Source organism: Elgaria multicarinata, chromosome 15 (genome assembly GCF_023053635.1).
Source record: "Elgaria multicarinata webbii isolate HBS135686 ecotype San Diego chromosome 15, rElgMul1.1.pri, whole genome shotgun sequence".
NCBI lineage: Eukaryota > Metazoa > Chordata > Lepidosauria > Squamata > Anguidae > Elgaria > Elgaria multicarinata.
This window is the reverse complement of record NC_086185.1, coordinates 7,495,782-7,774,902: the sequence shown is the minus strand read 5'-3', so window position 1 is coordinate 7,774,902 and position 279,121 is coordinate 7,495,782. Positions and strand designations below refer to the sequence as shown.

General features: G+C 43.8%; 3 protein-coding genes across 5 annotated transcripts; 1 reads left to right on the top strand and 2 right to left on the bottom strand.

Moving 5' to 3' along the window:
- Positions 1 to 55,513: 55,513 nt before the first annotated feature.
- On the top strand, positions 55,514 to 92,672 carry TMEM164 (transmembrane protein 164). Of its 3 annotated transcripts, XR_010026153.1 has the most exons (8): positions 55,514 to 55,584; positions 57,397 to 57,962; positions 65,675 to 65,724; positions 68,969 to 69,035; positions 80,746 to 80,824; positions 87,025 to 87,125; positions 87,671 to 88,584; positions 88,767 to 92,672. XR_010026153.1 is itself a non-coding variant. In XM_063141598.1 (7 exons), the coding sequence occupies exons 2-7, from the start codon at positions 57,513 to 57,515 to the stop codon at positions 87,875 to 87,877; spliced, it is 954 nt and encodes a 317-aa protein (XP_062997668.1). In that variant the 5' UTR covers positions 55,514 to 55,584; positions 57,397 to 57,512; the 3' UTR covers positions 87,878 to 92,672. The 3 variants fall into 3 exon arrangements, 2 of the variants coding, with proteins under 2 accessions (XP_062997668.1, XP_062997669.1); XM_063141598.1 differs by having other exon boundaries at positions 87,671 to 92,672; XM_063141599.1 differs by lacking the exons at positions 87,671 to 88,584; positions 88,767 to 92,672 and adding an exon at positions 84,574 to 84,699 and having other exon boundaries at positions 87,025 to 87,101.
- Positions 92,673 to 93,583: 911 nt separating this feature from the next.
- AMMECR1 (AMMECR nuclear protein 1) lies at positions 93,584 to 210,662 on the bottom strand. The gene is made up of 7 exons (XM_063141865.1): positions 210,391 to 210,662; positions 184,733 to 185,318; positions 151,197 to 151,307; positions 116,931 to 117,045; positions 104,375 to 104,465; positions 101,641 to 101,737; positions 93,584 to 98,136 (listed from the first exon to the last, which is right to left on the bottom strand). The coding sequence occupies exons 1-7, from the start codon at positions 210,587 to 210,589 to the stop codon at positions 98,022 to 98,024; spliced, it is 1,314 nt and encodes a 437-aa protein (XP_062997935.1). The 5' UTR covers positions 210,590 to 210,662; the 3' UTR covers positions 93,584 to 98,021.
- A 16,946-nt stretch (positions 210,663 to 227,608) lies between these two features.
- CHRDL1 (chordin like 1) lies at positions 227,609 to 273,226 on the bottom strand. The gene is made up of 11 exons (XM_063141864.1): positions 273,121 to 273,226; positions 269,901 to 270,013; positions 268,192 to 268,285; positions 254,050 to 254,195; positions 251,609 to 251,702; positions 248,591 to 248,658; positions 243,370 to 243,544; positions 236,824 to 237,018; positions 234,378 to 234,545; positions 232,610 to 232,699; positions 227,609 to 228,601 (listed from the first exon to the last, which is right to left on the bottom strand). Exons 1-11 carry the CDS (start codon positions 273,224 to 273,226, stop codon positions 228,471 to 228,473), a joined length of 1,380 nt encoding a protein of 459 aa, XP_062997934.1. The 3' UTR covers positions 227,609 to 228,470.
- Positions 273,227 to 279,121: the final 5,895 nt, after the last annotated feature.

The window sequence follows — 279,121 nt, the reverse complement described above, 5'->3', positions numbered from 1 at the left end:
GTCCCATGTCAAATGAGCCTAATGAGAAAAGGAGTGCAGGATGGGTGGGAGTATTTAAAAAAGGAAATGTTAAAGGCACAGTTACAAACAATTCCAACAAGGAGAAAAGATAGAAGACAACAGAGGAAACCAATGTGGCTCCACAAAAAGCTTAGAGATGACCTGAAAACAAAAAGGGAAACATATAGGAAGTGGAAGGAAGGCCAGGCTACAAAAGAAGAGTACAGACAAGTGGTGCAGAAGTGCCGAAATGACGTCAGGAAGGCTAAAGCTCAGAATGAGCTGAGATTAGCGAGGGATGCTAAAAGCAATAAAAAGGCTTTCTTCAGATATGTGAGTAGTAAAAGACAGAGGAAAGAAATGGTGGTTCAACTGCTTAATGAGGATGGCAAATTGATAACAGATGACAAAGAAAAGGCTGAAGTGCTCAATTCCTATTTTGCCTCAGTCTTCTCCCAAAAGCGGGTCTATGACCCCCCTGGAAAAAGTGAAGCAGAAGTTGAGGGGGCAGGATTACAGTTTGAGATTGATAAACAAATGGTCAAAGAACACCTAATTTCCTTGAATGAGTTCAAATCTCCAGGGCCTGATGAACTGCATCCTAGAGTAATGAAGGAGCTAGCGGAAGAACTCTCAGAACCTTTGTCTATTATCTTTGCAAAATCATGGCAGACGGGTGAGGTGCCGGACGACTGGAGGAGGGCTAACGTTGTCCCTATCTTCAAAAAGGGCAAAAAGGAGGAACCTGGGAACCAGTCAGTCTGACATCCATCCCTGGGAAAATTCTGGAGCAGATTATAAAGAAGTCAATCTGTAAACACCTTGAAATCAATGCGGTTATCACTAGAAGCCAACATGGATTTGTCAAGAACAAGTCCTGTCAGACAAATTTGATCTCATTTTTTTGATAAGGTAACCTCCCTTGTGGACCGTGGGAACACTGTGGACGTCATATATCTTGACTTCAGCAAAGCTTTTGACAAAGTACCACATGACATTCTGATTAACAAACTAGCTCAAAGTGGGCTACATGGAAGAACTATTAGGTGGATTCACAGTTGGCTACAGAATTGGACTCAAAGAGTACTTATCAATGGAACCTTCTCAAACTGGGGAGAGGCAATGAGTGGGGTACCGCAGGGCTCAGTCCTGGGCCCAGTGCTCTTCAACATTTTTATTAATGATTTGGACGAGGAGGTGCAGGGAACGCTGATCAAATTTGCAGATGACACAAAATTGGGTGGGATAGCTAATACCCTGGAAGACAGAAACAAACTTCAAAGTGATCTTGATAGGCTGGAGTGCTGGGCTGAAAACAACAGGATGAAATTTAATAGGGATAAATGCCAAGTTCTACATTTAGGAAATAGAAACCAAATGCACAGTTACAAGATGGGGGATACTTGGCTCAGCAACACTACAAACGAGAAGAATCTTGGAATTGTTGTAGATCGCAAGCTGAATATGAGCCAGCAGTGCGATATGGCTGCAAGAAAGGCAAATGCTATTTTGGGCTTCATTAATAGAAGTATAGCTTCCAAATCACGTGAGGTACTGGTTCCTCTCTATTCGGCCCTGGTTAGGCCTCATCTAGAGTATTGTGTCCAGTTCTGGGCTCCACAATTCAAGAAGGACGCAGACAAGCTGGAGCGTGTTCAGAGGAGGGCAACCAGGATGATCAGGGGTCTGGAAACAAAGCCCTATGAAGAGAGACTGAAAGAACTGGGCCGGATCTACACTATTGCTTTAAAGCGCTTTATAACAGTTTTACAGTGCTTTAAAGCAGTTAAAGCGCTTTATAACTGTTATAAAGCGCTTTAAAGCAGTAGTGTAGATCCGGCACTGGGCATGTTTAGCCTGGAGAAGAGAAGATTGAGGGGAGACATGATAGCACTCTTCAAATACTTGACAGGTTGTCACACAGAGGAGGGCCAAGATCTCTTCTCGATCCTCCCAGAGTGCAGGACACGGAAGAACGGGCTCAAGTTAAAGGAAGCCAGATTCCAGCTGGACATCAGGAAAAACTTCCTGACTGTTAGAGCAGTGCAACAATGGAATCAGTTACCTAGGGAGGTTGTGGGCTCTCCCACACTAGAGGCCTTCAAGAGGCAGCTGGACAAGCATCTGTCGGGGATGCTTTAGGGTGGATTCCTGCATTGAGCAGGGGGTTGGACTCGATGGCCTTGTAGGCCCCTTCCAACTCTGCTATTCTATGATTCTATGATAATCACCAAATAGATGTCTGAGAATGTGGATCATTGAGGGATGTTTCATACATTTTCCAAGTAACTTGCACAATCCTCAAGTGAAGAATATGAACACTGACCAGGCAGTGTACATACTGCAGTGAATGCTGGTAGTCCCAGACAAATGTTGTGAATGTCTATGCATGTTTCCCCATTTACTATATGTGTACAGTGTTTACTCAAAAGTAAGTACTGTGTTCAATGGGGTCTTTAGGATTGCAGTTTTACTGTGCAATTCTATACAGATCTAATCAGAAATAAGCTCCCCTGAGTTCAGTGGGACTTCTAGGTAAGTGTGTATCAGGACCAGTATTATTATTATTATATTATTATTATTATATTTATTTGTATCCCGCCTTTTGCCCAGTGCTGGGCATCAAGGCAGCCTTACAAAGTTTAAAATATACATGGGGGTGGGGAGGGAAACAAAACCATAAACAATTAAAAAAATACACAACAAAATTATAAGACATTAACATAGATGGAGGGCTGGGTTATTCTCCAAAGGCCTGCTGGAACAAAAAAGCTTTAGCCTCCTTCTGAAAGCCCATCAAGGAGGGAACCAGCCTAGCTTCCCCGGGAAGAGAGTTCCAGAGCACCGGAGCAGCCACCGAGAAGGCCCTCTCCCATGTTCCCACCAAGCGCGCCTGTGAAGAAAGTGGGACTGAAAGAAGGGCTTCTCCAGAAGATCTCAAAGCACGGGCAGGCTCATAAGGGAGAATACGTTCTTTCAAATAACCTGGACCTGAACCATGTAGAGCTTTATAGGTCATAACCAGCACTTTGAATTGTGCCCGGAAACAGATTGGAAGCCAGTGGAGCTGTATCAAGGTAGGCATGACTGGGCACCTGCTCAATCAATCAATCAATCCTTTATTTACAGTCAATAGATCAAAAAAAAAGAAAGGTACAGTCATTCCAAGCAAAAGGTCAATAAGATAACCTAAGCATATAAAACATATCATTAATAACGTGTGGGAATAATACATAAAATCAAGGGTGAGATCAGAGCAAGAATGGGACATGTGTTAACATTAGACCTTGAACAGAACATAGGAGGAAAAGTTGATACCTCATCAGGGCCCACTGACAAAAGCCTCTGCTTGTTCTCATGCCTCTTCCTCTGTCTGGCCCAGACAACGGAGATGATGAGAAGGAAGAGCTAGGGTGACCCTATGGAAAGGAAGACAGGGCTCCTGTATCTTTAACAGTTGCATAGAAAAGGGAATTTCAGCAGGTGTCGTTTGTATATATGGAGAACCTGGTGAAATCCCCTCTTCATCACAACAGTTAAAGCTGCAGGAGCTATATTAGAGTGATTAGATTTAAGAGTGATTAAAGCTGCACCTGCAGCTTTAACTGGTGTGATGAAGAGGAAATTTCACCAGGTTCCCCATATATACAAACGACTGAAATCCCCTTTTCTATGCAACTGTTAAAGATACAGGAGCCCGGTCCTCCTTTTCATAGGGTCACCCTAGAAGAGCAGTAGATGACACTTCCTACTTGCTCACTAACCCTCTACTGTCAAGTAAGCAAGTGGTAGCAATGATGATAATATATTAATTTGTTACCCGCCTCTCCCTCTGGATCGAGGCGGGGTACAACACAAATGCAAAACACCATAAGAAATGATGAGAAAGAGGATGAGGAGCAATAGCAGGCAGTGTCAATGGGAGCAGGACCATTGAGGTGTCTTGGCCACGGGCACTCAAAAATCTGGAGCTGGCACTGATTTGTATAAACCATCTTTTAACTGCAAAATCACCTAATGATCCTGGTTGTGGAACATTTTAAAGACATCAGTAGCTTAAGACCCAGGTGATCTGAAAACCCTGAAGGGGTGAGAGTGGGAACAAGGGAACTAGAAAAAAGAAAATGCAGCAGAACAGTATTCCTTTGTTGTGCCAAGATGTACACGGTATGTAGTAAGAATGATTTTTCATTGCTTTCAATGTGATTTTTCATTACTTTCAACGTGATTCCAGATGGATGGCTCCTAGCACTACCAATTGAATTACATTGTACAGCTATTTTGTTTTCTCCTTCTCTGTAGTTTCTTGCTTTTGTTATTTTGTGGAAAGAAAAAAAGATGGAAGAAGCAGCTCATGGGAGGGTTACAGTGGAAGATGATGACACCTGGATCCGCTTCAGCCCCATAACATTCTGTGAATGATGGATCATGATTGCACAAGAAAATCCTTATCTGGAAGCACCCTGTGTACAACTATAAATGTTTACAAGGTTACCCAAGATGTCCTTCAAAATAGCCTTGGCATGAACTATTGCGCACTTTGTGACTGTGGTTTGGCATGTAATTCATTTAAAATGTACTCTTCTTCCCTGATTTTACCTCCTCACTTCCACTTTTAGAACCTGACCATATTTGGCATGGGACTGCGAACTCTTGGGGTCAAACTCAAGTGTAAGATTTGATCAAATGAAGAGGAAAAGGATAGTCGCTAAGTCTTTGTTTTTCTCCCTGTACACAGCACAGAAAGAGGAGAACTCCCCCTCCTCCATCCTATTCATACTAATGATCACCACACTCACAGCTCCTGTTCTGATTACATGGTAAAAAAAAGCCTGTGGCAAGGCTACAGTGGAGTTTAGCGGTTCAGCGTTAGAAAATGAAATTCCATTACAATCAGCAGGATGCAATTCTAAGTATTTTGGAGAGATGTGTCAATTCCTGAGAACTGATTTAGAAACGCCTTGGAACATGTTTTGCCTCTTGGGTTTAGCATCCATTCCCTAATCCCTGAATGAAAACTTTCCACCCCTTTCCCTCTTCTGTTGATACAGCGGAGAGAAGTGCAGCTGTTATCAGCTTAGATCCTGACTTAATTTTATGGCTACTGCTCATATGAGAGTAGCAAAATCAATTTTAGAATGGCAGGTGCGTATACATTATTAACATGAGTGGAAATAATGATCAGATATTGGCTAAGGGTTTTTCTTATGCTGGGCCCACTTTTCTTCCTCTTTGTTATAAAGCATGTAGCAAACTTCCGTTTAGTTTGCTGCCAACAACAAGCAGACAGCATGACTAAAATTGCAGTCCTGTACATGTCTAGACACAAAGAAGGTCCTACAATTACCAGCATACCCCAGACAGCATGCTGAATCAACTCATGAGTAGTCGTGACATGCAGATATGATCAGCATAAGGTAGACGTATCCCTCCAAGATATTCTTCAGAATCTGTTTTCTAACTTGGGAAGCAAACCAGCCTCATTAAAAGCAATGGAAGTTTTCTTTTGATTTTGATGGGAAGATAGATTGCACTGTGATTGAAGACAATATGAAGTCTCTCAATGAGATGCCCATGGGCGCTGGTGTACCCACAGACGCCTCTCTTGACTCCTGCCAGACTCCCTCGCCTCCTGATTTTTTATTTGAATACTAAAGATTTCTTTTTAATTTAAAATATTTTAATTATGATTTTTTTAAACTAAGAATCTGACATGCTGCAAAGTGAAGTGCTGCCCTCCGTCAACATCTTTATTTGGTTCAAAAGAGTGGTTTTGTGTTTTGGAGCTCAGACTTCATCTCTGCCTACTAGTTAGGTTCTTCAACAAGTTAGTTTTCTTTTAATCTCACCAGTTTGCCTTTGGGAAAAGAGCGTTTTGTGACCAGGCATGCCCACCATGATAGCCATTTTGTGAAAGTCAAGCCTCCACCCCCATGGCAGCCATTTTTTGAGAGTGTCCACAACACTCTCAAATTTTCAAATGTATTAATCAACCCGAAAAGGTTGGATACCCTGGTATAATCTCTCCCACTCTCTCTGGCCCTTTCTACACCTACGAGTGTAGAGAGAGGGAGGGGGGGCGATCCAGGACACCTTCTTCTGGGATCGTCGCCTTCAGTCTAAATGGGCCACGCGACATCACAGGCATTGTGCCCGTCGTGACCACCATTTGTTTTAAAGGGCCAGAGCTGGTGCGTACTCGCGCTCCAGCGAAAATTAAAAGGTAACAGGGGGGAGACCTAACCCCGCACCCCACCCACAAGGGCCCTGGACTCCCCCCTGCCCTGGCTCTTTCCCTCTGATGACCCCCCACTACTCGCGGGGAAGAGGGAAGAAGCTAGGACAGGCGCCCCCCACACCACCTGCAGTCCTCGGGATCGTCCCGGGACTGCATGTAAAACCGGGATAACTGAGGTCTCGGTTATCCCGGGGAAATGGAGGGATCATCCCTCCCTGATCCCGGGATCCCCTGTGTGTCATTTGGACACATAGGGATGATCCCTCCAAAAAAAATGACGGTGTAGAAAGGGCCTCTGTCTCTCAAACTAGTTCCTAACTAACATTCCATTGCATGAAGCAGATGGAGCTATGCAAGTAGGAGCATAGTTTGCTCCCGCTCCAGTTGTGTCTCTTGAGTCCACCTCTTGACTTAGTTTGGCAAGAGGGCAGGATCAGGGAACACTACTGTTCTTCCCCTAAGCTCAGGGACCCTCCCTCTCTCACTTTGCTGACTGTGAAGACACGAAAACAAACTTCTCACTGCTTTCTGAAGGCCAAACTAAATGACAAATGAGATGAGTTGCAGGCGGTCCATGATCTGGTCTTCCAATGTTTTCTTTCTTTCTTTTTCTTTGGTTTTTTTTTTCTTCAAAGCAGCTAGACCAGGGCCACAGCTAGATCTAAGGTTTATCCTGGGATCATCCAGGATTCGCCCCTGCCTGAGCACTGGATCCCCTGTGTGTCACCTAGATGAATAGGTTTGACCCCTGGACGATCCAGGGATAAACCTTAGGACTAGCTATGGCCCAGGTCTCAAATTGGATCTGGACTGCAGCACTAAGACAAAAAGAGTTTTAACCCTTTCTGTTGTACAATTTTCCCAATCTCAATCACTTGCACCCCCACACACCTCAAAGCTACTGTTTACCTTGCTAGGGAAAACAGCCTTTGGGGGGTGGAGAATGGGATTTAGATCAGGTTTAAACCCTCCACCCAACTCAGCAGGTTACAACATCAAGAGGGGAGTAGATCCATTTTGATACTTTTGCTCAAAATCTGGATAAATTTTGGTACGGTTGCCTGAAAAGGCGATGAATTTGTAACATTGTGTCTGCTTTTTCCATCTATTTTTCTTGTTTTCTTTTGTTTAATTGTGTGTCTTTATACTTTACTTACGTTACTTTATACAGCCAACATGGCTGGCCTTTATTTAAATGTCCATCTTTCCTCACCTGCCTGTAGCAATTATGAGTGTGTGTGTTTTAAGGGATAACATTTCTTTACAATTGAGTCCAATAAAATGGAAATTCCATCCAAGCAGTTTGAAATACCACAATATTCTGACTCCTTCCTGGCATTTTTTGGAGCATTGTGGTCACTTTTTAAAACAGATGTGCTCAGATAATAAAGGAAACTATCCAAACAAGGAAAGCCATAAAACGAATCATTTAAACTATAAACTTTTACAATCCTCATGGATTCCCGTGAAATGTTCTAGTGAAGGCAGGATCCCCTTTGATTTTAATAATACTGGATTGCATCCTGAAGTTGTCAGAGTACTTACTGTATTAATATGGATTGTATGATTGATTATGGCATTTTCATGCACTTTTCAGATGTTTACAATGGCTTGGCTGCAGACTTAGCCATGCTTAGAGTTGACACATTGAAATCAATGGGACTAACTTAAACCCCACTGGTTTCCATGGGTCTTATCTAAGTATGACCAAGCTGGGATTCAACCCAATTAATTTAGCAAATGCTTTTATGAGATTTTAGAGCCCAAGAGATAAAGCATAAGGAATTTTCAGGAGTAATGTCTTCCACTTATTGCCATTTTATTGCTCACTGGTAACTAAATACTGTAATTGAAATATAGGACTGGGATTTTAAAGTTAATAAAAATGGTCAAAGAAATAGCTTTTTATTAGCCCCCATTTCTATTATTGACGAATCACAGAAATTGTTCCAAAATCTATGTAAGTTTTCAAGTCACACAGTATTCCCCATTAAGCAGAATGGAGCCTGTTCTCACCTATGATGACAGCAAAACTACCATATTTCTTCAATTCTAAGATGCGCTTTCCCCCCCATATAAACATCTTTAAAAACGGGGTGCGTCTTAGAATCGCAGGTGTGTCTTAGGGGTTTTTTTTCTGTTGGTGGTACTGAAATTAGTGTACGTCTTACAATCGATGGCGTCTTACAATCGAAGAAATACGGTACATGTTCACAGAAATAATTATTTGGCCACTTTAGGGAGCTAAGGACACAAAGCAGTGTTCGTCTCAATACTACTTGCTCTGGGGTGGGCATGGATCATTGATCTGATCCAGCTGGGCAGGGCTCTTCTTATGTACACAATGAGCTCCATCAGACAGAGGGAAATCACGCTTCCCTACCGTCGCTTCTCCGCTTCTGCTTTCGTTGCTGGTTACTTCCTCTTTTGAAAGAGGAAGTAAACAACGTGCAGCTGGCCCTTTCAATTGGCCATTCTGATTGTGCTGCTTCTCCAGCACACAGCAGGAGAGAGCGGCAACTTCCATCTTAATTTTAAATCAGACTTACTGGGGTGTTTTTTTGTGACGCAAAGAAGGCTAGAAGGGGCGGGAGGCACTTGGGAGGCAGTTGACATGAGAGGGACCTGCGAAAATCCGTGAGTGCCCAGTAACGAGCGTGCAATAAAACACTCTTCTGTTGCTGACTGGTTATAGCCTTATGTGCAGGGTGAAATCCACACTTAATTTAAAAAATGATACTCTGTTGCTCAAGCGTACCTCAATGTGCCCTTCATTCTGGATCCACCTCTATCTCAAAGATATGGAGGCTAGTTGAATTTACTTAGTGGTGATGGAAAGGTATTCTGCTCATGCCCAAATACTCTCAGTTTATTCATCTTCTGCATCTTTCAGGCCTGAGTCCTGGTATGAATACAAGTCCTTGGGACAAGGTCTGGTTTTAATTAAGCCTTGTAAGAGAGGAACTGCAGGGCTTTTTTTCACCTTTAAACTCCACCCTTCAGCCACTTTACCCTCCTTTAGGGCCTTCAGCCAAACGTTGATGAATCGGAGGAAATTGGCAGGGTAGCGGTGGAAATTATTGTGAGGGGAAGTGGCAGGCAGGGGGAGCATTAAATACCTCTCCTGTCTACTGCTTCTCTGCACAACTGCCAGTTATTCCCTGTTGCAGTCATTTGATGATCTGGACTCAGCACTAAAAACAGATTTCAATGCTATTTATTTATTAAATTTATATACCGCCCCATAGCCGAAGCTCTCTGGGTGGTTTACTATGATGAGGGGCTGCAAAAGTAGCAGGAGGAAGTGTCCAGACCCATTAATGGTGCCTGTCCCATTATATAGGGTGACCATATGAAAAGGAGGACAGGACTCCTACAGCTTTAACTGCTGCATGCATACGAATGACACCTGCTGAAATTCCCTTTTCTGTACAGCTGTTAAAGATACAGGAGCCCTGTCCTCCTTTCCATATGGTCCTACATAGTACTTGAAAATAAAAATTCAAACAGAGAATGCCCTTAATTCTATCCTCTCTAATCTTTATTTTTAAAGCTCTCTGCTTCCCCTTTTCCTGTTCTATATCGCCTCTAACGCACTGCCGGTGGCTTATAAATGCTAGTAGTAGAGATCATTTTGGTGGTATGGACTATAGAGAGGAGGAAACTTTGGGGATGCTATGGTTCTAGGGGAGGCAGAAGGGGCAGGGCCTCCATATCCTCTAGAACATGGCCATATCAAGACTTTCTGCATAATAACACACACACCCGAACAAATTTGCTCAAAACTCAAAAATAACCTTGCCGATAGGACCCAGAAGAAGTCTTTTCCTCCATTACTTTTATCTTTTGGATATTTATCCCTCTTTCATTAACACATCATAATGACTGCATCGTGATCATTTAAATTATTCCGTTAGGGAAATAAAACTCCTTTATCACGTCTCATCTTCTCCAGTGTTTAGGCTTATAGCACTTTGAGAAGTTCTGTGGAGACAGTGCTCGCTTCATCAGTTGTCACAGAGCCATTTTGCAGTCATGTACCCATGAGGTTAGTGGATATATTTAACTTGATATGGCACACACGCCACCTCTAAGAATTTAAATGCTTTACACTCATGGTTCCTTATGAAGCACATGCAAAATAAATCCGCACAATGGAAGTGTAGGGTTGCATATGACATTTGTAAATGACTGCAAATGAAATTTAAACCCTAAGATGCTGATGATCAGCAGTAACCTTCAGCCAAGTGGGAATGAAGAGCCAGCAACAGATATGATAGAATTGGCGGTTAACACTAAAGCATGTGTAACGACGTTTCCCATTCTAGCAGAGCAGGCAGCAACAACATGCCAGCAAGTTCTTTTAATGTTTTTTCTCACCTTTCAGCTCCCCTTCTAGCTATTCAAAGTTAATGGTTTGGTTGTGCAACTGAATTACCTTCCAGATTAATACTGTTGAATTTATTGGCTCATTATACTACCTTGCATGTTTGTTTCAGCTTGTTTTTAAACAGTGTTTAATTCCATCAATGATCAACATGAATTTAAGCAATAGGATTCAAATGGGTTTAGATACCTTCCATAAGATCAGTTGTTTTGGTAGAGGACAAAGCTTTCATAGGCCTCTTCCTCAAGAAGAAATAATGTGCAATCATTTCCTAATTTACGTAGTAGTCACACTGAAAGACTTCAGCTGACTCATTCACCTTTCGATTTTAATCCCTGAATCGAAGAGTTGGGTGGAATGAAACTAGGTAGTCCATTCTACAAACCACTAAGATTTAAAAAAATTCATGCAATAATCCCCTACAGATAGATTAAGCCAGGAGTGTGAGTGAATCAGAGAAGTAGATAAGTTGTCTTATGCCCAAAGTATCTGCATATTCAGGGCCTTGAGCTTTTTAACTTAGAAATAATGATGAGTAATGGGGGACATGATAGAAGTGTATAAAATTACACTTTTATGTGGAGAAAGTGGATAGGAAGAAGATTTTCTCCTTCTGTCATAATACTAAAACCTGGGAGCTTCCAATGATTCCGATTGGTGGGAGATTCAGGACAGACAAAAGGATGTAGTTAAATTATGGAATCCACTCATACAGCATGTAGTGATGGTCATCAACTTGGACAGCTTTAAAAAGAAATTAGATAAATTAATGGAGGATAAGTCTATCTATGGCTACTAAGCAAGTCATGATGGCTATAGATTACTTCTAGTATCAGTATCCTTGTTGCTGGGGAACAAGGCAGAAGGATGTCAGTGTGCCCATGTCCTGCTTGCTGACTTCTCATAAGCACCTGGTTGACCACTGTGGGAACAGAATGATGGGCCTTTAATCTGATCCAACAGGTTCCAGCCTGGTGTGGTTGTCCATTTTATCTTCAGTGCAATGCTCTGGGACAGGTTAGTCTGAGAGTGACTGGCCCAAGGCCACCTAGTCAGGTTGAGAAGAAATTTGTATCCTGATCTTCCGGGTCAAAGTCAAATAATCTACTCTATCACATTGGCTTTGGACAGCCACAACTCCATACTGTTCTAGGAGGGGGTTCCAACCATTATCATGTCTTCCATGCTTGTCTGCTGCCTTTACCTTTACTCTTACTGCCTCTAGCCCTTTGGATCGTAACTATGTCCTTCCTGAAGCATTGGAAGCTGAATGTTGCCAGAGTTTGCCAGATCCTAATAACTTACAAATGGTTGTGTGACTCACAGAGTTTCTCTTTACGCTGCGGCAGCCCCAAGAACCTGAGGATATCTCACACTGGCCTGGTCCTTGAGATAGCTGGGTCAATCTCCACAATGGGATATGACTGAATCATTAGAGGCAAGTTGAGTATAGAACTCCCAGACAGGTCAATAAGTTATGTATCAGACCTGACCTGCTAAGGTTTTGCATTGCCTGATTGTTACGCTGATCTTAAACACATTCTTTAAAGGAAGGAAGGAAGCAAGCATTGGAAACAAGAAATGTTTTTGGTAAACAAAATATGCATCATGCCACACCCATTTTTTTAATCTTTTGATCTTTTCTTTTAAGCAATGATAATTTGCTAATCAGCAGCTTGACTGACTAGCAAGCCAAGCCAGAACCAGGCAGAGAATGCCAGGAAGCTGCTATCTTGCTCACTTCCTTTCTGTGCAGCCACCCTTGTGCCCTTCTCTTTTCCACTGCAAACTTCCTCTGATATTCACTAGGTAGAGAAGGATAAGAACATCAGAAGTGCCCTGATGCTGGATCAGACCAAGGGTCCATCTAGTCCAGCACTCTGTTCACACTGTGGCCAACCAGCCATCGGCCAGAGACCAACAAGGAAGGACATGGTACAATAGCACCCTCCCACCCATGTTCCCCAGCAACTGGTGCACACAGGCTTACTGCCTCGAATAGTGGAGGTAGCACACAACCATCAGGGCTAGTAGCCATTGATAGCCTTTGCCTCCAGGAATTTATCCAACCCCTTTGGTTGGATAAATTCCAACCAAAAGGGTTGGATCTTTGGGGTCAACAAACACTGCAGTTCTGTGGCCATTTCCATGTGAAGTGGGAGGGAAGACGTCAAAGGAAACATGGCAGTCGCCTAAGGCATGGATACATGCTCTCACTCACCTTTGATGAGTCTTCCCCAGCCTGGTGCCTTCACATGTTTTGGGCTACAACTCCCACTTTCCCTGACCATTGGCCATGCTGGTAGGGACTGATGAGAGTTCAAAACATCTGGAGGGCACCCTGCCTTAAATCCTAAGAAATGAGTGTTCTTCTGGCAAATACTTATATGATTTTTCTCCCTCCTTCATATAGTACAGGCCTATGCCAATAGAGCCAGCTTTATACAGGAACATAGGAAGCTGCCTTAGACTGAGTCAGATCATTGGTCCATCTAGTCCCATATTGTCAATCCTGACTGGCAGCAGCTTCCAACATTTCCGGCAGGATGCTTTCTTAGCCCTAGCTCACAGTGCTATGGATTCAACCTGGGATCTTCTGCATGCAAAACATGTGCACCTTTTTGCTCTAAAGAAATGTGAGAATGCAATAAAGCTTTATTGTGGAAGAAGTGACAAGTGAGTTATTTGGTGAACCAGCGGATAGCCGATAGAAGATAGATAGAAGAGAGAGACAGAGAGAATCGACCACCAACCATTGCAATTGCTATATACCAAAATACAAGCATACAACTAAATGGATAAAATTACCAAATTAAACGTTATGACAAATTAAGACTCAAATACCATAGCGGTTCTTAATCATAATAGCAGCTATTTAAAAAAAAAATTTTTGCAGACTTTACTGTCACCAGATTGTCCTCATCTGCGAGACGTAAAGATACATTAAAAAATAATCAGAACGCCCTGGGAGAAATTATAATAACAGTGGAGTAATAAACACTTTCTGCAAATGTCTATAAAATGAACAACACAGCACGACATGAGCCAGCATTTTGATATTGCCGTTGCCACATGGGCGGGCAGGATTTTGCAGTGGGTTTCCTCTTGGAACCATCCTCAAGCAATACTCAAGGCAGTAGGCCGCCTTCTTTGGTTGCTATTGGCCCAGAAGCGTGTCGCTGCGTCCTGCTACAAAGTGAGCATGCTATTGCTATAATGCAGAATTTTAAAATGAAATGTCAAATTCTGTTCTGTAACATCGACTTTTTGACAGGATTTCTGCCTGCATTTTGCAGGCTTTGATGTCGGTTCTGCAAGTCAAATCAAGAGAATACCTCAGTATAACAGGCCTATGTTTATTCATTTGTAACATTTGTATTTTGCCTTTTCTCCAAGGAGCCCAAGGTACGTCCATTTTATCTTGTTACCTTGTGAGTTAGGTTAGGCTGGGAGTCAAGAACTGGCCCAAAGACACCCACTGAGCTTCATGGCCGAGTGGAGACTAGAACCCGGATCTTCCGACTCCAAGCCCCACATCTAACCACTAGACTACACTGGCCCTCTCTGTGTTCTTTGGCTTAGCCAACTCTTTAGACTCAGTTATGGAATTCGCTACCACAGGGTGTAGTGATGGCCACCAATTTGGATGGCTTTAAAAGGGGGTTGGGAAAATTCCTAGAGGAGAAGGCTACCAAGGGCTACTAGCCCTGATGGCCATGTGAACCGCCCAGAGAGCTTCGGCTATTGGGCTGTATAAAAATGTAATAAATAAATAAATAAATAAATAAATGTGCTACCTGACGTGGCAGAGGCAGTAAGCCTGTATGCACCAGTTGCTGGGGAACATGGGTGAGAGGGTGCTGTTGCACCATGACCTGCTTTGTTGGTCTCTGGCTGACAGCTGGTTGGCCACTGTGTGAGCAGAGTGCCAGACTAGATGGACCCTTGGATCCAGGATGGATCCAAGATGGATCCAAGATGGATCCAGCACTGTTCTTAATTAGCTCTTCCAGTATTGATGGCGGTTCAAAAGCACTTTGTGCTGGTGAACCGTAGAGGGTTACCTTTCTTGTGTTTCATTTCTTTGTTTTTTTTTACCCAGCGATTCAAATTAGGCTTTTTCTTCATTTTCGTTCCTCAAACGGGGAGTACAGCTAGCTGGTTGGGGCATGTACAACATCTATTGGTTAAGGATTCGATCCAGGCTGTTATCTCTTTCATCTGTTAGCAACTTGCCAACTGAAACTTCAATCAAGAATTCGAGCAGCCGTGGTATTTCACTTCATGAGCCCATTTACCCACCCACCCGCTCATGAAATTCTGTAGCAATAAAATGTTGAGAGTTTGAACTTCTGCACGTTCTGTTGCAACAGTGTGTGCAGCTAGATGATAAGTGATACATAAAATCAAAATAGCTCAGATCAAAGTTACTCATGCACATTGTTGTTATGATTAAAGATGTGCTGTTCTCTAGTAATATGCAGCCCGATTCTAAGCTAAAGAAACATCCTAATGTTTCTTCAGAAGTAAGCCGTACTATCTTGGATCAACTGGTGCATGGGAATAGTGAGGAGTTTTTCACCCATTCATTGCCCTGAAAAATAAATATCAGTTGCCTGATATTTGGCAATATCCCCAAATAGGATGCGTTCTTTATCCACTATGTAGTAAGTGCCTTAAAACCACCAACAATATTGGAAGATCTAATTGACTCTTAAACAGGTGACTAAGCCAACATTTGCCACATTATAAGAATAATGCTTCATCCATCTGATGAAGTAAGTGTGCAATGTCTAGGAACATAGGAAGCTGACTTTTGACCTGGTTTACATGATCACCACAGCCCTTACTGAAGCCATGGTTTCCAGTGCATGCAGTCATCCATTTTGAATGTTCAACCCCTGTCAGAAGGGTTGCCATGGTTATTCACATTATCCGAACCCAGGCAACATGTATTATTTGAGGGTTAAACAACCCTCCAATAACCCATGGTCTGTTGTGAAGTTATTGGAGGGCTGTTCAACCCTCAAACGATCCATGCAGTTCGAATGGTACGACTAACTATGGCAATCCGATACCAGGGGTTGAATATTCAAAGTGGCTGCCCACACACACTACAATCCATCATCATCATCATCATCATCATCATCATCATCATCATCATCATCATCATAATAATATTCCTGCCTTATGTCCAATGCTGGGCCTCAAGGCGGCATCACACAATTTAAAACATATACATTAAACACCTATAAATAGAGATATACAAAAGTATATTATTACAATACTTAAACATTTAAAATGACAATTTTAAAAAGTCCTTGACACAGACAGAGGTCCAGTTCATTCACCAAAGGCCTGCTGGAACAGAAAAGTCTTTGCCTGCCTCCTAAAGCACATCAGAAAGGGAACCAGTCTAGCTTCCCTGGGAAGAGAGTTCCCGAGCACTGGAGCAGCCACCGAGAAGGCCCTCTCCTGCATTCCCACCAGGCGTGCCTGTGATGTTGGTGGGACTGAGAGAAGGGCTTCCCCTGAAGATCTTAAAACACGGGCAGGCTTGTAAGGGATCATGCTATGTCTTAATTAAGCCACTTTGGGCTACAGCAATCATGCATACTGGCCCATTGAGTCTGACTATTGGTCCATCTGGCCCAGTATTGTCAACCCTGGCTGATAGAGGCTCTTCGGGGTTTCCTCTTTCCTGCCCTAACTGGAGATGCTGTGGATGGAACCTGGGGTCTTCTGCATGGGAAACGGGCTCTGTCGCTGACTGAAGCCTCCTCCCCAATGAGGTACAGCCCCTCCCCATAATCAAAAGCTTATGTCAGAAAAAAATTGTTTTTCTACACTTTTAGTAGTCAAGGTTAGTTAGCCATTTCTGCACTTTTCCTTCCAGCTGCCACCCCACTTATCATTGGCTTCTTTAATCAGCCTTGACGTCAAGGCCTTCTTCGCCATGCAAACCCATCCCTGATCTTTTGTTTTCCCTATTAGGCTTATCAGAAAGCAGCTACAGGGGTATTTTTCTTCGATTATACTATTGTCTTGCAAAGCTCTCTATTAACTTTTTAAGTGTTTCTTAGCAGGGTCTTCCACATATGCAGACAAACCTCCGTGTGTGTGTGTGTGTGTGTGTGTGTGTGTGTGTGTGTGTGTGTGTGTGTTATTTTCTAGGAGGAACAGTATACTTCTGCGGAGTAGTCCTACATCATTAAAAATAATAATAAAGGCAAGTCTTATTCAGATAATTAGTATTTCCTGTTTATACATGTAATTAATATGGTAGTAATAACCCAATTTTCTTATACTCTTTCCTGGTAACACATCCTATTTTGTCTTTGGGAGATGCTTTGTTAAAATGTTGTTAGTGTGCACACACATGCAGTTAGGATAACATTTTTCATATTTCACCCCCTCTTCTTTCTCTCTCTCTCTATGTTCTCACCACCCCTGTTGCCTGAACCAAAGCGAGAGACAGGTGAACAAGCAGGTTGCAATAAGAACATCAGAAGCACCCTGATGCTGGATCAGACCAAGGGTCCATCTAGTCCAGCACTCTGTCCACACAGTGGCCAACCAGCTGTTGGCCAGGGACCAACAAAGTAAGACATGATGCAACAGCACCCTCCATGTTCCCCAGCACCTGGTGCATATAGGCTTACTGCCTCTTACATTGGAGGTGGCACATAGACATCAGGACGAGTAGCTGTTGATTGCCTTCTGAAATGGACAGGTAAAAAGTCTAGCAGGTGCAGGTTGAACTAGCTGAAGTTTCTGGACTGTCTTCCAAGGTGGCCCCACATTACAATACATTGCAGTAGTCTAACCTTAATTTTGCCAGTGCATGGATAACCCTATTTCCATGCAGGAGGGACCACAACTAGTGCATCGGTCTCAGCTTGTGGAAGATTATTTCAGGATACTCTGTCTCTGGGATCCTCCTACTATTTAGCCTGCGTAGTTAGCTAACACAGCTCCTCCTTTCCTTAGAGCCAGTGAGAGTGAAGTGTTAGCTCCTGCCTGCCAAACTTACTGGGTAGAATAAAGAAGACTGACTATGAACATTCCATGCTGCCCTTTTTCATTCTCTCAGGAGTAGAATGTTCATTAGCCATTGTTAGTACTCTTCCAGCGGGGTAACAGCCAAACCCAATCCTGTTAAATTTCAGAAATGGGGGTGCATTAGGCATCTTCCAACCACTCCCTGTGCCCAGGAAAGCTATGTCTGGTGTGTACAAAGTGCGGACTTTGGATTGCTCCTTTTTCCTGACTGAAACCCAGAGTGGAGTCACCACCCCACTGACATCGGAGCCACCAGCCTCCACTGGTGGATCTAGAATTGGTTATGTCAAGAGTAGAAAACATAGAATATACTAGTACAAACTAGTCACCTTCCTTTTCTTTTGAGGGTATACACAGACAAAAGAAAAGGAAGACAATTAGTATGTACAAGAGCATTCCACTTTTTCTACTCTTAACGTAACCAATTCTAGGCCCGTATATGATTTATTATATATACACACTATATATAATAAATCAAATATATCACATTCTTCAATGCTATTTCTATCTAAGCGTTTTACATATTGAAGGCTTAAAGTGTTGAAGGATTATTTCAACACTTTAAGCCTCTGAAGAAGGAGCAATATTCCGCATCTCGAAATAAAACTGTAATTGCAGAATGTTAGAGCCGGGTTTTATATAAGCGTTAGAAAACAGAAGCCGTTTTGATGACTGCTATCATGCATTTCAATTCCAAGTTCTTCTCACTTCCGCTTTCCTTACAGAGGAAGTATATTTTCAGTTGCCCGTTAATAACCTATCTATTTCCATATCAGTGACGTCGCCGGCACATTTCTGGACACTTGCTTCTCATAGCTGCGGACGAGAAAAATACGCAGGGTGGGTGACACACATTTGTGCTGCCTCTTGTTCACTTCCTATAGAGGCATTCCTCTCCTCCTCCTTCAGCAGAGGAAAATAATTCTTGAGTCAGCACCGTCATCCCACACCAACATTCACCCCCTCAGCCGGCTATTCCTACGTTCCCAGACAGCCCTGTCCCAGATGCGACATAAGTCATCCATCATTCATTGTCTTGTTGGGGAAAAGCTTACAATGCGCACGCCAGCCTTGAGTTCATGCTACTGGAGCATTATGCATTCCTGTGCCTTTAAGTCTTAAAAGGGTGTTGCTATGGCTACAGTGACGTAGTCCCCCGATGGATGGAAATCCATGAGCGTGTGTTGTCTTTGAGAAATCATACGAGAAAGCAGCTGGGCTAGTTAATCCTCTGAGAGTAAACAATGGGGGCTCTATGATAACACTGCCACCAAGCGTTTTCTTTGGCTTGTTCCACGGGCCTCGTTACAGATCACATCGGCCTTCATCAGCTCGCGAGAGATCCCTCTCCATCAGGACAGTGGGAACCAGCCCACCAAAAGTCATACATCTTGCTGCAATATTTCAATCACTGGTGAAAATAGGGAGCCACTTTTAACCACCCCGTTCTCACATCACGGGGCACCGTCCAAGGCCTCTGACCACCGTTATACATTGCGGAAGGCTTCTACTTTGCCTGGTGGATGCTGTGTTTATTTACTCTGCAACAGCCTGAACTCTGATTTAAGAGCCCAGAGGGTGCAGGAATGGAGGGGTGCGGGGGAAATGGGGAGGACGGGAAGCTGGAAAACCACTCAACAGCTGGTGGTCAAAGGAAAGGGGAGGAAACGTGAGTGCGTAGATCAAGCCCTGCCGAATGGGGAAATTGTGCATTTTCTGAGCTGGAGAATTTGCGAACATTTCTGCAGAACGTGCTCTCCTGCTCACGCTCAGGGTTTCTGCAGAACGTGCTCTCCTGCTCACGCTCAGGGTTTCTGCAGAACGTGGTCTCCTGCTCACGCTCAGGGTTTCTGCAGAACGTGCTCTCCTGCTCACGCTCAGGGTTTCTGCAGAACGTGGTCTCCTGCTCACGCTCAGGGTTTCTGCAGAACGTGGTGTCCTGCTCACGCTCAGGGTTTCTGCAGAACGTGCTCTCCTGCTCACGCTCAGGGTTTCTGCAGAACGTGCTCTCCTGCTCACGCTCAGGGTTTCTGCAGAACGTGCTCTCCTGCTCACGCTCAGGGTTTCTGCAGAACGTGGTCTCCTGCTCACGCTCAGGGTTTCTGCAGAACATGCTCTCCTGCTCAGCAGGCCACGCTCAACTGATTTGCCAGCGCAAAGGAAATTCCCATGCATTCCTCCTCTTAGACTACATTGTACCACACAAAAGTTGGGAGCGATGCAAACTCCCATCGTCATAATTCTATAGAGGCAACATAGCTTAAGGGAAAAGTACCTGCTTTGCAACCATAAAGTCTCAGGTTTGGTCAGTGGTGTTTCCAGTTAGCAGGTGATGTGGAAATCCCCTTGCCTTTCACCCTGTCAGTCAGAATTGATCATGCCAGCAAGCCCAGCCTTCTCCAACCTGGTGCCCTCAAGAGCTGTTGCACAGGTTGGAGAAGGCCAGGCTAGCTGAACAAATCATCTGACCTGAGATATGGCTAGATGTTGCTCCTAGGTCTAAGTCAGGAGTGGGCGACATGTGTGTCCGCCCCCCTCCAACCACTTTTGGGAGCCCCGTATTTTCCTCCTGCAGCCCCCGTGGCTGCCAAATGATATGCAAAAGCAGCAAAAATAGCAAGCAAAAATAGCAGCATCATTCTGCTTGCGACATGGTGAGAGCTCCCCACCTGCATTGTTTTCCTGCAAAACAGCTCCTATTTTTGCTGTTGCCATGGCAGCAAATTCAGTGGAGGTGGGGTGGAGCTCCAGGTGCGTTCCAGGGGGCAGCGACACCCCCCTCCCCAGAAGCTGCCCTTCCAGTCTCTGTGAAATGACAACGCCTGTCAGATGAAAAGGATCTATACAGTTCCAGTCTTGGTTTCAGCCACCGACTCCCATTTCTGCAGAAGTGTTGCAGAAATTCTAACTATCACTTATAATAAAATGCTCATTATGGATTGAAGTATGACATTAGCCAGGCCTGCTGTTAGAAGTCAGCGATGCTTTGTGTTTCAGAATAATCATGTGGAGAATGAGCAGACATCCTGATTTGTGAAACATCCCTTTGCTTGCTCCTAAACTTGGGAAGGAGCTTGTGTCAAGATGGTAATAGCTAACCCAGTACCCATGTGACTAAGGGTGGGGCTTGAAGGTGGAAAACCCAGTTTAAAGATCTCTGCTCAGACACCAAGCTTGCTGAGCGACTTTGGCAAGCCAACGTCTCTCACCTTAACTCATCTCACAGGTGTACAAGCCACAAAAGCAACACGCCGCACATGACAACCACATATCCCCAAAAGCCCACGTCCCACAGATGCACCACATCCACATGCCATGTGCCTCTTTGACTTGCCCTGCCACGTAGGAATGTCAGCAGCCGCGCAGTTAGCATTTGCATTATGCGGGGGCAAATGGTTAGATTTACCCTAGATGTATCACTGGGAAACTTGATTTGAGTCAATGATTAAAACTAGCCTTTCTCCCCCTCCCCCGCTTTTCAGATTTAAATCGATTTAGATTATTTCTTGAGATCATACTTGCTCAGACTTCCCCAACCTCTTTCCCTCCGGTTGCTTTGGATGACAGCTGGCAACTTAAATCATCTCCGACTCATGGCAAAACAAGACAAAGGGGTTGCCTTCATGGGCCAAGCTGACTCCGATCTGCTGCCAAACCCCGCGGTATCGCTGGCACTGGGCCCACTCTTCCTGGGTGGATGGTGACCAATCAGGGGTTGCCACCCACCAGGCCACGCCTCTATCGTGACTCTGGAGCGAGGATAGATGGCAGATGCAGCGTACTCACCTTGCTCCAGAGAAAAATGTCACCAGAAAGCCCCAGGGTAGGTGCGTGGTGGCTGCTGCATCTTATAACCAAGGGGTCTGAGTGAGTCAGGAGTTGGTCTCTTAGCAAAAGAGTCTTAGGAGACATAAGGAAGGAATTTATAGTGGCTTGTATCTTCCCATTCCAACAGACCCTTTTGTCTCCTTGAGTTATTAAATTCTCAGGTGAAGCCATCAAATTTTCTGGGGCGGTATCGGACGAAACTGAGGAAGGAGAGATAGTTGGATTGGCATATGATCACTCTCAAGTCTGATCAGGACTTTAAAATCAACAAACAATGAGATGGCTGGCTGTGAAAGGATCAAATAATCTAGCACACTTTTCCCCTTAGGACGTATGTATGTATAAAGATCTGATTCAGGGTCTCTGTCTGACCCATTATGTAGAAACAGATGGAATTTAAAAATGAGGGGGGAAAGAGACTGGCCAGCCTCATTGATCCCCAAGTCCTTAGAGTTCCAGATGGGGAAATAATAATAATAATAATAATAATAATAATAATAATAATAATAATAATAATAAGTATCCTGCCTTTTGCCCAATGCTGGGCCTCAAGGCAGCCTTACAAAGTTTAAAATATACATGGTGGGGAACCAAACCATAAACATTTAAAATACACAACAAAATTATAATACATTAACATAGATGGAGGGCCAGATTATTCTCCAAAGGCCTGCTGGAACAAAAATTTTTTAGCCTGCTTCCAAAAGCCCATCAAGGAGGGAGCCGGTCTAGCTTCCCTGGGAAGAGAGTTCCAGAGCACCGGAACAGCCACCGAGAAGGCCCTCTCCCATGTTCCCACCAAGCGCACCTGTGAAGATGGTGGCACTGAAAGAAGGGCTTCTCCAGAAGATCTCAAAGCATGGGCAGGCTCATAAGGGAGAATACGTTCTTTCAAATAACCTGGACCCGAACCATATAGGGCTTTATAGGTCATAACCAGCACTTTGAATTGTGCCCGGAAACAGACTGGAAGCCAGTGGAGCTGTTCTAACAGGGGAGTTGTGTGCTCCCTGTAACCAGCCCTGGTCAACAATCTGGCTGCAGCTCTTTGAACCTGCTGGAGTTTCCAAACACTCTTCAAAGGCAGCCCCACGTAGAGCGCGTTACAGTAATCCAATCGGGATGTAACTAAGGCATGTGTCACCATGGCCAGGTCTGACATCTCTAGGAATGGGTGCAGCTGGCGCACTAGCTTTAACTGTGCAAATGCACTCCTAGCCACCGCCGAAACCTGGGCATCCAGGCTCAGGGCTGAATCCAGAAGTACACCCAAGCTGCGGACCTGCATCTTCAGGGGGAGTGTAACCCCATCCAACACAAGCTGAATCCCTATTTCCTGATCTGCCTTTCGACTGACCAGGAGCACCTCTGTCTTATCTGGATTAAGCTTCAATTTGTTCACCCTCATCCAATCCAGTACTGCCAACAAACACTAGTTTAGCACAGAAACCGCTTCCTTGGAAATGGTTCAGTTCCTTTGGAGTTAGACCCATTTTCTCAGCCATTTTATAATTATTTGGGCCCACTCTAACATTCATGTCTCCTGCTATTAAAATTAAAGGATCGGCGAATGAGTCGAATAGAAATGTGAGCACTTCATCTAAATCAGACCATCTAAAAGCGCCCTCATACTTCAAGTTCCGAGGAGGACAATATACGTTAATCAAAATAAGTTTCATACCACTGGGCCGACGCACCGCCACTGCACACCCACCCCAGGGCTTTTTCCGCTGTGGCACCCAGCTGTGGAACGAGCTCCCCAGAGAGGTCCGCCTGGCACCTACACTGTACTCCTTCCATCGCCAGCTGAAGACCTTTTTATTATCTCAGTATTTTAACACTTAATTTTAACTTAAATTTAAATTTTATTCTTCTAATTCTGTATTTTAATCTTATATCAATTTCTGCTGCATGGTTTTATCCTGGTTGTGCTTTTTATACTGTATTTTGTATTTGTGTTTTTAGACTGTTGGTTGTTTTATTATGGTTTTAATTTTTGTGAACCGCCCAAAGAGCTTCGGCTATTGGGCGGTATAAAAATGTAATAAATAAATAAACAAATTTCAGTGCATTTAGACATCCCCAAAGTAGAAACAAAACTCTGTCAAGAGTCCGCCCCAGAGCCTAATGGCTGGGGGTTGGGGTCTCTTGGGAGATTTTCTGGTTGGTATGATTGGTGCTCTTGTCAAAGCCCTGGTCACTCTGTGGGACACAGAGGCGACCCTAGTGATTGGCATGAACACACCCAAGTGCCCTTTCCCTCTGAGCACAGTCCAAGAAGCCTCTGGGCAACAAAGAAGGGAGATGGCTGGAACCCGAGTGGAGGAAGACACATACCGAATCAGATCAAACACAGGTGAAAGCTCACTCTTGAGCCTATTGTGTAGTGGTGATGGTGCCAAAAAAAGAAGAGAGAGTGTTCTGTTCCATCACTGTTGCATCTTCTTGGTTTCATCCAGCGGAGCTTTTCCAGGTGGCTAGAGACCTGCTACAATCCGGCCAGAGAAGAGGGAGAGAGAGAGAGAGAGATGGTGGAACCCTTCGTAGCCCTCGGTGACACGTTTGCAAGGCACTTGGAAGATAAAGTTGCTCACGTCCCTCACAATTTAGGCTCCATGTTTGAGGCACTTCCGTTACCACAGCAGAGGGCAAAAGGCCACAGACAAAGAAAGATACTACCCACAGAGGTAGACAACTTGTGACCCTCAAGATGTTTTGGCCCTCAAGTCCCATCAACCATAGCCAGCATAGCCAATGGTGTGGACTGATGGAATCAATTAATCAAATTTTATTATTTATTTTTATTTTTATTTAAGGATTTTTATGCCGCCATTCAGCCAAAAAAGGCTCTCACGGCAGCTTACAAAAGTATTTCTTGACAGTCCCTGCCCACAGGCTTACAATCTAAAAGACATGACACAAAAGGAAAGGGGATTGGGAGGGAGGAGGAGGAGGGGGAAAAGGAAAGCAAATTCAGGCACTACAATCTTAGTTGCGAAGTTCAGCAGTTACAGTTGACAGCAGGAGGGAGGGGGCTCTCAGCTGGAGCTGGACCCAGGCACGGTGGAGAGGTGCCCGGCTGCTGCTTCCTCCCTCACTGGTGGCCTCTGCAGAGACAGTTGGTGGCAGGAGGGAGGGGGCTCTCAGCTGGAGCTGGACCCAGGCACGGTGGAGAGGTGCCCGGCTGCTGCTTCCTCCCTCACTGGTGGCCTCTGCAGAGACAGTTGGTGGCAGGAGGGAGGGGGCTCTCAGCTGGAGCTGGACCCAGGCACGGTGGAGAGGTGCCCGGCTGCTGCTTCCTCCCTCACTGGTGGCCTCTGCAGAGACAGTTGGTGGCAGGAGGGAGGGGGCTCTCAGCTGGAGCTGGACCCAGGCACGGTGGAGAGGTGCCTGGCTGCTGCTTCCTCCCTCACTGGTGGCCTCTGCAGAGACAGTTGGTGGCAGGAGGGAGGGGGCTCTCAGCTGGAGCTGGACCCAGGCACGGTGGAGAGGTGCCTGGCTGCTGCTTCCTCCCTCAAATTTTATTTGCATCATGCCATTGGTCATTGCAATTTAGAACAATTAACTGAACATAAGGCATAATACAGACAATAAATGTCCAGAGCAGTAAAGCAGCAGTTTCTGCAGCTGAAACTCTCCCCACGGCCTGAGTTCGATCCCAGCGGAAGCTGGTTCTCAGGCAGCCGGCTCGGGTCAACTCAGCCTTCCATCCTCCTGAGGTCAGTAAAATGAGTACCCAGTTAGCTGGGGGAAAGGTAATAACGGCCGGGGAAGGCAATGGCAAACCACCCCGCTATAAGGCCTGCCAAAAAAAGTCAGTGAAAGCTGGTGTCCCTCCAAGAGTCAGTAACGACTCAGTGCTTGCACGAGAGGTTCCTTTCCTTCCTTCAAGAAAAAACAAAGTCTTTAACATAATAAACTCAGTGTCTCCAAGCAAATAAAACATTAAAAACAGTCAAGGCTAAAATTATATAATTTAGAACTCAGGGTGCAATTAATGGACTGATGGAAGATGTAGTCCAAAACCTCTGGAGCCATAAGTTGCCCACTACTGCATTAACAGATATTCAGAGAAGGAATAAGTCTTTTTCCCGAAATATTAGCCTTTTTCATGTGGGAACTTCTTTGTAGGGCAGAATTCCATCACACAAGCCCTTGCTTACAGCCTAAAGGGGTACTGTCCAGAAATACAGGTTTACCAACTCATCTTCTGTGTGAGAACTAGGCTATATGGGCACAAAGCTGTTAGTTATCTTTGGCCTGTTTGCACACCAGCAACATGGTTAACAACAACCCAAAGTTCTGGGTTTGGACATCATATAAACAACCCAAGTGTTTCAAAGTTGGTGGATTGCACACCACAGAACCAAACAGACACTGCTTTATAAACAAGCCTCCCAGTTTTATTAACAAGAGTCATAAGAACATCGGAACTTAAGAAGTTCCCTGCCGGATCAGACTGAGGGTCCATCTAGTCCAGCACTCTGTTTACCCAGTGGCCAACCAGCTGTCGACCAGGGACCAACAAAGCAGGACAGAACTCTCATTCTGTGGCCTCTCTCTCCTCAGGCCAGAAGCAGTAGTTGTTGCCCTCAACTACTTCCAGGCTCCTCCCAAGAAGCACACTCCATCCTGTTCAAATCCAGCAGCTCTTTCATAATGCTACACACAGAACCAAACAGACTCTGCTTTATAAACAAATCTCCAAGTTCTATTTAAAAACGAAGCCCCCTCTACAGGGCTCTCTCAGGCTGTGGCCTCTCTCTCCTCAGGCCAGAAGCAATGAATGTTGCCCTCAACTGCTTCCAGGCTCCTCCCAGGCCAATCCAGCAATTCTTTCGTATTGTTGCAGGGGGTGGGACATCCACGGGTTGTTTTGCACAGCAGAAGCCGGCAAGTGGGCGTGCAGAACCAGCATGCATGCTTGCTCCTGTTACATTTCTAACTGGCTTGTTTCCAACATGTGAACTGGGTCGTCCTGTCCTATTATTGGTGTAAATACCTCTCTCACCAGTGCCCTGTGGGAAGGAACATTGCACTTTCATGTTTAAAAACGTCCTTCTCCTTACATCACCTCTGCAAACTCCTTGTTGGGCCTTCGCCAAATGGGTGATAGAGGCCGATATTAAAAATACCTAGGATGCGCTCTGTTTCCTGAAGGCTTACGTTTGACAAAGGGTTAGCTTGTATTCATGGTCTTGATAAGATTCCGTTCTACATATGACAGCTTTGACGTCATAAATGTTCAGAGTCTTGGTGCAATCAGTTTAGGAGTTGGCTTACACTGGATAAACATGCTTGAGCGAATTAGAATGTGGTTTATCAAATTCATATAATTTTACTACCTTTATTTGGCCAACTCAAAGATCACAAGGAATGGGCAAGCTTTTGAGATCTACAGATCTCTTCATCTGGCAAGGTGTTACAAAAAGCAGGATGGCAGGGGAAAATGGGCAATATGTACAAGCCTGCATGCACAGTGCACATTCCCATAGATATAGATCATTTTGGACTCTCCTTGGAACGTGGCTGCATTTTGGACTCTCCTTGGAACGTGGCTGGCTGGGCCATTGTGGACTAAACAGTCCCATAATACTAGAACTGGTGTTGGTGGGGTTTGCCCAATCAACCAGTTGGGTGCTAAAGCTCCAGACTGGGAAACAAAGAAGCCATGAAACCAGCCTGTTCTTAGCTTTGATGTTTGTCTTGCCTGCATTTTTTTAAAAAAAATATTCAACCCCTTCAGGATTTGAGTGCTCCCTTCACATGTCCCCATCACACTTTCATCTGATGGAAAGTCCCACTATTGAACGGCTGGATTCTGTATTCTCCAAGTCATTCAAAAAACAAAGGGACCCATGTTGGCCGTAAGAAAAAAAAATCCAGCATTTTCCAATGTGGTGCCTCTGCTTCCTGATGCTTTGACAGAAGGCATCTCCTGCGGAAGACTGGTCCCTATTTGCCAGTTTCTTATTCCAAGTTCCCGTTTCCTTATTTGGCACAGGACTTTATGAGCAGCTTGAATAAGGAACTCATGTTTGTATGCCCACACAACCCAAAACACGCCTTGCGCTAGCCCATATCAATTTACGTCCGCCTTACCCAACCTGGAGCCCTCTAAACATGTTGGACTACAAGTCCCAGCATCCCCATACTGGGAGACTGTCCACTTCAGCGTGCACTAGCATTCTGTCCCGTCCAAAGCACTGTTTCTCATTGGTGTCAGTGGGGCTGTTCATGCAACACGCTAACCCACACACAGTGGTTAAGTGTGAGTTGTTGAATTGTTTGTTTGTTGAACTATGAGTAAGCGTGTTGTCTGAACTGATGGACTGTTCTGTAGTGTGGCTTGCTAATCACCCTGAACAACCCAACAAACCATGAGTCCAGGGCCGGTGCTACCATAGAGGCCACTCAGGCGGCCACCTAGAGCGCCAAGCTAAGAGGGGCGCTGGGCACAGCACAGCACTCACGCACATTGGCTGTGAGCCGGCCCGGCCCGAGGATTCAGCTGGGCCTGGGCGGGCGAGATGGCGCCCCGCGCCCGCCCAGCTGAAGCGAAGCCAGGGACCCTGGGGTGGGGGGTGAGGCTCCACGTTCAGACTTCCAGAACGCGCCCGGAAGAGAGAGAGAGAAAAAAAAAACGTATGGGTGAATGGGGTGCATGGGGTCTTTGAGTGAATGCATGTGTTCATGCGTGTGTTTGTCTGGAGTGAGTGATGCTGAGTGTGTGTGTGCGCACGCACGTGTGAGTTGGGGGTATGATTTAAAGGTGATATTCCTATTAAATAATGCATTTTAGACCCATAGACGTTCCTTTCCAATTTGTTTGCTATAATTGGCATGACATATTTCTTGCACTTTAAAATAAATTTAGCAGTTTCAAGTTTTGTGCTTCTTATTTTTTTCAGGAAACATCTGTTCTTAAAAATCAAAGTTGGCATTTGGGGGGGGGGACTGAAAGTAGCTCACCTTGCCTAGGGCGCAAAATAGTCTGGCACCAGCCCTGCATTGGGTCCTCAAGGTGGCTTGTTTGAGAAAAATAAGCCACCCTGCATGGTTAACAAGCTGCCTTGCTGTCATGTGTTCAGCCACAATAACCTAATGATAACTACTGTAGGTGTGTGTCAGAAGAGGTAAAAGCAGCCCTAATATAGTTGTATTTTATTATTATATGTACGTTGCCTTGAGGAACCATCTGGATCGAAAGGCAGGGCAGAAATAAAACAAATAAAAATAACTTTGGGCCGATGTCGCACATTAATACACCAGTGAATCATTGCAGGAAGCATTCTCTAAGGGCTCTTGAACCACACTAAAAACAAAAGCATACCTTTCGATCCTAAGGGAAGCTACAATTTGAAATCTTTTTCAAACCTTTACAACCTTTACAATAATTACATCGTTAATGGCTACTCTCAACAACAACAAAACGCCCACCCTATTCATTGCTTAATTAACATGATTTGCTGGAAATTATCTACTCCTGAAGCCTTTGGATTGAGTTCAAGGTGATGGAAATTAGCCTGGGTTTGGCCCTGCCCTGTGTTTGATGTTCATGGGGGATGTAGCACTGACATGTCAGTGCCAATGAAAATGGTCCAAACATGTACTCCGTGCTTTGGAAAGCATGTGAAAGGAACACACAAGTCCTGAAGGGGTTGAATTTATTTTTATTTTAAATGCAGGCAAGACAAACATCAAAGCTAAGAACAGGCTGGTTTCACATCTTCTTTGATTTCCAGTCTGGGGCATTACCACCCAACTGGTTGATTGGGCAAACCCCACCAACACCAGTTCTAGTATTATGGGGCTGTTTAGTCCACACTGGCCCAGCCAGCCACGTCCCATAGCCACGTTCCAAGGAGAGTCCAAAATGCAGGCAACTGATCTGATCTATATCTATGGGAATGTGCACGGTGCATGAAGGCCTATATACACACACGCACAAAGAAAGAGCAACTGTTTTATTACCTGATTTATTATGATTAGCTGTCAGTCATAGAATAGTCAGCTGGCAAAGGGTTGTGTAGAAGTCAACAAGTGAGACATTAGCCCGAGAGATCTGAGATGTCACAAGACACTAGCCTCCAAATAGTAGAAGGCCATCAGTTCAAGATTTTCCATGATTTTCTTTTCTCTGCATCCTGCAGAAACCTTTGATCTCAGGGTCAACAAACCAGTCCATCAAGGAATAAAAGTTAATGTGTCTTAATTGCCAATTCAAGCCCACGCCATCCCCAAATACTTTGTTTTGCAATAAGAATGACTCACAATATATTGTTGTTGGGAAAATCAACCCCTCCCTCTACTGTAAGGGTTGCAGATCCATTCAGAGGGAACAGAGTTCTGAGGGCTGTGTGAATGGGGGTGGCGGGAGGTGGCAGACAATGTCGGTGTCCCTGCTAATCAGAACAGTCCCGGTGCTTCAACCCTGCTGAGCAAAAAAGCCAGGGAGTGTTGCATGCTGAAGATCTGCGGGAAGAGCGGACTGCGAGAACTGGATCCTGAATGAAAACATCTAGTGTGATTCCCAGGGTGTTTTCAAGGAACCTAAATAGCTGAAGGACTGTTTTCTCTCTTGTGAACCTGCCTAGAATCAAAGTTTCCATCAGACGTTTCCCTCCATGATGCTTAAGTGGGTGATGAGTGGAGGAGAATAATTTTGGGTGGCACCTTGTTTATGGAATACCCTCCCCATACAGGTTCAAAAGGCACCACCTCTTTTTAACATCTAGAGCAGGGGTCCCCAACCCCCGGGCCACGGACCAGTCTGGGTCCGTGGCCTGTTAGGAACCAGGCCACACAGGTGAGCTCCTTTCACCCCCCACCCCAGCGTACCTGGGCATGGGGTGCCATCTCACCTGCCCAGCTGAAGCAAAACCAGGACGCTGGGGTGGGTGGGCGGCTTCAGAAAGGTGCGCCTGGCCGGAAGCCACTCTGGGAGAGCGACTTCCGGGTGCGCCATTCTGAAGCCGCCCCCCCCCCCGCCCCAGTGTCCTGGTTTTGCTTCGGCCACCCAGCTGAACTGAAGCCAGGATGTTGGAGTGGGGGGGGGGCAGGGGGGCTTCCCAAAACCATCCCCTGAAACACACACACACATGGTCCATGGAAAAATTGCCTTCCACGAAAGGTTGGGGACCACTGATCTAGAGGACAAGTGAAGACTCTGGCCTTAGCTAGACTGGGCAAAATCCCGGGACAAACCCCAGGATCGTCCCTATGTGTCCACATGATGCACAGGGGATCCCGAGATCAGGGAGGGATCATCCCTCCCTTGGCCTGGGATATCACCCTCCCCTTTGGGCCCGCTTTTTCCGCAGTCTCGGGGTGAGACCGTGGGACATGTGGCCCATTGCCGCGGTTTGACCGGGCTCCACATGATTCCTCGCACGGAGCCGGGACCTGAGCACGGGGCGGGGTGCTCCTCAGGAGCACTGTGCCCATCGGGGGTAGGGTAGGGGGGAGCGGGGAAATTAAATTATTTTTAAAAAAAGCACCTACCTTTGCACATGACCGTTCGTGCGCTCCGTCTTCTTTAAAAATTAAAAAATGGCGGGCGCGACGCTTCTCTTCTTGAGGTCATCGTGCCTCACATGTAAACGGAGGAGGGATCTCGCATTAATAATAACGTGAGATCTTCCCTCCTCCGTTGCGGACTATCAGGTAGGACTAGCTAAGCCCTTTATTATTCTCCAAAGCCTTTAATGGGTGATCAGTGACTGCAACTTTAATGGACTGTGTTATATGTGTGTGTGTGTATGTATGTGTGTATACGTGTGTATGTATGTGTATATGTGTGATTTTAGATTCCTTCTTTCGCTAGTGTTGCTGTTGCTCTTGAATTCCAGTATTTTTATATTATGTTATGAGGATGTTTACATTTTATTTTAAATCACTATGGATATTTTCACAGGAAAGCTCTACATAAATCTATGAATCAAACACCTAAATCTGATGCAGGGTTGTCAAGATCTCCGGATTTAGCAGTGACAAGTGAGAAAACAAGGCCAGAAACCTTGACATACCTGCTAGGCCTCTGTATGTAGTTTGGTTCTTGCAAGTGAACTGCATGATGGGATTGGAATAATATATATGCTTGAATGTGCTGTAACGCTAAAACTGTTATAACAGCAAGGAAATGCTTAATTAGAATTTCTAACTGTCAAGACTTCTTGATATAGCAGAAGACAAATAAGTTAGCTTGATAAGGACTGACCCTCCAGGTCAACCTGACAGGAGAGTTATGGGCCACCTGTTGATAAGGTATAATGATGAAGGTTTTTTAAAAAATCTGTCTTTATTTGGCTTTAGAACTTTGCTAACTGCTAATTGGTTAAGATGCTACTATGTATAAATATACCTAAAAATAAAATAAATTATTATTTATTACGGTCGCAGACCAGCAAAATCAATATAACTTCTCAACACTTAGATGGATGCATGGCTAGGAGTTGGGATTTTCATCTTTACGTAAGAAAGCGATCTGGAGAAAAACTTTCAAGGTAGAAACTGTTGGCACCAGCACACAATGGTTTAAAAAGCACGTGAAGAGATTTGGAATAAACAAGAGGTTTATCCCGATCACTAGAATCTTGCCTTGAAACTAATTATTGTTTCATAATGTAATTTTAAAAGCCATTTGTCTTAATACCGGATTTAAAAGCTGAGTATTAGAAAGCCATACTGAGCACCTTAGGCAGGCTACGCTAATGCTAATAAAGCTTGATAATCTTGTAAATCTCTAAGTTGTAGGTAGCATCGAATGCTTTAGCACTGAACGATACTTAAGCTACATATTAACGCCTTTCTGCACTGGACCGCTTTGGTTCAGGAAGGGACAGAGAGCATACTAAAAGTGCTTCCACATGAGCCTTTTATCGTGCCATTGTTGTTGTTGTTTATTCGTTCAGTAGCTTCTGACTCTTCGTGACTTCATGGACCAGCCCACGCCAGAGCTTTCTGTCGGCCGTTGCCACCCCTAGCTCTCCCAAGGTCAAGTCTGTCACCTCCAGAATATCATCCATCCCTCTTGCCCTTGGTCAGCCCCTCTTCCTTTTGCTTTCCACTTTCCCTAGCATCAGCCTCTTCTCCAGGGTATCCTGTCTTCTCATTATGTGGCCAAAGTACTTCAGTTTTGCCTTTAATACCATTCCCTCAAGCTTTATTCCCTGGAGTATGGACTGGTTTGATCTTCTTGCAGTCCGAGGCACTCTCAGAATTTTCCTCCAACACCACAGTTCAAAAGCATCTATCTTCCTTCGCTCAGCTTTCCTTATGATCCAGCTCTCGCAGCCATAGGTTACTACGGGGAATACCATTGCTTTAACTATGCGGACCTTTGTTGTCAGTGTGGTGTCTCTTCTCTTAACTATTTTATCAAGATTTGTCATTGCTCTCCTCCCAAGAAGTAAACGTCTTCTGATTTCCTGGCTGCAGTCAGCGTCTGCAGTAATCTTTCCGCCCAGAAATACAAAGTCTGTCACTGCCTCCACATTTTCTCCTTCTATTTCCCAGTTATCAATCAAGCTGGTTGCCATAATCTTGGTTTTTTTGAGGTTTAACTGCAACCCAGCTTTTGCACTTTCTTCTTTCACCTTCGTCATAAGGCTCCTCAGCAAATCCTCGCTTTCAGCCATCAAAGTGGTGTCATCTGCATATCTGAGGTTGTTAATGTTTCTTCCTGCAATTTTAACTCCAGCGTTGGATTCGTCAAGCCCAGCACGTCGCATGATGTGTTCTGCATACAAGTTAAATAGATAAGGTGAGAGTATACAACCCTGCCGTACTCCTTTCCCAATCTTAAACCAGTCCGTTGTTCCGTGGTCTGTTCTTACCATTGCTAATTGCTGTGCTTCATTCTCAGAATTTTATAGAGCTCTTCCCCTCAAAACCTTCCTATGTTTCCTACTGTGGCTTCCATCATTTTCCTTACCAGAGTAAAAGATGGAATAGCTGCTCCATGGGTTTGAATTGGAAGTACAAAGACCTCTCCATCTAGAAGTACCCTAAGGGCCATCGTCAGAGGCAGCCCTGTGTGGAGCCAGTGTGGTGTAGTGGCTAAAGTGTCAGACTGGGAGTCGGGAGTTCCGGGTTCTAGTCCCCACTCGGCCAGGGAAACCCACTGGGTGACTTTGGGCCAGTCACAGACCCTCAGCCCAACCCACCTCACAGGGTTGTTGTAAGGACAAAATGGAGACGAGGAAGATTATGTATATGCAGCCTTGAGTTCCTCAAGGAGGAAAAAAGGCACAAGATATAAATGTAATAAATACGTCAAAATAATTGAGGTGGGATGATAACTAGACACATTAATGTAACCTCTGTACAGGTAGGGTCATAGCTTATTTATCAGTTTTGGATTTGTGCCACCGAGCCCAATGGGACCTCAAGGGACAAAACTAGGGGGGGACTGCTTTAAAGCACTTTAAAGCGCTTTATAACAGTTTTGACAACTGTTGGGGCCCAGGACACACTGCATATACAGGTTTCAAAACGTTTTCAAAGTGCTTTAAAGCCCTTTAAAAGCAATAGTGTAGATCCCCCCCCCGAACTACGAGCACCCCCAGCTTATGAACCTGCACGTTCTGGGTTAGGGGAAGTGCAACACTCATTTAAAGCAGGTCGAAAGTCACTTAACTAGCCAGACAAACCACTTACTAAGAAAACCTCTGTCTTGTCTGGACTAGATCTCAGTTTATTGGCCCTTATCCAGGCTATTACTGAGTCCAAACGCTGGTTCAGGAATGTCACTGCCTCACCTGCCTTTAATTAGGGTGACCATATGAAAAGGAGGACAGGGCTCCTGTATCTTTAACAGTAATGTAGAAAAGGGAATTTCAGCAGGTGTCAATTGAAGAGGGTGAAATTCCCTCTTCATCACCACAGTTAAAGCTACACTAGCTATAGTAGAGTGGCCAGATACAAAAGAGGGCAGGGCTTCTGCAGCTTTAACTGTTGTGATGAAGAGGGAATTTCACTTTTTCAATTGACACCTGCTGAAATTCCCTTTTCTACATTACTGTTAAAGATACAGGAGCCCTGTCCTCCTTTTCATATGGTCACCCTATTAAACTTTAATGAAAGGGAGAGATAGAGTTGAGTATTGTCCACATACTGAAAACACCTGCCAAAAGTTTCAGGTAGATCAGGAGCTGGCAATATATGGCTTATGGGTAGGTTGTGGCCCCCGCTGCCCCCCCCAAATTCAGTTTAAAAAAAGTTTGAATGGTGTCCTTAGTGGAATCAGAGCATCCAAACAAGCTACTTTTGACCCATTTGGTGCTCTATAGCCACTTTAGAAACCATGTTATTGGTTTTTTTATTTTATCTTTCTGCACCCATGCTGTGCACCCAGTTTTTCCGCACTCACATGGGTGTGTCTGAGGGACGAAAATGGCCCACAGACCTCCCACCCCCTAATGTACATGTTAAACGTCATGGGAGACGAACCTGAGCTGTGGGAGATGCCACAACGGAAGCTCCAGGAGTCAGAACAACTGTCCACCAGCACCACCTTCTGGAATTGGCAGTCAAAATAGGAGCAAAACCACTGTAAAGCCTCCAGTTCCCATTTCAGAGACCTTCCAAGAAGGATACCACTGACAGGTCTAGGACAGGGGTGCAAGAAGTCTCAGTCCGGCTCCCTGGGGTTCCCCAGAAGTACACGCCCCTTCCCTGGCCCAATTTCCGTGGGATCCATGGTGCCCCTCAGGGACCAAAGGGCTCTAGAAGCTGCTAAAGTCCCTGAATATTAGCACTGTTACAGTCCCACAATATGACCAGTTCCCCCGACCGTGGCAAGGCCGTTACAGGGGAATATCGATTAGGGCATGTGAGGAATCTGTGGGAACATTTCACTATAAAGGGGTGGTGTTGACAATTTGCACAAATGCGATGAAATTGGATATACAGGGTCAAAAGACAGGAATGCACTGCACTCAACGTGCAAAAGATGCACAACGTTTCCCCCCCCCTTGAGAAACTGTGCAGGAGGGGGAGCTTGAGATGCGGCTGAATCCGGCACGATAAGAAGCTCGTTCAAGGTCATTGCGCAGATTACGCACGGCTGGCTCGCACGAGCAGCTGAAAACAACTTTGCTAACAAGTGCATCGGTGAAGGAGCATGAGGGCTTAAATGAAGGAGGAAACCACCAGGGAGAGAACAGAGGGAGGATGCTATCTGTTGCTTGGCAGCTTTCAGGAACAGAGATCAGTCACAAGGCAAGTCTGCGTTTTTGGCTGCTCTTGACAAGCGACTCTAAGGGATGGCCCTAGCCAACGCTGAAACGACTGTCCACGTTCGGATGACACGCCAACTTACCGCAAGTAAAATAACCACTACAACAGCTCATGGCTTATCAGGGTGGGCTGTTTTTCCCTACGGAAAGCCATCTGGGTTTGGATGATACGCTAACCCATTGTGGCTTGTTCTGGATCAGACCAAGGGTCCATCTTGATAATTTGGTCATTTTGGTACTAAAGCAGAATGAACTTGTGAAGCCATCCAGGAGATGAACCAGCTCCAACTGTTCCATTAATCATGATATCGTTGTCATGATGTGCCAGAATCACAACCATCAAACAGGCTTTGAATGTACTAAATGTTAGGTTCCCCCCCCCTTCAACAAATAACGTTAACAAAACACACTCATAGATTTTTGAATGGTTAACTATGTATCATAGAATCATAGAACAGGAGAGTTGGAAGGGGCCTGTAAGGCCATCGAGTCCAACCCCCTGCTGATATGTTTTTAGATAAATGTAGAGTTCTTTAAAAATTAAAATTTAGGCAATTTCAACCACAGCAAGTACAGAAACAAAACATTCCCAAATGGGGTCTCTTTTATGGCTTTGCTGCCATGCTAAGTATTTCCCTTCTACAGGAGAAGTTTCCTCAGGTGTCAGGACTGCACGGGGATGTTCCGTTCACTTTTGGTAGGGCAGGGAAAATTCCTGCCTGAAACCCTGGCGAGGCATTGCTGCCAGTCAGTGTTGGCAATACAGGCTAGATAGACCCATGGTCTGCCTCAGTATAAGGCAGTTTCCTGTGTTACTGGCCCTTGGCATGTAGATCCCAAGGAAATGCAGCCCTGGGTTGGAGGGCAAGGTTCCCCCACTCCTGATTTAGACTGTGTGAAATGACAGAAGAGCCATACAATCATCCGATATGCCCCCTCCTCAGCCTGCTCCTCGCCACGTCTGGACAAAACCTCCCGTGATTTCAAGGCAACTGATGTCAAAGTCAGTGTGTTTTTAGGGCTGTAATCTTCACCTTACCTAACAGCAAGCTAGCTGCAAAGAATTAGGACCCTGATCAAAATGTGTGGCAGAATTTTCACTCCCACTGGCCTCAGGGCGGATGGAGCAAGCCTGCCTGCCCGCCTGCCCAGGGCTGTCTTAACAGCATTATAGGCCCCCGGGCAAAGCAGTGCACTGGGCCCTGCCTACACAACCACTCACAGGAATAAAAATGTAAATGATCGATAAAATAAACTTATATTTATTGGTACCTAAAGCAGCAGTTTCTGCAGCTGAAACTCTCCCCACGGCCTGAGTTCGATCCCAGCAGAAGCTGGTTCTCAGGCAGCCGGCTCGGGTCAACTCAGCCTTCCATCCTCCCGAGGTTGGTAAAATGAGTATCCAGTTAGCTGGGGGAAAGGTAATAATGGCCGGGGAAGGCAACGGCAAACCACCCCGCTATAAGGCCTGCAAAGAAAACTTCAGCGAAAGCTGGCGTCCCTCCAAGAGTCAGTAATGACTCAATGCTTGCACGAGAGGTTCCTTTCCTTTCCTTTCCTTTCCAACAAAATCAGTGTTTTGACATTAAAAAACACACCATGCTGTACAGCAAAGATTAATCAATACAAACGTTTGGACAATATAACGTGACATAAATTATTTATAACATAAATTCTGGTCTGTGCATAGATTCGCATGGGGCCCCTATGCTCGTGGGCCCCCCGGGCGAATGCCCAGCATGCCCATGCGTTAAGACAGCACTGTGCTTGCCTCCCTCTAACACAACCCCACCCCTCCATCTCACCTTCGGTACGGGCGAGAGGCTTCCAGTCAGAGCTCTCCTCCTTTCGTTGGCTGTGGATATCGATGCTTCAGAGGCCGAAGGGAATGCTGTTGAATCTTCCAATCACTTGGTATCTACCCCGCCTTGGCTTCTGTTCAAGGACTTCGCCCAGCAGTTCACAGTTCATTTCCTCCTTGCTCTGCTTCACTCTCTTGGGAAGTGCAGCCTTCATCCAGCGGAAATCCTGCCTCCACAGCGCAAACAAGCCCCATCCAGATCACTGCTGAGCTAAATGGGGCTTCAAGTGCCATGCTGCTCTCCCTTCTAATGGTTCTTTCTCTTCATTTAATTTATTTTATTTATTTATTACATTTATATCCCACTTTTTTTCCTCCAAGGAACCCAAGGCGGCGTACATAATCCTCCTCAACTCCATGTTATCCTCACAACAACAACCCTGTGAGGTGGGCTGGGCTGAGAGTCTGTGACTGGCCCAAAGTCACCCAGTGGGTTTCCATGGCCGAGTGGGGACTAGAACCCGGGTCTCCCGACTCCCAGTCCGACACCTTAGCCACTACACCACACTGGCTTTATTTGTTGTTTACAGTATTTATATACTGGTCAATATCTAAAACAGATTCCGAAGCGGTGAACATAGGTACAAACAGCAAAAAGAAAGAAGATTAAATAAGCAAATTAGAAGTGTTTGATTTCAAACTAAGGAACCCGAAAAACAGTGGCTAGTCAGTTGAGGAAGGCTCCTCGAAACAGAGTTGTTTTCAGGAGGCACTGGAAGCAGCGTCATGTTGGCGCCTGCTGAACTTCCAGGGGCAGGGAGTTCCACAGAGAAGGGGCCACCACACTAAAGGCTCTTCTCCTGGTGGATTCCAATCTGGCCACAGATCCACATGGAACCACCAGGAGCATGCCCTCCAACAACCACAGTGATTGGGCAGGTTGGTAAGGGAGAAGGCGCTCTCTCAGGTATCCTGGTCCCAAGATGTTTGGACAGCCTTTCAGAACAGAGAACTGTGATCTGTAAAGTAAGACATGTGGCCACCCTACCACAAGCTCTGGTTTTCTTTTCTTTTCTCAGGGCAGGCCTAAGATGGGTTGGTTCAGCCTTCTCCAATCTGATGCCCTCCAGATGTTTTGGGCATCAACACCAATCCACGCGTTTTTACAGAGTCCCTGTAAAAGCTGTTGTTCCTGTGACTGTGAAGATGTGGAGATGGTCTCTCATGGTCTTTAAATGTTCAGGGGATGGAGAAAATTTTAATATACTGCATATATTTAGAGAGTAAAGTGATGCACATTGCAGGGGGGACGACCCTCCAACTTAGAATCATAGAATCATAGAATAGCAGAGTTGGAAGGGGCCTACAAGGCCATCCAGTCCAACCCCCTGCTCAATGCAGGAATCCACCCTAAAGCATCCCTGACAGATGGTTGTCCAGCTGCCTCTTGAAGGCCTCTAGGGTGGGAGAGCCCACAACCTCCCTAGGTAACTGATTCCATTGTCGTACTGCTCTAACAGTCAGGAAGTTTTTCCTGATGTCCAGCTAGAATCTGGCTTCCTTTAACTTGAGCCTGTTATTCCGTGTCCTGCACTCTGGGAGGATCGAGAAGAGATCCTGGCCCTCCTCTGTGTGACAACCTGTCAAGTATTTGAAGAGTGCTCTCATGTCTCCCCTCAGCCTTCTCTTCTCCAGACTAAACATGCCCAGTTGTTTCAGTCTCTCTTCATGGGGCTTTGTTTCCAGACCCCTGCTCATCCTGGTTGCCCTCCTCTGAACACTCTCCAGCTTGTCTTGAAGTACAAGCTGATGGGATTTGAGCTAGTGGTGATTGACCAAGAAAGAGATCTTGGAATTGTTGTGGACAGCTGAATGAAAACGTTGACCATGTGTGTGGCTACTGCAGAAAAAGCAAATTGGTGGACTTTACATAAAAGATTGCTGTTATCCAGCCATTACGGGGCAGTCTATTTGAACCAATACAATACATCCCAATTTTTGTCCCAGCCTTCTCCTACCTGGTACCCTCCAATTGTATTGGACCATTGACAATGCTGGGTAGGGATGATGGAAGTTGTAGTCCAACACATCAGAGGGCACCACGTTAGGGAAGGCTGCTTTGTTCATTATTATTGATAATGCATCCGTAGCAATACTTCCATTCTGGAAAAAAGAATGAGCAGTAATCACGGATCTCACAAGAGAACAGAAGAAGGTATGTATTTGTTTTAATCAGAATATACCGTATTTCTTCAATTCTAAGACACACTTTTCCCCCCATATAAACATCTCTAAAAATGGGGTGTGTCTTAGAATCGCGGGTGCGTTTACTTTTTCTTAGAATCAAAGCTTTTTTTCTGTTGATGGTACTGAAATTAGTGTGCGTCTTACAATCGATGGCGTCTTAGAATCGAAGAAATACGGTAAATCACTTCCCTATCTTGAGTGAATTGAGAAGACATGAATATCTTAATTCAACAGACAACCACCTGGGGGCGTCATAGTCCACAATTATCGTTAAGGAGTTGATGTACTTAAAATATAAGCAGAGTGCAGAAGGTGTATTACATCCCACTGTCCTTCAGAAACAGCGTTTTGTCTGCGTTCTCTCTCACAGCATTTTAGGAAGTCCATTGCATGGAATGGCATTATTTATTTCTTCTTTGATAGCGGGGGAGAGCCATATCCCTCCCAATCCCCTTTCCTTTTGTGTCATGTCTTTTAGATTGTAAGCCTGTGGGCAGGGACTGTCAAGAAATACTTTTGTAAGCTGCCGTGAGAGCCTTTTTTGGCTGAATGGCGGCATAAAAATCCTTAAATAAATAATAAATAAATAAATATTCCAGGATATATTGGTTTGTTCGTTTCTTTATTCAATTGCTGTGCCACCCTTCAGTATAAATATTATCAGGGTGACTCACAACAATGAAAGAATCTAATCAGTACAAATAGAACACTAACATAAGGATAGGCAACCTGGTGGCCTCCAGATGTCTTGGACCACAAGTCCCATAAGCCCCAGCCAGCAATGCCAAGGGGCAGGAATGCTAGACGTTGTAGCCTAAAACAACTGGAAGATACCAAGTTGCCCGCCCCTGCACTAAAACAACAAAACAAGCTAGAAATTTAAAGTAGTGAATAAGAACTAGCAGCAATAAAGGTAATTTAAAAGTCTGGAATTTTCTCTTCTTCCTGAGTAGACCTTTGGCAAAAAGGTTTTCTGGCAGCCACAACTATGAGTCTCCCGCCTCGTTTGCCGCTGCCGGTGTTCCGGAGAGCCACAGGTCAAGGGAGAAGAATTGGGGACCAAGTCATGGCTCAGGAGGGGGTTGAAGGGTTCTTTGTAGCCTCAGACAAGGCATTCCTATGATGGGACTTCTCCGATAACGCCAACCCTTGACGCCAAGCCACAAGAACATAACAAGAGCCATGCCGGATCAGAGCAAGGAGTCCATCTAGTCTGTTGACACTGTGGGAAATCCTCAAGCAGGACATGCACCTTTCTGCCCACGTTCCCCAGCATTCTGCCTCTGATACTGGAGGTAGCATATAGCCATCAGGACTAGTAGCCATCAGTCACCCTGTCCCTGCTCAGATCAATGAACAGTACATCTGTCTAAGCATAAGATTAAAGGCTAGAATTGATACTTCCTCTCCCATGAGAATATCAAGTGTTACCTTGCCTGGAGAGTCTAAAACATTGTCACGAAACAGTAAATGCCCTCTACAAATGTCCTCATGTACAAAATTATGCATGGTATGAGAATATGGATAGGGAGACATTTTTCTCCCTCTCTCAAAACACTAGAACCCGGGGTCATCCCATGAAGCTGATTGGTGGGAGATCCAGGACAAATAAAAGGAAGGGCTTCTTCACACAGCACATAGTTAAATTATGGAACTCGCTACCACAAGATGTAGTGATGGACACCAATATGGGTGGCTTTAAAAGGGGGTTGGATAAATTTCAGGAAGCAAAGGCTATCACTGGCTACTAGCCCGGATTGTTGTGTGCTATCTCCAGTATCCGAGGCAGTAAGCCTGTGTGCACCAGTTGCTGGGGAACATGGGTGGGAGGGTGCTGTTGCACCCATGTCCTGCCTGTTCATTCCTGGCCGATGGCTGGTTGGCCACTGTGTGAACAGAGTGCTGGACTAGATGGACCCTTGGTCTGATCCAGCATAGCACGTCTTATGTTCTTATGTTCTTAAGTACAAGACATTTCGAGGCAAATGGTAAGTACTGATGGAAAGAAAGAATCTGAAAGAGTAACAGCGTCTTGCTCCTGAAAAAAGCACTGAAAAAAATCTACGGAGCGAGATTATATTTGCATCAAAAGCAGTCTGCTAATTTCTCTAATTAGATGCAAATCCAAAACAGAGGAGCGAATTGAGTTGGAAAGGTATTAGGTGGCCGGGAAGCTGTTCCGTTACAGCCCCCCAAATAAGATTTTATTTTATTTTTAAGAAGTTCAAAGCTTGTTAGATGGCTGTTCTCCCAAAACACAGGTTTTGCTACAAAACCCCCAAAATGGTTTATACCGTGGACTTGGCATTCATTCTTATATAAATGCAGGCTATTGAACTTGTGTAATTAAACTTATCAGAAATTTGCCATTGGGGATACAGGAAAATTGAGTGTCTGCACTTAAATTTATCTGTGTATCTGATCACTTCATGGGCCAGATATAGTGCTTATCTTATCTCTAGTGTTGTTATTATTATTATTATTATTATTATTATTATTATTATTATTATTATTTATTTATTTATTTATTTATTTATATAGCACCAACAATGTACATGGTGCTGTACAGAGTAAAACAGTAAATCGCAGGACCCTGCCGCATCTAGGATCAGCCTATGGTCAGGAAGTCAAACATATCTTACAGTGCACTCTATATGTTCTGATGGGGGTGAGATAGGAGCTCAAAAGGGCAGATGTGAAACGAAGGGTGAACAAAAAGTTGGAGGGCATCTGGAATCCATCCCCTTTACCTTCTTCTCTCCTGGCATCCCAACTATTGTCCATGTGGGCATGCATTTTGCCTCTGTGTGGCAGCCTGTGCCTCCACCTTCTGGAGCTGGTGCACTCAAGGGCTGGCTGGATGCTTGGTTTCCTCTTCTGACACCACAGCCAAGGTACAGTCCTTAGGAGCCCTATCTGGGGCTTCCTTGGAGACCACTTCTGTTGAAGGGCCCAGTGTATCTTCTCAGTTGATGCCAAAAGTGCCTGGGGTTTCGCTAAAGTCACCCCCCTCCCAGGTCCATATTCTCTACCCGGTCAGGCTCTTCACCTGAAGAAGCATCCTAGCCTATGCCAGGGTCATGCATTATTTATTTATTTATTTATTTATTTATTTATTTATTTATTTATTTAGCACCATCAATGTACATGGTGCTGTACAGGGTAAAACAGTAAATAGCGAGACCCTGCCGCATAGGCTTACATTCTAATAAAATCATAATAAAACAATAAGGAGGGGAAGAGAATGCAAACAGGCACAGGGTAGGGTAAACATGATTAAAGATAGTCTAAGAACTTTCAAAGATTCTTTGTAGCATTCATGGCGAAGGTTGGGCCAACCTTTGAAGTCTCAGGGGGCAGCTCACTCTTTAGACAATAATTTGAGGACAGAAGTGTGTTTTGCCACATAAAACAGGCCCTTGGGAGTGTCTGGCCTTTATAATAACGACAGGACCAGTATTTTATTTATTTATTTATTTATTTATTTATTTATTTATTTATTGCATTTATATCCCGCCTTTTTTTCCTCCAAGGAACTCAAGGTGGCAAATACAATCCTCCTCCTCTCCATTTTATCCTCACAACAACAGCCCTGTGAGGTAGGCTGGGCTGAGAGTCTGTGACTGGCCCAAAGTCACCCAGTGAGTTTCCATGGCTGAGTGGGGACTGGAACCTGGATCTCCCAAGTCCCAGTCCAACACTTTAGCCACTACACCACACGGGCTTCCCAGCTATGGGGTGCTTATGCTTGAATGTGCCCGAGGCATCAGAGGTGATCAACGACATTTTGCTCCATGAGGCGAAGGACAAGATGGTGCCCCTTCCTTTTCATGTACACAAATGCCAACTGGAATGGTAGTTGAATCTTTCTTCAGCACTGGTAATTGGACCGCATCCTCCACACACCAGAAGACAGTAGAGGCTGATGGCTCTGATGACATGGGGTGAGGCGAACCCACTCTGGGTTTGAATCAGAACCAGCTATCCAAGGTGTTTCAGCCCTTTGCTTAGCTCCCGTAGCCTTCTGACTGAAACCCAGAGCAGATTCACTACTCCACCGATATTGGATCCACCAGCCTCCACTGTCGGAAGATATTATAGTAGTTTAGTGGACCCAGGACAGGCCACGTGGTGGCCAGCTGTTTACTCCGACACTTTGCTGCTGCCTCCCAGGATCTGCTGCCTGAGACAACTTCACTCTGCCTAATAGTAAGGGCCAGCCTTGTGCAGCATCACATTCGTAAAGGAGAGATGTAACATTAACATTTGGAGTATCTCTTAACTCTTGTAACTACTGAAAACCCACCCACCCACCCAAGCACATTTTTTACTTCATGTTGAACAAAATGTTTGAATGTAGCCGGAGTCCGGAAAAGGTTGCTTCATGAACCAGGCCCCTTCCTTGCTTTGACACACTCTAAAACAACCTAGCTTCCTCCAGATGTGTTGGACTACAAGTACCCTCATCCCCAGCCATGCATGCACCAGCTGGAGAAGAATGGGAGGTGTAAGCCAACACATCTGGAGGCCACCACACTGGGGTGGGGTGGAAAACTGCTCTAAAAATGTCCAGAACAGGATGCCCTGAACAAGGGCTGGGTGAAAACAAACCCTGCAAAATAGAAGTACTGAAATGCACAATTGTTTTCGGCCTGCAGCATTACAAAACCATTCATGGTGTCGTCACTGCCACTATTGAAAGATGCACTTCAGAGGGACACAGTCTGCGGAGTGCTACCCTTCAAAGCTGGGAATGTTGGCACAGATGTCTCAAGTGGCATCACATTGTGGACACGTGCAAGTTCACACAAGAAACCCTTTGTGCAGATGAGCGGTAGATATCAGGGATGGGCCCTGTGTGACTCCGATTCCCACCCTTAGGTGCTCTTAAATTGCACAATAGGAAAATGCACTTTCAAATGGTCAGCCAAAGGTTTGAGAGGTCAGATGGGGGCAACTGTGTCCACCCCGATACACATCCTTCTCATGTTATCAAGACCAGGTTCAAGCAACTGCATCTCCAGGTGAAACTTGGAAAGACATTGGGCCCATTCAGAAGACACCTTAAACCATGGCTTAAATCATGCTGGTTTAGCCAGAAAGCCAGGCCATGTTTAGAAGACACCCTAACATGGCTTTCGCCACAGTGAATAAGGCGTTTTGCTTTATCATAGAATCATAGAATAGCAGAGTTGGAAGGGGCCTACAAGGCCATTGAGTCCAACCCCCTGCTCAATGCAGGAATCCACCCTAAAGCATCCCTGACAGAGGGCTGTCCAGCTGCCTCTTGAATGCCTCTAGTGTGGGAGAGCCCACAACTTCCCTAGGTAACTGATTCCATTGTCGTACTGCTCTAACAGTCAGGAAGTTTTTCCTGATGTCCAGCTGGAATCTGGCTTCCTGTAACTTGAGCCCGTTATTCCGTGTCCTGCACTCTGGGAGGATCGAGAAGAGATCCTGGCCCTCCTCTGTGTGACAACCTTTTAAGTCTTTGAAGAGTGCTATCATGTCTCCCCTCAATCTTCTTTTCTCCAGGCTAAACATGCCCAGTTCTTTCAGTCTCTGTGGTTAAATTCATGGTTTAAGGTGTCTTCTGAACACAGCCAGGCTTTCTGGCTTAACCACTGTGGTTAAAGCCATGGTTTAAGGGGTCTTCTGAATGGGGCCACTCCGATTCCTAGAGGATAAGACTACCAATGACTCCTCCTCCTCCTCATGGCTATAGGCTACCTCCAGTATCAGAGGCAGTATGCCCATGTCCATCAGTTGCTGGGGAACATGGGTGAGAGGGTGCTGTTGCACTCATGTCCTGATTGTGGGTTTCACGTGGGCAGCTATAGTTGGCCACTGTATGAACAGAATGCAGAACTAGATGGACCCTTGGTCTGATCCAGCAGGGCTCTTCTGATGTTCTAAACCTAAATAGCCACTGTTAATCATGCACATCAGCCACCCCGAACGTGATGCCCTCTAGTTATGTTGGACCACAATTCCAACCATCCCTAGCTAGCCTAGCCAGGCTGACTAGGGGATGATGTAAGTTGTGGTCCAAACCAGCTGGAGGGAATACCTGGTGTAGAAGCAGGAAACAAACAAAACCCGAAAGAAACTAGTCCCCAAAAGTGTTGGCCACCAATTTTGATGGCTTTAAAAGGGGGTTGGACAAATTCATGGAGGAGAAGGCTATCCATGGCTACTAGTCCTGATGGCCATGTGCTTACGTACACCAGTTGCTGGGGAACAGCGGTGGGAGAGCTCTGTTGCACTCATGTCCTGCTTGTGAGTTTCCCCATGGGCAGCTGGTTGGCCACTGTATGCATAGAATGATGGAATACATGAATCCTTGGCTCTTTTTATGTTCTTTTGAAAACCTGGTTAATGAGGAGGGTTTGGGGAGGCTGCTGCAGGATATGGCTGTAGTTCTTTCTTGCTGTTTTGTTTTGCTGTTCACGCTGCTACAAACCTGACCTTTCAGAGGGAGTGCAATCCCATCCAGAATAGGCAATGAGCGTACCTTCCGGACTAGGGAACCCCTCCCCCACAGGGTTTCCCTCTTGCCATGATTCCTCTTCAGTTTATTGGCCCTCATCCAGCCCATTACTGAATCTAGGCACTGGTCCAGGACTTCGACAGCCTCACCTGATTGGGATGTCACAGGGAGATAGAGCTGCGTGTCCTCAGCATACTGATGGCATTTGGCCATTGGAATCATGTTTGTCACTGATTTTACTTGGTTTTGCTGGTTTGATAAGATGCTGGGACATATGAATTATGCTTTTAATGCATTGCTTTGATTTCTTGCTTTATTAGCCCGTTTTTGCTAAACAAACTTCTTTTTGCCTTCGCCGATTGGTGAATATTGAAAAATAACCTTTGCCTAATGGCAAACACCCCCTCCATCAGCCAAATAGCCACCAATTGCTTCTTCAGCAAGGACACCAGCAATGGAAGATCAGCCTGGCCCTGGGAAATTGATCTTCTCTTCCTTTTTCCTCCATTCCCATTTGCTTGGATGTCTTCTCATTTTAATTCGTAAGCCCGAAGGCAAGGGTTGATGTGAGCAGCTTTGGGCGGTAATACCTGTTTGAAAAGCAGGATAAAAATACTGTAAGTAAATAAATATACAACTATCCAGCCATTACCTGGTTTGCCATCCTGTGTTGTGATGTGTGAAAAGGAGAAATGAGACAAAACAGATGAGATGGAAACAAAATCTGGCAGTCTCGTAAAGACCTGAGCTACCAACCCCAGCTAAACTGGAGGCTTCTTTTGTATTCTTGGTGAAGTTTTCTATTTGTCTGAAAAACTGATACGTGAATTCTTTTCTTTCCTCGCCTAAATGGATTTGGCCATTTATGTCCTCTGCTGTTTAGAAAATGAATGTTCCGCCCACGCATTTAAAAGTACATGCTTTTTTAATTTTTATTTTGGCAAGGTACTTTATAGGCTATAAACAAAAGCACAACCATTTGTCGTGATCTGTCAAATCATCTAACCTATAATTATCTGGAGAATCCTTTTAAATAATTTATCATTCAACTTTGATTGCTTTACGATGCGATTTTTTTCTTTTACATTATCCAAGGTAAGCCAGGCTAATATTATCCTGATATTCCAGATAACCACTTCAAGTTCATTCATCACTGTACAGCATAACCCTGCACGTATCTACTCAGAAGTAAGTCTCACTGAGTTCAATGGGTCCTAATCCTAGTGAAGATAGGATAGCAGCCTAATTTGTTTTTTTTTGGAAGCATGAATATTGTTGTTGACCCAGATGGGTAAAACTGCATGTGTTTAGAATTTCTGTGTCACTATCAATTATATTAAAAGGATTGTGTGTTGGGCAATGCTAGCTGGGAGTCATAGAAGTAGCATTAAGAATATTTGTAGGATGCATGCACTCAAATGCTGGAAGGAGTGAGCATACATGGCCTCTGAAGGGGGAAATGTGCTTCCTTGTGGGGGGGGAACACTTATTATGGTGAAACAGTATGCAAGAGAAAGGTTTGTGATGTGTCCCATTCTGATGTCAGGTGGTCAAGGCTAGGCTAGGGGCAGCATTCTGGAGTAAACTAGGAGTCAGGTGCAAAGAATATAAGCAGGATCAGAGGGCAAATTAGCAAAGAGCAGAAGCATAAGATCCATCAGAGCTCAAGTAGACCTTGTTCCTCAAGCAAGACTCATCTGCATCAGGAAGCTTTTTATACTCCTTCCTGCTCAGAAGGATCCAATGGCAGCTCGGTGGGTGGAGTCAATCCAGGTGTGGAAGGTTCTTTGATGAGGAACTGCAGTTCCATGCTTCACCACATGGGGCAAACGGCCAGCAGTTCCTCAAACTGGCCACATCCAATCGGGTGTCCATGAAACTAGTACATCAAAGATATACTTGTTTGGGGGCACAGAATCACTTACATGTCATGGATTCTGTTTAGAGAAAAGAGCCCTAGGTAATAATCCCCCCCAACACACGCATACACACAATTAATAGAATTAGCATGTGTCCTACTTGACAGAGAACAGTCCTCTATTTGAAGACCTATCAGAAGACAGTCCTCTATTTTAGCCTTCTCCAACCTCGTGCCCTCCAGATGTGTTGGTCTGCAATTCCCATGACTCCCAGTCAAACTTCCAGGTTGGGGAAGTGTGCTCTTTTTGAAGGCATCTTCTATACCTGAGATGGGCAACTAGTAGCCTTCCAGGTGTTTTGTCTCCCATCAGTCCTAGCCACGGCCACCGTAGCCAATTATGAAGAAGAATGGGAGCTGTAGACCAAAACTTCTGGAAGGCCACAAACTGCCCACCCCTGCTCTCTACGAAGGGCTGTCCGTTCCAAGTTCAGCTTAAAGAGGAAGAACCCTAAAAACAGGCCTTAAAGTTGATCATCCACAGTGGGTTCCTGGACAGCAGACTAAGCAAACACCCACAGATCACCTGGTCATGTTGTCCCCCACTATGGTGAGAGCTGCACTGAATTTCTATTTTCATCCTAGTCATGCCTCCTAAATGTGTGTCTATACCTATAAATTAACATACACAAATGTTATGCAACATTGATGTCCTCACTTTTGGTGATTGATGTGTCTCCTTTTTGAGGGCCCCAGCTCATACGGCACAACAACCCACCCTGCGAAATAAGCCACGTAGGGTGGATTGTGGGCGGAATGACCCACTGTGAGCTGGACAGGTGATTGGGCTCCCTGGGGTTGTTCCCCCTGCCCTCCTTCCTGTTTGATCCTCCAACTGGCTCTGCACAGTGTCTCGGAGCACTTGGCAGGAGAACCCATCTTGTTGGCTGCCAAGTCCCTGACCATCCCTGTTCCTTGCTAAGTGGGTAACCTTGGGCCCTTTCCTCCACCTGTCAAGTGCTCAACCTTAGAACATACATAAGAATATAAGTACCATGCAGGATCAGACCAAGGGTCCACAGGGCTGGGCAGAGGGGGAGCCAGTTGGCATGGGCCTACAATTTTGAAGGGGCCTACTCAATGGCGCAAGAGCGTTTGAATGGATTAGAAGCTTTGAACATTGACAGGGCAAAGTTGCTTGATTTTTCTGTTGTTGTTGAATTTACACAAAGAAAAGCACTCAAAGCATTTCTGAATGTGAAGAAGTGATGTCTTGCATAAGTCTTGAATAAAAGTACTTGCCGTTACCTTTTTAATAAATCGTTCTAGTTCATATGTATTTAGAACTGATTAAAAATACTTAATGAGCAGTTTGAAATGGGGCCTACATTTCCCATCTGGCCTGGGCCTACTACCAGCTTTGTCCAGTCCTGAGGGTCCATAATGGTTTCTAAATCTCACATGGAATTCATGGGGTTCCAAAGCAGTCGCCCATCCAGGCACTGACCAGGCCCAGACCTGCTTAGCTTCAGCAGTCTTGCTTCCTTATATCTCCTATGATCATGCCTGGTCAATATATTGCAGAATCTACTCCAATGAGAATCGCAGTGTTGAAAAGGCCTTACCTAGGTAGCCTGTTTCCATAGCAACGGATGTGCCGACTTTAGAGAACACCTCTGGACTTATTTTAAAACCTGCTGGAATCAACAGAAAGCGTTAAGATGTGTGCGCTTACTTGCTTGTAATAGCTCCTGACACGGCTATAGCTTCAAAAAGGCGATAGGGTGAAGGGAGGTGATCTCATAGCAAATAAAAAGGGAAAGCGAAGAGCAAAAGTGAATCATATGCAGGAATCTATTGGCTTTGGATGTCTTCTCTGCTGCTGACACAAGATAAGGATGTTTACTCAGGTTCATAGGAAGGTAATAAGTTACTTGATGAGAAAAGCTTTGCAGATATCAGGTTCTGTTTCCCAATCATCCCGCCATCAAGTTGGTCATCATTGGCCATGCTGGTTGGGGATGGTGGGGTAGTTGTCCAACATATCTCGATGGTTGAAATAACAGCTCAACCTTTATTGCAACATTGGATAGACTCACCATCTACCCCGTTTTATTCATAGCATTAACATTATCTGATATTGCAAACATCTCTTAATGATAATACGATCTTGCTTATCACCCCAAATAGTTTCCCTGCGAAGAGCTTCATGAACATCCGAATTACCATTATGTTCGGTTTCCCGTTATTTCGATGTCACGCTCTTCTCCAAGACCTTTTCCTAGGATTTATATGAGCAAAAAGGACATCAATGGCTTGTTCTTTTAACAACAACATTTTAAGTATTTAAATTGCCGCTGTGTTTATTTTCTGCTGCTGTTTTTGTGTTCCGTGTTTTGTGTTCACGTAAGTTTTTAATTTTTTTAAAATTCGTGTTGAAAATCGTTTTGAGCTCTTTGTAGAAATGAGGGGACATAAACGTTCAAAAATAAATGGATGAATAAATACATAAATAAATACTTGGCCATATAATTGAATTAGATTTAGTCAACGGTGCTCAGTGAAATTGCCCAGTGGGCCAGTCAAACTCACCTCTGGAACTCTTAACGTGGTCGGGATCCTTTGCTCAGCGATACCAATCCATTGATGCAGCTAGCTCCTGGGCTTCTGGGACAGGGGAAAGGGGCCACTTTAGACAGCCATGTGTATTACTTCAGTTGTGAAGCACACAACTAATATTTTTCTCCCATTCCCTACGGCCCTTCCATGGTTTAGAACTCTTTCTGCATTCTTTATATGTTAGAACAACAACAAAACCGTTTGCCAGCCTTGATTTAAAATCATCATCATCATCTGAGCATGTGCAGTTTTGCATTTCAAACTCACTTAGATCGTAGCACCATCATGACTACAGGAAAAAAAGAAGTTTGCCTCTGGTGCCTTCATCACCGTCTGCTGTCTGGATGGTCAACTGGGAGAGTTCTGGACTATGGAGCCCTTTGACTGCCAAGGTCCATCCCTAGCTGCACTGCTGTACCAATCTAACATGCCGCAGTAGTCTCGGATGGAGATTTACTCAGAAGTGTTCGGTGGAGCTTACTCCTGAACAACTACTACACGTAGGATTGAATTCTTGCCTCTGCCTACTTGTTCCCTGGTTCTTTGCCCATCAAGCAAGCTTGTGGTAGCAGTGAGGAGCAAGAACAGTTGGTGACAATGGTGGTGAGAAGGGAAGGGCGTCTTGCCCTAGGGCCTACAAAAATAGGATGCTGGCACAGGATGTAACAAGTCAATGTGTTTCATCATCTTCACCCAAGGGTCAGCAACTTGTGGCACTCTAGATGTTTTTGCCTACAACTCTCATCAGCTCTAGCCAAAATAGCCAGGGGTAAGGCCCGATGGGAATTGTAGGCCAAAACATCTAGAGAACAAGTTGTCCACCCTGTAACTCCCTAGTCCTGCCTTCCTCAACCTGGGGTGCTCCAGATGTGTTTGACTACAACTCCCAGAATGCCCCAACCAGGCTGGGGCATTCTGGAAGATGCACTCCAACACATCTGGAGCGCCCCAGGTTGAGGAAGGCTGCCCTAGTCCATGGGTTGTGCTTCCAGATGAGTTTTTTGTTGTGCAATCACAATGTTTTGAGTTGCTTAATTTATGGGAGCCCAATTGATTTGGTTCCCATCAAATCCCGGGTTTGAGGGTGCTGCCAATGATTTAAATCACAAATGGATCCGTTTAACAGTTTATTGAATACACAAAACGTAATATATGGAGGCAGAAAGAATATTTATTTTATTTATTTATTGCATTTCTATACCACCCAATAGCCGGAGCCCTCTGGGCGGTTCACAAAAATTAAAACCATTCAAAGTATAAAACAACAATATAAAACCATAATATAAAATACAATATAAAATAAACAAAGAAAACTCATGTCTCTTCAGGTTACAAAGTAGTTGTCCACCTGGTTGTATGTCTGGGTCCCCAAGACATACAGAACGCCTCTCCTCGGGGCCGAAGTAGGTTCTTCACGCCAGCTACACACTTCCTCTTGAAGCGAGTCCAACTAAGGCCATAGCTAGACCTAAGGTTTATCCCAGGATTGTCCTGGGGTCAAACCTGTTCATCTAAGTGCCACACAGGGCATCCAGTGCTCAGGCAGGGATGAACCCGGGATGATCCTGGGATAAACTTTAGGTCTAGCTACGGCCTAAGTCTCTTTGTTTGCAAGTTTATATAGATCTTTAAAACATGGTGTCCTGGGAACTTAATTAGTTGCCCTGAGAGACCCAAACTTTCCCAAGTGAAAAGAAAGAGTCCCAGGCTAAGAGACGGAGTAATGCACAATACATTTATCACTAAGAGTAGAGGCAAGAAAGATATGGAGCTACATCTTCCTGGCACTAATTGGTGAAGTAATGTGAAAGATCAGAAAACAGTTGTTACTGAAGAGGCCTACTTCAGCTTCCTGAAGCTTTCTAAAAGCTTCCCACTACATTTGGCTATACTGGCTTCTATCCATGCATAATATGATCGTAAATGTATACATACTGGGCAGATTGGTATATATCTGTATACTGGACAGACTTGTGAGAACTCACTAAGCCTTGTCAATTTTTCCACTACATACCCTGCCTTCAACACAGAATTTTATGGGGGGTCCAAGACATTGGTGAATTCCATTTGAAATCGTCCAGTTACTTCCATCTTTTTTTCTAACCAGAAAAGTATCTGTTAAGGAGAGAAAGATGGAAAAGGTGCACAATGCCTTTTGACCAGGTTTTATCCAACTGGAAGCACGCCCTTATCTGGACAGAGATAGCCTAGCTACAGTTATCCATGCTCTGATAACCTCTTGTTTGGATTACTGCAATGCGTTATACGTGGGGCTGCCTTTGAAAACGGTCCGGAAACTTCAGCTGGTGCAAAACAGGGCAGCCCGTTTACTAACAGGGACTGGCCGGCGAAATCACGTTACGCCACTCTTTTTACAACTTCATTGGCTGCCAGTCCAGGTCCAGGCCCGATTCAAAGTGCTGATATTGACATTCAAAGCCCTAAACGGTTTGGGGCCAGGTTATTTGAAGGAATGCCTCCTCCATATGTACCTGCCCGGACCTTAAGATCATCCACAGGGGTCCTTTTCCATGAGCCCCTGCCAAAGGAAATGAGGCAGGTGGCTACTAGGAGGGCTTTCTCCGCTGTGGCACCCCGGTTGTGGAACAAGCTCCCCAGAGAGGTCCGCCTGGCGCCTACACTGTACTCTTTTCGTCGCTAGCTGAAGACCATTTTATTTTCTCAGTATTTTAACACTTAATGTTAACTTAAATTTAACTTTTACAGTTCTAACTCTGTATTTTAATCTTATATCAATTTTGCTGCATGGTTTTATCCTGGTTGTGCTTTTGATACTGTATTTTGTATTTGTGTTTTTAACCTGTTGGTTATTTTATTATGGTTTTAACGTTTGTGAACCGCCCAGAGAGCTTTGGCTATTGGGCGGTATAAATATGTAATAAATAAATAAATACAGGGAGAGGAGTGCAGCAGCCTGTCCCTTACAGCTCAACAGTTAGATATGCTATGACACTTCAGGGGTTGGGTAATGCAATTTCAGACTCCAAGCCCAGACACACCCTCCATAAAGTACATGTTCAAACTTAAGCATGCAATTTAATTTTGCAACTGGAAGGTTCATGGAGAAAAGTCATATAGTCATTATTTATTTATTTATTTATTTATTACATTTTTATACCGCCCAATAGCCGAAGCTCTCTGGGCAGTTCACAAAAATTAAAACCATAATAAAACAATCAACAGGTTAAAAGCACAAATACAAAATACAGTAGAAAAAGCACAACCAGGATAAAACCACGGTTTAATTGGAAAAAGTTTCTAATTTCAAAGATAGGATATTCTGGACGTTACTCCTCCAACTGAGACAGCTGTCCTCGTATATTTCAATTGACATTAATTATGATGCTTACAGTTATTAATCATTACATTTGTACCCTGACCTTTTTCCATGGAGTTCAGGGCTGCATACATCGGATTTCCCCATTATCTATCCTACATACTTGTAGCAAACCAATTCTCTGCATTTGGATTCTTACCAATGTAGAAGGGGGAGGTATCAGCAGCCTTGGGGAACCCTAGGTAGGAGCCATAGGTTAGAACCCTTCTCCCTGACCTGTTAGCTTTCTGCATGCAAGGATTCTGATATCCGGAGGGGGGGAACTAGGTAGGAGCCATAGGCCAGAACCCTTCTCCCTGACCTGCTAGCTTCCTGCATGCAAAGATTCTGACATCAGGAGCAGGGAAGAACTAGGTAAGAGCCATAGGCCAGAACCCTTCTCCCTGACCTGCTAGCTTCCTGCATGCAAAGATTCTGACATCAGGGTCAGGGAAGAACTAGGTAAGAGCCATAGGCCAGAACCCTTCTCCCTGACCTGCTAGCTTCCTGCATGCAAAGATTCTGACATCAGGAGCAGGGAAGAACTAGGTAAGAGCCATAGGCCAGAACCCTTCTCCCTGACCTGCTAGCTTCCTGCATGCAAGGATTCTGATATCCGGAGGGGGGGAACTAGGTAGGAGCCATAGGCAGGAACCCTTCTCCCTGACCTGCTAGCTTCCTGCATGCAAGGATTCTGATATCCGGAGGGGGGGAACTAGGTAAGAGCCATAGGCCAGAACCCTTCTCCCTGACCTGCTAGCTTCCTGCATGCAAAGATTCTGACATCAGGGTCAGGGCAGAACTAGGTAAGAGCCATAGGCCAGAACCCTTCTCCCTGACCTGCTAGCTTCCTGCATGCAAATATTCTGACATCAGGGTCAGGGAAGAACTAGGCAAGCGCCTTAGAGTGCAAAGCTTTGGAAACCGGCGTGCCCGCCGCTCATCCTTGCGCGCAGAAAGCTAGCGGGAAGACGCGCGGGGCGTGGAGGAGCCCCGGGCCGCGCGCAGCCAAAACGCGGCCTCTCCCCGCCTGCGCCTCGGCCTGGCAGGGGGAAGCCTGGAAATGCGCGTCGGAGGGTGCGCGTGTGCGTGTGGAAGCGGAGAGCCGGGCAGAGGCGAGGCCCCCTCGCCCCTCCGGAGCCGCCTTCCGAGAGGCGGAGCGGGCAGCCCCGCGCAGCCAATCCCCGGCGCGCCATCCGCGCTTCGGCCTGAATCCAGCCCGGCGGGGCGGCGGCGGCGGCGGCGTTGGCGATGCTGCTGGGCTGGCGGCGGCGTGGCGGCCGCGAAGGAGCGGGCGGCGGCGGCGGCCACTGTTGCGTCCCCGGCTGCACCCGAGGAGGGAGCGAGCGAGTCGCCGCCTCCGCCTCCGCCTCCGCCTCCTCCCCCCCCCCGGGCCGGAGCGTGGCCGCGGGGCTTCCTCATGCGCCGCCTGCCAAGGCCTCGGCCGCTTCCCTGCGCCTTCCCGCCTCGCCATGAGGTAACAGAAGGGGAAAGAAAGGGCGCCTGAGGAGAAGGACGACGACGACGACGAGGGGAGGAAGCTGAGGGCGGGAAAGGAGGAGGAAGGCGCGGGTCCCTCTCTGAGGGGGGAGGCGGCGGAGGCTTCTGCTCTGACTGACTTCGGACGACACGCTAATCAACTGGGGGGGGGTAATAGGAGCAGAATGGGGAACAACCGCGTCGTCGGGACTCAGCCTGACTCGCGGGCCCTGCCCTGAGGGGGCCTCGAGGCGGGGGGAGGCGAAGCGTGGTGGCCGCCTCCGCCCCCGCCCGTGAAGGGGAAATAAATGGAACAGATCGGCCTCGTTTCTCTTCTCTCTCCTTCCCCCCCTCCTTCCCCGCTTCCCTCGTCTTTTGGGGCGGGGGCTCTTGAGGGCGGTCCTACTCCACAGGGTTGTTGTGGAGGAGTTCCAGCTACCACCAGGGCAGCGGCGGCAGCGTCTTGGCGGGTGTGAAAGCGGCCCAATTTTTTTAAATTTGGCCATTTCTGTGAGATCCTCCATGACTGCATGTCTTTTTAATAGCTAAGATGAACGCTTCAGGCCTTTTCTACTAACTTATTGGCTGCAATAAAATTTGTTGTTGTTGTAGTAAAAAAACGAAACACGCAAGTGTATTTGGTGGTTTTTAAGTTTAATGAACTACTCAAGAGAGCTTCAGACAGCAACCCTTCTAAGTCTAAACATGCTGGGAATAAATATCATAGAATCATTATTATTATTATTATTTATTTATATAGCACCATCAATGTACATGGTGCTGTACAGATTACACAGTAAATAGCAAGACCCTGCCGCATAGGCTTACAATCTAATAAAGTTGTAGTAAACAATAAGGAGGGAAAGAATGCAAACAGGCACAGGGAAGTGTAAACAGGCACTGGGTAGGGTGAAGCTAAACAGTATAGAGTCAGAATAGACCTATAAGGCCATCGAGTCCAACCCCCTGCTCAATGCAGAAATCCATTAATTAATATTAATATTTATTAATATTAATTAATGATTAATTAATAATTAATGAGCAGATTACATGTGTCCTTAAAGGTTCTGTGTGTGTGTGATTATTATTTTGTATATTTATATATGCATATCCACCCAAGAGTACTGTCAGGTAGCTGGGTTTTTTTTTAGAACCTCAAACATCCCCCCCCAACCTGGTGCCCCTGCAGACGTGTCGGACTACAACTCCCAGCATTGCTGATTGGGGGAGTTATGGGAGTTTATTTATTTAAACATTTATATCTTGCCCTATATCACAAGGATCTCAAGGCAGTGTACAGATAGAGTTGTAGTCCAGTACATCTGAAGGGGCACTGGGTTGGGGAAAGGGTGTGTTAGACACATTGTAACTACCCACATCCAATCTGTACACGCAGAGACATTCACACACATGTACTTGGTGCTGGTTTGGAGGTTAGTCTGATCTCTTCCGGCAGACCTACCCAGCTGAATGTTAAGATGCCTTTTTAATGGTGTGCTGCTTTTAATGATGCATTGGTTTGAATTAGTTTTATGTATTTTATGGTGTTTTTATTTGTGTTGTACCCCACCTTGATCCAGAGGGAGAGGCGGGTAACAAATAAATAAATATATTTTTTGTTTTTGTGAAACGCCCAGAGAGTTCCGGCTATTGGGCGGTATAGAAATGTAATTAATAAATAATAAATGTTATTATTATTATTATTGTAAAGGAAGTACAGCTGATGGAGCTTATTGCTCAAGCCTTCTTCACATCCATTCTTACCCTGTTTTTCTGATGCAATACCAAGCTGTGTCATTTCTCTCTCCAGGTTTCCTTGGATTCCCATCTGAGAACACGTGAAATGAGAATTGAGGGTCAGGTGTCCCGTTTCCCTCTCTGAAGAGGGGAGGAGTAAACCTGCTGAAAAGGATTCCCTTGCATTTCATGTTTCGTCACCCAGACAGCAGAGTAGCTTTGATTTCTTCCAGCTCCCACGTGCACCAGAACACAGAGGAGCAGCACTTGGCCATGGAGCGCTACAGCTTCTCCAATCTTTTGGACTGGATATATGGTGGCGTGGACCCCGGCTTCGAAGGCAACGGAGGTCCTGAGTGCGCGGCCTTCCTGCCGTGGCAGCAGCGCCTGTTGGAGAGCGTGGTTTTCTTATGTGTGGGAATTCTGGAGATTGTGGTGTCTCTGCAGAAGATCAGGCGATCCCACTTCAGAGAGACAGGAGAACTGCTCGCTCAATCGCGGCTCAAGGAGGAAAGCTTAGGGAAAAACCTGTTGCTGGTATTCTTCTGCCTCACTTTTGGATTGGAAGTAGGATTCAAATTTGCTTCCAGGACGGTCATCTACTTGCTGAACCCGTGCCATGTGGTCACCATCATGCAGGTAAGGAATACTGTCGCAAATAATTACCACCTAGGATTGGATCCCTTTGTCCATCTGCAGTGGACATAAAATATCTCTAGGTCTGCCAACTATGTTCTCCGGGGCTTAAGAGCGGCTGGTGTAATGGGCATTCATGCCAGAATAGGAGCTTGTCTTATTTTGGGAAAGGACTCCTTTCAACTATCCTGCTTTTAAAAACAATTTATTTATTTATCCATCCATTTAAAAGACATTTGTACTTCCCTTCAGCAAAACATCCATCTTGTTATTTAAAAAATGCAAAATAAAGTATAATAACGGCATGCATTAAAAAGGCATTGAAGAATTAAAAAGAAACGTTTTCTTGTTTTCAAAAAGATCACAAGTCTAGAGTCAGAGGACCTCCCAGCGCTTGGTTCTAAACAGGCAGAAGGTTTAGCTTTTTCATGAAGAACCTCAGGACTGGTTCACCCCCAGTTAAATTGGTATGAGCATTTCTGGATTACACCATGTGGTTAAGTTGTTATATTACTGTTATTAAAAAAAATACAGTTCATTTGCAGCTGTTGATAAGTAAACAAGGTTGAGTTGTACTTATGGTGAAGTAATTGCACATCCACTTCATAAACCTATGCATAAATTCATCCCTTATTTCTAAATTTGATGTTTTGGCTTTCATACGTTAAAAAGAGCATGTTAATAGTTAAAGCCAGTAAGAATTTTCGTTTGTGTACAGACTAAACAATTTGAGAAGAAAGAAAACAGCAGGTTTAGTTCTTCCTGTTTTTTAAAATGCAGTTTCCAAGTAGCAATATTATTTTAAGCAAGGGAGTATGTTATTCCAATACTTTTGTATTCTATCGGTAGACCTTCGGTTTCTGATTTCCAGCTAGGAATACAGTCCACAGTGGAGGTAAAATACTTTCGATTAGGGCCAACCAAAGTTCACAATGTGGTGATTCAGCTTTTTGAAGTACCATAGAAACTGTTTCTCAGGCTGGATGTTTAAAAGCAAACAGAATGAGGGGAAAGACGTGTATGAGAAGCTGTAATGCTAAACTGTTTGCATTTGGTTTTAGTCTTACATTGGTGACAGGGCAGCTGACTGAGGTTAGAACTGTGCCTTCATGCAAAAGATATTTGGTTACATAGAAATGTTACCTTTTGGAAATATAAGAACAAGCAGGACGTGTTGCACCATCCCTGGCCGATGGCTGGTTGGCCACTGTGTGAACAGAGTGCTGGACTAGATGGATCCTTGGTCTGATCCAGCATCAGGGCACTTATGTTCTTATAAGAAGTGCCCTGCTGGATCAGGCTGAGGGTCCATCTAGTCCAGCACTCTGTTCACACACTGGCCAACTAGCCAGGAACCAACAAAGCAGGACACGATGCAACAGCACCCTCCCACCCATGTTCCCCGGCAATTTGTGCATACAGGCTTACTGCCTTGGATATTGGAGGTAGCACATAGCCATCAGGAGTTATGAGTCTATAAGACACTAAAGCTGCAATCCTATATCCACTTACCTGAGAGTCAGCCCCATTGAGAAATTGTTGCTGAGAAATTGCTGAGAAATTACAAATTTAAAGATTTGGCTACATGTCTTACAAATGCTACTAAATGTGGGCTGGTCAGCTAGTAACATGGATTCCTCTTCCTCACAAATCATAGTGTGGTCCTATGCATGTCTACTCCGAGGTAAGCCCTGCTAGACTCAGAACTGTCGTTGTTTAAAATGGATACTGTTTTACACTTTTTAAATATATTTTTGATGGTTTTAAATTTGTATAGTTTTTAATGTTCACTGTTTTAACTTTTGTAAACTGCCCAGAGAGCTCCGGCTATGGGGCAGTATATAAATTTAATAAATAAATAGGACATACTCCCATATAGGAGTGTGTTGGACTACAGCTGTCTCTTCCTGGGCTTGAATCCCTAATATTTATGGCTTTGCACATGAGCTAGAAATCTAATCTTAGGCTGGTAATTCACCACATAATTTGACTAGTTTATTAAATTGAATTGTTTAGTTCTGTAACCCGAACTGAAACTGGATTTCAGTAGAAAGGGTTTGCATCACACACACACACACACACACACACACACACACGGTCTTTTATCCATTCAGCTATTGTTAAATTGGTACAGAAGATGCCACAAGCATGGCAGTTGATGGGATGATATTTTTTTAATGGAGTTACATTCTCTTAGATGACTTGCGAACCACAGCTAGAGATACTTACAGGCCATTCTTGTAATTTTAGTAAGAAGGGTAAGACACACGCTCACTTAACATATGACCCCACGGCTCAGCCCATACATCTTTCTCATACAGACCCTTGTTTAGGCGGTCTTTCAAACATCTCCTCAAAATGTTATCAACTTGCCTGCCCACATATGCCCGTGTTAGTCATTTGTGGCACATTTGGTGCAAGACAGAAGAATAAGGGTGCAATACTGTGAAGAAAAAAAACCTATAATTCTCAGTATTTCCTAGCCAGTATAGATGTATAGACAGTTATTTCTGTCTAAAGATGCATAGGATTGTGCCTGAAAACACATTTTTTTAATTTAATTTTAAAAGCATATATTCCCGCCATATTTTGTAAAGAACACACGACCAATAACCACTAAAAATGAAGAAGCTAAAAGCAGTAGAAAAATGCACTTCCACAAAAGTCAGCAGGAATGAATAAGAAAAGATAAACTTCCACCACAGCAATCCAAAACAAAAACAGGCCCAAACTAAAACCAGAAATAATTTCAGTTTAATCCAAAGGTTATCTGAGAGAACAAGGATATAGCCTGGTGCCTGAAATTTTGTAATAGTGTCTGAGCCTGGTGGGCTTCCCCAGAGAAGTGCATTTCACAAAGTTGGCACCACAGTTGAAAAGGTCCTGCTCCTAGTAAGCCTTAATGGAGCCTCATTTTGCATATTCACGTGGAGGAAGACCTCTCATGTTAAATGGAGTACATAGGGCAGCATATAGCGGACCCAAGGCTTTTAGGGTTTCAAAGAATCTTGTTTTATATAGTACCATTTGTATGCATGGGGCCGAACTGAGTACAAGAGGACAGGTCCCTGCCCTGAGGAGCTTGCGGTCTGGATCCAGTTTCCTCAACCAGGTGCCCTTGACAATATTGTAAACGGAACAGTGTAACGACTGGACTCTGGATTGAATACCGAGAACAAAGAGAGTGTAGTCTAAGGTAGAATCATAGAATGTCAAGGCTACATGCTTGCCAAACAGGGTGGATAGCAACATTGGTTAAAAGCACTAATTCTCAGCTAGAAACAAATCCCACGTAGATCAGATAGGAACCAAATGACCAACTCCTGCCAGCAACTTGGTGACCGTATTCTGTGCTATCTGAACTTTCCAAATGCATTTCGAAGGCAGCCCCACACAGAGAGCATTACAGTAGTTGAGCCCAGAGGTGATGAGAGCATGAATGGCTGTTGCAAGTTTTGTTTCCAGTTTACAAAAGCTTACCTGCCTCCTTTATTGGATGGCAGTGGTGTAGTGGAGCCAAGTTCAAAACGCTGGGATGTTTTGATTGGCAGGGACAGTGACATCATATGCCATCCCCTTCAGATTTCCTTGCTCCCTTTGAGTTTAACTGCAATCCTCACAGTAGCTGGGGGTGGGTGGGGGGGTGGGCGGGGGATGGATTATTCTACCAACAATATATTGTGAGCTATTCTTGTTGTAATGCAAAGTAGCTTGAATGGACAATTAAGACCCATTAGCTTTACCCCCCCCCCAAAAAAAAAGACCTGCAGAAAGAGATGAAAAGTGCTAGAACTGCTCTGTTTACTTTGAGATAAAATGCTTCAGCCTGGTGATGGGATATGAAACTCCTGGAAATTCGTGAACTGATGGTCTTATAAAAGAGCACAGCCTTTAAAAATTCAAGTTTAAAAACACAGGTGCTGTGAATGGGCCAGATGAATCCACCTGGGCAGGGAATTCAAAACCAAGACATCGCCACCAAAAGTCCTTCCTTGACCACGTTCCTCTCCTCTTTCTTCTTTCTACCCTGTGACACTCCTTCATCCTTGAATTCTATTGTTTTCATTCTTTTGCTTCCACTTAACTAGCTGCTCTTTTCTTTGTCACTGTTCCTTTGTTCCTTTGGTACCCTTGACCACCATAAACCCTTGATTACATCCTCCTTCCCCGGCTCCAGCATTCTCCTGTTCTGCACCTGTGTTTGGGATGCTTTATTCCTAAAGATGTCTTTTCATTTGTTTAGTTAGTGTAGATACCTACTTACAGACTTGCGACTTCACTGCGGTATGTTAAAACAGGTATGGCACATCTATTTTTTTCCTTCCATATTCATTTCCCTTGTTTGTCTAAAGCACCTAGTCACCGTAGGTGCTGTAGAAATAATAATATGTTCCAACAAATTCTATTCTACTACAGTGTTTAAAAATAAATTCTTATTACTTCCAGTCCACCAGTTTTCGAACATGATTGATGGGTGCTGCTTCATTACTTAGCTTTTTTTTTAACAAATTGATTATTCACAGGTACAATCTTGCATGTCTTGCATTAAATATCAGTCTAAATTAGGTTGAACACTAGCTTCCTCTGTTGTAGGTTCAAGAACAGCTGGTGTGCGAATACATAATGAGCAGGATTACTATTTTTATATAGAAGCATCTCCCACATGTTGTTCTAGTTTGGAAACATGTAAGCAAAGAATAATAGTTTGCATAAACAGAACTCTCAAGTATTGCAAGAATCCATAACCTTTGTTCAGGTATTGGAGAAGGCCTTTTCCATGAAATGCATTTCTCCCTTAGTCAAAAGCATGTGTTTTCAAAGTGTTTAATTATTTTTCAAACTTAGTAGTCCTGTTGTTTTTATATTTTTGATGGTTTAAAATTTTGTATACTTTTTAATGTTCACTGTTTTTAACTTTTGTAAACCGCCCAGAGAGCTTTGGCTATGGGGCGGTATATAAATTTAATAAGTAGATAAATAAGTTTACTTAAGGCTCAGTTGGATCGGTAAAATATTCTTTCCAGCATGAAGTATCTTCCTATTAACTTCTTGTCCTATATCTGCTGTTCTCCTAGATTGTTTCAGTAAATCAAAGTTGCTTTCAGAACTTTTTAACAGGAGTGGTGTGACTTTTGTGTCTCAACGCCACGTTTCTCCCAAAAAGTATTTTCTTCATCCTTTTCTTTTGGTGACTTTAATGGATTTTCTTCAGTTACTTCTCTCTTCTAAAAGTTGCTGAGGACTTCCCTTGCATTGATTGAGTTTGTGTTCATCCATTAGCTTTTAATTTACTTTAGTGGGAGTTGGATTACATCCATTATAGTGATCATATTTCTAGAACATTAGTGTGCTCTGAAAGAGTTCAGTTGGGTTAGGTGTCCTCTGAACAGGAGAGGAAAAGCAGACTCTACAAAGAGCATCACTAAAATACTTCCTGATTGCCTCGATAGCACTTGCAATTGGCCTTATAGATGTTTTTTGATTAAATATTCAACAGCGTGAATAGAATATTATCATTCTAGTTCTTATATTCCAGGGGTGGGGAACCTGTAAGCCCATCAGGTGTTGTGGGACTCCAGTTCCCATTGGTCTCATTCTGTATAGCCATTCGTTAGGAATGTTGGGAGTTGGTTGAACATTATCTGGAGGGCCATAATAGTCCTGAGCTTTGGTTTTATACATGCATTTTTAATAATATGCAGAAGATACTGGTTTTGTGAGTCAATGCTTCAGAGGACACTGAGAATAGATGGGTGGAAAGTGAGGCCACATTGATGTCAGCACTTGAAGAGGCCATATGAGGCCTGTTGGAACTATAGTTGCACCAAAAGAACAAGCAAACATCAGAAGTACTATTTAGGATGCTCTCTTGACAATAGGGTACAGGAAAATGGATTTGAGCCTTGAATTTGTTTAGAGCAAATAGCAGTCTTAATTTAAAGCTGATAATTATGGGTCCATTTAGGAAACAGAGAGTATAACTGCTGATATAACCACAATGTGTTTAGATTGTCACGTAGAAGCTGTTGTGTCGCTTTCTAAAGTTAATGCGCTGTGGTCGCTGTACCTGTTAATGTCTGCTGTGCCATGCTGCTTTGTTTCTTTGGTTGGGGAAACAGTAGTGAGGTTTCCTGCCCTGAAAAATGGCTGAAGACCTATTTGGCAAAACACCTCTAAGCCTTGGTGCACAAGCATGCTCCAGGGGAACAGCCATAGCTTTCTAGGTGGGCAAACAGAATGATGTTGTTGCCATAGCATCAGAGGCTTGTCACTGCTTTGATGAGAGTGGTGATGTGATTTGTGGTAGTGAGTTCTGATGAAAGGAGGGGATCTGTCTGCTGTTGATCATCCTCGAGGAGGCAGAGTTTCCTTCCCACCTTCCCTAGAAACCTAGCTCCTTGGTATGGTAGGTGAAGGCTGGGCAGGCAAAAGGTGTGGCACAGGCACCCTCAACTAGTTGTCTGTGTGCTATACAACTTGCACACTCTGTGAACTTTTTCACTTCAGAGAGCATTTCTAACTAGCGATGTCAGCAAAGTTCTCCCAAGCCAGGCTTGTAAAACTCTGTCGCCACCTAAAAGGTAAGCTTTACAAGCTCTTGAAATCCTGCCTGCCTTCTCCAGATCCCAGCGGCAGGGCACCAGCAGGAAGCCACAGTGGCCATTTGGGTTGGTAGTACGTTCACAGATCTCTTCCCGTCCCGCATCTTGCCACTGCCAACCTGTTGAGTAAAGAGAGGGAGAAGTGTGCTTCAGGGATAGCCTTGGATTAGCTTGAAAAATCATCTCAACATCTTTCCAAATTTTTTGGGGGGAAACTGGATCGTTCCTGAAGGAAGTGTGGGAGAGTTTGCCCAAGCATAATACAAGGGCTTGAGTGAACTTCACTGAAGCTGAGAAATGTCCTGCACAGCTGACTAAACGCACATTATTTTGTTTTGTCATTAGCAGACCACATGTGTTAAGGTGACTGTATTTCCTTGGGAATTACTAGAGTTCCTGCTGTCATAATTACACTGAGCTTAATTAAGCCAATCTGCTGTGGCCCTGGATCATGTTTACAGCTCTGACAGATAACATTTGTGGAGTATGACTGCTGTTAAAATTAACATGCCAAGTGATTTATGGGATCTAATGCTGAGACTGTAATCTGTTTTGTCAGTTAAGGGGACTGAGATACCTAATCCTCATGTCTGTTGGCATCTTGTTACAGATAACAAAACTAGATGTTATTCGAGAAGCGAAGGCCCGGGACAGATTCAGAGATGGAAAGATTCCCCTCCCCCCCTTATGAATCCTGATATTGTTCTGTGTTGTGCTTTATGTGACCACGCCTTTATTCTGACTCTATTTATGCTTGTGCAAGAGCTATATTAATAGTAGTATAAAGTGTTTGCTTTTAAAAGTAGCTCTTAGTAGACTGTTGTAATCAGTGCTCCAGACAGGCCATTTGTGTAAGAAATTAAGTTCCAACTGATGAAACTGATTTGCAGTGCAAATGAAACTTTGATACCAGGTGTATCATGGCAGGCACATGATAAACACAGTAAACCTAAGGAGAAAGATATTGAGGGAAATCAGAGCTGAATAGTTACTCTTGTTTGAATACCTGATAAGACGCTTTCTCTTGCTTTGAAACATGTGGTGAAAGCTGTTGGAGATGTTTAAAATGAATAAACTGGTGACTATTTTTTTTCTTTACTTTTAATATTCTAGATTTTTCTGCTGGCCTGTCCACCATGCCATTTTGCAATGATTCTCTTCAGGTAATAATGACTTCTACAAATGATGTAAATGAATAAATAAATAGTTCGCATTACTTGTGTTAACAAAAGCTTGCTGCTTGTCAATGCTCTTTAGTACATTTATTGCAGAATAATCATTAGCATGAGTTTGGAACTCTTCTAATCAGATTTTAGTGTTAAACCTGAGTCTCTATAGCGGGGTTTCTCTGAGATCTTCTCAGATACTAAATGAACATTGTTTCTTTTATTTGTGTTAACAAAAGAAGTTGTGCTTAAACTATATCTACCTATCTATCCATTTATCCATCCTGCCCTTTTGTTGCCCATGCACCACATGGAGCAGCTTACAATATTTGAAAATCACAATACAATATAAAACCATACATGAAGTAAAAACACACAAAAAACAATAAAATATAGAGGCAATAGATAAAAGAACCTTCAAACAATACAAAGCCTGCTGGATAGAAATGTCTTCAACTAGTGAAAGACATCCAGAGAGGGGGCAACCTGCACTTCCTAGATTAAGGTATTTCACAATATTGGTGCAGTCACTGAGAAGGCCTTGTCTCTTGTCACCATCAATTGTGCCTCCCTGTTTGGTGGGACACAGCAGATTCATGATGTTGATCACGGAGGGAAAATAAGCCACTGTAGCTTATTTTGTGAACCTCTCAGAGAGCTCCGGCTATTGGGCGGTATAGAAATGTAATAAATAAATAAAAACAGTGTGTGCTGTTCGCCTTATTAACATTACCCTTGCTAGGCAAGAGTTGTCGTAACGTCTGAACTCAGCAAGAATGGGTGGCCGGGGTGCTTTTCAAAACGTCTTGAAACCCATGCCTTTGTAAACCAGCCAGCCAGCCACCCTTGTCAGGTTTCAACATCATGACAGCCCATGGCCGGCAAGGGTAATAATGCTGAACAGAATGCAGTCAATCTACTTATATTATTATTATAATAATAATAATAATAATAATAATAATAATAATAATAATAATAATAATAATTTATTTATTTATTTATTTATTTCTTACCCACCTCTCCCTTTGGATCCAGGCAGGGAACAACATTAGTGCAGGAATCAACACATCTTTAAAATCCTTGATTTTACATTAATCTGGGTAGTATATAAACTCATAGCCACAACAATCTCCTATATTGGTATCCCAGTGAGACCATGTAAATTTATACTAAGAAGTATTCTTGTCCCCTGAATCTGCCGTGGGTATAATTTCTTGTAGTATATAATTCGGCTACTTCCTTGGCTACTTCCTTGAACTCTTGCCAACCAAGCCTAGAACATGTGATGCTCCCTCCAGTCATGTGAATGGATGAAGTTTTTGCTCTAGATTTTGTGCTTCAATAATTAGTCATTATTATGACATGTGCTATGATTGTCCAGTGATGTAAGGAGAAAATTGTGTGGCCTGACGACTTAAAAGTCCGTACATGCATGGGTGACTGGCAGCAGATGGTGAAGCAGAGTTCAAACATGGGAGTGAGTCAAACCTGCTGTGTGCCAATCAGATGCCTGTTTTACTAAGCAAACCTGGTTTGTGTGGTTTGTTTTCTTCATGTTTCGAAAGAAGATTTCAATACCTGAAGTCATAGGCGCAAATCTAGTTGTTGAGGATTTCCAGGAACTCCTTTTCTGGGAAGGATGAGAAAATTTACATTGATTTGCCTCTGCATAAATGTGTACGATGAACTTCAAAAAGTGACTTAAAAACAAACAAACCTGCATGTGGATGGACAGCACACTGGGTGCTGCCTTATGCAGTGTCAGATCATTGGTCCATTTAGCCCAGCATTGTTGACACTGGCTGGCAGTGGCTCTCTAGGGTGTCAGGTAGGAGCTTTTCCTGCCCTGGGACCATAGGTGAGCGAAGCAGATGCTCTCCTACTGAGCTTTGGACCTACATATCCATTCTGTTGTTTTGCCTGGTTACTTTGGGTGTTGTTATAAACCACTTTGAGCCCACTAGTGCAAGGTGGGGCAGAAATTCCCTCAATAAAATATCCATTTTCCCACAGAAGTCCAGGATTAAAACCAACAGCCCCATGGACATTACATATATGTGTATCTGTTTTAAAGATGGTATGCAAGCCAGCTATTCACTTTTAAATTCTCACTCTGGCTGCAATCCTATACATTTTTATTTGGGAGTAGGCCCTATTAAACTCAGTAGGGCTTAGTTCTGAGTTCATGCATATAATTACACTGTTAATTTGGCTTCACCAGCTCCATTGATGTGGGTTTTCCAGAAAATGTTGAATATGGAAAATAAAATCCAGATTAGAAATATTTCTAAAGTTTCTCCAATAACCAGAAGTAGTTCAAATAAAATAATCAATTAGGGGGGAAAACAATTTACATGTAATTCAGTTTAAATGTTACATTGAAAGTAATTGAAAACTTTACTTGATAAGTATTTTATTGGAATACTTGTGAATATTTAAAATGTAATAACTTGGCAAAATACACTTAAATTGTTTAACTTGTAAGTAAAAAAGTAGGCAATGAAAACTGCTAATGTAATTTTAGTGTACGCTGAAGAGTTGTGTATGATACATATATTTCCTAAGTTAATTACAGTTTTGAAACTGCCTAGCTTAACTAATTTTACATTCATTCAGCATGTAAGTTTTTTTTTTATTTTACAAACAATGCAGTTTTTTAGAAATAAAAAAAAATGTCTGCAGAAAAGTATAGTAATGGAAAATTTCCATTCTGGAAAATAATTGACCAGCTGAAACCATCTGAGCTTACCAAATGTATTTATTTTTTGCAGATGTTTCACAGTGAGTCAATTTGCACATACTATTAAGCCATATTTTGCTATTACAAGGAAGAGCTGCAGTGAGCCTCAGGGTTGCATGCTCTCCCCTGCCCACATTTTAGATTTATTACAGTTTAGCTTGCCATCTGACCCCTAAACTGTGGTTGATCTTAAATGATTAGTGTAAACAAGCCAGCTTCATAAATCATAGTTTGAAGACAACTTATTTCCACTAACTACAATTAAGAATAAAGATTCAAATGATACAAAAAACCCCCCATGATTATTCAAAATCAGAAATAAAAGCTTCCAAACTTCTCCTTATGGCTGTGCTGGAGAGAGAGGGCGAGAGCACCTAGGCTTATTCTCATCATGCTATGCTGTGGTTTATCTTTGTATCAGAACCAGCCCTGTGAAGTTCTGACCACATAAAATGGATGTTCCTGCATCGTAAAACTGACCCAGTACATTTCTCTTGTTAGGTTGCAGATGCATATGCTGAATGGGGCACTCTTGGCATTGCTGTTTCCTGTGGTTAACACTCGGCTGGTGAGTAAACCAAGTTTGCCTCTTCCTACTTGACTCTCACGTTCTTTCGATAGAGATGTTACCTCCACAGTGTTTATCTTTCCCTGGATAGGAGTGTATGTATGATATGATTAGGCTATACAAATTCAGAAACATGCATTGTTACAAAATGTAGCGATCTTTGACCACACAGTAAAATGTTATTTATGCTAATCTCTTCTTTACAAGTGAGGACTTTAATCATGTAACAATTCAAGCCCAATTTAACGATAATTAAGCATGGTTATATTATTTCACTACCTGAAGAGAGTAGTGTGGTGAGAGAACACCACACTATTTGACTAGAATCTTCTTTGGAAAGCATATGTTCTAAGACCTCCAATTCAAAACACATTACGTTGTCATGAACGGATCAAATTTTCAGGTAAATGTGAAAAAAGAAAATTGCAAGAATTGGATGTGTATAGATTAATTTAGTGCACAAATGCACACTTATGAATGCCAACATGGGTTGCTTATTGACTCAAGGTTAAGATGGAATTGTGTAACTGATCCAGGAGCAATTTATCATTAAGGGTGGGAGGCATCCTCCCCCCTGGCAGCCCCCACATTCTCTTGCATACCCCCAGAGAGCACCCCTTCCTCCCCAAGCAAGACAACTTCGTTGTATAGCTGAGACCTTCAGCTCTTAGCTGCTTAAATTGCTCATGGGACCAAGGCAGACATTATTTTAAGTCTGCATCTAGCTGCTACATCTTTTCCTCATTTTACTCCAGAGTAGTTCGGGACATCCAATCTGGATTGGAATCCTAGAGTGGTGGGTAGGGAGGCTTTTAAGATTTCCATTGGGACCTCTGTGCCTACCCTAGAATAAAAATGAAAAAAGATGCCACTGGATTTAAACATGGATTTAAAATAATCTCTGTTCTGGCTCTTAGTCTCAACTTACTCCACGTGTTCCTAGTTCTGGCCACAGTGTTTCCTCTTGTCTGTGGGGTGACTTTCTTTGTCTGCCGTGCCTCATATCTCTTGGCTCTCCTCACTGGGCACGCTCAGGATTTCTCCCAAACATTTAAGCTGGGCAGAGCACTCTGCCTGATTCCCTCAATTTTGTTCTGGTTGACTCCTTTGAGCCAATCAGGACACACGTGTTTCTTAGGGGTATGTGTATTTAAAGGGTATTCATGAATAATACTTGCAGCCAATCGTATTTTCTCCCCCCCCCCTTTTTAATTTTTTTTTTGCTGGTGCCTTTGCAGTGCACCCTGATGGTCCCCTCTGGCTCTGACACACTCTCCTGAAGGCTAGAACATGGGTAGAGCATACTGAGTAGCAGTGGAACAAGCCTCCTTACTCTAAAGTTTTACTGAGAAAGAGAGAAAGCGCTTGTGCCTGACTTGATGCTCTTGGTGGCATCTGTGAGACACCTTCAATTTTGATACAACTCTTACACAGAAATGAATTACATGTGGGTAACAACTTCCCATAAATGTTGGTTCTCCCTCCCTAAGCCCCTTCCTGCTCTTTACTTCTCCTGTGTGCTTGTCCTCCATAAAGATGAAAATATATCCTTCATTCACTGGCTGCACCCTTTTCTCCCTTCCATTTGGACTCTTTATACCCTAGTATCCATCTGATTTCTCTTGGTGTGTGGGTAGCCAGGAGTAGGCAATGTGGTACTCGCTGGCACCAGTGTGCCTCCAAACACCGTTCTTCATGCCCCTGGGAGACTTTATGCCTCCCAATTCTTATTTTTTGAAATATACTTATTGGCAGGTGGGATTTCTTTAAAGTGAAGTAGGAGCCTCTAGCTGCTGTTGCAGCTGCTGCTGCTGCTGCTGCTTCTTCTTCTTCTTCTTCTTCTTCTTCTTCTTCTTCTTCTTCTTCTTCTTCTTCTTCTTCTTCTTCTTCATTTGCCACAAAAAAATCTAGTCAGGTTATTTGTCCTTTGCAACTAGCCATGTCCACCCATTTTATGATTGAACACCTGAAGTCAGGGCCTGAGTCTTTACTCTGTTTTAGGAATAACAAGATAGTCATTTGCAGTAACTGTAGCTGAAACAGCGTCACAGAACATGTATCCTTCACACCTATCTGATCTTTGCATGTGAACTGTATTCATGGTAGTTGCATGTTGTTTCCTACACAGAAATGTGTTTTGTTGAAGAACTCATCAGACTTTAAATGGGCTGTTGTTTAAAAGTTAATTTGGCTTATTTGGTTTGAGAGGAAGTACATTTAGACTCTTTTTATAGAGAGAGTTAGTAATAGGGAAGCTGTCCCTTTCATCTTAATTCCCACCATTTAAATAATATGTTAGAATGAGAGATGCCCATCATTTCTATCAGCATTGTTCTCTGCTGACAGTGATTTGAAGGGAAAAAACAGTTAACCTATAATCAAATCTAATTTTGCTTATCGTTGATGCTTCAGTTCTTCCTCCACTGCACAGAGTTTTAACAAGATGTTCTCCTAAAAATCAGCAGCTGGGTTGATTAAGACCAGTTTAATCATTACCTTCATTACCAAGATTATCATGGCTTTAGCTGAGAGGAGCTACAGTGAGACATATCATTGCAAAGCCATTTAACTGACTGCTGCCTTTGCAAGCCTGGCAATCTCATTAGTAACATCCAGAAAAGTAAAGTCAGATATGAACATAAGACGTGCTATGCTGGATCAGACCAAGGGTCCATCTAGTCCAGCACTCTGTTCACACAGTGGCCAAACAGCCATTGGCCAGGGATCAACAAACCAGGGCATGGTGCAACAGCACCCTTCCACCCATGTTCTCCAGCAACTGGTGCACACAGACTCACTGCCTCGAATACTGGAGAATAGGACACAACCATAAGGGCTAGTAGCCGTGGATAGCCTTCGCCTCCAGGAATTTAACCACCCCCCCCCTTTAAAAGCTATCCAAATTGGTGGCCGTCACTACATCTTGTGGTAGTAAGTTCCATAATTTAACTATGCGGTGTGTGAAGAAGTCCTTCCTTTTATTTGTCCTGAATCTCCCACCAATCAGCTTCATAGGATGACCCAATTGGGTTCTAGTATTTTGACTTGTCTGACAGGCAAACTACACATTACACTTGGCATTTAGCCGTGGATATTTGCTCTAATTACAGCCACTGATGGTGGTTGTGGGGAGATTGCTATGGGGAGGTGAGGTTTATCCTTTCCCTCTCTTGCTGCAACTCCTTCCAAAATCCTCCCACATGTGGCTGTGGGGCTTAGTAAAAAGGCTCCTATTACTAGAGTTCAGGTAGGGAATCATGGCTGGGGAGGGAAGGGATGGGATAAGCCTACACCCCACATGCTGTGATCCTAATAACAACTTCCCAAACAGCCGTAACCAACAACACGGGCCACATTAAATGTAACGTGTACTTTGGCTCTGATGTCAGTAATTGCCCTGTTGTCATTTTGTTCACAGAAGAGTGATTGTGACCTTATGTAAAAATTGCCATATAGAATACGAATAGGAAGAATTACCATGCCTGTGTGCCTCTTAAATGATTAAAACTCTAAATTATCACGCTGATCTTACCTTCTGCGTGTGCCTCATCATAAATGTTAGGTTGTGTATCTGGTGATTGCCCCCTGATGTGGAGCACCCTCTTTGTACACACTTCCTGTTTGGGCTGGCTTTTGGAGAAAGGAAGGGCTAGTGGAAGAACGAGAGGTTTTAGATATGTTTAGCAGTTTCCTTGGAATGCTGAGGGATTTCATTTGGCACCTGCTAGCCCAAAGCCACCTGTGTCAGGAAGGGCACCAGGTGTGTATCTTAACTGGCAGATTGTGCCACATTTCTCCCATGTAGCCTCTCCAGTCCTTATCGGAGAGACATCTGATTCTGCTTTGTGCTCAAGCCTCTCTGTTCTGACCCTGGGGCAAGAATGAGGCAGCAATAGCTATGTCATCCTGAGCTCAGTCAGGTTCGCCCAGAAGCTGCCCTTTCTGCTTAACAGCCACATCACTTCTAGAGGGAAACTATCACTGCAGGTGGTGGCATCCTGCACTCTTCCACAGTATTTGTTTACTTGCCTCTAGTAAAGCTTCTGCTGGAGAAACATTGAATTCAAATGGGATATCATTTGTTTGGCATGGTGAGCTATAAATAGACTTGTGCTTTGAATTTAAAGCAGAGGAATAAAACCAAGCTAATTCTATAATGTATGGCATCTGCTTGAACTGCATTCCAAGCTTTTAAAATTCATTTGAATAGAGAGATGTAGAAGGAAAACAAGTAAATATGAGTCGTAGATAGTTTTCTCCTTGAAAAGTTCTGTCTGGTTAATTTAAATGCCTAAACTTCACAAAGCTGATCAAATAAAGTACAAGCTTAATCTGCCTTTCTTACTAATCCTTCTTTTCCTGTTGGATCATTTTAATTAGGGCAGAGGGGGAAATTGCCACATCTTGTGGAAGTGAGTGTATTAAGTGCCATCTGTCTTAATTACAAAACTCAATTCAAGAACTTCTAACATAAACAACATCAAATCTTTCTTTATAAACAGTAGGGATAATTTCTCTGCTTTTGTTTAAAAGCTTGGAAGCCACCGAACAGATTGACATAAACAAGGTGTCCTTTGAAACCTCATGATGTTGAAACAGAAAAAAACTTCCTGTATTCAATTTCACAATCTGCTCATTGACCTTTACAATGCTAAGATCTACCGAGTGCCACTCCCAGCGCTTCGATGCCTGGCCTGCTGCTTAGTCACATAGAAGCTCAGGAAGCGTCAGCATTGTGATTCTCTGGCCCTTTCTATACCTAAGGATTATCCCAGGAAAATGGAGCGATCATCCCTGCCTGCTCCCGCGATCCTCTATGTGTCATTCGCATGCACAGGGATGATCCTGGGACGATCCTGGGGGATAAGGCAGGTGTAGATACGGCCTCTGTCTGAACAGGTCCTCTATGATAGAAGCCTAGGACAGATTCCCAATACAATTTGAGAGCGCTCCATGTGTGCTCATTCTTTCTCTTCTCCCCCCCTCAAATTTCTCATCCATCCCTTTTCATGTTAACCGTGACGGAGCATTATGTCCATACAGAATTGTGAATTCTGGTTTCAAGCATGATTACAGTGACTCTTGATGCAGGTGTATTGCTAATGCCGATGGCTGGTTGGCCACTGTGTGATCAGAGTGCTGGACTAGCATGGCTCTTCTAATGTTCTTAATGCTGTCTTCCACTAAAATGGAAGAAAGAAAGAAAAATAGCACAGGAGAGAGGAAAACTTGTCCTTTTCTTTTAAAAAGAGAAAACCACATGGTTCCGCTGGAGATTCTTTATTGTATACCTTACAATTTTGCTATACTCTCAACTTTCATTCTGACTCTTAACTCCCACAAGCTCAAGCAGGTAGAGCCAATGGCCAGTTATTATGGTAGTCATAGTTAAAAACTTTTGGAAGGTGAGGTTTTACCTGTTGGTGCCCTAGACTGTTCAGTCTAGAAACATTGGTAGCTTTTGTAAAATTGTTAACTGCCTGTGTATCTTGTCTGTATACCAGATCGTGGCTGCTAAACTTAGATCCTGGCACAATTAACTCCTCTGGGACAGAGGATATGGCAGGATAAGGCTTTGGCACTGGTTTGCTGTGCTCCGCTACCTTTTTTTAAGTCATTCTAAGAAACATCCACCACCCTCTTGGGCAAATGATGATCTTCTAAAATAGAAACATGGACCTGTGGATCCTGTCAGCAATAGACAGCATAGGTTGGACTTCCAAGAAATAAGGTCAGTTTTCCCTTCACTACTAATGAATGAGTTTCCCACATCTTTGCCAGAGACTGTCATTTTATGGATCAGAGGTTGGGAAATGTTCCATATGGTGGCGTTGCTTCATAGGGTGATTTCTGATATGCAATAAACCAGGTGGGTTGGTGGCTTTGTGCGTTCTTGACTTTTGTGCATTTTTTCCTCATTTTAAAAGGCTGAAATCCCTCTTCGAAGGCTTAGTTACTGGCAGTAAAAGAACGTTAAGCTAAAATATGTTGGCATTTTGGTGCTCCCTTTTGGTTATACCCCTTTTGCCTCTGGCCACACACACCACTGGAATGTAGCCCCTAAAGGCCCCCCCCCAAGCCAATTTTGTGGGCTTTGCTGTGACTATTAAGCTCAGCAGGTCTTGGAATTTAAAACATAAGAATAGTGCTGCATCAGACCACAGGTCTATCTAGTCCAGCATCTGGTTTCTCAATCTTCCCTAATAGATGCTTCGGAGAAGCCCGCAAACAGGACATGAGCGCAACAGCACCCACCCAGTGTTGTTCCGTAATTGTCAGAAGTATCTCTCGAGCCATGCTCTCTGCTTCCTCCTTGGTCTCTGTTGAGCCACTCATGCAACTTACTTCCTTTTCCAGTAGTGCAGTATTGTGTAACTAGTAAGTTTATGCTAACTTACCAGAGCAGGAGGAGCTGGGTGGGAGTGATAGGGCAGTGTGCACCACTCGTTACTGATAAGCTAGAATTTTCAAGAAATTTATGATCCTCTTTCATACTATTGTCTGTTGGTGCATAAGTAAATAGCATGTTTTATTTGTGAGGTTGCCATTGCTAATGTTGGAGGGCAGTAACCCTAGGCTACTCTTGCTGCTTGATATTCTGGCATAGAAAATGGACTCCACGCCATGGAGTCAACATCATGCATACCATACCATACATTTACTTAACATAATCAGCTAGATTGCTTCTATCTTACCTTGTTTGCTTCTTTGAGCAACTGGCTGTCTTATAATAGCATTGTTGGCTGTTAAAAATATGAGCTGGGAAGTCCCCTGTTCAAATCTTGCCTCTTCAGTTAACTCTCTCAGCCCATGTGCTCCCCTCCCAATCAGTTGCATGGGGATAATAATGATGACATACCTTACTGGTGTGGACAGATTACGGAGGTCATGTACATGCAACATTGTGCACCCTGGAGACTTACAGAATCCGAGCGATCCCTGAATGGTCTGGGGGAATTTTCAGTAACCAGACCTGGCAATTCAGGCCTGGTTTTGGGATGGAATTGGCTTTGGTCGCCCTGATGGAAGACCTTTTTCAGGAGAGAGACAGTGGGAGTGTGACCCTGTTACTTCTTCTTGATCTCTCTGTGGCCTACGATACCGTTGACTGTGGTATCTTCCTGGACCGCCTTTGGGAGTTGGAGGTATTGTTTTACAGTGGCTTGTGTCCTACTTTTTGGGTCAGTTCCAGAGAATAGCATTGGGTGATTGCACTTCAGCTTCATGGCAGCTGAACTATGGGATATCACAGGGCACCATCTTGTCCCCAATGTTATTTAATAGCTGTATGAAGCTGTTGAAAGCGGTTATCAGTGTGCTGACGACATCCAGCTCTATTTCTCTGTAACATCTGAATCAGGACAGTCTGTGCATGTTCTTACTTGGAGATCTGCCTCTCATTCCCACTTTTCCATCCAAACTGTAACCAAATAAAGACTTCATGAATTGAATCTCAGCAACTTTCCCCGTCCCTGGCTCATTTATTCTTAGTTTACTATATTGCTTGATGAAGAGTTCTGAAGAGCTCGAAAGCTTGCATAGGATTTTGTGACCTTTAACAATAAAGTTATTGTCTTGATATGGATTTTAGCATTTTTCTTTTGCCTGAAACAGCTACATTTGCTTTTTATGTGACCTGGGAGTAAGTCCCATTGAACTCAGTGGGGTTTATGTCTGAGTAGACAAGCATAGGAATTTGAGTTGTTACCCTTTTCTGTGGACCCAGTGCTTGTTCTTAAATTGGAATTTTATGAAGTGCATCCTTCAGTGGTGTGATGCCAATGTTAAATAAATGTAACGCTGCTGTTAGGTGTTAAATCATTTTTGTGTAGCAATGTTTTAATTCTCTTGATATGGCGTTCTTCCTTTTTGACTCAACTAGATTCTACAGTGGGTGTTGTCCCTTTATATTTTAATTACTTTGTTTAGAAGGGATGCCAGTGATGTGATAATGTACCAGGAAACGTACTTGTTTGACTAGCCAAGCTCTGGAACAGACCATTTTCATACCATTTTGGTTCTACATGGTGTCGCAATAGGCTTGTCTACAGAAGTGTTCTTTGTGTGGCGGTTGTATAACCGACAAATATTTTGATGACAGCAGGAGCACCCTGGCAGAAATGAATAGCTTGTGTTTTGTTCTTTTATCTGAAACTCTTTGGAAAACCACATTTTAGAAACATCTTGCATGCAAGGTTCATCAAGGGTTGACTAAAGTAGATATGCAGCTTCATTGTGAAGATAAAAAAAAATGGTTTGACGTTTGAGGCTCATGCACACAACACTACAAACTACAGTTTAATATTTCATCCAAACCAGATCATTGAACAACCATAAGTAGTCTTGTATTGGCATCAAACTCCATATAAAAGCTGTTTCCAGGTTATGCCACCTTCTACAGCAAATGCAAACAACTTCAGCCTTTCTCTCTGACTTGGTTTTAAAATGATCTCTTGTGTTTTTAATAATTATTTGAAGAATATTTGTATTTTTCATCTTGGAAACCATTTTACCAGCGTTTTTGCTGTTTAAAATGGTCTAAAATATTCTAAATGAATGAATAAATAGTATGCACATAGTATGTCTTACTGACTGCATAATTGTTGGGAGTTCAGTCTACACTCTGCTGAACCTGTTCAATCTTTTTTAAAAAAATATTTTTTTAAGGGATAAATTTAGCCTGGTTGATCTGTAAATCGAAGCTCTGAGTCACAATCTGCTCACTTCGGAGCAATTTCTATTCCCCAGTGACAACCAGTAAGCATATGAATGATAATTGATGGGGGACCTTGTATAGCAGACACAGCAGCAATTTCTGTAAATAGAAATACATCGTGCACTAGCTACTGTCACAATAATTATGTGGCTTCCCAGATGTTATGTGGCTCTCACAAGCTCTTAATTGTGCAAATATGCACCTGATTATAATTGTATGAATTTGCCTTCAAGCCTGCCAGCCTTTGGGGACTGAATTGTCTCAAATGCTTTACCTTCTCCATTGTCAGGATTTGAATCCACAGGGTGCCTGAGGGCACCGATGTACATTTTCTGGAATTTTTTTTTAATTTAGGAACATTTCCCAGAAAAAAATCTACTACCCTAAACTATGTTGGTTAGTTGAGTGAATAAATGTACTGTTGTCAGATACCAAGAAAATTTGATACAATAAAATACATTAGAAGAATATAGATAAAGTTATAAAGAATGTAGATAAATATTTATAAAACCTTATCAGAGCTTTGGGTTAGCCAATTCCGGATGTTCCTTGGGCAGCTTGATTAAGTAAGAGAGTAAGTAATTGGAGAGGTATTTGCATGCTCCAGAAGTTATCATACATACCCTTGCATACTAGTGAGGGCCACTCCTAGTTATTTTAATTAAGTTGGGGGGGTCAGAAAGTACTAATTACAACTTGCTCTTCTTGGCTGATGCAGCCTTCCCAGGCAACATGGAGGTTTTAGAGTCAAGGTGTGTGTGGCTAACTTTGAAAAAGCAAAGCTGATCTCCTTGATAAAGAGTTGTCCAACCTAATTTGCATTATATTATGTCACTAATTAATTTTATGAAACTATGCATTTCTAAGTCTTTATAAACTGCCCAGAGAGCTTCAGCTATGGGGCGGTGTATAAATGTAATGAATAAATAAGTGGATTTCTTTTCATGGAAAAAAAATAGCAGTGGCAAAATTTCAAAGCTTGAGGGATGTCAAGTTGCAACCCACCAAATAAGAGAGCTGCAGGGAGGTCTCTCATCCTCTTTATTCCAATAAGCCAGAGACAGAACAGGGGATAGTCCCTGACCACTATGAAAGGCTGTGGATCAGGCTTGCTTGCTAGTCTGGACTAATAGCAGGAGACCTAGTCTTGTTGGTGACGGGTTGCCTTTAGTTTAACCTGCGCTCCCTAAGGAGGGAATTCTATACCTTTGGTGCCACCATGAAGATGGCCCTGTCCTCAGAAACCGCCCACTTCAACTCCAGTTGGGACACCTGGACCTCCAAGGAGAATCTTAAATTGAATGCTTGAGTTGTCCATGAAAAAGGTGTTTACACTTTAACCAGCCTTGTAAATAAATCCAGAAAAGTTACAAAGCTGCAAAAATGTTTACTAGCCTGCTTTTTACTTTATAAAGAGCACTGGTGGAAGAGGAATGGAGCACTCTGTTCCTCTTTTGTTAGTCCTTCTTATGAGTAGAAAGCAGGCTAGTAATTTTTTTTTGCATGTTAGAAATAAAGGCTAGTGAAGGAAGGATGGAGAGCTCTAGGCCTCCTCTGACATCTTGCTTGTTTGCCTGGCTAACTGGTCGCCTATGGTGACCAGGCGAGTGATTAAAAGCAAGACTGGTTTGATCCAAATCTTATTGCACAATGCTGAGGTTTTCTTGAAGCAAAGACCTTTGGATTCCTGGGGCTGAAGAGCTGAAACCATTTGGGTGCAGAATGATTTAGGGAGAGAACGTGGCTTAGAGGGAGAGCTCCTGATTTGCATGCAGATGGTCCTGGGTTTGATCCCTGGCATCTCCAGGTAGGGCTGGAAAATTGCTGCTTGAAACCTTGGAAAGCCACCACCAGCCAAATACAGTAGACTAGGTGGTTTGATTTGGTATGAGGCAGCTTCCTATGTTCCTATGATTGTTAAATAATTCCCAACGAATCTCGAGTTTATCGCTTCCGTTTTGGTCACTAACAGTAATCCTCTTCATACTTGTCATGTACAAAGGGGCCACGGAAATATAAAAGGGTTGTGGAGGCTGCACTGTCCTTGAAGTTGCAGGGGCTTCCTGGTTCTTCATGTGTTGAGGGTGAAGGTCTGCAGTGGGTAGCCAGCTCCGCTTGTGCATTTTAGAATCTCCATCCCTGTGCATTTTAGAATCTTGCTATTCCACTGCTCCAAGACATTATTTTAAATCTGTATCATAACAGCTAAACTTAAAAATAGATGAATTGTTTTTTTACTCTAGAGTAGTCACAGGGGTCAGAACAGGACCTTAACATGGTGCATGACAGTGCCTGCACTAAAGTTACTCCTCAGAAGGAGCTATATAGTGTAAGGGATAAGTCTAAAAATGAAGCCCTGTAACCCTTTTGTATTTATGCTGCCCTTTGTAGTCCTGGGAGGGGCTATAGGTCAGTGGTAGAGCACATGGTTTGCATGCAAAAGCTCCCAGGTTCGATTCCTACCATCTTCAAGTAGGAGAGTGTGTGAAACCTTATTCTGTGAAACCCTGGACAGCCATGGCTGCCAGTCAGTGTTGACAGAACTGGGCTAGATGGACCAGTGGTCTGACTCTGCCAAAGGCAGCTTTCTGTGTTCCTATGCATGTGCAACATAACCCATGAAGAGGGCCCTTAACAAGGGAGAAAATACACTGTAAACAACTGCTAAGCTTTTTGGCAAATATTGCTTATTACAAAACATACTATACTTGCAGAAGAAGGGTTGCTTTGACTGCGGTCTGTCATGGCTAATGGCATTTGGCATGGTCCAGCCAAATACAATCACTTCTAAATCCTCAGTGTTATGAGATCAGTAGGAATTCATAATCCTGAACTGTGGCTGGTCTGTACCCATCCCCCCGCCCATGTCGCCTAGTATTTGCCACTCTTGTGACTCTCCTTTCCCTTTCCTCTCCCAAGTGGCTGCTAACAAAAGTGATGCAGTAAATAATTTATACGAGGTATTTAACGGATCTGTTTCTCTTCTTTCAACAGCTGCCTTTTGAATTGGAGGTTTATTACATCCAACATGTAATGCTGTACATTGTCCCCATCTATCTACTACGGAAAGGAGGTATGGTGTGATTGTAAGGCGTGTTTATTCCATTGAAAACGCTTAATCAAATGCAGTCAGTTTCCCTTGTTCTCCAGAGCAGTCACCGCTACCTGTGTCCTTGAAAAGAAGGTTTGCTTCAGATACTATATTTTTAGGCGCTTACCTAAGAAGTGTTAAGCATATTCCCTGTGTTGCATAGTCAACACAGCTACTTTTGATCCAGCAGGGCTCTTCCTGTTAGGATGGACCGTAATCTCTTACTAAGTTTTTTTTTTTTTTACAGCTATCTGGTGCCCTCTTGTGTTGACTTGATAGAGAACTTTAATGTGATCCTGTGATCTTTGTAAAACCGGGTTGCCACAGATATATTTATTTATTACATTTTTATACCGCCCAATAGCCGAAGCTCTCTGGGCGGTTCACAAAAATTAAAAACATGAAGAGCATAAAAACAACCAACCATCTAAAAACACAAATACAAAATACAATATAAAGAGCACAACCAGGATAAAACCACACAGCAAAAATTGATACAGGTTAAAATATGCAATTAAAACAGCAAAGTTTAAATTTAAATTAAATTAGGTATTAAAATACTGAGAAAATAAAGTCTTCAGCTGGCGACGGAAGGAGTACAGTGTAGGCACCAAGCGATCCTCTCTGGGGAGCTCGTTCTGCAGCCGGGGTGCCACAGCAGAGAAAGCCCTCCTCCTAGTAGTCACCTGCCTCACTTCCTTCAGCAGGGGCTCACGGAGAAGGACCCCTGTGGATGATCTTAAGGTCCAGGCAGGCACATATGGGAGGAGGCGTTCCTTCAAATAACCTGGCTCCAAACCGTTTAGGGCTTTGAATGTTAGTACCAGCACTTTGAATCGGGCCCAGACCTGGACTGGCAGCTAATGAAGTTGTAGAAGGTCTGGCGTGATGTGGTCTTGTCGGCCAGTCCCTGTTAGTAGACAGGCTGCCCTGTTTTGTACCAGCTGAAGTTTCCAGACCATTTTCAAAGGCAGCCCCACATATAACGCATTGCAGTAATCCAAATGAGAGGTTATCACAGCATGGATAACAAAGTTGTAGCTGGTAGGTCTTGGCTTTGCCTTGCAAATGGTTGTTGAAGGATTTCTTGGCTGGTGATCATTGCCTTGGCAACACAAGATCCAAGAACCGTTGCTGGCGCCTGATCCACCTACGTGGATCTTAGGAGACTGGTGAGTGCCAGACATAGTAGGATTGATGCTTGGAAATCATGATTTCCTGATTATCCCATTGGAAAGCAGCCAGAATGGCTTTTATGACAGTAATAAAGGGAGAATATTCTCTGGAATAATATGTAGCCACTCATTCCTGGCATATCTTCACTGTTTGTTCTGTTTATTCTTTATTATATCCCTTTTATTTATACCCCTCAATCAAATAATCCTCAAAGATGCCTAGAACACATTGCAGTCATATAAAACAAAAGCAACCACTGACTAGCTCCAGGAAATTATTGTGGTATATAGAGTTGGAAATTCTCATGTGCATTTATTTTTAGCCAATTGGATTTTTGGAGAGATGAAATGCATTCTAGCAAACAGCTTACAGAATATCAGCTAAGATTCCCTATTCAAAGTCTTTTTTTTTTACAAATAAATCTAATTCTTAGCTAGCTTCTTAAGTTGTAGGGTTGTTGTTGTTGTTGTTTTGTCTTTCTCCTCATAAGGAAAGAGCTTTGTGGCCTGACACACTGTGGATGTGTGTTTTGAGCATCCTATCTGAAAAGGTGTGCATTGGTACATAAAGGTGTTCTTAAATCCAATTGGTTTGTTACCGCTTTTCCAGTAAATTCTAATATTTCCTTATGTTTTGTAGCTATAGTGCATTGTGTTAATTATCTACAGATATTTATTCATAGTGACTCCCAAGATCTTCCTTCAGTAATGAACATTCAGATCACAACACATTCCTATTTTGTTTGGTTTATGCTAGACCCCACCCTAAATGTGGTTCACAAAACCTTTTATAAAAACCCATCTGTTACAATCAAGCAGTTTTTCAAACTTAGGGTGACCCTATGAAAAGGAGGACAGGGCTCCTGTATCTTTAACAGTTATATTGAAAAGGAAATTTCAGCAGGTGTCATTTGCATATATGGAGAACCCGTTGAAATTTCCTCTTCATCACAACAGTTCAAGCTGCAGGTGCCCTGCCCTCTTTGAAATCTGGTCACTCTAGTATAGCTCCTGCAGCTTTAACTGTTGTGATGAAGAGGGAATTTCACCAGGTTCTCCATATATACAAACGACACCTGCTGAAATTCCCTTTTCTATGCAACTGTTAAAGATACAGGAGCCCTGTCCTCCTTTTCATATGGTCACCCTATCAAACCCCATCTGCAGGCTTTGCATGCAGTAGGACCCAGTTTCAGCAGAGAGCCACGGCTGCCAGTCAGGGGCAGACAACACACTAAGCCACATGATTAAACATTTTGAGCTAAACATTATGGCTCAGCATGTCATGTGAACCATTCCTAACCATGGTAGCTACATAACCATGGTTTAAATATCCTCACTAACGATTTGCTGCAAAAGGGTTAGAGGCTTAACCATGGCTTAGCGTGTTGTCTGAACAGGCCCACTGTTGAGAATATTGGGTTAGACAGAGCAATGGTCTGACTTGGTATAAAGCAGCTTCCTGTGTTCCCATGAACAAAGCATACGTTCATCCATAAATCCATTTCTGCACTAATGTGAAAATGCACATTCAAATATGTACTCAGACATATATTTCTAGAGACATTCTCTCAAAATATAATTTTTAAAACATACTTTGATTATTTTGGAACTGAGAACTACATTGGATCATTTGGAAAGTGTGAAAGCCGGTGAATAGCCACATTTGTTAAATATATATCCTGTCAAAATGATGCTGAGAGTAGCTAATAATCGCAAAATACAAGTTAAAAACAGAGTCTTGATAAAAAACAAATCACTTAAAAATATACTAGTAAAATGAACATTTATGCAGACTTAACATGACCATTCTTCTAGTTCTGTGCCTACTCACATGATTTGTGTATGAAAAGTCTATGTAATACAGATATTTATACAACATCATTCTCACAATAAAGAACCGTTTGCAAGCAATAATCTCTCATTACTCTTTACCAGCACCAGCGGGCAATTCTTACCTTACAAAGAAATCTATTTTTTAATGGGTTGTGGTCATATACGTTCCATTTTAAAGGGGTCCATGCATTAGTCAGGGGAGAACAGATCAGGTCATTCATTTCAGAATTCAAAAGCATCCCTAATTGCAACACCACACCCAGCTGTACCATTTTAAACTTTATATGAGGAATTACATGTAGTAGGCATGTAACACTTACCCTACTACATGTGTGAATGGTCCCTTGGAATTCTAGCTTGGCTTTTCTTTTGCTGTCTTTGTACATGCATGGAGGTGTTTTCAATATATATATATATAATGAGGCAGAGCAGCGTTCAGGTATTCGTCCCATGCCTGCAGGCAGAAGTGGTACAGCTTAGCAATAGTTTATCACTTCACACTCTTGATTCTATCGCTTTGTTTGTTAACGTGAAGGCTGGGGGTTGGCTAGAGGGTGGACAGGAAAATGTTTTCTTTTCAGATTTCCCAAAACTCCCAGGAAAAAAATATGGGGGAAACCCACAGTAGTATTTTAAAATAAATTTCTGGGTCGACATCCCTCCATTTTCCCCCCTCCCCCAGCCTTCATATCTTTACTCTTAACTTGTATACACTTTCAGGCTTGAGGCTTAGATCACCTTGGAGTATCTCTCCTGATGTTTATGTCAACGTCTGGTCTTGTGTGGGAGAGAAGCTGAAGAGAAGCGTTTGTAGTGGAGTCGCATTTACAAACTCAGTCACTTGAGGTCAGAGCGGCGGCTGTGTGCTTTTTGTGCAGGAAACTGCTCTTTACACTCAAGACTTTCGGCTGTGGCCATTTCCTGCTTTGCATCCACCAGCAGGAGGAGACAAAACTCCCTTTTCTATAGAAGAGCACGTGCTGGCTCCGTAGGCACTTTTCGTAGCAGGAAGAACATGTAGCCACAGTTTGCTTCATTCATTCATTCATTCATTCATTCATTCATTCTACCAGTCCCAGAAACTAATTGCTGCAGGCTTTTGTCTCCCCATGGAGATGCATGCAAACAGTCCTATTGGCAGTTCCCTAGCTGGGAGTAGAGACAAAGCGTGTCACCTACTTGGACAACTTCTGTACCCCCTAAGCTGGAAACTGACAGTTGCTGGGGCTTCAAAGCTACTTTCAAAGTCAGCCTGGGATAGGAAAGTGCCTTTTCCCTGCAGAAGCTCACAGTGTTGCGTGTTGTTTTTGTTCACGCCTCAATGTGTGAAGGAAGGAATGGGCTTCCCAAAGGACATCAATCAATTTATTGAAGGCAACCAAACACTGGTTTTAGCCAATTACATAGACAAAAGTTATACACAGAGTATAAAAGCGTGTCATATGAAAAAGAATAGATAAAATGTTATAAAACGTTAAAGGACATTGCACTGCTATGCTCTGATATCCTGGGAAAGAGCTGAGCGGTTTCGAGGCATCTCTGATGGCCCCAAAAAGGTTATCCCTGGCAGGGATATACGTGTTTCATGTTAGAATGCGGAAACGATTAAGATTTTGCACCTTGCATCCTAGACAACCAAATCTGTACATTGCATATAACGACTCCCTTTTGCAGTCCCAGGGCTGTCATTCCTTTACATTCCTGTCCAGCTCATGGTTCATCCCTCTGGATCCCCGTTCCCCTTCCATTATCATCCTTCCTGTCTTCATGGAGTCTTGGTGCTCTGCTCTTCATGCCCTCTCCCAACTTGTGCTGACCTTCAGCCTCCCACTGGCTAAGAAATCGTATAAGCTGCTTTGTGCTTTGAAAGCTGCTTCCTTGCCTGGGAATGCACGTAACTCCCTCTCTTATCTCTTTCCTGGGAAGTCAAGGCGCTCAGTGGCCAATGCCTGCCTTGGTTGAGCTGCAGAAGTGTACATTGCACTGGCTGCAGCAATATTTAGGCAGCTTTGGCTAATAAAGGAAGTCATGGCGATAACGCATCCCACGACTTTGTGACGTAGCCGTCTGACTAGAGGATAATGCAGTTATTCTGCAGCCCATTCACAAAACAAAACAAAGCAAAACAAAAACGTAAGTTTCCTTAGGAGGTGGTAATAATAGAAATTGGTCGTACACCAAGAGTGGAGTTGAGGCAGTTGGGCTAGGAGAAGCAGGTGGCTTTCTTGCCATGGCTCTACTGTATATAGGCACCATCGAGTCCAACCCCCTGCTCAATGCAGGAATCCACCCTAAAGCATCCCTGACAGATGGATGTCCAGCTGCCTCTTGAATGCCTCTAGTGTGGGAGAGCCCACAACCTCCCTACGTAACTGGTTCCATTGTCGTACTGCTCTAACGGTCAAGAAGTTTTTCCTGATGTCTAAACGGAATCTGGCTTCCTGTAACTTCAGCCCGTTATTCTGTGTCCTGCACTCCGGGATGATCAAGAAGAGATCCTGGCCCTCCTCTGTGTGACAACAACATTCTTGTGTTGTTGTCTTTTAAAATATATTTATTAAAATGGATGTTGTGAGCCACTTTGGACACACCTGTGCCTGGTGCAGAAAGTGGGATACATATTGTTAAATAAAATCACTCTGCTTCAATGAATTCCTGCAGCAGCAGGAGTCAAAGATGGGAAGTAAACGGAATTTGTGAGCATGAATGGCTTGTACAACATCATCAGAAGTAACAGGCCCCTGCCCCAAGGAGCTTGCAATCTCAACTTTGATGGTGGAGTAAATAAGGGCAGGGCCAGAGGTCAGAAACACAACCCCCTGCTGCATCTAGTACTCCAAATGCATATCAATTAATTAATTTACTAAGAAATGGACCTGGCTTCACACAGGTTGGAATCGCCCTTAGTTTAATACTGCAAAGGCTTCAAGGAGTTACGCAGCTGAGCCGGACTCATTCTGCCCACCCCATGGGCTCTGGTATCGTTAGGCACAGTACCCCCAGCCATGGAACCCCCTCACAGCCCACTGGGGTCTGATTAGTGCTCCACAGTTTGGACTCAACATAAAAGTTGACACCTCGTTAAATAGTTCCTGCGGTTATTTGGAAACCATAGCGATCCTGTTAAATACGGCTTTTCCTTTCTCTTCCCCCCCACCCCCATTTCAACAGGTATCTATACTCCTGAGCCGTCCTCTAATTTCTGGTGGGCTCTACTATCCACTGGACTCATGTTTGTCTATCACTACAGTATTTTACAAATTCTTGGACTGGTAAGTGAATATCCATGTTTAATTACTTATTTGTTCCATTTACATCCCGCCTTTTCCTCCAAGGAGGCATACGTGATCCTCCTCCGCCTCCATTTTATCCTCAGAACAACAACCCTGGGAGGTAGGCTAGGCTGAGAGTCAGTGACTGACCCAAAGTCCTCCAGTGAACTTCATGGCTGAATGAGGACTTGAACACGGATCTCTCCCGCCCAGCACTCTAACCACTACACTGGCTCTCGACTTGGAAACAGCAATTGAAACAGAAAATGGCAGATCACAGTGCGTGGCTGGCTATGACATATACAGAGTTCTCGTTTCACCAACATGCTGGTAGCCTAGTAATGAAAATGGGTGGCCACGTACCCAGGAGCCTCAAAATTTCACGCCTTTTTGGAGCTCCTCTCTGCCCTGCCCCTCTTCAGTCATGAGGGGCTTAAGGTCAGAGACTGTCTTCCTTGCTGCTTCTTGGTTGCCAGGTGAGCTGCGTAAACACATATAACAATTAGTAACTCATCCTCTTTCTCTCTCCCCCCCACCCTTTCCAGGTCACAGAAGTGAATCTGAACAATATGCTGTGCCCGGCCATCTCTGATCCTTTCTACGGTCCCTGGTATAGGCTTTGGGCATCTGGCCACCAGACAATCATGACTCTGATTCATGGGAAACTCATAACCGTTGTCTTCCATGGTGCTGTCCCTGTCTTTAAGTTCTGTATGGATTTGCTTCAACTCCCAGCTAAGAAGATGTCCTGAGGCTTCTCTATGAAGAGAGGTCTTTTGTAGGAAGCAGAAGAGGATTGGTGATTGTATTGGGGGTGGGGTGGGGAATCAATGAGAAAAAGGACCAGGCACAAACCGTTCCCTTCTGTTTCTTTCTTCTGTTACAAAGTAAGGCATTCCTTCCCGTTACCTCCCAAGGATCGATTTTTCACTGCCCATACCCAATGGTAAAACTTGTGGCCTTATCCACAGAGAGAGATGATGTTCTGCTCTTGACCACAGAATCATGCTACTTTGGACTGTGTAAGCGTGATGAGTTTCAAAATCTCTCCACCTCTCGGAATACAGTTGCCAGAGAAGAAGCTCTTTACTGCCATCATTTTTACTAGCTATCCCACAGGGTGGTAGTTCTTAGATTTCCCCCCTCTATAGAATGCAGGCTATTCTCCACTCTGGGCATTGAACACCCGTAGCGTACTGTCTCTGCCTATTTCATTTGTTTTCATTTTGCCCATAGGCATTAATCCAGCAGTGTTGTGGTTGTCTCTTAACGAGGAGTGCAAATGAGCAAGGTTCTGCTCTGTTAAAGCTGGTTGAAATAATGGGGAACAATTCCAACAACATACTCACTTTCTAAGCGACTGTGGATTTCTGCTCCCGTGTGCTTGGATCTCACCGTATCTGCTGGCAGTGCACGGATTGCTCTTCTGAATTAACTGGCGAAAAACATGGAAGTCTCAGTAAGTGTATAACAGCGCAGGCGATGAATGATGCGTGCCATGCCCATGTGGCATAAGAATAATTGCCCTTTAAAGGGGGACTGTCAATTTAGTTCGGATTGCATTATACCCCTCTACAAAATGAAGCATATTTGAAGTTCACGATAGCAATTTACACATTCCTGAATGCACGGTATATTCAGCAGCACCAACCAGTCCTGTGGAAAAACCAGCTGGTTTGACTTGACGGAGCAGAGCTGCAAAAGCCAACAACCCAAGAAGGCAAGGAGCAGGATCACTGGTGAAGAATATAACTTTTCACTGTTAGCAGATCTGAGGAGAGCGGTGAAACTTTGACCGATATTCCTCTGAAGAAGAACTCTGCTTAATGGCCTCATGGTTTCTGATACTTGCTGCCGCAAAATGTGTTGTCCGCCCCCCCCGCCCCCACTTCCTCCTGTTGTATTATTTTACTTGTGAAAACTGCCAATTCTTCCTCCTCCAGATGAATTGCTCCAGGGGGGATGTGTTCTGTCCCGTGCAGCCATTGATACCTCAAAGAGAGAGACGCTGCCTTAATGTCAACATTACAGCTCTTCTCATTCCAGCGAGGGAAGACGATGGGTTGCAATTTATAGAGCTGAGGAACAGCGAAGGGCAGTTCTGAGTATTTAGCTCCATTTGACCAAGACTTGAATCTAATTGCAAATTGGCATAAATAGAAGAGTATCCCAGTCTTCTATCTTCAGCTTTGTGGATCCCCTCCCCCCCCCCCCGACCCAGGACTGTGTATTTGTAGCTGTTGAGGATTTTTCTATATGTTATACTGTGAATACTCTTTACTGCCACGAATCTAACAGAAGATGCACATTGATGAGTTCTTATTTTACAGCCTAGTGCAACTTGCATCCTGCATTTCTCATGTGTATTTCTTGTTTTAGTAGAGCGCTGGTCGAAGTGTGGGAACTGTTGACAGTCAGTAATTGTGTACAGAGTTGCTCAGGCGAATATCATAATGCATAGATCGTTTACTCTTCAAAGTGGCATATTTAAATAGAGGTGAAATTCCTAGCTCAATAGCTAGCTGTAATCCTTTTTTCCTTTGCCTTTTGGACAGTAATTCAGAATTCCTTACATTCAGCAGTGTGAAACCTAAAGTACCAGAGCTTGGCAGCTTTAAATAATGAGTATTTTTTTTTATCTTTTTGGTTTTTCTTTTAAAAAGAATGACCTTGGGTAGGTTTTGTACTTGACTATGTTAGTGAGGCTGCACAGGGAAGGTCTTTCGCCCACCATGATGAAACTGGTCTTTCTGAACTTTCATCCACCTCTGTCAGACCCTCCCTGGGGCACAATGTTCGTTGCTTTTTAGGTTTTGAGTAAAACCACTGAGAGAACTGCCTGCATCTGCCAGTCCTGTGCCATGTTGCTTTCCGCAAGGGCCTTACCTCCCCTGCCCGCCGGCCCCAATCCATTGAACAAAAGCTGTTTGGGCTTCTTGGCTTTGTTAGTAGGTGCTTGGAATTCTCTCTCAAAGTTACCTCCTACTCTTTAGAAGTGCCACATCTTTCTTTTTTCTCTTTTGGAACTTCCCGCACAAATGCAAACGGCTAGTTCTGCTTTCATATAATGAGAGGAATTGCTCAGGCCAACCCCTCCCCTCTGTTGAGGCAGATTATTTATCCCAACACTGCATTTCTAGCAGATGTGATTGGCTTAAAAATCCACTTGTTACCAAGCTTGGATGACAGTGGCCCTTTCTACACCTAAGGATTATCCAAGGAAAATGGAGGGATCGTCCCTGCCTGCTCCCGGGATCTCCTGTGTGGCATCTGGATGCACAGGAACGATCCTGGGATGATCCTGGGGGAGAAGGCAGGTGTAGAAACTGCCAATGTCACCGATCTATCTCATGTACCACAGTCTTGAATGGAGGCGTTTTGCAAGGGCCCTGGGCAGAGCAATGTCCGCATCGTCTTTTGGGGAGATTCTACGACCGCATGCCCTTCAGGGCTTTGTGTATGTCATATACGCATCTACACTTGTGTATATTTGTCTGCTGAATTGTATCCTTCATCTACTTGTGTACCGTGAACTAAAATTAGTGCCGGGATCACTCTGACCCTGGACTACAAATCCCATTATTCCTGACCCATGCTAGCTGGGACATTTGGGAATTAGAGTCCAACAGCATCTGGAGGGCACAGGCTCTGCACCCATTATAGAATAAAAAGTGTTCTGGTGCAATCATTTCCCGGTAAAGAGGTGCCAAGCCTGCTGCTGCTATTCACAGAGCTGTGTAGAAGCTGGAGCAGCAAAGATACCTTTTTGGCTGAAAGTTTCTCCCAATACTACTTGTGCTGGCTTACTAAGTAAGTATTCTACAGCCAGTAAGTGTTCTTTCCAGGATGTTTGTCTCTGGATGCTGCAAAGACCCCTTTCTTTTTCTTTTAACTTAAATCTGGCAGGTTTACTTAGGGCAGGACATTGGCACGTGAAAAGCCAGTGGGTTTTAAGGCAGGAGCCTGAATTCACGAGTGCCCTTTAGACGTGATTAGGAACCCAGTCCAGGGTGATGCTCTGTGCCGGTGGAGAAGACTCTACTCCACTGCAGAGCTGAAGCCCTAACGTGTTTAAGAAGTGCACCCTTTTCTAAGAGGGCCTTCCCTCTCTGAAATTACAATGGAGGGCAGAGCGTCCAAGTGGACGGATGCCAGTGCTCAAACTATAGGAAACTCCGCTCCTAACCTTTTGTAACATCCTCCTGTTCTCAAAGGCCGCAGGGTGCACCAGTTGCCTAAAATAGTGGGGAGTTGGAGGGCTTGCAGATTTCATTAAGGGTCCCCGCAACCCACTTTCCCCCTGCCACCAGTTCAAGTGACCGTTGTCCCTCCTCTAGCTAGTTCTCCGTGCATCACGCTTGTTTTGTCGCTACGTTTCTGCTCAAAAGGGAAAAGCACATTCAGGATTGGTGCTCGAAGAAAGCGCCAGGCACAGGTCAACGTGGTGCCAAAGTCTCTTGCGGCCTGGAATGCCTGTCGCGCTGTCCCTCCGAAGCCCTTGTACATCTTGGAACATTAGAGCCTGCTTGTGTTCTGTGTCAGTGTCAGCATGGACTCTTTGCACATGGCTTTCTCACATTGATAGCTGCTTATATAAACTTTTGTGCTAGATCTGCCTATATTCGTGTCCCTGGCTGTTACAACACCCTCGGGCTGCTGGATTCGTGGTCTGTTCAGCTGATGTTTGTGTTTGGAAAAGCAAAGATGGAAGGCTAGGGAGGGTAGTGGTGGTTGTGCACTTTAACATTTTAGAGTACCTCAGTGTCGCTGTTACTATCCTTCTGTGGCCTATATCAGGGTTTTGATATATTTCTGTATATTTGATAATTCAGTGTTTTGTAAACCCTATTCATGTTCCTCTCAGAGAACCAGCTTTTTGTAATTTAACTATGGACTTGATTTTGTGTGCCAGTGGTCTGTATATGGCAGACATGCTTATTTCCTGTACATTTGTGATTATTTGATGGAGTGGGGTGAAGTTTCACTTGCATTGCACAACTTTGATCTTTTCCTGTAGCAACTGTACTTCAGGATTTTTAGATGTGTCTTTAAACGGAAGGAGTGGGAGAGGACATGGCCCAGCCATGATCTTCAAAGGGCTTCTCAAGTGACTTGAGAGTTGCTAATCCATCCCTGCCATTTATGTGAAAATTTGGAGCAGAAAAACCTGGATCTTGAGTTATAAATGTGGGTTTATGTACATAGCTGCCATTTATTCCCCAGCAGTGTCTTCAGGCCGTTGTTTGGAGTTTGATAGAAGTACTCATGCTGTTTTTCTCCTTCAGGGCCAAATCGTATGTGGCGCCTATCCTTTCCACTTTCAGGCACTGGCCACAGGCACTTTAGCCCACCCCACCCCTCTTCCACAAATTCCCTGTCATTTGTAGTAGGACGATTTTATAAACCACTGCCTTTTTTAAATGTAGTAAACATCCAAGAGATGAAATTTTCCATCAAAATTTCTTGTATACTGGGATTCATTATTTGTTTTGGTATTTTTCTCCAGTGTCTTTTCTGCCATCTCTAAATAAAACTATGTTCTTGGGAGTAATTTGTTGTATTAATTTCCACATCAGTTAGTGTTACTTTGAATTTATTCTGTGCTGTCGCTGCTAAGGATGGATAAAGGTCTTGAGAACCTTTATGACCGGAAGCTAAAACACTTCAATGTGTCCCAAGCCTTTGCGATCCCAGCCAGTTTAATGCTTTCTAAAGTTCTCATGGTTTCGGGAGAGGTTTGTGACCTGCTTCTCAAACAGGCCCCTCCGTGCCACATGTCCAAAGACCGTTCACAGGCACACCTGCAATTATTTTAATATTGTTTCCAGACACCACTACGCCTGCCATCTGTATTTTACTAGTCATCAATGGGATGGACTCAGCTGCAGCCCTTTCTATCTATAATGGCAAGAGGAGTTCTTTGAAGATTTGTAAAGGGGTAATATTAGATGTGCATTAATATCAGAATTCGAGCCTTGCTAAATTGAATCCATGAGTGTTTTTCCAGCTGTTTCCTATTAAGTGGACTTCCCACCCTCGGTTTGCGTTATCGAATCTGGAAACATCTACTTCGGGATGCCGTATTTACATAAAAAAGACACACACCCAGGTAGAGTAAGTTGGTTTACATGTTGCCAGTGTTATCCCGAGACTATTTTAAAACTTCCATGCTCAGTAATGCTGCAGGGAACTGTCCATCGAAAAGGTCCTGTGCAGAAATCCTCACCAGAAATGTTCACATTGGTCTCTACCATACTTTAAAAGCCTTGCTTGAAGTTCCAGCTCATTCTAACATTCTCTGAAAGGCTAAAATGCGTTTTCCAAAGTCAACTGGTATTGTTTTTTTCTTGCAAAATGGGGGAAAACTTGCACATTTCTAGATTTCTAAATACTGCAACTCATTCTAGTTGAACCGTTCTCAGGCCAAACGCTTAAGGAAAAGCATAAGTACAAGCAGCTGTGATTTTTCCTTATTTTATTGGGTAAATGATTTAAAAGGTAATAACAATAGTGTTAAAACTACTACAATATCTTTCCACAGCCATATCTCACAGACCCACAAATTACCTTCTAGATATATTTTTTTGTTGCTTTTTCCTCATTTTTACCTTTAAGCCATACTTATAAAATGCCCAGGTTTTTTTCAACAGTTTCTTCACACTAATAGCAAATAAACATGGAAGGAAGGATCTAGTTTTAATGGAAGGAGGTTTGTGGTAATCTGTGATAATATTGTAATCAATAGTCAAGTTACTAAGGAAGGAAAAAAATAGGGGCCTTGAAAGCTACACCAGGCAGCTTCTTTGCCCATTTCTGTGTCACCTTTTGCATTGAAGATAACTAATTATGCTGGTGAACATTTAATTCTTGTAACATATAAAACACTAAAATAACTTAGAAACTAGATCCAAATCTTTTGAAAAGAATCAACTTTGATATACAAAACAGTCATAAGTTGTTACAAAAGTTTTTTTTTTTCTCAGTGCATTTATGTACCAGCGCAGTTACTGGTTCCAGAGCGCAAAAGGAAGTATTTTCTTCTTCTGAAACAGTAATAAAAAAACAAGGAAAACATATCTTTGTATATAAAGAATCATTGCTGGTCTTAATAAATGTAACCAGAAACCCTTAAAATCTGAGAGGCACACTTCGGGTTTCTATATTATTTTATTTAAACATAAAAGTCACCAGTTTATTTCAATGGAGGAGTTGCGTAGGCTCCTCAAAACTTAATTCAATTAACATCACTAGCAAAAATCAGTTAGAAACTGTACAAAAATAAAAAAGTTAACCCATTTCATCCTGCAGAGACTTTGGAAGGACTGGAAGGCAGGCTTTTTAGGAGCAGCATATAGGCTTGGCTGGAGGAGTCTTTGGTTCAGTCCAACACACGAGAGATGTAATCTACTCCAGACAGTTTCAAGAACCCGCACAGTTGAAAGACAAGTAAGAGGTCGAGATACAAAACGTTGCGATGTGGTGGGCCAAATGCTTCCAGCTGGCAGTGTGCTGTGGGTGGAACGTGCCACCTACTCCACGTAGCCTGCAGTGGTCCACGTGGCAAGATGGCAGCACACAAGCAACACACAGCACTGCACAGGACACCAGCTACTCTGTGTGTGTGTGTGTGTGTGTGTGTGTGTTTCAAGAACATTCTCTCCTTCAGCTTAGCTAGAGAGATTTGTTCTCTTAACTGCCCTTACATGGGTGAAGGAAACATGTTTTTTTAAAGCTATGAGTAAAGCGCCTTTTGGAATGAAATAAGGCAAAACAAACAAAAAACCACCCTGATCCATGCTTGTCCAAAGCTGAGCGATCAATAAAAAGATGATCGTCTGTCTTGGGTTTTATAAATTGATACAAAAAGGCTCCAATTTTAATTTGCATATTTCAGAACAAACTGCAACGCATATTTCAAGCCTCGTTTTTGTGATTTGTTTTAGGTGAACAGACCTATTATGTTCCTGTGAAGCACACCATGTTTTTGTACAAATAAGCCCACAATTGCGTAAGGAACACAATCTTTTGTGTTGTCGGCACTCCTGTTTGCCGAGGAAGGTGCCAGGAAAAAAAGTGTCACTGAGAAACAGATTCGTCTGTATATAAAAACAATATTACCGAGGCTTTGGCCCAAAACTGACGTCTTGCACCATACTAGTAAAGAGCTCTTCATAAATGAACATATATACGCAAGACAGGTTCAGAAGGGTCTGGAGGTTTTTTCATTTTTTTTAAAGCACACCTTTCCAGTTTGTAGAACCCTTTGAACAACTATTTTATTTTTTATTCCCCAAGCAACAGCTACCGAGAGATAGACAAAAACGCATTGTGCATTATGCTGTGTACAAAAAGGAGACAAAAATGATCCTTTTTTTTTCCCCTCCCCCAAGCCACGGTGGGAAGTATTGCTGACCTCGTCCTTCAAACCCTGCAGGATATTTTATTTAAATCAGTATATCATTATTACACTGGTAAGAAATTCTGTATAACATCTGCATATATTGAGGATTTTTTCTTTAAAAAAAATCTGATATGATTTTAGAGTCCGCATGACCAGTCACGTGACCTGCTCAAGGTTGATTAGCACCTTTAAATACACATATATTTATATATATAATAGATCTTTTTAAAAAACGTCTAACAATGAGCTCACCCGGAGGCATGAGCTTTAATGAGATAATGGAGAAAGATGGTAGCGGGTGGCCATGGCTGATTTTTTTTTTTTTTCAAATGTCTGCAGCAGAGAATAGTTTTTCAGCTTGTGCTCAAGTTTCCCTTTTAAGGGCAAAAATGAAAAGTTGCAATCACATAGCCACTGGATGACAACTTTCGCTTCAAGGTGAATCCACGTTCCAACACTCCAAATGGGGAAAAAAAAACCCCACCGTACCAAACAACTTCAATAGAAGTGATGGCCATTTCTTTCCCTTGCCTACGGCGTGTGCCAGCCATCGTTGCTGGCTATTTGTATCTTCAGGCCTTCTGTTCACTTAAAATTAAGGCATCAAAACAGAAAGTTAATATTTGGACATTAAATGCTGTGGATGAAGTAATGACAGCAAACCCTGTGAGAACCAGCCCTGCTTGCCTCCCTGTCCGTAAAGGTACATCCAATTACCTCTTAACATTTGCAGATTCTTAACTAGCTGCTTGCTATGTATTACGGTGCCTAGTTTTGCCCAAGCTCACCTATCCATCTACGAACGCCAACGCCTAGTATGGGAAATACGCCAGGATTTCTAACAAGGTTAGAAATGAAGGAGGCCTTGTGTGGTAAAGGGCAGGGATCTCTCCTCTACCCCCTCGAATATGCACTTCACCACCATCGAAGGTCATGAGAGCTCTGCATGGGCACGGAACAAGTTAAGTCCTAAAATAAGAACGTCCAACTACATGGACACCTTTCTCTGTATCTCTTCCCCGTTACTCAAGCTGTCAAGGGTGTCTGATCCGGACAATGGCTTCCTCCGCCTCCTTCACACAGGGCGGAGGGCCAGCCAGGGTCATAGTACTGATCCTTCTGCTCAGTATTATGTGGACACCTGATAATTCAAAAGCATTTTTCCCCTCCTTCCCCTCACTGTGTCTTAAAACGGTACCTAACTGCATCGGGGTTTAATGGTAACTTAGTAAACTCTAGGTAATTTGATGGGAACAGAAAAGAACACTGAATTCCGTTCTCAAAAGAATTCCATTCCTCGCCATGTCTCAGTGGAGATTGGAATTCAGTGGAGCCACCTTTTCTTCGGATTCTGTTTCTGTGCTTTTCTTCCTATTGTTTCTATGAAATTTCCACCCCAGTTGAAGGCACTAATACCTAAATCCATCCACTTCCTAATACAACAGCTGCTACATGCCAATTGTTTGGGCTACAAATAGCAACTCCTATCTTAGAAGCCTCAACATGGCATTGGTGCTTGGAGCTAAACCTTGTTGGTTGCAGTCACTCACACGCAAGCCCCTGGACGTAGACAGGAGCTGCGCAGGGTAGAGCTCAGTGGATTGTGTCCATTATCTCTACCCTAATCTGGAAAGGGAAGACCCCACCTTTCAGTCCCACGGGAGCAAAGGTGGCACACACCCTTCCAATGTTAGAGACTTGGGCTGAGATTTTAAGTTCCAGGAATTCGAATGGGAAACGCATCACCCAAGTCAATGGAACAAAGATCCCAGCCTGGTCTGTAATGAAATTCTTCCTATGATTATTGCGTTTCTCTTTTGCCCAAAATCATAGCTTCTTTTTATTCATAATCAAGCAATACATCTTATTGTCAAGCCCCCTCCTGGGCGTACCAGAACAGGATCATGTATTTACCTACATGAAAGAAAAAGAACCTTTACTTATGGGAACACCAACGAATTACAATGCTAGTCCCACCCAGGCCTCCTTCATGGTCTAGTCTCTGATCTACATCCGATATGTGAATTTTTATTATTTTTCTAGCAGCTAATCACGCTTTGTTCTCTAGTTCAAACCCTTAAGCATTATTATATTCTTTCCTTCCATCCACAGTCTCACAGAAAACCTTGATTGATATAATTCAATGTTAATGAAGTAGAAATTTAAATTTTTTATAAAAAAATCCCGAGTGTTCTATATGCTGCCAAAAAACGGGGAAAAAAAATGAAAACAAAACACCCACCAACAACCCCAGTGACTCAAGAATAAGGTTTTGTTTTGTTTTAAAAAAGTAAGTAAAGGGGTTCTTCGTAATGATGCAGCGTTTCCACCCGTTGCCATGATGAACTTAACCTGCCACAGAGAAGTATCATCACAACAACGGAAACTATCATCATAAAATGGTACAGTAATAGAGATAGCTAGACCAAGAGGGGGCGGGGTCTCCCGGGAAGAGGTCTGCAGAGAGGTCCAGGGGCTGGTCATGCGGCTCAGTGTCAGGAATAATGGTTGTACGGTGGAAGGGTGTGCCCGATGCCATTCTGGAAGTGATGGTGTTGACGGTGGGCAAGGTATTCCGTGTAGCTCATCGTCATCTTCTCACTACGGTACCTAAAGACGAGGGGGAAAGGGACGAGAAAGTTTTAGAGCAGTGGTTCCCAAACTTGTTCAGGTAACCGCCCCCTTGGTTCCACAAACTCATGCCCAGTGCCCCCACCCTACCCTACCCTACCCAATAAAAATCATTATTCAGAATAGCGGTTTTCAACGACCCACTAAGGAAGATAATAACAACAAAATTCAAAACAGTAACAATTAATTGGATATTTATTCAAAATCCGAAGCACTCGCTGCAGGCTTGCCGAGAGAAGGAGGGAAAAGAGAGCAAACACCTCTGTTTTGCAGCCGGCGTGGCGTGGCACACCAAGCAGGGTATTGGCGGGGCACACCAAGCAGGGCATTAGCGTTTTGATGCTTTTGAAACATTTCAATTCACTGTTAAAAGGACTCTTCCTAAACAGTATTAATACATGTGTGGATTCTTCCCCTATATGGCTTGGGACCAAACTACCTTCCTCCCATAAAAATGTCTCTGGGTTTTAAGACCTTCTGAAGAGGCGCTTCTTGGAAAAGACCACCTCGTGCGCCCCCCTGCCTCTTGACGCCCCCCTATGCAATCCCACCGCCCCCAAGAGGGCAGTACCGCCCACTTTGGGAACCACTGGTTTACAGCTTCTCTAAACGAGTGATTGATAGCACGCTCGTGATGGACCACTCACGGAAGTTCACGGGTTGATTAAATGACATTGGCAACAGCCAGGACGTCTCCTGTGGTTTCCCCCTCTTATCCAGTTTTCAAAAAGATCAGAGATACGCTGGAAGAAAACCCTTAATGGCGCGAAATCGGCATCCCCCCCATTAAAAATGATCCAATATACATACACTACAGATTACTTATAGGGGTGCCATGTGCGCATTCCTTTTGTCCATTTGTGATCCATCAAAGCTTGGATTTTATGATGCGACAGCAGATCCAGCAGAAGTGACACAGGCATCTCTCCACTACTCACAGCCCATTTATTTTTATACACAAGGGGAAATGCATTCACGTGAAGTAGTTTATCTCCGCATTGATGGTTTTTTTAAACAATTAATTGGAAGACCTTCCCAGTGTTGATTTCTATAGTCGATAATTAGGGCTGGAAGATGAGATTATGTAGGAATGATCGGGACTTTACCAATTAAATTACAAGACACATAAATTGGGTCTGTGCAACAGTTTACTCAATGACACAGCAGACAAGATATAATGGAAGGGAAAACAGCGGTGGCCTCCTAGTTGTGGAATTCCTCCCCCCCACCCCGAGAATTCTGCCTTGTGGCTTTTAAGTGGTCCCCAAGGCCTTTTCTTTAAATTCTCCTACGCTTTTTATGGACGGTTCCTTGCTGGCGTCTGTATATCCTGTTATCCAGGGCTGTTTTCGTCAACTGTTTAGTTCTCATCATTTTATTGTAAACACAGTTGTTGTTATTACAGTAATAAGAATACAAAGCAAAAAACATCTCGATGACCAAGAAAACAGTAATGGCGAAGAACGGCTCTGCATTCAGCTAATGCAGATTTGGAAGGGGGAAGCAATACTTCGTTAAAATGAACCTTCCTCTCTTATTACATTTGCCTAATTATTAAGCGCTGACTGTTGGATTGACCCAAGTGCCATGATAGAGTTAAGGAGGACATCACGCCAGAGGAAATGTATAAAAAGGCGGAGTCCAGAGCAGTGCAAGGGGTTTCATGGAGATGTTAAAAAGCCTGTGGAATATGATAGAACCCTGCGGCATCCTATATGCCAAAGGTCATGGGGCAGAACAGAAGTCCTCCAGCACCACCTTCTGAGACCACACCTCTGGGAAGGCCTAGAGATGTGAAAGCCTGGAAAAAAAACCGGAAAAATTCGGGGGGAAACCAGTTTTTTCCCGTTTTTTTCCGAAGCCTTTTTTGGGTTTTTTCCCAAAAAATTTGAAAAAAAAAATGAAGAAAAACAGATTACGGGATGTTTTATTTTAGCATGATGAATAAAATGTTTAAGACAAGGTGTTCAGATATTTACTTCTCCAAATGATTTCTAAAAACTGTACAGTATCAGATTATTACAATGTCTGTGCACCAAGGACAAGCAAGTCCTAGGTTGCAAACTGAGACTACAACTCTCAAATGCAAGAGCAAGATGCATTTCTGCCTCTAGAGGGCAGCACTGCCATGGAAGCAGAGACTGAAACTACCATATTTCTTCGATTCTAAGACACCATCGATTGTAAGACGCACACTAATTTCAGTACCACCAACAGAAAAAAAGCTTTGATTCTAAGAAATAATAAACACACCCGCGATTCTAAGACGCACCCCATTTTTAAAAATGGGGAAAAAGTACGTCTTAGAATCGAAGAAATAGGGTAATACTGATAGCTATAGGTCAGAAAATGAATCTGATTAAATTTCATGCATAGTCATTGAATCTTGGTCTCCCCCTCCCCCCCCCCCGCATTTTTCTCAGTTCTTTTTATAGGAATGGGGGCTTTATGTCTTGACACTGGAGTTCTAGCGGAGACATAAATAATTTTCTTTGTTACTAATGTTGGTGGTTTCTTCAGTTGTTTTTTAAAATTGTTTTTTTGCCTGCTTCTCATAAACTGGCAGAACCAAAGAGGTTCCTTACAGTTCAGGAGCTTGTAGTTCCATTTGTTACCAAAAAAAAGTAAAAAAAGTAAATTAAATTTGTAATAATTGTTTGAATAGCTATACCAAATGTAATAATTTGGACATAAACCAAACTTGGACATAATTACATTTTATGTTCCTAAAGTAACAAAGTGACTTTCAATCTGTAAAAAGTGCTAATATTGCATTTTTTCAATTTTTCCGAAAATTTCCGTTTTTTCCCATGGCTTCAAAATTTCCGGAAATTTTACATCTCTAGGAAGGACCACAATACTGTGCCTCCCATTCAGGTGCTGCAGAAGGCTACCATGGGAGACAGTACTGGAAGCTGCCCAGAGGTCCAGGAGAATTAATCGGGTTGCACTCCCATCATGCATTGCCAAGTGTAAGTCATCCATCAAGGCAACGAAGGCGGTTTCTGTCCCAAGTGCAGGCCTGAAAATAGATTGAAATGGATCCAAGTCTAACTGGGTTTGAAAGGCTACCACCACCTGGCTCAAATAAGGTAAACTGGGCCTCAGTACGGCCTCCTTAAGGGTAGAAGCATGGATTACCTACCAGCCCAGCTCTAGAAGATTACACCAGACAGGATGGGCAAGGGCCCAGAGCACATGTGGCAGGAGGCCTCCAAACAGCCCATCCACATCCAAAAAGTGTCAGTTATAACAGATGCCAGGTTATTAGATCCAATGGCAGATACAAATCTACCCTCTAAGAAGAAAGGGACACTTTCAAGGAGGGAGGAATCTTATATGAAACGTGCATGATCACACTGGAAGTATTTGTTGTCATTATCAAGGGAGTCGCTGCAGAAAACTGTTTGTGCATTGCCCATAGTAAAACAGCCAAATACGTGAAATACAGACCATTAAGCATCCATGAAAACAGCCTCCTACCTGGTCAGTTTTATTGTTTTCCTGAAATCATTTGTAATTGGAGCCTTGTACCCTCCTTTCCTCAATAAGGAATCTATGGTCTGAATATGGTCCCATCCTGTTGAGATTCATCAGGGGGGGAAAATGCATCAGAAAACAGACATTAAAATCTGTAGAGCAAATCATTACCTCGTCTCATGTGGCATGCAAACTCTCTTTCTTAGACGCTTTTGCAAGGACAAATTGGACTTACAAATTGGACTTTTTTCTTTTTGTGAAGAACAGAACCTTGGCATGTAATTAAACGGCATGCATAGTTCTGCTTCCTAGATTTCGTGGGTTTGGGGTTGTTTTTAAACAAAGAAATCAACTGCACAGATGTATTAAAATCATTCTAATGGCAATATTGTACCACTTGGACCCTCAAAAACCAAAATCACAACAATCCAAACCTCCCTACCCAAATGAGGAGTGCCGGTGTAGTGCATTGGTTGGAGTGCTGGTCTGGGACTCGAGAGATCCAGGTTCTAGTTCCTACTCTGTGATGACACTTACTCTCTTAGCCTAACCTACCTCACAAGGTTGCTGTGAGGATAAAGTGGAGAGGAGGAGGAGGTGAGCCACCCTGGGTTCCTTGTGAGAGGGGGAAATGTGGGATACGCTGTAAATGTAGTAATAAATAGGGAAATGATTGCAGTAATGGCTAGAGCAACCATTCCTAACCAGGTGACCTCCAGATGGTTTGGACTACAATTCCCGGCACTCCTGACCGTTAACCATGCTGCCTGGGGCTGATGGGAGTTGAAGTCCAAACATCTAGAGGGTACCAGCTTGAAGAAGGTTGAGACGGAGTGTTGGAGTATCACTATTTACATCCCCAATCAGGCATGAAGTTTACTGGGTGACCTTGGGCACTCACCACCCCTCTCAGCCTAACCTGCCTCACAGGGTTGTTGTGAGGATAAAAATGGGGAGGGGGAACTCTGTGTGCCACCCTGATCTCCCTGGAGGGTGGGCAGGATAAAATGTAGCCAGTGATAAAGAAAACAAAACTGTGCTCATTTCCTATTTTGTGTTTAAGATTGCACACGGCTGATGGATAATAAATATGGCTTTCAAATAGCCTCCTCCAAAGGTCCTGAAAGCAAAACTTGTTTTACACTGCTAGAACACGGTAAGACAGCAAATATGTAACTTACATTTCGTCAAAGGTGCTGTATCATAGACCATACAGAAAACAAAACGTCATTTAACAAAGAACAAGGCAATCCGCCAAGTACAACGGTTGCTCCACCCTTGCCCTGTTCTCAGTGGCGCTCGTGAACGGTGGCTGTGCAGTGGTGGTACTTGGTGGATTGTGCCCCTCTCGACTTCGTTTCAGAAGTCTCCACAAGTGAGATTTTTCACACCTCGCCCTGTGAATCCAGCAAACCTTCACAGAAGATGCATAAAGACACAAGCTGAACAATTATCTCAAACGTTCTCGTATTGTTGGGTTTCTTGTAGTGGTCTCTTCCACTACACGCCAAGGAATTGCCTATTGAGGATCATTCCTGGTATATTTTTTCAAGAACTACAAACCCATATACAGAGACAAAAGTGCAGCTAAGGCAAAAAAGAAGAAGACAAATGTAGCTAGACGAGTGAAATGCTGGCAGGTATATGTTGGCAGCTTCATTTTGTACAAATCAAGGACAAAATTTACAGAGGTTTCCCATATGATGAGCTGATGGGCTTGCAGTTTTGTTTATAGCACAGCAGAAGGTGGGGTCTCCCTTGGATTGTGAAGCTGGATGAGAAACCCCTGATCAGTGGGCGAGAGCGAGCCAACAGTCACATACTAATGCAATCCTTATCAGCACTGACAGTCTAAAATTGAAGTGTTTTTCATGCTTAACTACTAATGCAAATTATACACTGGATTTTCACCGCAGACATGCCAAGTATCACAGCATTCTATGTCCATAGACAATCATGGCTAACCATGGCTCTCAATTTAATGCTGCAGGTTCAGGCTGCGTGTCACTGTAGTCTTTTCCCCCCACGTCTATCGTGGCTTCTTATGCCATTGGCTAAAGGCAGCAAGGCTGGTCCTGTGGCAGCAAACTCAAGTTTGCGACTCAGTGTACACTTGACAGGGCAAATTCGGCAAGCCTCAGTTCTCTGACTTGCAGGATATACGTTTTCAAATAACTTTCTCTCATTCATACATTGTGGGGTTTTAATTGGTTGTTTTTTTTAGGAGTACACCTAAAAATGTAATGCGTGAAGAGGCCCCTAGAAGTCATTTGCTTTGGGTCCCCCCAACAAAATAGTAGCAAGCCAAAGTGCACGCAGATTTAAGTACCATAGTAAGAGTCAGACATGGGGAAAACTTACAACAATGAAATCATTGTCGTGAATAATTCCTCATGTAAAATTTTTCCATATTGCTGATATTAGTCACGTGTGGCAAAGTGCAGCTTTTTGTCACTACGGCTGTGTGGACAACCTGTTACAGCTGCCATTTGGCATTTTACTGATCAGTTAGCTTATCATAGCACATTTCTGTATTGCTGCAATTCATGGAAGCATTCCCATATAAAGGGACTTATTTTCTATGGATACATAAGTGGCATTTAAAGAAGAGTCATCCCTTACAATTAAAGTATTGCTCCATCATCTGACATCAGTGCAAGGTCAAATATTGCATTTTAAGTTCCTAGGTATGTTTAAAATCTTCACCAGATCATATGAGATAAAGTGCAACAATGACCTTGCTCCTTTGCAACCTCCGGTAAGTAGGTGGCGGTGCGTTTTGATCCTTTTTCATTGATGAATTCTATTCTAATGCCATGTACACCCACCTGAAAGAAATGGGCAGCTTTATTAGTACATTAAAAGTGAAAAACAAAGAGATTGTTAGAAATATAAATCCCAAGGAGTCAGTTCTGCATTATTATTAATACTTTTGAAAGGTCTTCTCAATTTCTGACCAGGTTTTCTCTTTTAGCTTTTAAGAAAGTCATATTAATTTAGCCTCTCTGAATGTGAAAGGCAAGGAAAAGGTAACCTATTTCTAACTTGGGGTTGGAAGAGCAAGGAATTCACCCGCATCCCATGAAAAGGCCAGGGCAATTCAGTGCTAATGTCTCTTTCAAGGGCCTATCTGCTCCAGAAATTATTATACTCAACATGTGAGACATCTACTCAGGCAACTAGCCTCAATGTTCAGGTGAAACAGCTGTTGTAAGTGATAGTCAAGACTTACCAAAACACTAGAACTAACATGGCAAAACTCCATTTCAATAAGGGGCCAACGAGTATGGTAAGAGCTCAACAGACCTGGACGCCTAAGTTGCAGGGAAGTCATATTGATCCCCTGAGTCCTTCTCATGGTGTAAAGCATAACATTTCACTCTCACCTATCCAAGTAGCTTGGAAGACAGCCAAATGGTCAGGCAACCAGAAGACCCAAACAAATAGCAATATCCAACTGATCCAAGGTCAGATTTTTGTGGAGTTAGGCAAGAGGGATGCAATAATTAAGAACCATTTGAAGATTTGGTATATGAAAGGCTTTGGAAAATTGGTCATTTTCAGTTTCCTTGGGGAGAACTGAACTCTTTTTAAAACTGTGATACCTGCTTTTCCTTGACATTGAGAAGTTAAACATGCAAGTTCCGAGGAATCTAGCAAAAAGACAACGATGACTCTTCTCTACTAAAAACTAACCTGAACGCATCTGTCATTTGATAAAGCTGGAACATAAAAGGCCTCTCATTTGGAATAAAGTTTCTTGTGAAAGCTTAACTTTTTGTTTTGTTAAAAGCTTACTCTGGAGAAGCCTGAAGAAGCATTGCAGGGAAGTTGTATCGATACCCAACTTTTCATGGTCTAAAGGTCCTAGTGACTATTATAATGTTCACTGGGCTTACTGGTAAATTGGCTTGGGGGGGGGGGTCAAAACACATTTTTATAACTATTACGCAAAAAAACTGAAGCCTTCTCTATGAGACTGACAGCAGATGGAGATTTGCATCACAAAATAGTGAGGGTTGAGAAGGCCCCATTGCTCACTTAGCAGTCAAGTATACTTCAAAGTAGAGTACAAATCCCAAGGTTACTTTCACTTTCGTATCATCATGGGAGCAGGAAGGGACATTTTTGTTTTTAATCCTTGAGACATCTAACTTATAGTGCATTACTTTATATGCAGAAATTCTTGACGCAAAATTCATTTAAGAACAAGCAAAGGTTATCATAAACTATGTTCCCTGGCTCTGCATTAACCTGAGAAGGGCTTGGATTCAGACAGGGCCTGTTCACTCCTCTTCAAAGGGAGTCTTTGGTGCCCCCTTTCATGCCTCCCCAGCCTGGGGACATGGCTCCACCAGGGATGTCTGACTCTGAGGCTTGCTCTACTGCAGCTTTTCCTGTCCCTGAGCCATGCAAGAGCACAAGACTGCAGAATAGACACTGACCCTTTAAGAATGGCAGACAATATCCAGTAACTGTGGAACCACTGAAAGACCAGACTCTTTATGCCTTCTGAAGGCCTTAGTTGACTGCAGTCCTTTGCTGGGACAACAGCTTCTCATGGGAAAATGCTCCAGCTGCAGTGCGCTATCCAAGGTACTGATGTTATTCCTGGCTTGGCTGACATGACTCAGAACAGTGAGTACCATGTTGCAGTCTGCTTCCCCAGGGGTCCGTACACACAAGCCAGCCCTTTTCATCTCCTTACAATCCCTCCTGACCATTTCTGGGGAATGAGACTGCATGGGGAAATATTGTCATGAAGCTAGCTGTAAACAGATGCTAGTAACATGGCAGATGGATAATGGTCTCCCATGAGTGTGGAACTTGTTGTGGGCTGCCTCTGTGTACAGTGATAGAAATGTGAAGTTTCCCCATGCAATGCTCTTCTGAGATGGTAGATCAAAATATAAGTGAGGAAATTACTGTTGCGCACTTATGAATAAGTCTTGGTTTTTGTCTGCCAAGACAAATAATAAATTGTTTCTTCAAGAGGTCTGTAATCAGATATTCTGCAACTGTAGTATAATGCACCTGGTCTTATTCATATTTTTGTTTTGAGTTGGCTCCCCTGTGCAATGTTTTCAACTGAACTCCATCCCCTAAGATTTCTAAACTAGGACAATTATCAAGGAAAGATTTTGGACTGAAACGTGCACTCAGCTCTGAAGTGAACTACACATCTGTATGGCACAGAAACACACCAGACTGCTCTGGATTAAGTGTGTGTGTGTGTGTGTGTGTGTAGGGAAAACCAGGTGGGAGGTACCCAAGTTAATTCTAAACCTGACAAACAATTCAATTTAAACATGGAGTTATGACCCAATTTCTTTAAAAGCAGCTAAATTCAGAGTTCAGCGCAGGACAGTTAGCCATTAAAGGGATTTTCACCATTTCCCAATTTTTTTCTTCACACCCTACAGAAAACTAACGATCAAACCAACCACCTGAGGATACAGTTGTGCTTTGCTACCTAATATACCCACTTTGCTTGTCTGGCAAGGTAGAAGGGTCCAGGAGCCAACACCTTTGTTGACTGGGGGTGGAAGAACCATTTAGTACAGATAGAAGGCGCAGATCTTCACACGTCTCTTGCCATTTTTTCCAAGAGTTTCCAAAACTGCTTGTGCTCTACTTTTGTTGAAATGGGTCCAATTTCACATTATTGGTAAGTTTGTGCAAAGATGTCAATACTTTGTGGGGCTGATCCCAAGTATCAGCTGGGTCAAAACCCTCATCAGCCATTCACAACCTGGTGCCCTCCAGATGTTTTGGGCTTCAACTTCCATCAGCACCAGGCAGCATGGCTAATGGTCAGGAATGCTGGGAGTTGTAGTCCAAATCATCTGGAGGACACCAGGTTTGTAAATGCTAATTTGCAATAAAGATACATTGGGCTGTCTGTGTGTGATTTAATGTTCAATATAGAGGTCTACTTTCTGTTGTTTTGTCCAAATTGGGAACCGAAGGTAGTTTTTAACTATAGTTTATCTGAACAAGCCAGGATCAGAAACTATTGTTTGATTTCTGGCTTGCTTAGAGAAACCAGTTGGAACGAACTACAGTTTGTCCTGCTTTGCATAAAATGACAAACTGAGTTTAGTTTAAAATGGAAACAGATGCTTCCAATCTGAAGGGCTGCACTGGAGAAGAGAGGAGGGGAATTCACGCAGCACTGATTCACGCAGCACCAAACATATGGTTTAGTGCTATGTCCAAACACAGCCTCTGTGTACTTTTAGCTTTCTAAGACTAATGGTTTTTAGATTAGCATTTAGCTCCTCTGGAAGTAATAGCTGCTGTGTTAACTCTGTTTTTATTGTTGTTTTAATTACAGTTGTTGGCTGCCTCGAGAATTATTTTATTAAAAGGATAAAAATGTTTCAAAATAACCAATGTGCAAGTACCCTATACACACATATAGACACTATAACACACACACACAATCTGAACATACACGTATGGAAATTGTAGATTGATTTTATATGCCCCAATAATCTGTACGCAGGGTAAGACAATACCAATACAGCAAGATGGGAGTAGATTTTGGTTAACCATGAAAATTACCTTTTTGGAATAACGTGGCATTTCAACTATGGAATAGGTGCCTTGAGAGTCCGTGGAAACTTTGGCCTTGGAGGCTTTCAGACCAGGACATGAGGCTAATGGAGGTGTGGACCAGGACCAGGAATTAACTTCATTGGTTAAGTTTGACAACTGCATCCAGGCATGATCAACTGCCAGTTCTTGGGCTGCCCACGGCAACCAAGAATAGATTCCAGGTGAGTAGGCAGAATGACTTTTCTAAGTGGCAAAACCCCATTCCCCATTCCCCATCACCGCCATTGCCACTGAGGGAGCTGTGACTGACCAGGCAGACATTTAAGGAGCTACAAGAATGGTCAAATTCTGCCCTCTGAGTTTCCATCAAGGGCCGCTTTGAGCGTGACCATGGGAAGGTGGACATAAAACCGGCAAACAAAAGAGGAAAAGGAATGACAGGAATACTGGGGCCCGGGGGGGGGGGGGGGGAGTAGACTAGTCACTTTTGCAGATGTATTTATTTACACCTGGATCCCTTCCAAAACCCACGCATGTGCAAACTTCCTAACTGCAGCAAAAAAAACCCCACCCAAAATCAGAAACCACCATCAACAACACAACAACAAAAACGGAACAAAACTAGGAAAGTCTGGTACATTTATGATGCACCTACTCTAATCAACCAACATTTATTTATATATTTAAATTATTGTTACCCTGCTCTTTAGCCAAAAAGGCTCCCAGAGCAACTTAAAGCTCAATTATTCACTTCCAGAATTTATATTCCACCTTTCTATACTGGTATATATTTAAGGCAACTTTCAATATCCAAAATACAATTACTAATAAAAACAGAATAATAAGTAATCCAAAGTATAAAACAACCAAATATAATCAAGATTTGAAAGCAGCAATAGGCTAAAAGCAAACTAAAATATAAACTATGATTAATGGCTATCAAGCAAGCCAGGATATGGAAACCATGGCTTAATATTCTGGCTTGTTTGAAAGCTATTGATCATAGTTTCCCAGCTCAGACGTAATGGGAAGCTATGGTTCATATTTTATTGTTGTAAGCTTTCAGAGCCATAAGACCAGAAACTTTCTTTAAAAAAACAAGCCTGAAAGGCAAGATTCTCAGGATTGCGGAATTCCTTCACTCAACACAAAAAGCACTGTACCTGGCTATTCCTGAATACTGCCTTCTTTCAAGAGCCCTTTGATGAAAGATGGAGGGCCAGTTTTATGATGACCCAACACCAGAGATTGAGGAGAAACATTATGGTAGATCTATAATGAAAGAACGTGCTATTTTTTTTTCATGCAAGGATAAATATGAGTTATTGGGAACATATACCCGTCTTTATAATGGGTGGAATGGAGGGAGTGCTTTTAAAATGCAAAGTGGTCGTGCACCTCGGTGTGCTGTGCATACAGAGACCATTGGCAACACTCCTGTGGGATCCTTTCCAAGGAGAACTGAGCTACCCAGAGTCGGAAGACAGATCTTGCTCACATCACCACAGTGGCCCCTTTCAGAAGACACTTTAAAACATGGCTTTAACCACAGTGGTTAAGCCAGAAAGCTGGGCTGTGTTCAGAAGACACCTTAAATCATGGCTTTAGCCACAGTGACTAAGGCTTTTTGCCTTAGTCACCATGGTTAAAGGCATGGTTTAAGGTGTCTTCTGAACACGGCCCAGCTTTCTGGTTTAACCACTGTGGTTAAAGCTGTGGTTTAAGGTGTGTTCTGAACGGGGCCAGAGTCTCCAAGCCTGGCGCTTTCCTTTCCACTGCAGAAGGGCAGCCATTCACCGACATGGAAGCAAGTGAAAGAGTGTATCTGGGGACACCACTGGGTAGGAGCAAAATCTGTTCCATGCCTTTGGTGATCTTAGCCCGCGAGAATCAAGAGTGTTCCTATTTGCATAGCTCCATCCCAAGCTCAATTTCTCAGTTATGGCCGACTGTGATGGAATGTTCTGACTTTTAGAGGGAGATATAGATGCATTATCCAGACCTTTTCTCCTTCTTTTCTTGGCCAAGTACTTACAAAGTTATGCTTCCCTGACCACTATGGGCTTATTGGCTCACCAGATGCCACATTTGCACAAACTCTAATTTACATCTTGCAGGTCTCTCATCTCCAAGAGAACATTGTCAAGATCCAGGCTTCATTAGTCCTGCAACGCTCTATTCACCTTACTACCCCATTCTCTTCCGTTTTTTCTCTCTTTCCCTCAGTCCCCACTCCTCTGCTTTCAAGAATGCTCAAACCTCCTTCATTTTAAAAATCATCTGCCTTCCTCCAAGTTCAGCTCCCTGCTTGCAGGTCTAAACTTCCTTGGTGCTCTTTATGTCCTTTACAAAGAGTAAGAGTGCCAGAAGAATCCATCCACATTCACCAAGCTTTTCAGCATCTCAGCCTCTCCAGCCCACGAGCTGCCCCAACTCAATCTGTATGATTCACCCCAGCCCACAATTCAGTTGAAATTTGCACAAACTTTTCCCATAAGTTGCTAAATTTGCACAAAATCAAGCAATTTACGGCTGCAATTTGTGCAAATTACACCTGAAATTTGCATGAATGATGATGGGGGACTATCCTAGGCCATCATAACTTTTCTAAACTCTAGGGTGCCATGAAACCCTTCGTTGCATCTACTTCATTAAGCCATTGTGAGGATAAAATGGATGGATGGATGATGCCACTTGCCTTGAGCAATCCGAAGGAAGGACGGGATTAAAAGGTAAACAGCTGCCCTTTCTCTCCCCTTTAGTGATTCCTTCCCAACTCTCACAACCCCATACAGAGCTTGGCTTGTACCTTTCTCCCTCTCTTTTCCTAGGAGTTCATCTCAAACCACTTTCATCTTGTGCAGACAAAGCCGTACCCTTTCACCGTGCAACCTCCTTCTGAACTATTTTCCTTGGTTTGCTCTAAATATCTACAAGACTCAATTAAGAACCAAAAGGAAGTGGTTTAATTTAACATGCATCCAATACAAGAAATATTCAAGTAAATGTTTGCCCATGGCTGTCAGCTGCCATTTGCTTCTGTGAATTAAAAGGTCCGATTCCATTGGTAAATTGCAATAAAGTGAAGGTTTTCTTTAAATTAAATCCATGACAACACTCTGGAGCTGCCCATCAAGTTGCCTGCTCTACCTTTCTGATGAGAAAGTGTTTGTGATTATCAAAAGACAAAACACCAGGGAACCATTTGGGGAAGAGATAGAACTGGACAATCAACATGATCCTTTACTATGTTTTCATACCATTGCATAAATTAATCTTCCAGTTTACTGGCTTGTGTCTCATGAGGCATTCACTGGCTTCAGATCCAGAATGAACTTAAATCTCCCAAACCCTGGCAGTTTAGAACCGCTTCCCATAAAGTTCAGCAATCAAGCAAAAATACAGGTTTTGAAGCATAGCTTCACGATATACCCAGCTAAGCAAAATGCTGAAAGACAACAGTCTGAGTGTGTGTAAGGGAGGGAGGGAGGGAGGGAGGGAGAGAGAGAGAGAAGACATCTCATCTCATATTCCTAAGAAGAAAGAACTTCAGAGCCTATGGTAGGAAGGACTACTTTTAAGAAGGGACCAGCTATATGCAAGTAAAAAAAAGTTCTGGAAATGTTACTAGATGAAAGAGAAAAGTGGAAACTGTCTACACTCAAAGAACAGAAGAGTGGAAGAGAATTGTGTAGGAGACCAGTCCTTTTGTATACCAGACACTGTGAAAACTTCAGTGGACCAGTTTAGGTGTCAGAGAACTGCTCTGCCTGGAGCAGCCTAGATATTCCCAGAGTCAAAGAACCAGGGAAGCAACAATGTCTGGCCGGCCTGCCCAAAGACATAGCCACTGTGGCAGCTGAAAAGGAGGCCAGCAGAAGTCAGACCCTTGGTCCATCTAGCCCAGTATTGTAGAAACTGACTGGCAGCAGCTCTCCAGGGTTTCAGGGAGAGTCCTTCCCAGCTCTACCGAGAAACGTTGGGATTGGAACTTGGGGCCTTCCACATGTAAAGCAGGAGCTCTGCCACTGAGATATGGTGCTATGGGCCGGTGCTTTCATGCAAATTGCCACCTGAGATTGTGGCGGCATCCATGGATACAGGCAAATCCTCCACCGGGGGGGTGGGGGTTGTCCCCAGGGCCACCTGAGCTAGGCTGATGGAAGTTCTTTCAACTCACTTCTGGGCATCTACCTCCATTGCTAAGATGCTGGCAAAGTTCATGTGACCGGCCTTGGCCGTGCGTATATTGGGGAAGAGAGTCACTGCCGCTCAGGGTGTGAAGGAACGACGCGCCCGTGAGCTGACGAGCAGTGCGACTCACATGTATGTAGCCATGCCATGGTGGGCGGATGAAAGGCCTGCACTGGCACGCTATGATCCCAAGTGACCCTCTGGGCAAGTAGCCAGAAAAACGTGCAAATTATACTTAAACAACAGGTGAAAATGGCAGCAATTTGAAAAACCATATGGGAGCTAATGGCAGCCAATTTACTAATCCCTCATTTCCATGCCTGAAATCTTTACAAATCCAAGAGGGCCTCCCAATTTTTGCACTCGCTGAAGAGACAGATTTCTTCAGCTGGGGGACAGTATTTCACTACCCAGCTGGAAACCGCCCCCCCCCCCCCAACCCTCTACCAGTCTGCATCAGAGTGCAGATGGCACAACTGAGCCGTATCTTCGGCTTCTCTTGTTGTGAAAAACAACTGCAGTGTGGTGAGCCATCAAAGCACCCAAAATTTGGAAGGAGTTTTGCATCCATCAGCAAATTGGTGGATTAGCTCCCACAAGATCATCAACAGCATACCTACAGAAGTAAGGTCTCCTAACCGGGCTGATGGCCTTTCGGGATGATCTGGAAATGAGCAGTTATAACCAGATGGAAGACCCACATTCTCTCTTTAGGTCATATTCTAGCCATCTTGAAATGACTTTTTGCCATTCATATTGCATAACTGCAGTTCCCTTAAAAGAAACACGGAGGATGTAAGCGGTCTCACTGTGAGGGGCAAATACAGTGACGCAACAATCTTTTAAGGACTCACATTTCAATAAAATTCCTTTGTTCTCATAGGTTGCTACCACCTTGCCTAAGGTTACATATGGAGCAGTAACCTAAAGGGACAGAAAGGATATCCTAAGCCAAACTGAACCTTAGATTCCCACTTCGGAAGCCCTTCAAAATTAACGGCACATTTAAAACTTACTTTAAAAATTACTAGCCACCCCTGGGATGGAGGGAGGGAACAGGTGTCCGTGAAGGACTCATTGGCCGTGTTCAGAAGACACCTTAAACCATGGCTTTAACCATAGTGGTTAAGCCAGAAAGCCAGGCTGTTTTCAGAAGACACTTCATTTAGAGGGTGATCAGGGGTCTGGAAACAAAGCCCTATAAAGAGAGACTGAAACAACTGGGCAGGTTTAGCCTGGAGAAGAGAAGATTGAGGGGAGACATGATAGCACTCTTCAAATACTTAAAAGGTTGTCACACAGAGGAGGGCCAAGATCTCTTCTCGATCATCCCAGAGTGCAGGACACGAAATAATGGGCTCAAGTTACAGGAAGCTAGATTCTGGCTGGACATCAGGGAAAACTTCCTGACTGTTAGAGCAGTACGACAGTGGAACCAGTTACCTAGGGAGGTTGTGGGCTCTCCCACACTAGAGGCCTTCAAGAGGCAGCTGGACAACCATTTGTCAGGGATGCTTTAGGGTGGATTCCTGCATTGAGCAGGGGGTTGGACTCGATGGCCTTATAGGCTCCTTCCAACTCTACTATTCTATGATTCTAAACTATGGCTTTAACCATGGTGAATAAGGCTTTTTGCTTCATTCACTGTGGTTAAAGCCGTGGTTTAAGGTGTCTTCTGAACACAGCCATTTATAGCTGCCCCATCCCAACTCCCTGCCTTTAACTACTAATTGTCCAGTTTCCTATGACCCCCTTTTCTCTTTTCTCCAAAGCATTACAAATAGGAACTAAGCAAAGGTGGCACATTTAGTGCTACTGCTAGGTGGTAAAGAGCTGTTTTTGTTGATGCTAAACGGTATCTACACCTAAGAAAGAAAATTTGAGCAAATAAACATTTGTGTCGTGAGCGACACTCTCCTCTCTGGTCCTCAATTATTCTGCTGACAGTGAAGTCGCAGAGTTTAGCTTTATTTTGTCTTTTAAAAACAGGCACAACAACATAGTACAAAGGATGTCACAATGTTTTCAATCTTGTGTTTTCCTCGTTACATGAATATTTGGGCTGGGAGCACGTGCAGAGAAGGAGCTTTTGGTGGAAAGGGCTGGTTAAACTCTTCTCCAGCTATTGTCTACTGCCTGCAAATGTTTGTCCAGGCTATTTTGATCTCATTTAGCCATTCCTGCCCCCCACCAGCTGGGCTTAGGGATTGGAAAGAAACCTGGCTAACAATAATTGTGGGGTCGGGTTTGATGGGAGGATTTCTAGGGCAGAACTGGGAGAAGGAGGGTCACTTTACTCTTTTGAGACTGCAGGTCTGCCAAGGTAATGTGTAGTTGCTGCCTAAGGTCCCTGATGGCACACCACTTCCTTGGCAACCATTCATTGTCTCTTCCCACACCTTACTGAGGAGTATTAGCAATTGAGAACCAAACAAACAGAATAACTTTTCTACAAAAGCAAACACACAATAAGGATGGAGCTGAGTTTTCAAATCTCTTAAGAATGCAAGTGATATGGAAAGGTTTTTGCTCTTTATTGTCTTTGTGACAGAGCTATCTGTAAAACCCCTCTGGGACTTTGCTGTAAGCTCTACTGTACCCAGGACACATTTAGCTGATCGGCTATCCATCAGACATACATTTGGCAACCAACTCGAAGAAATACAGAAGCCCAAACCTCAGCACACACTAAGAGCTGGCTTTAACTGTGTATCCTTCTACTTATTTAAATGCTAAATTGCACAGCATAATAGCTACTTTGATCAGATTTGAAACCATATTGTGACTATTTGGAAACCTCAAGTGTGTATTTTAAGAACTTAATGCTCTTCACGGCATATTGTATTGTATCGTTTACAGTTTTACAACTGTAAAATGTTTGGGTAGCCAACATAAATGCCATTTCCAAGCATATCCAACATCCATTTTCCTGCTATTAATTGCTGTTATTTAAAATGATTTCTAAGAATCTGGCACATTTTGATTTTAGTGCGAAAACTAAGTGAACTGCAGTTAGTGGGTTATTCACATGGGGCGGCCAATTCACAGCCTGCAAAGTTGCGTGCAAAAATGCCATTACGTTATTAATATTTGAAAGCTGACATACAACCAAGTAGTACATTTCTATTTTTGCAGCTTAGAAACCGCCAGCAGACTTTCTAAAGGGGAGTGGTGGTGGTGGGAGATCTTGTTCCCATTGTAGACGTATCCACAATCCTTCAGGCTCTGTCTGATTTTTTGTTTTTTAAACAAAGGGAATTGGCACCTACAGTTCAGGCAATCTTGCCCTTCCGAATCGTGTGTGGAAATGCATTCTTCTCCCCAGTGTTAATTAGCATTGTACAACCAACTCTAAGCCTAACCCTAAAGACCATTTGCAAACTTATCTGTGAAAGCAAACCACTGCAGAGATTACACATTTTAAACCTGCGTGAGAGAGAGAAAATGTACATGTTCACTTCTTCAGGAATCCCGAAAACCCAGCATTTACGCTCATCTGATGGAGATCAAAGCAGAATGCTGGAATGCATGTGCCCGTTACGGCTGCAAGTGAGACATTTTCAGAAATCTATCCAGACACCCACTGTAAATTGCTCATTGCGGTAAGGGGATTTTTTTAAAAAGGCGTGGGACAAAGGCTCTCGTCCTGCAAGCTTTCCACGCTGACAAAGAGCCATGTGTGTCTTTTAGTGATAACTGTTCAACGTGGGTGCTGCTGTATCCATAACAGATATGGAATAAAGAGAGACAAAAGGGCTCTTGTGTGGTTTTCACCATTTTTGTTAAAGGACATGTCAGCTTCAGTTCTGAGGCTTAGTTGTGAGACGGTAACCCTGTGCTGAGAACTCGTAGAACTTCTCACATAGTGAAAATGATTCCTATACATTGCAAACTAGCACATCAGGAGAAGGTTAGGCTAGAAACGTTCTCCCCTTGACCTCTTTTTTGTTTAAGTGTGTGCAATTATGATTATTTTTTGGTATGGAGGGGCAGTCTGCAGTCTAAAGTGGTACGGTTCAGACATAGCTTTAATGTCTCCATGAGGAATGGGACTACACGTCAAAGAGAGTAGACATGGACTTGGGGTGTCTGTGTAAGGGTGGTCAAGAGGTAAACAAAGTTCTACCATGCACTGGTGGAGTGCCAAGGTCAAACACAGTGTTGGAAGTTAATGGCCTGACTTTGCACTGTTGCGGAAGAGCATTTTTTTCACTTTAAGAAAGCACAGGTTTTAGGCATGTCTTCTCCTTTTATTTTTGTACTCTTGAAGTAGAAAAATTAACCTTAGTTGTCTTGGTGAAATGCCAAGACACTGCTAAACTGCGTTAGGATGCAATCCTATGCATGTTTCGCCAGAAAAAAAGTCCTACAACTCCCAGCATTCTCCGCCAGCATGGCTGGCTGCGAAATGCTGGGAATTGTAGGACTTTTTTTCTGTCTAAACATACGTTAAAATTTTGCCCTTAATGAGGATGGCGGAGAAATGGTTCTCCATGAAGCAGCAACTTTTTTACATGAAAAGGACAGAGACTCCTTACCTCCCAATCTAAGTAATCACAGACATCTTCAAAATTAGTAAGTAGAGACACTGAGCAGAAAAGCCGTGGCAGCTCATCCCTCGTCATTGGGGGGAATCGGCTATCTTTAAGGGCACTGTGGAGAAACAAAGCCAAACAAGAGTGAGACGGATGTGCTGAGATGGTGAAGAGACAAGCATAGCTCAACCGTCATATGGCCTCAATAATAAATTCCTAGCAGCCAGCAGAATACTTCTGACACAAAAGTTGTTCTTCGACTAGACATCATCATTATTATTATTATTGAATTTATTTATTTATTTATTTGTATCCCGCCTTTTGCCCAATACTGGGCCTCAAGGCGGTCTTACAAAGTTTAAAACATACATTGTAAAACCTAGGAAAAGAAATGTAAAAAAACAAAACCATGTTTAAAATACACAACAAAATTACAAGTCATTAACATAGATGGAGGGCCAGATTATTCTCCAAAGGCCTGCTGGAACAAGCAAGTTTTAGCCTGCCTCTGAAAGACCATCAAGGAGGGAGCCAGTCTAGCTTCCCTGGGAAGAGAGTTCCAAAGCACTGGAGCAGCCACCGAGAAGGCCCTCTCCCAGCGTGCCTGTGAAGATGGTGGGACTGAAAGAAGGGCTTCTCCAGAAGATCTCAAAGCACGGGCAGCCTCATAAGGGAGGATACGGTTTTTCAAATAACCTGGACCCGAGCCATATAGGGCTTTATAGGTCATAACCAGCACTTTGAATTGTAGAGCGCGTTACAGTAATCCAATCGGGATGTAACTAAGGCATGTGTCACCGTGGCCAGGTCCGACATCTCTAGGAACGGGCGCAGCTGGCGCACTAGCTTTAACTGTGCAAATGCACTCCCGGACACCACCGAAACCTGGGCATCCAGGCTCAGGGCTGAATCCAGAAGTACACCCAAGCGGACCTGTGTCTTCAGGGGGAGTGTAACCCCATCCAACACAAGCTGAATCCCTATTCCCTGATCTGCCTTTCGACTGACCAGGAGCACCTCTGTCTTATCTGGATTGAGCTTCAATTTGTTCCCCTCATCCAATCCATTAGTGCCAACAGACACCGGTTTAGCACAGAAACCGCTTCCTTGGAATTGGGTGGAAAGGAGTAGTAGAGTAGTAGTAGACATTTACTTCTTACATTTATATCCAAACGTTCTTCAAAAGAACTCGAGCTGGCATACACAGCCTACCAATTTTATCCTCATGCGATAGGTTAGGTTGACAGGCCAGCCTGATCCATACAGAATGCTAAGCAAAAGCGTGGCTTGTTGAAATCTGGTTTGTTGTCGCGACTAAACTCATCCCTGCAAACAAATCATGGTTTGTTAACCAGCTACAAACCATAAATAAAAATCCATTGTTTGTTGTTGGCTTACGAAGTTTGGCTTGTTTAAATCATGACTTGTGATGGCCAACCCAGAACCGAGACTTATTCCTTGCTTGTCTGTGCTGCTATCCACCCTGAAACAGAGGTCCCTGGCAGGGGAGCAGCCTGAAAAGGAAATCGCTGAAAAATGGGTGGGAGAGAAACAAACCAGAAACCGGGAAAACAACCTGCAGTTTGCGTCTTTGTCTGCAAAACAATGCATGAGTAAAGCACTTAACATAAAGCATGGCTGAGTGATATGTGCGAATGCAGCCAGAGACTGACTGTCGTGTTTCTCAGAGAACTTCTGCTTTCGATGGGAGGCAAATGACGAGGCTTGCTAAGTAATCTACAAAGCTTTTATTAAGCAACAGTCTCTTCTACCTGAAGAGAGTCTAACTTCTTGGAAACGTCCCCCTAGGCAAAACTATTCAAACTAAGCAAGACAACTGTCCGCTCAAGAAGAATAGGAAGCCACTTCTCAAACACCCCTAACTCCTGGTGCGGAGGCAGGTTCTGGCGTAATCGAACCAACTTTCTCACGCCTTCCTTCCACGCTGTGCATTTCAGCTTCCGGCGGACTTTAGCATCAGCTAGCTTGTCGGGACGCTCACCTCCGGAAGAAACCTCACTTCCCACTGAGTGTGTAGGATTTGGCCTTGAGGAGATAAGCTCTGGAGAGGGCTGACTCCCAGCTGGAGAATCGGCCGTAAGAGCTTCCTCCCCCACTGGTCCAGGCTGTCTGGCACTGTGTCTTCTAGTTCTGAATCTGATTCTGATTGATTACCTGAAACATCTTCTCCCAAAACAGGGGCAGTAGGGTTAGTTAGACATGACACTGACCTAAGGTCACCCAATGAACTTCATGGTGAGTGGGGATTTGAACCTGGGCCTCTACAGTGCTACCCTGAGACTCAGTTTATGTAATAGCCAAACACCACTACATCCCAGGCAGCTCATTCCACACCCCACCTGGATGTGAAGAGGAATCCAGTTTAATGGGCCAGCTGCCTTCTTATTAGGTGAGCCAAATGATAGCATATGTGCTTTGGGGAACAACACTACATATCAAAGGAAGAGAGAAAAACCTGCTGGAAAAGAGCTCTGCGTGCTGACCAAAATCCACTCCTGAAATGTTTTAAAAGGTTGGTATCAACACTGCAGTAAGGATGTTCAAAGAGAAAGCAAGCTATGTGCCTCCAGTCTCTGCAGCACTAAGCGTTCTGTGTAACAGAGAAATGGTTAATCAGTGAGAAGGCTGTGAATTTCAGGCAGCCCTCAAATGCGCCATATTCCTGCTAGAGACAACTAGGTATGCAGAGTTCTATGAAACAACACAGATTTAACAGCAGAATTAGACAAAAGGGAAAACAATGGTTAGTGAATCATATATGGAGAATATCTGAAAGAACGTGGAAGTATAATATTTGGAAGAGGGAGGCAGCACAAAGCAGAAGAACAGAGAACATCTGTATAATTTCTACAATGTGCACTTATTTCTTGGGATCAAAGTTTGCTTCCAAGAATTCTCCTTTGAAAATGGTGAAGTTAATTATGTAGAAATATTCAAATATTTGCCGAGTGCTCCCAGAATGGCTGCTGCCTGAATTTGACATCTAATTATATTCTATTTCAATATTTGATAGTATTTATTTTTACACCTTTCATCTGTGATAGAACTCAAAGCACTGTGGCCAAACATAGAACACCTAGTGATCTCATACAGTCACTGATTATGCAGGTGTGCATTAACTTCAGAGTGTACCTAACTGACATTATGACCGCTGCCATGCTATGGCATTTGACAGCATATCAAAATTAATAAATGACGGCTGCCAAAGTCAAAACAATCAACAGACGGCCAGTAACTAAAACATTCAAATCTCAAAGTAAAGTTTCACATTCAAAATTTTAATTGTAGCCCTTAACATTTCAGTGAATTCTGAATATCTGTCTCAGTTCCGTTCCTGCTTAGATTTAGTAAAGGAAATATGTGATTGACTGACTGATAGACAGTTCATTGTAAAGCAACAATCCTTCGCAACAGGAAATCTGTACATAGCAAACAGAAGGAAACACCAAAACTGGCCAACTGGTAGTTTCAGTGAATAGGAGGAAAACCGAATGTTACTGAGCTGTCATCCAAGATGGTACTGTGTCTTCCAACCAATATATTTCTTATCCCAACAATTACGATCTTTCATATAAGGCAGTGGTCTTCAACGGGTCCAGACCCACTTCAGACTCCCAACCTGCAACATGGAACCCATTTTCACAATTGCCCAACACGGCAGCAACAGCTTTGCTGTGACCCATCTGGACTGATCTCATGACCCACTTTTGGGTCGCGACCCACCAATTGAAGCTCACTAATATAAGAGAACTTTAAACATACATGTAGATATATCTAGACATGTCTCCAGTGCCTTCAATTATGACGTATTTGTGGAAACCATATCAGTCACATTCAGCACCAGGTGCAAAGTCCTGTGTGAGGATCATGTTGCCAATGAAACAGGCTGGCTGCCACCTGGCAAACCCCAAAATTGTCTCAGGAACAGTACTTGTTACGTGTTTCGCTTCTATACTTTTGTCCTTGAGAAGACAATAGACAACAGCTTTATAAAAAGGTAATTGAAAAGTCTGGATTCATAATTTTAAAAATGGCTATTATTATGTCCACGACAGCTCATTACAAAGTGAGCGTTCTTATTTGGTCATCTTTTCTTTATAGGCTGATCCCAACGGTTACTTAAAAGCTCGGCATTCCCTTCTGGATTTAGCAGTATTCATTTACTTTAAACATTTATATACTGTCTTTCATTATCAGGGTGATATACAAAATGCATTAAAATAAAATACGAAGATAAAAACAAAGAGAATCTGTTAAAATTAGGACGTGCCTGGGCAAACGGATACGTTTCCAGCAGCTGCCTAAACATTACCAAAGATGGCGCCTGTCACACTGTAGAGGTGAGAGATTCCAACAGAAAAGCCCAGCCCGCCCAATCAGATGTACCTGTGCAGGCAACAGGACAATCAAGAGGCCCTGGTCTGTACATCTCAGCGAATGGGCAGGTTGCTGCCCTGATCAAAGAACAACTACGCTGAGTTTGGTTTGCACCAGTTATCTGTCACAAATTTCTAAAGACCACGGCGCATGCTGTCTAACATTGCCATAGCCAGGGTGGTGTAGTGGCTACAGTGTTGGACTGGGAGTCGGGAGATCCGGGTTCTAGTCCCCACTCGGCCACGGAAACCCACTGGGTGACTTTGGGCCAGTCACAGACTCTCAGCCCAACCTACCTCACAGGGTGGTTGTTGTGAGGATGGAATGGAGAGGAAGAGGATTATGTACGCTGCCTTGGGTTCCTTGGAGGAAAAAAAGGTGGGATATAAATGCAATAATAAAAATAAATAAATAAATAAATAAAAAGACTTTTGCAAACATTTTCGGCAGTATTTAATATAAGAAAGTCCCCCGAAGTTTTGGCCTTCCAGCAAGTTTACAGCTCCCTAGTGGCATTCTCTCCCAATTCTTTTAGAATTTTCTTGCAGTGCAAAACCAGTGATGGAACAGAAATCCAGCCCCTGTTAGAAAAAAGAAGAATGCAAACAGTTTGATTTGCTAGATAGAGTGAAGTAGAGGGAGGGACACTTCGCTACGGCAAAGGAGTGAAAGCTAGCCCTAGCTTCGGACTACGGATGAAATCCACTTTCTCTTGAACCGCCCACAGCTGCATGGGGAATGTCTCCCCAGTTTCATGACTCAGTGAGGTCCTCTACATTCATTACTAAGAGCAGACATTGCAGCAAAGCATGTATCCATAAGATTAGAGTGAATTTATTTATAAAACATAATTAAGCATCTGCAACAGGACGAGGGAGGAATGTGTGAAGTTTTCAAAAATGTGTTCTGAACATCATAGAACAATGTTCAACGTTCATAACCTAATTTTAGATGAAAGTTTTCCAAAAAAAAAAAAAGAAACACAAAAACACCTGCAAAGGGGCTAAAGATGGCATACCTTATCAAAAATTATTCCTTATTAAAATCATTGATCTATTGTATATTTTGCTGATAGGCATTTATGCCTAGTTTCTCATCGTGTGAGTAGAGTCACCACTGTGCATTCCTGATTGGATTTTGTTCTATAGAGCTCTGTGTTCCTGATGCCGTAGTAGCCATTTAATGTGGTTCTAATCTCCTAAAATAAAATGCACTCCTGAGGTCCAACAGACCTCTGCAGTCCTTTGTAAAAGAATAATAATTGGAGGGGATACACACAGGAATGTAAAGATTTTTTAAAAAAACACCTCCCTCCTGCAAAAAACCAGAATGTATGTTTAGACAAATATAATTTCTATATAAATTCTTAAGGAAGCCAGGGGTGGGATGGGGGGTGGGGAGGAGGCAGAGAAGTGATAAAACACTTCAGAACAGCTGGCCCCACACTTTTTGAGCAGTATACGTGCAATATGCAGTGGCTGAGGTTTGTTAAAAAAAGTTTTAGAAATATTTCACACTTAACAACCCCACTGGCTTGCTAAGGAGGCATTCCAGCCCGTGTGAAGAAGTGGGAAAGCCTCTTCTAAGACAATCCCTTTTGAAACACAGGCAAACTTTTGTAAACCTCCCAGAGAGCTTCGGCTATGGGGCAGAATATAAATGTAATAAATCATCATCATCATCATCATCATCATCGTTTTATAGAGCCAAAGTTAACATCTTTTTTTTACAACTCTCATTTCCCATATGCGAATTTTATTAATTAACCCATCAGTCAAATAAAAATAATACAGACATTCAATGGAGATTACTTTCAATGGACAACTTCCTGAATTTTAAGTATTTCTACAGTGGTGGCAAAACACTCGAAAAGAAGATTGGCAAGAACTATTTCTCCCCATTTTACTTTTAATAGCTAGAGTGGGTAAGTCCGACATTACATTTCTGTGTCCTGATCACAGTGAGTCAGTGACACGGCCAAGAATAGAACTCACGAGTCAGGGCTTCCCAACCCTGCTCCATTTAGTTGCTACCTCACACCCATTCCTTTTTTTATAATTCAAAGTATGCAAAATATTGCCATGCGCTAAAATCTTGCACCAGAGAAAGTCCCTACAGTAAAACGATCCCATTTTTAGACTGCATGTAAGTCAATGGACTTTTATTGTGATTGATATGGAGAAGCTTTGTGGTTAAAAAAACCCTGAGTGTTAAATCAGAAGGTCTTTGAATCTTGTTTCTTGGACGTGAATTTACTCAGTGGCCATGCTGGCTGGGGATTATTATTATTATATTTATTTGTATCCCGCCTTTTGCCCAATGCTGGGCCTCAAGGCAGCCTTACAAAGTTTAAAACATACATTGGGAGGGGGGGGGGGACACAAAACCATAAACGTTTAAAATACACAACAAAATTATAAGACATTAACATAGATGGAGAGCCAGATTATTCTCCAAAGGCCTGTTGGAACAAACAAGTTTTCGCCTGCTTCCGAAAGCCCATCAAGGAGGGAGCCAGCCTAGCTTCCCTGGGAAGAGAGTTCCAGAGCACTGGAGCAGCCACCAAGAAGGCCCTCTCCCATGTTCCCAACAAGCGCGCCTGTGAAGATGGTGGGACTGAAAGAAGGGCTTCTCCAGAAGATCTCAAAGCACGGGCAGGCTCATAAGGGAGAATACGGTCTTTCAAATAACCTGGACCCGAGCCATATAGGGCTTTATGGGATTATGAGAGTTGCAGTCCAATGCATCGGGAAGGCAAGTTGAGGAAAGCTAGTTTAACTCTTCTTCCAGTAGACAGCAGAGACAAACTGAAAATTTTCCTGTCTGTCCTGGAGAGAAGGAACCTCCCAGACTTTTTGGCTCTGCTGGTTCTGAACTCCTGCTGAGGAGTAGAAGCTAGGGCTGTGCATGGACCCCTGATCTGCTTTGGAGCCCTATCCGGGCTCGAACCGCTTCGGATCGATTCGGACCTACCCGACCTGCTTCAGATTCGGAGGTCCGAATCACCCCGATCCACTTCGGATTCAGAATTTGGATCTGAAGCGGTGCACAGCCCTAGTAGAAGCCCCTTGTAGCCATTAAGTTTCTTGGGACTTGAATCTTGGTTCCTTATTTCAAAGCCACTGTGGCTGACCATTTGGGAAAGACTCGCCTACTCCCTGGGTTTTGACAGGAACAGGGAGAATTATGAAGACAGCCATTAATTTAGAGAGCTATGGTGTGCGCTCAGGTTAACATCTATTGATTTTTCCATTGCCAGGTTTTGGCTGGCTGAGGCCGATAACAGGCAGCGAGGGAATTCTCGTTATGCTGCCCATCAATATTTTCCTAGTGAAACCCTAGCAGCAGCAATGATCATAATTCAGCTTTATCTAAAGTGCAGCCAAGCCAACAGCTTCTTTCATTGCACAATGTAAAGAAAAATGTTGCTCTCTAGAGGACCGCAAACTGTCCTGTTTCCATTTCTTTTGTAGAAAAACTTGTGGGGTAGGGGGTTGTGTATTCTTATTTTGACAGCCCCTTTTCTATCTTTGAGAAGAAGCTCGGTATGCAAGAGGATGAATGGAAAATGACTCAACTATACGCATCCTCAAAAACTAAAAAAGCGAGGGAATGACTTATTTCTTTTTTAAAACACACACGGTCAACTTTCAGGATGGAGAGCACAATGCCCTCTGCCTTATATCCAAATCTGCCCTATAGCCAAATCTATGAACGATGTGTACATCCTGAACTCTACTGTATTGTTGAGAAGCAGAAAATGAAAAACACTTCAGTTATCTATACATTGTATTTTCAATCGACACACATTTTAAAAGCACACTGGGACAGAGTTAATATCATGAAAGCAAAAAACCCCCACATGGAATTGGTAAGGCGTAAGAGATAGAGCTCCTTGTGATGAAGTTAACAGGGGTGGAGTAGAATCCTTCACCCCAAATGTTTTTTGTAACCTCTCTAAATGTTTAGAATGGTCTTTCCCAACCTGGCGCCTTTTAAATGTTTTGGACTTCAGCTCCCATCAACCCCAGCCAACCTGGCCAATGGTCAGAAATGCTGGGAGTTATAATCCAAAACATCTGGTAGAGACCAGGTTGGGCAGACAGTTATACACTTCCAGGACCTTCACTAATACCCACATTATTTTCCCCAATATCCCAGATACGTAGCTATGTTTGCTTTATGGTAAGATACCGTTTATTTATGTGTCTTATTTTTGCAAGAACTCAACATTTCTGAAGTTAACAAGTGGACCCATGTGGTAGTTTGCAGGAAATGGGAGGGGATAAAATAAAAAGGAAGAACAGCATTCTCTCCTTTCCCAGATTACCCATAAACTGCCAATTCTACAGACACGCACACTATCAGCAATACTACAAACGAGGAGGATCTTGGAATTGTTGTAGATCACAAGCTGAATATGAGCCAACAGTGCGATATGGCTGCAAGAAAGGCAAATGCTATTTTGGGCTGCATTAATAGAAATATAGCTTCCAAATCACGTGAGGTACTGGTTCCTCTCTATTCGGCCCTGGTTAGGCCTCATCTAGAGTATTGCATCCAGTTCTGGGCTCCACAATTCAAGAAGGATGCAGACAAGCTGGAGCGTGTTCAGAGGAGGGCAACCAGGATGATCAGGGGTCTGGAAACAAAGCCCTATGAAGAGAGACTGAAAGAACTGGGCATGTTTAGCCTGAAGAAGAGAAGATGGAGGGGAGACCTAATAGCACTCTTCAAAAACTTGAAAGGTTGTCACACAGAGGAGGGCCAGGATCTCTTCTCGATCATCCCAGAGTGCAGGACACGGAATAATGGGCTCAAGTTAAAGGAAGCCAGATTCCAGCTGGACATCAGGAAAAACTCCCTCACTGTTAGAGCAGTACGACAATGGAACCAGTTACCTAGGGAGGTTGTGGGCTCTCCCACACTAGAGGCCTTCAAGAGGCAGCTGGACAACCATCTGTCAGGGATGCTTTAGGGTGGATTCCTGCATTGAGCAGGGGGTTGGACTCGATGGTCTTGTAGGCCCTTTCCAACTCTGCTATTCTATGATTCTATGCATTTACAAATGAGAGGGCCTTCTCTGTGGTGGCACCCTGACTTTTGAATGCCCTCCCAAGGGAGATTCAGTTGGTTCTCTTTTTTGCATCTAATTAAAATGTTTGCTTTTCGTCCAAGCACATTAACATTTGTATAGTTTAGAACGTTACAGTTTGCGATTTATTTTTAAACTAAATCGACTGTTACGTTTTTGTTTGTCTCGTGTGGTGAAGAGTTGCAGTTGTAATTTGTCTTTTAACATGTGGTTTTTATATTGGAATTGTTTATTTTAATTGTGTGGCCTGGGATCCCCTGGGGATGAAGGGAGGCTTATAAATTTTAGAAATAAATAAATACAAACCAGATGATCAGAAAGGCCTAGCATCCACTAACACAATCACAACTTCAAGAACGAATGCTATTGGAATTGTGCTAGTACGATGCAATTTTATGTTACCACTCACGTCAGCTTAGACTACTGCAATGTGCTCTATGTGGAGCTGCCCTCGTGTGTGGTTCAGAAGGGCTCATCTACTACAGAACGCAGCAGCTAGGGTTGCTCACCGGGACACTCAACTATGCTCATATAACATCTGTATTAAAAAGAACTGCACCACCTGCCTATTAGCTACTGAGCCACATACAAGGTTATGCTATTGTTATACAAAGCCCTAAACAACGTTAGACCAGGATATCTAGCAGACGTCATTCCCTTCCTCGATAGCGGCACCCACTCTTTGGAAAAGTCTCCTCCGTGCAGTTCGGGAGACAGAAAATGTGGTATCCTTCAAATGCCTGCTGAAAAACGTACTTGTTCACCCAGGCTTTCGCTGGTTTGCTCAATCATCCCAGAGTGCAGGACTTGGAATAACGGGCTCAAGTTACAGGGAGCCAGATTCCGGCTGGACATCAGGGAAAACTTCCTGGCTGTTAGAGCAGTATGACAATGGAACCAGTTACCTAGGGAGGTTGTGGGCTCTCCCACACTAGAGGCCTTCAAGAGGCAGCTGAACAGCCATCTGTCAGGGATGTTTTAATGTATATTCCTGAATTGAGCAGGGAGTCGAACTCCATGGCCTTTTAGGCCCCTTCCAACTCTACTATTCTATGAGTCTTGCGGTTCCTTGTACTGTCCTGTTTTTATTGTAATTGGAATTGTTTTCAAGGCTGTGTTTTTAATATTGTGTTTTAAATGCATTTTTTCTATTTATCTGTGCATCGCTTAGGGATTTTATTATATTTAGCAGGATATAAATATCACAAATAAATAATAATGAATTTGGACACTGCCTACTGTAAATAAATTTAGCGGCTAGTTACATGGATCCAATGGGCAAAGGGCCCAGCTGTTGGCATCACTGTTACACAGCCACTCCAAAGCCCATGAGACCTTGAGGGCAGTGGTCCTTCTGGCCACTGACTTCATGGATATGGCAAGACAATAGATCCAGCAGCCTGTGCAGGAAATGCCTGGCACCAGCAAATCCCTAATGCATAGTGATTTCCCAGTAGTGGTAAGTCCTTCTGGTAGCTTTTCCCCAATCTGGTGCTGTATTATTATCATTATCATCATCATCATCATCATCATTATTCCGGCAGGGCTATCCAGTGAAATTTTAGAATGTTTTTAGGATGTTTTAATCATGTGTGCTATGTTTTAATTGGTTTTTAATGTGTTTTATATTCATTGTTGTTCCCCGCCTCGATCCAAGTGGAGAGGAGGGTAAGAAATATTATTATTATTATTATTATTATTATTATTATTATTATTATTATTATTATTATTAACATACCGCCCCATAGCCGAAGCTCTCAGGGTGGTTTACAAAAGTTAAAAACAGTGAACATTAAAAAGAAATATACAAAATTTAAAACCATAAAAAGTATAAAATACAAACAAAAACAGACAAGATCCATTTTAAAAACAACTATTCTGGGGTCAATGTTGGACTACATCCCCCACAATGCCCCAGAACTGCAATCTGGAGAATTATGGGAGATGCGGTCTAACACATCTAGAGGGTACCAGGTTGGGGAAGGCTGCTTTATAGGGAGGGGCCGTAGCTCAGTGGCAGAAAACAAGCTTTGCATGCAGAAGGTTGCAGGTTCAATCCCCGGATTCTCCAGGTAGGGCGAGTTAAGAATCCTGCCTGAAACCCTGGAAGGCCCTTGCTGCCAGTCAGTGTTGACAACGCTGGGCTAGATGGACCAATGGTTTGATTCAGTACAAGCCCAGTTCATGCTGCAGGCTGACAGAACCAGCTGCACGCCAACAATCCAATCTGACTGCAGATTCTCCCGGTTGAAGGAGCTATCAGGATAGCTGGGGGTGCCTGAAGCAGACTGGCATGTGTGTGTAGGGGTGGGGTGGGGTGGGGGGAATGGAAGTGAACGGCCCACCCTGCCCCACTTGAGCTCGACTACAGCACCTGCTGAAGACCCACACTGTGTTTTGGAGGAGCCATGGGGATTTGGAGGTGGTTGGGGATTTGTTTACGTGTTGGGAATTTGACTAAGGCAGTGGGCTAACTTCCCTGACCCATCTTATATTCGGAGAGGCTGATATTAAAACATAAGCGTGGCAGCTCTCTTTTGCTAAATGCAGCTCTGCCGCCACCATGTATGAATCAGAGGGCTGGGAAGAGGCTGGTTTTAAGAGCAAAAACTGCCTCTTACCTGTGGCTAACCTCCCTGCAATCTGTCCTCTCCGCTTTCCCTCACTCAGACTCCCGGGACTGGAAGTAGCTCTGGTTTGGAGAAAAGCGCCTGATGGAGGTGTGGTAAGCAGTAAACCCCTGCAAGTTCGACGTAAATTAGGGTGCAATTTGCATTACATTTTGGTGCATGCCCATCTGCAAAGACACCTGCACAGCAAGGGCTGGTGCATGAGCAGGGGGTTGGACTCCATGGCCTTATAGGCCCCTTCCAACTCTACTATTCTATGATTCCATGATCCTAAACACGGTTAGCTTTCCAATGTATCTTTCGGCACAGGAAGGAAAAAACCCTCAACCATATCAGCCTGTTCAGGCATTACATTTTAGGGAAAATGTTCAACCCAGTCAGAATCTCAGCCTCCTGCACACCCCTCTCCAGGAGCAAACTGTGCCATGCCAATGTTTTTTTGGATGCAGCATCTCTTGATCACGTGATCAGCGGCTACAAATTCTGAGTTTCAACGAAGTAGCCAGGGAGATAGCGCATTCAAATAAACGCAGTCCAGTGTGGTTCACTCATGATTTTTTCTCAATAGTGAGTTGCTAACTTACAGGAAAATACTTGGCCTGCGTCTGTACCTTCAACGGCAGCTTGATCTGCAGGAATTAGCTGATGCTGCTTCTCATGCCCGTGAAACTTGCCGCAATGGGCAGTTTCAGCAGATCAAGCTGTTAAAGGCACCGGGGGCAAGAAAAACTACTGGCAAACCTAGGAAGGTGAACATGCTGATGGTGAGACCCTTTTCCAGAGCTTTTCCCAGAATCTAACAAATGAAAACGCCCTCCAAGATATATGTCCAAGTGAGGATCTGCCCATAGGAAAACAGACCCAAGAAGCTGGCTTTTAGACAAATAGGCAACATGGCCTATGCACAGAGACCATGAAGCACGGTTGTGTGGTGTGCTGGCTTTCGATGGAATCTCAGGAACAGCAATGAAGTTGGCGGCATACCATAATTGAGCAAAAACAAAACTGGAACACCAGCTCTGCATCTGTCGTGATTTCAGAGCATATACTAAGCACTTTGCAATTTTAAACAGGAAATAGATATTTGGGGCGAACGACACAAGAGCCGGTAGTCAGGACAGGAGATTGATAAACCTGGGAGGAGAGAGGGCCCCTAAGAATGATTAATGGGCAACCCCAAAACCGTCCAGAGAGCTTTTGGCTTTGGGAATGAAATGAAATAAATAAGAAATAAAGGATAATGTTGCCCACCGGTTTCTCATATGCTGCTAAAGTGAGCATTGGTGCTTATAAGACTTAAAATATTTACAACTGAATAATATTTCTTTAGCTTGTTAATGTTAGATCTCACTCAAAGGAGAACACCTCTAAACTGCCCACTAAATGCAACATGCTGCAGAATAATATATCACAAACTAAGGTAGCCTCAATTCCAGTGTTATGCTAGTCCTCACACGAGGCACAACTGAGTGGTCCTGCCACGCTGGGTAACTTTGCTTCCATTAAATATTTATTCCGGGTTAATGGCTGTCACAGGCCTGTTCAGCCTGTATCCCATCAGCCACATAGGGGAGACTGTCAGGGGGTTCAGTGAGCACCACGTTCCCCGAGCCCAAGTGGGAATGCCGCATTCATCTCGGCTGGTTCGTGAGCTGGGGGGTGCCTGGCCTGTCACAATGAAACCACCTTCTAAAGGAAGCATCTGAACATCTAACATAGTGCTGCTCTTTTATCAATGTCTGGTCATGAGGATATTTGAAACTGTCTTCGCCCTGGGACGACCACCCCTATCCATTCTAACTGGCAGTGGCTGTCAGTCGGAGGTGTTTCTCATTACCTGCTACCTGGTTCTTTTAACTGGAAGTGCCGGGGGTTGAAATGGAGACAGCAGGTACTCTGCCAATGAGCTCTGGGCCCAGCAGAGTGAAAACAAGCCCCACAGAGTCCTCTATGGGCCTGTTCAGAAGTCACCTTAAGCCATGGCTTTAACCACGGTGGTTAAGCCAGAAAGCCAGGCTGTGTTCAGAAGACACCTTAAACCATGGCTTTAACCACACTGAAGAAGGCTTTTTGCTTTATTCACTGTGGTTAAAGCCATGGTTTAAGGTATCTTCTGAACACAGCCTGGCTTTCTGGCTTAACCATAATGATTAAAGCCATGGTTTAAGGTGTCTTCTGAACACAGCCTGGCTTTCTGGCTTAACCATCATGATTAAAGCCATGGGTTAAGGTGTCTTCTGAACACAGCCTGGCTTTCTGGCTTAACCACCATGATTAAAGCCATGGTTTAAGGTGTCTTCTGAATTGGGCATAGATGTTTCTCTTTGACTATTTTTTTCAGATATTTAATATGCGTGGGCTTGCTTTTGAGTGAAGGAAGGTATCCTACAGTGGATCAGAAAGCTAGAACACACACACACACACACACACACACACACACACACACACACACTCTTAACAATATTTTAAAAACACATGGCTAATTATTCTAACCTGTCTAACCCCGCACACACTTTCTTATAAGTATGAACTACTAGATATGAGGAAACACAGACTGACCCACAACCTCTGCTCAAAAGCATGCAACAGTGGTGAGAAACCTGTGGTCCTCCAGATGTTATTTGATTCCAGCTCCCATCAGGCAGCTCAACCAATGGTCTGGGAGGATGGGGGACTGTAATCCAACAACATCTGGAGACTCACAGATTTGTAACTCTTGGTATACAAAAATAAGACACATGTGTGGGAGAGATTATTACTTTTGCCTCGCTGTTTTCGAAATTGCAGTAATAGGGTTCTTTGGGGGTGGGAGGGCTCCCTAAAATGACTTCTTAAAAAAGAGACAGAAAAGAAAAGAATCACTGAAAAGAATCATTTGGCGACTTTGAGAATGTGATGGGCTCTTTGCCCTTTCCAGAGGCCTCTGAAGAGACACCATCGGTGCTATCAACTGCCCGAAGACTCTTCAGATCAATGGAAGAGCTACTTTAAAAGGTTTTGCATCATTATCATAAGCCAGCCTGAGTACATCTGTAAAGAGCTTCAGTCTCTGCCTTGAAAGAAAGATCCTGCAACCCTAGACTACAGCATCTAGGTACCAGGAAAAGTAAAGAATGCCATAAATACACCTCCACAATCCCTAATATAGTGCATCATTTTGTGGATTTTAAATTGTGAGATGTTTTGGAGCTAATCTTGGCAGACACCTGGAGTATTACATAAATAAATATAAGTATCCTTTGGATAAATTAATATAATTCAGTCAGGCTCAAATTCTTTAAAGGAAAATAATTTGACTCTAAATTAAAAACCCTCAAAAGAAAGACTTTTTTGCTTGTCACAGTTGTTCCTTAAAGCATTATTGCAATAAAGATTCAGAACACATCCAAAGAGCTAAGGAATTAAGGGGTGTTTACTTTTTAACGTAGGATGCATTTAACATAGGATGTGGCGAGGTCAGCAGGCTTACGACTAGGTAGGTGGGTACAGGGCTGAAGCCTTAATGATATGGCATCTCTGCTGGAGACATAAGTGTTATTTATGATTTGGGGTAGCAGAAGATCATTGCCAAACTGGAAACTAGAGGCTTCTGTCCCAAGGCAACTGTGCTCATAGCCTTCCTTTCTGAAATTTGCTTTATGTTGCACTAGCTCAGAAGAACATAAGTACCACCGTGCTGGATCAGACCAAGGGTCCATCTAGTCCAGCACTCTGTTCACACAGTGGCCAACCATCCATCAGCCAGGGATGAACAAGCAGGACATGGTGCAACAACACCCTCCCACCCATGTTCCCCAGCAACTGGGGCACACAGGCTTCCTACCTCGAATACTGGAGATAGCACACAACCATCAGGGCTAGTAGTCATGAATAGCCTTTTCCTCCAGGAATTTATCCAACCCTCTTTTAAAGCCATCCAAATGGGTGGTCATCACTACATCCTGTGGTAGTGAGTTCCATAATTTAACTATGCACTGTGTGAAGAAGTCCTTCCTTTTATTTGTCCTCAATCTCCCACCATTCAGCTTCGTGGGATGACCCCATTGGGTTCTAGTATTTTGAGAGAGGGAGTAAAACGTCTCTCTATCATACTCTCTGTACACCACCAGAACGGCCAAGCCTGCCTTTCCCTGTCCATAAATCCCAGGGAAATCCATGTTCTTCCAGTAGTTTTCATTTCCTCTTCTCTATCCAAATCTCCTAAGGCCCAATCCTATGCATGCTTAGATGGAAAAAAAACCAAGTCGTACAACTCCCAGCATCCCTCAGCCAGTATGGCTGGCTGGGGAATGCTGGGAATTTTAAGACTTTCCCCCCCATCTAAACATGCTTTACTGGGGTTGTCCAGAGAGACTGTTGTTGGAGACTGTTGTTGTTCTACAGAGGTTTACGCAGCTGTTTCAACTAGCAGCTAATAATTAAGAGCCCCACTGCAACAGGTATCTCCCCAGTGCGTGGCAGTCTCTGAGCCCATCACATCCCACTTTCTCCTGGGGAAGCGGGAGAGCCCAGCGCTTGCTGAACGGGGCACCTGAGAATAGTTTTGGGTTCTATAACGCTTGTGGGCTTTGTTCCACATCACCCCAAGCCTCCAGTTAGTCCCACAGCAGGCTATTCAAATTGATGTTAGAAACCACTATAGAATTGAGGCCAGCAAGAAGAAATATTTTTTTCTGAGTTGTTTATAGTAACCAGTGTTGAAAAGCTGCAGTGTGATCCACAGAATACAACAGCGGGCAAGAAGAAAGGGGGGGGGGGAGAGAACTTAATGAGATTATGATCTCATATCTCATTATTTCTACATCAGTATGATTGCAGAGGCCAGATGCTTGATAGTTAGGGTTCTAATTCCAAAACTCATCACCCAAGCAACGACAAGAGTTCATATAACATGCTTGCAAACATGCTGGAAATAATGTCCTAACAATGAAACTCCAGTGAGACCGTGAGATATGCAAAGTCACAACAATTAGCATTTTAAGGAAACTCCACTTGCTTTCTGCTATTTAGTATTCACTAGAAACCGTACTTTTTCAAAAGCCTTTGGTAAGAGTAAGGAAGCATACCTAAAACTGGGAGTTAAGTAGCCCTCAGTGCAAACTAACACTGAGGAATAGTTCATGAGATGATCAGCGCACCAGGATTATAACCCATAATTTTTAGTACCCATGATAATATTACATACTCTGAAATCCAAATGGTGCACATGCATAACTGTTACTATCAAAGGGTGAAGGTACCCAGCTCTAATGAATTATCATTTGTTTCACTGGAGATAGACACACACAGACACACACACACACAATTTACTAAATAGTGTGTTAATAACTTGTTTGGGAGTTATGGTAAGCCCTCAAATCAAAATTGGGAAAACAAAGTAATACAGAATGGAACTATTATTACATCTGGATCAACAGGGGTAACAGAATTTGATGGTAGAGTTTTGAAGTTCAGACTTTACGTAGAGATGCCCTGTTTGAATGTTTTTTTCAAATCAAAATCTCATTACAAACAGAAATCCAGCATGTCGGGGAGACGTGCAGAGGTCCTAAAGGCAGGGAGGGTTTAAGTGGAAGGGAACGTACAAAAATGTGATCTCCTGCCTGTACTCTGAAGTGGTACAGTCCATTCCACCACATCTCGCCTCTACCACCTCCTCCTGCATGAGTAGATCCAGAGGGATTAGGAACGTTAGTGGTTTAAATCATGGAAGCTTCCTATGGACGTCTACGCAAATATCTCAAATATTTTAAAGCAAATAAGTAAAGCCTGTTACAGTGAAAGAAAATGGTCTATTGGGATAATTTGGCCGGGGGAAAGAATGAACTGCAACTCAAATACAGAAAGTTCTCTTGCAGCTCTCTTATAATACATTTTCTGGAGCCTGGGAAATTTGAGGTTTGTTGTTTTTCATATAGCGGTAATGGGAAAATGCAGCAACATTTCAAACAGAGGCAGAGGAGATAAAGAAAATTAGTCCTTCAAACCGCTGGAGATCTGCTGTAAAAAAATATCTTCCTAATAATTAACTATGTCCTCTCCTATGTTTAAGAGGTCTTCCTAGATCAATTCCTCTGTTCATATTCTCTCAGAGACCAAGGCCGTAGCTAGACCTAAGGTTTATCCCAGGATCATCCCGGGTTCGTCCCTGCCTGAGCGCTGGATGCCCTGTGTGGCACTTAGATGAACAGGTTTGACCCCAGGACAATCCTGGGATAAACCTTAAGTCTAGCTACGGCCCAAGTCAGAATAAGGGCATGCCTCTCTCTGGGGTGATCCAAATTAATATTTCCATTGACTAGAGAAGGTTACCAGCAAAACATGAAAATCGTATTTTATATAGACAGCAAGTGCAACTGTGGCTACCCTGATCGAGATTGCAATAACACAGTTATTGTAACTGTGGCAATGACCACTGTGATTACTTTGCCTAACTGCCTCCAAACCATTTTTGCATTTGCTCTCAAAATGCACAGGCCCTGCTACTACACACAGGGTTTGATGCGTTTTGGCTTGCGATTATTGCATAACGATAGTGCAAATGCATAAAAAAAACCACCTGTTCGCAGGCCACAGGAAATTACGTTAAAATTTTCAGTGATTTCTCTATGAGGAAAAAGCCCCAAGCACTGTGTAACCTTAATAGCTACTGACTCTTTGAAACAGTGCAGAACTGACACTGAGTACCTACTAGACAGAGTTTGCAATTCAGAAGCACCCACCCTCTTGCCTTTGTTTTGTTCTAACCAGGGTTTCATTAACCAGCTTCCCTCTTTATGAGACTTTTGACCCTGTTCAGACAACACGCTAAGCCACAGTGCTTAAGCATTTTGAGCTAAGTGTTATGACTTAGCATGCCATGTGATCCATAATGTAGCATGCCGTGTGAACCATTCCTAACTGTGGTGGCTACATAACCACGGTTCAAACATGCTCACTAACCATTTGCTGCAAAAGGGCTAGCGGCCTAACCATGGCTTGGAGTGCTGTCTAAACAGGACCTTTGCAATCCCAGTTCAAAACCTGGTTAGCAGCATTACTGGTTTACTATTGCCTCTCCCGACATAAACCTACCCGTACACTGCGCTCAACATTTAAGGTCCTCCTCCGAGTGCCTACTACAAGGCAAGCTCAGAGGTTGGCAACAAGGGAGAGGGCCTTTTCGGTGGTGGCCCCCTGACTTTGGAATGATCTCCCCGATGAGGCTCACCTGGCGCCAAGACTGTTATCTTTTAGGCGCCAGGTCAAGACTTTTCTCCCAAGCATTTAACACCATTTAACAACGCTAAGTTTGTTTTTAACGGACCCCAGAACTGTTGTTTTTAAATGGATACTGTTGCTTTTATACTGTTGTTTTTTAGGTTTTTAAGTTTTGTATACTTTTTAAATGTTTACTGTTTTTAACTTTTGTAAACTGCCCAGAGAGCTTCGGCTATGGGGCAGTATATAAATGTAATAAATAAATAAATAAATAAATATAAATAAATTTGCATTGAAGCAAACCAGGGAAAACAATGAACATGATAAGAAGAGTCTCGCTGGATCAAACCAAAGGTTCATCTAGTCCAGCATCTGTTTCCTGCCCTGGCACCCCAGAAGCCCACCCGCAGGGCACAGTTGCAGTTGACCTCTCCCACTGTGGAACTCCAAGAACTAGCAGTCAGCAGTATCCTGCCTCTGAAGTTCCATCTACCCAATAGCTTCCTAATAGATCTGTTCGCCATGAATGTATCTAATCCCCCCTTTGATGCCATCGAAGCTAGAATCCATCAACACCATATTGTGGGAGCGAATTCCATTTGCACTGAAGAGGGCAAGAAGAGGGCATGCGATCCTAAAGCTGCTCCCAATCTCCAAACTATGGGGCGCTAGGCACCAGGTGTAGTCCACATCAAGTGTTGGGATGCTGTTACCCTTCCAGGCATAGAGTTCTCCAGCAACAGGACTTGTTTTCCTTACTTCAGACCACCAGACTCATAGCTTGTGTTAATGTGTGGTCTCATGCTCTGCCCAGCACCACGTGCTAGAATGATATCTATTAGTGGAACAATCTTCCTTCACTCAAAGACAAGCTGCTAAGCAGCTCTGAAAAGGAATCCTGCAACGAACAGTACTTGCCTCGCCTGGAATTATCTGTCGTGTTTCCAAGCCTTCCTGCTGCAGTGCAAGACAATACAGAGGTCTGCCAAGTAATCCACAAAACTTTATTCACCAAATACACATCTCTTTGCACCTGAAGAGAGCTTGAACACTAGGAACTTTCCTCTAGGCTAAAACTTGGCTAAGGGCTCATCTATACCAAGCAGGATATTCCACTATGAAAGTGGTATATAAGAGACAGGAGCCACACTACTGCTTTATAGTGGTATTGAAGTGCACTGACAACTGTTGGGGCCCATTGACAGATACCATATACTGCTTTCATACCACTTTCATTGTGTTATTTCTTGCTTGGTGTAGATGTGCCATGGGCCCCAAGAGCTGTCAGTGCACTTCAGTACCTCTATAAAGCAGTAATGTGGCTCCTGCCTTTTATATACCGCTTTCATACCACTTTCATTGTGTAGATGAAAGATCTGCTTGGTGTAGATGAGCCCTAACTAAGTAAGACAATGGTCCTTTCAACCAAAGAGAAGGTATTTTCCATGAGTCCCTTAACTTCAGTTAGGATTCCTCTGAAGAAGCCTTTGGCAAGAAGCTAGCCGAGCTGATCAACTCTCGCCTTCTTTTAGCTCTATTTGAATCTGCGGCGGACTCTGGGATTGGTCAACTCTGAAGTCCCTTCCCCCTCTGAGGATTGCTGAGTTTCCACAGACCCTGAGTTGTTAACGTTTTCACTGATAAGGTCCAGTGAAGATTCATCCCTCGCTGGTGAAGAGCCTGGGAGAATCTCCTCTCCTGCTTCCTGTGTAGGCAGGTACATTTCTAGTCCTGTTTCTTCTGGTTCAGAATCTGATTCTGATTGATAGCCTGAAACTCCTTCCCCTACACTAAGAGGAACAGGTCTGATCCTGACATTACCAGAACAAGAGCCATGTTATGCCGCTACCCACTTTCAAGCTTTCCTCCATGATACCCAGTTCTACCCCTTTACCCCAGAATTTCCTCCTCCCTCCAAATCCTGCCCCCTTTCTCTGTTTTCCCAGCTGTGTTGTATTTTACATTATAAGCTACTGGGGGCGGGGAGCTGCCCGTTTTTACTCTGTAAAGTAAAAGCACACTGATGGTGCTATAAAAATAAAAATAATTTGAGGAGGCTGGGTGACCTCTCACAGTATATAGATTCATTGTGACTAACAGGCACTAAAGGGAAAAACAAAGAGCACTACGCAACTAGGAAAACTGGCTGGATATGAATTGTGAATCAAACTATTATGCAAGCATAATAGCTTAAATTTCATGGCTCCATTTATCTGCTCTGCTTTACGGTGAGCTCTTTAACAAACATTGATGTTTCTATTACATTAAAACCACTTTTAGCTGTCCTTAATCCTCAGAATAGATTTGAAAACATGTAAATTAAAAGAATAACCTGAATCAGAACTCTTTGTTTTTGGCATTAGACGTTTGCTTACAGGGATGATAGAAGTGGGGGGGGGGGAAACACACGTTTAGAATGCTTCCTTCAAGGTGCCAGAACAGTGTAGTAAACGTAAGCAAAATGATTTCAAAGTGCATATATCACTACCGTAATAGCACAAATGCATGCACATTATCAGAGGCTGCTGGTATACATTTTATTTCTACTTCATTACTTTCCATGGGAGAGGACAAGAAGAATCACAGTGTGAACATTACAGCTTTATAGCGCTAGGCCAGGGACCGTGGACTTTGGTACCTTAAACTCTTGTCTTTCAATTATTCTATGAATTGCCACCAATACCAAAGTGAGCTAAACTTCTTGGTCAATTAACAAAAGAAAAAGAAAACTTTCCAGGTGACACAAAGCTAGTGATGATGCCAAATTTAGGGACGGCAGAGCGGTTTGGAATATGAATAGATGTATTCTGGCAAGTCCAATTCTGAACCAGGCCCGTCTCCCTGCTCCCTCCCGCCTACTGCCAGGCCAAATTTGGAATGAGATTGCCTAGCCCCCCCCCCCCCCCCGCTGTGTCTGTCTCCTCTATACCATCCAGGCTTACTAGGTGGTGAGGGAGAAGCTGTGTTGGAAGGCCTCCATTAGGCCTTAGGACTAAGATTGCTGGGAAACATAGTTAGGTTTTTTTTGCAAATTAAGAATTCCCAAGTATCCCAAAGTCAGGCCATGATGGAGGATCCATCATGGGGTTTCCCCCTCATGCCCCCTTGCTGGGTCAGTTTTGAGGAAAGGAAAAAAGGAAACAGGCCCAGGTCGGATGCGTTGAACCAGAGGTATTCGGGCCCCACTGTTGCTTCTGAAGGCATCGTTAGGAAAACAGTGGACAGGCACTTCAAAACAGGCTTGGAAATGAAATAATTTATTGATTTTTATTTTTTTGAGGGCGGGGGAATAATTTGCTTTAGCCAACCCTATTCTGAACAGAGATGGAAGGGGGAAGGGTTCACCCGTCACTACACAAAAAAGCAGTTCTAAATGAAGTTAGTGGGGATTGTAAGACTCAGGGGGGAACCTTAAGAATGATTGCTCAACAATACGTGAAAAATAGTTTGTCAACCTGTTCTGAAATGATGTAGTAAACTGCTTCCAAGGTCAGTAAATTCTTGAAGAAGCTGCAAAACACAAGGCAATGTTTTCATAATCTAGATTGCTATACTTCACACATTCAATTGATTTACTCAAATCATACATTTGATCTGAAGAGGTATTTTACTTTCGTCCGAAGCATAATAAATGCTTCAGCATATTTGAGTAACATTTTCTCTCTCTCTCTCTCTCTCTCTCTCTCTCTCCCTCTCTCCCTCTCTCCTACTAGCATCAACTTCATGAAGTACAATATAACAGTCCCCCCTCCCAAAATTACCCACATTGAGAAAAACGAATGTCACGTAAAACCTTTAGTTAGAAAGGTTTGTCACTGTGTGTATTCTCATCCCTTCAACACATGAGCAGATGTGGCCAGTTAATGAGGATGCGATTCCACATCATTCAGAAGAATGTTGTTAGTTCATCTACTAAAAATAAGAAAATTTAGCACCAGCTAATATTAGGAGGACTGACTTTCCATCACATTGCAACCTTTAGCTCCATGAATGAGAGGGAAACATTCTGGACTAATGCAACTGGCTCTCATCTCCCTAGAAACAACATTAGCACAGCAAGCTCGTTCTGGAACTGCCAGTTTCTTTCTTTTTATTCCTTACTTACAAAGGGCGCTATTACAGGCAACGGCAGGAGAAAAGAATAAGAACAAATGGAGTTCGAGACACATCTATTGCCAATCTATTTCTGACTACCTTTCCAGAAGAGAATCTAGGCTGTCTTTAACTAACATATGAACCATAACGTGAAGCCAAAAGACACAATGACCTGGGTCCACATGTAACAATTCACGGACCCTGTTCAGATGACCCAAAGGGTTAGTGGCCTAACCATGGCTTAGTGTGTCATCTGAACAGGCCCACTATGGGTTTAACAACCCACAGTTAGTTGGGGCCAGTGTAGCGAGCACGCTGTCTTCCGCTTCCTCTTTGCATCAGCTTTCATAAAAAACCCCGGAATGCCCCATTCCTGGGTTGTTTGATGAAATGTCTGGACCTGAAACTCTATTACTGAGAGACGAACAACCCAGCATTTGAACCTATGGTTTGCTATTGCATGGTGTGCTATTGCAAGTCAGAGTTTCAGATACAGACATTGCATCAAATACCAGCGAGCTGTTTAGTAGCAGCGAGCCAAGAATGATAGCAGAGAGACCTGGGAGTTAAACAACCCATGCACTAGTTTCCAGACAGTCTTCAAAGGCAGAACAACATATAACACATGACACACTTTGACCCTCCCACTAACACAAGCGGGAAAACAAAATGGATTGTTTGACATTATATTCAAACCTGGGATTATGGTTTATTTACAACCAAACAAACCGGGATTTGAAAACCCAAACAAACCCTGTTTAAAGCTGGATTACTAACCTATCTTCCTTGGATACAATAAACCATAATCCCAGGTTCATATATAATGCTGTGCTATCCATGCCTGGTTTATTTACCTGCTCACAGGAGCAGGAGGAACAAAGTACCTGGAAATGGGCTGTGTGCACCATGCACATTGTGGTTTAATAAGCCAGAACTCCTTGTTTAAGGTGATGTACGAATGCAGCCATTGGCACAGTTTCATCCTCAACAGACTGAGGCAGATAAAAGAGATCTCTGACTCAGAAGAAGAGAGACGTTACAGCAGATGAAATTCCCTTACAAAATATCATCCCTCTTACAGAAAGTAATCAGTCACACACTACTGGTGTCAAGTTGTTGATTCTACAACCCATCATAAAATGGTTTGTTTTTCAGATCCTAGCTAAAATGGATCCATAGAGGTTGACTATTCCTTTGCTGATGGGGTTGCTGGACATTTCAAGAGAAAACATGGCGAAAACCAGCATCGAGTCCAGCAATAGCACAACATCTTGAGAGCCTGTATAGAGTGCAAAAACTGACTGGACTCTTCATCCTCTCGCCTTGCCTAGTTACTCATTCTATGGGAGTAAAAGGCTCCCAAGGGCTTCATAAGAGGGTCACAAATAACAGCTCCATTGACAAAGTGGACAGGCAAGCAGACTCATTAGTGAGAAGGGAGCATTCTTTGGAGGCTCGTTGCTTAAAATTGCAAATTACTAGGCAACAATGGCGATGTATCAATTCATTTTATGAGCAAAGTCCCTTAATTTTATGTGCATGAAGAAAAAAATTAAACACTGCACAGGTCAGGTCTTCAGTAAAGAATTGTGGCTCCATGCCATCTGGCAGCAATGTCTGCCCTTTTCTTTGAAAAATGTTTGTGAATAGTGACGTCCACAGGGATATTCAAAAGACCCTCAGCCCCCACCCCTAATTCACCAAATGTGTTAGGAGAGCACAGGATCGTGTCTGTTGGTCACAGCCAAAATGCCAACGCACCCACCAGTCACACCCATTCAAAGCAAGGACACATACAGAAGGAGTCATACGTACAGATTACGTCCATAGGGACCTTTCATACTTTGGGCGAATGCGCAGGTGAAATCTTGTTAGCCACTCACACATTCAGTAAAGATGTGAGGCTGGGTCATTTGAACAGTATTTTAAATAACTGAACCCCTTATGTGGAATGTTTTACAACTGCTCAAAATTATAGAGGATAGTCAAATAACATCCTGTCACAACCCTAATGCCCCCTCCTCCAATAATAATAATAATAATAATAATAATAATAATAATAATAATAATAGGTTCTGATGTAATGCATTTTCTTTTGCATGGCTCAGTTCAAAAACTACTTTCCCCTTGATACACAGTCGTTTTGCTCAGAACATCAATGCTGTACTGGGCTAACTTGTGGCTGGGAAAATATGGCCGAAGATAGGCCTCTGTGTCACGTATAAAGTCAAATGGAAATTAGCTTTGGGGAGAAATGTCACTTGCAACTGGCTAGTTATGCATTACATGTTAGCCTATTGTCAAGGTGTTTCTCCCCTCCCCCAAAAAACACTGTAACAGAGAAGTTGATCCTTTCCTAAAGCCCTTTTCTAAAGTTCTACTAAGAGACATACCACTGTTACTACCTCTGAGTCCATTAACAAATGAGAAGCAAAATACATATGCCTATGAAATCCAACAATATTTGTAATTTGTTCAATTCACAAGTGTGATACCTCAAAGACCTAAGCAGCCTGGGATATCTAAGAACGTAAGTAGTGCCCTGCTGGATCAGACCAAGTGTCCATCTAGTCCAGCACGAAGTTCACACAGTGGCTAACTAGCTGTCAACCAGGGACCAACACAGCAGGACACGGTGCACCAGCTCCTTCCCACCCTTGTTCCCCAACAACTGGTACACACAGGCTTACTACCTTGGATACTGGAGATAGCACACAACCATCAGGACTAGTAGCCATTGATAGCCTTCTCCTCCAGGCATTTATCCAACCCCCTTTTAAAGCCATCCAAATTAGTGGCCATCACTACTTGTGGTAGTGAGTTCCATAATTTAACTATGTGTTGTGTGAAGAAGTACTGAATTAGTGCTTTCCCCAACATGTTCCTTTCCCATTCCCTAGAAAATAAAATTATGAAATAAGCAAAGCCCTTCTTTTTTGGTGTCACCACCATATGAAAAATGGCTGACCTACACTAAGAAAGGGCATTTTTTGGTGGAGACCTGTTGTTTGCATTGTTCTCAAGGAAGATCAGTGGCCTTTTAGAAAGACAGTAAAAACTTTTCTCTTTTGCCAGGCTACCTGGGATTTGTGTTAATGGGATTTAAGGAGTGCTGCTGGCAACCATTTCTGGATATTCTTGAATGGCTGCAGTTTTAATTGTATTTTAAATTGTATTTCACTTCCTACATGTGACTGTAGAAAAGCAAGAGATTTATATATGTTTATGATTGGTCTTGTTTCCTGCATGCATGAGGTCCCACAATGAGACATCCATTAGCAAGGAATTTTAAGTGTGCCCAGTTCACTCAACTTATAATATAAAACAATATTTTTATTGTTTAGCATCCCTACTAAAAATAATTAACAATTTAAATAGTTCATGTAACTCAGAGTTTGGGTAGCTTTGTAAAATCCTGTATTTGGGATGTAGTTAGAAATATTTTTAAAATATATCTACGATTATCCTCTCTCTCTCACACACCCACACCCACACCCACACCATCCTAACAATCTTGAAAAAATAAAGAAATCAAGGGGGCATGAAGCAGTTAACTTTTGAGCCTCCTTGTTCATTTCCATCAATAATGTTTAATTAGGAATGGGGGAAGACATTTATTTGGTTCACATTTTAATGAGAAGCTACCTAATTCACACCCCCTGAACTGATAAGCAAATTGAAATGCAGTTACTCTTCGGTATTTACACTTCTCCAAATTTACCCATGTATTTATTTATTTATTTTATTGCACTTATATACCGCTCCCATAGCCAGGGCTCTCTGGGCGGTTTACAGAAATTCTAAAATTAAGATAAAAACGAGTATACAAAATTTAAAATTCTAAAACACAGAACATACACACATAAAGCATTAAAAACCGTTAAAAAAACTAAACATGTGGGTGATTAAGATGTGCCGCCATATGCCTGGGCAAAGAGGAAAGTCTTAACCTGGCGCCGGAAAGATAGCAGCATTGCTATGTAGTTCAACATTAAAAAAAAAATCCATACAAAAATGAGTATGCTAGGGAAAAGTGTGAACAAAAATGTGTATATTAGTAAAATAACATACAAAAATGCATTAAATCGGGGAAAGTTGCCTGCAAAAATGCATATTTTTTGCATTAATTAGCAGAACAAATCCTTGTGCAGGCTCTATTTAAAAATTGCAAATTGATGTGGAAATAGGATAGAATGGATTTAAGACTAGAAATATGAGAAACTAAGAGAAACAAAAATTGACAGATTCATGCATTCCTATGTTCAAAACATTTTCCTAAAATGAATACCAACACAGTCAAATAGCAGCCAGCCAGGGCTACAGAAAGGCCACCTAAACATTTTTTTTTTAAAAGCTGATTTACCATCTGGTTTTAAATTGCAAGGTTTTTCATTGCTTACATTTCCATATTGTTAACATTTTAATACAAATGATTTTGAGGACACTAAAAGGGGTCTGAGATATATATATATATATATATATATATATATATATATATATTAAAAAAAACTATCACTCATTGTTATTGTTGTTAGAAGGAAAAGACGTCTTTAATATTTTCTATTTAATGAAAAATACCAGAACCAGCAGCCTCTTTAAAAAAGAAAAAAGAAAGAAAAAAGTCAAATCTTGAAAGTTATGCAAGTTTGCATGTAATAGTAAACCATAATTTAGGGTTACGTGCACGAGCATATCGCCCGTCTCCCCTGTCAATGGAAGAAGGAATAAACCACAATTATGGTTCTTTTTAGCAGATCCTTGGCTTGTCAAGTGTGAACCAGGAACTGTGGTTTGAAATAAACCCTGGTCAGTTGCTAAACAAACCAATTTTAAACCTTGGATTGCTTTTGTGGTTTGTTTAGCAAACTAGAGTTTATTTTAAACCACAATTCCTGGTTCGCAAGTAATGGCAAAAAGAGAAACGTAACCCTCGTTTATTCCTCCTCCCAGTCACATGGGTGTGTGTGTGGTGCATAGGCTCATTCCTGCTTGTGCACATGACCCTATGTTATTGTTTACTGTCATGTGTGAACACGACCAAACAGTGTGCAGAAAAACTCGGCATGTTTCAGGTATTATTACTCCTCCTTTGTGGCAACTGCTCTTACAGCGGCTTTTGGAGAGAACTTTGATAAAACAGAATTTCTCTCCAAAAGCAGCATCTTTTAAAAGTCTACCTCCTTGTATGCTTTCATCTTTTTAATACTACCCCTTTTCTTTGGACTGCAAAAGAAGTGAACTAACATTCCCCTTAATTCCAGCTCTCTTGATTCTAAAATTTCCCCCCACCAATCAATCAACAAAAATTTTCATTGTTTCATCTACTGAGTAAAAGCAAACTACTAAAAACAGAAAGAATAAATAACAAGAGTTTGAATACGTCAGAATTAAGAAACCAGGCAGACTGTAAGATGAAAACAAGGGTAAAAGGAGCACTGAAGGATGACAGGGAAACGGCAGATAAATTGAATTAATCAGTCTTCACATCACAGGGATGTTAACATATACCCTAAGAAAAATGACTCAGGGGTGAATAACTGAAGACGTGTGCCAGAGAGAAGTAACAAAGCATGAAGTTTTAGATATAAGCGACAAATTAAGAGATAACAAGTTGCTAAGACCAGCTGGGATCATCAAGAGAGATAAAGAACTCAAATGTGAGATTGAAGACCTATAAATAATTGCCAATTTTTAAAGTCAGTTTCCGTATTGGAGGATTGGAAGGTAGCCAATGTAATACTTGTTCTTACAAATGAGGTCCGGGAGATTACAGGCCTGTCGCAAATAAGCTGGGGGAAAGTGTTGTTAAGGCTAGAACTGTTGAAGCTTTGCTGAGAAATAATCTGCATGGGTTTCCAAATGGGAGCCTTGACAAACTAACACAGCCTTCCCCAACCTGGTGCCCTCAAGATGCGTTGGACTGCAACTCACAATGTAAGTAGAGCCCTGCTGGATCAGACCAAGAATGCATCTATTATTATTATTATTATTATTATTATTATTATTATTATTATTATTATTATTATTTCTTACATTTGTATACCGCCCCATAGCCGAGGCTCTCTGGGCGGTTTACATAGGATAAAAACACTTAAAAACAATATACACAAATTTAAAAATCTCAAAAACATACAATTTTAAACCACAAAAACAAACTCAGGCTAATTACATATTGCTAAATGCCTGGGAGAAAAGAGAAGGGTTGCTGTGTCACTCAAATGTGTATATACGTGTGTCGGGGGGGGGGGGGGGAGAAGCCATGTGTACTGCACTGAAAGTCTTGGAGGAAGGACAGAATAAACATGAAATCAAATAATAATAAAAAATATATGCCCCTTATTGTTCTCCCTATGTTCTATTGAGTATAGTTTCTAGGAGTATAGTTTCTAGGAATATTGTTATCACAGAGGATTTGAGATAAACCAAAAAAAAATACTAAAGTTGCAATCCTATGCACACTCACCAGGGAGTAAGGCTCATTGAACTTCTGAGTCGATGTGCATCAGGTTACAGTCCACTCTAATCCCATACATGTTTACCTGGGAGTAAGCCCTACTAAACATAGAACGGGGGGTAAAAATCATAGGAGTGTGCCGCTAGGATGTACCGTATTTCTTCGATTGTAAGACGCCATCAATTGTAAGACGCACACTAATTTCAGTACCACCAACAGAAAAAAAACACCCTAAGACACACCCGCGATTCTAAGAAGCATCCCATTTTGAGAGATGTTTATATAGGAAAAAAAGTGTGTCTTAGAATCGAAGAAATAGGGTAAGTATGTTATACTGTATCTGTACACTGCCCTGAAATCCCACGGTGGCCAACCAGCTGCCCACAGGAAACCCACAACCAGGACTTGAGTGCAACAGCACCCTCCCACCCGTGTTCCTCAGCAATTGATGTACTGCCTCTGATACTGGAAGTAGCATATTGCCATCAGGACTTGTAGCCATTTGCAGCCATATCCTCCATGAATTTGTCCAATGCCCTTTTTTAAAGCCATCCAAATTGGTGGCCGCTACTACGTCTTGTGGTAGGGAATCCCACAGTTTAACTATGTGCTGTGTAAACGCAAGACCATAAGAAGAGCCATGCTGGATCAGAACATCTGCCAGCCAGCCAAGCTTTAACTCTTCTGGGATAAAGGAAGACTGTGTGTATGCACACACACACACACACACACACACACACACACACACACTTACTTTAAGGTATTAAAAAAAGATGTGTTGAATTATGGGAGTTGTATTACAAACATCTGGAAGGCACCAGGCAGGCTGGGGAAGGCTGAATTAAGTTTTTTTTTTTTACAATTCCTTGAGAGTACAAATAAGCATGCAGAACAGTAAAGGCCCTCAAGAAAGGCTTCTGAAGAAACTTGGGCTGATCTCAGATGTTACGACTGCCACTTTATCGCTGCTGTAAAACCACATTTGTGTGGCAGGAACTCCACACCACAGTTCTCATAAGGGGCAACCACACTGACAGGCTGAAACCAGAAGAATCTGTTTTATTTTTCTAAACGCTAGAAGTTGGGTGATATGGCTATCAATGTGTACTAGTCATGACAACTGCAGATTACCTCCTGTTTCAGGCGCAGTATGCCTCTGAATCCCAGTTGCTGAAGAACACGAGAGGGGCAGGGTGTGTGTGTGATCTTGAACTTATGTACTGGTTGTGGGGTTCACTTGGAAACAGAAAGCTGGCCTACACAGGCTTTGGTCTGACCCAGTAGGGCTCTTATGTTCATAATGCTGAGATAACAGTGAAGCGGACTGCAGCAGGCTCAGAACAAAACGGAAAGGTATTTTCATGCAACGCTTAAATAAGGCTGCAGATGAAACCTACTGCCACGAGATGGTGGGGTGAAAATTAGCACAGGGAGCTTTAAAATAGGTTAGACCAATTCACAGAGGAAAGGTCTTATGAGTGACTGTTACCCATTACTGTCCAATTGCCAAATGCTGAGGGCAACTAGTACGGAATCATGATGACATGAATCTTGTTCTACATTTTGCAAGGTTTCACAACCAGCCACTACTGGAATTTTATTTATTTATTTAATTTCTATACCGCCCAATAGCCGGAGCTCTCTGGGCGGTTCACAAAAATTAAAACCATTCAAAGTATAAAACAACAGTATAAAACCATAATATAAAATACAATATAAAAGCTCAAAGTAGATTCTTGACAGTGGAAACAGGAAGAACCCGTTTGCTACTGTCAGACTTTTGGTCTCATTCAGCACGACAGTTCTTATGCTGTACTTACTGCCTTGATCTTATTTACCTTGTCTTCTAAAGGTTTGGGTCTTGGGGGAATACAGTGTTACAGCAAATAAGCTCAAACAGATGAGAACATAAGAATCCCTGTTGGATCTGACCAAGAATCCATCTAGAGTGGCCAACCAGCTGTCGACCAGGAACCCACAAGCAGGACACTACTGTAACAGCACCCTCTCACCCATGTTCCCCACAACCAATTGTTGAATATAGGCTTACTGTCTCAGATACTGGAAGTACACTGAACCCATTAGTCAGACTGGAGGATATTTCCCATTCCCTACCCTGTCCTGGACGAGAGACTTTAATTTGTCCTCAGCAACTGCACTAATCCGGCTTGCAAAATACATCTTATGAACCACTTTGACTACAGGGCAGAAGGCATCTAACCAATGTCTACAATGACATTGACAATGGTTTGTCTACAATGACAAACCTAAAGCAGAAAAACCAGTTTTAAGGATGGAGTTTCATTAACCTGTATACTCAAATGAGCAGATAAGCATCCCGTGTTGTGATACCAAGTATTAATAGAAGGAATATGGAGGTATTAATAATAAAAACGTTTCCCCACCCCCAACTTCACAGAAGATGCATATCCTTCACTCAGATTGGAAAAAAAATATTTCTGACTCTAAGGAGCTACAGATGCCAGCCCTGAGACGCATTTAAGATTCCAAAGCACCAGAATAAAATGTTCAGGTGCTATCCTTATATTAAAAAAAATACTTTAAAGTTTATTTTAATTTTTTTAGATCCAGTATTTCTTTATCCCAGCAGAGCTCCCAAATGTTAATCAAGGTGTCATTAAACATTACAGCCCAAGATTCACTTGTAAGGAGACGAAAATAGTTTTCAAAAGTGGTGCATGCACAAAAGAGACCGATTATCCCCTTGCATTGTTTCATATGTCATAATACCCTGCCCTATAGCAGCTTACAGAAGTTATGAATCATACCTACCACCATTCCCTTTCATAGGTACTCAGCTGAACAACCTGAGCTTGCTATCAATTTGGAAGAGAGGCAGGGCCACCCAGAAATAAGGGAGTGGGACCACTGAGTACACAAAAGTAGACAAGTTTGTAAGTTGACAAAAGCAATCAAACCCCCAAACAACCTGACAAGCACGTGAGCTTTCAGGCTGTACAGAGTGAGGTGTCAGTTGAGAGGGAAAAGGGGGAATGAAACAGGGAGGTGGGTAAGTGAAGATGAAACTGACCTGTTCAAGCCCCTAACTGGTTAGGGTAAGTATCCTAGTGGGAAGAGATGGACCGCGGTTGAGGGATGGGAATCATGACATTAAAAACAAACAAACTTGCTTCCTTGTGCAATATACGAATGTTTCAGGTAGAGAAAAATAAGTATATATCCCCTCCTCAAAGAATAACCATTCCCTCCCACTCTACCCTTACTCCATAGCTACAAAAAGCTCACGTTGGAGACTTGCAGTCTAAAAGAACATAGGAATATGCATTATACCAGACCACACTATTGGCCCATCTAACACAGCATTCTCTATTCTGATAGGCAGAGGCTCTCCAAGGACTCAGGCAGAGATTCACATATCGCCTGCTAGCGTTCAGCACAACAGGGGAAGGCCTCCAGGGCTGGGGGAAGGCATCTATCCCCCTTCTCCCAGCCCCCCAAGGGCTCCCGTTCCAAGCTGGATGAACTGAAGCACTCCTCTTAGGCGTTGGAGCTACACTGCAACATTTTACACACGTCCCACTGGTATAATTTAAATTTAAAAGCAATTCTGCGATTGACACCAATGTGGCCGACTGTCTCCAGCAAGCAGGACTTGTGAGGCAGAATTTGATTCTAGCCCCTAGTGTCTGAAGAGGCCACACACACAGAGAAGGTAGCCACCTCTGATCTAGTGCATCCATTCTTCAGAAAACAATATATAGAAACAGAGACTAAATACAAAGCCAGCTACTAATGCCCTTACTTTATCATTATGTATTGCTTGACCACTCACTAAAAAGAGACCGGAGGAAAAACACTAAGACGATTCAGTCTAGCTGTGATTTACAGGTGACATCAGTGCCAGAGAAGTGAAGGGTTCTTACAACTTACCTCCCTAGTCCAACAGCTTCCCACTCAAGAACAAGGTGTGGCTGAAGAATAACATGTAATGGAAATGTGTAAGATTAAATTAATTGCAGTTGATTGGAAGCACCTGCTGGAGAAGAGGTGAGAATACCTGCTGTTTTAGAATTTTGAACACGCCCATCCAAAATTTAGACACACACAAACACACAGACGTTTTCCCCTCGTGTTCTGGCCTCAAGTTAAAAAATAAATAAAACTCTGAAGTTGTCTGTCCTTTGGGGGGGGGGGGAAATGCTATGAGAGAGGTCCGCTATAAATAAGTCACAGAGTATTTTAGGCTACCCAAAAAAGACCTACTGACAAGGTTTTGGGGCAACAAGCCTGTGACTTGTTTCTCATCAAGAGTTGAGAACATCTAAAAAATTCAGTCTGACCAGTTTAATAGCGTAACAGAGATAAATGATCACCTACATGTACCAAGTTAAGAGAACAGAGAAACAAAATCTTACCTAGTAAGCGTGTACTCCCTGAGTCCTGAATGCAGGTTCATGGCAGAAAAGGTACCTATGCATCCTCGCAATCGTTTGTCTCGACCAATCTTCCACGTTACGAAAAGCGGGCTATTTTAGGGGAAGGGGGGGGAAAGAAGGAGAAGATGAGAGGATTTCTGACAGTGATCGAATTGAGTCACACGCTTCATACTTGAGAATCAAAACTGAGCCTGTGAAATACGGTTAGCTGCATTCCTATAAATATGCCTCAAGGTTCATTGCACATACTGCTGAGAATACAGGTGTAAAGAACACAGTACTGCCCCCGAAAAGGTTAGTGGCAACAAGGATAGCGAATTCCCTTATGAACACGTCTCCCAACTTCCTAAAAAACACCACTAGGATGGCAAGAGATGTTTCACTGCACCTGACTGTAGAGAAGACTATTTCTGCATTTGTCTTGATGAGCAAACAACAGTTTCAAATGTTTGGGACCACTGACTTTTTTTTAAAAAAAAAAGTGGTATCGTAGCCTCTATTCTACACCTCTCTCCATCTTTCTTTCTTAAGGGCGGCAACAGGATGCCCCAAACGAGATTTATGGGGCCTTGACATACCTGCCAACCCTGACCAAATATTTATTTATTTATTTATTACATTTCTATACTGCCCAATAGCCGGAGCTCTCTGGGTGGTTCACAAAAATTAAGACTATTCAAAGTATAAAACAACAGTATAAAACCATAATATAAAATACAATATAAAAGCTCAACTTTTACAAATTTAAAACACCAAGTTAAAATTTATTTATAGACTGTTAAAATGCTGGGAGAATAAAAAGGTCTTCACCTGGCGTCTAAAAAGCATATAATGTAGGTGCCAAGCGAACCTCCTTAGGGAGCTCGTTCCACAGCCGGGGTGCCACAGCAGAGAAGGCCCTCCTCCTGGTAGCCACCTGCCTCACTTCCTTTGGCAGGGGCTCGCGGAGAAGGACCCCTGAGGATGACCTTAGGGTCCAGGCAGGTACATATGGGAGGAGGTGTTCCTTCAGATAACCTGGCCTCAAGCCGTTAATCTGAGCTTATTGCAACAAGCTCAGGCCTTATATAGCTTGCAGAACCAGTACCGCTCTTTAGATTCAGTTAGCACCTGGCAATGTCAATTCTGCTACTTGTTGAGTTCCCTCAGCTTCTCGTCTCATAAATCCATTTTAGCAGCCTGCTGTCTTCTTCTACTTATAGTCAACATTCAACATTTTATGCTCCATAAAAGCAGTACCACTCAAAGCTTCACCACTACCGTATTTCTTTGATTGTAAGACACCATCGATTGTAAGACACACACTAATTTCAGTACCACCAACAGAAAAAAAGCTTTGATTCTAAGAAATAATAAACGCACCCGCGATTCTAAGATGCACCCCGTTTTTAGAGATGTTTATATGGGGGGAAAAGTGTGTCTTAGAATCGAAGAAATACGGTAGCTCCATCTACCTAAGACCATCTCACCCAAATTCCACCCAAACGCTGATGATCTACATGTGCAACAGCCAATGCACTGGTAAGAAGGAGATCAGCGTCTCATATTCCCATTCCCAACAATGCTCCTGTGACTTTGATGGCAAGTCCGAACCTTGGCAAGTGAAGCTTTCTCAAAAAGCACATAGCCATGAAATGGAATTTCAGCTAGTAGATGGCTGGCAGTGTAACAAATTTAAACTTGTTAAAAAATCCTTGTCGCTCAAAAACAAAAATTGGCAACCATGCTCAGATTAGATGGGAGGCAATGACTAGGGCCAAGCTACAAATAGAACAGACAACTAAATAAAACATGGGGTCATGTTATAGTCAAGGGAAAACAGGCAAATGAATGTACTTTCACCCACTTATGATATACTGAATTGCAGGAACCTGCCAAGCAATTAAGATCTCTGGAACCATTTCTCCAGCTGACCCTGCATTTGGAGGTCAGGTGGGTAGTGACCAGACAGAGGGATCTTTCTATGGGGGCTCCCTAATTGTGGGAACACTCTCTCCCCAAATGTAAGCTATTATTTACTCTGTAGCAGGTTAAAACTATTTTACTTGCCCAGGCTTTGAACAAACAACAAGGTTGATTTTAGCGCTGCTTTTGAGAAGTTATTGTTTTATGTTCTATTCTGTGTGCTACTAATTTTACTGAGAACTTTTTAGTAATAATAATGTATTTTAATTATATTTTTGTGCTTCTTTTGACAGTTGATCATTTGCAGGAATTTTAGCTGTTACTTAGGAATAATTGGTATGATGTATGTATTTGATACATATGCTTGTTTTTCTTATTTTTATTTTGTGGGGGAGATAAAGGGGGATTGAAGGAAAGGGGAAATGGGTTTGTTAGTGTACACACTCAACACATCTTTAAAAAGTGTTAATAACAAAAACGCAGATGTAAATAAATAAAAGACTGTTCTGGAGAGAAGAAAATCTATGCTTTTCACATCACATTTCAACCAATACTCTCTCTTGATGTTCATCAATTTCATCAATGATTCACACACATTTACTAACTCTCCACAGGTGGAGACAACTGGCGAACTGCAAACTCAAATGAAAACCAGAGTGTTTCTCCCTGAAGAAAAGAGAAGGCTGCAGAATTTTCCCAACATGCTGAATGCAACCCCATCAAAGTTGACATGTGATGGCATCATGACATACTACAGCTGCTGTAGTACGAATGGTAAAACTGTTTGGAACCTCTCCTGTTTGGCAAGAATCCTCAGCCCGTCTGCAGGATGCAACAAAGTCTTAGGGAATCGTAGAATCATAGAATAGTAGAGTTGGAAGGGGCCTATAAGGCCATCGAGTCTAACCCTCTGCTCAATGCAGGAATCTACCTCAAAGCATCCCGGACAGATGGTTGTCCAGCTGCTTCTTGAATGCCTCTAGTGTGGGAGAGCCCACAACTTCCCTAGGTAACTGGTTCCATTGTCATACTGCTCTAACAGTCAGGAAGTTTTTCCTGATGTCCAGCCGGGATCTGGCTTCCTGTAACTTGAACCCATTATTCCGTGTCTTGCACTCTGGGAGGAGTGAGAAGAGATCCTGTCCCTCCTCTGTGTGACAACCTTTTAAGTATGTGAAGAGTGCTATCATGTCTCCCCTCAATCTTCTCTTCTCCAGGCTAAACAGGCCCAGTTCTTTCAGTCTCTCCTCACAGGGCTTTTTTTCCCCAGACCCCTGATCATCCTGGTTGCCCTCCTCTGAACACACATTGAAGGAGCAAATGGACAAAATGTGGAGGTGATCCTGAAAAATCTAATGCCATCAGGGGGACATTAGAGTAGCCCTGCTGGATCAGACCAGTGGCCCAATTAGTTCAGCATGCTGTTTCCTTCATTGGCCAATCAGATGCCCCTCTGGGAGGCCCATAAAAAGAGCTTGAAGGCACTTGTCACCTTGTACGCCAATTAAAGGTTTTCTCACCCATCCTGCCACTTACTGATCTTAGATGTTACAATATTGGGCTAATGCTAATAAGCTAAACAATTTAATACACTTCAACAGTGTTCAGAAATACCCTAAGTCTGATGTCTCCCATTTTCTACAAGGGAGGCAGGAAAATGTTCAGGTTTATCCATTCAAGTCTGCATCAAAAGGAAATGCTCCCACTATTTTGACTCAAAGCCATGGTTGGCAGAGGGCCTTGCTTTAGAAATTTGAGTAGAGCAAAGGCCACTCATTACGACGCCCATCTCTTCTTTGTGAGCACACCATTCCTGAGCAGAGTTAAGCACAAGGCAAAAATCAGTCTTGTAAATCCACGCCAGGACGTTAGGCACGGAAAACCCTTTAACACAGACAACACTAGCAGTGCAAGTATTAATAGAATCCCCGTCGCAATAAAGTTTCCCAGGCTGAGACAAAACTTTGAAAAATGGCCCAAAGCTCTGGAATGCCTTTGAGAGCCAACTAGAACCTTCTAATGGTTTCCGTCATGAACTTCAGCATAACTTAAAGCTCCAGTTAAGGGCCCACAAACGACAGCTGGCCTTGAATGCTGTTGTGGGGACAACACTCTGCCCTACACCCCTGCTCCAAGCCAAGCGTTGGGTTGTCCCTGGTGTGTTAAAAGCTCAGAACGCAGCGAGATGTGTTGCTGTTTCCTGTTCTTTTCCAAAGTGACTGCAAGAGCTGAGAAATTCCTCCGCCCTTCTCTGGATTTTTGGAGAAGGGTGGGGGAATCTTGCCAGGTTATTAAGAAAAAGAAACGGGCATGCAAATGGTGAGCTGGCAAATGTCTTGATGGAAGCCTGGCTCTCATGTCTTCAGACGTTTATTTTAAAAGGATGCTGTGGATCACTGTTTCCTTTCTTTAAACAAACAGAAGAGGTTTGCTGGTAAATGCACTCTGAATTACACTGCAATTCTACCAAGACTAATGCGTATGTTCTTCAGTGCTTGAACTCCCTGTAAGTATTCATGTGTCTGAAACTACCCCCACGACTAAGTATGGAGCATGCTCTATTTACCTTTCCATTCATGCATCACATGTCTTTCCTAGAGCAGTTAAGTCAAGGGAATCTGTAACAATAGCCTTAACTCTATGTTAACTATCTGACCATAATCCCTAAACACTGATCATTTAAGAAGGGATGTTTTTAAAGGTCAGGATAGGCCACCTTTAGTATAAAGAAACAGGGAGCTAAGAGATGGCAGCTATTTTGCTGTAGTGACTGGCTGGCAGGCAGACATAGAGCAATTGGGCTGTCAATCATGAGAACAACAGAGAAAAATGTTCTTGATGTAAATGAACTGTCTTGCATAATGGTTTCATGTATACAGAGTCTGTATTTGTGCATATATTGACTTAATTTGAATATTAGTTTAAATTTGTATCTTCACCTGCTGGTTTTATATTATGTTTTATTATGTGTTATTTCCGAACCACCCGGAGAGCTTTGGCTATTGGATGGTATAGAAATGTAATAAAATAAATAAATAAATTATCTCAAATCAAATCTAGTCCTATAGCTCTATTTCCTCCTACTTGGTGTCATCAAAAATATATATATTATTTATTTATTTATTTATTTATCACCATCAGTGCACATGGTGCTGTACAGAGTAAAACAATAAAATAGCAAAACCCTGCCGCATAGGCTTACATTCTAATAGAATCATAATAAAACAATAAGAAGGGGAAGGGAATGCACCAAACAGGCACAGGGGAGAGTAAAACAAACAGTATAAAAGTAAGATCAAAATCAAGTTCTAAAAGCTTTAGAAAAGAGAAAAGTTTTTAGCTGAGCTTTAAAAACTGTGGCTGAACTTGTAGTTCGCAAATGTTCTGGAAGAGTGTTCCAGGCATAAGGGGCAGCGGAAGAAAATGGACAAAGCCGAGCAAGAGAAGTAGAGACCCTTGGGCAGGTAAGAAACATGGCATCTGAGGAGCGAAGAGCACGAGCGGGGCAATAGTGTGAGATGAGAGAGGAAAGATAGGAAGGAGCTAGACTGTGAAAAGCTTTGTAGGTCAACAGAAGTTTATATTGGACTCTGAGGTGAATTGGAAGCCAATGAAATTTAATATTTTGGGTTTTTTTAAAACAGCCACTAAGTGGCTTGGACAATCAGTAGCTTGGGTAGTTACTAAGAAGCTGGATGTAAAACACACCAATTATACCAAAGATCGCTATATCTCAGGTAAATCATGTCTTGGGAAACCAGACCACCCCAAGATAATGCGACATTCCTTCAAATGGCTGTGTATGTCCCTGGAGCCATTTTATGTCCCCAACTTGAAACATGTAGTGTTCTAATACATTACAGCAGCGGTTTCCAAACTTTCTCACTTCAGGGACACCTTTCCGCAATGACTTGTCTAAAAGGTTGAAATGGCTCTCCTAAGCTTTAAGATACAATAGGCTGGTATTTGGGGCATTTATGGACCCACCCCATTCAGCTTTGAAGTGCAGCTCCTGAGAGCTTCTCTGAAATAGAAATCGCCCCTCAGGCTGAAAAAAAAGTATTATGGAATACTTTTTAGCAGGAATATTTTCGAGAGTATGGAATACTTCTTGGCAGGGAGCATTGTCCTCCAGTTGCTTTGTAAAAGCTGAAGGCAAACAAGGAAAGAGAACTACTGAGAAGTCAAAAGCTACTGAGAAGTTCCAGATCCTCCAATCGCTGTCTCATGATTAAGCACTTTATTTCGGTAGAGTTAATACCACTGTAAGCACTCCCCTCGTTAATGTTTTACGACAAATTCCATAAACTGTACCAGTGACCTACTTTTATACAATGTTACTAAAGGTACTCTAAAAAGCAAGGAAGTGCAAGCTATTTTAGCAGTCAGCCAGCAATCACAAAAGCAAACAATCCAGACCTGTCAGTAGTCAGCTAGCAATCACACGAGCAAATGATGCAGGCTCCCAAACCAGCAAGTGCCTGAACCATCCTTTTGTGCAGGGGACAATGTGCTGTGCACATTCAATAATGCAAACATTTTTTGGGGGGTGGGGGGCATACATTAATAGATTTTGCTTATCTACATGAACTGACTAATCACAAAAAACGTAGACATCTTCCCAGACAATGAAGAATCTATATCTGTATGAAAGCCGGTTCCCAACTTATATTCTAGCACAATCAAGAATCTCAGCTTTTGCTTTGAAGTGCAAAGCTTTTGAAAGACAGTGACCAAGTTCGGACGATTAAACAACCCATATTTGTTAACCATGGGTTGTTTGTAGGTTATCAGGAGCAAGCAAGCATGCTAACTCCTGACTACTGAACCGCTTCCACTTTGCTAAACAATCCAAGGATTCTCCACACTGTTTTTAAAATTCTCTCCTGCACTCAATGCCTGCTGTTGGTGCTGTTTTTAACGTTTTAAACTATTTTTAAAGTTTTCAAATTGCTTTGACGTTTCATACATTTTTATATGTTCTGAAATGGTTGCACATTTTATTTGTAAGTCTCTCTGGGGAGACTATTTGGGTCAAAAGGCGATTCATACATCATCATGATCATGAACATCACTGCCAGGGCACAGGGAAGGAATAAAGGCCACCCTAAAGTAACAAACCTTTGAAAGGGAAGGGTAAGAGCTCTCTCAATCAAAACACACGTGTGCACAAAATTACTTGAATATTTCATTCCTCGTCCTTTTCTGTTACTCAAGTCACCTAGTTCAGATAACCAAACCACACCTTAGCCATCAGAAAATGTATTGCAGGGTTTATTATTATTAATTTCACTTCTATAACGCCCCATATCCAAGGCTTTCTGTGTCCCCGCCACTGACCATCTAGATTAGGGTAACCATAATATGCCATGGTATCAAAATGAGGCAATCTATATTTACCACTCACTGCTCGGTTCACACAACAAGCTAACCCACCATGGGTTATCGTGTTGTCTGAATGCAGTGCTTTTTCCACAGGGTGGGTTAATGTGTTGTTTGAATTTACCTTCTCAAATTTATTTGGTTCAAGCACAATAGATTATGGGCTGGCGTCTAGAAATGCCTTCCAGTTAGTTTATCATTTTTATATAGGTACCAGAATGCAAAGAGTTTTCCACAGGATGGGTTATTGCCTGAAAGCAGCATGTTTTCCACAGGGTAGCTTGTTAATCATGCCGTGTGGTTTATTTTTCTCGAACAAGACACCTTGCAAACCCATGGCTTGTTGTTGAGTTCTCCAGGATGGCTAACAAGCCACAATGGCCTCATTCAGACAACACACTAAACCATGCTGCTAAACCACAAAATGGCTAATGGAATACATGAACCCCTTTCCCCCTTCATATGTTTTAATGTGATTTTAGATTGTAAGCCTCTAGGCAGGTATTGCTGTTTTATTTGTATATTTTGTACAGCACCAAGTATATCGTTGGTACTATATAAATAATAATAATAATAATAATAATAATAATAATAATAATAATAATAATGCATTCCATTAACCATTTTGTGGTTAGGATGCATAGTTTAACGTGTTGTCTGAACGGCGCCACTGCATAGTTAACAAGTAATCCTGTAGAAAATGTGCTGCATTCAGACAACACAATAACCTGACCTGTGAGGAAAGTGCTGCATTCAGACAGCACAATAACCCACGGTTGAACAACAACCCACATTGGATGGGTTAGCATGTTGCATCAGCCCAGCCTCTGCCTGCAAACCATAATTAGAAACTACAGTTTGAAGTGGGTTGCAGTATGTTCCAGGTTTAGAGGAAAATCATGATTGCCAATAACCCTGCTTCACCTATTTTGGCTGCCACAGAAAACTATGGTTACTATAAACCAGGAAGTGGAGAAAGGAAGCAAAGGAATTTACAAAGCCAGACTACCAAACCATGCTTTGACATGATGTCTAAACTAGGCTTCTGAAGCTCTTGAAGTATCATTTCACAGAACTCCTCAACAGATACCTCCAAAAATGTACTAGATACAAATGTTTTTAGGCATGGCCAAACAAGTCCACCATGTCTTTGCTTCTCTCGCACAAAAGGTGAAAAGTTACTACCATGGACACTAGCAATTCCTCTTTTGTGGTTGTGAAAAAACAACATGTGATTCTCCACAGAGCACATTCTTTCAGACATTATTCAAAGAGTCCAAAGCATTTAAACTGAGCAGAATTGACAATAAACTGATCTATCTATTTATAGTACACTTACTGGGCTTCTTCCAAAAACACAGTCAAGAGGAAAACTTATTAACACAGGACTATGAAAAAACTGAACTGCACACACTTAAAACATCTGACTCCAGCACCGAAAAAGCTGTTTAAAAGTTTAACAGAGGATTAAAATGTAATCTCCCTTTTGCAAGACGAATGTAAGCAAAACCAACAATTGCTGGAGTCTTGCACACTGCTCCGGTGCTTTGGCTCCAGTGTACGCGGGCTGAATTAAATTAATACGCCTTTCATCAATGTTACCGCTAATTCAGAGGGGCAGCTATATGGCAAATTATATTCTGTTACAATAGTAAAAGTAGAAAGAAGGACACATCTCTCTCTCTCTCTCTCAATGGCCCCGTTCAGACGACACTCAGGGCTTTGCGGTTAGCTTAACCATATTTAGCTGTGGTTACCGCTAACAGTATGTGGAACGCTAGCAGACGACACCGTTAACCCTTTTGAGGTTAAGTTTTCCACATGTTAACCACAAACCAGTCAGATGAGCTCCTGAGTCCTCTGAAATCTCTAACCCATATCCTAGCAGTTCTTGCGCTAGGAGCCCTGACAGTTGCGCCCACCATTTTAGGTCAATCTACAGTGTCAGTAGTCATTATTAGTTGTATTAATTGGTCCTCAAAATTATCGATTCCTGTGTTACGTCCTTGCAATAAGATTGTCCAGCAGTATTAGGCATCCCCAATACTATAAGAGGCCAGGACTACTACTACTACTACTACTACTACCACTACTACTACTACTTCTTCTTCTTCTTCTTCTTCTTCTTCCTATTATTATTATTATTATTATTATTATTATTATTATTATTATATTTATTTGTATCCCGCCTTTTGCCCAATGCTGGGCCTCAAGGCGGCCTTACAAAGTTTAAAATATACATGGGGGGGGGGGGGGAGGGAAACAAAACCATAAACATTTAAAAAATACACAACAAAATTATTAGACATTAACATAGATGGAGGGCTGGATTATTCTCCAAAGGCCTGCTTGAACAAAAAAGTTTTAGCCTGCTTCCGAAAGCCCATCAAGGAGGGAGCCAGCCTAGCTTCCCCGGGAAGAGAGTTCCAGAGCACTGGAGCAGCCACCGAGAAGGCCCTCTCCCGTGTTCCCACCAAGCGTGCCTGTGAAGAAGGTGGGACTGAAAGAAGGGCCTCTCCAGAAGATCTCAAAGCACGGGCAGGCTCATAAGGGAGAATACGTTCTTTCAAATAACCTGGACCTGAACCATATAGAGCTTTATAGGTCATAACCAGCACTTTGAATTGTGCCCGGAAACAGACTGGAAGCCAGTGGAGCTGTTCTAACAGGGGAGTTGTGTGCTCCCTGTAACCAGCCCCGGTCAACAATCTGGCTGCAGCTATTTGAACCAGCTGGAGTTTCCGAACACTCTTCAAAGGCAGCCCCACGTAGAGCGCGTTACAGTAATCCAATCAGGATGTAACTAAGGCATGTGTCACTGGGGCCAGGTCCGACATCTCTAGGAACGGGCGCAGCTGGCGCACTAGCTTTAACTGTGCAAATGAACTCCTGGCCACCGCCGAAACCTGGGCATCCAGGCTCAGGGCTGAATCCAGACTTATGCAGGCTTCCCCCCCGCCCACCTCCAAGCTTCCCTCGGAGTAGGTACCCGGAGAAGGGCCTTAGATGTTGAACGTAGTGTACAGGCAGGTTCATGTCGGGAAAGGCGTTCCATCACTTATTGCAGAGCTGAGCCATGTAAGGCTTTATAGGTTAGAACCAGCTCCTTGAATCGGGCTCAGAAATGTAGAAGCCAATGCAAGCGGGCCCGAGTTGGTCTTACATGTTCAAACCTTCTGGTCCCTGTTATTAATCTGGCCGCTGCATTTTGCATAAGCTGCAGCTTCTGAACCGTCTTCAAAGGCATGTTAGTTGCAGGTGTGTGTGCCTCACCACTGAAGTAATACACGTGGCCATCTAAATGGGGTGGAGGGCAAAACCATTACGTTGAGCATCTAAAATTACCTTGCTGTGTATTGGTTTGTCTCCTGTATTTACCTCCAGTATACCAGTTGCTAGGAAACATAAATGGGATGGTGCTATTGCACTCATATCCTACTTGCGGTCTTCCCATCAGCTTCTGGTTGGCCATTGTGGGAACAGAATGCTGGACTAGATAGGCTTTTTGGTCTGATCTAGCATAGCTCAACTTCTGTTTGCATTTTCTTACGTCTCCACATTGCTGAAATCTGCTGCCAAGGAATGTCATAGGCAGACAGAGAGGGGAGAACCTGCACAGCAAATGCCCATTCCCTAATGGATCACTGGGCAAAGTAGATTCCACATGAAAGAAATCTCAAATGCTGCCACGCAGCACTCAAAATAGCAGAAACACCCCTGCGTGGGTCTCATCATCTCCATGTACCCCAGAAGACTTGTGAAAAAGAAGAAGTTTTCATCCCCCAATGCCCTCCTATTAATTTCATGTGCCTTGCTTTACTTAGTGTTGCACAAATACCATTAGGCAAACATGAAACACAAATGCGATATATATGTTTGCATCAATGGTCTGAGAATGTGGCCGTGAATATGAGGAGACCGAAATGTGAGGACTGATACGGCATTGCTGAGACATACCAAGTAAATGACAGGGCTTGTACTAATTGAGAACATACGTGAATTGCGTGCGAGGTAAAGTGTTGGTGAATGGAACCAAACCGGACAGAATTCGGCCTCCCGAGATCATGTGACAGCCATTCCAGGGTGCTCAGTCCCAGTTGCCCTTTTCTATCTATCAGCCCTGTCAACAGCATTAACTCTAATAGAATAGCGATATGGGCCCCAGCTTGTTAGTCACCTTTTACTCCCAAGAGAAAACACACTAACAATCCTGTCTTGAGGTAGTCCTCATTCACAACCTTGAAGTACGATACCTAACCCAGGAAAAGGCCGTCCTATTGTTCGGGCTGCAATACCTCCAAACCCACTGTAGTTCCAACTGCACCCTACATAGCCGGCAAGCACACAAGATTTGCTGTTGCACTGCTCAAACTGGGTCCATTAATATGGTTGTTGAGTGAAGCCTAGTCCAGATGCAAAGAAGAAAGCCAAGAAATAAGCAATCTCAGGTCCAAGGTGAAATCGAGGGTTAGGAACATAGGAAGCGCAGCTGGGATACACAGAACTAAGGGATGTGTTAACCTAGTTGTTCAAGCCTCCTGCTCTTGAGAGGCCCTTATATCTGAGGAGCCCTACTGCTGAAGAGCCCTCTTACTCCTGAGGAATCCAGTTTCTTTGGGCCCCCTGTTTTGTTGATGGGAGGCCACCTGTGCTTGCATCTTTGCTGATGGGAGGCCACCTGTGCTTACATCTTTTCACACTGATGCTCTCCAGGGCTGGGTGGTCACTTGCCCTCCTCCTCTGACTTCATGGGTGAGGTAAGTTCATTAAGAGCCCCATCCATGGGTAACTTATGGACCCTTGTTGCCAATGGGCCTGGTGTGGTCTCTTCTGGGTGTATGGGGTGCCTATGGGAATGCTAGAGCCATGGGTGGAAAAGCCTCAAGGGGTCTCCAGACTCAAAATCTTCACCACGGCAGGAAATTGCCCAACTTAGGCCTAGGTCAAGCATGACAGCTATGGCTGAAATAACGCAAGCTCTCTTTCCTTCGTTTAACCTCCACTTCTCCTGTGGCTATTTCATGCATCCAGCGCTCTATCCTTTCCCTCCCATTCTCACCACTAATGCTCTTTCACAAACAGGACACACTTTAGAAACCATTATATATTCATCCACTTTGCCTGTGGGTTGGGTTCCTTCTCTGCTTTGTTGTTTTAGGATCGTGGACTGCAGAACTAGAGACAGCACCTGTCAAATACAATTAACTCAACTGGGACCATAATAAACCCAAGTGTTTTAAATGTTGTGCCCATCCTCTTTATACTTGCCGTTAACTATGACTGCATATGCTTACAAAAGATTGCTTAATCTATAAAGTCTAGATTTGCCAAGTACACTTACTTTCAAAAAAATGTACCAGACGATAAACTTTGCACCAGTTTATCACTAGCAGCCAAGAATAACTGGAAATACCAGCAGATATTGTTACCCACACACCACCCACTACATACAGTAAAGCTCAGTGAAGTCAGCAGTAAATTTAAGCTGCTATCTATTATTCAATCTGATTTAATTACCTGAGAAAGATACCAACTCTCTGCTTATTGCAGGGTTTGTTGCAGTGAAAAAAAAGTTGTACATTTAAAGTAGAGCACGTACTTGGGCTGTAGATTCAACCCTGGGCATCTCTTAAGTAAAAGGATCAGGTAAGCATGTGGATGTCTGAGACTCCCTGGAGAGTCTCTGTCAGTCTGAGTCGACAATCCTGGGTAGATGGATAAATAGTCCATCTGTTTGGTATAAGACAACTCCCTATGTTCGTGAGTTATTGATACATGTTGTTGTTGTTGTTTACATCTATATACTGCCCCATAACTGGAGCTCTCTGGGCGGTTTACAAAGACTAAAACGTTGAACATTACAAATGTTGCTTTATGGCAGAGGTAGACAACCCAGGGGCAGTATCCAATGGTACTCTCCAGATATTATAGAATCGTAGAGTTGGAAGGGGCCTTTAAGGCCATCGAGTCCAACCCCCTGCTCAATGCAGGAATCCACCTCAAAGCCTCCCTGATGGATGGCTGTCCAGCTGCCTCTTGAAGGCCTCTAGTGTGGGAGAGCCCACCACCTCCCAAGGTCATTGGTTACATTGTTGTACTGCTCTAACCGTCAGGAAGTTTTTCCTGATGTCCAGCCGGAATCTGGCTTCCTGTAACTTGAGCTCATTAGTCCGTATCCTGCAGTCTGGGAGGATCGAGAAGAGATCCTGGCCCTCCTCTGTGTGATAACCTTTCAAGTCCTTGAAGAGTGCTCTCATGTCTCCCCTCAGTCTTCTCTACTCCAGGTTAAACATGCCCAGTTTTTTTCAGTCTCTCCTCATATGTTGGACTACAGCTCCCAATGGTAGCTGAGCACATCTGGAGAGCATCAGGTTGGGGGAAGCTGGTTTACATTTTATATTATCTGGTTAAAAACAAACAGTGGATGTCATTATTACTTTCAGTTTAAGATACACCCAGGGGCCATCTGCTCCTGAACATCTTTGACATGAATAGTTCAGCAGACAAGAACACCACCAACAAATCCTGCAGCAAAAAGCAAACAAACAAGCTTTCATACTGTGCTGATGCTGGTTTAAACATATTATTTCCCCACTTTGAAGTGCTTCATCACAATCTCAGGAGCTTAGCCAGATGTGGACAAAACCCTGAGATCAAATTAGGACAGTCCATTCTGATGCCAAGTGTTTAGAAATTCAGCATGTCACTATGGCAGTTAAACACCTTGGATTATATTATGTTTAAACAGCGGGAAGAATAAACAGCCTTCTGCTTAAATTGTAATGGGAGATATAGTATATCTGGAGAAACCAATGTAAGGTTATTTTTTTATCCTCAGTATAAAGTACACAGGAAGAAAGAAAAACAAGGGTAAGAATGGAAGCAGTTAGGTCATTAAGGAAACAGGAATGCAAATGGCACAGTACCATATTTAACATGGAAGTCAACAAAGGAGTAAAATAGCCATATAGCCTCAATGCCACACAAGTTATGACCACACTTACCAGTGACAAATTCTGGTTTCCAAGTGTACAGCATTCTCTTTATTCAGATGCCAAAGAGAAGTCAGACCTTGCAAAGATTTTTATGGTTCTCAGTGTCTGACCGTAGCATATTACTCAACATATTACTCAACCATACAACTGCCACTCTTATCAGACCTACTTACCCAAGCCCACAGAATTTTAGCAAACCAGCTGATGAAACAACATTCTGAACACCCTCTACACCTTGTTCCAATTTTCTTCTACAGAAGTCACTTCTCAAAATGCTGTCAGAATAGAGTAACTATGAAGTAGAATCCAGGGTAGGGCTATAGACAAGGAGTTCTTAGTTTTGTTCTCAATGGTTCCCAGTGAAGGGGGAAAGCAAACAGGCCAAAATCTGGGACACACTTGAGAGGGGGATGAATTTTAACAACAAGAGCTATGCTGGATGAGTCCTGCATTCTGTTCACACAGTAGTCAACCAGTTCCTGTGGGCCTATGGCAGCCTTCCTGTCGCACCCATACACTCCAAAGCCCCAATCACTATTTATTTAGAATATTTTTGAATTACCCCTTCATCCAATGAGTGCTCAAGGCACTGTAGTGTGTATAAGTGAATGGATGGAATTCATAACTACAGGGAAAGTCAAGACCTCCATTTGGGTACAGAGCTGAGGTGAGACCCAAATCTGACCATCACCCGAATTCTCGGTGGCCAGTCATGACCAACAGGAATGGCTCAGAAGAAAGCAATTCCCCTCCTAAATGGAATATGTTTTGGAAGACCCTACCTCCACCCACCCATCCACCCAACAAAAAAACCCAGGAGCTGCTTTGGAAAGGCGATGCCTTGTCCTGCCCAACACAGCTTCCAGGATGGGAGGTAGGAAGTCCTTATTTGCCCTTGATGAGAAGTACATTCAAATTGGAAGAATGAGTCGAGAAAACCAAGCCTGGTGCCTCTTCTTGCTCTGCCTCAATGGCAGACGGGCTGAGGAGCAGGGCAGCTTGAGCAGAGCTTTTCCTTTCTCTCCTACCCCACCCACGCACACAAAGCCTACAGCTAATTCATTTAAAAAAACAAACGCTTTTCACGTAAGCTACATCTTTGCCTTTTTTTTTGTACTCCACAACTAATAAGCTGTGATCACAGGTCCTGACACCTCACTCTACATGCTAGGTCTTTCATTAAGCAGACAGAACAGAATAGCTGTCTGTGAAAGAGACAGATGTTCAATAGTCCTTTTAATCCTAATCAAATTTGTATCCCCAATCCTTATTTACTGGAGAGAAGCCAACTCGCACCAAATTTGGAACTATGGGTTTCGTCGCGGGCACTTCTGCAAAGGTCAAAATGTCTGGGAACCAAATAATTCATCTCCAGAACATTTCTATAGGGAATTTGAAGTGTTTTAGAACAAAACAGAAATTTACCTCCTATGATTTTGTGCATGTCAACGAATGAGTTTCTTCGCTGCAACATGTCAGATGTGCTTTTCAATTGCCTACAGTTTCCTATTAATAACTGTGTTGTGAACTTGAAGTGTCTTTTAAAAATATTATAGATCTAGTATGGAACCACCTTTAAAAAAAACAGGGTGGAAGGGAGAAGAAAAAGGAAACAGGTAATTAATGGAACTGTGGAAAAATTCATCAGTATAATTCAACGTACATCACCCAGAAAGGCTATGTCAGAGTCAGGCGGAGATAAAAGTCAGTTATCCGAAGCTGCAGTCATATGCCACAGCCACAAGGCTATCTCCTCTCTTCCAAGGCGTGCCCAACACTTGGGCGTTAAAACTTCAATGGAGATCGCTCTTTGGAAAATCTCACAAAGGAGGATTATAGGAGCGGAAACTGAGTAGTTTTAATTGAAGTTTAGAAATATATGACCAGTGTAATACATTAGATCTTAATCTGAAGCTTCAGTCTCTTGAAGAGGCCTGGAGCAAGATTAATATCGGTTGCTACACCTGTTTGGGTGTAACACAGTCTGCCTTCATGGAAGTAATTAAAACTGAGGCAGTGGGTGAAAGACTTGCAAGCAGGGTGGCAGCAAAGGATTGAGTTGAGGAAGGGTCACTTTAAATATTTCTTTTGATATTTATTAATCAGTTTAAAATAGCTGTATCTTGTGTTTCTATTTAACAGTTTACAACAGATTTGAAAAGGACAAAGAAGTTCTTCATCTCCCAACGATAATGTAAGTTTCAGGCTAAGGGAACAGACAAAATAATAGGATCAGTAAAAGAAACAAACAAACCCTTTTTCAGCTCAGGCCAATGTTTGTGTTTTTAAACTGTTGGTTGTTTTATTATGGTTTTAATTTTTGTGAACCGCCCCAGAGAGCTTCGGCTATCGGGCGGTATAAAAATGTAATAAATAAATAAATAAATAAACAAACAAACTAGGTCCTGGAAGGCCTTCAGGGAAGGTGCAAGATGAGATTCTCACTTGGTGTTATCTGTATACTGTCCAATGATATCTCCACATAAAGGGCATCCCAGTAATTCAGACGTAACGGAACTAAGGCATGCCATTTTGGCTGAGACTGCTGTTTTCAAAGTACCCAGGACCAGGATACTTAAAACCTCAGAACTGCCTGTTCAGAACTGCCTGTTCCGGGAAGGGCCTTCAGTACTGTTGCGGCCATTCCCGGCACCTCCCTACCACTACAAATTATACCGGTGCCAACCCTTACATACTTTTTCCAACAAACATTCCCAGTAATGGCAATCCTGTCTTCTGTATATAACTAGTATACAGCTCATGTCGCCAGTGGTGCTAGTAGTCCTGTTCCTTTCTCAATATTTGGCTCCACACCACAGAGGAACTCATGAATATTGCAAATATGGCTCATGCGTAGTGAATCCCCCCCTCCAAAATTTGCCTGCGTTGTAGCCCTGCCCCTCTGGCATACACCCTGATTGGCCACCCCCTTCCCTCTCCCCACTAGCCACTTGGCTGCACCCGGGGCCTGCCTTCACACTATACATGACTGGCAGAGCAGGACTGTCCATCACACACACACACACACGGCAGAGGGGCTGCCCTGGCTCTTTGGCACAAAAGAAATTAATTGCTATTAACGTTCAAGCTCTGAACTTCTTCGAAGTTTCAAAATTTTCTGCATTTCTACACTGCTCAAGCTGCAATTTAAAACAAAAATCAGCAAAATCGGTTGGGTAGATCTCGAGTAATAAGCCTTACACTGAGTAAAAACCACCAGCAGGTAAGGATCTAAAAACACAACACATTTAAAAACAAAATGGAAGAACTAGAAAGCCTGGGAAAATAAAAAATAAAAAGTCGAGCTTGGTGCAACATCCGAAAAGGCCTTCTCCTTAGTAGCCACCGGCCTCACATCATTTGGCAAGGGCACCAAAAAAAGGGCCTCTGAAGATGATCTTCAGAGTCTGGGCAAGCATATATGGAAGGAGACAACACTTCAAGAAACTTGGCCCCAAGCCTTTAGAATTTGAAACGCTAATACCAGATCTTTAAATTTGGTCCAGAAATAAACTGGAAGCCAGTGCAAATCACAGAACACTGGTGTAATATGATCATATCAACCAGTCCCCATTAACACAGATCTCTTCTCGATCCTCCCAGAGTGCAGGACATGGAATAACGGGCTCAAGTTAAAGGAAGCCAGATTCCAGCTGGACATCAGGAAAAACTTCCTGACTGTTAGAGCAGTACGACAATGGAATCAGTTACCTAGGGAGGTGGTGGGCTCTCCCACACTAGAGGCCTTCAAGAGGCAGCTGGACAACCCTCTGTCAGGGATGCTTTAGGGTGGATTCCTGCATTGAGCAGGGGGTTGGACTCGATGGCCTTGTAGGTCCCTTCCAACTCTGCTATTCTATGATTCTATAAGATGATCTCCAGAGTCTGGGCAAGTATATATGGAAGGAGACAACACTTCAAGAAACTTGGCCCTAATACCAGATCTTTAAATTTGATCCAGAAATAAACTGAAAGCCAGTGCAAATCACAGTACACTGATGTAATATGATCATATCGACCAGTCCGCATTAACAATCGTGCCGCTATATTTTGAACCAGCTGAAGTTTCCAGACCATTTATTTAATTCAAGGAAGTTCTAACTGCACATTCATTCTGTAACTTCCTGACACTCCCTTTTCCTGGCTCTTAACGCCAAGGTGCAGTCACCACGCTTTCTTCAGAACATGCAGGAATTCCCTGCTGAGCAGCGCGATGATATTTCTTAAGTGTACAGCATTAATTAAACCTTCAGAGGATGTGCCACTTTTTAAAGGCCTTCCCAATCCAAGTGCAAATGGTAAAAAAAAGCGCAGAACAGAACATTTCTACAAAACCTTTTTAATCTTTACAAGAAAAACATTAGAAATAAAAATAGAATAACGTTCCTATAACCAACAGAAAAGGACCACTAATTTGAAATTCTCAAAGAATTAAGCTAATTTCAACCACAGCTGCCTAATCTGAATGACCACCATGTATTAGATGAGTTGTTTTCAACTTTGCTGCTGTTGTTTTGTGTGTTTGAATACAAGTATTTTTTTATTGTTAGCCATCTTTAAAGCCCATATAGAACAGAAAGATAATATATGAATTAAAGTAACATGGATTCCGCCAGAATCTTGTGAAAGATGCACTAGATCAGTATTTCCCATCCAGCTGCCTTCCAGATGTGTGAGACTACAACTCCCACCATCCCCAGCCAGCCATGCTGGGAAAACTACATTCAATGAATGGAGGATTACATGGCCTCTGTACAGCTTGTGCCCTAAATATTTAGTTAACCTTTTTAACACAAATCAGTCACACTTGGGCTCAATTCCAGTAATCTGCCATTGGCTTTAATTTTTGTGAACCCCGCAGGGAGCTTCGGCTATTGGGCGGTATAAAAATGCAATAAATAAACAAACAAACCAGGTCCTTGTGGATTTAGAGACAGCCAAGGTTCCCAAAGCTGACTCCTTCCTTCTTGAACGTGACTTCCCTCGTCAATTGCTCCTTAGCGCTAAAACAGTTTGCCATGGTGTTAAAATTGGCAAACCCTGATTAGAGGCTGCCTTTCAAACCAGAATCAGAAGCCAGCGATTAGAGTGAATTTCCAAATCTGGTTTTGAGGGAAAGAACTAATCATAGTTTGTGGATCTGGATATCGCAGCAAAACTATGATTAGTGATGAAGAGGAAATGGAGAGGCAAGCCACTCACAAGACAGTGGCTAATTTCTGGTCCTCTAAACCATGGTTTGGAGTACGTCTGAACTGAGTTACAGAAAGATTTCACATTTGCACAAATTCCCTAGCTGTCTGAAGGTATTTACAAGTACGAGAAAATAAATATTTTAATAACCATGTTGACATACTCTGTGCAGTCAAGGTTAGCTCATTTTATCAGGATTGCCTTGGACATCAACTTCCAAAGAGCACAATTTTCTGAGAATAAAGAAACCCAAAGCAGCAAAGGAGGTTTTGTCAACTGCAACACAGGCAACTTCAGCGTTCCTAGAAACAATTTACAGCTGGGACAAAGATGCAGACTCAAGAAAAGGAAGAGCCACATGAATGGGAAAGCAAACGTGGCAGCATTACAAAAGAGTCATGTCCCTCTGTACAAGTCAAAACTAAATATGCAGAATACAAACAAACCAATTATCATGTTGAAGCATTCTTACAGGAATAACCTTAAGATCGCGAAACCGAAAGAGAAAAAGCTAGAAGATGCAAGAGATGGGAATGCATTTACAATTACGGTCTCACCACAACTTAGGGATTTGTTTCTCCATGTGTTGAGGGTAAGATTAATGTGGAGAAAACCGAAAACGAGCATATTGTGGAGGATGGGGAGAATCACACTACAGATGTGTGGCTTTCAAACAATTCCTCTCTTGAGTTCTGGCTACACACCTCCCAAACAAAAATCCCACTTTCTATCCAAACCGAGGTGCATAAAAAACCCCTCCTGAATTCATAATTGCTTTGCTACCATTACAGTAATTTTAAATTCCAACATCAAAACACAGACATTTTGAACAAGTTCTGCCTGCTAACTACTTTGAAACTGTGTGAATATGTTTTACAGAGCTTGGCGTTTCTTCTTTAATAACCTATTTACGATTGTTGCTGCATGTTTTGCAACACATCTGTGTTGGCATCTAAACGCCTTTCTGTTAAAGTTCGAAAAAAGAAGCATTACTGAATATACTAGTTTGCTTTGATGCTTTTTAATCATTTGCATGTCTCACTTTCAGTTGTATTTTATTTTTGTTACAGCACTTATACTGCTTTTTCAAATGAGTTTGTCAAATTGAGTAGTAATAATAATAATAATAATAATAATAATAATACACTTAAGATCAGCTTCATTATTATAACTAAGGGCCTTCTCTGCTGTGGCACCCCAGCTGTGGAATGCGCTCCCTAAGGAGGTTCGCCTGGCACCTACACTATATTTTTTTCAGACACCAGGTGAAGACCTTTTTATTCTCTCAGCATTTTAACAGTCTATAAATTTAATTTTAACTTTGCTGTTTTAAATTTGTATTTTAAGTTTGGATTTCTGCACTGCTGCTGATTTTATCCTGGTTGTGCTTTTATACTGTATTTTATATCATGTTTTTATACTGTTTGTTTTATACTTTGAATAGTTTTAATTTTGGGGAACCCCCAGGGAGCTTCAGCTATTGGGCGGTATAAAAATGCAATAAATAAATAAATAAATAAATAAATAAATAAATAAATATAACTTTCCCTCTCTTTTTGGCCAAATGCATTTTTAAAAAGCTGCTTATATAAACTCAAGTTACAAAGGGTATGGGCTCAGACAGACTTCTTAAGTATGTGAACTCAGTACTGGAGGTTCATCGTCGTAGAATACCCTCCTTCAAGTCATGTACTTGATCCCAACAGAATAGGATGCTGAACACATTTTGCCACTAGACTTCCAATAGAGGGGAGGGGTATCTCATACATGAGGAGGCACTCCTAAAGATTCATGGCCTCATGGCTGGTAAAGGCATAAAATAGAAATAATCAGCACCTTGAACTGAGCCTGCAAACTAATAAAAAGCCAGTGAAACAGGACTTATATTATTGTTTAGTGTTGTTCCTGCAGCTCACTCCTAGTCATAATCTAGGCTGCTGCATCTTGCACCAGGTGAATTTTTCAGTCTTCAAAGGCAGCCCCATGCAGAATCAACTGTAGTAGTCAGTCTCTGCAGGCGGGAACACTGCTCGCTTATCAGATGCAGCAACCTGGCTACAGCTGAAACCGGATCATCCAGGAGTAGAGCAAAGGTGGATTAAAAAAACATCCTTAGGCCAAGAACCTGATTCTTTAAAGGGATTGTGATCCCTTCAAGTACAGGCATCACTCATTCACCAAGATCCTAGCTGCTGATACAGGGAAAAGACAATTGTTCCAAAGGAGATGTCATCATCAACATACTTGATTACACCCGTCTCCAAGCTTCCAGACAACCCAGCCTCCAGCTTTGTATAGGTATTAAACAATGTAAGTGAAAGAACTTTGTGGAATTTCACCAGTCGGTTTCTATGGGGTGGAATAGAAATCACCCCAGATCACCTCTAATACGCTTTGAAATATAAAACCCAGACAGCAAAGCAATGCCTTCAAATTCTAAAAAGTCCTACAGGAGACACAGGCCATAGCTAGACCTAAGGTGTATCCCTGGATCGTCCAGGGGTCAAACCTTTTCATCTAGGTGACACACAGGAGATCCAGTGCTCAGGCAGGGGCGAACCCTGGATGATCCCAGGATAAACCTTAGGTCTAGCTGTGGCCACAGCTTAATTTATTTCAAGATAATTGGCTATGAAGGACAACAAGAGCTCAGTCCTCCAACGCGTGTGGATGTAGGTCACCCAGCAGAATAATATCCATTCCAGTCAGATCATAAAAAGAGACTTCAGATCCAGAAATTCAATTTAATCTAGGAAAAATAGGGATATAACTGTCACCACCCATCAACAACCTTGCTTGGAAATGGTGAATTACATGTTGACCAAATTATACCCCCACCCCGCAGAAATATTTATGGCTTTTTCAGTGACGTCTGTATGACTGCCTGTTCAAAGGAGCCAGTATCTTACCCTTGGATAATAAAGAAAGTGCCATTGTCATGACTGAAGGAGCAGACTTTTCCACACCAGCCGTAATAAGCCAAGATGGACAGGGATCTAACAAATAAGCCTCTCCAGGAATCTTATCTGCTTTTGTTGTTTATTGGTTCAGTCGCTTCCGACTCTTCGTGACTTCATGGACCAGCCCACGCCAGAGCTTTCTGTCAGCTGTTGCCACCCCCAGCTCCCCCAAGGTCAAGTCTGTCACCTCCAGAATATCATCCCTCCATCTTGCCCTTGGTCGGCCCCTCTTCCTTTTGCCTTCTACTTTCCCTAGCATCAGCCTCTTCTCCAGGTCTCCTGTCTTCTATGTGGCCAGAAGTACTTCAGTTTTGCCTTTAATACCATTCCCTCAAGTGAGCAGTCTGGCTTTATTTCCTGGAGTATGGACTGGTTTGATCTTCTTGCAGTCCAAGGCACTCTCAGAATTTTCCTCCAACACCACAGTTCAAAAGCATCTATCTTCCTTCGCTCAGCTTTCCTTATGGTCCAGCTCTCGCAGCCATAGGTTACTACGGGGAATACCATTGCTTTAACTATGCGGACCTTTGTTGTCAGTGTGGCGTCTCTGCTCTTAACTATTTTATCTAGATTTGTCTGCATCTCCAGGCAAAAACTGAAACATATCTAACCAAATATGATTAAACCCAACATTACATGGCAGTGACATCAGCATTTGAGTCGCACCAAGTGCAAGCAATTTTATCCAAAAAGTGCCTGGCAAAAATGTCTCTGCAATCTGAAGGGACATCTGGCAGTGAGGGAGGAGGTTGTGAAAGTTCTCCCACTGCCTTAAATAGTTATACTGGACAGCCCTGCCCTGCCATGGGTAACGGCGAAGTTAAGACTTCATCATTGTTTCATAACCATAGCATCGTCCTTTATGTAGTCTCTTTGCTGCTCACCTTTAATCAAACTTATCTTAACTTTCCACAATCTTTGACAGAACGTACAATATATTTGAGCTACTCTAAACATTAAGGAACCTCAAATGGATTCACATAAAGGTAAATAAAAGTAACTCAAGAACAAATATTTATGTGCGAGCAAAAGATAGTGTATTTTTCATCAAAACATAAAGCATTGAGAACTTATACTTAGGGTATTCCAGAGAGTAATCCCTCAATAGCTTGCTGAAGGGAGTTCTGTGCATAATATGTTCTTTGGTTAGTCAGTCACAAACTAACCTTTGGGTGGAATTAATTTCTGACACATTAATTAAATGTGGAGCTGAAACCAAATACTCTTTAGTTGATGCATTTGACAGTGGGCTTTGGCCCACAAAAGCTTATGCTACAATAAATCTGTTCTTGAAGGTGCCACAAGATTCTTCCTTGCTTTTCCTATAACAGAAGAATGTAACTAACCCTCTGGAATTAAATGCTTTTTACAAATTTGCATGTTGACACTTTATGGACTCATGGATTGGTAACAGATTCTCATTAGGTATATGGGTTATGCGCACACAATTTATCTGTTCTGGAAGGAAACCTAAGAAATGACATTCACATACAAACGGATTGGATGAAAGCCTTATATGAAATTGAATGGCGGTGCAGCGGGGGAGGGGGGAATCCACAAGATCAATCATTATTGTTAAGCAGTGTCTTGTGTGTCAATATGTCCACCCCTCTTTTCCAATTCCTCCATAATCTTTCATTCATAACGATGGATAGAAGGTTTATAAGCAATGTAATCTGCAGCCTTATAAACAGAATTTTTTAATGCATGTGAAGCAACACCGAGAATTTTACTTGGTTTCAAGAAAATTAAGAGGTTTTACAAGCATGAGTACCTACGAAGGTTAAGACGCACACAAGTGACAGATATCTTCTCTGGCTTCTCAAGAGGTGCCATTCCTGGGGTGGTGGGTGTTCAGGGGGCTGCTTCTGGGAGAAGGTAAGCTGAAATGCCACAACATGTGAGTAATACATGTAGCAATTTGGATCCAGAAAAGTCTATACTGAATTAAGCTTAAGAAGGAAATAAGCTCAGAAGTAAGACCTCTGAATGAAGAATGTCCCACCATGGAAAACTGTCACTAGTGGCCAGGACAGACCAAAGTTCTAAAAACATGATTCTTCAAGGATCCAGCAATCACCACTCAAGGGAATAAAAACATAAGAACAACACACCAATAGTCAGGCACTAGGTGGAACGTTTTCACACCTGCAAAGCCCTGTGTTTCTGCGCCCTGAAGTATCCTGCCAAGAATTGCATTCAGTATAAATCAAGGGATCTCCAGGCAACACAGAAAGAGGTAGGCTGCCGTTATGTGGCATTAAAGTTATTCACAATTGCTATAATCACTGGCACAGGAGCAGCTCACCTCAAGTGGACTTTTCAACGTTCTGTTGCAAAGCCTGGAAATTCTATTAGTCATACAATCAGGAGAATATCTCTTGTCGGTATGAAAGTGGTATGTGAGGGGTATAAGCTGAAGAAACCTTTAGAAAAATTCTGAGGACGTTATCACAGTTAAGAAGTCTGCTGCACTCTTTCCTCCCAACAGTTTTTGTGTCCACCCAAAACACATTTTAAACCGATCTTCAGATTATGTTAAGTCAAGAATATTGCAAAAGTGTGTTTTTGCAAAGAATATTGCAAAGCCCTATGAAGAGAGACTGAAAGAACTGGGCATGTTTAGCCTGGAGAAGAGAAGATTGAGGGGAGACATGAGAGCACTCTTCAAATACTTAAGAGGTTGTCACACAGAGGAGGGCCAGGATCTCCCAGAGTGCAGGACACGGAATAATGGGCTCAAGTTAAAGGAAGCCAGATTCCAGCTGGACATCAGGAAAAACTTCCTGACTGTTAGAGCAGTACGACAATGGAATCAGTGACCTAGGGAGGTTGTGGGCTCTCCCACACTAGAGGCCTTCAAGAGGCAGCTGGACAACCATCTGTCAGGGATGCTTTAGGGTGGATTCCTGCATTGAGCAGGGGGTTGGACTCGATGGCCTTGTAGGCCCCTTCCAACTCTGCTATTCTATGATTCTATGATTCTGCTGCTTTGATGAATATCTATTCAGTGTTCCTAATGGTTTCAAAGTTCCAAACATTTTTACTAAAGCCAAATATTACGGCAGAGAACTCTTTGGCAGACTGAAAGTTCTCTGATGGGGATAGTAGTTTCTCGAGGGATTCATAATTTCATTACCCATGGTGACGGTTCACACAGTTTCTGGTTAATATGACTATGACTTTTTTTCTGAATGGTGGGAAGGTGGAGATGGCAGGGATGATACCCAGCCCCAAAGATCAGAGGAAGCCTGGGATTTGTTTTGGCTCTACGTTTATGCATCCAGGCAGTGCAAACCCAAAACCTGCCTGGGTCTTCCCCTTTCAGCTCCTAGATAGAGGGGTGAAGGCAGACTTAAGTCTGCTTGTCTCTGCACTTACCGGTTGCAAGTTTCTCTCCTATCTTCCTAATCCAAGCTGGATGCAGTTCAGGATTTTGTTTTTGCACTGCAAGGAATTCCTTACCTGGCTCCTACCATTGGAGCTAGAAAGGAGAGAATGGGGATTGTCCTTGACTTTGTGTTGTGCTCTGAGGGCACAGGGCAAGTTCAGGGACAACCCTTATTACAAATTTGTTTTTGCTGAATAAGGCAGAGCCTAACACCCATAGAAACTTGAGATACAGATGTTAAAACAACAATCCGTTGGTTAGGCAAAACAAAGCACTCCAATTTGCTATTCCAACCCCTGTTTTAGGCACTGAGTAGTGTAAATTGATATGCTGTCACTGGTGAAGTCAAAAAATGGTGGCTGGCATGGAGGAGAGAGGATGGCTTCTTTTCCTGGATTGTTCCTGGTGAACAACCATAGTTAAACCATAGCCAGGGTTCACACCTAACAATCCATAATTCAACAACAAGCCATCCAATGACAAGCCATACATAGGGTTCTCATTGTGTACAAAGCAGGCCTGAAGCCTGCCTTTGCAGCCATAAAGGGAAAGAACTTAAAAAAGCTTGGTTTTCAGATTATCAGGAAGTTAATTTCTGTGCCCAGTATAACACATTGGATTAAAGCCTATACATATCCCTGATTATTGGAGACATTAGATGCACAGGAAAGGTTTTGGTGAAACTGGAGCAGGGACTTTTTAAAACTTGCAGCCATGCAGTGATCCGACCATTACTGTCCTCCTGCAGCTGTTCTGAAATCCAGGAAAATGAAGGGCCAGTAATACTTAGCTTTCCATCTGGCCAGAGCCTACAGATGACCAGCTGTCTCTGGGGTTAGAGCTGCCACAGGGAATATTTTAAAGTGGAAACCACATGGAAAGCCTCCATCTGTCTCCGTCCATAGTTCCGGGAGAGATAGCCAGAGACTATGGCCTTAGCTAGACCTACCTCTTAGTCCACGACGGAGGGGTGAAGATCTCGCGATGGTTTTATCGCGAGACACCCCCCCCTCTGTTTACTCACGGCGCGCAACAACCTTAGACGGAGAGACGTCGTGCCCGCCATTTTTTCCCAGTTAAAGGTCCAGCAGCGCATGAATGCTTGTGCGCAAAAGGTAAGTTGTTTTTTAAAAAATAATTGCTTCCCCCGTTCCCCCCACTCCAGCCCTGATGGGTGCAGTGCTCCTGAGGAGTGCTGCGCCCCATGCGTGGGTCCTGGCTTCTTGTGAGGAATCGCAAGGAGCCGGGACAAACCGCGGTGCCCGGCCACACGTTCCGTGGTCTTGGGATGAGCCCAAGACCATGGAAAACTGGGCCTAAAGGATAGTGCGAGATCCTAGGGCAAAGGAGGGATCATCCCTCCCTGATCCCGGGATCCCCTGTGCGTCATCTGAACGCACAGGGATGATCCCGGGGATCACCCTGTGATTTCGCCCCATTTAGCTATGGCTTGTATCTTCACTAGTGGCTACCGGTGAAAGGATTAGGAATTGGAAACAGAACAGCTTCTGAACCACAGGGTTGAGAGGAGCTTGCAGAGCAAGGAGCACAGAAACACAGAGCATCCGTATTTGTGTGCAGAGTTAGGGGACTCAGACCGAAGAAAGGGCTGAAAGCTATGTATATCAGGGTTATAGGGAGTAAGTGGGACTTGTAATGTACTGCTGTTGTGTATCCTCCGGTTCAATTCCTGCTAGCCAGAGAGCTATATTCTTATCTAGGTTATGCCATTCTATTCCCCACCCACCAACACAAATGACACTTAACATTCCAAGCTATTGAGTGTGCTCCGTCATTATTGGGCTAGGTTCATGATTTGGTTTGGTTCTGCTTTGCTTCTTGCCACCTTAATTTTAATCTTTTTTTTTTTTTTTAAGGTTTTCGTTTTTTGTACATTTGCAAATCTTGGGTTTCCCCCAAGCATGCTTCTGAGAAGCTAGAACCTCTAGCTTCTCAGTGGCTCCGTTTTGGCTACACGGATGTTGGTACTCATATTCTGAGTTCGCTATTAGAGGTAGCGATTCTATAAGGGATAAGGTAAACCGTTAGGGTGAGGCAAGTAATTTATAGAAAAGAAAATGATATTGAGACAATAGGGTTCTCTTCTGGAGGCCACTGATTGGGGTGGGTGGATGAAGAGATGTTGTGTGAGGGCTGTGATATGTAGGGGCAACACTGAAGCTGTATAGAGTTTTCTATGCTACACCAAGATTGCACCCATGTATACCATGTTAATTCAGAGTAACTACCTTCTTCCAAATGCTATATTTTGGTTCAATAACCTGATTAGAATCTTCATTTCACCCATAAATACACATTGGAAAAGTAGATAAACTTCACTCTTGCTCGCCAACGCTCATATTTGTAATTCTTTAAACTGCCTTTGGATCTTGTATGATTTGCTCAAGGCAAAAGGCAGATCAGAGTTACAGCTGGCCTTTGTGTTTTCAGAAATGGAGAACAGCCATTGCTTCTCCTTCCCAGAATGCATTGCTAGCTGTAATCTGATACTTGCTATACCTACCACTGACTAATTCATTCAGACTGCAAAGCTCCATTTTGAGACTGGGCGTATCTAAAAACTGCAGATCTCATGGCCACAAAACCTGGCCAACGTTTTGGGACTTGACTGTTTCTTCCCTCGTCCCTTGATTTTTGAGCCACCTAACCTGATTAAGAGTTCTGGAGAACACGAAAGCTTGCACAGTTTTCTGGAATTTTAGTTGGTCCAACTATGGTAGATGCCCCATCATCCCCATCTATCCTCCTTTCACTGATAGTCATACATAGGATTAGAAGAGTTTGTACATTCATCAGAAATAGCTTGTGAATATATGCAAGGGTACAGACACACAAAAATTGCTGTCTGGGTAAAAATTGGAGCTGAAAAACCAAGGAAAAAAAGATAAGCTAAGTCGCAAAAGAGCACAGTGGGCAAAACTAAAGAATGTTTATTTCTTCCATGGTATTGATGTTAAGGCAGGCACTTTAACGTTTCAACACTTTTTGGTGCATAGTTGAATTTATATTTGCTTTTATTCTGCATGTCGCCATGAGAGCTTTAGCTATAGGGCAACTCATATGAATGAATGAATGAAAAGATGAAGATGATGATAAGAGGACGATGAAAAGGAGAAGCAGCACCTTTTATTCCAGAACTTCTTTGTTCTTGGAAAAGAGAATTGAGAAGAGAATTCACTGAGTCAGGAGATGGATGAGTGGTGGTACATTTAACTTGTGTAAAATTCAGCAGCTAGAATTTTGGCTGGTTCATCTCAATGGAGCTATATTACACCAATCCTTAAGGAATTACATTGGTTCCCTAATCAATACTAAGCCTGAGTAAAGGTGCTAGTTATCACCTTTAAATCTGTAGGCTTGGACCTAAATATTTGAAGGACCACCTCCCTTCCATACTATGCTGCCCACTCACTAAGATAATCAAAGAAGGGCATTTTCCAAATAGTATCAGTGGGAGAAAAACACATTTACAAAGGAGAAAGCCTTCTCTGCGGTGGCACTCCGACTTAGGAATGCCCTCCCAAAAGAGATATGATCAGCATTGACTTTGTTTTCTTTTCAGCACCAAATTAAAATGCTTCTTTTTGCCCTAGCATTTTAACATTTTAGAATTCAAGTCTTTTAAATTTATTTTTGAACTGAACCAGTTGTTGTGTTTTTGTTTGGCTTACTGGGTGAAGGATTGCTGTTTTGATTTGTCTTTTAATGTATAATTGTATTGTTTTCACATTAGATTTGTTTGGGTTTTATGTCTGGCATCCCTTGTGGATGAAAGCCAGTTTATATATTTTAGAAATAAAAAACAATAAAACTGGTTCTACAACAGTTTATGAGTAGGTCTAACAACATACTGAAGTGAGTACAGATTCGGATATGGGAAATTCAGGTTTAGCTCCATGTTTAGACATGAACAAGTCTAACTTACATCACAAAATATGTTGATAAATATACTAACATCACAACATGTTTATATATTGAAGAGTACAATAGAGATAATCTCCAGCAGTAAACAGTGCTTATTATTACATAGATCATTTCCTACAGAGCAAATTTCCTTGAATAAATAATCAGTACATGAACTTCTGAATGCAGACCCGGTACTTCGCTGTTAAGATCAGAGTAGTCTGGGTCACTTACAGGAATTTCCCACAAACCCCTGCACATCCACACCCCTCTACACAAACACATATACAAGCACTATGCACAAACCAAGAGGCAATCAACACAAACACAACCCCACATACACGTGATGTGAAGCACTACACACAACCACACACAAACCCTAAAAATCTACACCTTGTTCCCCACCTCACAGCATTCTCAGACTTATGGAAAACCTCCTGTACCTGTTTTTTTAGTTCCACTGAACTCCATGGGACTTACTGCTGAATAGACATGTATAGGACTGCATTGTCAATCTGGGAGCTTTTTTTTTTTTGAGAAAAATCTCCACCAGGCAACCTGGCATTAATCCTGTGGCTCGCTCTTACTTAAATTCAAGGCTCAAATGGAACCTTTTGAACCTCACGGTTTTATGGATACACAACAGATTTTTTGCCAAAACAGGAAGGAAAAGACCTCTGCAATTTCCTTGAATTTTTGAGAATATCTAAACCAGCAAAAGGAAAAACAGAAGGTATATTTGTGGTGTGTAAAAAATAGTTAAAAACTGCATCAACGTGCACTTCAAGGGGAAATCTTTAAACGACAGCTGTATCTCAACCGTTTATCATATTTTCTTTTCAGTTTGGCTAATTTATAGTAGATCCTCTGTTTCACTGTAAGACAGTTTGGACAAACAGTCTTGATGTTACCAAGATTATAATGTTCTAGCTTTACAATGGTTGAACTCTATCCACGCACGCCTCTGTGAAAGAGAGCACATGAGTGCTATATGGGGAATACTTTTTATAACCAGTAGCTGCAGATATACTAAATTTGAGAGGCGATAGGGGGGCTATTCTCTTGGGACTGATTTTAAAGGGGGTTGATGTCTACATAAGAGGAGTAAGCAGTAGATCTACTCAGGAGATGGTGTTTGACCTATTCGCTCCTTAAAGGAAGGGTGCACAACCTATTCAGCTCAGAGGGCCACATGTGAGGTTAGCTGGGGTGCCACATGCACACACGTGCACACAAGCGATCCTGATACAAATTGCTCTTTTTTGTTGCTATCAACAGAGGGAGAGCAGGGAACTTGGCGGTGAGGGCAGTATCAGGCTTTCAGTCAGGGGATGCTCCTAGATCCAGTTGTCACTTGAGGCCGAAGTGGATGGAAGGGTCAACCATTCCCTTTCTGCCTACTGGCTCTCCCCCCCCCCTTCTGCAAATGTCCCTCCCCAGTTCCTATTAGCATTACAAGACAAAAACAGAGCTTGGAAACGTATAGCAACACCCTGAGATGTGGCAGCCTTTACAACAGTATGATCTGAAAAAGGGTGACGGGAAGTGTGCAAATAGTCCCAGGGGAATCCTTGAGCAGACTTGAGCTACAGGTTTTCTCAGGATGGCTGGTTAACCTACTAGATCACATGGGGCCATATACCAGCAGCTAGAGAGAGTACAAAGCGATTCACTAGAGGTCTTCTGGAAGCAGTTTGAGAGGGGCTACAGCACTGTCCGTTGCCACAGATGAGTAACTTGGGGGGGGGGGGGTAACTGCGGAGAGATGGGTTTATTCCTGGCACAAGGAGACGGGAGTCATGTTTTAGGTCTGGGTTAGAAGCTGTTGGTCAGCTGGAAACGTGGGGGGAATAGCACATTAAAGCAATAAAACCGAGAGGTATTGCCAAAACAGGGGTGGCCAACTTCCAGGGTAATTGGTGGGCTATACTGCCCTTCCAGACCCCAAAGGGGGCTGCCTCTGCCATGTTTGCTATCAACATTCAATCTGTGGCACTGCCAAAATAGTGCCAGGTTTGCTGGAAAACTGCAATCACGGAAGCCTCCTGCTTCCAAGCACTCTAAAAGACACCCTGTATGTCTAGTTTTTAAGCACAATGTCCACTTTCCCCCACCTCAATTGGGGTGCAAAAAAAAATGGTCAGGGGCCCACATGCAGGCTCCGTTTGCCCACCCCCGAGTGAGAGAACAGTAGCACTTGCATAGGGTAAGCAATGGGTTTGAGAGTGGGTTGTCTGAGAATAGCAGTGGTGTGTGTGTGAGAGAGAGAGAATAGCAGTGGGGTGTGTGTGTGTGTTAGAAGTTGTTCTCAGAGCTGGAAAACACCCGCTAACTCCCACAGAGTTGGGGGGGGGGATATGGAGAACTCCGACAAAGGTAGGGGTGTGTGTGAGTAGGCAACAGAAGGGCTAGAGAACCAGACAGTCGATAAAAACAACTTCCGTAGCGGAGAACTCATTCTTACAGGGAAAGCACGAAGTATGACAGGCAGGCACACACACACACACACACACACACACACACACCGACAGACAGAACAGCCAAAGGGGCAAACTGAAGGGTCATTTTGGGGTGTGTGTGTGTGTGTTGTTTGTGTGAGTGTGTGTGCAAAGGATACTACTTGGTAAACTTCTTTCATAAAAAAAGAGAGAGGTAACACGCTCACCTTCAGGATTCTTTGTATTAATATACTTTGCAGGCACCTGGTGAGTTTATCCAGGAGCTCACATTACAGCCAACGCCTGTGCACATTTCAGTTGGGCATCATTTATTATTATTATTAATTATTGTTTTACTCAGAAGTAAGCCCCACAGCATGCAAGAGGCTTCCTCCTAGATCCTGGGTGTGCAGAGAGAGATTGCAACCCCCATAATAAGGATTAATGATCAATTACACATTGGATTGTGACCAGGGGAGGGGCTTTGAATAGTGGGGTGGACTGAGAAAGGTACATGAAGGGGGTTGAATAGTGGGGGTCAAAAGGAGTAGATATGTAAAGGGGGGTGAACAGGGGGGATGAAAGAGGAGGAAATATGTGAGGGTCAGAAGAGGAAGATATGTGAAGGGGTCAAATGGGGTCGAAAGAGGAAGCTATGTGTGTGTGGGGGGCGAATAATGGGGTCCAAAGAGGAAGATATATGAGGGAGGGTTGAATAAAGAGGGGTGAATAATTGGGATGAAAGGGGAGAAGATATGAGGGGGGGCTTGGAAAAGGAAGTTATGTGAAGGGATCAAATAGTGGGGTTGAAAGAGGAAGGTATGTGGGGGTGTGTGATTAATAGGGTCCAAAGAGGTGAGGGAGGGTAGAATAAAGAGGGGTTGAAAGAGAAAGATATGTAAGGGGGGGTGAATAGTTGGGATGAAAGGAGAGAAGATATGAGGGGGGTCGGAAAAGGAAGTTATGCGAAGGGGTCAAATAGTGGGGTCGACAGAGGAAGCTATGTGGGGTGGTGGTGATAAGGGTCCAAAGAGGAAGATATGTGAGGGGGGCACATATATGGATATGTGATCCACATATATGGATATGTGTGTAGTGGGGGCGGGGGGTCCACAGGCGCTTTGGGGCCGAGTTTCATTTTTGGGGAGGGGGGGAGTTAAACTTAACCAGTGGTCACCAGAGAGGCAGCCACATACACAGAAGTTTGGGGAGGAGGAGGGGGGGGGGGGTCTTCCGCAGGGCGGCGAGACGAGAGACCCCCCGGGGGGCGCGGTGAAGGACGGAGGTGGGGGGGGAGGAGGAGGGGGCGTCCCTGTTTACTACTTACTACGGGTCGTTGGTGAAGCGGGGGCTCCGCGGGGGCTGGTACCCGTACAGGTGACAGTAGAGCACGTCGAAGCAGAAGCAGCACATCTCGGCCGACACCACCATCTTCCTGCAGCCGCCGCCGCCGCCGGGCCCGGCTCCGGGCGACGAGAGCAGCGAGGCGGCGGCGGAGGGCGCGGAGAGGCCCCCGCCGCAGCTGGGCGGCAGCGGCGGCGCCAGGGCGCATCCGGGGGAGCCCCCCGCCAGGCCCCCCAGGCCGTTCACGCGAGGGGCGCCCCCCGGCGGGGGCAGCAGCAGCAGCCCGGGCTCGCCGGGACCGGGGCCCCCCGCCGCCGCCGCCGCCGCCGCCCCGCCGCAGTGGGAGCCCGAGCCGCCGCCGCCGCCGCCGCCGCCCGGGCCGGCCGAGCCCGACGGAGGGGAGCTGGAGAGTTTCTGCTTCTTCACCCCGCAGCAACCCGCCGCCATCTTGGAGCCGTCTCCCCCCACGCAGCGCTTCCGACCCATGGCGGGGGGGCCGCTCGGCCGGCCGGGGGACGTGCGGCCGCCCGCCCCGCCTCCGCCTCCGCCTCCTGCCGGGCCCGCTCCGCCTGCAGCCGCGGGAGAGGGAGGGAGGGAGGGAGGGGGAGAGGAAGGAGGGACGGGGGGAGGGCGGGGAGGAGGAGGAGGGTTGGGGGGGAGGAAGAGGAAGAGGAAGAGGGAGGGAGGGAGGAAGGAGAAGAGCACAAAAGGAAAGAAAGTGCAAAACCAGGGGAAGAGGAAGAATGAATGAAGGAGAGGGGGAGGGTTGGGAGGGGGGCGCCGCGTGAGGTGGGGAGGAAGAGGAAGAGGAAGGGAGGGAGGAGGAGAAGAGCACAAAAGGAAAGAAAGTGCAAAACCAGGGGAAGAGGAAGAATGAATGAAGGAGGGATGGGGGGGGGGAGAGAGAAGGTGACCACAAAGGATGGGATGAAAAAGAGGGAGAGAAAGTGCAAAACAAGAGGAAGGAGGAAGAAGGAAGGATGGATGGCACAGAGAGAGAGAGAAGGTGAGTGCAAAAGAAGGGGGCAGGTGGGGGGATAAGAAGGAAAGAGGAAGGACAGGAAGGGGGAAGATAGGCAGGTTGAGAGATGGATAGGGAAAGGAAGGGAGGGTGGAGAGGAGAGGAGAGCAGAGCAGGCAGAGGAGGGAAGGGGGAAGATGCAGCGGAGGAGGGAGCGTGTAGAAAGATGTAAGGGTTGAATGTGGGGGGGGGGAGAGAGAAAGATTGGGGGGAGAGATAATGGCCGAGCAAGGGAGAATCGGATGAGAGGAAAGGGAAAGGATGGAGGAGATACATTGGGAAATGAAGAAGAGGCAAGGGGGGGAGGGGGGGAATGCACGCAGCAGGGAGGGAAAGGAGAAGGGGGAATAACGATGGGGCGGGGGGGGGGGAGAGAGAGAGAAAGATATATTAGTAGCCTGCTGGTTACTGGGAGCTTCAGCTGGTCTGGTTTCCAGATTGGGCCCCCTGGAGAGGGGAGTCCACCTTGGATATCCCCACCACCATCCCCTTCCCTCTAACCATTTCCCCTACTTTCAGGAAACTGTTCACAGCCTTGTCTTAAGACGATGGTGCTTCCCCCTCCCTCCCCCTTTCTTTCCTTTAATTGTTGTCGTTGTTGTTGTTGTTGTTGTTAAAAAGAGAGCCAGGTGTACCACAAGGCAGGCTCGCAGCTCCCTCTCCCTTCGGAGAGAGCTGAGAGATGCCCTACTAAATAATGCACATGACCTGAGTTGCCTTGCAGCAGGGAGGCGAAATAAATAAATAAGTTTGGGTCTGAGTCAGCAAGCCAGAGCCCGGGAGGATCCTGTAAAACACACACATGCACACACGGCAACCAACATGCAGCGGTCATGAGCTGCCTGCCTCACGACCCTGATCTGTTTGGCTGGGGGGCCCTCCTCCCAAAACACCAGGGATGAGAGCCAGGGATCCTACGAAGGTGAAATAGGGTCCTACTCTTTTTTTCTTGAAGCCCATTCCCATGGAGACTTTGCAGGGGAAGGAGTAATAGCAGGCTTCTGTAGGGCTTACTCGTAGGCCAAGCGAGCACTGGACCTGGATCCTTCAGTTTCCCAACAAGAATCACTGGAAGCTTTACGTCTTGGTTATTTAAAACCGGTCAGGTGACGTGAGTGGGAGATTCGAGATGCATCAGAGTCTCTCCCTTTTTTTAATCCTAGTGTGGCAAGGTATTATTATTTTTAGGGAATGGCCTTTACGACAGAACACTCCACCTCCATGTGGCTCCATCGTGCATCGCCAGCGTCGTGCACCACCTCTTAGTGTTTAAAGCGAGCCTCAACGACCAATTTGTTAATCATATATTGCAGCAAAGAGTCTGGTGACTCCTTAAAGACTAACGCATTGGTTATGGCAGAAGCTTCCAGGGTTTAGAGGAGTGTGTCTTGATTTGCATCAAGGCTCAGATCTAGAACCCAGTTATTAGTAATGGTGTTTATATCAGTTCACATATGCACCAATTTTCAGGCAGGATGTGCGGAGAAAGCGTGCACACTCCAAAGAAATGCTCTGTTGGATCAAGCCAAGAATCCATCAAGTCCGTCAACACATCACTCACAGAGGCTAGGCAAATGCTTCCAAGGGTGCAATCCTATACAAGTTTAGGCAGAAAAAAGTACTACATCTCCCAGCTTTCCCCAGCCAATACAGCTGGCTGAGGCATGCTGGGAGTTGTAGAACTTTTTTCTGTCTAAACATGCATACGATTGTGTCTTTGGAAGATGACAAGGAGGGCGCAAAGGTGACCATCCTCTCTGCTATTTGGCTTCCCCCAACCCAATTAACTGATATTCACATAGTCATATTGCCTCTGCATGCGGAACCAAAAATGTGTTGTTGTTTTGTGCTAAACGCTTGTCCCTTTCCTTGGTGACCTCAGTCCCTGGGAGGCTGCGTCCCCCATTTATCTGTGCCCCACTTTGCAGACTGTCTCTATTGTCCTGTAGATTTCAAGGGGATTATTTGAAAAAATGACCCCATCTGCTCGACATAACCCTGTACTAGATTAAATTTTTCGACCCTGCTAGACTCTGTGTGTCTCTGCTTCCCGACATGAAAACTATTAGGGTATTCCCACATTGTCTAGAAGCCTGAGAGTAAAAGAACGGCTTGACTTAGTAGGAGGCAAAATAGATATGTTGTGACCTCTAAAATAGTGAATGAGTTTGTGGAGTACTATAAAGTCTGGTAAACTCCAGCTGAACAAGATTAATATATATATATATATATATATATATATATATATATATATTAGCTTCAGTGGAAATTCCTAAGTTTGCAGAAGAAGACAACTTCTTTGTAGGCAATACTGACAAAAGACAAAATAAAAATAGCAATTGGTACAAAAGAAAATAATACATCTTCAAGTATGAGTGGTATACTTGTATTACAAAAGAAATAATAATAATGTATTACAATTCCCTTGTATTACAAAAGAAATAATAATAATTTTGCTTGTGCAAAATGCAGCAGCCAGATTGAAAACTGGAACCAGAAGGTTCGAGCATATAAGACAGATTCTGGCCTGCTTGCATTGGCTGCCTGTATGTTTCCAAGCTCAATTCAAGGTGCTGGTTTTAACCTATAAAGCCTTACATGGCTTGGGACCACAATACCTGACGGAATGCCTCTCCCGACATGAACCTACCCATACACTACGCTCATCATCTAAGGTCCTCCTCCAGGTGCCTACCCCAAGGGAAGCTCAGAGAATGGCAGCAAGGGAGAGGGCCTTTTCAGTGGTGGCCCCTCAATTGTGGAATAATCCCCCCGACAAGGCTCGCCTGGCACCAACATCTTTTCGGCACCAGGTCAAGACCTTTCTCTTCTCCCAATTGGGGCAGTATACTGTGGGGCAGTATATAAATGTAAATAATAATATAATAATGATGAAGAAGAAGGAGGAGGTGGAGGTGGAGGTGGTGGTGGTGGTGGTGGTAATTTAGGGAGCAACCCTATGGCCCCTAGACAGCATCTGTGGGACATAGGGTTTTTTGGATTTCTGGCTCCAAGGTTGGAGACAGGGCCCCGATCTCGGAACCAGGAAACCCTCTCCCTTACTCCACCCCCTCACAGCCACCATGAAGAGAACTGTCCCTGCAACCTTGCAAACACATACTATTGCATACTTTAAAAAGGAAGGGTGTGTGCATAGGCTTAAGATATATCATGTTTGCATTTGTGGTACCCAATTTATAGAAATGAAACGTTTTGGAGTGAAAAGCTTCAGGATAATGGGAGACCAAATGCCCTGTTCTATGTTTTAGAGGACGCAAACACTGTTTTATCTATGTTTATTTTAAACTTATAGTTACAGATTTGACAATAGCAGTTATTAGAAATTAAAAGAAATCTGAATTTTGATAAACCTCCAGTCCAACGCAAAGTGATGTCTAAAAAGGCTAAAGAAGTGGGAATCTCAAAATGGTGAACTTGAAGTGTAGCTCGATATGGGTACATTATTTCCACACAAAACAGAAGCCTGAGATTTCTAATCCAAGATACACTGATTAATAGGAGGTCTAAAAACAATTTTTCATGATTCATGGTCAAAACACAAGTGTGAATTTTACCTAATAATGCACGGAGAAAATATGGGAAAGAACATGGCCTGGGGAGAGTCAACAGCGTGATTTGCATACTAGGATAAGCTTTTTGATGAGGAGAGGGGGGTTACAGCAGCCTTAGGGTAAAACAACAGCACCCCATTTTTACAATTTTTTTTTTTTAAATTCCAAATACAAAGATGAAACAAAAAATGCACTGACTTTAATTCCAGTTATTGACACTACATTAAATATCCCCCTTTATTTTACAGATTAAAATATAAGTGGAATCCATTGACTGCTTGGAAGTTTATAATAACAAATTATATTTACAGTGCGGCCCTATACATGTCTGAAAGGCCGTGTTCAGAAGACACCTTAAACTATGCCTTTAACCATGGTGAATAAGGCAAATTCACCATGGTTAAAGCTGTGGTTTAAGGTGTCTTCTGAACACAACTACCGTTATTATAGTCCTCTTTGATCAAACTTCAGAGAATGCATTCGAAGGAAGTCTGGACTTCAACATTCCTTCTTACACAGATAACAACTTCTGAGTAAAGGTGATCATTGTTTTCAGCAGGTTCTCTTGAGCAATCAGAACCAAATATTTTGTTACATGAGTGTCGGTTTCATAATTTGGAAAACCATCTTAAACCTTCTGGGATATAGTTGTGCTGGCACATCTTGAACATTCTCCCATAACAGTTGTTGCTGATTAAAATCCATACTTTAACATCTGGGATCATTCCCCAGTTGGCTAGGGAATGCTGGGAGTTGTAGGATTGAGGGGAGACCTGATAGCACTCTTCAAATACTTAAAAGGTTATCACACAGAAGAGGGCCAGGATCTCTTCTCGATCCTCCCAGAGTGCAGGACACGGAATAATGGGATCAAGTTACAGGAAGCCAGATTCCGGCTGGACATCAGGAAAAACTTCCTGACTGTTAGTGCTGTACGAAAATGGAATCAGTTACCCAGGGAGGTTGTGGGCTCTCCCACACTAGAGGCATTCAAGATGCAGCTGGACAACCATCTGTCAGGGATGCTTTAGGGTGGATTCCTGCACTGAGCAGGCGGTTGGACTTGATGGCCGTGTAGGTCCCTTCCAACTCTGCTATTCTATGATTTTATGACTTCCTTCAGTATAAACATAGAATCATAGAATAGTAGAGTTGGAAGGGGCTTAAAAGGCCATCGAATCCAACCCCCTGCTCAGTGCAGGAATCCACTCTAAAGCAACTTGACAGATGGTTGTCCAGCTGCCTCTTGAAGGCCTCTAGTGTTGGAGAGCCCACAACCTCCCTAGGTAACTGGTTCCATTGTCGTACTACTCTAACTGTCAGGAAGTTTTTCCTGATGTCCAGCCGGAATCTGACTTTGTGTAACTTTAGCCCGTTATTCCATGTCCTGCACTCTGAGATGATTGAGAAGAGATCATGGCCCTCCTCTGCGTGATCTTTTAAGTATTTGAAGAGTGCTATCAGGTCTCCCCTCAATCTTCTCTTCTCCAGGCTAAACATGCCCAGTTGTTTCAGTCTCTCTTCGTAGGGCTTTGTTTCCAGACCCCTGATCATCCTGGTTGCTTAGGATCGCGCCTTAATTACGCCCCATTCTCATCCAACAGGACTCCAAAGTGTTAAAATCTGTCGGTTTAACAAATTGTGAATCATTTCTTGTTGAAACAGCCTTAGGGGAGCGAAACCTGGCAGCTGCTTAAAGAGAGCACATGACCGCTACAAAATGACTGAAGAAAAGTAGGAAAGCAAAATGCATCATCTAGATGTAAATGCAACAGGGGGGTAGGGAGGCAGAATGTAATTATCCAAATTAGAATACTGCCTGAAAGAGTCTCAAAGGACGGCCATAGTGAGCCAGAACTGCACTTTAGCAGTGTATTTCAAGGCACACCTTTGGCATGACAGCACCCTGAAACTAATGTGAAGGTCGAAGGGAAGCCTCATTCAATCAATATGCACTTCAGTTCTTGACAGGGTTTCCCTTCCACTAATGTGCTGAGTTAAAGTAGTTCAGTTATGCTTATATGAGAACAAATGCCACCTTTTATATTAAGCAATTGACATCATGGGCGGTAAAGCAGCAGGCAGCCTTCATTTAGAAACCAAAATCCTGTAGACAGCAGGCTGTAAATGTATAGGAGGCACTTTTTATTTTTTAATTCTTCACTCTCGCCTGCCACTGAATTCAATAGCAATTTCAAAGGGTCCAGCACAACATCATTAGTGCTTGCTAGGCAAAGGGAAAAAGCAACGATTTGCCACCAAATTCCAATGGCAATATGCACCATTGCCTAGCAAGCCCCGGATTACAGTAGTGCAATATAATTAGAGTAATAGAATAGTAGAGTACGCCGCCCTGAGAATTTGCACGCCGCCCTGAGATCTTATTAATATAGGGAGGGGTATAAATGTTTTAAATAAGTAATAAATAAATAGAATTGGAAGGGGCCTATAAGGCCATGGAGTCCAACCCTCTGCTCAATGCACGAATCCACCTTAAAGCACCCCTGACAGATGGCTGTCCAGCTGCATCTTGAACGCCTCTTGGGTGGGAGAGCCCATGACCTCCCTAGGTAACTGATTCCATTGTCGTACTGCTCTTACAGTCAGGAAGTTTTTCCTGATGTCTAGCCAAAATCTGGCTTCCTGTAACTTGAGCCCATTATTCCATGTCCTGCACTCTGGGATGATCGAGAAGAGATCCTGGCCCTCCTCTGTGTGACAACCTTTCAAGTATTTGAAGAGTGCTATCAGGTCTCCCCTCAATCTTCTCTTCTCCAGGCTAAACATGCCTAGTTCTTTCAGTCTCACCTCATAGGGCTTTGTTTCCAGACCCCTGATCATCCTCGTTGCCCTCCGCTGGACACGCTCCAGCTTGTCTGCGTCCTTCTTGAAGTGTGGTGCCCAAAACTGAATGCAATACTCAAGATGAGGCCTAACCAGGGCCAAGTAGAGGGGAACCAGTACCTTGAGTGATTTGGAAGCTATACTTCTATTAATGCATCCCAAAATAGCATTTGCTTTTTTGCAGACACATAACACTGCTGGCTCGTATTCAGCTGTGAATAGCTGGATCATTTCTTTATAATGCAGTCCTATGCGTATTTAGACAGAAAAAAGTCCTATAGTTCCTAGCTTTCCCCAGCCATCTTGTCTGGCTGGGATTTGTAGGACTTTTTTCTCTTAACATGCATAGGATTGCACCCTTCATTGTTAAATATTTAGAGTTGGCTATTTATTTCAGTTTCTATGCTTTTGTAGGCAGTTACTAACAGCATGAGGAGAAAGAAACATAAAAACAGGAGACCAGATTAACAGTTCAATCCTAGTATAACAATGGGACTTGTTCCCAGGGAAGTGTGTACAGGATTGCAGACTAAATGTATACATAACATATAAAGATTCAAATTACACCAGCTCTGCTTTATCTTGGCCATTCATAGAATCATAGAATAGCAGAGTTGGAAAGGGCCTACAAGGCCATCGAGTCCAACCCCCTGCTCATTAAAACTAACTGGGGGAAAAAGTGTTGTGAGACTACTTCATTATGTCTCAAAAGTGTACACATACTGTTGGATCCAGATTCTTGCTGGATTAACTGTGCTGACCCTTCTTCATATGGCAGCCCAAGCACCCCCTTGAAAATGCTACACATTGAGTCTGGACACCCTGCTAAATGGGGCAAGCAGTGATATGGCAGAGAGGGATAGCCCCAAAACATGGGCAGAGGAACTTTCTGCAAGTAGAGTCTTCCTACAGAAGTTCCTCTTGCAGATGGCAGATCCTGGATCACAAGATCCTGGATCCTTAGATCACAAAACAACCATCATTAAACACTTTCGAAAACACACACATGTTGAATCCTCATTGATTTCAATTAGAAAGTTAAATACATGCTTAAATCTCTCGCAATGAAACTGATGGATTTTCAAGGTACTTAATTTCTGATATATATATTTAAATGTGTCTAGCCAAGTACATCAAGTGGGCATGTTACAGGTTTGTTTGCAAATATATGTATCATACAGTTACACTCATCTCAGAAAGCTCCTGTTGTGTTGTGTTAAACCTGGGTTTCCTGCCATGTAACGTGTGATATGGCCCTGACAGAAGGCATACAAGCATGGACTTTGACAGAATAGAGGAGCGGAAAATCCAAAACATATGTAGGATAGTATAATACCTTTATTAGGCCAATTCAAAGATCACCCCAAAATGTGAAAGCTTCCAAAAGCTTGCACATATTCTGTGATCTTTGACTTGGCCTAATAAAGTATCACACTACATGGATTTTGGAATTTTTTCTTACAGCCCACACAGCGTGTGTGTGTGTGTGTGTGTGTGTGTGTGTGTGTGTGTGTGTGTGTGTGTGTGTATGTATGGAGTTTCATACAGTTGAGGTGGGGCAGGCTTCAACAAAGCTTTCCTGTCTCTGAATACTGGAAATGGCTGCTGCTGGAGAGGAGGAACATTCCAAAGACTTGGAGTGAAGATCTACCTGCCACCTGGGCAGAGTTCCACCCATCCCATTTACCTTTGCAGTACCTCTTTATCAAGTTGGCATTTAACAAGTAGCTGCTTGCAACTGACACGCCCCTGTCAATAGGCAGCAGCCTCAGGCAGTTACTGGAATTGGAGGAAGGCTGTTTCTGCCACATAGCCTAGTATGGCCCCGTTCAGAAGACAGCTTAAACCATGGCTTTAACCACAGTGAATAAGGCTTTCTGGCTTAAAGCTGTGGTTTAAGGTGTCTTCTGAATGGGGCCTATGTATCTCTCTGTTAAGCTACCCTGCTGCCTTGAAGTGAGGTGGAGGACACGGTCCCAGTGCCAGTGATTTGAAGTAAGATTCAACTGCCTGTCCAGTCAACTTCTGTATATGGAATGAGGTGTGTGCGTGTACAGCCGCCATTTTATCCTTTGCTTAAGCCAACAGGAAAAGCCTGGTTATTTATAGTGTGCTGTGTCAACCGGGTTGGTGGAGGTGATGCTTAAGCCAACAGAAAAGCCTGGTTATTCAGGCTTTTCCTGGTGGACAGATAAAAGGAAGGACTTCTTCACACAGCACATAGTTAAACGATGGAATTCACTATCACAAGATATAGCGATGGCCACCAATTTGTATGGTTTTAAAAGGTTTTGTTGTTGATGATGATAAATTCAAGGAGGAGAGGGATATCAATGGCTATGTGGTACCTCCAATATCAGAGGTACCAATTTCTGGGGAACACGGGCAGGAGGGTGCTGTTTCACCTGAGTCCTACATGTGGGTTCCTAGTCGACAGCTGGTTGGCCACTGTGTGAACAGAGTGCTGGACTAGATGGACCTTTGGTCTGATCCAACAGGGCTCTTCTTATGTTCTAAGAGGCTGCTATTGCTCTTCATTGGTATCCAGTTAAACCTAAGCACTGAAACCCAATAACCTTTGCCCATAATAATTTTTGGTGCAAATTGGTTTTCAATTCCATGGTCCTTGGGTGTAACTGGGTATTTATCACACAGAATAGCCCTGATGTCTGACACACAGCAGATGTGCAGGCAGTTGAAAAGAAGGGATTATTTTCTACAATAGCAGGGAACTATGCTGCAACCTATTTCAGCACAAGTTGTGCAACACCTACACTCCAGGTGTTCCTTGCTTCATTTGCCTCAGATCCACGAGAAACCAGGAAAACCTGTGCTGAAGAAGCAGGTGAGAATATCTCAGAGGGGCTGTGGATGGTTGAAGTCTACCTGTTGTTCCCAAGCCCAGAACACAATAAACAAATCAGCAGTTGAGATCAGAGGGGAAATTTCCCCTGAAGAGTCCTGGAAACCAATTGGCTCTGTATGTGTCCCAAGGGTGAGGCAACCTAATTGGCCCATGGCTATGCTGCTGGATGAGGATGATGGGAGTTGGGGGCCTGACACATCTGGCTACACTGTGCCACAATGGAAGCACAGAAATCATTGGCTCTGTGCCATCAAGAGAGGCTGATTTCACCTTTCTCACACCACCACTAACTTATCCATTGCATTTAACACCCAAGTCCATTATGTGCCCTGCAACCCACACACAGAATGGTTGAAAATTGGGGAAACAGAAAACCAATCTATTCCCTAAATACATTTTAAAGTTCTGATCAAAAGTGCAGCCGAATACTCAAGACTTCGTTCGCTGAGCTCCAACTAGCAGTGACACCTTCTGTTGCTATTGGGGAAATGCTTCTTTGGCATTGAATAGTGTCTCAAGGTATGTCGGTGTTTTCTTTAATGACATACAAAATACGGTTCTTGGTTTTCCTCTTCCCTGAGTCACTCCTGGGCAGCCATTACAGAATCAACCTCCTTTAGTGTAAAAAGTATTGGAGGCACATAGTAGGTTATTATGGGGTGACCCTATGAAAAGGAGGACAGGGCTCCTGTAGCTTTAAGAGCTATATTGAAAAGGGAATCTCTGCAGGTGTCGTTAGTATATATGGGGAACCTGGTGAAATTTCCTCTTCATCACAACAGTTAAAGCTGCAGGTGCCTTGCCCTCTTTTAAATCTGGGCACTCTACTATAGCTCCTGCAGCTTTAACTGCTGTGATGAAGAGGGAATTTCACCAGATGCTGCAGACATGTGAATGACACCTGCTGAAATTCCCTTTTCTATGCAACTGTTAAAGATACAGGAGCCCTGTCCTCCTTTTCATATGGTCACCCTATAAGTTGTTATTATTACCGTATTTCTTCAATTCTAAGATGCACTTTTTCCCCATATAAACATCTCTAAAAACGGGGTGCGTCTTAGAATCGCGGGTGTGACTTAGGGTTTTTTTTTCTGTTGGTGGTACTGAAATTAGTGTGCATCTTACAATCGATGGCGTCTTACAATTGAAGAAATACGGTATTATTATTAACATTTCTATACCACCCTATAGCCAAAGCTCTCTGGGCAGTTTTCATAAGATTAAAACAATTAAAAATGATATATAAAATTTTAAACCATAAAACCATGCAGCATACATGCCTTGACTTTTTCTTATTAAACATCTCCATGACTCCTTGCATTATAAAATATATTTTGCTTGGTTTGGGGTTGTTTTCTCTCTTCCTCACCCCCAGCTCTCCTGGTTAGCTAGCAACTTTGCTCAGGCATTGGAAGGCACATGGAGCACATAAAGTCAGCACAAATATCAAAGCATATATCTCTTTAAAGTGACAAACAAAGGCCAGCACTGCACTGGGGAGAAATGAATTTAATTTACACCCAATTTGTCCAACCACAATTGGCAAATGCTGTGATTCTTCTTGTCGTATTGCTGCTTAGGAGATCTACTGTTCACCTTAGTTTCACCCCAAGATCCATTTTGTGCTTTAAAATGACTGGAGCTGACACTCAGCGCTTATTTTTTTTTAAAAAAATGTGGAAAATTGCTTAAGGACAGAAATTAGGTGACTCTGAAGTGAAGAGGCAAACTCTTGTTAAGGCTGTAACTTTGAAGGAGAAATGAGAATTCAAACCATCGGTCTCATGCAACGCAATCCCAAGACTACACCTGAGCATTACATCGTTTAAAAGCAGCCACACTTTTGGTACCAAGAGATTTAAAGTAAATAAGTCCTGAAGCACAGACTGGATTCTTAAACAGTGGGAGCTGGCAGCTCCGATGTCAGCGGGGCAGTGAATCCGCTCCAGGTTTCAGTCAGAACTTTAAAGGAGCAGTTCAAGGTGTAAAACACCACACCTTGGATAGCTCCTTTAAAGTTGTGACTGGTTCTAACTGAAACCCGGAGCGGATTCACTGCCCCGCTGACATCGGAGCTGCCAGCCTCTACCATTCTTAAATAATATTCCTGGGAATCTTAATATTCTGTTGTGGGTTTCTACCCTCCCGCATAGGACATGTGATATATTTCAAACAGGCCTATAAAATCATCTGCATGTGTCTTTGTCTCTGATTTTAAGGACTGACGCAAAAGGATGAGGAAGAAAGTGTCCAAAGGGAATATCCAGAACAGCCCTCTCCAACCAGGGCTAGTGCCAGACTATTTTGCGCCCTAGGCAGGTGAGCTGCTTTCACCCCTCACCACCACCCCAGCGTACCTGGGCACCATCGCGCCCGCCCAGCTGAAGCCAAACCAGGATGCTGGGTGGGGGTGGCGGCTTTGGAACGGCGCACCTGGCCAGAAGTCGCTCTGGGAGAGTGACTTCCAGGTGCGCCATTCTGAAGCCGCCTGCCCCAGCGTCCTGGCTTCGTTTTGGCTGGGCTCACCCAGCCGAAGTGAAGCCAGGATGCTGGGGTGGGATGGGCGGGAGTGGCTTCACTTTGGCTGGGTGGGCGCCCAGCCAAAGCAAAGCCAGGACGCTGGGGCGGGCAGGCGGCTTCAGAACGGTGCACCCGGAAGCCGCCCTCTCAGAGCCGCTTTGGGAGAGCGGCTCCCAGGTGCGGCGTTCGCGCTCCCCTTACCTTGGCGCTCTAGGCGGCTGCCCGAGTGGCCTCTATGGTAGCACTGGCCCTGTCTCCAACCTGATCCTGATCCAGATTTTTGGGATTACAGCTTCTATCATCCCTGATCATTGGCCTGATGCTGAATTGCAGTCCAAAACAACTGGAAGGCACCAGGTTGAGGAAGACTGATCCAGACCCATCCGTTTTCTTTCTTCACTGTTTGAGGAACTGCGATTGACATAGATGTATACATTCTTCGACAATTTCAGGAAATAATTTGGAGCTGATTTGCAGTACTTGTAGCTGGCTGAATGTCCTTCTTTCTTTCTTGATTTTATCTGGTGACTTGATGGCAGTTTTGCAGGGGGCGGGGATCCAATCTGATAGAATTAATCCGACATGCTACCTTGTATTTAAATTCTTGGCAAGTTATGTTTCTTTTAGTCTCACCAGTTTGCCTTCTGGGAAATGAGTGTTTCATGACCAGCCATGCCCCTAGGGTCGCCATCTTATGAATGGGCAAGCCCCACCCCCACGGCAGCCATTTTGTGGGAGCACCCACAACACTTTAAAAATAATTAATAATTACTCATTTACCATGGGGACACGTCTGAGTAAACTTGCATAGGATTGTGCTGTTAATTGATTTTATCTGAAGGGCTGTCAGAGGACAGTCATGTATTTGAAGGCATAGTCTATTTAAAAGGCTGTCAGTCTAAGTTTAAAGATGAAGAATGACCAGAAGGAAGAGTTCGGCCTTGAAGATGGTGCTGGACAGCTGACTTGACTCCCTTTCTACACCTAAGGATTACCCCAGGCAAATGGAGGGATCATCCCTGCCTGCTTCCGGGATCTCCTGTGTTAGGGTGACCATATGAAAAGGAGGACAGGGCTCCTGTATCTTTAACAGTAATGTAGGAAAGGGAATTTCAGCAGGTGTCAATTGAAGAGGGTGAAATTCCCTCTCCGTCACAAGAGTTAAAGCTGCAGAAGCCCTGCCCTCTTTTGTATCTGGCCACTCTATTATAGCTAGTGTAGCTTTAACTGTTGTGATGAAGAGGGAATTTCACTCACTTCAATTGACACTTGCTGAAATTCCCTTTCCTACATTACTGTTAAAGATACAGGAGCCCTGTCCTCTTTTTCATATGGTCACCCTACCCTGTGTGTCATTTGAATGCACAGAGATGATCCTGGGACGATCCCAGCAAAAAAGGCAGGTGTAGAAACAGTCTGAGCAAGCACACCAGTCACCCAGACACAGTTTCCTTCAATATGGTAAGATGTATAATATTTCTTTTTAAATTTTTAGTAATTATTTCTAAATTTGAACCTATACACATAAGTTAGCAGATGCAATATTACACAAATAACTATTAGTGATGCAATAGTGGCCACTCTACTTAATGCACCCACAGAACACTCGCAAACCTGACATACTTTTAATGAGGCCTAGTCCAACCAGAATAGCTGGTTTTTGTTGGTGCAAACTGACATCCTGGAAAAATAATGGGAAGCCAACCTGTGAAGTGGCCATTACATTATCCATTTATACAGAACATGTGATAGAATATTTTTTCTCCCGTTGGTCGTACCATGGACATTTTGCCCTGAAACATCCCCCATTCAGATTTCAGATTGTCCTCCCCAAATGATCGGCCCCATTTCATCGAACACTTTGTAGGCATTTGGGATAGATTTTCTGTTTGTAGCCAAAATCTGCAGGAGGACAGATGCGCACCATATTGGGGTCATTTAGGTTTGCTGCCGCAGGCACCCAGACGACGTCGGCCAGCCCGTCTTCAGCAAAACCCAAACCGCCAAAACTTTAATTAAGCTGCATTACATCAAAAGGAACCTTGAAGCCAACTTTCCTTTAATTTGTTTTCTTAAATGTCTCCCTGCTTTGCAGGCTGAAGTGGCGAGGAATTTTAATGAACAATATTACATGGAGGAGAGGGGGAAGAAATGCTATAAGGGACAGATGTTTAATAGCCAGTTTTGATCTTCCCTGCCTCGCTCATTATTCCATAATGATTCCTTTGCATACTTGATTAACTGGTTTGTTTAATCGTCTAAATTGCTCTGCTTCTCTTGCTAGTGTATTGACCTAAAGGAAAACTCTTACAGTCTATCACATCTCCTCTGCTTCTCATCAACACTGTCTTGTTCTGATATTTCATGGTAGATCACATATCAAATCATTTCTTAGCCTTCTCAAAGGCTGAAAGACATTGCTTGCCAGAAGCTGGAAGGAGGAAGGTCCAAAGCTGTGACACCCCCATGGTTAGGATGACCCTATAAAAATGAGGACAGGGCTCCTGTATCTTTAACAGTTGTATAGAAAAGAAAAAGGGAATTCCAGCAGGTGTCATTTGTATGTACGCAGCACTTGGTGAAATACCCTCTTCATCGTAACAGTTAAAGCTGTCAAGAGGGCAGGGTCCTGCAGCTTTATATTAATAGGGTGACCATATGGAAAGGAGGACAGAGCTCCTGTGTTTTTAACAGTTATATTGAAATGGGAATTTCAGCAGGTGTCATTTGTATGCAAGCAGCACTTGGTGAAATACCCTCTTCATCACAACAGTTAAAGCTGTCAAGAGGGCAGGGTCCTGCAGCTTTATATTAATAGGGTGACCATATGGAAAGGAGGACAGAGCTCCTGTGTTTTTAACAGTTATATTGAAATGGGAATTTCAGCAGGTGTCATTTGTATGCATGCAGCACCTGGTGAAATTCCCTCTTCATCACAACAGTTAAAGCTGCAGGAGCCCTGCCCTCTTTTGTATCTGGTCACTCTAGCTAAAGAGGCCAAGTAGATGCCTCAATGGGAATCCCACAAACAGGAAGTGAGCACAATAGCACCCTCCAAACCATGTTCACCTGCAACTATTTTCATTCTGATATATAGTCACCAAGTGACAAGTCTGCAGGCTGGTATTTGATTCTGAGTCCACTACTAATAATTTATTTAACTGCTTGCTAACCAACCTGGCAAAAATATATATATATATATTCAGCAGGCTTTTTGAAGTCCCTGAAGAGTAAAGGTTATTCGTAGTTGTTGCTTGAATAGAAGGAATGTTGGGTTAGGGGAAGGATTATATGAAGAATATAGGAATTAGTGATGAGGAACTCATTGTGTGTATATGTGCGATGCTTACAGCTAATCCAGCTGTTGTTGGACTCCAACTTCCATACGCCCCAGCCAATGTTTGGGGATTATGTGCAGAAAGTGCAGAAAAGGGCAACTAAAACGATTAAGGGGCTGGAACATCTCCCCTAAGAGGGAGGTTACATCAACTGGGATTGTTTAGCTTGGAGAAAAGAAAGCTAAGGGAAGACCTGATAGTGGTGTACAGAATTATGCATGGTGTGGAGAATGTGGAGAGGGAGACATTTTTCTCCCTCTCTCAAAATACTAGAACCCAATGGGGTCATCCCATGAAACTGATTGGTGGGAGATCCAGGACAATTAAAAGGGAGTACTTCTTCACACAGCGCATAGTTAAGTTATGGAACTCACTACCCCAGGATGTGGTGATGGCCACCAATCTGGATGGCTTTAAAAGGGGATTGGATAAGTTCCTGGAAGCAAAGGCTACCAATGGCTACTAGCCCTGATGGTTGTGTGCTATCTCCAGTATTCGAGGCAATGAGCCTGGGTGCACCAGTTGCTGGGGAACATGGGTGGGAGGGTGCTGTAGCACCATGTCCTGCTTGTTCATCCCTGGCCAATTGGCCACTGTGTGAGCAGAGTGCTGGACTAGATGGACCCTTGGTCTGATCCAGCAGGGCTTTCCTTATGTTCTTGTTATGGGAGCTATAGTCAAAAACCATCTGGAGAGCATCAGATTGACTACATCTCATCAACTGAACTTCTATCATGGGGTGGAGCAGTAAGAATGGCCTCAGAAGTTGAACAAAGGTCTTAGTGGGTCAGTGTGTGAATGTTAATTACTTGATGATCAAATGATGAAATCTACATATAACTACATATGACGAAACTAGTACTAAGGGTGGAGGAAACATACTTTGGGTGCTGCCAGATGAGGTTTTTATAGTGCAATCATCCTGCCCACATCTTCTGTCTTTTTCTTTTCGCCCATGATGACAGTGGAAAAGATGGAACAGCTGTACAATGTCTTTTGTTTGGTAGCACAAGAAGCCCTCTCTTTGGAACGATAGTATCTCGAAGCCTAAACCAAGTTTTGAGCACTAAACTATGTTTATATGCTTATATGGAATCAGACCATTAGACCATCTGATGAAAATTGGGATTCTCTGAAGTACACAATGGATGCCACTGGAAACAGAACATAAGAGAGAGAATTCTGGACTTGGCAAACTCTTGGGTAAAGCCATTTTTATTCCATTCTAGAAACAGAATACCATGATTTGTGGTTTGATCCTGGACAAACAATAAACTGACTCATCCTTTGGTAAAATGTATCTTGTGAATTAGATGGATTGGGCCTCACCAGTGTCCTAGAACCACTGCTCTGTGAAATTCCAAGATTCATGAACTTATTCCCACTGCATGGGTGCAGAACGAAGCAGCCACATGGAGTATCTGTGATGTTTTAGTAATTCAGGCATTCTGTGATCATGCAGTGGGATGAGTATTAACTGTGGGGAAGCAGGTAATGTTCTGTTTTTTTTATCAGCATGAGCACCATCTTCCAATTACCATTTCTTCAGTCTCTGGCTATGTATTCTATAAATGCATGCATGCATCACGCAATTGGCTTTCTGCAGTCCCATGTTAAATCAAGCCGGGCCTGTGATGTTTTCCCTGAAGGCACCATATAAGAGTTCTTGGAATATTTTCATTAGTAAATAGCTTTTCTTCCAGTGAGGAACTGGCTAAAATTGCCAGAAGTATTGGGATTGATGTGGATTTGGTGTCAATCTTTGGGTATGGAAAAACCTGTAAGATGACACCACTTGGTCCCATGCAAATTTTCTTTCTATGACAGTTCTAATCCTCTGGAAAGCATGCTTTTAATTTATTTCAGAGAGTGAAATATGATCGCTTCTGTTTCGAAAGCTTGCCTCTACCGCTTTTCTGTATGAGAAACGCCAACGGCCTGCAATGAAGGCTTTGGCCAAAAATAATACAATGAAATCCAATGAACTCCAATTATAAGATGCCATTTGAGAAAGGCCAGACGTATAAATGCCCAGTGGAGGATAATGGGCTAGGCTGAACTCTTGTTGAGAATGTTTGGGAAAGGGAAAAAGATTTTAATGGGTAGAAACCATCCAACTGCGAATAGGTTACTGTGGAGAAACAGGGAAATGCTGTTTAGATGGAGTATTAATGGAATCATGGCATGTCAGGCACTGGAGGTAATTGTCCCACTCTCTTCAGCATCAACTAGGCGAAGTATTAGGTCTAGTGTTCTCATCACGTTTTCTCGAAGGGCAGAGCTTTGGAGAAATAAAGCTGAAAGGCGGCTATTGAATCTAATTCTTGCATGTGGTAAAATAGGGTAAAATAGACCATATGAAACGGAGGACAGGGCTCCTGTATCTTTAATAGTTGTATTGAAAAGGGAATTTCAGTAGGTGTCATTTGTATATATGGGGAACCTGGTGAAATTCCCTCTTCATCACAACTGTTAAAGCTGCAGGTGCCCTGCCCTCTTTTAAATCTGGTCACTCTAATATAGCTCCTGCAGCTTTAACTGCTGTGATGACGAGGGAATTTCACCAGGTTCTCCATATACACAAATGACACCTGCTGAAATTCCCTTCTCTATGCAACTGTTAAAGATACAGGAGCCCTGTCCTCCTTTTCATATGGTGCACCCTAGGTAAAATACCTTCCAGCTAAACCATCTCAAACAACATTGCTCTACTAAAGAGCATATGTCTTGTGTGTAGAAGATTTTGGGTTCAATCCATGGCATCTACAGGTAGGCCAGGAGATTCCTCTCTGAAACCCTGGAAAACTGGTGGATCATTAGCTAGATGTGGGGTGGGCAACACATGTAGGCCCACCATATGAAAAGGAGGACAGGGCTCCTGTATCTTTAACAGTTGTATTGAAAAGGGAATTTCAGCAGGTGTCATTTGTATATATGGAGAACCTGGTGAAAATCCCTCTTCATCACGACAGTTAAAGCTGTAGGTGCCCTGCCCTCTTTTAAATCTCGTCACTCTAGTATAGCTCCTGCAGCTTTAACTGTTGTGATGAAGAGGGAATTTTACCAGGTTCTCCATATATACAAATGACACCTGCTGAAATTCCCTTTTCTATGCAACTGTTAAAGATACAGGAGCCCTGTCCTCCTTTTCATATGGTCACCCTAAACACATGGACCCCCAACTGCCTGCCCAATTCAGTAAAAACCAACAATATTTTTAAAGAAGTTATCCATAGTGGCTAAGGAGCACCAAAAGGCTCAAAATCAGCTTGAAGAAATGAAACTTAACTGAATGACACTCAACCAGGGAATGAATCTCAACTAGAGAAATGAAGCTACTACTCTCAGGGAAATCCCTCCCAACAGAAAAAGTCCAGGCCTCTAGGCCTGAGTTTAATACCTTGCTGCACTAGAGACAGAATCTCAGGTTGTAACGTTAAAACCAAAAGGTTGCTGTGATACAAGGGGCCTTAAAATTGGCTATCCGCCTGCTAGATGGAAGCATGGTTGTTTAATATCTCCGCAGCTGTCAGTATTACTAGCTTAAACCGTGCCAGAGAGCCTGCATCATATTTGTCTGATCTTTGTGACTATTTGCAGTAATCAAGGCATCATTCATCAGGATAAAATTTGACTTTGTCTCGGAGGTGCTAACAGGTTGGAAGAGGCCATGTGCCAAAGTCTGAAACTGCGGCTGTTGTATGCTTTGGTACCCTCTAGCGGGGGGAAACGGGAAAGGCTACTCCAGTTTAGCTGCTGGGAAGCCAGTCAAACCTAGAGCAGCCAACTTCAAAGGTGCTCATTCATTTGCGTGCATAATAATAGCTGAGATGGATTTCATTTTAAGCCTCTTAACCTCAGAGCATGCCAGAAAGTTCTGATTTTGCCATTCGTAGCACCAGCATAAAGCAGGATGTGATTTGATTGGGTTAGATCAAATAATGTTCTCTTTGGAGCAGGAAATGGATATTTAGTAATTGTTCACAGGGGAACTGGCACAGTAGATCCACTTTTATTAACAGCAGCATGTGTTGCCTTGCTAGGTTGCCATGAAAGGGTTCCAGCTTTGGAGATGGCCTAGAAATAATGATAGATAGATGGCTGAAAATGGGTTTTGTGGGGGCTACTTAAGGAAAGTGTTTAGGATCTGCAATTGCTTTAGATGATTGGTTAGCTCAGAGGTCCCCAACCTTTTTGGGTCGGTGGGCACATTTAAAATGTTGAGTGCTATGGGCACGCTCACAAAATGGCTGCTACGGGGAGACTTGCCCATTCATAAAATGGGGCGCACGTCCAGTCACAAAACCCTAATTTCTCTGAAGGCAAACTGGTGAGAGTAAGGGCTCATCTACACCTAGCAGGATATTCCACTATGAAAGCGGTATATGAAAGGCAGGAGCCACACTACTGCTTTATAGCAGCATTAAAGTGCACTGACAACTGTTGGGGCCCATCGACACATACCATATACTGCTTTCATACCGCTATATCCTGCTTGGTGTGGCTCCTGTCTTTTATATACCACTTTCATAGTGGAATATCCTGCTTGGTGTAGATGAACCCAACAAGAAAGTAACCTACCTACAGGTGGGATCTGAGCTCCAAAACAAACCAACAAAAACACACACACTATTTTGAATGCAAATAAAGATGGCACTGGAGGGACGCTCTCTGCTTTGCATCATACCAGGCTTCCCTGTTAAAAAATAAAAATAAAGCTTGAGAAATAAAATAAAAAAGTAGCAGAGATCCAAGGAGCCATGAGAAAGGTATCTGTGAGGATGATCAGGGGTCTGGAAACAAAGCCCTATGAGGAGAGGCTGAAAGAACTGGGCATGTTTAGCCTGGAGAAGAGAAGATTGAGGGGAGACCTCAAATCCTTGAAAGGTTGTCACACAGAGGAGGGCCAGGATCTCTTCTCGATCCTCCCAGAGTGCAGGACACGGAATAACGGGCTCAAGTTACAGGAAACCAGATTCTGGCTGACATCAGGAAAAACTTCCTGACGGTTAGAGCAGTATGACAATGGAATCAGTTACCTAGGGTGGTCATGGACTCTCCCCCACTAGAGGCCTTCAAGAGGCAGCTGGACAACCATCTGTCAGGGATGCTTTAAGGTGGATTCCTGCACTGAGCAGGGGGTTGGACTAGGCCCCTTCCAACTCTACTATTCTATGATAGGCATTTTTAACATGTACAGGTGCATCTCTGTAGCTCTTCTACGGTTAAGATGCAGCTCTTGAGCTAACAAAGGCTAAGCTTATTATTATTATTATTATTATTATTATTATTATTATTATTATTATTATTTCCTGCCTTTTCCCCAATGCTGGGACTCAAGGCGGTTTACAAGATTAAAACATATACAATTAAAACATATAAATATAAATTTACAAAGGTTAAAATAGAATTAAACCCACGGTAATATCAAAAACATTTAATTTTTTTTAAAAAAAGCAGTAACAATTAAAAAATCCAATATATTAACATAGGTCCTGAGTATTCCCAAAGGCCTGCCAGAAGAAAACAGTTTTTGCCTGCCTCTGAAATTGACATACTCTTGACACGCTCTTCAAGTGGCCAACTCAGCAGCAGAAATCCCACTGAGGGGAAAGAGGGAACCTCTGACATGCAGAGGAGAGAATTAACTTAATTTCTTATTTATATCCACGGTGCCTAATATACAAAAAGAAAAGAAATTCTAATCACAATACATTTTTTTCAAACTTAAAATTAGTTCCCCCTTCTGGAACTGGTGAAAATTCCTCTTCATCACAACAATTAAAGCTGCAGGAGCTATACTGCAGCTATACTGTGACCAGATTTAAAAGAAGGCAGGGCACCTGCAGCTTTAACTGTTGTGATGAAGAGGGAATTTCACCAGGGTCCCCATATATACAAATGACTCCTGCTGAAATTCCCTTTTCAATACAACTGTTAAAGATACAGGAGCCCTGTCCTCCTTTTCATAGGGTCACCCTACTTAAAGCAACCCTCTTTCAGAAATAATATGTTTCAGATAGAAGTTTTAATGTGAAATAGACTACTATTTCCCCCCCAGAGATCTTAACATATAGGACACATATTTCACACTGAGAAATATATTTTGACCCTTCTTTGCCCTCCCTCAAATTCCCCCCCCCCCCCCCGGTGCTCCTATTTTCCTTTGCAATTTGCAGCTTAATACCAGTTGCTGGGGGCAACTGTCTATTGCCTCTCCTGTGTCTCATTTTATATTGTAAGCTCCTTGCAACAGTGACCCGCCTTTTCTCGTTACGCTGTAAAGCATCCTGTGCACTCAGGGTGCGCTATCAATCCATCAAGCAACAGACTTAACGGAATTATTGAATCAAGTAAAAGCAAGAAGGCAAACCAATTAACATGTGAATGACTCGACTGTCCTATGGCATGGCTGTGATGTGGATGGGCTGTTTTTGGGGGGGAGGGGGGAGGGGCAGGAATCAGATAAAAGAAGTATGGATAGATGATAGTTTTAGTTGCAAAATCCTTCACGTGGAAAAAGAGGAAAAGAAAGACTGAGCCAGTGAGAAGCTATTGCCATTGTCCAATATTGTTCTTATACTAGACTACAGCTAAAACCCTCCAACCCCCTTCCATCCCACAGGAGAAACTGTTGTTATCAGAAATATTTTTTAAAAAATGGTGGGGAAGGGGTTGTCTGGGATGATGGGGGTTGTAGTCGAACGCATCTGAAGGGTGCCAGATTGAGGAAGGCTGAACTAAGTGTTACATGCTTGGAGGCCTTCAAAATAAGGAGTCACTTTAGGAGAGGGATAATTAGAGGGGAAAGGTAGAGAGTGCTTTCCACTTTCCCCATCCGCCATTTCTCTGCTTCAGATCCGCCCCTCTCTTTCCCCTTCACTGAATTCCAAGCGTGTGCCTGCGTTTTGGAGCCTTGGGTATTAGGGGGTTAAGTGACAGGAAAGACAACTTGGAGCAGGGAAGCGGTGCGTGGGTGGGGAGGGTTAAGCACCTTTCTCCTGCCCTGCCAACTTCTCTGCACTAATTTCCCCTCTCCTAAATTGATTTCCTTTTTTAAGTGCTGGCTGGCGCCAGTGGCTTAATATATATATATATATATATATATATATATATATATATATATATATATATATAAAAAAAACAGCAAGAGGGGGAGGCACTTATATGTCCCAAAACAGAAGAGAAAATATTCTCAGGTTCCTGAAAAAAACCTTTTATTATACCCCATGCATATTAACTTTCTTTCCTGCATTTTATGGCAAAAGAAGTAGTGTGTGTGTGTGTGTGTGTATACACACAGGGCCGGTGCTACCATAGAGGCCACTCAGGTGGCCACCTAAAGCGCCAAGCTAAGAGGGGTGCTGGGCACAGCGCAGCACTCACGCGCGTTGGCTGTGAGCCCGCCTGGCCTAAGGATTCAGCTGGGCCTGGGCGGGCGAGATGGTGCCCCGCGCCCGCCAGCCAAAGCAATGCCAGGGACGCTGGGGTGGGGGTGGGGCGGCTCCACATTTGGACTTCCGGAATGTGCCCGGAAGAGAGAGAGAGAGAGAGAATGTATGGGTGAATGGGGTGCATAAGGGCTTTGAGTTGATGCATGTCTTCATGCGTGTATTTGTTTGGAGTGAGGGATGCTGAGTGTGTGTGTGCACGCGCACGTGTGAGTTGGGGGGGATGATTTGGAGGTGATATTCCTATTAAATAATGCATTTTAGACCCATAGACATTCCTTTCCAATTTGTTTGCTATAATTGGCATAACGTATTTCTTGCACTTTAAAATAAATTTAGCAGTTTCAAGTTTTGTGCTTCTTAATTTTTTCCAGGAAACATATGTTCTTAAAAATCAAAGTTGGCATTTTTGCGGTGGGTGGGGTGGGGGTGAAAGTAGTTCACCTTGCCAAGGGTGCAAAATAATCTGGCACAGGCCCTGTATATATGTCTCATCACATTTGGAGAAAGATAATTGGCCCCCAAGGAAGGAAAATCCCTTCCGAAATGCGTTGAGCATAAAAAAAAACGGGGTGGGGTGGGGTGGTTCTTTCTCCAGGCACCTGGTAAAAATACCCTCTGACTTATTAACTCATCACAAGCAGTGTTTGGGTTGAAGATAAGCAATTTTCAAGGGCCTGGGGGAGGTCTGGTAGGGAGAGAGAAAAGGCCTCAAGGGTGGTCAGGCGTTTTGATCCTAATTCGAAGCAAGTGTAAAGCAGTAACTATAGCAATTAGGAACAAAGGAAGCTGCCTGATACAGAGTCAGACCATTGTTTCATCTGTATTGTCTACATTAGCAGATTAGCAGTTGCTCAACAGCGATTCAGTCAGGAGTGTTTCCCAATCCTATCAGAGATTTCAGGAAATTGGGACCTTTTGCATTCAAAACATGTGCTCTGCCACAGAGATACATCATGTGCCCTAGAGAGAAATGGAAGAAAACCCTTTGTCGCCACTGTATGAGGGCCTCTTCAGACATTTCTTTGGAAAGGCATAAACCAGTGTGGCCTAGAGGATAAAGTGTTGGACTGGGAGTCGGGAGATCCGGGTTCCAGTCCCCGCTCAGCCATGGAAGCTCACGGGTTGGTTTTGGGCTTGTCACAGACTCTCAGCCCAACCTACCTCACAGGGTTGTTGTTGTGAGGATAAAATGGAGAGGAGGATTATGTATGCCACCTTGGGTTTCTTGGATGAAAAAAGCCTGGATATAAATGCAATAAAAGTAATAATAATAAATAATAAACCTAAAAGGTTTCAGGCCAGTACACGCAGAATTATGCCGTGTGAGTGCGACAATCACATCTTCGCAAAGTCGAGTTATCATACGGGTTAGCCTGGAAAGGGGCCATAATTGGCTGTGACATCTTGGTGGGTGTGCACACGCTCACCACCAGCAAACCTGAGTACGCCACTGAGTAACGTGTAAAATGCCTGTAAACAGGCATTGTTACGTTTGCATTTGAGAGTTACTCAAAATGTCATTTTTTAATTAGCAGACGGTGCTATGAAGAGGCATTCAATGCCTTCCATATTGCAACCTCTGAGCAATATCAGCCAGGACATCCCATCCCACTGCGAACCTGCATTTGGTTCTCGACACACTGTTCCAAATGTATTTGAGCAAGGTGAGGGGAAAGCCGCCCTTCTTTCTCTAAAGTGACACAGGCAGGCAGAGAGGACACGATTCTGTAAGGGAGTCTAAGACGCCGAGGACAACGACAAGAACGAAAACATGACATGCTTTTTCTGGAAAAGCTGGAACCGCTCGGCAGTGGCGAGGGACGTGCATGGTGGATTTCCAGAACGGGGAAAGGGACGGCGAGCTCAAACGTGTGGGCATCAGCTGATGAAAATGGAGCCTGCGAGCCTGCCTGCCATGCCAACAGATCTGATGTGGAAGTGATGGATGCGAAGGGAAGAGGAAAGAAATAAACACCCAGCAAGCTTTCTCGAAACTGCCATGCAAGGGCTAGCCAAGGGTCCTTACCGTGCTGCGGCTGGCAAGCAATCCGTGTCTGGGAGCCTTCGGTCCCGTTAACCAGGCTCTGGGGGTTTTGTTTGCAAGAGAGATTGTCCTTTATGGGCTCGGCGCAGGAAAATGGAGAAATAAAGAAAAATGAACACAACGTGCAAGGCAGATAGCTGCAGTTCTTTAGCATGCTGGCTGCGTTTTCGTTAAGCTGCATCCGCTGTCGGGAAAAAACATCCCCCAAAAATAGCTCGGGCTGTCAGTGTCTTGCTGAAACCCGAGAAAAGAATTGCTGAATGTAAAGATCTGGGCTTGCTGTGGGTGTATGGCTGTGTGTCTCTGTGTGTGTGTGTCTGTGTGTGTGTGTGGGGGGGGTTTGCTAGCAGGATGGACCACGCTCAAGGAGTGAAAATGCGAGTTCACTAGTGGCAGGAGCTGGGCGGCCTGTGCTGCTCCCACATCAACCCACCAATGCCCCTTCCATTTAACTCTTAAGAGCCCAGAAGGAAGAGGTGAACGTGCTGGACAAAGTACTCTTACACACACACACACACACACACACACACACACACACTCCCTCTCATCTTTGGGTGACAAGTTGCGTTACGGCAGCCGCGTCCTACTTCTGAACCTCTGGCGAACTGACATTATGCAGAGGTCTGCACATTTTTAACCCATCAATAGCAGGGCTTCCTTTTGTTTCGGCTGGATTTCTCTGGGCAGCTCCATCCTGAATGGCACCCTGGTGCTGAGGCTGCCAGAACTGGGCAAAGAATAAAAGAGAGTCAAGTTTCACTGTGAAGCGGCTGACGGCTCAGTGATGATGCAGGAAGGGTGTAAAGGCCATAGAAGGAGAGCATCAGAGTTTTCGTTGTTTATTATTGCATTTCTATCCCACCTTTTTTATTCTTGCAAGGAACCCAAGGCAGCTTACATCTTCCTCTTACTCTCCATTTTGCCCTCACAACAACCCTGTGAGGTAGGTGAGGCCGAGAGTCAGAGACCGGCTTGTGAGAGCTTAGGTGTCTAATATTATAGCATTGCAACCTGAGATTCCGTCTCTACTGCAGCAGAAGCTGACCTAAAATCAATCAATCGCCGTGCAGATTTTTATTTAAAAAAAAAAACCCCAACCTGTGGCTAAAGTCTGTTATAAAATAGGGTGGCTGCTTACATAATGAAAAAGAAGAGGAAATTATTATATTTATATTTACATATATATCCCACTTTTTTCCACTTTTAAGAAACCCGAGGTGGCTTTACATAGTTCTCCTCCTCCCCATTTTCTCCTCGCAACAACAACCCTGTGAGGTAGGACAGGCTAAGAGTCAGGAACTGGCTCAAAGTCACTCAGTGAGCTTCATGGCCGAGGGGGGACTGGAACCTGGATTTCCCACATCCCAGTCCAGCACTCTAACCACTACACCACACTGGCCTTACACAGGTATGTATGGAGTGTTGTTGTTTACATAGCAATTTAAAGTCCCTGGGATTTTATAAAGAAAGGTAGGCCTTTGCCCCAAAGGGCTTACAGGCTATAACTCCAGTGGAGGCCCATTTATATGGGGCTGTCAGTGGCGGCTGGTGCTCATTGGGCCGGGGGCTGGAGGTGGAGGATAGGGCGGATATTTACTAACACTGGAGCAAATGTACCTGGTTGTGTGGGTTTTCTCTGCCACAAGTATGTGGGGAATAGGCAGAGGGTTGCCGTCCCATTTGCCCCAAATATAGAGCTACCTCCAGGGGCTGGCCTGATTCTAAATCAATGGAAAAATCCCAGGCAGGGTCTACACTAATGCTTAAAAACAGTTTATAATGGTATTGACAACGATTGGGGGCCAGGACACACGGCATATACAGTTTTTCAAACCGTCTTCAAAGTGTTATATCCTGCTTGGTGTAGATTTGGCCTCCCAACAATCCTCATTGACATGGGGTACAATCTCCCTTGAAACCACTGGGACGTATGCAGCTTCTATTCATTTCAATGAAGCTCAGGTAAGAGAACACCCATGGGAATTATGCCCCATAGAACAAATCTGTCTGACCCCACCCCCCAGTGCAAACCTTACTGGCACTCCAAAATCTGCCATCTCACTCTTGCCTTAAGGGTTAAGCCCTGCTTCTTTAGTCTCTACAAATTATACACAAAGGCAAATCTATGAGTTCATCTTGGATTTATTTATACCGGGATTCACTTGGACACATCCCTTGTCTTAAGATATGTTTCCGATGATATTGATCTCTCTATAAAAAGGAACTGGAGAAAGCATCCTGGGGTAAATGCCTTCTGCATAAGATTTGTGTGTGTGTGTGGTTAAATGTGTGAGGCTCCCAGGAGAGGAACCAGGGCTGTGGAAGAACCTAGCAGGGCCAGATGGACTGAGTGGGCCACCAGGATACATTGCAGGCAGGGCTGGTGCCAGACTATTTTGCACCCTAGGCAAGGCGAGCTACTTGCCCCCCCCCCCCCAAATTGCATGGAAGTCCGAACATGTGCGCTGAGTGGAGAGCTGGGAATGGCTCACTTCGATTTGGGAACGAGCCATCTGGAATTCACCGGGACTTACTTGCAACCCACTATGCAGCCTGGCGTCCCGATCCCCTCCGCACATTTACTCGGGGGAATAAGGCTTCCGAGTAAGGAGGCATAGGCGGATCGGGCCACACTGGTGCCTCCCGGTGCAAGGCTTTCTCGGATGCAAGTCCCGTTGATCCACGCACACAGGATCGGGAAGCAGGAGAGTTTGCCTTGCGAGGAGTCCACAAGTCCCTAGCTTTCCTGGGGGAAGGGAGAGAGAGTCCCGCTTGCCCGCCTGCCTGGACATCGTGGTCTGTTTGAGGAGAGAGGCGAGGCGACCCGGTGCCCTTTCCTTGGGAGTAAGGCAGAGGCTGGCTTGGGCCAGGGTTGAGCTTGCCACATGCTTTTTCTTCTTCTGGCGGCGGCCTCCCAGCTCTGGAAGGGCGGTTTCCAGGAGGCTAGAGCGGCTCTGGGAGGGCAGCTTCCAGGCAGAAGTCCGAACGTGGAGCCCCACCACCACCCCAGTGCCCCTGGCTTCGCTTCGGCTGGGCGGGTGCAGGGCACCACCTCGCCCACCCGGGCCCAGCTGAATCCTCGGGCTGGGCCAGCCCGGCTCACAGCCAACAACGCGCGTGGGTGCTGCGCAACACCAGGCGCCCCTCTTAGCTTGGCGTTCTAGGCAGCCACCTGAGTGGCCTCTATGGTAGCACCGGCCCTGATTGCATGCAGACGTTTAGTGGCCAGAGTCATGCCTCAGTGGTACATTAGGGTTAGGGTTAAGACTCAGGTTAGGGTTAGGGTTAAGGACGCACGGCTCCCCGGAGAGGAACCAGAGCCATGGAAATGCTGAGCACGACCAGACATACAGAGTGGACCACCAGGACACCTTGCAGACACCATGCAAACCAGAGGCTCTACCACTGAGCTACGGCCTCTCCAATCTTTCCAGCACACACTTGGCAGCTACCTCTCATAGAAACGTTTGCCATTAGAGGTTACTGCTGCTTTAAGAGGGAGTCGTGCAACCTAATAGCTATTCTATGATTCTATTTAGGGTGGATTCCTGCATTGAGCAGGGGGTTGGACTTGATGGCCTTGTAGGCCCCTTCCAACTCTGCTATTCTAGGATTCTATGAATTCTATGTATATTTGGACATAATTCCTACTATGCTCAATAGACCTCATTCCCAGTTAAGTGGGCCTAGGAAGGCAGCCCTAAATACAAAGGTGGGGGGAAAAGGAGAACGACAAAAATGAGTAAAATGCCTGAATTTGTTTTCGGAGGAACGTCACACTGTTCTAAGGGCCAGTTGCTAGATGGCAGCATTGTACAAACTCTGAGGAGAAGAAGTCGGTTATTCCTAAACTTGCTTTTGTTGAGCAGCCAGTGCTGTGTGGTGGCTCTGATGTCAGTGGGGCAGTGGATCCGCTCCTGGTTTCAGTCAGAACCAGTCAGAACTCTAAAGGAGTTATCTAAGGTGCTTCTGGTTCTGACTGAAACCTGGAGTGGATCAAAACCACCAGACCCTGGTGTGAGCGGCCTTTCAGCTGAAATGAAGGATTCCAGACAGCCCGAATGGTTAAGATATCTGTCTACTCCAGGGGTGGCCAACTTATAGCCCTTCACATGTTTTGGCCTACAATTCCCATCATTCCTTGCCACTGAATATGTTGGCCAGGGCTGATGGGAGTTGTTGGTCAAAACATCTGAAGGACCACAAATTGTCTGCACTGTAACACATTACTGAAGACTCTTATTAGTATGACATTTTTATCTTGTTCCTCTTCTAAGGAACTCAGGGTGGTGTACATGGTTCTCAATCCAGCATGAAGGGTAGGCATGTTTGGTGACCTAGCAAGGTCCCACCCTGCAGCAGGGGTCTCTGACAAAGAGCTCCATCAGACAAGCGTTTTATTACACACTTGTTACTGGGCACTCACATATTTTTGCGGGTCCCTCTCACAACATTGTCTGCCTCCTGTGTTAGGGCACAGTCCTACGGGCTACATCAGGCAATGTGATCCCAATGGGCGGTAGTGATCAATGATCATCTCACCCAGACTAGGCCTTCAATGGGTCTACTTTGTGTAGGAGTACCATTGGATACTGACCAATGTGCCCACCACGGCACACTATTCCTCTCAAGTTTGATTAATATATTCTTACTCCTGAAAGACGGGTTCTGAACTTTGGGAACACGTCTCTCCCAGCCTTTTCCCTGGTTAATTGGGGCCCAGTCCCGGTTGCCCCTGAGACCTCCATTTTCCCTGGAGGTTTCCGGGGTTTCCCAGTGCATCTGGTCACCCTATTACTGGCAGCAAAGTAAGCCATTTTATGGCTGAGCCCAGACAGTTTCTCAGATTTCCAAATCTGCCCACAAGCTGCAAAGGTTGGCTACCCCTGGGTTAGACCTAAGCCCTGCCAGAGGCTCTACCTTTCAGGGCAGGGTGGAGAAGCGATACATAGGCTTTTTTTGCTTCTCTGCCCTCTGAAACAGCTTTTAATGTTAGATGGGCCTCTGAGCCCATCTAACCCTGCCTCCCTGATGGGGTGGATCTAGGTCGTGAGAGGGCTTCGGATGCAATGAATCCAGCCCACTGGCCTGTCCTAGGGATGTTGGAGGAATCCATCTGGAGGGGGGAGTTTGCTGAGCTTTCAGCAGCTTGCCCCCCCCAAGACTTCAGCTTATTTACCCATGAGCTGTGTGAATCTCTCTGCATCGAGGAGGGCCACAGTTTATGGATTTCCTGGTTTGTTCCCACCCACCCCCCACCGCTTGATAGAAAGTTGTGCAAACTTCAGGTGCAATTTGAGTAATTTGAGCAAATTCCGGCCGGAATGTGCACAAACTAGGAAAACGTCGCCTGCAATTTGCACAACTTTCTACTGACCTTTTAAGGAAAAGAAAAAGAAAGAAAAGAAACACGTTTCCAGATTTCAGGAAAAGCTTGTGGCTCAGCTTGTGGATGCAAATTGAGCCGGGCGAGCTGTGGAGATCCATCAGTCCCCCAAAGGGCCAGATTTTCCAAAGATGGACATCCCTAGCCTACCCTCCACACGCCCATTCCCCCAATTCTCTAGGTTGGATTCTGAACCTCAGGAGAGGCAGCGGCCGCAAAATTCCTGCCCCCGGTGGCAGGGGCTGTGGGGCAGAGTGAGTGATCTCTATTCAGATCTGTTCCTCTATGGCCTTGATCCTGGAGGAAGGGATCTACTGCATCTTATGCTGCCCTGATGCTCTCTGGGTGCTGTAGGGTCGCTCTTTTTTTGCATTTTAAGTTGTTGCCTTTATTTGCAGACGCTCAGCACGTGCTTTCTTCTGATTGTTTTCATAATTATAGCTTCAGAAACAAAACAAAACAAAATGACACATCTAGACCTTCTTTACTTTTTGACATTTGATTTGGACATTCCTCCAGGAAGCCGAAACGCGGCCAAAGATAAACAACCCCAAATCAGTCCAATTATGCCTCATTTTTTATTTTTATTTTTTTGTGGCGGAAAGGAACCGAACATAAACAAGGGAGAGCCAAATTAAATAACTTGCTTTTGTTTAATGTAAGAGGAGCTGGTGTTCTGGAATGCACAAGGGTGTTTTGGAGAGGAACAGCTATCTTCCAACACGCAGCGCGGGCCAAGAATTTCGGTGGTTCCTGTCCACAACACCCTTCTAGAGACAAGTTTTATTTATTCACTTTACTTATTTATAAACCAGCAATATAGAAAATGAGCCCAAGGTACAAAAGTAGTGTTGTGACATAAAGATGCCAGATTTCCAACGGAAGAGTTCGAGAACTGCTTTTTTAAAAAACTAGTGCCATTCTGGTTACCAAAGGGCCAAAGTAGATATGTGGGGAAAGTAAGGATTGAAATGAATGGGAATTAAGTTAGTCATGACTACCTTAAGACCCATTCATTTCAGTGGATCTACTCTAAGTAGGGCTTTAGTTGGCTTCTACACCTAGGTGTCCAATGAACATGCAGAAAGGAAGTCATTTAGGTTGGGAGGAGACACCTCAAGAGTGTAACGGCTGAGTTGCGTTCCTAGGTCTGGCCTTCCACTGAACGTTTAGTCTGCCAAAGAGATAAAATGTCACTTCGGGTGGTGGCAGCACCGGTCAACCATTCTGTGGTTTGTTCTATAGTGTTTTTCTAGTGTTCAAATATCTCCAAATCTAGTTGTAATCCTTACGACAACCCTGGAATGAAAGTCACGATTATTGTGCAGATGCGGGGACTGAGGCTGAGAGAGAGAAAGCGGCTTGCCTAAAGCCACCCAGAGAGTTTATTTATTTATTGCATTTATATCCCGCCTTTTTCCTCCAAAGAACCCAAGGTGGCATACATAATCCTCCTTGTCCTCTCCTTTTTATGCTCACAACAACAACCCTGTGAGGTAGGTTGGGCGGAGAGTCTGTGACTGGCCCAAAGTCACCCAGTGGGTTTCCATGGCCGAGTGGGGACTAGAACCTGGATCTCCCAACTCCCAGTCTGACACTTTAGCCACTACACTGCACTTGGCTCTCAATGGCAGAGTTTCCAACATCAAATCGGGGAATATTCATAGTTGAGGGCACCATCCTATGCGTGTTTAGACAGAAATTAGTTCTATAACTCCCATCATTCCCCATCCATCCATGGGGAATGATGGGAGTTGTAGGACTTTTTTCTGTCTAAACTTGCATAGGATTGCACTCTAAATCTCTTTACCAGTATGAAACACCAAGGGTGCAATCACCCTGCCTAATTCATGGAATTTCACAGGTGGGTGAGTGGGTGGAGGAATTCTAAATGATGTTGCCTTCAGTTTATAGCCCTTCCCATGTTTTCCCACTGCTTCTTCTGTCTTTTTTCCTTCCAGAAAACAACAACCCTGTAAAGTCCCACCCTAGAGGCATTCAAGAGGCAGCTGGACAACCATCTGTCAGGGATGCTTTAGGGCGGATTCCTGCATTGAGCAGGGGGTTGGACTTGATGGCCTTGTAGGCCCCTTCTAACTCTGCTGTTCTATGATTCTATGATTCTAAAGGATGGAATGGCTAGGAGTTAGTGCTAGGAGCCCTGTGTCTGGATGCACCCCAACACTGACATGTTGTTGATATATTCAATTTTTGGCTCCTTACCACAACAGTGCATTCTGGAGCAAGAGAAGGCATATTTATACACTGTGGCTAGGGAAAGATGATGATTTTGAGATTGCAGAAAGTAATTTTAGGGAAGCTTCACTTCGTATTGCAAACACATGTATTCCATTGATTCCACTGCTACCTCTGATCAAGCAGGTTTTACGATAGAAACCTTGTCAACCTGTTTACCAGCGGCAATCATGGGACAAGCGGGACACACCCTAAACGATTGTAAACTCAACTCTGCAAAAGCGATTGTCGGTCTCCACACCATGGGCAGAACATACAACAGCGCCGACAACTCCAAGAAAAGCTTTACTCTAGAGCAGCCTCCCACAACCCAGGGCCCTCCAGCTGCATTGGACTACAATCTCCACAATCCCCCATCAGCATAGGGATTATGGGGAGTTTTACTCCAACCTATCTGAAGGACAACAGGTTGAAGGAATCTGCTCTAGAGCTCTGGATCATTTTCTTAGCATTGGAAGGATAGGCAAAATGCAATGGAAAGTTTTACGCCGCCAACTGTTTTTGTACAGAGCAATGTGATCTGCACAGGCTTGGCTATTTTTGTTCTCCGTTGTTTATGTTCTCAGTGCCTTTTCCTATTTTTTTTTAAAGACATGCCTGCCCTTATCCTTACACTTACCCGGAACAAAATGAAGACATCAGAGCAAAATGCATCCAAAGGTACATCCGTGACAGGAGTGTTGTCTTATTCAAGCTGGCATGACCCCATCAGCACACACTCCTCCAGTGGAGGCTGGTGGCTCCGATGACAGTCTGAGCGGCGAACCCGTTCGAAGCAGTCAGAACTTTAAAGGAGCTATCCAAGGTGCTGACGCTTTAGAATTCTGACTGGTTCTGACTGAAACCCGGAGCGGATCTATAGCCCCACTGAGATCGGAGGCCCCAGCCTCCACTGCACTCCTCCAATCTGGGCAAGACATGCCTGGGACCTTTTGCTGGCACTGCACAGTTGTGATATTGCATGACGCCCCTCTGACGCACTGCTCAGATCAGGCATTGATTCACTGGCACCAGCCAATTGGACGAACCCTCTGTGCAACGTCCTTGACTCCATTGTTTAAATGTTGGTCTCAACTTTTGGTGGTCCCTTTTAATAGGGAAGAGGTGTACAATCATGTGAGCCGTATTGCCTGGGAACTCTGCACAGCATCATGGAAAGACTCATTCATAAGAACATTAGAAGAGCCACCCTGGATCAGACCGAGGGTCCAACTAGCCCAGCATTTTGTTGACATAGCGGCTAACCAGCTACCCATGGGAAACCCACAAGCAGGACATGAATGCAGCAGGCTCCCCAGAGAAAGGAATGACAACGCCTTTTGCTCTCTCTGGCTGCGCTCTCTCTCTCTCTCCTCTCTCTCTCTCTCCTTTCCTCCCTCCCTCCCCTCATATACAAACATACACTCTGGAGAGATTCCAGCTCCATGTATTCATTACATAGTCCTGACAAGTCAAAAGGCCTGGTCGTTGGCTCTTTGGGACAGTTTATCAACAACGTGTGTCAGTGTGTCCACCATTGCTAAACGTAACGTTTTATGCACCACAGAGAGGTGACATTTCCTTAAACAATTTGTCTAAATGGACAGCACATGGCCGAAAGTGGTGTTGACTTTTTTAAAAAAATAAGTAAGGGGTGGGGGGAACGCCCAAAGTAACTTTGTTTGCAGGAAAGCACAGTGATATATCAGAAGGGCTGCAAAGTGACCTACGTACAGTAATATTAATGACACAATCCTCCTTGGAAGTAAGCCCCACTGTACTCAGTGGGGCTTACGCCCATGTAAGTTAGGGTGACCAACTGTCAGGATTTCCCCGGATTTGTCCTGGTTTTTGTTCTTTCCATGGTGTCAGGGGGGATTTTCTATAATTTTCAATCATGTCCTGGAATGACACACCTTCCCCTTTAAGGCTGCCATTAGCATGGCAGGAGGGAATGACAAGGAGGGCTTTCTCCGCTGTGGCACCCCGGTTGTGGAACGAGCTCCCCAGAGAGGTCCGCTTGGCGCCTACACTGTACTGCTTTCGTTGCCAGCTGAAGACCTTTTTATTCACTCAGTATTTTAACACTTAATTTTAACTTAAATTTAAATTTTACTGTTTTAACTCTGTATTTTAATCCTATATCAACTTTGCTGTGTGGTTTTATCCTGGTTGCGCTTTTTATAATGTATTTCGTAATTGTGTTTTAAACTGTTGGGTGTTTTACTGTGGTTTTAATTTTTGTGAACCGCCCAGAGAGCTTCGGCTATTGGGTGGTATAAAAATGTAATAAATAAATAAATAAATAAATAAATGCTTTCTTGAGGCACATCATTCCCCCACCCCGAGCTCCAATTGAGGTCTTAAAGGGGAAAGTGGGTCATTCGTGGACATTATAGAAAAGGCCCCAATTGGAGTGGATGGTGGTGGTGCAGAATGAAATCCTTTCCCCTCCTCCACTCCAATCGGGTTCCTTAAGGTGGCGGGGGAGTAACGTACTTTCTGCAGGACTCAGAAAGCTGCTTCCCCACACACACACTAGGTGTCCTCTTTTTTGGTATCCCAAATATGGTCACCCTAATGTAAGTGTTCCACCTAACTCCCATGTAAGTGCTCGTAGGACCTTATAAGAAGAGGATTGTGAAATGGTCATGTTCAAGATGTCCTGCTTTTTGTTTGGCCTTTAACCCCCGCCACACACAAATGGTGGCAGATCTCCGTCCCTCTAAAGGTGCCATTGAATTACACTCCTCCAGGATTTTAAAAGACACTTTTTAGTCTGCTCATTGGTATGTTAACATTTCTTTAACAGCCTTTATTTAATTTTTGGTGGGAGGGGGAAAAGGAGGGGAAGGAGAAAAGAGATGGAACATTGTTTGCTTTCTCAGGTTTTCATATTATACCAGCCAACCCCCCAACCCCCCGCCCAATTCTCATTAAACACTATTCAGGTCTCTAGGCATGGTGTTAATGCTGGTGGTACTTTGAAAGACAGACATGGGTAGACAGCTAGCCTATATAATCCTTCCTTGGCTGCCTTTAAAGGTCTATAAAAATGTAATAAAAGAATGGGGCTCATTAGCCAGAAGCAGGGGGCTGATTCGGTTGCAGGCCACACTACGCTTACAGCTGCCTCAGATGCAAATGTCCATCGTAGCAAGAGTTTAATTGATTTAAGAGATGTATAATTGTTCTTTTTTATTTGAACGCCATGTTATCTAGTACCTTTCTAAGTAAGCACTGCAGCCTTTCTCTAATTTCACTTCTGGGTGGGTAGGTTTTAGGGACACCGATCAGGATGCCATTTCTGATTTCAGGGAAGGGAATAGATCCTCATCAAGGCACAAAGGCCTTTTTGTTGTTTATTCGTTCAGTCGCTTCCAAAATTCGTGACTTCATGGACCAGCCCACGCCAGAGTTTTCTATCGGCTGTCGCCACCCCTAGCTCCCCCAAGGTCAAGTCTGTCACCTCCAGAATATCATCCCTCCATCTTGCACTTGGTCGGCCCCTCTTCCTTTTGCCTTCCACTTTCCCTAGCATCAGCCTCTTCTCCAGGGTATCCTGTCTTCTCATTATGTGGCCAAAGTACTTCAGTTTTGCCTTTAATACATTCCCTCAAGTGAGCAGTCTGGCTTTATTTCCTGGCGTATGGACTGGTTTGATCTTCTTGCAGTCCAAGGCACTCTCAGAATTTTCCTCCAACACCACAGTCCAAAAGCATCTATCTTCCTTCGCTCAGCTTTCCTTATGGTCCAGCTCTCGCAGCCATAGGTTACTGCGGGGAATACCATTGCTTTAACAACACGCTCACAAACTGCACACCACATTTTAAAGGCCTGCTTGTGGATATTCAGGATGAAAGCAGCAATCCTATGTACACTTACCTGGGAGGGTCCCACGGAATGCAATGAGATTTACTTCTGAGTAGACACATATAGGATTGTGCTGCGAATGGCAAACACCCCCCCAACACACACACACACACACACACACAGATACACCCACCCACCCATATTAAACCTTCTTCCACCACTATTTCCCACTGAAATCCCACCTTGTGCTGAGGAGGGCGGTTCTTAACAAAGAAAAGAAAAAAGTCTCTATTGGCATCAATGTATTTTTAACTGCCCCCCTTCCCCAGTGTGTGTGTGTGTGTAGATTTAAAGGGGGGGGAAAGGGGGGGGGAGTTTAACCTTCCCCTAAAGTTCTGCCTTATTCATCATAAACTAGTCTGGAAAAAGAATGTCTGTACTGGAAGTGGTTTCCTTGCTTTTAGTGGCTTGACACGTTTCACTCTTTTATGTTGTGAAATAGGTCTCTGTTTTCTTAACACGGGCCATGCCTGGCACATAAACCTTTCAACCCAAGGGAGGCGTCATATTTGACTGCTTCAATGGCCAGGCTTTGGAATTTTCAGCGCAGAAAAATTCCAGCGCCTGTGTGCACCATTTGCTGGGGAGCATGGGTGGGAGGGTGCTGTTGCACGTGTCCTGTTTTGTTGGTCCCTGGTCGACAGATGGTTGCCCACTATGTGAACGGAGTGCTGGACTAGATGGACCCTTGGTCTGATCCAGCATCAGGGCTCTTCTTATGTAACAAACAAACAAACACATAGGCAAGAAAAAACCTATACAGACCCCTTGAAATCAAAAACATGAGATATGAGAAAGGGGCGGATCTTAGAACCATAGAATAGCAGAGTTGGAAGGGGCCTACAAGGCCATCGAGTCCAACCCCCTGCTCAATGCAGGAATCCACCCTAAAGCATCCCTGACAGATGCTTGTCCAGCTGCCTCTTAAATGCCTCTAGTGTGGGAGAGCCCACAACCTCCCTAGGTCATTGTTTCCATTGTCATACTGCTCTAACAGTCAGGAAGTTTTTCCTGATGTCCAGCCGGAATCTGGCTTCCTTTAACTTGAGCCCATTATTCCGTGTCCTGCACTCTGGGAGGATCGAGAAGAGATCCTGGCCCTCCTCTGTGTGACAACCTTTTAAGTATTTGAAGAGTGCTATCATGTCCCCTCAATCTTCTCTTCTCCAGGCTAAACATGCCCAGTTCTTTCAGTTTCTCTTCATAGGGCTTTGTTTCCAGACCCCTGATCATCCTGGTTGCCCTCCTCTGAACACGCTCCAGTTTGTCTGCGTCCTTCTTGAATTGTGGAGCCCAGAACTGGACGCAATACTCTAGATGAGGCCTAACCAGTGCCGAATAGAGAGGAACCAGTACCACACGCGATTTGGAAGCTATACTTCTATTAATGCAGCCCAAAATAGCATTTGCCTTTCTTGCAGCCATATCGCACTGTTGGCTCATATTCAGCTTGTGATCTACAACAATTCCAAGATCCTTCTCATTTGTAGTATTGCTGAGCCAAGTATCCCCCATCTATTTCCATGATGTGGAACTTGGCATTTATCCCTATTAAATTTCATTCTGTTGTTTTCATTCTGTCACTCCAGCCGATCAAGATCACTTTTGTTTCTGTCTTCCAGGGTATTTGCTATCCCACCCAATTTTGTGTCATCTGCAAATTTGATAAGCGTTCCCTGAACCTCCTTGTCCAACTCATTAATAAAAATGTTGAAGAGCACTGGGCCCAGGACTGATCCCTGCGATACCCCACTCATTGCCACTCCCCAGTTTGAGAAGGTTCCATTGATAAGTACTCTTTGAGTCCAATTCTGTAGCCAACTGTGGATCCACCTAATAGTTGTTCCATCTAGCCCACTTTTAGCTAGTTTGTTAACCAGAATGTCATGTGGTACTTTGTCAAAAGCTTTGCTGAAGTCAAGATATATGACATCCACAGCGTTCCCACAGTCCACAAGGGAGGTTACCCGATCAAAAAATGAGATCAAATTAGTCTGACAGGATTTGTTCCTGTCAGACTACCAACAATCATATATGTAGCAAAGGTGGCTGAGATACTATAAAAAGACTTTTAATGTGCTAAAAAAGGTCAGTGGTCACAGGAATTAAAATATGTATGCACTGTAGAGTATTGTATTCAAACCACAATGAAAAACATTCAAAAAGTAAAATTCAGGTATATTTACACTGTGCAGTATTACATTCAGCGTGTTTCGCCCTACCTGTCTTCCTCACTGGTGAAATATAGTGTTCATGAATATAAGCTACTAAAGACTATTTTTAAATTGCCATCGCCTGAAAGCCAAAGGAAACCTTGTATTAGTAACATTGGTATTGGTACTATAACCACAAGATGATAATAATAATAATAATAATAATAATAATAATAATAATAATAATAACGATAACTTCAATTATTAAGTCTGAATCCTTGTTACTACTTACTACTTGGTATTTCTATTTTTTGCCTTTCAGAATGTAATACTGCACAGTGTAAATATACCTGAATTTTACTTTTGGAATGTTTTTCATTGTGGTTTGAATTATTATTATTATTATTATTATTATTATTATTATTATTATTATTATTATTATTTATATAACACCATCAGTGTACATGGTGCTGTACAGAGTAAAACAATCAAATAGCAAAAGCCTGCCGCATAGGCTTACATTCTAATAGAATCATAATAAAACAATAAGAAGGGGAAGAGAATGCACCAAACAGGCACAGGGGAGAGTAAAACAGACAGTATAAAAGTCAGATCAAAATCAAGTTTTAAAAGCTTTAGAAAAAAGAAAAGTTTTTAGCTGAGCTTTAAAAGCTGTGATTGTAGTTCTCAAATGTTCTGGAAGAGCGTTCCAGGTGTAAGGGGCAGCGGAAGAAAATGGACAAAGCCAAGCAAGGGAAGTTGAGACCCTTGGGCAGGTGAGAAACAAGGCATCAGAGGAGCGAAGAGCACGAGCAGGGCAATAGTGTGAGATGAGAGAGGAAAGATAGGAAGGAGCTAGACTGAGAAAAGCTTTGTAGGTCAACAGGAGAAGTTTATATTGGATTCTGAAGTGAATTGGGAGCCAATGAATACTACAGTGTATACATATTTTAATTCCTGTGACCAGTGACCTTTTTTAGCGCATTAAAAGTCTTTTTATAGTATCTCATCCACCTTTGTTATATATGTGATTGTTGGTAGTTATAACATCCGCCCCTTTCTCATATCTCACAAACAAACAAACATTTTTTTGTGAATGAAACGGGAAGATAATGATACACATGTTAGCTCCATCCCACAAAAGGGAAGCCTTCCTATTCGGAACACCTCCACGTTTATTATCTTATAAAAATGATAGAACAAGTACATAAATAATGGTTACAAGTAACCCAAACCCAGGCTATGGTGTGTATTGTTCATCTTCAGCAAATGCACTCTATTGGCTCTTCCTTTTTTCTTAAAACGTGATCATACAAATAAATACACAACCTTGTATTCCACCTGTGTTGTCGCAAATAGAAAAGGCAGTTCATTTTCCTTTCAAAAATAAGAAATAATAATAATAATAATAATAATAATAATAATAATAATAATAATAATAATAATGGTACTGTACACTTTCCAACAATTTTACCTCTCACCCCACCCTGGTATGTTTCAGAAAGAGGTATACCATCTCATTTTTAAGGACTAGACCTAAGTGCTGGCGAGATCTGTGCTGCTTCAGACGACACCTCCGTGTTTGGAAAGAACCACCCTGTAGACTGAAGCTCCACTGCGTTGAAGAAGCAGCTTGCACGGCACCTGATGAAGTAGGCTGTTCCCTATGAAAGCCCACATCACAATAGATCGGCGAGCTTCTGTTGTGCAGCAGCCACTGTTGTCATTTTGCCTTCTACCGAATTCGACCGTCGGTCCACCTATTTCTGGATTTTCTGTACTGATTGGCAGTAGCGTTCCAAGGTTTCAGATAGGGTTCCGCCTGCCCCCCCACCCAGGGCTGGTGTCAAAGGTAGATGTGGTCGGGCACCAACCGAAGGCCCACGCCTCAGCAGAGGCCCATGAGTAAGAGGGCTATGGATTGGTGATCCTCTTCACCATTGCAACCTCCTTGTTCACACCTGCCTCTTGTCCAGACAATGGTGGTGATGAGAAGATGGACCAGTAGATATCACTGTCTACTTGCTCACTGGTTTTCTCTAGAGGAGGATGAGTGAGAGCACTGCAGGAGGGGGGCCATTGTGGGTGTCTTAGAATCATAGAACAGTAGAGTTGGAAAGGGCCTACAAGGCCATCGAGTCCAACCCCCAGCTCAACGCAGGGATCCACCCTAAAGCATCCCTGACAGATGGCTGTCCAGCTGTCCCATGAAGGCCTTTAGTGTGGGAGACCCCACAACCTCCCTAGGTCACTGGTTCCATTGTCGTACTGCTCTAACAGTCAGGTAGTTTTTCCTGATGTCCAGCCGGAGTCTGGCTTCCTGTAACTGAAGCCCATTACTCTGTGTCCTGCACTCTGGGATGACCAAGAAGAGATCCTGGCCCTCCTCTGTAGGACAATCTTTCAAGTATTTGAAGAGTGCTATTAGATCTCCCCTCAACCTTCTCTTCTCCAGGCTAAACCTGCCCAGTTCTTTCAGTCTCTCTTCATAGGGCTTTGTTTCCAGACCCCTGATCATCCTCGTTGCCCTCCTCTGAACACGCTCCAGCTTGTCTTGCTGGAGGGTCCTCAAAAATCTGGACCCAGCATTGTCACCCTTACTCCCCAGCCCCACCTGGAGACATCAAGGATTAAACCTGGGTTCTTCTGCATGCAAGGTGTGTGTTCTACTCCCGAGCTAAGTCCACGGCCTTCATGCAGTATTTGTCCATTCTCCCCTTCCTTCCTTCCTTCCTTCCTTCCTTCCTTCCTTCCTTCCTTCCGGTGGTGGTCTCCCTTATTCGCACGCTGCAAACCAGGTGAGCCAAAATGCAAATCAGCAGCTTCTCCCTCCCTGTTTCTCATGGGGGCAAGCAACCGAAAGGACTCAGGCACCGGGAGGCAGCTCAGAAAGACTGGTGCAATCGGCAAGTCATTCGGAGATACGCATGTGCGATGCAGGAGCTGGTCTAGTTAAAAGGATAGGTGTGAAGGTGAGCTGCGATCCCTTCTACAAAGGACGTCATGTGAAGGCCAAAGTGGAACTTACTAGCTAACAATTGTGTGAATGTGTGTGTTTTATTTTAAAGTAAATAGGTGTGGGGCGAAGGAAATCTGGATCAGGGATCTAATGGGGTGTGTGGGGTGCTTAAATCCGCTGCCTCCCACTTCAGACCCAATGCAAATGAGGGAATGCTACTTACGCACCTACCCATGAGGGCCTCTCTCCAGATTGGGTATCCCACGCCTGCTATTTCCTCTATTAAAATAATAATCATACAATTATTAGTTGTGCAAATGGTGTAGCATCTGGATTGACTCTTACAATGGCAGAAGATAGCAAACAATAACAGTTTCTCTTTTAATATGGTCTGATGTTGTGACTTCATAAAGGCGGCCCAGTGACCACAAGACCGTGCTAAAGGGATCACCCGAAGGTAGCTTTGGGGCTAGCTATACTGTGCTGACCTTTTACATTTCGTTCCCGGGGCAAATGAATCTTTCCCTCAAATTACGAGCAAAATAAGAGGGATTCTTGCTAATGGCCGCTGTTTCAACAGTTGAAGGGCAAATTGCACATCACCCACTAGGGCATGTAGCAAGATGACCGACACCAGTTTTCAAGAGGCAAAACTGCTTTGGGTGGTGGTGGGGGGGGAGGGGGTGGAATTTAGAGTGGAGAAGTGGTGGGGGTGAGGGACAGCTTGACCCGTTCACCACCCGCTGTTTTTCAGCTCAAAAACAACACTCCCCAGTTCCTTTCTCCTTGAGGGATTCCAGATGTGTGTTTATGGGACTTATGCCCCCCCTCCTGCTCATACACCTGTCCCTTCTGCCAAATATACTTCGCTCTTTAAAATACACACCAAAAGGCATAAAGGCACAGTTAGACGTGTTAGTACATAGTGTGTCATTAGCCCCCCGCCCCGAGATGTTCCTTTAAAAACAGAAGGTGCTTGTTAGTCTGAAATCTAGCTTTACATCTCAACCTCCCCAAAATTACTGTCCTTGTGTTTTCTTTTCCAGCCAAGAAACAACCACCACCACCCACACGAGTCATTTCAAGACTTGCGTTCAGGAGAGGAGACACCGTCTTTGCTAACTCTGGTCATCTATTTGGTTTTCTCCCAATCGTACGCGTGCCAAAAGTTATCTTTTGTCAAACACTTTAAGCAACAACCCTTTATATGAAACTAAAGCCTCTCTGGCTACTCCAGCCAGTGATGCAGAGCCTCCTAGTCCTTCGGAGAGATATTTAAAGGCCTGACACAGATCTATGCACAAAGCAGCAAGTTATGCTGGGCGTGAGATGAATATTGGCTTGCATTATAAGTTTGGTTTGTAGGGCATTGGAAAGGCAAGCGAAATAAGCCTGCCGTCCAGCTGCAGATCCATGCCTTCCTCAGTTTTCTTCTTTTTCCCTCTCCAGTGCTCTCTTAACAGTGGTCCTTTTCAGACTTCTCGAGATACAAAACTTTTACCAGATCTTCCAGTTCAGTCCTGCAAACACGACTCTCACACATTTGGCTTATCTGAGCTTCTCCCTCACTGAATATTTTCCACTGGCCTATAGCAAAACAAAACAAAAGCAGAAAACTCACACAGTTTCAAAGCAGAAATACCAATTAAGACATTGAGTGATTTATTGCATGCTCATGAAGGTTTGCAGGTTCTTTACATGACACCGTGAACCTCCAAGACATTTCCCATGCCTTTTCCAGGTAATCTCGCTTTTAAAAAAGAGCAGGGATAATGCACTATATAAAATTATTGTGGGATATCATGGGCTGCTAGATGGCAATGTGTCATTGAGCATTGCCTAGAGGGGAAGTTTTCAATTACAAATCATGTGGTTGCTGTTGGTTGCTGGCTAAAAGGAGCTGTAGTAAATTTGGAAAGACCCCAGAAGAAGAAAGCGTGGTGAGGGTGTGGGTTTTTCCCTTAATGTAGAGATGCTAATTAACCCTTCAAGCCATTTGCAAGCACCTCAGGATTCCAAATTGATGAAAATATGCCATACGTTCATGTCTCCTAAGAGATTGATGTTTTCCCCAAAACATTGGGTCTTCTCGGTTCACACAGCTATGTCTATAACTCGAGGATTGTAACCTTTTATGTTACAATCCTTGAGTTATAGACGTACCTGTGTGATACATTGCTTATGCAAAGGGATTATCACTCCCTTTAATAGCAATCTCAGCTTTGCAGTCTTCTACATAATTAAAGCTGCAAGCATCCAGCCTAAAAAAACAACTATAAAATCTGAATCCTCCCTCACCTCCATGTCTTCAAAAGCTGAAGTCAATTATTGGAGCATGTATCAACATTTTCACATGTAGATTACTTTTTAAATCACAATTAACCAAAAGTCTGGGAACATCATCAGCCCACTCAGATAATCAAAATACGGGGCATTTCTGTAGGTCCATGCAGATCCACCAGCCCTCACACTTAGCCAAAATATTGCTATCCTTCACTGCTTTGCTGTGATACCGTTCTAGAATTTTTAGACTGGGGTGCAGTACGAGATTGGGCACGAGTGAAGAGCGTGACTTGGCCAAAGATTCATGCTGGATGACCATAGCTTGCTTCATTCCTCTCTACCTACTTCCTCCTTATCAGGAGCCCCATAAAGGGCATCCTTCAGTTGCAGGGATTTCTCTTAAAGGATTATTCTGAAAATAAAGAAGGCACTGATTGAATATCTGTTACCAAGCAAAGCCTGAACTAGCAGTGACGCCATTCACTCAATTAGCAAGATTATCAGTAATGAAAATCTTCTGTATGAGCGTTTTGAAAAGAGCTGCACTGCATGATTTTCTGTAACTAGAGCTGTAACTTATTCTGGTTTTATGGGATTTTCAAAGTTTTAAATTGGGTTGTTATATTATGGTTTTAGTTGTAAAGTGCCCAGAGAGCCCAGGCTGCTGGGCAGTATAAATATGAAATAAATAAATAAATAAATAAATAAATAAATAAATAAATACATATTAGTGGCTGGTACCCATTGGAGCTGGTGGGGCAGAGACCTGAATGTAGGCGGAGCCAAGGAATTGTAGTAGGCGGAGCCAAAACCTGAAACCTGGCCAGGGAACAAACAGGTCAGCAGGTGTGACATGCTGAAAAGGAGCAGCCCTTGAACGGTTGCATTCTATGCTAACTAGTTTCTGGACCCACCGTAAGGGCTGCCCCACATATAGGGTGCTTTACAGTAGGTCTTGAAGTTGCTAGGGAGACATCTGGAGGAATGCACGAACAGAGGGAAAAACTTTCCTTTTTATAGCCTAGTCACCCAGAGGAATCTATAAGGATTACTCTAAGGACTGTAAACGAAATTCCAACATCGTAATTTGAGAGCAATGCCCACCCACCCACCCCCGGCAGCATAGACAAGGAATGGTAGGGCGATTTAGCCTTTGCAGCGGTCAGGTTACGATTTGGCTCAAAGGAACTGTGTTTTCCACCCACCTCTGCATATCAGAGATTTCTGGAACGGACAAGACATGGGTTAAGAGTGCCTGAATTTGGCAGCGATTCTGAACTCCCAGTACACTTCAGCTCTTGACTCGCTCGGCGAACGTATAAACAAATCAGAGGCTGAAGTGAATCCAGGAATTGTTTTTCTAGTAGAATTGAATACGTAGACTGCGCCATGATTCACACGAATGAAAGTCAGAATATTTTCCAAGTGTCGCATCCGATGCTAGTCCTACTTAGAGTAGACACATTGAAATGTTAGGATAACATTGGCTATGATCCAAAAACTGCAGCCCTGGAATTTTCTTGGTATGGCCATACTGGAAAATGAGCTTGTTAAGACCAGTTGATTTGTTAAAAGTGCTGGATCTTGAGAATTTTGTTTTAATTTACAGAATGGTTGAACCTAAATGTTTAATGATGGTGGCATATTTAATCGGATCACAGTGCAATCCTATATACATTTATATGGGTGTTAAGTCTTGCTGAAATCAGTGAGGCCTACTTCTGAGTAGACAGATATGGGATTGCAACCTTAGTGTATAGGATTGCACTTTTTTTTCGTTTAAACATGCATCGGATTGTACTCTTGGACCCTGTTCAAACAACATGCTAAAGCCACAGTGGTTAAGCAATTTGAGCCAAACATTATGGCTTAGCATGTCATGCAAACCATGACTTTGTGTGGTGTGTGAACTATTTCCAGCACCATGTACATTGATGGTGCTATATAAATAAATAAATAAATAAATAATAATAATAATAATAATAATAATAATAATAATAATAATAACCATGGTGGCTACATAACCCCAGTTTAAACACACTCACTAACCATTTGCTGCAAAAGAGTTAACGGCCTAAACATGGCTTAGAGTGTTGTCTGAACAGGCCCACGGTGTGCAATCCTAGCACGTTCAGACCCAAAACCCCAAACTCCTACAACTCCCAACAATTCCCAGCCAGCCATGCTCGCTGGGTTATTGCTGGGGGATGCAGAGGTCCATCAGACGAGCATTTTATTGCACCCTTGTTACTGGGCACTCATGGATTTTCACGGGTCCTTCTTACAACATCTAGCTTCATCACACCAGGGTTATACTGTGCAATCACTGCGAATTGCATGCAAAGGACTCCGAAGTTTTCCAGCTTATAATCTGCTTTGACTGTGAAGTACTCCCATGCATCCTGCCTTAATTGTGCTTCTTAGCCAAAAGAATCGACCTATTTTGCTACCTGTTTAGGAGCGAATCATTTGTTGTTTTCCGAGCGGCCAGGAGGAGGATTTGATATGGTTACAAATTAAACAAATGCCTACATCTGTGTAAGTTTTAAAGATAAAGTCATAAAAATTGGCACAGCAATAGATATTAAGGAGAACTTTAAGCATATCAAATTTGAATCGGATTGGGTCATCCGTTGATTTTTTAATGATTTTTTACATTTCTCCCCTTAAACCCTTTTCCTGGTATACAAAGGATCTTAGGACCACTGCTGCCCGGAGTGTGATTTAGCTAGCAACAACAACAACGACAGCTTTGTACTGTAGGGGATAATTCAAGGGAAACAGGTACATGGGATGAAGCCTATCATCTGCCTCCCACGCGTCTCCCACCCCTTCTAACCTTCTTTGTGTGACAACAAAACCATCCCAGTAAGTCTGTCTTATTTTTTGAGATGGAAGTTGCTGCTATCTCCTGCTGTGTGCAGGAGGAGCAGCAGGATCAAAATGGCCCACTGAATGGGTCATGCACAGGTTGTTTACTTCCTCTTTTGAAAGGGACAAACACCCGGGCGGAGAAGCAACGGTAAACAAACACGATTTCCCCCTGTGTGATGACGCTCGTAGGACTTTTTTTCTCTCTCTAAGCATGCATAGGTTGCTCTCTTCGAAGATTAAGAATGCAATTCTGTGCACACTTATCTGAGATTAATTCCCACAAAAGTCAGCAGGATTTACTTTTGATTTACTCGCATAGGATCTCTCTTTCTCTCTCTTTTTGTGTGTTTGTTTGTGGTGTGTGTGTGTTTGTGTGTGTGAGAGAGGGACTTCACATCTTATGTTTGTAAAAAATGAAAATAAGTAGGTTTGACTTACTCAGAGTAGTCCTTGTGATCTGCTTGAAGTGAGGAAGTGCTTTGAATTCATCCTTGGCTACTGTCTCTGTATCAAAATGACTCAAGATACCTGCAGCAAAACAGTTAGAAGAGCACACTCAGCGAAAGACCGGTCTCCCATCGCTCGTGTTCATTGATGGCACAACTGACCCACTGGTTATCTGAACCACGTTGCGTACAAATCATTGGCTAGATTTTCAGTGTGCCTTAATTGTTTCCATTTGGTTCAAGGGCAAACCGAATGATCTCTTACTAATGGTAAGCATCCCTTTTTGCCCGTCCTCCAGATCGGCTTATTTACTTACGAGTAAGTGTGCATGGACCTGACTCAGATTGGGATCATGGTGATCTGGGAGGGTGGATTTAAGCTTTGCTTCCTAGTCCCAAAATTCAACCCCCCTGTGGTTGAATTTCCCCTGCTCTATAAAAATCCCATTTCCCCTGCTCTATAAAACAAAAACAAAACACCCCTGGGAAAGTGTTCTTAAAAGATAGAAATGAAATTGGAGAATCATGATGCTGTCCAAAGAACAAGGTAAAAACCCATGAGTAAGGACTCATGTGTGCAGAAGAAATTTATTTATTTATTTATTGCATATTTCTTTATTGCATTTCTATACTGCCCAATAGCCGAAATGACTCATGTTGAAAAGCTCAGAGAAAAAAAGTAAAACACACACACACACAAAGAAGAAGAAGAAGAAGAAGAAGAAGAAGAAGAAGAAGAAGAAGAAGAAGAAGAAGAAAGAGGAGGAGGAGGAGGAGGAGGAGGAGGGGAGGAAGAAGAAGAAGAAGAAGAAGAAGAAGAAGAAGAAGAAGAAGAAGAAGAAGAAGAAGAAGAAGAAGAAGAAGAAGAAGAAAGAGGAGGAGGAGGAGGAGGAGGAGGAGGGGAGGAAGAAGAAGAAGAAGAAGAAGAAGAAGAAGAAGAAGAAGAAGAAGAAGAAGAAGAAGAAGAAGAAGAAGAGGAGGAGGAGAAAGAAAAGAAAGACACGATCAGAGGATATTCCGTGTGGTGTTCCTTTTGGTCCTAAGAATCTCAGGATCCTGAATTTGTCACCCAGTAAGACACCAAACCCCATGGTTAAAGAAAACAACAGTGGAAATACAGACTACAAACATCAACAACTTTGGGACAACAAAAGGTTTTAAATTTTCCTAGCTGGAGAAAGTATCGACTGCCATGAACCACTTCTACCTTGACAGATTTACAACTTGCAGGGTATGTTCCTTGTGCCCTCTGAATGCTCCCTCTCCATCCCCAAATGGCTTGAGCCAAGGAATTCACAAATGAGTTTATGAACCCTGGCATCGTCTTGATTCTTTCTGAAATCAGTGGAGCAAATCGTATGATGCATCAGGGTGACTGGCCCTGGATGCCACCTGGGCCCTTTCTACACCTAAGGGTTATCCCAGGAAAATGGCGGGATCGTCCCTGCCTGCTCCCGGGATCCCCTGTGTGGCATTTGGATGCACAGGGATGATCCCAGGACAATCCTGGGAAAAAGGCAGGTGTAGAAACAGCCCTAGACAGCCATCAAAAGTTTATTTATTTATTTGTATTTATTTATTACATTTATATCCCACCTTTTTTCCTCCAAAGAACCTCACGACAACATGGCTGCCTGGGGACTTGCTGGGAATTGTAGGGCTTTTGTCTCCCTAAACATGCGTAGGGTTGAACCCCAACACAGCTACCTCTCCACCCCTCCCTCCTGCTTGGTCATGGAAAGATAATGTGCTCTGCTCACCTCTCCTAACGGTCCACACATGGATTTCTACCTGTGGTGGCTGATCTCTCTCCACAGCTATTTTTCGGGTAGTTTCTCCCTCCTCTGTGAGAACAGCTTCATAGACTGGAAGAGTCTCTTCGCCACAGTAATAGTCTTTACCGGCAAGGTTCTGACTTTCAATTTCTTCTGCAAGAGAAAAAAAGGGATGCATCGAAATCTGATGGATTGATAACATCTTCACTCTGGCTTTTCTTCAAGGATTCCATGGCAAATCACATACCCCTCCCTTTTATCCCTCAAACAGCCCTGTGTGGTAGGTTATGACTACGGGTGTGCTCCGCTCTGTTACGGAGTCCCTGATCCGAAGTGGAGTGGGCCGATCCGGACCTCTGAAGCCCGGTTCTGGAGCAGATTGGTGGAGGTCCAGATTCGCCCGAAGTGGTTCGGAATGGTCCAAAGCAATTCGGGCCGTTCCGAAGCTTTGAAGCGAGGTAAGTGGGGAGGGGAGCTTACCTGGCTCTCCTGTCCAACGTGGTCTGTACTGTGATGGCAGCAGAGCCAGATAAGTGGAGAGGGGAGAGGGGGGACTTACCTGGCTCTGTTGTCCGCCACGGTCCATGCAGCAGCTTCAACTGCCACCCACGCCTAAGGCTGGAAATAGGCCTATTTCCAGCCTTACGCATGGGCGGCAGTTGAAGCCACTGCATGGACCACAGTGGACGGTGGAGCCAGGTAAGTGGGGGAGGGGGGCTTAACTGGCTCCATCATCTGCTGCATGGACCACGGCGGAGGCGGACAATGGAGCCAGGTAAGTGGGGGAGGGGGGCTTACTTGGCTCCACCATCTGCCACCACTGAGGTCCATGTGGTGGCGGATGGCGGAGCCAGGTAAGGGGGGAGGGGGGCTTATTCGGACCCCATTTTGTCTCTGCTTCCCCAATTACCTGCCTCCACTGCCTGCTGCAGAGGCAAATAAGTGGGGAAGGGGGGGGGAAATGGCATCCGAATATCGATCCGCACCTCCGAATCTTGCTCTGGATCTGGTTCTGGATCGGATTGGGGGAGGTCCAGATCGGGATTCGAAGCGGTTCGGGGAGGGCGTGCTTCACCCTATTAAAATTAGAGTAAGCTGTAAATTAAATTTCCTCAGTTTACATTATTATAGGCCAACTAGGGGATGGTCAGAAAAAAGCAAAATGCAGAGAGAGGCAACACAGACCTCTGTTGCTTGTTCTCATCATCTCCACTCTCCGACTGATGGGAATTATTTAGCATTGATGCCTCCTGTTAGAAAGGCAGTTGGCAGAGAAAAACAAAAGGCAGAACAGAGTGAGTGTTTACCAGTCCACCCTGCACGCAAGGCTCAAAAGGAGACCACAGCCGCCTTTAGTGAAGGAAAGATGAAACCGTTTACTCACAATAGTCTTGCATATAAAACGAAGGCACAGCACACAGTTCCAAAAAGCAGAGTTCGTTCAGTCCATTTTTGTGCTGGTAACAACTTCAATAGTATGGAACATTTTAGGGAGGTTTCAGAATCCCCCACCAGGCTAATTTTCCACGGACAAGCGAGAACCTTGTTTCGCCTGACCTTTGGGAATTAATTACTTTTTTGCTCCACAGTATTTTACCGCTGTGCTTCCTGTTGTGGTGGTGTTGGTGGTGTTGATGGGTTTTTGTTTGTTTGCTTCTATTATAGTATTTTAATTTCTAAACTCTGTGACATGTCGGGCAAACATTGGCCATTTATTTATTAATTTAAAACATTTCTTAGCTGCCTTTCCGGGCAGAAACCCTCCTAGGTGGCTTTTTTTCCCTTTGTAATACTTATATACTGCTTCATTGAATAAAATCTCTAATATTTAAACAAGCAAAGAACCACGAGGTGGCTATTTCCCTGTGCACCAACCTATAGAGTGCAACCCCTCTCAGAAAATACTAGAACCCAGGGTCATCCCATGAAGCTGATTGGTGGGAGGTTCAGGACAAAGGGAAGTATTTCTTCACACAGTGCAGAGTTAAATTATGGAACTCTCTACCACAAGATGCAGTGATGGCCACCAATCTGGATGGCTTTAGAAGGGGGTTGAATACATTCCTGGAGGTGAAGGCTATCCATGGCTACTAGCCCTAATGGCTCTATGCTACTTCCAGGATTAGAGGCAGTAAGCCTGTGTGCCCCAGTTGCTGGGGAACATGGGTGGGAGGGTGCTGTTGCACCATGTCCTGCTTTGTTGTTCCCTGGCCGAGGGCTGGTTGGCCACTGTGTGAACAGAGTGCTGGACTAGATGGACCCTTGGTCTGATCCACCAGGGCTCTTCTTATATTCTTACATGCCTACTCAGAGTTAAGCCCTGCTCAGTTCAAAGAAAAAAAGATGGCCGCCTCAGCGGCTGCAAGGACTCAGGCTGAAGCCGGGGCAGGCGGTGTCCCCTTTAAGTCCAAAGCAACGCTGCCATCCCTACCTGGGCAGATCTTACAGCACTTCCCTTCGATTTTCTTTGGCTGCTTGCAGAGGTATCTCTCGGGGCAATTAATCTTTTTGCATTCTTGCTTGGTGACATTGCAAGTACACAGCACACACTCCACAATTCCGTAGGATCGGAGGTTAGGATGCCAGGATTCTCCATGGGAGTAGGTTTTTCCATTCGAAACGCACACTGTGGCCAAAAATGAGAGGGAGGAGGAGGAAGAGAGAAGAAAAGTAGACCTTACATATCAGCAACAGGGATACGGTGGCTGAAATCTTGCTACGGGGCTCCCTGCGGCTGGGCGCGTGCGCTGAAGTCCCTGATGGTGAATCCCTGACTGTGCACAGAACATTTCCCAACTCAGAAAGTCATACAACCTTTCCTGCATGTCCCATGCAATTTTGGATGTGGCCAAGGAGACAAAAACAAGGTTCTTGGGTGCTACAGAATAAATTATTTTCTTTCTCTGATCTTGGAAATGCCGTTCTGAAATGGCTAAAATCGCATTTTTTATTATTATGTATTTATTACATTTAATCCCACTCTTTTCCTCCAAGGAACTCAAGTGGCATACATAATTCTCCTCCTGTCTATTTTACCCTTAAAGCTGCAGGAGCTCTGTATTCTTGACCAGATACAAAAGAGGGCAAGGCTCCTGCAGCTTTAACTGTTGTGATGAAGAGGGAGTTTTCACCAGGTTCTCCATGTATACAAATGACAGATGCATTAAAAGCTTAATGGTGCAATCCTATACACGGCAACTAGAAGTAAGCCTCAGTGAAATACTCCCAGCCAAATGCGTATAGGATTGCTAGCAAAATGCAATTATTCTTTTTTTTTTATTGGGTTGGCATCTGGCATTCACGATAGTTAGAAGTTTGTGGTACAGCCATACACACCTAGCTGTGAGAAATCTGCGAAGCAAAGCTTAGAAACAAATTTGACTGGCCAACGTCCAAATGTGCCTTTTGAGCTTTTCTAAACATCTGCAGTGATCTTCATGGTTGCTGATTTGGAATGTCAGGAATCTGGAGTTGGGCGGTTTGGAGCCAAATGTGTGACAATGAGACCATCACTTCTAAGGGAGTCGCTCAGCCAATGAGACACAACGTCCCCTCTTCCATGGGAGAGAGTGAACTAGCAAGCAGATCAATTTCAGCCTGATCCCAATGGAAACCTTCAACTTATGGCCTTCTGCAGCATTTCCACTAGTCATTGCTAATGCTCCCTCCACATTTCTGCCAGCTAGAGTTGACTAGTATTAGAAAAACCACAACAATCAAACAAGACTGGAGCGTGTTCAGAGGAGGGCAACGAGGATGATTAGGGGTCTGGAAATAAAGCCCTATGAGGAGACTGAAAGAACTGGGCATGTTTAGTCTGGAGAAGAGAAGATTGAAGGGAGACATGATAGCACTTTTCAAATACTTGAAAGGTTGTCACACAGAGGAGGGCCGGGATCTCTTCTTGGTCATCCCAGAGTGCAGGACACGGAATAACGGGCTCAAGATAAAGGAAGCCAGATTCCAGCTGGACATCAGGAAAAACTTCCTGACTGTTAGAGCAGTATGACAATGGAACCAATGACCTAGGGAGGTGGTGGGCTCTCCCACCCTAGAGGCATTCAAGAGGCAGCTGGACAGCCATCTGTCAGGTATGCTTTAAGGTGGATTCCTGCAGTGAGCAGGGGGTTGGACTCGATGGCCTTGTAGGCCCCTTCCAACTCTACTATTCTATGTTTCTATGATTCTAAGGCTATTGGAACAAGTGCTGTATGCTAGGGCTTTTCATAATGAAAAGAATGCATGTGCAGAGTATCACTATGGAGGATGAATGAATGAATACATTTTTTATTGTTACAACCTTTGGTTACAGCAATGACCACTGGAAGCAGGAAAATATAAAATACATAAAAATTAGTAAGCTAAGAGTAACTTTTCATCTCTACCTATAAAGTGGAAAGTATGTGTGTGTGATGTACGTCTGGAAATGTTTACCCACTTCGAAATGAGTTAGAAGCTTGAAATTTGGCATGCTGGTAGGTCTGGCTATACAATGTACCAGAACAATCTAAAAACACAGAATTTGGTGTTTTAAGTATTTTTTAAAAAGAATTTTAAAAAAGTAAGGCTTATGCCTACAACTCCCAGCATGCCTTGGGTGGGAGGCCAGATTTACCAGCCTTTGACGGCCATTGTGACTGCATGGGCACGTTGCTGGTTCTTGTAATATCATTCCACATAGGTGGTGGAGAATAAGCTGAAAGTTTAGGACCTGAAGTACACCATGGCCAATACGGTTGCCTTTTAATGGAATTAAACAGAAAATCTATATTCTCCAATTCAGGCCAACATTACTGAGTAATCCAGGTCAACCCCTACACATAATCCTTAGGGCTCATCTACACCAAGCAGGATATTCCACTATGAAAGTGGTATGAAAGCAGTATATAAGAGGCAGGAGCCACACTACTGCTTCATAGTGGTATTGAAGTGCACTGACAACTGTTGGGGCCCATGACACATCCCATTTGCTGCTCTCATACTACTTTCATAGTGTTATATCCTGATTATTATTATTATTATTATTATTATTATTATTATTATTATTATTTTATATAGCACCATCAATGTACATGGTGCTGTACAGAGTAAAACAGTAAATAGCAAGGCCCTGCCGCATAGGCTTACAATCTTGGTGTAGATGTGTCATGGCCCCCAGCAATTATCAGTGCACTTTAGTACCACTATAAAGCAGTAGTGTAGATCCTGCAGTGCACTTCAATACTGCTCTAAATCAGTAGTGTGGCTCCTGCCTTTTATATACCACCTTCATACTATTTGCATAGTGGAATATCCTGCTTGGTATAGATGAGCCCTTAGGCAGGCCGTAAACATCTCCTCTCTGAGGGTTTTTTTGACAGTTATGCTCCCAACTCAATAAAAGTCTAACATTCCAACCACTACCTATTGGTGGGGGTTTTTTTTTTTTAAAAAAAAATACCCAATATGGTTGCCTGTAATTTGGAGAGGGGGGAAAGAGATTTTGGGGGAACTCCCAAATTGGGGCAAAGGGTGGGAGGGAGAAAGCAGATTGCTGGGGTTAGCATGACTTTCTCCAGCTAGAAACTCTAGAAACCCATTTTTAATGGTGTGCTGCTTTTAATGATGCGCTGGTTTTAAACATTTGAAATAGTTGTATGTATTTTATGGTGTTTTTATTTGTGTTGTACTCCTCTTCGATCCAGAGGGGGTGGGTAACAAATACTACTACTACTACTACTACTACTACTACTTCTTCTTCTTCTTCTTCTTCTTCTTCTTCTTCTTCTTCTTCTTCTTCTTCTTATTATTATTATTATTATTATCATCATCATCATCATCTAGAGAGAGCACCCCCTTCTCTGTGTATGTACAATAGGCCGTAAGAACCTCAAATCCTGTGGCAGTCATGCCTGTGACCTTTTGAAGTTACCTCTCCAGTTAATTAATAACACTGACGCTAATTGCATTGAACAAAAGAAAAGGACCCTGTCAGCATTCTTTTTTCCATTCGGGGGAAAAAACCCAAAACCCACACGCTTGGACTTTCTGCAAAGCGGCGCCCCAGCCCCTGAAAACTGCCCCCGTTGTGGGACCGCGCATGGGAAATGTGCTATTAATTTGGAGGCTTTTTATGTACCGAAGCAAATCAGTTAGAAATTGCTTTGATGATATCTTTGTGTGTGAACTGGGGGTCGGAGACACGGCAGCGGGCTGGGATTTCTTGCTTTGAGATCCAACATAAAACATTGGCCAGGGACGAATGTTATTCCATGATTGTTCAGGTGGATAATAAAGACTCTATAGCCAACATTCCTTCAGTTAGTTAATACCTTAAAAGATTAGTTGGCCATAAATCAAAGGCTTTCAACATGTTGCGGGCCACTTCGAAGAGCCCATGGACTGTTGGTTTTGTGCAGAATTGCTTTCTCTACATCCAAATCTTTTTAGTACTCTGGAGGGTTTCACCCTGCAAACCTTCAGGGCCTACTCACACAATCCTCCAGCTGGAAATCATAGGCATATTTGGGGGCAGTTGGCCCATAGGGTCCGGTCCTGCTATGCAGGGTTATTACGCCTTTAGTACAACTTGAAAGTCTTGCGCATAACCAGTTGCACTGTTAGAGTGTGCAAGTTCAGGGCTACAAAGGCTATCAACCCCTCCCCCCCAAATGACCACCAAAGGCAGTGGTAGATGAGGAGGCTAGTGGTAGGGTGGGCAACAGGCCTGGTGACAGCAGTGGTGTAATGGGGCCAACTTTCTGGGTGCAATCCTATCTGGAAACCCGCCAGCCTCTGGGCAGAGCAGGAAGAGCGTGGAGGAGACCTTTGCCTTTGCATTTCTACTGCTCTGCATTTTTGCTAAATGGTTGTTTTTGCCTGTCTAGCTGGCGCTCCATGGAGGGGGAAGGGAAAAGGCTGTGGAGAGCTAGGGATAGCTTGTGTCCCTGCTTCCCGCGATCCCCTCCCTGTTCTTTTCCCTCCTCTTCATGGTTGCCTTTGTGACCTCGGAGAGGCAGCAGGCACGGTTCTCTCCATGCCAGCTGCAAGAGGAAGGGGGAAAGGGTGAGGAGCTTAGACACTTGGATCCAAGATCAGAGCTCTCTCTCTGACCTCAGATCCAGGAATCTGAACTACACTACCCTCCTCCCACAAATGCTGTCTAGGGGCCATAGGATTGCTCTCTTAAGTTGCAAAATGGTTCCATTGGTTGTGGGAGGCACATGTTGGCGATATCGTAGGTCCACCAGTGGGCCCCCCTGCAGGGGTATGGGCCTTGGCAAATGCCCCATGATGATAATCTCTGACACCAGCCCTGACTGTACTTGACAGAGAAATCAACAGCATGCCAGAATACTGACACTTGTATCGTAAGATGTGCAGGAATCACAGAGACTGCAAAGGACAGCCTTCCCCAACCTGGTGCCCTCCAGTTGTTTTGGATTACAACCCCCATCAGCCCCAACCAGCATGGACAATATTCATAGATGATTGGACCTGTAGTCCCAAAAATATGGAGGGCCTCAGGTTGGGGAACACTGGCCCAGGAGTCTCCACAGCCACAAACATGCCATTGGGGTCTTCTTGGATGAGTGTGAATCAGCACTGGACCTAACAATTCTCCCAGATTTTTTTTTCAACCATTCTCCTTCAACCATTCTCCAAAGGAAGTGAGGCAGGTGGCTACTAGGAGGAGGGCCTTCTCCGCTGTGGCACCCCGGCTGTGGAATGAGCTTCCCAGAGAGGTCCGCCTGGCGCCTACACTGTACTCTTTTCATCGCCAGCTGAAGACCTTTTTATTTTCTCAGTATTTTAACACCTAAATTTAAACTTTGCTGTTTTAATTCTGTATTTTAATCCTATATCAATTTCTGCTGTGTGGTTTTATCCCGGTTGTGCTTTTTATATTGTATTTTGTATTTGGGTTTTTAGATTGTTGGATGTTATATTATGTTTTTAATGGTTTTAATTTTTGTGAACCGCCCAGAGAGCTTTGGCTATTGGGCGGTATAAAAATATAATAAATAAATAAATAATAATAGAAAAGAAATAGCTTGTGAAAAGGTATTTGAAGGAGAAGAACATTTTGGAGAAATTCTCATGGGTTGGGTTTGGGGTTCTTGTTCTTACCTTACTTAGGAGTGTGTGTGCAAGTGTCCTGCTTTTCATTGTACAACCATCTCTCTAGCAGCCTGCAGCCTCCTTGGCTGCCCACACGTCACTTAAATCCCAGGGGAAAGCATCACAAGGTCATTCTTCCCACAGGGCCTTTTCAAATCAAGAAATGCAGGCAGCCTGGGTGGCTGCAGACCAATGGGGAGATGTGTCATAGAAAGAAAACACACATAGCACCTTTGGTCCACCTCACAGTGATTAGGCGAGCTCAAAAAACGCCACCAAAATACGCGATAAAACTCCCCGAGAACGAGGCAGAATAATGGAAGCCTCTTTCAGAGGGGAAGAAAACTTTCAGGAAATCGGAAGACAGATTTTGGTACCACACTGACCCCTCACACCTGCATTGTGGAGGATGCAAAATGAAGTCCAGGCTGCCAAAACCCCAGTCGATGCTGCTTTCAATAACAGTGTAAAAGCCCCACAAATCATCAGGGGAAAGGAAAACAGTTGCGCTGCGACCCCTGACAGTAGAGAACAACCTGAGAGAAACTTCTCTCACTGGAGAAATTTGGCGAAACTGGCCAGTTCTACACCGAGCAGGATGTAACACTATGAAAGTGGTTTGAAAACGGTATATGGAATGTGTCCTGGGCACCAACAGTTGTCAGTGCACTTCAATACCTTTATAAAGCAATAGTGTAGATTGTGCCATGGTCTCCCCAATTTCTCTGCCCACAAATCGGGTGGAAAATTTCAAGAGGCCATTTGTGCACAGCTCTAGGGTGAATGTTGCTGGCTTCTCCCCCTTCTCCAGCTCAAACCCTCTAATGGGTCAACATCTAATCAGAAGAGCATCATTAAAAAATATACATCTCTTTACCTCGGCCGTGTTTATGTTTGCTGTTGAGGACAATCTGTACAATGGTCCCAGAAGCCTGTTGCATGTCTTGTAGGGCTCCTCTGTTACTTCTACCACCAGTGAATCGTGGGACGTTGGCCGTTTGCCTGGGATTGTTGGGTGGTCCTTCATAATGGGAGCGATGAGGAGAGTGCCTCTGGGGAGAGAGAGGGAGAGAGAGAGCAGGAATGGGAGATTCTCATGAGAATGAAGGATTTAGGAGGGAGTTCTTAGGACTTTTGTTCCAGAGCATCTGTTGTCAGGAATGCATTCTAAAAGGATAAGCTGTGTCCAAAGGCATAGCAGGGTTTGCAGCAAAAAACAGTGAAGGCCCTGTAACACCTTAAAGGCTAAAACACTGATGGTGAGGAGAAGGTTTGTTAGGCTAGAGCCAACTTTGCCCAATGCATGTAGTGGTGAATGGAGGGGGCAGTGTGGTGTAGTGGTTAGAGTGTTGGAGTGGGACTCAGAAGACCTGGGTTCTAGTCCACCACTGAGAAGGCCCTCTCCTTTGTTGCCATCCTCTGAGCTTCCCTCAGAGTAGGCACCCGGAGGAGGACCTTAGATGTTGAGCATAGCGTATGGGTAGGTTCATGTTGGGAATTGTTCTATGCCTGCCCAAAACTATCTAAGGATTACTCCCTACCTGTATGAATGTCCTAGAAATCAAGTCAACTTCCAGAGCATAGTTGTAAAAAATGATGGAGGTGGGTGGGAGCCAGTAAAAGCATATTTTGAAAAGGTCCAGGGCAGGCATCAGGACTGGTCTCTGCCAGGGGTGGAGGCAGGGGTGAGGATGCTAAACTTGGCTTTGCCATCACATCTGGGATCTGTAAAAAATTATTCCCCTTGTCAGATTAGTCAGCGGCTTGGATTTACTTTCCTTGCAGAGTTAAACGCGCTTAAGCCCATTGATTCCAATGGGCCTACGCTCGCTTAAGTCTGTTTTGGATTATGTCCATTATTTTGAGCAATGAAAACACACACACACGCAACTTGTCAGCCTTTGTTTGCTTTTGTTAGGTTTTGCTTCTAAGATTTCAAAATACTGATCCTTTGCTCCAAATTACACTGTTATAACAATCAGTTATGCTGGACTGAAAACCTGACAGTTTGGTTTTATAATGTAGACAGCAAAATCACTGCAGAGACAAGTTTAGTTCCTCGGTATGAACTTCAAGTCTCCCCCCTCTCCCTCCCGGGAAGAACTCTGCTCAAAATGTAAGTTAGGGCGGGGGGGGGGGGGGAAGGACATTCTCTATCATTACCTGCCAAAGGACAAAGGGCTATTGCAGCTTTTACCAACTGGCTGACCTCAACATGTATTGGACTACAAATCCATCCCATCACCCCCAGCCAGCATGATGTAAGTTGTAGTCCAACACATCTGGAAAGCATTAGGTTGTGGAAAGGCATAGGAAGAGGCATGCTGGATCAGACCATAGGCCTATTTGCCCTCTATGGGAAAGCCCAAAGTAGGACATGAGCCATCATCCTACGTCCATCTAATCCAGCACTCTGTTCACACCATGCAGGGAAAATCCACTGGTAGGACATGAGTGCAACAGCACCCTCCCACCCATGTTCCCCAGCAACTGGTGTACATAGAGGCATACTGCCTCTGATCCTGGAGATAGCATAAAGCCATCAGGGCTAGCCACTGATAACCTTCTCCTCCAGGAATTTATCCAACCCCCTTTTAAAGCCATCCAAATTAATGGCCATCGCCACACCTTGTGGTAGTGAATTCCATAGTTTTAACTATGCGTGATGTGAAGAAGTCCTTCCTTTTATTTGTCCTGGATCTCCCACCAACCAGTTTAATGGGATGACTTCATTGGGTTCTAGTATTTTGTGAGAGGGAGAAAAATGTCTCCCTCTCCACTTTTTCCACACTGTGCACAGTTTCGTACACCTCTATCGTGACTCCCCTCAGCCTCCTTTTTTCCAAGCTAAACAATCCCAGTTGTTGTAACCTTCCCTCATAGGGGAGATGCTTCAGCCCCTTAATCATTTTAGTTCCCCCTTTCAGCACCTTTTCCAGCTCTTCAATATCTCCCTTTTTTTGGCGTGGTGGCCAGAACTGTACACCGCATCAGGCATTGAGTTGTAATCTGCTTCCAATACTGGAGGTAATGTATAGCCACCATGACTACTAGTAGCTGTAAACAGCATTATCATCCATGGATTTGTCTAATCTCCTTTTAAGGAAAGGAAAGGAACCTCTCGTGCAAGCACTTGAGTCATTGCTGACTCCTAGAGGGACGCCTGCTTTCGCTGACGTTTTCTTGGCAGACTTTGTATTGGGATGGTTTGCCATTGCCTTCCTCAGTCGCAGTTCCCTTTCCCCCAGCTAGCTGGGTACTCATTTTACCGACCTCGGAAGGATGGAAGGCTCAGGCCACAGCTAGACCTAAGGTTTATTCCTGGATCGTCCAGGGTCAAACCTGTTCATCTAGGTGACGCACAGGGGATCCAGTGCTCAGGCAGGGGCGAACCCTGGATGATCCCAGGATAAACCTTAGGTCTAGCTGTGGCCTGAGTCGACCTGAGCCGGCTGCCTGAGAACCAGCTTCTGCTGGGATCGAACTCAGGCCGTGGGGAGAGTTTCAGCTGCAGAAACTGCCAACCATCACTATTAGCAAATTCTATACTTCAACAATAGCTGGATGAAGAAGCCCTTCCTTTCACCTGTCCTGAGTCTCCCACCATTCTGCTTCATCAGATGATCCCAGGTTCTAGTATAACCCACTTCCTCCACACCGTGCCTAATTGTATATGCCTTTATCATGTTCCCCCTGACTCGCCTTTTTCTTCTAAACCCAAAAGGCCAAATGTTGTAGCCTTCTCTTGTTGGGGAACTGCATCATCGCCATAGACTATCCTGGTTGCCCTCTTCTGCACCTTTTCCAGCTCTTATACTTTTTGGGTTGCCCGATGTGGCAATGGCCACCAACCTACAAGGGTTTAAAGGGGGATTAGAGAATGGAGGATCAGGCTGTCCATGGATAATAGTCACAATGGGCTATTCGTGAGGAAGACTGGGATAGAAATAAAACCAATAACGAAATAAAATCCCAGTTGCTGGGGAAACCAATCGGAAACAGTGATCAGAGCACTATCAAATGCAACGTCTTGGTAAATTGAGAATTGCCAAGGAAGGTCAACACAATCACATTTGGCTTCAAAAGAGGAAGCTTCCCCAAAATGACAGGGATTGGTAAAAAGCCAAATGAAAGGGGAAACTCAAGAGAATTAGATCTCTTCAGGAAGTGAATTAGACCAAAGCACGGAGGATAAGACTATCAATGGCTACTAGTCATGATAGCTACATGCACCTCCAGTATCAGAGGCAGCATGTCTATGTACATCAGTTGCTGGGGAACATGGGTGGGAGAGGGCTGTTGTACCCATGTCCTATTTGTGGGTTGGGAGATTCTCATGAGAATGAAGGATTTAGGAGGGTGTTCTTAGGACTTTTGTTCTGGAGTGTCTGTTGTCAGGAATGCATTCTAAAAGGATAAGCTGTGTCCAAAGGCATAGCAGCGTTTGCAGCAAAAAACAGCAAAGGCCCTGTACCACCTTAAAGGCTAAATCACTGATGGTGAGGAGAAGGTTTGTTAGGCTAGAGCCAACTTTGCCCAATGCATGTAGTGGTGAATGGAGGGGGGCGGCAGTGTGGTGTAGTGGTTAGAGTGTTGGACTGGGACTCAGAAGACCTGGGTTCTAGTCCACCACTGAGAAGGCCCTCTCCCTTGTTGCCATCCTCCGAGCTTCCCTCAGAGTAGGCACCCGGAGGAGGACCTTAGAAGTTGAGCGTACTGTATGGGTAGGTTCATGTCGGGAATTGTTCTATGCCTGCCCAAAACTATCTAAGGATTACTCCCTACATGTATGAATGTCCTAGAAATCAAGTCAACTTCCAGAGCATCATTCAGAGCAATGATGGAGGTCGGTGGGTGCTTGTGGGTTCCCTATTGGTGCATCTGGTTGGCCACTATGGGGCTGTGTTGATGGCACCGCGTCCCCCCCAAATCCCACAGTTTTGCTCCTCCAGGGTTGTGCTGAGTAATCCCCATATGAAGGAGCGAGCCCAGGATTTATAACCACCCCCGTCCTTCCCTGGTTTTCCCCCACTTATCCCCTTACGCACTTCAAAATGTTAGATGTCAAAGGCTCCCAGGCAAAAGGGAAATCCTCCTCTCCACACCAAAGGCAGCGCAGGGCATTCCAGCAGCCATTTGGTTCACTGGCCCACCTCTTGCCGTCTGCCCAGGTGGGCAGTGACCAATCAGTGGTTGCTACCTGCCCGGCCATGCCTCCACATCAGGGATGGAGCGAGGTTAGATACCTGAAGGGCCATGTTCGCCTCTCTCCATCCTGAAAAGTCAGGGTAAATCCCTGACTTTTAAAAAGTGAGGCTTCTCTGGAAAGCCCCATGATGGCTTCAAGGTGGCTGCTGTGTCATATAATTGATGTAGCACCACCGTGGAGCCACCTCAGGGCTTCCAGACCATATAGACAGCCCCTTTGTGAACAGAATGCTGGACCCTTTGGCCTGATTCAGCATGGCTCTTCCTATGCTTTTATGCTTTCCAACATAACACACACTCCACACACACACAAAAAAGGGCTCTCCAAACTTTTTGCTGATTCAGTGGCCGCAGAAATGGATATAGAAGTTGTTTTGATTGGCACGACACTCTACTCCAACCGCAGAAATAAGCAATCTTCTGCGTTTCCTTTGCCATAATTATTTTGCTTAAACAAAGGATGTTTCCTATCCTTTCCCTTCGCCCTGAAGACAGGGCCATGAAATGTATGCTTGCCATTGTTTGCATTTCAGCTCTTCATGGGCTGCAAAAAAGAGAAACCGGGGCCTAAACAGATGGATGAAATAAAAACACAGAAAAAATAGAAGATGCCAAAGAGGAGAGACAGAGCCGTCCTCTCCGAATTTCAAGTCGCTGAACTCGGAAACCTGCCACTTTAGTTTCCAAGGAATTTAGTCAGCTCCTCGACTTCCAGAGAAGGTCTTCATGACAAAGCTACCACATCAGCATCAGCCAGACGTTCTCAGATTGAACCAGGATGGGTGTGCAGTTAAAAACACACATACAACAGTCATCATTTTTGCTAAGGTTTGCTGTCAGCTCATTGGGAATGTTCTTTCCTTTGGGATGAGATCATGGACTTGACTTACAGCTTCTCTGTTGGAGGGCTGCCGGAAGATGTCCCCGTCTGAGTTGCCCCACGTTACCTCCCCATCACCTGTGTATAAGAAACAATACTGACATGTATTACTGGAGCCAGTTGTGATATCCCAAGATGGAGGGGAACGAAATCCAGAAGTGTAATGTCAACACACACTGCTAGGAAGGAGGGAACCAGTCTTTTTCTGGGCCATGACACTTTCACATCCATCCCATCCTGTTTCTGCAGTAATCTGCAGTTTTTGTTAAAAAAAAAAACGTGCATGAAACTTGCATTTAAATACCTATCTAAATATGTAGTTTTCAATGTGTTTTCACTCAAAAGCTACATTTCCAAATGCATTTTTCACACACACATACAGAGTGAATGCACTGGAACATTCTGAGAGTGTTAAAGCCGGTCGATAACTAGGTTCTGATTCATACATTAGTCCAAGAGGTATGGAAAATAAAGAAATAATTCAAGGGATGCTGAAAATGTAACAACTTCCCCATCTTGGGAAAAGCAGAGACGATGGAGGTAGGACATCCCATTAGCAGTTTTGGATGGCTGGTGAGAACTGGAATTACTTTGCTCAGGGCTGCAGAACTTCAGGTCCAGGCACCAAATATGGCCCACTAGGGCTCCCTCCTGTAATACAAATCCAGGAATGGAGAACAGTGATTTTTCAAACAAAAGACTTACAGGACCTTGGACAGATCACAAGGAGGTGGCTACTTGGTCCAACAGAGTCCCAGCTCCAACTGAGTGCTTTTGTCTCTCTTGGCCCTGAGTACTCCACACCTCAAGCTCCAGCCTCCTGCTGAAGGGAAGATCCTTAATGGGGCAGCCCTTAGCCCTGGAGCCGAACACTCCATTGCCTTTCTGTTACTTCCTTGCACTGTTAAGTGGATATTGTTGGGTTGGAAATGCCTAGTATGATGAGTCCCTCAGAGGAGTCCAGCTGAAGAGGAATGGTCCAAAGCTTCTAGGACTTCCAGGTTTAGGGTGGCCAGGTGAAAAGGAAGACAGAGCTATTGCACTTTTAATGGTAGTGTCAAAGAGGGAATTTCGGCAAGTATAGCTTGTCATGTAAGTGACACCTGCTGAAATTCTATTCTTCTCCTCAGCTGTTAAAGATGTAGGAGCCTGGTTTTCTTGTTTTGCATCTGGCCACACCATCTGGTGGCCAGATTCAGGCTCAGTAGTATGGTCTGTACTTCTGCAGGTGGTACTGATGACCTGGGTTAATTTGGTTCTTCCGTTTCCTTGTCCAGGTTATGACTAGTGCTTGAGGACCAGGTCATGACAAAACCACGTAATTCTCATTCTCTATCACTCTATCTCTTTCTCTGTCTATCTCGTGATTTATTTCTCTATTTCTCTATATAACAGCCCAATCCATACAGCAGGGAAGCCATTTAAACTCATTTCATTCAGTTGAAAATGGTAAAACGACTGAATTGGCTGTTATATACCCAAGAACATAGCGAACGCTGCTATGTGTGGCAGAGCAAACACTATTCAGACTTCCTAGGACTACAGACTGACCAACAAATCATACACCAGAGATTTTGCTGATATTTTCATGCGTACAAACTACTCCATCAGAACCACACAGAGATGACCAAACTGTACGTGCCAACATGAAGGGAGATTGATTGCAATGACAATGATAATGATTACAACAACAACGATTTCAATGGCACTAATATTTTTTTTCTAAATCTTGGATTTGATTACTCGAAACAAACCTGAATACCATTTAAATAAAAAAAAACATTCAGCACTACTCTCTTTACTTGCTTTCAAACACTAATTGGGGTGTGGCATAGATGGTGCAGACAGACCATGGTTGGATTCTGAAAGTCTGACTCCTCAGCTCAAAATCCCGCTCACCGTATAAGGTTATTCTATACGCCAACGTCCCTCAAAAGCTAAAAATAGCAGTTCAGGAGCAGTGTCTGTTAATTGGATAAGTAGCTACTGTTTACATCAGCAAATAGAAAACATGTATAATGAACTGTGGTCAACCACAATCTCCGATTGTATATCTATAGCATCTCTCCTTTCAGACTGAATCATACGTTCCTTTGTATTGTGAGGCCTTCCACTAATATTTATTTAAGGACAGGACAAGAGCCCTGCTGGATTAGATCAAAGGTCCATTTGGTTCCTTAATAGGATTCCACAAAAAATGTGGAATTACGTGCTTTTCTTGGTAGACTCTACTATGTTTGTAATGTCTGTATGTGTATTGAGCTTGGATGGCTATCTAAGGAATTCTAGTATTTTCGTTATTCAGCCAAGCTTGCACAACTAACTCATCTAAATCCTGCCATTTCTGCTCCTATCCTGATATTGGTTCAGTGAACCTTTCACTTTCCGAGGGGAATTTAAATATCCCATTTGTAATGTTGGAGCACATGGAATGATGTCACTTAACCCGGAGGGATGGATTGGAGCCCCGGTGTCATGTCTAACCCTACTGCCCCTGTTTTGGGAGAAGATGTTTCAGCTAATCAATCAGAATCAGATTCAGAACTAGGAAGACGCAGAGTCAGACACCAGCCAGCCTGTACCAGTGGGGGAGGAAGCTCTCACGGGCGATTCCCCAGTTGGGAGTCAACCCTCTCCACAGGTTATCTCCTCAAGGCCAAATCCTACACACTCAGTGGGAAGTGAGCTTTCTTCCGGAGGTGAGTGTCCTGATAAGCTAGCTGATGCTAGGGTCTGCCGGAAACTGAAATGCATGGCGCGGAAGGAAGGTGTGAGAAAGTCAGTTAGATTATGCCAGAACCGGCCTCCACACCAGGCGCTCTAAAATTACGGGCATTTGAGAAGTGGCTTCCTATTCTTCTTGAACGGACAAGCTGTCGTGTTTCTCAGAACACTCCTGCTTTCGATGAGAGGCAACACGACACCCGGGAAGGCTGGACTTTGTTCTAGCTGCTAGAAAACTGTGCTTAACTGCTGGGCTCACTCAAGACATTGATGAGTTCTGTGGACAATATTTGTTTGTTTTTACCTCTGCAAGCTGGGCAGCATGAATCAGGCAAGGACACTGGAGAGGAGCAAGTTAATTTGGGACATGTCTTCAAGCCGCAGTATACATTTCCTTCCTGCCATTAAAAGAAAGAGAAACAACAAGGAGACCAGTTAGTGCACGATAGAAACACGCTGATCCATACAGCAGATGGTTGCCACGGCAGCAAAGGATCCGAAGAACTTTCTTTACCTTTTATGAAGTGTTCTTTAATTAATTGCAGTGCTGCTTAAACAAGACAAGCTGTTGTGCATCTGAATGAAAGAGCTGGAATCCTCATGCCATTGACCTGGCAATAACACGGATTCAAAGGAAGGTGGCAAAAGTTGGCAGTGCATCTTTTCGGATCCCTACAATGCTAGGATGTGAGCGATAAGCCAAAACTCCCCGAATGCCCTATTCTCGTGGCTTTCAGACTGTCTTTGGGGGAAACCCTGAGATTCCTTGGAAGGTGATTAAGGGTTTCGTCAATGAGATCATTAATGGCAGATAAGCTTGCCAGAGAGTAGAATTAGGAGATCATTTTGTAGAGTTCAGGTTTTTTTTTAGTGTTTTTTTTTATGAGAACTGAATAAAGTTCACAACACTCTTCATAAATAGGATGAAAAGAACTTGAGATTTTAACAAAAATTAGAAGTGGGAGACACTGAAATGGACAGATTTGTCCATCCAGGCTCAGGGCATTGAATGCTTAGTTTTTCAAAGTCTGGCTTTGAAACTCTTGTGTATTCAGCTATGGTTTTGGTGCTGAGATAGGGTGGCCATCGCTTTGTTTTCTAACAGGCTTCTCCTCTTTAACATCTACATGACAGGAAGGTAAGTCATGGTCCTTTCCATAATGGGAATAACTGGACCTATTGAATTTGGCTGGTGTAGAACGGGTGAGAATTTTGTTTCGGTTTGATATTTGATAAGAACTTACCCAAATTTGCAGATTTCTGAATAAACAGGTTGGAAAGAACTTCAGATCAAATATATCTGAAGGTCAGAGAAACCCAAGCGGAAAGATTTGGCCATCAGTGTTGAGATGCTCTCTTTTAAAATGGCGAGGAGAACAAAGAACCCTATTGGTTCCAATACACAGCTGGAGATATTTATGAAGAATATTTCGGGTTATCCCTAACTTGTGTTTCGTATGTCATGTCCATCAGAGGTGAGGACCACCCTTGTTAAACAATAGTCACCAAAATCCCTGTCTAGATTTAAGACCAGGATTTCTGCTGGGGTGATTAAGATGATGATATTTTATTATTTATTCAGTTATATATACCCTGCCTTTCCATAAAAAAAAGGTGGTCAACAGTAATAAAACCAAGATTATAATATGCTTCATTAAAACAATCATAGAAACGAATAATAATTAAAACAAAGGAAAGGAAAGGAACCTCTCATGCAAGCACTGAGTCATTACTGACTCTTGGAGGGACGCCACCTTTCGCTGACGTTTTCTTGGCAGGCCTTGTAGCGGGGTGGTTTGCCGTTGCCTTCCCCGGCCGTTATTACCTTTCCCCCAGCTAACTGGGTACTCATTTTACTGACCTCGGGAGGATGGAAGGCTGAGTCGACCCAAGCCGGCTGCCTGAAACCAGCTTCCACTGGGATCAAACTCAGGCCGTGGGGAGAGTTTCAGCTGCAGAAACTGCTGCACCGTACCCAATAGAACCTGCTTCAGTAACAGAACAGCTTACAGGCCAATGGTCTATTTGAATAAAAATGCCTTTGCCTGTCAGTGGAAGGCCCTCAGAGAGGGAGCCACCATAGCCTCCTTCGGCAAGGAGTTCCAGAGCCTGGGATCTCCCACTGAGACGGTCTTCTCTTGTGTCCCCTCCAAGTGCACCTCTTATGGCGGTGGGTCTGGAAGAAGGGCCTCCCCATAATGCCATAAAACCCAGGCGGGCTTGTATGGGAGAAGGCCGTGTCTCAGGTAGCCTGATGCCAAGTCAGATAAGGCTTTGTAGGTCATGACCAGCACTTTGGATAGAGCCTGGAAGCAGACTGGTAGCTGATGAAGATAAGTTCTAAATTCCCTGGGGGTGATTGCGATGCTGACGGACCGGCATCAAGGGTAGGCGTGGCTGGGCACTGTGGTGGTGAGAAGGTGGAATCGGAGAAGCCATGGCCTACTTTCTCACTGGCTCCCTGCTTGCCACGTGAGGAAGTGATGTAGCAATGATGAGAAAAAGAGAAAGAGGAGCAGGAGGAGGTGCTAGTGGCAATGGTGGTGAGAAGGCAGACTCCATTGTGGGTGTCTTGTCCAGAGACCCTCCAAATCCCAGAACCAGCATTGTTCCAGTCCCTGCAAGCATCACAAGGAAGTGTGTCCTACATCACTGCTGGTAAATGTAACTTGGCCTTTAGGGAAGACCCAGTAGGCTTGTCTCACACCAGCACATGGCAGAGTTGAGCGCAACTGTGTTACTTACAGAGCAGCTGCACTGGGCACATTGGTTGGCTTGCTTGTTTTGGAAGAGTCCCTCTGCCACAAACATCTCCCCATGTTGGTAGGTTGTGCCATTGTATTCGCAGGACTTCCCAGTGACCTTACTGCCCATGGAAAATAGGGAATCATCTGGAAAAGATGGGGGTGTGGGGTGTGGGGAAGAGAAGCAATTAGCAAACCAACACGACATAACATGGCTCCAGTGTGGCAGATGGAAAAAACAACTGTGAATAAATAAACACTGAAAACTCTACCAGCTGGAAAGGTCTCCCGAAGTGGGTTAGAAAGATTATTAATAAGACAGTCACGGCCCTTCTGCTTTCTAATCGACAAGCCACGACATCAAAGGAAAAGGCGTTTGGAGGGAGGAGGGGGGAAAAAAAGAGAGCAAACTCAGGCACTGGTTCTTAGTTACAAAGTTCTGTTAGGTGTTCTTTTTGGCAGCCAGTGGTAGGAAGCAAGCTCCCTGCAGCCTCATTGGCCCAAGTCACTGTCCCGCTTGCCATATTGTTCTTCCTGGGAGGCAGGGCCGTGTGGGCAGCCTTCCAGTGGTTCTCTGGCTGATGAATGAGGGTGGAGTCTGCATCTCAGGAAAATTGTCAAGGGCTGCCCAACTTTCAGAAGGCACATACCCTGGCCCAGCCACCCACTGCTCTCCTGTCAAGAAGATGAATTGTAAGATGGGTGAGGGTAAACAGAGTGCAATATATGTGCATATGTTGAGTTACAGTAGGCAGCCTCCCCCCCCCCCCCCGGTGCCTTCTAGATATTTTGGACTCTAGTCCCTATCAGACCCAGCTGGCAGGGATGACTGGAGTTGTAATCCAACACTGGGTCAATTGGACCAAGCGTCTGAGGGTTTCATATCTTTGTTTAAGCATGTCTCTCCCAGGATGACTTCCATATCCCAGAATTCTGATTGGGGTAACCTTAAGCTGTTGCTGATGCCTTACACTGACTTCATGTTTCAAAAATTAGGTGTGAGGTGCTTCTAGAGCAATGGCAGGGGACCTTTTTCATTCCAAGGGTCGAATTCCAACCTGGGACAAGTCTTGGAGGCAGCATTTCATCTGTGGGCAGGGCCAAAGGAAAAGTGGGTAGGGCCAAAATGTGATTCTTACCCATTTTACATCTACTCAGAAATAAGCAGGACCCAGCTCTGCAGGTCTACTCAAAAGTAAGCAGGACTGAATTACTCAACACTGCATTCAAATATCCACCCTCTGCACGTCTACTCACAAGTAAGTAGGGCTGAATTACTCAGCAGCACTTTCAAATCGCATCTCAAATACCCACCCTCGGCTTGTCTACCCACAAGTAACTAGGACTGAATACTCAGCAGCACTTTCAAATACATTCCAAGAACCCACACCCTGCATATCTACTCACACGTAAGTAGGATTGAACTACTCAGCAGCACTTTCAAATAGCACCCCAAATACCCATCCTCTGCATGTCTATTCACAAGTGAGCAGGAGACGCATAGGGCTTAGGCTGAGGTGGTTTGCCCACTCGGTATGGGATTGGTAATGTTAGCAGTAGGAATGTTAGATGTTCCCTTTCATACACAGCCACTTTCAGCAGCTTTTGTGGGAAATGGAATTAACAACAAAGCGTTTGTTTGCTAGAACCTGAATAATTGGCATGCAAGGAATTTCATGGGGTTGGAAGCTCAGTGCAAAGGAAACGGTCTTCCTTGACCTGCAAAATTCATGGGTGGCTGCAGCCCTTTCACATCTGCGGCGGAATATCATGTAAAAAGAAACCCTCCAGAATTTTTATGCTACTGAGGAATGTCAGCGCTTGTTGTTGTTATTGTTGTTTCATTTGTGAAGCTGGGAACTCAATCAAAGGAGCAAGAGGTTTCAGATCAGAGGCATCTGAGCTAAACAGCGACATTTTGAAGGCTCAGTGTACGCCATGGATTGTGGCCTACTGGTACTTCAAACCTTTGAATATGCTTTGGAAGGAAGAGGAAAAGGAAATGTCAGGACTTCTGTGTTGTGTGATATGTATTGGATACTGCTGCTAACAAATCTTGCTCTCCACTGCACTACAATAATCTTAATAACTATGGTCTCACTGCAGCTTCATATCTGTATGCTTTAACCATTCCCAAGTATAGGAGAGCATTTACCCTCGCTCGCTTTAATGTGTTGCCATCAGCACTACTACAAGGACGATTTAGTAAAATCCCGGTTAATGAACAGAGAAGTCCCTGTGGTTCTGGAGCAATAGTTTCTGCAGAACATGTCATTTTGCATTGTAACATGTCTGAGGAATACAGAAAAAGGTTAATCTTTCCTTTATGAACAGCCTTTTCTGGATGTAACCCCACAACATTGGTATTAATCTGTTTAAGGCATGTGTCCTCCCATATTACTGAAAGGGTCTCTCAGGCCACAGCTAGACCTAAGGTTTATCCCTGGATCGTCCAGGGGTCAAACCGGTTCATCTAGGTGACACACAGGGGTTCCAGTGCTCAGGCAGGGGCGAACCCTGGATGATCCCAGGTAAACCTTAGGTCTAGCTGTGGCCATAGTTTCTCATGACCTCAATGCAAATTAGAAAAATAACGTTGCAATCCTTTGGAGAGAAGCAACTCACCAAACTCTATATTGTTTTTATGTCACTTTTTATCTATCCTTTGCATGTTTTGGTGTTGATTTTGCTGGTCTGTGACCGTAATAAATAACATTAAAAAAGAAGATATGTATTGAATCCAACACGTTAACAGGCTCGTATGCCTGCATGATTCCCTACGGCTGGGAAAACCCATTTTAATGTTTATGCCAGCTTTGCATGGGTTGCAGCAGTGCACAGTTTGATACGGTGAAGCTTTCAAGCAAACTTCCACAAATGACAGAGTTGGACACATTATACCTCCTCCGCCTGTGTAAAGCCATGCCTGCTGGCACCCCTATGGCACCGTCCCTGCCATAGTATACTCCCATAGCTCCCCAGAGGGAGAGGTCTGGGCACTCCATTCCCCTGAGAGGGGGCTGACCCACAGAAGCGGGGAGAGGAAGCTGGCATATAACTGCCCCTCTACCTACTAACCTCCTGTGCCTTCAAACTGCATGGACCAAAAAGCTATGTGCTTTGTGGAAGACGATATTACTGCACGCATCAATTGCATAGACACATTAAAATTAATTAAAGCAATTAATGCATGTTAAAAACAACCACACAACCACACGGTGCACACTCATACAGTCCCCTTAGTATACTTGCCAAGTTTCAAGGGTCTAGGTGTCATGGTCTTGACGCTATGGCACCGACGGGACAGACAAACACACATACATCCTTATTATTATTAATATTATTATTATTATTATTATTATTATTGTTAATAATAGTGCATTTTTATTGGCACATATATCCTGTGCCCCAACTATTAAAACACCCCGTATTTTGAGATCCAGTTCTGTGGCATTATGCCACTCGACAGAGACACACGGGTCATGCAAAGCTACAACTCCAAATGCAATTTCACTTCCACGCCCGTAACCTGGGCACACACGGAGAGAAAGCGGGATTCCAGCAGGCTCCTCAAATGGCATGGAGGGAAAAGGTGATGCAGACCTGCTTTTCCCTCCTCCCTGTCCCCCAATACTTCAGCTCAAGCAGCCTCCCAGGCTGCTTTTCATGTAGAAACACGTGGGAGTTTTCTGTTCACATCCGCCCTATGTAATATCAATTTTTTCCCTTTTTCCAACCCTCTCCTGTTCGCCTCTGTTCTGAAACTATTTCCTTTGGCAAAGATGAAGGCTGCAATCCTATACACACTTCCGCCCAGAGTAAGCCCCATCAAACCCATTGGGGCTTACTTCTGAGTAGACAGGCCTAAGATTGTCCTTACTCCAATGCTCATTCTATTGCTGATTTTAGCCCCAGAACATCTGGGAGAGATATCAGAAAACCCATCGTCATGTTTCGTTGTTCTTGGGGTGTTTCTCCCTCCTCTGCCTTACAAGTTATTTGTCAAGGGCAACGTTTAAAGTCACCCGGCGTAATTTGCTGTGTCAGGCATGTGGATTTCCACTGCCCAGTGAACACGATGGGTGTGGACGCTGTGAGGCAGATCCCTGCAGCCTGCCTGTTTTATGGTGCAGCCCCCTTTGCAAAACGCCTGTGCTTGTAAAAACAGCCACATAATCCATCACTAAAATGTGGGAAATTGCCTATATTTAGACATACTTGGCCTCCACAGTTTTTGGGAAGGGACAATGAATTGTGGGGGGAGAATAAGGGGACAGTAAGAATCATAGAATCATAGAATAGCAGAGTTGGAAGGGGCCTACAAGGCCATCGAGTCCAACCCCCTGCTCAATGCAGGAATCCACCCTAAAGCATCCCTGACAGATGCTTGTCCAGCTGCCTCCTGAATGCCTCTAGTGTGGGAGAGCCCACAACCTCCCTAGGTAGCTGATTCCACCGTCGCACTGCTCTAACAGTCAGGAAGTTTTTTCTAATGTCCAGCCGGAATCTGGCTTCCTTTAACTTGAGCCCGTTATTCCATGTCCTGCACTCTGGGAGGATCGAGAGGAGATCTTGGCCCTCCTCTGTGTGACCACCTTTTAAGTATTTGAAGAGTGCTATCACGTCTCCCCTCAATCTTCTCTTCTCCAGGCTAAACATGCCCAGTTCTTTCAGTCTCTCTTCATAGGGCTTTGTTTCCAGGCCCCTGCTCATCCTGGTTGCCCTCCTCTGAACACACTCCAGTCTTGTTTGATTGTTGTGGTTTTTCTAATACTAGTCAACTTTAGCTGGCAGAAATGTGGAGGGAGCATTAGCAATGACTAGTGGAAATGCTGCAGAAGGCCATAAGTTGAAGGTTTCCATCGGGATCAGGCAAATAGATTGGATATGTTGAAATTGACCCGCTTGTCTGCATCCTTCTTGAATTGTGGAGCCCAGAACTGGACGCAATACTCTAGATGAGGCCTAACCAGGGCCGAATAGAGAGGAACTGGTTAGGCCTCATCTAGAGTATGAACATAAGAAGCTTCCTGGCATGGAGTCAGACCCAGTAGAGGCCGTTGGCTCTGATTTTGGTGGGGCTGTAAATCCATTCTGGGTTTCAGTCAGAACCAGTTGGACCTCTAAAGGAGCTACCCAAGATGCCAAACCCATTTTGGGGACACGCCATAGGCAGTCCATTCATATCTCCTGGAATCATCTAAGACCCAATGCTTTTCTCAGGAGTCAACCTCCATCTTCAGCTGCCAGTCATGAAATGTAAGAGCAGAGAGAAAGGTGGTGTCCTCAATGTGTGAGTGTGCGGAGGAATTCTATGGGGGTCCTTCCATTAAGCTGATGGCTGGGGGATTCAGGATCAATCATAGGTGTGTGCACAGGTTGTGCCAGGTGTGCCCAGGCACACCTTAATCTCCCAGGACTGCCTCAGCTTCCCTGTCCCCCATCCCACTGCTCAAATCAGGGATGTTAAAGAGGTTGGGAAAGCACTTTCCTGAGCATCCGGAAAGTGCATAATTCCCCCGGGCATGCTAATGGCAGCTGCCTTTAGCATCCCTGGGGGGAAAATGCAATCAATGGAGGTGAGAAAAAGCATGCTTTCCCTTCCTCCACTACAATTGGGGCCTTTAAGGTGCATGCCTATGGAATCAATAAAAGGAAGTCCTTCTTCACACAGTGCATAGTTAAACTATGGAACTCACTACCACAAGATGTAGTGATGTCCACCAATTTGGATGGCTTTAAAAGGGGGTTGGATACATTCCTGGAAGAGGAGAAGGCTATCCATGGCTGCTAGTCCTGACGGCTGTGTGCTACCTCCAGTATCTGAGGCAGGCAGCCATGTTGAGTTGCAACTGCACCCAACAGTGTGCTACTTGGAGAAGTGTCAGGGAGACAGAAGGAACCAGAAGCTGTAAAAATTGCATCAAATTGATTACTCTGATTAGGGTGACCATATGGGGCCACCAGTGAGGGAGGAAGCAGCAGCCAGGCACCTCTCCACCATGCCTGGGTCCAGCTCCAGCTGAGGGCCCCCTCCCTCCTGCTGTCACCTGTCTCTGGAGAGGCCACCAGTGAGGGAGGAAGCAGCAGCCAGGCACCTCTCCACCGTGCCTGGGTCCAGCTCCAGCTGAGAGCCCCCCTCCCTCCTGCTACCAACTGTCTCTGGAGAGGCCACCAGTGAGGGAGGAAGCAGCAGCCAGGCACCTCTCCACCGTGCCTGGATCCAGCTCCAGCTGAGAGCCCCCTCCCTCCTGCTGTCACCTGTAACTGCTGAACTTTCCAACTAAGATTGTAGTGCCTGAATTTGTTTTCCTTTTCCCCCTCCTCCTCCTCCCTCCCAATCCCCTTTCCTTTTGTGTCATGTCTTTTAGATTGTAAGCCTGTGGGCAGGGACTGTCAAGAAATACTTTTGTAAGCCGCCATGAGAGCCTTTTTTGGCTGAATGGCGGCATAAAAATCCTTAAATAAATAAAATAAATAAAATATGAAAAGGAGGACAGGGCTCCTGTATCTTTAACAGTTGCATAGAAAAGGGAATTTCAGCAGGTGTCATTTGTATATATGGAGAACTTGGTGAAATTCCCTCTTCATCACAGCAGTTAAAGTGCAGGAGCTATACTAGAGTGTCCAGATTTAAAAGGGGGCAGGGCATCTGCAGCTTTAACTGGTATGATGAAGAGGGAATTTCACCATATATACAAATGACACCTGCTGACATTCCCTTTTCAATACAACTGTTAAAGATACAGGAGCCCTGTCCTCCTTTTCATATGGTCACCCTAACTCTGATCAAAATTTTAAATGATCATAAAATTAAAATAGCAACAGTTCTAAGGAGACATTTTATTAGAACCAGGGCCGTACATTTCCCTAACACTCAAATACTTCATTTTTTAAAATTAATGTATGTATATAAATTAACATCAGAACTCCTGAGTGATGTTATTTTTAAAGACGTCGGGAAACTTTCCAAGGATTTAAATGTGCTTTGAAGAAAACCGAGAACCCATCTGTAGATTGATTGAACCCCTGCAGTTCCAGCCCTAAATCCTTAAGCACACTGTAATTTAATATTTAAATAAAATAGAAAGTGATTTGGGTGAGGGCTCCAGACTTTCTTTCTAAACCGTGTTGCTTCGGAGCAGCGGCTGAAAGCAGTGAGAAGAGATTGGGAAGCGATCCAGCACCGAACGACTACAAATGCGGACTCTAAGCAAATCCATATGTGCACACAGCCTTAGGAGGCAGGTGTCAAACAGATTATGCTACCCAGTGCTGTTTGAAAGAAACTTCAAGGACCCTGCTAAGCTTACAAAAGCCAAGTCAGTGACTCGCCCTTTAACACAACCGGCCAGTAGCACGTTTAAGATCACCCACCTCTTGGAGCAATTAAATCGGCCAGGTGGGTACACGGCCAACCCCAGTTTTCCTACCGTATCAGGTTAATGGTAAAGTTCCAGTTCCTACGTGCAGATTTTGTTGGATTTCTTGAGAGTTAGTCCCCCTGTGATGCTTTCATATTTGTGGCCGTGGGCACGTGGCTTCATTCCCTGTGTTTTTCCTTCCCCCCACCTCCCTTTTCTCTTTTTGTTCGATGAAAGCCTAACAGCAAACCATTGAAAATATGTGGGGGGTTTTCATAGCTTCATTTTAAATTGCTCATGTAAGGATGGGAGGATAATTCCTCAAAGGGCAGCAGATTTGATGCCTTTCAAACTACACTAAAATCCACCTTGGAAATGCAAGCATGCCTAGGAGGAAATAATTGAAAATGAGATTAATAATAATAATAATAATAATAATAATAATAATAATAATAATAATAATTTCTTACCCGCCTCTCCGATTAGATTGAGGCGGGGAACAACAGCAAGCATAAAATACATAAATGTAATAAATAAATAAATAAAGTACTGAAATGTAATTATAGAAATTATAGAAATGTAATAAATAAATAAATAAAATAAATAAATAAAGTACTGATTAAAAACATAGTATACACTGTTAAAAACATCCTAAAAACATCCTAATGTTCTCGATGCTAGAACCATGTTATTTTGTCATGGAAGTATTGCTTACAGACACAGGACACCTTTCACCAGGGACAGCATCAAGAAGGGCCGGCAGCCCATTGAGAATTTCTGGAGTCTCCTCCTCCTCCAACAGGCTCTTGCTACCTGTTTATTTATTGATTGATTGCATTTATATCTCACTTTTTTCCTTCAAGGAACCCAAGGTGGCATATATAATCCTCCTACTCTCCATGTTATTCTCACAACAACCCTGTGAGGTAGGTTGGGCTGAAAGTCTGTCACTGGTCCAAAGTCTCCCATGGCCGAGTGGGGACTAGAACCCAGACCTCCTGAGTCTCAGTTTAACACTTTAACCACTACACCACACTGGCCCACTTGTCCTCTTTGAGCAAGAGTGCAGCAGGAGGAGAAAGAGGAGCACTAACCTTCACACTAGGATGGTCATGCACCCTACTTTACAAAGAACAGTCCTCTAACTGAAGGGCTGTCCAGACCAAGGCCATAGCTAGACCTAAGGTTTATCCCTGGATCGTCCAGGGGTCAAACCTGTTCATCTAGGTGACACACAGGGGATCCAGTGCTCAGGCAGGGGCAAACCCTGGATGATCCCAGGATAAACCTTAAGTCTAGCTGTGGCCCAAGTCCACTTCAAAGATAAAGAGCTATAAGAAAGGAGGGTAAGAAGGAGATACCCATCAACTAGGGGTGGCCACTTGTGAATCACCAAGGAAGAGGACATGCATCACCAGAAAAGGAGACAAAAGAGGACACCTGCTTGCATAAAATGCGGATGTGGTAATTTATGCATAGATGTATAGAGGGCTAGATTTGAGGCAGGGTCGATTTGGCCTGCAGGCCTGAAGTTCAACACCCCTGTCCTACAATTTATTCTATTGTAGATAAAGGAAGTGAGGCAGGTGGCTACTAGGAGGAGGGCCTTCTCCGCTGTGGCACCCTGGCTGCGGAACGAGCTCCCCAGAGAGGTCCGCCTGGCGCCTACACTGTACTCCTTTCGTCACCAGCTGAAGACTTTTTTATTCTCTCAGTATTTTAACACTTAATTTTAACTTAAATTTAAATTTTACTGTTCTAACTCTGTATTTTAATCTTATATCAATTTTTGCTGCGTGGTTTTATCCTGATTGTGCTTTTTATACTGTATTTTGTATTTGTGTTTTTAACCTGTTGGCTGTTTTATTATGGTTTTAATTTTTGTGAACTGCCCAGAGAGCTTCGACTATTGGGCGGTATAAAAATGTAATAAATAAATAAATAGATAAATAAAAATATAATCATGCCAATGCATCTGGTTGAAAAGAATCATATGACATTAGTGTGATTAGAATTATAGAATTATAGAATCATAGAATCATAGAGTTGGAAGGGTCCTATAAGGACATCTAGTCCAACCCCCCACCCCACTCAATGCAGGAATCCGCCCTAAAGCATCCCTGACAGATGGTTGTCCAGTTGCCTCTTGAATGCCTCTAGTGTGGGAGAGCCCACAACCTCCCTAGGTCATTGGTTTTTCCTGATTTCCAGTTGGAATCTGGCTTTCTGTAACTTGAGCCCATTATTCCATGTCCTGCACTCTGGGATGATTGAGAAGAGATCCTGGCCCTCCTCTGTGTGACAACCTTTTAGGTATTTGATTAGCAACCCCATGCCAAGAATTCAGTATGCTGTGATCTGTGACACATGCCTTCTTCTATGCAGAGTCACAAATTAGTAATCTAACGTGAGTGGTCAAACCTGAGCCATATCTTTCCTGCTCTTGATACTACTTCTCTTTAGAGTTCTTTCCACATCAGAAAAGCAGAGAAAGGATTGGAAAGAGAGAACAGAACAGATTGAACTCGATACGTGCTGGAACCGTGCCGCCCCCCCCCCCAACATAAATTCATAGGCATCTGAACATAAATGTGTAAGCAATCATTAAAAAGTTCCCGAAAGACTGAATATTGTCTGGGACACAAGATGAAACAGTTCATGGAGCCAGATGAACTGGACCATATGGTGTTATCCAGCCAAAAAAAAATTGGAGATGAAAGCAGGAGGTGGAAGATGGAAACCCTCCATGAAGGAGTGATGTGTACATTTTTTAAACCCCTATTGGAAATTTGTTTGACTTCATTGTCGAGCAGTCGTGCAATCTTAGAGGTTTGCTTGTTGGATGGATTAATAATGCTCAGTTATCTCCAGATGTAAAAATGATAACTTGAACATATGTAACTGCCTTATACCAAGTCAAACTATTGCATACGTCTTCTCACAGTCCGTAGTTCAACTATGGAATTCGCTAAAGCTGGATGGCTTCAAAGGGGGCTTAGATAAATTCATGGAGGACAAGGCTAGCGATGGCTACTAGACATGGTGGCTACATATTGCCTCCATTATCAGAGCCACCTGGGAAGGTGCTATTTGCACTCATGTCCTGCTTGTGGGCTTCCCATTTGGATAACTCTTTGGCCACTGTAGGAACAGAATGCTGGACTAGATATGCCTGTCATGTCTAACCCTACTGCCCCGTTTTGGGAGAAGATGTTTCAGGTAATCAATCAGAATCAGATTCAGAACTAGAAGACGCAGCGCCAGACACCAGCCAGCCTGGACCAGTGGGGGAGGAAGCTCTTACAGGCGATTCCCCAGCTGGGAGTCAGCCCTCTCCAGAGCTTATCTCCTCAAGGCCAAATCCTACACACTCAGTAGGAAGTGAGGTTTCTTCCGGAGATGAGTGTCCTGACATGCTAGCTGATGCTAGGGTCTGCCGAAAGCTCAAACGCACAGTGCAGAAGAAAGGTGTGAGAAAGTCAATTCGATTATACCAGAACCTGCCTCCGCACCAGGCTCTCTTAAGTTATGGGCGTTTTGGAAGTGGCTTCCTATTCTTCTTGACCGGATAATTGTCTTGCTCAGTTTGCATAGTTTTGCCTAGGGGGACGTTTCCAAGAGGTTAGACTCTCTTCAGGTAGAAGAGACATTTGTTGCTTAATAAAAGCCTCATCATTTGCCTCCCATCGAAAGCAGGAGTTCTCTGAGAAACACGACAATGCCTTTGGTTTGATCCAGCATGGCTGTCCTTATGTTCTCGACTGCCCTTGCTGTTAGTTATCTGGGGCAGGGACCAGTTTTGTTCCTTTCCAGTTGTGCCATAAATAGGGTGGCCAGGTGTCCCATTTTATAGAGGATAGTCCTCTATTTTGGGGAGCTGGCAAATGACAGCCTGGTATTTGAAGGTGTCCTCTATTTAAAGAAGTGTCCAGTCTATGTCTGATCGAACATCAAAGAACCATAAGGCAGGAGAGCATCAGGGTCCTTGAAGTGGCCCATCAACAATTATAGCATCTGGTCAGCAAACTGAGCAGACACAGAGATCACCTAGTCAGTCTTCTCCACTAGGGTGAAATGTATTATAATTCTTTTTAAATTATAGTTATTATTTTTGAATTTGCTCAACACATATAAATTTGCCTGTACAAAACTGGGGTCCACTTTTGTCCTCCTTTTGGGGTGATGCATAAGCGGACGCCCTACCCATAAACCTCATTGTCCCACAGAACTCAGTGGAAGCTTTTCCTGCATCTTCATAGAGGTTCAGTTTCATGGTCATGTATGAACAACCTTGCTTCCAGTCAATGTGGATGGAGGGCAGTGGGAAGGAACGTATGACATTTTTGCATCCACTCACAAAACAGCTGAGTATGCCCTGCTCGCAACCTCAAACGTGTCCTCCAAAAATGTTCACAAATTCAGAGAAAAAGAAGTTTGAAATTGCACAGGGTGTTTTTTTTTAATGTGCAGTTTCATGCTTTAATCTAGGGGGGAAAGGCCATGCAACTTTGAGAAATACTTCATTTTGTGTGCAATTTCCCCATTCAATCAGGTTAGATTTGTGCGGTTTTCCCATTTGTGCCTATCGAACAGCCATCATGAGCTGACACAGGCAGCAAATTGGTGCTCGGAGAAACCAGGAATCTGAATAACATATGACCCCTTCCTCCACAGACACTATCTAGGAACCATAGGATTGCTCTCTAGTAGTATTTTGCACTGAATAATTTTTATTGCTTTTCTATTGTATTTGCTTTTGCATTGTATTGTTTCCACACACACACACTCCGTATGCTACCTTAAGAAGGCAGCCTAAAAATAATTTAACAAATAAATACTAGATATAACATTCCCACTTTCAAAGGGCAGGTCCATCCATGGGGATTCCTACCCCCACCCCACTCCTGCAGCTAGACCCCAGCATCCATAGGGCTGGTTGATCATCCTTCAAACATATCACCATTCTTGCGAAGTTTGTTGGGCCATTGCCTAGCTGTGGCTCAGTGGTAGAACTCCTGCTTTGTGTGCAAAAGGTCGCAGGTTCAATCCCCGGCTTCTCTAGGCAGGGCTAAGAAAGGATTTTGCTTGAACGTCTGGAGAGCCATTGCTGCCAGTCAGCGTCATCAATATTGGGCTGGATGGACCAATGGTCTGACTGAGTACGAGGCCGCTTCTGACGTTCCTACAGCTCTGCTGTTCTGTCCCATTTGACGCCGGCTGGAAGGGAACAGCCAACGTTGCAACCCTGCAGCCCTCCGGAGAAGGCTGAACAAATGCCTTCTTTGCAGTGCACTGTGACGATTCCCCTTGTATAGCTAGAAATGAGGAGCTGAAGAAAAGGTGGCAGGAGCAGGGGGTGAGCGCTGAAAGTCCCAGACGTTAGGCTATGTCGGGAATTTGGCAACAACCCCAAGAAAGGGCTCGCTCCGTCTACATTGTACAGTGGCTCTTAACAATGAAGGTATAATAAATGTACAGTCTGCAGGAGTTTATTATGCAGTGTACGGCCTGGTTTATACAGCCATAAACATTGCCAGCTCTCTGCTTCTCTGAGTTACAGCTCCCTCGCCTAATTATGGAGCTGGATTCAGTTGCAAGAAAGGCTCCGCTTCGTATTTAGGGGGTCTGCCTCTTCTCAGATCAAATCTCTCTCTCTTCTGCTCAGTTGGGGCCAGGCCGTAGGGGTGTGGAACCTTAGGGGTGTGAAATCTGGCCCTCCGGGGGTCCTGATCTGGCCCTCTGGGGTTCTCTGAGGGCCTCACCACCATTGCTTGGTGGTTTCTCAGCTTTTGTGGGATTTGTTTTGTGGGGTTGAGATGACACTCTTAAAGCTTAGCTTCTGGGAGTGAGAATGTCAAGCTAGAATATGCCAGCTCTTCCTAGGGGCGCATATGGAAAGCAGGACAGGGCTCCTGAATCTTTTAACAGTTGTCCAGAAAAGGGAATTTCAGCAGGTGTCCTTTGTATTCATGCAGCACCTGGTGAAGTTCCCTCTTCGTCACAACAGTTAAAGCTGCAGGAGCCCTGCCCTCCTTTGTCTCTGGTCATGCTGTGCAGGGCTCCTGCATTACTAAATATATTAATTGCAAAATACTTTCTCCCTTATAACCCAGAGAAGCTCCTGCTCAGCACCTGAAGAGGTTCCCTCTTTGTCACAACAGTTAAAGCTGCAGGAGCCCTGCCCTCCTTTGTCTCTGGTCATACTGTGCAGGGCTCCTGCATTACCAAATATATTAATTGCAAAATACTTTCTCCCTTATAACTCAGAACAGCTCCTGCTCACGGCCATCCACCTCCCTCTCCAAATTTGATCATTAAAAAACAAACAGACAAAGAATTCCAGCATTCAAATTGTGAAATACAGCTCCCAAGACAAACATTGTGCCAGCCAAAGAAGTACAAAGAGGCCATTTTTAGTACTGTGTAAATAAAAAAAAACTGCATGGGCTGCATGCACAGAGGAAGATAGCAGGGCTATTAAACTGGCGAATTTGAAGGGGACGTCGCTTTCCCGGGATACTCTGATAAAAGTAACCATAGACATAGTACTGAAGGCTGGCTGAGGGTGGGGCGGGGCGTTTAGGGCTCCCTCCAGGCTGCCCCCATCCAATCGTCTCCTGAGAATACGGGCCTCTCTTGTCATAAATGGAGTGTGTAACAAGGTTTGCCGCATGAAGGCATCGTTATTTTTAGACAGTGAATTTGTCTGTTTGCTCTGTGCCAACATCCTTAGCAGAATACATTTCAGGGAGCTTTGATGTACTGGAAATAGACATTACCTGGACACCTTGGGCAGCACAGCTGTGGCACCTGGACCGGGTTGGGGCAGTGTAAATTCAGGCACCTTATTCTGTTGCATAACACATTGCCGTTCTGGGGGTGGAAAGAAAGTGAGGTTAGGCTTTTCTTCTTCTTCTTCTGTGAATGCCTTGAACTTTAGGTTGTTCGTGGGTTGTTTTTCAAGCCTACAGAGCAGCAGGCAAGAGTGATAGCGAAGACCCCGGGCTCTTTACATGCCAGCACTACACAGCTGGGATGTATTTCTATTTAAATTATAATTATTTTGCATTTGCACCTATACATATAATTTCTCACATGCCAATGTTATGCAAATTACTGGGCCCATTCAGAAGACACCTTAAACCATGGCTTTAACCATGGTGGTTAAGCCAGAAAGCCAGGCCGTGTTCAGAAGACACCTTAAACCATGGCTTTAACCACAGTGAATAAGGCTTTTTGCTTCATTCACCATGGTTAAAGCCATGGTTTAAGGTGTCTTCTGAACACAGCCCAGCTTTCTGGCTTAATCACTGTGGTCTTAAAACCATGGTTGAAGGTGTCTTCTGAACAGGGTCACTGTCCTCTTTTGTTCTTTTCTTAGAGGATGCATTTCCTCTTGTTGCTGATGCGATAGTGGCCACGCTATTCTATGGTGATCAAGAAACTGAACTGAGGGCAGGGGTGTGCAAATTAAGGAATAAATCCAGGAGTATGCAAATTAAGGGGTGGGGCAAGCTTGATTCTCAATGGCTTCCATTGAATGGGCTTCATTTGGGGATATAGCTGGGAAAGGACAGAACCTGTTGCGTCACTCCAGATACTTGGATCACCAGAAGTGGGAAGTGGGACGAGAGTCAGACGATATAACAGTCCTTGCTAGATTTGCTTGAGGATTTCATTTTGTCCATGTTGCAAAGCAAACCAACCCTATTTGCATTTCCCAGACTAATATGAGCATTGGAATATAGCTATCTTTTGGATTTTCCCCAGTTTTGTGCTATAGTTCTCAGTGCTGAAATGCACATGCAAATGCATGTTTTAGGATATTATGCGTACCTAAATGCAGACTTTGTGGTACACAGGTACAAAGTGTATTTTGTTGGAACATGTTAAAATGGCAACATGTTAAGATGGCAACAAGGGAGAGGGCCTTCTCAGTGGTGGCCCCTCAATTGCAGAATGATCTCCCCGATGAGGCTCGCCTGGCACCAACATTGTTATCTTTTTGGCGCCAGGCCAAGACTTTTCTCTTCTCCCAGGCATTTAACAGCATATGCTTGGTTTTTAACTGACCCAAGAATAGTTGTTTTAAATGGATTTTGTTTTTTTATATATACTTTTGGTGGTTTAAAATTTTGAATATCTGTTTTTAATGTTCATTGTTTTTAACTTTTGTAAACCGTCCAGAGAGCTTTGGCTATGGGACGGTATATAAATGTAATAAATAAATTAATAATGCAAATTTTCATTATTATTATTTTTAAAAAGTAAACTGTTGTGGCAATGGGATGAAAGGGACTTAAAAGAAACACTTGCAAAACTGATATAGAATGAAAATAGACTGATCGCTGCATTGGTAGGCCTTGTAATACAAAAGCCTTCCTTGTACACATAGCTGGCATAACACAATGATGAGCATTTCTCATTTGCAACCACCTTTCTGACCATCCGTAGTGAAAAGAAGTAGAACCAGCTGCAAGAAACATACCTCTGAGCAGAGGCAGTTGACGCAGTAAACAATTCCATAGGGTTCCAAGTATGGATGCCACCTTTCGCCTATGCGATACTTCTTATCTTGAAACATACAATAGGTCTCTGAATCTGCAACGGAGAGGAAAAGCTGTGAATGGGTGAGTGAGGGGTCTGGGCCAAAGCACATGTTACACATAATGCTTGGGATGTAGCTAGGTCATGCTTTTTATGGGCCTGGTTTGCACAATAATAATAATAATAATAATAATAATAATAATAATAATAATAATAGTTTTATTTCATTTCTTACCCGCTTCTCTGTCTGGATTGAGGCAGGGAACAACAATAAGTATAAAATACATAAACTTGAATTAAAAACATAGTATACATTATAAAAAAACATCCTAAAAACATCCTAAAATTCCACTGGATAGGCCTGCTGGAAAAGATCACTCTTTATAGCTTTCTAAAATGCTAAAAGACTGTTAAGTTGGCGAGTCTCCTCCGGCAGGCCATTCCACAGTCTGGGAGCAGCAGAAGAGAAGGTCCTCTGGGTAATACTCATCAGCCTAAGTTTGGCAGACTGAAGCAGATTCTTCCCAGAGGACCTGAGTGTGCGGGGCGGATTGTACGGGAGAAGGCGATCCCGCAGGTAGCCTGGACCCAAACCATGTAGGGCTTTAAAGGTGATAACCAACACTTTATACCTCGCCCGGAAACTAATTGGCAGCCAGAGAAGAGACTTTAAAACTGGCGTGATGTGGTCCCCACTAGATGTACCGGTGACCAGCCTGGCTGCCCTATTTTGAACTAATTGAAGTTTCCGGACTAGGCACAAAGGTAGCCCTATGTAGAGCGCATTGCAGAAGTCGAGCCTCGAAGTTACCAGCGCGTGCACTGGTAACCCAGAGAGAGAGAGGAATGTGTGGAACCCTGTGGTAGCTCTTGTGAAAAGATCTGTTTCCACATCAGTCAGCTCCAGGATGAATGAGGCTTTCATGTCTGCGAAGCAGTGAACTGAAGATGCCACCGACAGCAATGCTCCTGCTTTGGACAAAGCTATTTGTACAGCTCGTTCTTGTGAATAAGCTCAGTGGAGCAGAGAGAATGCCTCCCTTGGACCACGTCCATCTCCTTCTTCCCTTTTGTATTCCTCTACTTGCTGGAGATGTTGGGTTAGAGCGAGGAAACATGCTGGCTCTGTTGTGGACTACTGGGACAAAATGTCGGGCGCTACCAGAAATAAAGAAGAGAAAAGCTGCACCTGCAGGTAAGATCATGAACTCTACGGTTTTCATGTAACTTGAATTAGGAGACTTCTCTTTCCAGTGGTCATGTTGCAAAGTGGTGTTTTTGTGTCTTTGGCATATTTTTTCTCCATTCTAAAAAGTTGAAATGCCTCTCCCAAGGTTCCACATATTCATCAGAGCGGGTTATCGTGCTGTCTGAACACAGCCAAGGTGGCTTATTAGCTGTGCATTGTGGGTTGTTAACTACCCTGAATAACCCAACAATAAAGCATGGGTTCTCAAGGTGGCTTGTTTTAGGAAATAAGCCACACTGCAGGGCTAATAAGCAACCCTGGATGCATTCAGACAACACACAATTCAACGAACAACCCGGGATTCAAAACAACCCATGCTCAGCCACGGAGTTGGGTTAATCTGTTGTGTTCTGCAAACAGCCCTTGGTCCTTCAACCACAGAACATTTTCCATTTCAGTTCAGAACATTTCTTTCGCAGAAAATATTCCACCCCACAGCGCTGCTGGATGGCGATGCTGATGGAGGTGTCAGCTGCTGCTACTGCTTTGCTGCTGACCTTGGGAAATTAGAACCAGTTCTTGTGTTCAGCTGCTGTGGAGAAAAGAATCTGAACTCTAGACTGGGTCATCATTTGCCAGGGATCAGGAAAGCTGGGTTGTAGTGGAGCCAAAGTTTGTAGGGTTGAAGCACAGGGCCTTTCTGATTAGCAGTGATGCTAAGGTCATCTGCCACCTCTTCCAGACTTCCCTGCTCACTCTGAACGCAGCTGCAACCCACACAATAGTTGGTGTGTGGTGCATTACAATGTCTGTTGTAAGGCATTTTGAGGCAGCTTGGTCTTGAATTTTGGGTTAAGACCCATTAACTTTATACTGAATGGGCATGTTCATGGTGGTTCCACATGGACCTATTGGAGTCCACCTGGAGAAGAGCCTTCAGTGTGGTGGCCCCCTGACTTTGCAGGCGCCAACGTGGTATTGCTTCCAGCGCTGGTCATTCATGGAAGCTTTCAATGAATGACCAGTCATGGTTTTACGAGCACTGGGTGTTTATCAGAACTTTGTCCTTTTAAAAAAACATAGGTTTCATATGGTGTCATTTATGCTTTATTCTGTTTGTAGTTCACTGCTCCGACATCTATAGGATGGGGACCGATATATAAATATTGTGAATAATAAATAAATGCTCTCCTTCGGCAGCTCACTATTCTAAGATTAGCAGCAGCTTGTAATGAATTGGCTATTATTCTACATTGTGCTCTCACTCTCTCTCTCTCTTTCTCTAACACACACAGCAGGGTGGAAGCACCTTAGATAGTTCCTTCTGACGGAGACCTGGATCAGGTTCACCACTCCAGTGATATTGGAGCCACCAGCCTACACTGAATCCATAACTTTCATTTCCCCGGGGTATAGCTCATGAGTGGAGGATCCCGTCTATGTTCAGGTATATTCACCTTGGTTCTATGCACACAAGGCTCTTGAACACCTGGAGGTTCATTTCTAAAGAGATGAATGTGTGAGTAAGTTCATAGAATCATAGAACAGTAGAGTTGGAAGGGGCCTCTAAGTTCATTGAGTCCAACCCCCTGCTTAATGCAGGAATCCACCTTAAAGCATCCCAGTCAGATGGCTGTCCAGCTGCCTCTTGAAGGCTTCTAGTGTGGGAGACCCCATGACCTCCCTAGGTCATACTGCTCTAACAGTCAGGAAGTTTTCCTGATGCTCAGTGGAATCTGGCCTCCTGTAACTTGAGCCCGTTATTCCATGTCCTGCACTCTGGGAGGATCGAGAAGTGATCCAGGCCCTCCTCTGTGTGACAACCTGTCAAGTATTTGAAGAGTGGCATGATCAATCAGTAAAAATAGAATGAAGGAGAGCTATTTCAATTCTACTTCCTAGATACATGTATTCTTATATGACATCAAGGGTGTCATGATTCTAGTGAGTTTACAAAGAAAGATTCACTTACATTTTCCTTGTTCCGTTTTCGTTCCCTCAATGAAAAGAAGGCAGAGCACACTGGCAAAAATAAATCGGAGGTTTTCCATTCTCCATATTTTTCTTATCTTTGCCATGAAGGGAAAAGGAAAGCAAAAATCCTTTTGCTGGAGGATATGCAGGAGCTGTAGGAGAAGAAAACTTGCAGTCACTTCAGATGTACAAGACTCTTTATAACACAGTCTTCGAAGATGTATAGGGTCAGAATGCAGATTAGCTCAACTGCCAGAACAAGAGACAAATCTGGGGAGATCTTTTGCCAGTGCAGTGGTTTCTGAGTGTCTGGGAGCTCTTGCCACATTGATTTGTCTGCTTTGGGAACACCTACATGTTGCAAAGGATAGTGGGGCGTGCTATAAGGCACACTCTCCGTTTATGCAGAGCAGCAGCCAGACCTAAGAACATAAGAAGAGCCCTGATGCTGGATCAGACCAAGGGTCCATCTAGTCCTGCAGGAATCCTGTTCATGCAGTGGTCAACCAGATAAGAACATAAGTGCCCTGATGCTGGATCAGACCAAGGGTCCATCTAGTCCAGCACTCTGTTCACACAGGGGCCAACCAGCCATCGGCCAGGGATGAACAAGCAGGACATGGTGCAACAGCAGCCTCCCGCCCATGAACTGGTACCAATGGGAAGCTCAAAAGTAGGCCATGAGTGCAATTGCACCTTCCCACTTGGGGTCACTAGCAACTGGTATACAGAGGCATACAGTCTCTGATATCGGAGGTATGCCACCTCCAGTATCGGAGACCATATGCTTATGAACACCAAATTGCTGGGGAACAGGGGCAGGAAGGTGCTGTTTTACTCATGTCCTGCTTGTGGGTTCCTGGTCAACAGCTGGCTGGCCACTGTGTGCACAGAGTGCTGGACTAAATGGACCCTTGGTCTGATCCAGCATCAGGGCTCTTCTTATGTTCTTAGGTCGCATATAATCGTTAAGAGTTGTAGTTACTGTTAACCTTATTTAACCCCCCTTTAAAGATATCTAGTTGGTGGCCATCATTACACCTAGGAGAAACATCTTCCATATTTTGATCATGTGTATTGTGAAAAGTACTTCCTTTGACCTGGGAGAGAGAGAGAGAGAGAGAGAGAGAGAGGGAATGGTATTTAACAGAGAGGGGGAAACACAAAAAAGAAGAAGAATTATAATCAGTGTCTGTTTTGTTTTGGAAATTCCGATGCAACCTCTACTCCCATTCACCTAAAAAAAATATGTTGCTTACAGATAGGAATTTTGAGGTTAGGTATTTTGAGAAAACCAGAATTTTTGGAACATTATGCTGTAGTGTAAATTCCTTTCTTTAATTGGAAGTTTCCAGTGTTGAAATACAATTGATTAATTTTTCAAAAAAAGTTAAGGAACATGTTTGTTTTAATGTTGTGTTTGTACCATAGCTTCTTTAATACTTATATTAATTTTTGGATGTCAGCGGTTGAAACTGTTTTGTTCTTTTCATCATCATTATTAGACCTTTTTAGAATAATAATAATATTTTTTTTTTTGCAACTGCTAAAACCAGGGCTAAACATCTGCTTTTAAGAAATTGTGCTTGAACGGCTGGAAATGACAGTATACAAGGGAGTCCAATAGAGTACAAAACAGTGGTGGGCAACTTATGGCTTTCCAGATGTTTTGGCCTACATCAGCCTTAGCCAACATAGGCAATAGTGAAGGATCAGGGGATATAAATGTCATAATAGATAAAATAAAATAAATAAACCAGAATTGCAGGAAGCTGTACTGAAGAGAGCAAAACAAAACATGCAAGGACATTGTTGGAGACCTGACATCACTCTTCTACCCCCCATGCGGTCTGAACCACTTGTGCATGACCTGCGCATACCATCATAGAAACATAGAAAAGTCCTGGCAGGAACTATAGCATTGCTCCCATTCATTTAAATGAGGTTTGCTTAGGAGACCTTCTAGATGGATTATTTATTTATTTATTTATATATATTTATTTATTGCATTTATATACCACCCCATAGCTGAAGCTAAAAGTTAAAAACAGTAAACAGTAAAGCTAAAGTTAAAAACAGTAAACATTAAAAAAGTATACAAAATTTAAAAACCACCAGAAACATAAAAACAACAGTATAAAAACAAGAGTATCCATTTAAAAACAACAGTTTTGGGGTCTGTTAGAAAACAAACTTAGCATTGCTAAATGCTGTTAAATGCCCGGGAGAAGAGAAAAGTCTTGACCTGGCACCTGAAAGATAACAGTGTTGGTGCCAGGTGAGCCTCATCAGGGAGATCATTCCACAGTCATGGGGCCACCACTGAAAAGGCCCTCTCCTTTGTTGCCATCCTCCAAGCTTCAACTTGGGATGGAGGGGCTGCTGTATTTGACAGCAAGAAATGGGTGTTGAAATACCTGCTGAACCACTGAACTTAGAGCATCATCAGATGGGGGCGGGGGGGGGGGGAATCGCATTTTCCTACCATCACTTTTCTGTCCCACAATAGGGATCAGCAGCTGCCTCTTTCTTCACACAGGGAAGAAAGAGGAAGCAGAAATGCCCATTCAGTGGGCATTTTTATCATGCTGCTTTTGCTGCACACAGCAGGAAATGGCGACAAGTTTCGCCTAAAAAGAAACAAACCAAAACGGATTTACCAGGTCTTATTTTGTTGTGGAAAATAGAGCAGAAGGAGCGGGAGACACATGGGAGGCAGACGTCGTGGTCAAAAGGACCCACGAAAAACCGTGAGTGGCCAGTAATAAGCATGTGATAAAATCCTCGTCTGATGGCACTCATAAAGCTACTTCCAAAATCACAATATTCCTTGAATTAGCAAGCAGCCTACAAGTCATCGCTAGAATTAGCAAGCAACCTACAAGTCAATTGTCCAGAGCTACACACATATGAGGGCTCAGTTAAACGTGGCGACTATGGATATTGCTGTATTTATGCTTTTAATTTTTTTGTATATTTGTTTTTAAAGTTCATTGTTTTTAACTTTTGTAAACCACCCAGAGAGCTTGGGCTATGGGGCGGTATATAAATGCAATAAATAAATAAATAAATAAATAAATCCTGAGTGCCCAAGATGGTCATAAAAACACCCCCCCCCCAAAAAAAACCCTCCTTTATACCAAATCAGGCAGCAGGTCTATCTAACAGAAGAGCAAATGTTCCCTAAGGGTTTCAGACAGGGTTCTTTCCCAGACAGTCCTATCTGGAGATACAATGGACTGGATGAGGGATTTTTTTAGTATGCCAAGCATATGCTAAATCACTGAGCTATAGCTCTTCTAATTTATTTATTTATTTGTTTATATAGCACCATCAATGTACATTGTAAAAGAATAAAACAGCAACACCCTGCCACATAGGCTTACATGCTTATAGATGCACCCAAGTGGTCCTTTAGATTTGTGCTTCTTCAAGTCTCTTGAATTGCATCTATAGATGGGATTTTGTAATATTTGGGAGGGGGTCTGGACTACTTCCTCCTTCCTCCTTTGACTGGGTTGCCATGGGAATAAATGAGAAGTGAATGGCAGAGCATTTTGTATGTTGCGGAAACAACACAGAAGCAGTTTCTAATTAGTAACAACAACAACAATAATAATAATGACTTAGCTACATTGACAGATGGGAAAAATATTTTGCCCGCAAACATTGGTTGCATCCAATTTTAGGATAAGATTCCACACCTTTAGCCTGTATGCTCCATCTTCTTTCAATAACATTCTCGCATTTGATCATCTATGCCAAAAATTAATTGAAAACCTGCTTCAAAGGCAAACCGTTTAGTTTAGTTTTTCCTGTTTTCTGTCTCTGTTTTGTTCTAAGAGAGCATCTCATCACATTACTAAGATGAAAGAGCTGGCCATGAAAAACAACAACTTTTAGTGGCTTTTGATGGAATTTTGATTTGTGTGGCACAAGGACAAAGATGCATGAGTAAATAAATCGCAAATATGTATCCAATCAATTCAGCTTGAGCCAGGGCTGTCCTTCTCCCAGGCTAACCTCCCAGGCTTAAATTTGTGCTGGAATTAATCCAGGAGTTGTTCCCAAAGGACTTGGTAGGGTTTATATTATTGAATGCCTTTACTTTGCCATTGCACAAACTCAATCAGCCCTACCAACTATCCTTGGGCTTGCAGAATAAAAGGCTTAATATAAGACAGCACTTAGCTACGGGGGCCACAAAACTCATCCATGGAACCAGTTTTTAAAATAAATAAATAAATAAATGCTAAGGCTTATCTTCAAAACATGGAAATCAATAATATGTGCCACAGATGATACATAATGTGCTTTCACTCACCACCAACTCACAACTAGCCTCTATTCATTTAGGATTAGGGCTAATGCATTTCTAAATAGAAGGGCTGGGAAAAACTACTGATGGCAACTTTCTTTTTAGCAGGAATAAGAGTAAGAAAAGCGAGTAAGGAAACACACACATATAAAACCTCATCCTGTCCATCTTTATTCACTTGTAAGCACCACTGATCTCAACTGGGCACATTGCCAAGTAAAAGTGCATAGGTTTGCAGACTTAAGGTGCTTCAAATTTATGCATTGATGCTGAGGAGGTAAACAAACATATAGATTGATTTATTACTAGCATTATTACATAAATGCAGTGATTTAAATGCAATTTTTTAAACTGAAAAATCCAGAAGGGGCAGCCCAGTTATTAAATGCAGAATGGAAATGTTCAAAGGAGAATAAATCTGCCAATAAATAAACAAGCACTACTCATTTCAAAGGAAGCAAAGCTAATCTCCCACAGTCAACTTCCATCAGAGGGTAACTCTGCTAGTTTGTCTCAGCGAAAAGGAGTCTCATGGCAGTTTGAAAGACACACAGGGCAACCCTACATGTGCAGGACTCCGAAGTAAGCCCCGTCGATTTCAATGGGACGTACTCCCAGGTTCGTGCGTGTCTATAGGGCAATCACTGTAGTGTGAGACTGCAACCCTAAATACACTTACCGGGGGTAATTCTCATTGGAACTTACTTCTGAATAGACATGCCCACCTAGAATTGTGCTCTTAATTGATGCATCCGATTAAGCGGGCTAGAGCCCAAGAAAGATGGACTCTCTGCCAGAATAATTTTGTTAGCCTCTTAAAGGGCTGCAAGACCGTTGTTTCGGCTGCAGGATAGACATTATTATTATTATTATTATTATTATTATTATTATTATTATTATTATTATTATTATTATTATTTTACATTTGTATACCGCCCCATAGCCGAGGCTCTCTGGGCGGTTTACACGGCCACCCATCTCCAAAACCTTAATAGATGCATTGCAGTAGCTTCAGCTCTCGAAGACTAAAGGGTGCACCTTATAGACACACTTGCTTGGGAGCGGGTCCCCTTGACCTCAGTGAGACCGACTTCAGAGTAGACACGTGCATAGGATGGCGCTGTAAAAAAAACCCAACACACTCGCTTCGTCAGATGCAGGTTCCCCCTTCGCCTTCCCCTTGCGGAGGCAAAACCAACCCAGGTTGGCTTTTGGGCTGGATTCTTGCGGAGAGACAGAGGAGAAGAAGGCCGTTCCTACCTGGTCAGTTTCAAGCGCGCCTCTCCCGCCTGGTCAGGGACCTGGTCAGTTTCAAGCGGGGCTCTCTCGCCCAGCCTGTAGCGGCAGCCCGCGCCGTTTCTCCTCCGCTCTCGGGGGACGGAAAGATGCGAAGCGCGGATCAGGGGGCGCCCGCGGGAGCGGAGAGAGACGCGGTCCCCCCACTCCGCCTCTCCAAAGACGAGGATCACTCCCTGTTTCACACGCAGGGCTGCTCCCCGATTCTTCAAGGGACGACTCGCACTCCTCACTTTTGGGGGAATATATAACCGGGGGGGGGGGGGGGAGAGCGAGAGAGCGAGAGAGACCCTAGGCGAAGGAGGCGCGGCTCTCGCCTGGTTCCAGGAATAAACGCGCTGGAAGAGAGGGGAGCGGACGGCTCTTCTTGCCAAAGCTTCTGGAG

Coding starts and splice junctions, on each gene's coding strand:
- TMEM164 (XM_063141598.1), top strand. CDS start 57,513: ATGTTTCGTCACCCAGACAGCAGAGTAGCTTTGATTTCTTCCAGCTCC. Junction 57,963..65,674: donor ATGTGGTCACCATCATGCAG/GTAAGGAATACT, acceptor TTAATATTCTAG/ATTTTTCTGCTGGCCTGTCC. Junction 65,725..68,968: donor TTTGCAATGATTCTCTTCAG/GTAATAATGACT, acceptor TTCTCTTGTTAG/GTTGCAGATGCATATGCTGA.
- AMMECR1 (XM_063141865.1), bottom strand. CDS start 210,589: ATGCAGCTTAACGAAAACGCAGCCAGCATGCTAAAGAACTGCAGCTAT. Junction 151,308..184,732: donor CGCTTCACCAACGACCCGTA/GTAAGTAGTAAA, acceptor CCCCTAAAATAG/CCCGCTTTTCGTAACGTGGA. Junction 117,046..151,196: donor AGGGAGTACACGCTTACTAG/GTAAGATTTTGT, acceptor GTTTCTCCACAG/TGCCCTTAAAGATAGCCGAT.
- CHRDL1 (XM_063141864.1), bottom strand. CDS start 273,226: ATGGCAAAGATAAGAAAAATATGGAGAATGGAAAACCTCCGATTTATT. Junction 270,014..273,120: donor GAAAACGGAACAAGGAAAAT/GTAAGTGAATCT, acceptor TCTCCGTTGCAG/ATTCAGAGACCTATTGTATG. Junction 234,546..236,823: donor GTGCTGTAAGATCTGCCCAG/GTAGGGATGGCA, acceptor TTTCTCTTGCAG/AAGAAATTGAAAGTCAGAAC.